The sequence below is a fragment of the Melanotaenia boesemani genome, chromosome 17, assembly GCF_017639745.1.
Source record: "Melanotaenia boesemani isolate fMelBoe1 chromosome 17, fMelBoe1.pri, whole genome shotgun sequence".
NCBI classification, from domain to species: domain Eukaryota; kingdom Metazoa; phylum Chordata; class Actinopteri; order Atheriniformes; family Melanotaeniidae; genus Melanotaenia; species Melanotaenia boesemani.
Genome location: NC_055698.1, coordinates 9,895,886 through 10,114,554, shown reverse-complemented (window position 1 = coordinate 10,114,554; position 218,669 = coordinate 9,895,886). Strand labels below are relative to the sequence as shown.

General features: G+C 38.7%; 15 protein-coding genes, 2 long non-coding RNA genes and 1 pseudogene across 28 annotated transcripts; 7 read left to right on the top strand and 11 right to left on the bottom strand.

Moving 5' to 3' along the window:
• Nucleotides 1–2,435: 2,435 nt before the first annotated feature.
• LOC121656774 (coagulation factor XI-like) lies at nt 2,436–10,120 on the bottom strand. The gene is made up of 9 exons (XM_042011896.1): nt 9,999–10,120; nt 9,695–9,851; nt 9,290–9,399; nt 9,031–9,193; nt 3,690–3,808; nt 3,469–3,601; nt 3,190–3,296; nt 2,896–3,049; nt 2,436–2,623 (listed from the first exon to the last, which is right to left on the bottom strand). Exons 1-9 carry the CDS (start codon nt 10,057–10,059, stop codon nt 2,512–2,514), a joined length of 1,116 nt encoding a protein of 371 aa, XP_041867830.1. The 5' UTR covers nt 10,060–10,120; the 3' UTR covers nt 2,436–2,511.
• Nucleotides 10,121–12,179: 2,059 nt separating this feature from the next.
• Nucleotides 12,180–20,254, bottom strand: LOC121656773 (annotated as a pseudogene).
• LOC121656781 lies at nt 14,880–39,920 on the top strand. The gene is made up of 4 exons (XR_006013468.1): nt 14,880–15,761; nt 27,550–27,553; nt 30,616–30,620; nt 39,910–39,920. It is a non-coding gene; the product is annotated as an uncharacterized LOC121656781 (long non-coding RNA).
• LOC121656776 (glutathione S-transferase A-like) lies at nt 23,823–26,825 on the bottom strand. The gene is made up of 6 exons (XM_042011897.1): nt 26,580–26,825; nt 26,384–26,449; nt 26,076–26,181; nt 25,061–25,176; nt 24,272–24,357; nt 23,823–24,159 (listed from the first exon to the last, which is right to left on the bottom strand). The coding sequence occupies exons 1-6, from the start codon at nt 26,745–26,747 to the stop codon at nt 24,030–24,032; spliced, it is 672 nt and encodes a 223-aa protein (XP_041867831.1). The 5' UTR covers nt 26,748–26,825; the 3' UTR covers nt 23,823–24,029.
• On the bottom strand, nt 31,887–34,501 carry LOC121656777 (glutathione S-transferase A-like). Its single transcript, XM_042011898.1, has 6 exons — nt 34,218–34,501; nt 33,172–33,237; nt 32,961–33,066; nt 32,489–32,607; nt 32,312–32,400; nt 31,887–32,215 (listed from the first exon to the last, which is right to left on the bottom strand). The coding sequence occupies exons 1-6, from the start codon at nt 34,383–34,385 to the stop codon at nt 32,083–32,085; spliced, it is 681 nt and encodes a 226-aa protein (XP_041867832.1). The 5' UTR covers nt 34,386–34,501; the 3' UTR covers nt 31,887–32,082.
• Nucleotides 38,574–46,267, bottom strand: LOC121656778 (glutathione S-transferase A-like). Of its 3 annotated transcripts, none has more exons than XM_042011901.1 (6): nt 46,014–46,255; nt 40,620–40,685; nt 40,432–40,537; nt 39,045–39,163; nt 38,872–38,960; nt 38,574–38,782 (listed from the first exon to the last, which is right to left on the bottom strand). In XM_042011901.1, the coding sequence occupies exons 1-6, from the start codon at nt 46,179–46,181 to the stop codon at nt 38,650–38,652; spliced, it is 681 nt and encodes a 226-aa protein (XP_041867835.1). In that variant the 5' UTR covers nt 46,182–46,255; the 3' UTR covers nt 38,574–38,649. The 3 variants fall into 3 exon arrangements, with proteins under 3 accessions (XP_041867835.1, XP_041867833.1, XP_041867836.1); XM_042011899.1 differs by lacking the exon at nt 46,014–46,255 and adding an exon at nt 41,589–41,833; XM_042011902.1 differs by lacking the exons at nt 38,574–38,782; nt 38,872–38,960; nt 39,045–39,163; nt 40,432–40,537; nt 40,620–40,685 and adding exons at nt 41,984–43,308; nt 43,423–43,511; nt 43,598–43,716; nt 44,199–44,304; nt 44,382–44,447 and having other exon boundaries at nt 46,014–46,267.
• Nucleotides 46,268–48,486: 2,219 nt separating this feature from the next.
• LOC121656780 (glutathione S-transferase A-like) lies at nt 48,487–51,028 on the bottom strand. The gene is made up of 6 exons (XM_042011904.1): nt 50,742–51,028; nt 49,412–49,477; nt 49,201–49,306; nt 48,994–49,112; nt 48,825–48,910; nt 48,487–48,738 (listed from the first exon to the last, which is right to left on the bottom strand). Exons 1-6 carry the CDS (start codon nt 50,907–50,909, stop codon nt 48,606–48,608), a joined length of 678 nt encoding a protein of 225 aa, XP_041867838.1. The 5' UTR covers nt 50,910–51,028; the 3' UTR covers nt 48,487–48,605.
• A 222-nt stretch (nt 51,029–51,250) lies between these two features.
• On the bottom strand, nt 51,251–55,128 carry LOC121656779 (glutathione S-transferase A-like). The gene is made up of 6 exons (XM_042011903.1): nt 54,877–55,128; nt 53,291–53,356; nt 53,108–53,213; nt 52,507–52,625; nt 52,332–52,420; nt 51,251–52,217 (listed from the first exon to the last, which is right to left on the bottom strand). The coding sequence occupies exons 1-6, from the start codon at nt 55,042–55,044 to the stop codon at nt 52,085–52,087; spliced, it is 681 nt and encodes a 226-aa protein (XP_041867837.1). The 5' UTR covers nt 55,045–55,128; the 3' UTR covers nt 51,251–52,084.
• A 2,217-nt stretch (nt 55,129–57,345) lies between these two features.
• Nucleotides 57,346–59,912, bottom strand: LOC121657023 (glutathione S-transferase A-like). Its single transcript, XM_042012376.1, has 6 exons — nt 59,640–59,912; nt 58,278–58,343; nt 58,067–58,172; nt 57,860–57,978; nt 57,691–57,776; nt 57,346–57,604 (listed from the first exon to the last, which is right to left on the bottom strand). The coding sequence occupies exons 1-6, from the start codon at nt 59,805–59,807 to the stop codon at nt 57,472–57,474; spliced, it is 678 nt and encodes a 225-aa protein (XP_041868310.1). The 5' UTR covers nt 59,808–59,912; the 3' UTR covers nt 57,346–57,471.
• A 233-nt stretch (nt 59,913–60,145) lies between these two features.
• Nucleotides 60,146–120,258, bottom strand: fhod3a (formin homology 2 domain containing 3a). 7 transcript variants are annotated; one of them, XM_041967135.1, is made up of 28 exons: nt 119,773–120,258; nt 114,271–114,380; nt 106,678–106,745; nt 85,064–85,131; nt 84,282–84,387; nt 82,785–82,879; nt 82,044–82,155; nt 81,793–81,887; nt 81,475–81,618; nt 81,082–81,317; nt 79,112–79,519; nt 78,046–78,105; nt 77,486–77,620; nt 76,218–76,268; nt 72,625–72,842; nt 69,785–70,105; nt 69,010–69,701; nt 68,489–68,629; nt 67,013–67,171; nt 66,727–66,909; nt 65,820–65,939; nt 65,500–65,661; nt 63,599–63,789; nt 63,223–63,427; nt 63,059–63,082; nt 62,578–62,791; nt 62,322–62,486; nt 60,146–61,313 (listed from the first exon to the last, which is right to left on the bottom strand). In XM_041967135.1, exons 1-28 carry the CDS (start codon nt 119,935–119,937, stop codon nt 61,237–61,239), a joined length of 4,725 nt encoding a protein of 1,574 aa, XP_041823069.1. In that variant the 5' UTR covers nt 119,938–120,258; the 3' UTR covers nt 60,146–61,236. The 7 variants fall into 7 exon arrangements, with proteins under 7 accessions (XP_041823069.1, XP_041823070.1, XP_041823071.1 ...); XM_041967136.1 differs by having other exon boundaries at nt 62,578–62,788; XM_041967137.1 differs by lacking the exon at nt 63,059–63,082.
• Nucleotides 81,584–82,151, top strand: LOC121628187. The gene is made up of 3 exons (XR_006008110.1): nt 81,584–81,666; nt 81,857–81,945; nt 82,062–82,151. It is a non-coding gene; the product is annotated as an uncharacterized LOC121628187 (long non-coding RNA).
• Nucleotides 120,259–144,321: 24,063 nt separating the features above from the next.
• LOC121656961 (sodium-dependent neutral amino acid transporter B(0)AT1-like) lies at nt 144,322–152,475 on the top strand. Its single transcript, XM_042012241.1, has 12 exons — nt 144,322–144,571; nt 145,253–145,393; nt 147,184–147,321; nt 147,453–147,634; nt 147,736–147,846; nt 148,879–148,991; nt 149,081–149,209; nt 149,291–149,447; nt 149,592–149,796; nt 149,894–150,053; nt 150,632–150,794; nt 150,957–152,475. Exons 1-12 carry the CDS (start codon nt 144,373–144,375, stop codon nt 151,164–151,166), a joined length of 1,908 nt encoding a protein of 635 aa, XP_041868175.1. The 5' UTR covers nt 144,322–144,372; the 3' UTR covers nt 151,167–152,475.
• Nucleotides 152,476–155,884: 3,409 nt separating this feature from the next.
• Nucleotides 155,885–163,386, top strand: LOC121656953 (sodium-dependent neutral amino acid transporter B(0)AT1-like). The gene is made up of 12 exons (XM_042012219.1): nt 155,885–156,098; nt 158,004–158,144; nt 158,224–158,361; nt 158,463–158,644; nt 160,190–160,300; nt 160,382–160,494; nt 160,586–160,714; nt 161,874–162,030; nt 162,108–162,312; nt 162,408–162,567; nt 162,648–162,810; nt 162,987–163,386. Exons 1-12 carry the CDS (start codon nt 155,900–155,902, stop codon nt 163,122–163,124), a joined length of 1,836 nt encoding a protein of 611 aa, XP_041868153.1. The 5' UTR covers nt 155,885–155,899; the 3' UTR covers nt 163,125–163,386.
• A 5,709-nt stretch (nt 163,387–169,095) lies between these two features.
• Nucleotides 169,096–175,082, top strand: LOC121657043 (sodium-dependent neutral amino acid transporter B(0)AT1-like). Its single transcript, XM_042012401.1, has 12 exons — nt 169,096–169,321; nt 171,694–171,834; nt 171,960–172,097; nt 172,180–172,361; nt 172,453–172,563; nt 172,657–172,769; nt 172,873–173,001; nt 173,159–173,315; nt 173,399–173,603; nt 173,699–173,858; nt 174,536–174,698; nt 174,780–175,082. Exons 1-12 carry the CDS (start codon nt 169,123–169,125, stop codon nt 174,951–174,953), a joined length of 1,872 nt encoding a protein of 623 aa, XP_041868335.1. The 5' UTR covers nt 169,096–169,122; the 3' UTR covers nt 174,954–175,082.
• Nucleotides 175,083–178,387: 3,305 nt separating this feature from the next.
• Nucleotides 178,388–183,934, top strand: slc6a18 (solute carrier family 6 member 18). Its single transcript, XM_042012125.1, has 12 exons — nt 178,388–178,751; nt 179,394–179,534; nt 180,031–180,168; nt 180,649–180,830; nt 180,917–181,027; nt 181,121–181,233; nt 181,309–181,437; nt 181,532–181,688; nt 181,853–182,057; nt 182,144–182,303; nt 182,388–182,550; nt 183,615–183,934. The coding sequence occupies exons 1-12, from the start codon at nt 178,610–178,612 to the stop codon at nt 183,831–183,833; spliced, it is 1,860 nt and encodes a 619-aa protein (XP_041868059.1). The 5' UTR covers nt 178,388–178,609; the 3' UTR covers nt 183,834–183,934.
• A 117-nt stretch (nt 183,935–184,051) lies between these two features.
• On the bottom strand, nt 184,052–193,601 carry tert (telomerase reverse transcriptase). Of its 2 annotated transcripts, XM_042012119.1 has the most exons (16): nt 193,311–193,601; nt 191,818–193,117; nt 191,549–191,738; nt 191,314–191,467; nt 191,058–191,225; nt 190,772–190,933; nt 190,044–190,145; nt 189,873–189,958; nt 189,676–189,792; nt 189,498–189,569; nt 189,175–189,363; nt 188,787–188,913; nt 188,188–188,249; nt 187,758–187,882; nt 187,528–187,665; nt 184,052–184,660 (listed from the first exon to the last, which is right to left on the bottom strand). In XM_042012119.1, the coding sequence occupies exons 1-16, from the start codon at nt 193,524–193,526 to the stop codon at nt 184,557–184,559; spliced, it is 3,312 nt and encodes a 1,103-aa protein (XP_041868053.1). In that variant the 5' UTR covers nt 193,527–193,601; the 3' UTR covers nt 184,052–184,556. The 2 variants fall into 2 exon arrangements, with proteins under 2 accessions (XP_041868053.1, XP_041868054.1); XM_042012120.1 differs by lacking the exons at nt 184,052–184,660; nt 187,528–187,665; nt 187,758–187,882 and having other exon boundaries at nt 188,204–188,285.
• Nucleotides 193,602–194,404: 803 nt separating this feature from the next.
• On the top strand, nt 194,405–200,838 carry rbbp4 (retinoblastoma binding protein 4). Its single transcript, XM_042012126.1, has 12 exons — nt 194,405–194,630; nt 195,008–195,158; nt 195,271–195,416; nt 195,536–195,709; nt 195,825–195,940; nt 198,803–198,963; nt 199,075–199,201; nt 199,293–199,370; nt 199,452–199,528; nt 199,669–199,726; nt 199,810–199,920; nt 200,434–200,838. The coding sequence occupies exons 1-12, from the start codon at nt 194,615–194,617 to the stop codon at nt 200,494–200,496; spliced, it is 1,278 nt and encodes a 425-aa protein (XP_041868060.1). The 5' UTR covers nt 194,405–194,614; the 3' UTR covers nt 200,497–200,838.
• A 477-nt stretch (nt 200,839–201,315) lies between these two features.
• Nucleotides 201,316–205,068, bottom strand: sync (syncoilin, intermediate filament protein). 3 transcript variants are annotated; one of them, XM_042012122.1, is made up of 7 exons: nt 204,941–205,059; nt 204,683–204,748; nt 202,498–203,948; nt 202,196–202,410; nt 201,859–202,066; nt 201,657–201,781; nt 201,316–201,587 (listed from the first exon to the last, which is right to left on the bottom strand). In XM_042012122.1, the coding sequence occupies exons 3-7, from the start codon at nt 203,899–203,901 to the stop codon at nt 201,539–201,541; spliced, it is 2,001 nt and encodes a 666-aa protein (XP_041868056.1). In that variant the 5' UTR covers nt 203,902–203,948; nt 204,683–204,748; nt 204,941–205,059; the 3' UTR covers nt 201,316–201,538. The 3 variants fall into 3 exon arrangements, with proteins under 3 accessions (XP_041868056.1, XP_041868055.1, XP_041868058.1); XM_042012121.1 differs by lacking the exon at nt 204,683–204,748 and having other exon boundaries at nt 204,941–205,068; XM_042012124.1 differs by lacking the exon at nt 204,683–204,748 and having other exon boundaries at nt 204,987–205,059.
• Between the last annotated feature and the right edge of the window lie 13,601 nt (nt 205,069–218,669).

Sequence of the window (218,669 nt, the reverse complement as noted above, 5' to 3'; positions counted from 1 at the left end):
GGAGGGAGGGAAGGGAACAACGGAAGAAAAAAGAGGGAAGTGCTTTGTATACAAGGAAAGGGGAGAAGACTGAGGAAAAGAGGAGGGTTCAATCAGCAAGGCGGAGACAGAAAGAAGAGGTAACATCAGGAAGTGAGAACATTTTCTATCCTCACTGATGCAGCTGAATCTTTTATCTGTTCATATGTTGGCAGCTTTACTTTTCCTCCAGGAGGAGATACCATGATGCCTCAGATAGCTGCAGAATACTTAGAAGGATTAATCAGATCTTAGGATTATGGTAATCACTTCAGAATGTATTGATTTTCACTGAAAATGTTAACCATCCTAAAGTTCCAGAGGGGAAACCATGCCTAATTAACTTCCCCGAAAGATGTTTTATTCAATGATATATTTAAATCAGTCATGAAACAGCACCATCTACAGTCTCAAAAGGGCAAGTTTTGAGAGTCTTCGCCTTATGTTTATCATAAGACATTGGAGGATGTGACTTTATGGCTCATTTAAATGTATTGAGAGGAACCAAAAAACAAGGCAAATGAATTGCTGTGGGGAAAAAATTCCCTTCATGGATGCTACATCAGTGATCATAACAAACATCCAAAATTAAAAAAAGGCTACCTAAAAGTACATTTGTCAAAACTGTAATGCAGGCCAGTATAATTTCTCCTGCTTTCAACAACATTAGTATAGTACTTCTTACCAGCCAGTCGACCCAGCAAGTTACTGTTAGCAGCAGCAACTCTGGTCTGCTAGCTGCTACAGTTGCTCATGGCCATTTCTATTAGCATCTCTCTGCAACACTGGCAATATTTAGAATATTGTTAAAAGCAATAGATAATGCATAAATTATTATTCTGATGCCTCCATGTTTATACAACCTTGTATACTTGACCTCTTTTACTTTAAAATAGCATAGCAGAGTCAGAGTGTTTGGATTTTCCAGTCACACGCTAATTCACCCACTACAGTGCTCACCATGGAAATACAGTAGGCAGATGTTCAGTTTGTTTATGTGAAATATTCACCATACTGGCTGTGGCAAGGCAGGTTAATGAATTAAGTGAAGTGAAAGGGGAGTTGCATTTTTATCTAATTAAATTTATTATAAAGAACAACAAAGCTATTTTTGTGAGAAAAATCGAAGATCAAAAATCAGCAAATACAAATTAAGTATTGAAACTATGGCAGTCTAATATTAAAATGATTAAAATATAAATAAAGTAGAAATTAAACAGAATGTGGGTTTGATGTGGTGTGAAGTATAGACGAAACTTCTTCTAAACTGTGATGGGAACACAAGACTGTTTTTACCGCCCCAAAGTGCATAAAATCTATACATCTATTTTCTATAAAGTCCCTAGGAGAGTTTAGATAAGGTGCAATGGCTAACATGATCAAGACAGACCTATTTCAACATGATGGCACAGTTGATGTAAGAACCAATGACTACTGGGACGTATACTTATATTTATGGTGTAGAGGGCTCAAAGGAATATGTAAAGTCAGCCGCTGACACATTTCAGACACTACTTGAATTCAGTGGTGCTTCATACTTATATGATGGATTATCACAGTTACATGTTATATAACCAAATGCTGGTTGGATGATCTGAGATAATCACATTAGCCATTTTTTTTCTTATTAGAACATGTCACTGGTATTTTTCTTCATACAACTGACATATTTGCAGACAAAACCTTCTCGTCTTATTGTGCTTATTCTTCCTATACTCCTAAAACTTTGTCACTCACTTTGTTTGGGATATTTTGTGCACTTTGATCCTAAATGGGGCCTCTTAAGGAAGCTTAGAACTGGTTTCAAACCTCCTTGGTACTTGCATTTATAGACAGATGTCTTAAAAATCCTTTATAAAAGTGAGTTGTACCAAATATGAGGGTAGGATGAAAAGTTGATAGATTAGTCACAATATAATGGATGAATTTGACCAAATGTGGTTTACTGGTATACCAAGGAGACCCAAATCAAGACTGAAAGTAGTGTGTAGATATCAGGGGAGTCTATGTTAAAAGAAAAAACACATTTAGTCAAATTTGATCACTGCATCAAGATCAGCTTATTTACATTTTAACCTACCTTTTAGTTCCATTTTCACATAAATGGTGTATTTAAGAATGTCTGTCTGGATCTTGAGTAAATCAAAGCACAAAGAACTAAGACTGACAATTTTCTTGCAATTTAAAAAAAACATTTGAGTCTATACTTGTCCTATAGGTCTCACTTCTGCATTGAACACTATCAGAACATTTTATTACAGAGATGAAACATTTGATCATTTATTGGCTGATATTTGGTTTGTTCATGTAATGAATTTTAAAATAATTGAAGTACTAAGTCATTTCTCTTTACACACACACACACAGATGCAAAAAAAAAACAAAAAAAAAAAAAAAACAGTGAATCCGAGTCTGAATCAAGACAGAATGGTTCTCTTTTATTAAGAGCAAATAAACTCAGGCATAGTTTATTGCTGGAATGTTTGTCTTCTACTAGGTGTGATTTAAACAGTTCCTCAGAGGGAATCCGGACACCCCACTGGCATGTTTGTTAATTTTGGGAGGAGAAGGCATGGTGATGACACGCTTTAGATAGCAGTTGCGCCTACAAAATAAAATCAACATTTAAATGTTCTGCAGAAATACCACTGTTATGAATAATAAATACAATATCAAAGTAAAAACCAAAAAAAACTGAAAATACTGAATAAAAAAAGTTAAAAATAAAAACATAATATATAATAGGATGTACTGTATAATTATAATTTATACAGATTATATACAGAATACAAATTGTATACTGTATATAACTTGTATTTTGGAATTAATACAGGGATACTGGGATCTTTTTCTTTTTTATAACAAGGAGTACTTTACCAAATATTGCTGGTGTTGTCATGTATATAGTTGTAGAATTGGCAGGCAGGCTCCTGGGTGCATGCCTCCTGACATTTGTTTGCATCATCCATCAGCTCAAAGCGAATATCAGAACCACGGAAGTTGATTCCATCATATGCCACCTTAACCCAGTCTATAACATAAAATATTAGCATATTTATTATTAATCTACAAGTAATATTAGTGGAGATTAAGATCAACTCAACTAACAAGAACTTCAGTCGGTTTTGTAAAGTGTGCCTGAGCTTATAGCTTTTGGGTTGTGCTACATACTGTCATCAAGCCGACAGAACCGTGCTGGCATCCCCGATGTGGATTCCGCCTTTGCTTTGGTCACCATCTCTTTTGGATTGTTCTTCAAATAACACTCAAAGTTAGGGCTGCAAAATAATTAAATACATAAGTTTCTAAATTGAAGATGAAGAGAGAAAATTGAAATGATAATTAATTAATCAGGACAGTTAAATAATGATGCAGGAATAAGAGATCAGATAATATTTTCAGAAATAGTTTAAGAAGAATTTATTTCAGTCTGAGACAAACTCACACTACCTGAGGAAAGAGAAAAAGGTGCACCCTGGGTGAGCAGAGCACAAGACCTGGCAGTGCTCGGGAGAGGCAGCTTTCACCATCTGGAGGTTACTTCCTGGGATGTCGATGCCTGGGAAAAGCTTCTTCCCACATGCTGCATAAAACCCAAAGAAAGCAATAAGTAAATACGTGCAAATACCTGCTGGAAGATCTTATAGATAAGACTGACTATGATTGTGTACCTGTATCAAATTGTTGAGCTATTTGTAATTTTTGTGAGAATCCAGATATGAGCCCAGCTCTTCTTTCTACTATGGGAGTCCTTGGTATATTCCAACTGAATTTAAGGTGACACCTGTACCTGTAAGAAATTACACAAAGAAATTAAGCATTTTATAAACGAGCTGGTGTGCATGGTTCATCAAAGATCCTTTTTTCATTGCTCTTTTCTTCAAAGTTCAATGTTAATTTAGATCAATTGCACTGCAAAAATTTGCTATCTTAATATCGGGAAAAAAACCCACGTTATTTAAGATCTTGACTATCATCAAGTGAAATAATCTGCCAGTGCTGTAAGACAAGATTTCCTGAAATAAGAAAACATTTCTAGGCTTTAGGAAAGTGACAAATATAAAACAAGTGGTGAGACACTGTGGAATCTTTGAGATGTGAGCTTTCAGTAGAGGAGTCGTTTGTTCGTGTTCATAGGGAGACATCATCTGTCTTTACATGTGTGTTCGCACTTTGTTGTCTTAACTGTGTTTGGTGATAGAAATGGTTTTGCTGAGCTGAGCTGATTCTGGACTTTCTGTGGATACCAATTTACAGACCTGACTCTACACCCGGAAATGAGACGTTAACTCCTTAACTCCTGGTAGTGGAGGCTGCAGGTGAAGCCAATACAGTCAAGCTAAGAATGCAAATTTAGAGAATTTATAGGCCAGAAATCTGGATAATGAAACACTGAAGCTGCATGGATGGAAGTTATTGTGCATATTGTGAATATTTCTCTCTCCTCACCATCTAGAAGCTGTGAGATTCTAATCCTTCTGTCTGTTCACCTGATGCTGATATTCATCACATATTGTTCCTTCTGTGTTTAGATGGAAGCAGCTTCACAGCTTTAAATTCATCCTGCTGACTTTTTACCTTTTAGTTAGTAAACCATGAAAATTTTATCCTTCTTTCTCATAAATATTTGATTTTATAAATATATATAAAAAAACATTTTAACTGTTGCTGTTTAAAGAGAAAACTGATGCTAAATCTGTTTATGTGTTTAGTGCAGGGGTCTGCAGCCTTTCCAATCCAAAGAGCCATTTTTCCCTCAGCCAGCTAAATAAGACTACTTTAGAGATGCAAATGTCACAGGACTTTTCAAAAAGGCAACTTCATATATTTTTAATGAAGAGCCACCATAGGATATTTGTTATTTCTGAAGAACCACATTTTTATTTCCGTTTTTAGGTTTTAAAATAAATAAAAACATAAACCCCACTATAAACAGAGGATAGACAGAATTTCTTCTAAGGGATGTAGATATTTGTGGAAAATGATATAAAGTAAAAGAAAAAAAAGTCCCTGGTTTCCAACCTAATGACAAGAAAGATAGATTTAAAAAAAGTATTTTAGCCACGTATTTAGAGGCATTGTGGAAGGTCCAGAGAGACTCTTGCAGCTCCAGAGTTGCAGGTTGGAGACCCCTGATGTCGTGTTTGTAAACCAAAATTTACTGCATTTTCTTTATATAGCTGTAGGACTTTTACAGGAAAGAGACATAATTGCAATTAATCGCAGCATGTCATGCGATGAATAGCAATTAAAAATTTTAATCATTTAATCATTATATATATATGATAATTAATCTTTATTTGTATGACACTTTTAAAAAATAAGGTTTACAAAGTGCTGAACAGCACACAGCAAAGTAAGGTAATAAAATCAACAAAGAAAAGACACATGCATGAGTACATTTTGAAAATAAATAAAGTAAATAAAAAAGCCAGTCGATAAAAATGTGTTTTAAGAAGTGACTTAAAAGATGAAACTGATGGTGCCAGCCTTATCTCCTCAGGCAGGTCGTTCCAGAGTCGAGGGGCTCGGAACGAAAAAGCTCGGTCACCTCTGGTCTTGAGTTTCGACCCCGGCACAGCTAAAAGGGACCTGCCTGAGGATCTAAGGCTGCAGGGAGGCTCGTAGGGTGTCAGTAAATCTGTAATGTAGCCAGGTTCCAGACCTAAACAAGCTTTAAAAGTAATCAGTAAAACTTTAAAATCAATTCTAAAATGTACAGCGAGCCAGTGCAGCGAGGCTAAAACAGGTGTAATATGTTGTCTTCTACTAAAACCAGTGAGAAGCCGAGCTGCTGCGTTTTGAGCAAGTTGGAGGTGAGAGAGGGATTTATTGTCAAGACCGGAGAGGAGGGAGTTGCAGTAGTCGAGTCTGGAGAAAATGAGTGCATTGATAACTTTTTGTAAATCGGGCCGGGAGAGAACAGGTTTGATTTTACTGATGGTGCAGAGGTGAAGGAAACAGGACTGGGTGACTTTTTTGATGTGTAGATGAAAATTAAGATTGGAATCAAATATGACACCCAGGTTTCTGGCAGAGGGGTTGATGTTAGAAGAGAGAGGACCAAGACTGTCTTCAATATGGGCGGTGGAGTAAGAAGAGTTGATTAAGATAATTTCAGATTTAGAACTGTTGAGTTGTAGAAAGTTTTGTGCCATCCAACTGTTCACATCGTTGAAACACTCTAACACAGCAGCTAGGCCTCCAGTGTCCCCCGGTCTAAGCAGGAGGTATATCTGTGTGTCGTCCGCATAACAGTGGAAGGACACATTATGGCGGGCTATAACGTGTCCTAGGGGGAGCATATAAATAGAAAACAGAATGGGACCTAGAATAGAACCTTGCGGTACACCACAGGCAATGGGGTCAGAGGAGGACGTTAAATTATCTATTGTGACCGCAAAGGTTCTATCTAAAAGATAAGAGTAAAACCAATCAAGTGCAGTGTCTGTGATGCCAACCCAGGTTATAAGATGATCAATTAAAATAGCATGATCAACGGTATCAAATGCAGCACTCAAATCTAAAAGAATTAAAATGCTCCTCTCTTCCCTATCTGAGGCTAAAAGAAGCTCATTAGAGACTTTGAGGAGAGCTGTTTCAGCGCTGTGTAGTGCTTTAAAACCAGACTGAAATTTCTCAAAGATGTCATTTCCATTTATAAAACCTAAAATCTGATTAGAAACAACTTTCTCTAAAACTTTGGATAAAAAGAGAAGCTTTGAGATCGGTCTAAAGTTGTTAAAATCATCAATGTTTAAATTAGGCTTTTTTAAAAGAGGCTGGACCACAGCATGTTTAAAACAAGGAGGGACACCTTCTGTCAAGGACAGGTTAATGATGGATAAAATGCTGGACCCAACTGTACTAAAAACATCTTTGAGGAATTTGTTGTGTATGGCATCAAGACTGCACGTGGTTGTTTTCATGTGAGATAAAACATCAGCTAAAGAGGAGAGAGATAAAAGAGTAAAATTAGTAAAACAATTAAAACACTTGGGAAAATTCTCTTCTTACAGTGATGGTGTGACTTGGAGTAACTATTTGATTTCTTATGTCATTGACCTTTTTACCAAAGTGATTTAAAAACAGTTCACACAGTTCTGTGGTTGCATCATTAAAATGACAGGGCTTGGGGTTAGTAATTGAGTCTAAAACCTTAAATAAAACTCTAGGATTGGATTGATTTTGTGTAATAATGTTAGAATAAAAAGCTGTCCTCGCTTCTTTGACTGCTTGTTGATAGGATTTAAGACTTTCTTTCCATGCGAGATAAAATACATTTAGCCTGGACTTTTTCCATCTTCTCTCATTTTGCCTGCAAATCCTCTTTAACAATTGGGTGTGTTCATTGAGCCAGGGTTGGGAAATTAAGTTAGGCTTTCTCTCTTTAAAAGGAGCATCAATATTTAAAATAGAGTTTGAGGTTTGATAAAAAGAAGAGACCAGCTCTACCAGGCTAAAATCTGTGTTAAAAGCAGTCGAGGAAGCTGGGGTAAAAAGTTGAGAAAACCTAGAGGTAGAAGAGAAGTTAAAAACACGAGATCGGAAAGGTAAACCCTGAGTAACAGACTTTGGAGGTAAAATAACATTAAATAAAACGGCTTTGTGATTTAAAGTTGTTCTTAAAAATGGCAGCAACCCCCCTTCCTTTTCGGGACAGTCTTGGTTGATGAATGAATGAGTAATCAAGGGGGGGCTGCTTCAATGAGTGGTGTGAAGTCTCCTTGAGTTAGCCAGGTCTCTGTTAAAATCAAAAAGTCCAAGTAATTGCTAGTAATAAAATCGTGGCAAATGAATGTTTTGTTGTTGAGGGATCTGATATTTAAAAGTCCAAAGTGTATTGGAGTGGAGAAGGGAGCAGGGGATGACGAGGGACAGAGAGGAACAGTGATAAGGCCGGGAGGAGAAGGTTCTCTGGGGATGAACTGCCTGTAAGGGTTGGTGATGACAGTGAACCTTTGTTGAAGAGGGCTGCATAGGGAACTGGGTTGAGGGGGTACTAATGCGGGGGGAAGGGGTGAAGTGGGAGCAGAGGGGGTTTCAAGTCAATTTTGATTATGAGTCTGAACAGCATGGATGATGTTGTAAGTTAAGGTAGCTCACGGGAGGGCTCCCAGCTGTATCAGAGCAAGAAAAGCCTGATGACAGCCTCCTTTAACAGTCTGCGGCGAGAGGAGGAAGCCGCTGTCCAAGCTGGGTCCCGCTGCCTCTGTCTGCCGGTCTGTGTTGTCAGGGAACCACTGGCCCGCTGTGGTGGGGACCAGTCCAGCGTGCCGGCCACAGGGGCTACCTGGGTGCCGTCGGTCTGGGATGGAGGGCTCGGATCCTTTGTCTCAGGCTCAGGAACAGCAGGACGAGCCGAGGCTTCATCTATCAGGGCGGCGAAACCGTTGGAGAGGCTCAAACCTTCCCAGCTCTTTCCTTTCCCACGGACCACCACATTAGCCCAGGAGGATCGGTTATTAGGGGTAGAGCAGGATGAAGGTCGGGGACAAGAAAGAGGGTCCCATACAACAGTGTCCTGGAGTGTAGTGACGGAGGTAATGCGATTGTTTAAAGGCTATGTCCATGACTTGTGAGAGAAGGGTGTCTTTCTGTCTGAGTTCATCTGAAAGCCGTTTGATGTCCGCAATAGTTTTATTTGTTTTCAGGCGGTAGATTTGTTCCTTGGTGTGCATGGCGGCTAAAAACAAGCAGGCTAGCAAGCTAACGAAATGACCAACTGGGTTGGCAACCAGCGCTTGACAGACTGGTTTAAAGATGTACAGACCCAAAAGAAAGCCAAAACGCAATAAAGTTCACTCGGGCAGGTAAATCCAGCACAAAAACCCAGTAAAACGTATTAAACTTACCCCCTTTTGTTGCGACCACTTGAGCCATGAAATAACAGAAGCTATAGTATTTGTGGTTTATAAAACAGCTAGCTCTTCAGTTTCACACTACATTCTTTAAAACTCTACAAACACATTCCCCACTGGAAATCAAAATTGTAATATAACTCATATTTACCTGATATTTGGTAGATAGTGATTATCTTTTGCAAAGGTAAAGAACTGACAGGCAGGGTCCTGAGTGCAGGCTCTCTGACACTCCTCATAGTCAGGTGTGAATAGGGATTTATAATCTGCTCCAAAGAAGTCCACATTGTCGTACACCTTAAACAGACAAGGTTCTGGCAGAAACAACAGAAACATAGATGGAGGCTGTTGAGAAGAACATGGACATACACTTTATGACTTAATGGTTTTATTAATGGTGGGAAACCTACGTGGGTCTGGGTCACAGAACTTGAGTGAAAAGCCAGATGTGACGCCTACTAGTGGAGTTCGAAAATTAGGCTGTCCAGACGGAGTTGATTTGAGGTAACAGAAGAAGTTCCTAAAGGTAAGACAAGCTTTTTTGGGGTTAAAATAAAAACCCTTTTTGGACTTTAAAACTGTGCCTGACTGTCCTTCGCTGCTATAAATGCTATGCAATTTTGCAACTTTGACTCTTAGAGGGTTAATCTAAAACTGGAAAACTGCATACTACATTACTTTTTTTAATTATGACAATTATACAACCATCGCATGTCTGAGTGTTTGTTTTGATAAGCATTTTCTATAAGATTAACTCATTTTAGCTTTGTCTTCTGGAAGCATTTTAAATCAGTCAAATTATTTATCAAACATACGTATTATCTTTGGTCCAGTCAGCTTGATGGAAGCTAAAGAATTGGCACGAGGGGTGCTGGGTGCACAGCATCAGGCAGTGCTCAGCATCAGGAGAGTACAAAGTTGTAATGTCATTTCCTGGAAAATCCATGTCCTCAAGATACTCTGGCTCACATTCTGAGAAGTGAAAAAAGGAGACAAAGAGTCCACATATTAAAAATATTTTACCACAGATCAGTAGTAAGATTAAATATTGATGTGTGACCATTCATATGGCTGCATTCAGTCCTATCTTTACCCATTAGTAAACAGTGGGTGCATTACCTCTACTCAAGGAAAGCCTGCTGAGCAACAGCAGGCCTAACAAAACCAGACAGACAGCCATCTTCTACTGCTGACCCTGCAGGGAAAATCAAACTGCTGAGGCACAGCCGCAGTTTAATAGGTGACTCTACAAGTTGCTCAAAGGACAATTTCTCAATCACAATGACCAATTCCCGAAAATTTTATAACTGGTCCAAAGTAAAGTCCAATGACCAAGAAAACAAACTAGGTATGTGAATATCATGTAAAATAAACAAATTATTGTGCAAATCCTGACATGAACTTGTTTCTTTTCAGTGGAGTTTGACCTCTTTTATTGCATGTGTTAAGAGTTCAAAACAGAATTCAGTAATCAAAGACATTGCGGTGAAGGGCAAATAACGGTATAGATGTTTACTTATTTTTTAAATTTCAAATTCATGCTATTGTATTGTATTTCCACTCGTTTACAAAACATTTTTCTCTTTTTAGCATGAGCAGGATGCAAAACTAACAAAAGCTGAAAAGCCAAAAAGGTAAGTAGAGTTCTGCATTTTATCCGAATTGTGAAATGGACCAATTTACTGATTAACTTTTGTTATCAGTCTAGATAAGGGCTAGTCAATTTGATCCTACGAGGGCTGCAATTCAGCAGTTTTTCAATATGTTCTTCTTCAGCACACCTAAGTTAAATTAAATGGATCTAACAGCCTTTCAGTTTCTGCACAATGAATCATTGATTTAAGTCAGGTGTGTTGGAACAGGGATACATGGAAAACCTGCTGGACCAAGGCCCTCGTAGGACTGAATTCAGTCTAGATGTAAGATTTTGTTAAATCATTTTAAGCTTACAGACGGAGAAACACTGGCCTGATTCTGAATTACTGATTCTGTTATTTTCTAGATACAGAGGCCCGTGCGTTCTGATTTTTAGTCCCTCAATCTTGAACTCTGTATTCTACTTCTATTGTAGATAGTCCACTGTGTGGCAATTTAGCTATTTTGTTTCTGTTTAAATCTGTCCATTTATTTTCTATACTGTTTATTCCAATTCAGGGTCGCAGGGAAGCTGGAGCCTATCCCAGCAATTAACAGGTGAGAGGCAGGGTACACCCTGGACAGGTCACCATGTATTGCAGTCTACTTGTTTGAAATATAAATTGTAAATCGTTATTTGCTATATTGCTCTACAAACTGGTCACATGGTACACTCAAAGTAGAGTGCATAAGCTGCAGACTGCAGTTAATGTAGAGCATCATGCATTGCAACCTGAAGCCATTAGCTAGGAGCATGCTAAAGCTAGCATACAGCTTGTTGCTTTGACTTTCTTGAGTCTGCCTGGTTTGCTGTCTGCTGTATACATTACTTTGTAAAAGAATCTATAGTGTAGATCATTACTGAAGTAAACTTTCAAATGTTACAAAACTAACAAGGTTATTTTGTGTTCCTCTTATAAATGGTAAACTTAATTAAGTGATCAATGTTTAATGCTACTGAAAGTCACTTCTCAAACTCACTCTTTTTATGACATTTCAGCAGTGGTCATTGGTGTATCTTAAAATGAAACTCGTCACTTCTTATTTGCACCATGTAACCAGCAGTCTGCATGGTACTTTTGTCTGTTAATCCTGGAAAATATCCAGCTCATTAATGGCATTTAGCTTAGTCTATGCCATGGATATATTTTGAAAAGCTGTTTTGAGGCATTTTTATTTTACAAATATTTTTTATTATTGCTAAAACAATTTGCCAAATTACTTTGCCAAAAAATGAGGCCTTTGTATGACATTTTCATGTTCTCCAGTCACAGAATGCTTATTTGTTCAGAACTTGCTCAGCACAGTTGATATCAGTGGGTTCATCAGCTATTCTTTACTATCAAGACTTTGATCTCAAATTTTACAGGCATTCCAATTAGCATTAAAAAAAACATAAAATCAGAGCTTCTGTTCATTTGTTTCCTCTTTAATGCAAGTTTTTTATTCAGATTTTTTTCTCCCTAAAGGTCTTGATCAACAAACACCATCTCACACACGTCATTGTACTTATCTCAAAGTGAATATATCATTAAGCTTCTAAAAGAAGAACTGGAAGCTATCAAATTCTACCTTTCATTACACAAGTTGACCAACTTGTGAAACCAGGACCTACTTTGGGTTCAAAAGGTTTATACTGATAAAATATATGGAAGTGAAAGCAAATTTGTTTCAGGAAGTTTTTATTGTTGTTTACACATACAAATATTCCTTCTCAAAAAATTGTTTTCTACTAAATTTACTGGACTGAAGTCAAACAGTTCTTCAGAGAGAAGCCTGACACCACATTGGCCAATTTGATAACTGTGGGAGGAGCAGGCATGGTGATGACTCGCTTCAGATAGCAGCGGCGCCTACAACACAAAATCAGTTTTTTATTATTAAGCACAAAAAGTGATGAAGTAATCATGTTGTAAGGTAAATGTAAAAACTCATCAGTAAATGTTCAATGTGCCGTGATGTCTGGGTCTGCCTTGAATTTTTATATATATTCACAAGATTTGTTTTTAAGTGTGTTAAATGTGGAATACTGTACCAATAAAGACGTTGAACCTTTTCATTAACATAGAGATAGGTGTAGAACTGGCAGTCGGGCTTCTCAGTGCACTTCTTTTGGCACGTTTCTGGATCATCCATCATCTCAAAACTAATGTCAGAACCTCGGAAATCTATTCCCCCATAAGTCGTTTTAATCCAGTCTGTTATGAGAGATAATGAGTATGGTTAAGCCTCTGCTGCAACATATAACACTTAACAAAGTTTAAAATATGCAGCTTCAGTACAAAAGACTTTGGAACACTATGTAAAATGTACAGAAATTGTTTCTTTCCACTATCAATTATTCTTCCAGCACACTGTTGTCTTTGTCCAAACTCTTCTAGATGTGATGCTGCCATTAAAATGCATTAATACCTCCCATGAAATAGTAAAATGTCTCACATTAAACATTTTTTTCTGTCTTTTATGTTCTTTAATAAAATAGTTTATAAAATGTGTTTGTCATTGCATTCTGTTTCCACATTTTTTTACACCAAATCAAACTTTTGGCTACAGGTGCAATAATATAAGACTATAAATGACTTTATCTCAATTATAGCATTAGCATCCCAAAAATAGCTGAAAAACATGGAGGTTGTTAGCATAAGAGAGACAAAGGAGGGCAGTGGACAAAATAAAGCCTCCTCTTGGTCATTACTCGATCTAAAATGTTTGAAAATAAAATGGTTGAATTTGGAGTAGGGAAGTCAGAATTATGTGTTTTCCTATTACATGATTACAGCAACATTTTCTATGCTGCAGTCCTTGTGTTTATCAGTGATACCTACTGTCGTCAAGCTGGCAAAGATGTGCAGGCAGCCCTGATGTGACTCCTTCTTTTGCTTTGGTGACCATTTCAGTTGGATTGTTTTTTAAGTAGCAACTGAAGTCATCACTGCAACAAAAAAATAAATAAATAACTGAGTAACAGAAGAGGAGAGAAATGAAAAACAGAATCAACTAGTCAGGACATTCAAAGATGATGCTGGAAAATGTGAGGATTAATTTAAGTATTTACTGTTTTTTTCTTGCATTGTATATTTGCATCATAAGTTAATTAGATCAAATATGTTGAATAGAATACATAATTAAATATTCCTGAATTCATAAAAGGTGGGATGCAGCGTAAAATGGAAATAAAACAAAATGCAATAATTTATCAAATTTCATCCATATGTTATTAGCAAGAAAAAGTACCAAAAAACTGTTTAAAATTAAACATTTAACTATTTCATGAAAAATATTAGCTTATCATGAGTTAAATGGGGCCACTATATGTTAAATAAGTTGGGGCATGACCAGAAAAGGCTTAAAGGTTAAAAAGTTAAATAATACCAGGTATTGGGCATAAAAAAAAGGTAAGTTAGAGAAGCTGAGTTTCTTTTAAGTAAAAATGAGAAGAGAAGGTTCTGCAGTTAGCAAAGTCCTGTGTCTACAAATTGTGTAAAAAAATTCTAATTATGCTCCTTGATGTAAATATCAATTGCAAATACTTTGAATATTCAATAATCTACAGTAGATAATAATAACAAAACACTTTGTTAATCTGGAGACATTACTGTTAACTACCATAGATCTTCCGGGCAGTGATGCTTTAACAACAAGTGTCATTCTGACATGGAAATGCAGGTTAAAGCTCCACCATGCAAAAAAATAAAAGCTATATGTAAAAATATTCCAGAAACGTTGCCATCTTCTCTATGCTAAAGTTCATTTAGCTGGAACGAGGCAAAGTAAAAAACAGTTCTTTGGTCAGACAACTGAAGTTTGAGATCATTTTTGGGAATTCAAAAGGCTGAATCTTTGGTATTGTGGTACATTATTATCTACTGGCAACTTGCACTGAAAAGGCACCATCAATGCTTACAGTTACTGTATGTACAGGTTAAACGGCAACACAAGCTTTCATCCAGATGAGATCTTGTTTAGGGAAAGTTTTGCATATTTCAGAAAGACAATACTAAACGAAGAGTCAAACTACCTGAAAAAAGAGAAGAAGGTGCACTGTGGATGAGAAGAGCACAGGGCCTGACAGTGTTCAGCAGATACAGCCTTCAGCGTCTGGATATCACTTCCTGGGATGTCAGTGTGTAGAAACAGCTTCTTCTGACATGCTATGTAAAACACCGATACAATGAGGAAACATGAATAACTGTATACAGGAAATTGTCATAAAGCTAAGACTCTGTATGAGTATGTGTACCTGCATCAAATTGTTTAGTTATTTGTGTGTTTAGGGAAAATCCAGATACCAGACCAGCCTGTCTTTTTAGAATTGGAGTCCTTGGTATATTCCAGCTGAATTTAAGGTGGCACTTATACCTAAAACACAAGAAACAGTTACACCTTTATTGAATGACCTAACTACAAATTTAAACCACGGTAGATGCCAGAGCTGCATTTTACTGCTCATTGGGCTGGACAAACATTGGAGCAGTACTCACCCTCAGAGAGTTTGTAACTTCTGTGTTTCAGAATAAGCTTGTTTCTAATCTTGCATTCCTATAATCGACCAGCTACTACATGAGTATAATTTTCCACATACTTGCTTGTGTGCTACACTTTTTACCAGAGGATTCCACTAGGGGGCGCATCAGAGAAAGACCAGATGCAGTAGCTGAATTTGTCAGGTGGAAACAGAGTAATAAACATGGCAGCAACAGAGGTTGGCATTTGGCTCATTTTAAAATCATGGTAGAAAAATTTCAGCAGTGGTATCATAGATGTTGTGTAAGAACCATAAATAAAGCATGCTGTGTCTTGTCTTCTAAATATTCTGTCATTAACCACTTGTACGTGCAATTAAAAGCAAGATATCATGGAGTCTATTGCATCTGCAAGGGTAAAGAAAAGAGCTTTAAACAGAAATTACACAATGATCCGTGCAGAGAAAAGAGTGTCACAAAGCTGAACACAGATGGCAAAAAACAAATCCCTACATCCACTCTAACAGCTATAAAGACAGATCCGTAGTACAGAACTAAAAAAATACAAGGCAGCCCTTCTTTTCAAGAGTTATTACTAAACACAGCAGCAATTCTTGTCTTGTTTGCTACTTTTGATCAGCTGACACCCACAATATCCTGGTTGTTCCAGGCCTACCGCTCAGGCCTAGGACCTGGACTCTGTGGACTATTCTGTTCCCCTAAATTCAGCTCAGACAGCTGCTAAAAAAACCTCAGAGGAAACCGTGCAGAAGTTAAAGTGGCCGTCCATCCTTTCCCACAAACCCTGAAAACTACAGTGATCACACTACTGCTGAAAAAGAGCAATTTGGACACCTCAACAATGAACAACAACAGAGCCATCTCAAACATCCCGTATAGGAGTAAAATAACTGAAACAGTTTTACAACAGCTTTACAAATTACTGGCACTTAACAGGTGTTTTGATGTCCTTCAGTCAGGATTTTGAACAAACCACAGCACTGAAACTGCTCTGGACAAATAGTAGCAGAAGTTCAGGTTGTTTTGTGTATTTATTTATTTATTGTTCTGAGAGATCTCAGTTCAGCTTTTGACACTGTCAACCGTAACATAAGAACAACTGGAAAACTGAGTGGGAACATCTTGTCTCATCTGATTTGAATCCTTTTTGAAAGGCAGGACTACTTTGCACCAGCTGGTAACAAGAGATCTTCTCAAACAAATATAACATGTAAAATTCTCCAAAGATCAATATTGGGCCCCATATTGTTCAGCATCTACACACTCCCATTAGCTTGGATCATGAAAAAGAACAAAATCTTTTATCATAATCTATATTACTGTGTCACCAGGGTACGCTGGTACTAAGCTTTTAGATGTTAGTGTCCAGTAATTAGTGCACATCTTTAGTCAATAATGTTAAAAACAATGAATCAAGCCAAAAATCTGATGTCATTTTTAACTCTGAGCTAAAATTTAACAGCCATATTAAAGAAATAATCAAATCAGCTTTTTACCATCTGATTATAGCTTGAACAAAAGGCTCAACATGATTTAAAAAAACATCAGTAGGCCTGATTACTGTTACTGAGTTTTTACAGGTTTCAATAAAAATAAAATAAAACAAACAAACAAAAAAAAACTCCAAACCCTGGTTTGCTTTCATGGCTATTAAGACTCATTTGGAGCAGTTTGATCATGCATTTGCACCCCGGTGTGGACTAAAAAGGCAAACTCTGGTTCACTTTCAATCTCTGTTTACTTCCTGGTGTGATTCACTTACAGTGTGAAAGCAAACAGACTATGCAGTGAACCAAAGAGAGGAAGTGACGTATTATAGCCTGCTGGACAGCTCTCTGCCTCTCCTGCTGCTCATACTGGACAAATTCTAGTGGAATCTGCATTAGGTTGGAACACCGAAGTGAAAACAAAAACCTCAAGATTAGATAAGTTTATTGTTGCTTTTTAAAATCCCAAAAACACTTTTCCTGTTGAGTTAAAACCAGACATTACCTCTCGCATCACAGCAGACTATACAGTAATAATATTCATATATAATGTAACACTGTGCAGTCCACCTTTACCTGATGTTTGATGGTAAGAAATCCTCATTTATAAAAGTGAAGAACTGACAGGCTGGATCATGAGTGCAAACTTTCTGACAATTCTCAAAGTCCGGTGTGAACAAGAATTTGTAACCTCCCCGGGGAAATCCACGTTCTTGTACACCTGAGAAAGACAAGGTTCTAGCACAGACAAAGATAAGTTAGACGGAGACAGAATATGGACATATACTTCATGATTTCATCAGTGGTTTTGGTAATGCTGGTGAACCTACGTGGTTCTGGGTTGCAAGGTTTGAGAGAAAAGCCAGATGTGACGCCCAGCAGTGGAGTCTGAGAATTAGGTTCTCCACTGGATGTGTGTTTAAGGTAGCATTGGAAATGCCTGCAAAAAAAGAGATCGTAGTTTAATTTCTACTTTCCCCATTTTTCACAATCAATTTCTGTGTGTGCTTGCATTTAGCTGGATAAAAGGTGAATGTTTCACAATTCTACCCATTACATAATAATTGTAACAAGATTATTACAAAATAAGACTGTAGTTTTATTTAAATATTCCTAATTTATTTAAAGACTGTACATACAAAAGTTTATCTTTTTTCTTTTTATGTGTGTTTTATTTTCCTCTTAAAGGTACAGTGTGTAAGAATTACTGACATCTAGTGGTAAAGATGCGCATAGAAATTACTTCAAATCCCAAGCAGCTCAGAATGGACTGTGGTCGTCATTGGCCGGATTTCTTTCAGACAAGAACATGTTTTCATCTGCGAGTGGATCCGGCGGCCTCAGGTGCAGCAATGCCTTCATGTAACTGCCCAAAAATTAACATGTGTACTGTCTTCTTCTAAAGATATAACAGTTATTATTGCAGTGATTTAATGCCAATGAAAAGACAGTTTTTAAAGGCTAAATAATTAGGGTCCGAGCCATACAAAGTATGGCAAGGCCCTATTGTTACTGAAATGTTTATTCTCCTCCTCCTCCTCCTCCTCCTCCTAAGCGCTTCGACCCCACATTTGACCCCCTAAACACCCATGAAAAGTTGTGAAACTTGGCACACACCTCAAGCCCGGCGAAAATTGCAATATTCTAAGGTCCGCATACACTTCAATGCAAAAATGGCTCAACAGCGCCACCTAGAAAAAAAAATTACCCCCAAATGAACGGGGACCCGAACGTCTACTTCGATGTAGGAAGACGAAACTCGGCACACACGTGTAACACCCCGAGGCGAGCAAAAAAGTCAATCAAACACCTGTTGCCATGGCAACTGGGTGCCCGCCATCTTGGCGTGTACGGCCATTTTTTGGCCATTTTTTTCACTTTACACACATCGTATTTGAACGAACTAGTCTGAGGGGATTCGTGCGACCGTCTCCAAACTTGGTGGGAACCTTCCTGACAAGTTGGGGACCAAACGCTCCTCAAATCTTTCTAATAGCAGAAAGCGTGTTACCGTGGCAACCGACAGAAAATGACCTTCTCGCCATGAAACACGGTTTGCTCATATCTCCATAGAAATACGTGGGATCTGCACCAAACTTGCCAGTATTCATACGTGTCACACCCCAAGGCCAGCAAAGAAGTCAATCGAACACCTGTTGCCATGGCAACAGGGTGGCCGCCATCTTGGATTTCACTGCCATTTGAACGAACTAGTCTGAGGAGATTCGTGCGACTGACTCAAAACTTGGTGGGAAGCTTCCTGACAAGTTGGGGACCAAACGCTCCTCAAATCTTTCTAATAGGAAAAAGCGTGTTACCGTGGCAACCGACGGAAAACGCCTTCTCGCCATGAAACACGGTTTGCTTATATCTCCACAGGAATAAATGGGAACTGCACCAAACTTGACAGGATTCATACAGGTTGGGTCCTTAACGCATTACACCACCTGTTGTCATGGCAACATCGGGTGGCGGGGTCCAGGACGCTCGGACCCGATGGATGCCGCTTGCGGCTTTAATTAGGATTATTTCTGTAAACATAATCTTAAATGTCCTCATTTGTTGCAAAGGATAAAAAGAAGCTTCCCTTTAAACAATTTGTCTCTCTACATTAACAATGTTTTTGTCAAGTTTTTCTCCTTTTTAAGTAAGAGTTGCATGACGGAATAACTTGTGTGTAGCTCTTTCTTACTTCATGGTCCCTTAATCAATCATATGCGACCCCCCACTGTTGCCAAACAACAAGGCAACGTTTGGTATTTTATGTCGACAAAAGAGCAGCAGCCTGCAGGTATGGAAGCTAGTAAAAGAAGCAGACCAGAAATAGTTTCAGAAAAACCTAAAAAGCCTTGGCATCCAGCTAAAAAATCAAGCAACCAAAAACGGAATAAAATGAGGATCAATATTGGAGAATCTTTTGAAAGGTGGAGAAGTCTGAGGGACCAAATTAATTTCAAAATGGATGCAGAGCTGGCAAAGTTTCTCCTGGACAGGTAAGTACCGGAATAGTGCTTAAATTAACCAAAAAGTTTATCTTGATTTACAAAGATTTTAGTCTAATTTATTTCTCGGCACTCACTCTCGGAAAAGGGGGGGAGGGAGGAAGATTTGGCATTTTCTGTCACTGACATTTGATATTGTTACAAGCTGCACCTTTAAGTTACACAATTCATTTATGACTATCAGCTTCTTCGCTTTCAAGTTTAACACATTTCAAGATGTCATTTCACTTATATGTGTCTTTATGAAGCATTTTCCTTCAAACAAATCTTTTTTTTTTACTAATATTGCTTCTGAACTTGTTATACCCATTATCTTTGGTCCAGTCCGACCGAATGAAGGTGAAGAAGAGACATGAGTGGAACTGGGTGCACAGCAGCTGACAGTGCTCCACATCAGGAGAGTACAGTACTGTAATATCTGCTCCTGGAAAATCCACATTAACCAGAAACTCTCGCCTACATTCTGAAAAATGATAAATGAGACAAAGCAACACTTAAAAAGTAAAAGTATCTGAGTACATAAAAGTTGTGAAACAAACACATGCATGCATGATGAAACATAAGTAGCCACAAAAATCTGTTCTGTGATTAAACTAAATAAGTAAACAAAATATGAATATTACCTTGACCAAAAGAAAGACTGCTGAGTGACAGCAGGCTCAACAAAACCAGACAAGTATCCATCTTTTATTGCTGATACTGCAGAGGAAATCAAACTCCTGGTACACAATTCTGGTTAAATAAGAGGCTTTGCAAACACAAGTTGGTTAAAGTACAGTTTTGCAATCACAGTGTCAGTGAACCACCAAGTGGTTTAATATTAAGTGTAAAAAGACCAAGAAGAGTAAAAATATATTATCTTCAAATGAACATTTAAAAATCATATCACTTAAAAATGTTATTCTACCAAGTCATAACATGATTTCTTTTTAAATATGCAGCTGTTTAAAATCTTTTACGAACTCGTCTTGTTATCATGGAGTTTGACTTCTTACTGCCAGGGTCAAGAGTTCAGAATAAAAATCAACAAAGGCTTTTTTAGGGCTCGACCCAAGAATGGTGTTTAGGTTTGCTCTGCTGACCCATTTTGAAAATTAAGATCAAGTCATGCCCATTCATTTACCCTTTGTTGTAAATATAGTGCATTTTATTCACATTAGTGTTTATTTTCTGTAACGAGGCATCAGACTGACCACAGAATCTTCGAAACTCTAAACTAGGTAAGATGCAAATGTATTAAAAAAATAATAATAATAAAAGAGAACTATGGGTGGACTTGGACATTTGTGCAGGGGATGTTTATTGTTATCTAATTGTCATCCAAAAATAAATAAATAAAAATAAATAAAGTTATGCAGCTGGCTAGCCTTACCTCCTGGGGATAATAGTAGTAGAGTGGTCTCAGTTTAGATTCACTCTGTATTGTCAAGGAGGTGCCATGGTCACCTCTCACTGCCGACATGCAGCCACTGGCTGTAATGTCGCCTCTTGTCTTGACTGTCAGTCAGTGTTTGGCTCACACTTACAGCTTAATGTCATCCTTGCATATATTGAGAAAAAGTATATTAAATCTTATTTGCTTTACAGACTTTGTATTGCTAAAACAATATACATGAATACTTTTGCCAGCCAGTCGAAGCCTTTGTGTGAAGTTTTCATGTTTTCCAGGATTTTCTGTCTTCAATCCCTTTTTGTATCATGTGTTTTCTGTAACAGAGGGCTTATTTGTTCAGACTTACGGTTTATAAATAACAGGGAGATCACAGGCCATTCTTTACTATCAGGATTTTCCATCTTTAGAATACTGAATGAGTTCTAATGTTTATTATGAGGTAAGATAATAATTTTTCTAAAAACACAAATTATCTTAATTTGTTTCCTGTAAAATACAAATTATAAAAATATTGTTTATCAATAGATTGAAACTCTTCATAATCAAGCTCCATATTTTAAATGTCATAGAACCATATTAACCAAATTAAGTGCTTAACCCTTTAATGTCATGTGTACAGTATTATATATGATATATGCAGTTTCTGAGACATTTTGTATCATTATATGGTAAAAATGTGGCTCAGAACCTTGTTGTAGACAATCTTATATTTGTCTTTTATCTTGGGTCGGGCTTTAAAGGGTTAACTCTCAAAGTGAAGACTTTATTATTTTTTGTGGAGTTTCTAAAGATAGAATTGGTGACTTTTCAGCTTGTGAAACTAGAACCTGGTCAGGATTTAAGAGGCAGAACATATCTTTTCATAAGTGACTTATCCTATACAGTTCTAATTTGAAAATATTAACAAAAAAGCTAAATTATTTAAAGACTTTTCTTTATTAGCTTATGTTTACACACAAACACTTAGAAAAAATACCACAATCATGATCGATTGAGACTGTATATTTGTCTTATTGGCAAATAATAATGATCTTTTCCCAAATCTTTTCTTTACGACAACATTGTAGTCATAAATTCCTCAGGGAGAAACCTGACACCACATTGACCAGTTTGGACATATTGGTAGCAGCAAGCATGGTGCTGATATGTTTCAGATAGCAGCGGTGCATACAACACAAAATCAGCATTTTATTATTAAGCATAAGAAGTAGTGCTGTGATCAAATTACAGAATATAAGGTAAATAAATATGACTACTCATAGATAAATAAATATTGAGTGTTCCTTGATTTCGTGGTATTTCCTGAATTTCCTGTTTGACTTCTTAGAGACTCTGCCTCTCTAAGGTGCTCTTTAAACATGTTAACCTAATTATTTGTAACATGTTCCTCCTGCTGTTTCTTTCTTAGTATCACTGGATTTTAAACAGGCATCATTTTGTCATGAAAATCACTTGTTGGGAACATGAACTAGCAGTAAGCGCCCTCTTGTGGTCAGTTATGGTATTGACTTGGATTGACCTGCTTACTTCAGTGTAAAATGCATTCTTTCTCTCACACATGTAATACACAACAGATTTTTTCTGATTTTTACATGCTGCCTTACAAAACTTACATTTAAAGTTTAATTTATTTTATTTAACCGTCCACCTTTCCTTGATGTCCTGTGGTGTGAAATCTCCATTTGCAAAAGTTGAGACAGACAGGGTCCTGAGTGCAGACTCTCTGGTGTGAACAAGAGTTTTTAATCTGCCCCATGAAAGTCCACAGTATTGTACCTGAGAAAAAAGGGTTCTGACACAGACAAAGCCAAGTCAGACAGGGACAGTTAAGGAGAATATGGACATATATTTTATGGCTTCATCAGTGGCTTTGGTAATGCTGGAGAACCTACGTGGTTCTGGGTTGCAAGGTTTGAAAGAAAAGCCAGATGTGACTCCCAGCAGTGCATTCTGACAATTATGTTCTAGGGAGTGTATTGGAGGAAGCAGTAGAAGTGCTTGCAAAAAGAAGTGAAGAGAACATTTTGAAAATTCTATTTTTCCCTTTATTTTTTAATGCATGCATGTAGGTGAAAATTAGGGAAAAGTGCTTCTATGCAGCTGCCGTACATGCCTCAATGCTAGACTGAGTAGACATTGCATAATCATAGTGACTGGACCATTAAATAATAGGTCCACACAGTTAAATGTGAATTATAGTTCTCCTGCATATAAAGCATGTAAACCTGTTTTGATGATCGACTAATGACTCGCTAATTTATTATTTGCACGGTGATGTGGTGGTTAGCACCGTAGCCTCAGTAAGAAGGTTGCTGGTTCAAGCCTCTGCTGGGGGGAGATTAAAACATGGGGGTGGTGGCCTTTCTGTGTGGAGTTTGCATGTTTTCCTGGTGTAAATGTGGGATTTCTCCAGGTACTCTGGCTTCCTCCCACCATCCAAAGACGTGCATGTTTGGTTAATTGGTCTAAATTCTCCCTAGGAGTGAGTGTGATTTTTTATTTATTTATTTATTTCTTTATTTACTTACTTACTTACTATTCCTGTTTGGGTATGTTTAATGCCTATTGTGTCTGGTCCAGTCAGACCACACCAATCAATGTTTGAAAAAAAGCTGTTGCCTACATCCTGAGAAATGATAAACGAGACTAAGTAATACGTGCAAAAACATATTACTAAATAAAAGTTGTGACATAAACACATCCATTATCATACATATATACACTCCTGAGCCCCATCTGCAGTTAAATAAGGCAGCTTTGCAAACTCAAGTTGGTGAAAGGCCAACTTTGCAACCCCAATGATCTGTTTGCATGCACTGCATTTTAACACTATCAAGCTCATTTCACACCTCATGCACAGACTTAACTAAACATATTGATGGCATAGAAAGGCTAAATGAAGACTGTGTGGATAACAGTCTTGAAATAATAAACCAGTCAAATTCAAATTATTATTTTTTTTTTTATTTTATTTTCTTCACAGCACATTGATAAAGCATGTTCTGTAGAGTAAGTCACAAACAATGATGTATGGATTATATCCAACACATATCAATTGCATAGCTTTTAATCATGTGAACTTCTAGAATAGTGCAGTGCAAGGAGTGGTTACACATTAATGCAACGGCAGCAGGTGCAGTTTTTGGATTTTAGAGGTTTTTCAGCACGTCCTGCCCTGGTGTGTCCTTCCAGACCTGAGGCCAGGTGGCTTTGATGCTGGGTCTGTCCTTCAGACAGTTGTAGTAAGCTGCCAGTTTAGGGTAGTGCTCCTCAGACAACCTACATCAAAGAGTGGTGATGTAAGACTTTTATTCATCACTGTTTATTATTCCATTGATTTAAATATTAATAAAAAGACTAAAAGCAATTTCTGGTCATTTAATGCACTTACCCATGGCGGAAGAGATAAGCAATTGCTGGGTAAATAACCACATCAGCCAGTGTAAAGGTCTTTCCTGCCAGGAAACAGCCTGATCCCTGAAAGAAAGAACAAATGCATTGTTGAACTAAGATATCCACGTTTGCTACCTGGGGGGAAAAATAAACCTATCCTAGAGCATGCACACTGATGGCATACAGCTTGACATGCTTTTTTAATGGTTCAAGTTTTAAGAAAATGTTAGCTTTGATAGTTTGCAGAATACTTATTACATATGAAAAAAATATAAAACAAGTGAAGAATGAGCTTTGCTTTTCTCTGAGAGTTAAATGTGAAGATCAACACCACACTTATAGGTGCCAGGACAGTTTGTCCTAACAGAAAAATGGACTTTTAATCCAAAGATAACTAAATTCACAGAACAACTTTCAAAGCTCACAACCTCAAGAGGCTGGGTTGTCTAAATGACAAGATTTGGCTTCACTAGAATTAGGGCAGGAAATCATTGCATCCAACTGAATAATTAGTCCAGCGTCCTTCATCAAACCACAACTAGTGTTTTTAAAAATACTTTTGTAATACAATCATTAAAAAAAAAAAAACAAGAGCAGTTGTTAGTTAGCAATATTTGCTATATGAAGCTGTTATCCCAATATTTCATATGAGGACTTTTTTAGCAAAGGTAAAAGGCTCATTTTGCATAAAAGTTGTGATATGCAGCAATTAAATACAATTAAAATAAAGTGCTTCTGTGGATCTGACAGACTTGTGGAGTAATTACAGATTCGGTTTCCACCCTACCGGCATGTATCCCTCCCACATTTTGACTTCATCTTTCAGATTCTCTCTGTTTCTCTTCAGAGCAGAGTCGTGCCTCTCGCCCTCTGGGACCTTCATGTTGTAGTAGATAACGTCCCCTGAAAATTGATAACAGGGAATATGAACTGTGAGCAAAATCAGTCAAGTCTTTGTGCACTCTGGATGAAATCCACTCTCACACATGCTAGTAGTTATTGTTTCCCCTTTTTACAGCAGTGAGTGGAATCAGCCAGGATATTATGCAACAGCAGTTGCATAATGAGCAAAACATACTATCACCCTGCTATGCACAAGTTTTTTTTCTAATTAATTCAGAACTTTGCTCTTATCTTCTTTTATTTTACTTTGTTTTCCTTTCTTTCTTTCTTTTCTTTTCTTTTATTTAAACTAAATAATCCCATTGTACAAATGTGGGTACAAATGGCAAATTAGAAATCTTGATGTATTAATACACTTCCTATCCAACAAAAAAATGTGGAGTACCACATCTCATGACTTCAGCCTTACATGCAAGCAAATCAGAGCATGTGATCCTTTGAGGGATTAACTTATGACCTTTTGACATCACTACCTGTTGTGAAGGTTGCATTTGCACCCCATAGAATTGATGCATTGTGTCACGGCTTAATTATACTAGTGCACAGCTCAGTGGTGCACGCTATGTGTTTTGAACCAGTTTGATCTCTTGGGGTGAGGGGAGAATGGTGGGCAGATGATGTTAAGCTCTGAGGAGACTGACTGAAGACATGAAGTCTCGGTAGCTTTAAGGTGGCAGGTTGGTGTTTGTTGTCGCCAAGAGGAATCCAGCTCAAAGTCCCAAGAGGCAGACCTCTGAGTGACAACAACAAGTTTTTGTCCTGCACATTGGTTTAAATGTTGTCTTGCATCATAATGCATCATAATTACACTATAGAGGGAGAACTTTCAGGGTGAACAGCTTGTCTAGCTTTGCAGATCTTTGCTATCTTGGATGCTTTGTTTGTCTGCGCCAACATACCCATTTTCATTCCAAGCGGGGCGCTCTCAAGCATGCGCTGGTACATGACTGCCAACTCAGCAGGGTTGTCAGGGACCAGCTTGGTTCCCTGGGACTGGTACAGTCTCTGTTATGAGACACATAAAAAGAGCACCTGTTATGAAGAGGTCTGGTTTCTTTACCTCTGCAGTGTACAGTGTCCTTTTGTCTGCAAGGCATGGTTAAACACACCAGCAAAAGCAGCACTCTGACTTATTAACTCCTCGGTAGTCTGTGGCTGCATGAAACTTTAAACAGCGCCAATGGGAGGAGCTCAGCCAAATACTTACCTCCAGGTACAGGACAGCAGCGCAGGACTCATTCACGATATTGTTTCCATGTTTGAAGGCTGGAAGCTTTAAAACATAGTAGGAAATTGAAACTTGATTGTATTGCTTTTTAATCAATGCATTTCAGAAAAAACGTACAGAGACTATTTTAGTTAAAATGGTTTCTAGAATAATGAAAAGAATCAAATCAACGTACCTGTCCCCTAGGATTCATTGCTAAGACCTCCTTTGACTTGTGCTCCATTTTCTCGAAGGAGAACAGCTTTTGGTTGTAACCCTGCAGGTTCTTCTCCTCCAAAATGATCTGCACCCTCCAGCAGGGAGGAGAGCCAGGTCCCCACAGCAGAGTCATGTCCTTGGCCATGGTTTTAGAGTGAAATGATGCAGCTGACAAGCTAAAGAAATGCTGGTGAGAAGGAGGTAAGGAGTGAGTCCAGCTAGCTCCACATGCCTGGATTTTATAACAGAGTCCAACCCTCCACATCCGGATTGGAAGAAAAATGTCCCACCCCATTTTTCTGTTATCACCTAAGATCAACAACTTCACACTCCTTCCGAACAGGTTTAAACACTTCTCCTTTTGTTAACCCAAAGACACATGATGTGACACATCATGTGTCTAAGGCTTTCAAGTTGTAGATTTCATGAACTGCACTGTTGGCTTCAATCACTATTTTAAGGTTTATACGTCAAGTGTTCGTATCCACAGGCATTACTAAAGTCATGTGAGGAGGGGTGACTTCTCTTGCTTTGTGTTGAAACTCTTTGATTTCAAGCAGAAAAACAGAAACATGAGCCCAACAGAAAAAAAGTTAAATTTCATGCAGACTCTGAAAACTATATATTACTTACACATTAAAATTAAAATCAACACTTAACAAAATCTTTATATCAAAAAACTAATATTTAAGTGGTTGTTTATTGTGATGAAAAAACTTTTCAAAACAAATACAAATATAATCATGCCTTAAGAAAAAAGTGCATTGAATAAATGCAGCAATGAAAGCATTAGATTTTTTTGTGCACCTTATGTGCTTCTTCTGTTTGGAACTATTGTGAGGCATAGATATCTACAGTCATCTGTTTTTTGTGGCTGCATTTAGTTTGTGCAGGTTTTCCGCCTGCATCATAAAAATAAGAAAATATTTTGAACTTTGTCAGAACAGATCCGTGATTTTAGTTTTTAAACTGCAGGAATGTGCCTGTTTCCTGTTGCATGTGCAAGACTTCCTGAATTGTGCTGTTGAAAACTCATGGTGACTCAGCAGTTTTCATTCAACCTGTACACACAAAGAATGACATTTCTGCTGCTGTCATTAACATTGCACAAGCACATGCCTATTAAATGTAAATGACACCACCTGTTATTTATCTGACTTCAGAGCTTCATGGTTCAGGAGGCGCTGAGTGGAAGTAACCAACATCCACGTTGTTTATGCACAGCTGCAAGTTTCTCCATGCCTCTTCTCTGATATCTTGACTAAATGACTTGAACAGATGCCAGTGTCAATATGTATTGTAATGCATTCAACACAACATGAACTAACTGGGCCACTTTTGGGCTGCTAAATAAAAATTAGTTGAAAGAAAGAAAGAAGATGTTTTGCAGAAATCACAAGAAAAACATGTGGTTCTGTTAAAGCCCCCTCCCTGCAGCAACACAAAGCTGCCCACTATCTTCCATTGTTTTCCCGAGTTTTGACGAAAACACTGCATCAGAATTTCTCTGTAATATCAAGAACATGTGTGTACTGAGAATTTAATCTGAAGGTTCTCAACTCATGACACAGTTTTGTTATATTCTTTTAAAATCCTTTCCACTCAGAGACAAAAAGTCTACCTAAGCCCCAACTGGTATGCAGACTGGCTCTAATGAGCCCATGGAGAATTTCCAGAGTGCGTGCACAAACAACTTATTTTCATTTTTCATTTTCTGTTAACATAACATGTGCAATAGAGAGGAACATGTTGCAACTGATGGGTTATGTTAACTATTTTTTATTATTAAACTGGTATTTTTTATTTTTTATTTGTTTTATTTTTGTTTAATTAATAGAGCTGCAAACTTTCACACTTCCACACTGCAAATGGGATGCCCATTAAAAAAAAAAAGACTGCTTCATGCACCACCCAGTATAAATAGAAGTTGAATGAGTGGATGAATAGAGCACACAATACAGCTGATATTTCTTTACTGACAGTGGATATAGTGGCACATTTCATTTTCTAAATCATGAGATTTTTCTTATTCAGAACTTGTTTCTAAATAAAGGTCCATTTTTTTAATGATCTTTTTTCATATTTTCAACAACTTGATTTTTATTTTCAAATATAAAAGGTGGGAATCATGTAATCACCAATATAAAAGATTGAAATTAAGTCTTGCCGGTCAGGTTTTTTGTAACGACCTGACTTGTAAGCCACGAAATAAGCCAGGAAATGAGGCAAGACTTGACCAAAAATAATATTTAAATTTTAAAACTTATGAAATGTGCAACGAAATCTAAAGAGATATGGGATATGTAAGTTGGTGTTATAAGTGTGTCAGCAGCTGGATATGTAGTAATGTTTGCTGCAAGTGCTGCAAGTGTAAAATTCAAATTAATACGGCCTTATAGGTCACCCAAACAAAACATGATGCCAGTGAATGAGGGGAGGGGGTGAGTAAATTTAAACAGCTGTCTTTAAAGGCTGAAAATACCAGGGTAAAATAAAGCCCTGCAAATAATGCCCTGTCACACCCTCCACCATAAAAAGTCCCAATGCCAAAACCACAAGGTAATATCAATAAAACATGAGTAACATATAAAGCAGCTTCAAAACTTCCCATTTCAAACAAGCCATATACTGGAGAGCTTATCAGTAACTGGCTTTAACCAGTTGTTTCGTTAAAACTGACTTGACATTAATCACCAACTTCTGACTTCACTATGTCGCAATACCCCCCAAGATATGGAATATAATCAAATAAGAATATATTCGGTCACATTAAAGCTGGACAGGATGGGAAACATAGGGAAGTCTCGAGCACACAATGTCAAGCTAGTAGGACAAATGATCCATACTCATAGGGACACTTCTTTGAAGGTATTATACATTTTCCTTGTACAGCACAGTGGTGTTTTCATAAGGCTGCATCAAACATAAAATGCAAAATAATGCAAAGGATGCAATAGTGAACGCTCCGATTTATGCAAAGTTATAACAGCACAGGATGTTTGAGCCACCTTTGTACAGGGCTGACTAGTTTCAGACTGGCAGAATTCAAATTATAAAACACTCAGATTTTGTCCTGAAAAGCAATGCCGGCTTCCTCTGTTGTTGTTGGAAGACTGAAAATATCACCAATCATCACACAAAAGCAGCTATCATCGCCCAACTTTACAGTATCTGGTACAGCTCTCCGTCAAAGTATTTCATAAAATATTCACACATACATGGATGTTTGAGCCATGTAGATTGAGACCACAATGTGTTTAACTACGACTCAAGCACGCTTGTCTGCAGGAAAAGGAAACTTAGATGTTAAAGATGTCACTGCAAAAATACCATAGATATTATTCACCAATCTGCATACTGCTTCGATGTTTTAAAAACATTTCAGTACAATAAATTAAGACTGTGGATGAGCACACAGAAAAACAGAAAAAAATTCTTAAGTAATGGAGTTCAGACCGAAATACAGCCACAGACACAGGAAACATGAATATGCCAAAGCCAGGAACTACCGTGACGCCAAACACTACTCTCTAGATTTGCATTTAATTTCACTTGAAAATGTCACACCAGGTGAGGCAATCTACAACTTCAAGTCTTCACTTGTTGACACCAGTCAGACTGAAGATGGATTTTAGCTGCAAACGTTTCCATTGAAAATATTTAAAAAATAAAGAGTGCATGGGCCCACCATGAAACTTGCAAACTTAGAGTTTTGTAAAAATATATATTTTGAAAATGCTACCTCTGTAGGCGCTTAAGTGGTTAAATATTCAACCTTTTAACCCAGTTCCTGTGAATAAATTACATGACCCCCAATTTCATCCGTGCTCCAACAAAGTCCAAATCAGCATGTTTGTTGACATGGCTGAAAAAACTGGTAAAACTGAGATTAGGCAACCATGTCTTCCTTCCTCCGGGTATTGTGGTTGAAATTGGAATTAAAGAAGGCTGTGAGCCCAAAGAGTGAAATACCAGTCTGTAAATGTCATGCAAAGAAAACAATAATCCCTTAGTGCTCGTGTGGTCAGCATAATATCAGCTGAGATCATGGCTGCACAGGGAAGGTGGAACACCTCGGCTTTGAAGCAGATGACATTTTACCACGAGTTGCAGTGTCCTGGATGGAATGTCTTTCTACTAAGACGAACACGCAGACACTACTTTGTTTGCAGAAACATGAGAAAGATCTGCTGTATGGTCAGATCATATGACATTTATAATAATAGTGTACGTTTTACATTACTGGATTTAACAGGTTCTGCTGGTATACAGCAGTCTTTAAGTCGAGCCAGGATGTCTCAGCTGGAACAAGGTCTGGGCTTTTACTACACTAACTTTGTTCTACAGAGACAGTACTTAGATTATGTATTTTCATGTTTACATGTAGTTTAATTAATAACTCAGAGTTACATTATATCGCATGTGCATTCACAATGTTTATGCCCACCCAAGCCTTCAAAGCAGAGTGTTACCGATTACTGTGTGCCTTCTTCATTCTCTGCATAATACCCCATAATGCTTTATTTGCACGATCATTAAGGATTATTATTGATTGCTCTGAAAATGACTTTTTGGTGCTTATGTTTACAAGTTTCTATCTTCTTGATCATTAGAGTAGAAAACAGTAGAAAACTAAAACAAGTTTTGCTTAAAAATTCAAATGTATGTAGAATTATACATCATTAATTCAATTTCTATCCATTTTATGGGCCCTCCTAATAAAAAATAAATAAATAAAACGTCCCTCAGCATGATATTGCCACTGCCATGCCTTACTGTCGTGAAGTTTGCATCACAGATGCTGCTCAACATGTGTTCATTCATTATCTCATCTGATCATAGTAGTTTATTCCACGTGTTGAGGGTTGGGTTACTTTTTGAAGTAAATTATCTATAATTGTTTTCAAGTGTTTTATTTTCTTCCTTCATAATTTTTAATCCAACCTTTACAGAGAGTTTATTGGTCCTTATTGTGTTGCTTGCTTAGCACAGCTATAAACTCCAAGGCATTTCAGAAAAGGTGAGATCATGTGACACGCAACTTAAACCTCAATGAGCTATCATGTGACTTATGAGGGTAATTAAAGACTTTGTGTAAAAGGGGTGGATGCCCAAACTTAGAATTAGATTGGTTGAAAATTATATATATATAAATATATATATATATATATATATATATATATATATATATTTATATATATATGTTCTTCAGTTTCAATGGACCATTGTATTTGTAGTGAGCCTAAAGTAAATATTCTAATAAAATTGACTGAATCAACACAACTAACAAAGACAACTTTATTAATAATCCATATGAGTCAAGACCGATGGTTGATACAGATGGTTGGTACATTCTTTTTCAACAGCAACAAAATATCATATAAGTATTATTCTGTACTCAGTTACAACAAGCATGAATTTTATTAGGACAAAGCCTTATATGAAGAGAAAGCTAAAACAACGTTTTTGCAACGTGTATTTCAGATGTCACCGAGTGCCTCTTGTCCCTTGGGGTTCTCCAGCCAGTTAGGAGGCCAGCTGGCTTTGATGCTTGGCCGCTCCTTCAGCATGTCATGATACTCTGCCAGTTTAGGGTAACGTTTGCTGCACAAGCTACAGTATGGAGCAAAGAAAAAAAATTGTTGATCAAACCCAAAAAGCAAAAATGTTAACAGAATATTGTCTTTATTTCACAACTTTTTTTTTTACCCAAATCTGAAAAGTATGGCAACCGTTGGAAAGACAACGACATCGGCCAGGGAGAAAGACGGTCCCGCCAGGTAAGAGCCCGAGCCCAGCTAAAGAGAAAGAAGAGAAAAATAAAGTAAGTTTGAACACATAATTTTAGATAAAGTTAGTTTGTGTTCGTACTCTTGATTCACACACCTTCTGCAGGTAACCCTCCCAGCGTTGGATTTCAGTGGTCAGAGCTTCTTTGTTTCTCTTCCGGGCGGAGTCATGCCTCTCATTTTCAGGGACAAACCGGTCATAAAACATAGCAGATTCTGGAAAGAGGGTGAACATTATTATTAGACACACAGAGAAGCTCGTACAGCTGTCCTTCACAGAAGATTGGGCTGACACTCACTTTAACTTAACCCAAACACTAACTTAACCCCAACTGTAACCCAGAAATGAGTTATTTCTGCGTGATGACCGAGCTTTGGTTCCTATAAGCACTACTGATCCCCACAAGAATGATGATTATACCAAAAAAGCTTTGCTACTTCCAGTCTATACCTCCATGACTAAAAACTGCACTCAGTTAGGATCCTGCGGCTTTAATCACAATGAAGCATAAACTGATGACAGAACTATAAATAGAGTTTAAGAAAAACTCGATGAGTTTTTAACTTACTGAAATTTTCAAACAAAGTGAGACCCTCAAACATGCGTTGATACATCCGTGCTTGTTCTTCGGGGCTGTCTGGGATCAGCTGGTTTCCTTGGGACTTGAACTGGCTCTATCAAAAAGAAAGACAACGAGAGAGGGGGGAAAACAAACTTAATATATGATGTTTAATGAATCCTACAAAACTGTTCTTTAGCAGATAGGCTGGCTTCCTCACCTCTAGGTAAAAACAGGCAGCATAGGACTCATTCAGGATGATGTTCCCATGTTTGAAAACTGGAAGCTGAAAAAAAGTAAATAAATAAAATGAGAAACATGATATTAAAAGATTCACAGTAAATCTGAGTTACTCTGAAAAGCATGTATTGATACTAAGAGTTAATTAAGATTTTAACACATTTTAAACGGTGTACCATTAAAGAGTTAATTACTAATAAAAACAAATGGGACAATCACAAAATCAAACATTGTTAAGCTTTTCAGAAATGTATCCATTCCTTTTAAGTATCTATAATCTATCAATTATCTTCATTACCTGTACAATTTTAGCTTATTATTAACATTCAGTAATAATATTTCAACAATCTATTATTGCCCTATGGCTAGCCAACTGCTCTGCTCAGGTAACATTCATTTTAGCTTTTTATTTTATCTGCTATTAAGCAACACCTCACAGTTTTAACTACTTAATAGTCTGAGCTAACAATTAAATATGTTAACCCAGGCCACTGCCACACTTTTTAAGTGCTCCTCCACAAAAATCTAATAAAACATTTTTTTTCTCTACTACTTGCTTTGCATTCAACTGGTGGCCTATTTCAACTATGCATCCAGTTTATATTCAACCAGTATCAACTAACAGTCTGAAAACAAATAGTTTTTCTTGTTGTTTTTATGTGGTTATTTCGCCTTTGCGGATGGAAAGAGACTTTGCCGAAATAAAGAAGCGTGGATTAGGGCGAAATTGATGTTTTAATTTATATATATAAAAAAAAGAGGGGGTGGGGGGGTTAGACTCCGTCCATCCGGATCTCTGCCAGAAATGGTGCGCCCAGTGTGTCGTTACATAACGAGATAAATCGTCCCATTATCATGAGAAAACGATGTTTGGAAAAAAAAAAAACATGCGAGCACGATCGCTCTCGGCGTCCGTAATTACATAATATAACTTTAACAAGCAAAAAAAATAAAAATAAAAAAGCTTTTCGGACGCAAACACAGTAAAACTGTAGTTTCTATGTGGTATGCACGCTGTGTTTTTACCTGTCCCCTGGGGTTTAGATCCATCACTTCTTTTGACTTGTGCTCCATTTTCTCGAAGGAGAGTAGTTTTTGGTTGCAGTCCTGCAGGTTTTTCTCCTCCAAAACGATCTGCACCCTCCAGCAGGGAGGAGAGCCAGCACCCCACAGCAGAGTCATGTCCTTGGCCATGGTTTCAGGGAGGACGTGTACACCAACAGCGAATACGATGGTTAACAGGATGAATGTGTCTGAGAGGCTTGAAGTGTGTACCTTTATAGCAAACACACTCTGTACACAACTGGACTAACTGGATTAGTAGAATTAAGTTTACCCCCCCTCCACAAACACACTTTTTTTCTATCAAAGATCAGTGACAGTTAAGATAATTCCCATTCCTCTTGACAGGACAAACAGGATGGTGTGTACAAAATCACTAGACAATGAAATTCCGCAGCCTGCACTATTTAGTATAGTGAGGATTTAAACTTCCTGTTGTGATCCACAGGTATGCTAAAATGAAATCTTTAAAAAACGAAGGGTTGTTCTCGTTTTTTAAACCCCCTTTTTTCATGTTTTTACTCGTGCACATCACGTACAGGTAAAAAAAAAAAAAAAAAAAGCTTATGTTCTGGACAGCTGGAGAACTGAATAGTGGTTGCAACTGTTAATACTCAAATACATAAATAAAACTTTTAGAAAAACATTGTGGAAAAACAAATCTAGTTGCAAAGCTTTAAAAGTGAAGTAAGAGTTCATTACTTTTGTTTTCATGTTTCAAATTTCATGTTTGCATAGATAACAAAACATTTTCTGTTGACAAAACATGCAGAATAGAAAAATAAACCATTAATTAATGTGGTTTTACCCTGCAAACCTTACTAAGTTAAGCTTATCAAAAAAAAAAAAAAAAAACATTATTTTTTATTGGAAGTGACTCTGACATACAGAAAGTAGTGTTTCAGGTAGGCTGTAAAATCTACATGAAATGCAAACTCATGCTATGTCTGCAGCATTGAATACTGCGATTTATGCAAAGTCATCACAACATGGGATATTTGAGTTACCTTTGAGCAGAGTAAACCTGCTTCTTAGCAAGTCACACAACAGACAAATTACCTCCTCAAAGACAACACCTACCCTATTATTGTTGGCTCAACACATTATCTCTTACTCTCAGACTTTGAACACCATCAATAGAGTAATTTATTTTAATTCATGTGGCCTCCACGAGTCCAGTCTTTCTGTTTACAATAGTAAACAGTTTCTCTTTAAAGATTCAAATTCTGTAAATAATAATAACAACAATAGTTACTGTATACATATTCTACAGAGTCATTAATATAAGAAATAAAAAAAAAGTATTTACATATAGTTGAGTGGTGGGAAGCAATGTGGTGTGATGAGGTGCAGATAGACAGGGTGGTGGGATGACAGGAACTGAATTAGGTGTTATATGGATCTGTTATATAGTCTGATGGCTGTACTGGTGTAGCAACCTTGTGCTGCTCAGAGCCACTACAGCAGGATGCATCAGGTGGGTGGAGCTGTTCGTGATGGATGTTAGCTTGGCCATCATCCGTCTGTCTGCCACCTCCAGTGAGCAGCCCAAGACAGATCCAGCTTATTTAGCCAGTTTGTCTCTTGCTGTCTCTGTCTTTGCTGCTCCCTCCCCATCACACGATGGCATAGAAGGCTGCAGAGGCCACAACAGTGTCATAAAAAGTCCAAAGCACAGCTTCATGTTCACTGAAGGACCTTAGTCTTCTCAGCAGGAGGAGGTGACTCTTGCCTTCCTATATAAGGAGTCTGTGTTGTCTGTTCAGTCCAGTTTTTAGTTGAGGTGCACACCCAGGTACTTAAATGAGTCCACTATCTCAATGTCTGAACCCTGGATGTTCATCGGTGTGTGTGTTGGGTGGGAGAGGACTTTCTGCAGGAGTCAACTACAGGCTCCATGGTCTTTCTGGTATTTATTAAATAAGAGCAAAAACACATACCAGCAACCAGTCAGTACCAGTTAAAACAGAGTTAAAAGATGCTTCAAAAATAGCAGTAATGACCATATAAAGCTACAAAAGTTGAGTAAATTTAAACACATAAATGAAATATTGCACACATCGTGCACTGAATACACAACTGCTGCCGTATTTTATGGCTGACTTCACATTTTAATAGCACATTGTTGTGTTACAGTGCGGCAGAGGTGAGGACCCCATCATAGGACTCAGGAGGTAGGTAGGCAGGCAGGTAGGGGGTCAGACTGGTGCAGGAGCAAATTTAAATGAAATAACCAAGACATTTAGGGCCCACATGACAAGGAAATGCCACAAGGATCTGACAAACACTGACTTAAACCAAGGGGTATATAACAACTAACGAGATGCAGGTGGAGCGAATTTACAATGAGAACCAGGTGAGCTAATGAACAGGAAAATAAAAGAGACTGATGTGGGTCCCTGATGATATTGTTTGCTGTTGACAAACAATAGTGTTGGGCAAGTCCTCAATAGGTGGCAGTGTGACCAGAACAGTCCTTTCTGCTGACTTCACCACCCTCCTCTGACCTTATTTATCCAACACACTGCTGCTGTCATAATCACAAAACAACAAACTTAGACGGAACACCAGGTACACCTTTCAACACCGACTCTACAGAGATAGTGTTCTCCAAAAACTACAAATCCCCCCAAAAATCTGCCTACACTGTGGTAATGGGGGACATACAGGGAAATTGCTCCTCGCAGCCAATGGTGAAATCATGATGACAGTGAGTTAAAAGCAACATTTTAGAGCAGTTATTGTAGTGATGTCCAGTTCCTGTGATGTTATTTAAAACACAAAGCTGTGTGGGAAAGAACGCAACAAAAAGGGCTCAGCCAAGAATGGACCAGGGACCTTCTTGCTGTGATGCAATGAACGACAGAGTAGCCTGTCACAGGTCTAAAGAAAGTTAATTCCACTGTCTCAGTGTGTTTACAGGTGGCAGAAGTGATGAAGTGATAATTATTAAGACTTTTTTTCTTTTAATTTATGAGAACAGCTAGAGAACAAACTGGTCTCCCTTTTTTCAGAGCTAACTCAACAATAACAGAGTGCAACATCATGCTAAGAGTTTAACTAAACAGAGTTAGCAAGTCTTTTATTTGTTTAAACAAAAAAGCAAGTGCCTACTTTATCAGTTTTATTTCCCACTTCCATCACCAACTCACAGCATTACATGCAGCTGCAGTTTAAGTGACAGGTGGGAATGAAAATTTGGCTACCTGACTTCAAATGGGAAACTTCACTGCGCTGTGTTTCTGACGTTACTGAACACAGCTCAAGCCATAACTAACAACTGTCATTTAAGCCAACACTGAAATCAAAATATTTATGTTTTTTAAGAACATTTTAGGGTGGCACCAGACCACTAAAATAGGCCTAACGACAGCCATGGGGACATACATCCTACTCAAAATCCCAAAACATTTCATACAGAGATGGTTGGTTAATCTGTAAATTTAGCTATCACAGATCATGATTTCTCACAGCAGGACACTTTAGTAAGACACACTTCCATTTGGGCCCTGCGGTGCACAGTTTGAAATAAAAATAATATGCAGACATTGGGCAAGTTGTGGCCACATCTTAATTATCTAGTTCTCTTGCATTAGTTACTAATGCATGACAAGTTGATTCTTTTTCTATGAATGTCTCCAGATGGGCTCCTTAGGAAACAGCTGGAGGGGTGCATCGTTTTCATTTTGTCAAGTCAGACGAAATTTCCAAAAATTGTTTTGATTTCCCCCTAATGTGACTTAATTCTTCTTTGAAACTAGAAAAACCACCTCAAGCGAAACAATACTATTTTCATCTTTAAAGTTTCCATCGTCTTTTAATTTTTTTCTATCTTTCACATGTGAATTAAATCAACAATAGAAACCAGGCAAACATCTCCTTTAATATAACAACTAACACAATTCCTTGTCCCTTTTTAAAGAAATGAAACACACTGCACTTCGTCACTGCACCTCTATTTAAGGAGGGCATCTTTATTCTGTCAGCAAATTTATCCTCTATCCAGAATCAACCATTTGTTGTAACATATATGCCTAATTATTTAGCCTTTTGGTGGATGATTTAAGTGAACTATTTGTACATTTTACTGAGGTTATTACATGCATGCTACACTTAACTGCTCTCTTCGGCTGATTTCTAAGATTTCCTGAGATTTATGCGTCAATAAATAGAATCCAAATGCATGGTTGAAAGGCAAGAAAAAAAAATTGACAAAAACTATAATTGCGACCCAGTTGCGCTTGTTAAGTATTGTGTTTCAGAGAGTTTCTATAAAAAAATGTTCTGACTAAAGCAAAATAACTGACATAAGACAACTACTCATATTTCTGTAAAAGCTCCTTTATTAACCATTCATGTGAGTAGAAAGATGCATGTTAGGAAATGTGTGTGTGTTTTAGATTTCTTTAAGTGTGTCTTGACCCTTGGGGTTCTCCAGCCAATGAGGGGGCCAGCTGGCTTTGATGCTTGGCCTGTCTTTCAGCATTGCATAATACTCTCCCAGTTTAGGGTAGCGATTGGCACACAACCTACAGTATGAAACAGAAAGTTATTTAATCGTGAAAACCTCAAGAAAAATGCAAACAGAATGTTGTCTTTACTTCTCTGATTTTCTTACCCATATCTGAAAAGCATGGCAACTGTTGGGAAAACAACCACATCCACCAGGGAGAAAGATGGTCCTGCCAGATGAGAGCCTGAACCCAGCTTGAGAGAGAAAAAAATGAAAAATAAAGCATGTCTGAACTTATTGTTGCAGACTGACTGACTGTGTATTGTTGGTTCACACACCTTCTGCAGGTAACTGTCCCAAAGCTTGAGTTCAGTGGTCAGAGCTTCTTTGTTTCTCCTCAAAGCCGAGTCATGCCTCTCATCTTCAGGCACATACCAGTCATAAAAGATAACAGAAGCTGGAAAGAGCAAGAATGTTAAGATTAGACACACACATTCAAGCTTGTCCTTCACAGAAGATTAGATTGAATGCCACTGATTGTTACTAAACCCCAACATTAATCATAGTTAACTTAGTTAACTAACCCTAACCCTGAAATGATGTTTTACTGCATTAGGAATAAGTTTTGGTTCTGAAAAGGAATACGATCAATAAGGTTAATGATTATACCAGAAAAAAACTTAATAAACACAAACACACACACATGCTGCCAGTTGTGTAAATGTGCAAAAATGTGCAGCTATGTTCAAAACATTGCTCAAGCATTTACATTTTTATTAATTAAGTAATTAATTTAATTTACCATTAAATTATGATCTTGTCCATATTTCTTAATGAAGTTGGCATAATTTTCAAAAGTTGATGGTCACTGTAGATTTGAAGAGTCTTTTCCTTTTTTTAACATCATGTATTAATGAAAACAAAGATGACTTTTCAACTCATAACAGCTGAAAGTGTCTTTCGTATTACAGCAAGACGGCCGTGTCTTTTAATCACAGTGTGAAATCTCAAGCTTGGAATCCAACCAGAATGTAAAATTGGAAACATCCAAATTTACTGGCACACTGCAAGTACAGGAGGTCAAAGTCCAGAAGTTACTGTCCTTTGATTAAACTTAAATCATTTAACAATGCAAATAAGAACAAAAGATTTCCAATGACTCCTCTCTCTCAAGTCTTTTTAACTTGTCTTTTTAATACCAAGTCTTGATAATCATTCAGTTTTAAGCTACAACTGCATAGAGATGCATAATGTGGGCAAATGACAGTAATCACTGTGTGAACTGTGACATGTCAATACCATAATCATGGATGTTGTTTTATTTAGATTAAGGTTAACAGTGAAATTATTAATAAAAACTGCACTTAGTTAGCAGAACTGGGAGCAAATCTTACAGGAGTAGACAACCTTAATGTTCCAGCAGGAAGCAGGTGGTTAAAAAAATAAAGTGCAGATTATTGTGTGACCATAGTGAAGTGAAGAAGATGAGAAAAAATTAAAGCAGGACTGTAAAGCTCAAAGCATTGAAAAGGTTTTTTTCTTTTGTGTAACATGTTAAATGGAGTAAATGGCCAGCAAAGCACAGGATCAATGGAACTGGTGGAGTGTGTATTAATGGTGGGAAATTTGGTGGAAATGGTATTAAGAAACCAGTGTTACTCAATTTTAAATTATTAAAATGGGTTGATGACAGAATAATAAAATACAGATGAGTTGTTAACTTACTGAGTTTGTCATAGAACTGGAGACCCTCAAACATGCGCTGGTACACCAGTGCTTGTTCTTTGAGGCTGTCTGGGATCAGTTTGGTTCCCTGAGACTTGAACTGGTTCTGTCAAGCACAGAGGCAGATACATACTTGTTAAAATGTGCAATGTTAAAATTAGTCCTAACAGACGGACCAGCCCCCTCACCTCCAGGTGAAAACAGGCAGCGTAGGATTCATTCAGGATGATGTCTCCATGTTTGAAAGTTGGAATCTGAAAAAACAACAAATAAAATGAGAGACAGAAGCATTAACAGCTAATCTGAGGTATTATGAAAAGCATGCTGGGAGTCACTTAAGACTTATTTAGGCAGGTTTTTAATAAGGTAAGGGCTTGGTCTGATTTTTTTTGTTGTTGTTTTTTGCTATATTTTATGCTTGTTCTTGTCTCCCTTCTGTCTTATTTTTTATCTTGTTTTTTCCTGTATGTGATTGCTTTATTTAACTATTGTAAAGCACTATGTGGCTTTTAACCTGTAAAAAGTGCTATATAAATTAAATGGACTTACGTACTTTATGGTTATCCAACTGTTTTGCTCATTTAACATCCATTTATATGTTATTTTATTTATTTTTTAGAAGAAGTATGATTTTTACCTACTTAATAGTAGTGTGAGCTAACAATGAAAAATGTCATACAAGTCCATTACCAAACAATATCAAGTGTTTATCCACAGAATTAGATCAAACATTTCATGGTTTTATCTTGGCTAAGTTAACATAGTTGTCTGCTTAATTATTTAAAGAAATGCAAAAACTCATGCCCTATGAAATGTAGCATAACAAAACTACCAGCAACTCAAGTTTAGAGATAATATGCGTAAATGTTTATTTAAAAGACAAAATAACCATTTCAAACAATAACTATTTCAGCCTTATTCATAGCAATTTCATAGAAATATTATTAAATCAGATTCTGAACTATTTAATGTCACATTTAGTTAGTTATTTCATTCGTGAGCAAATATTTACAGGTGTGAAACTAAATTGTTTTTTTTTCTGTCCAGAATGGAGCCAATAATTGTCTAGGGAGAAAAAAAAAAGTATTCATGATGTATTTTTGTGTATCATCAACACTATTCATTAGCTTTAGTGTATGTGGTTATGGTTTTTTTACCTGCCCCCTGGGATTTAAATCAAACACTTCCTTTGACTTGTGCTCCATCTTCTCGAAGGAGAGCAGTTTGTGGTTGTAGCCCTGCAGGTTCTTCTCCTCCAGAGCGATCATCACCCTCCAGCAGGGCGGAGAGCCAGAGCCCCACAGCAGAGTCATGCTCTTGGCCATGATTTCAGAGTGGACTTTTACACCTGTGGTAACGATGGCTCAGAGTGCCTGCGGGGCTACACATAAATGTTTTTGGACCAAGTTCAGGCTGTAAAATATCTGGATTGGTGGAACTACGCCCCATCCCCTTTTGTTATCACCAAAGATCAGCGGCAAGTTCAGATAGTTCAAACTCCTCTTAACAAGATAAGTAAGATGATGTGTGCCAAATAACTGGAAAGATAATGTCTGTTGCCTGCTTTTTATTAAGTGCACTTTTAACTTTAGTGAGGATTTATACCTCCACCTGTTCAAATCCACATTCTCAAAACAAAAAAAGAATTAAAATGTAAAGAAAGGAATCTACTTTGCTTTTCTTTTCAGTTTGATCATCCTTCATCTCCTGAGACATACATTCTTAACTCTCAGGAGTTAATCCCCAACTTCTTTATGGCTTTTATCTTGTTTTATAAAGAAATGTATGAAACTTGATGATTAATAAGAAGCATTACTTCAGTGCGTTTGCAGAGGTGAGCTTTGCAACGACAGGTCAAAGACATGCTGTTTGAGCAAATATGTGCAACAACATACAGCATCATTAAATTGAGTTTTCTCACACAGAGGGTGTGGATGGGTAGTTAAGCCTTTAAAGCTGTCCTTTTCTTTTGGAAAATAAAAACATTAATGCTTCTTTAGTTTGTGGCTGACCTTAGGAAACAAGGAAAGTCCAAGCTGTGGCTCATTATGAACAAGGACGAGATAACTCTCTAGTACGGCCTTATTTAAGTGAGATATAAAGCAGAACTTTTTTTTTTATTAGAGGTGACCAACATAAAACACAAAGTTTTGGCCACAGATTCAAAATGAAAGGAAAAATCATGCTGAGGATGCAATATAGTGCTGTGATTTATGCAAGTCATGGTAACAAGGCATAACTGACTTATCTCTGAGCAGGGTAAACCGGTTTTATGCACAAGCCATAAAACACACATCATGACTACCTTTTCTATTGTTAGTGCAAACCTTTATCTCTTACTCTCAGACTTTGACTCATGTGGCCTCATATAACCCTACTATACCAGTTTACAACACAGTATATGCAGAAGACCCACATTTTCACTTCAGAGAAGAACTTAAACTCTGGAAAAGCTGCTGCTGTGATATCATGGCTACAGTAGATCGACGTTAGAGACACAATGAATGAAAAACTGGTCTGCTGCCAGTGTTTGTTACAAACAGCTTCACATAACTTGTGTTAATCAGATACCTCGGTCAAAAATGTGACAGAAACAAATCAGGTTGTGTATTAGTACCTTCCAACTATATAAGTACAGAAAAATCATCCAGCTAAACAAACTGAGCTGAGACTACATTTAAGTTTAGATGAATGCAACTAAAAGAAAACCAGAAGTGCTTTCCCAGATCCAGCTGAAATGCATTTCAGATGTCTTTGAGTGTTTCTTGTCCTTTGGGGTTCTCCAGCCAATGAGGCGGCCAGCTGGCTTTGACGCTGGGCCTCTCCTTCAGCAGAGCGTAATACTCTCCCAGTTTAGGGTAACGCTCTGCAGACAACCTGCGGAACAGACGGACCGTCTTTTTAAACTGAATTATCAATGAATCATCAATTATTTAAATAAAGAAACCTAAAAGAAAGGAGCAAACAGAAGGAAGATGATCTCCTTTTTACCCAAATCTGAAAACAGTGGCAACCGTTGGGAAAACGACCGCATCTGCCAGCGTAAAAGACGATCCCGCCAGGTGGGAGCCAGAGCCCAGCTTGAGAGAAAGAGGAGAAAAATACAGCAACTCTGAATGAATCAAGATGATGAGTTGCTTTGTGTTTGTACTGTTTATTCACACACCTTCTGCAGGTAACCTTCCCAGAGCTGGAGCTCAGTGGTCAGAGCTTCTCTGTTTCTCTTCAGGGCGGAGTCATGCCTCTCACCCTCAGGAACGTACCATTCATAGTAGACCACTGCATCTGGAAGGAAGAAAAAAATGAGTAAATTAAATAATCTATATTTCTAACACCAATCTATGTTATTCAAGACAACTGTTTGGCTGATTATTTGCTGTCCTTTATTTATGTAATGACTGTTTTCAGCAGTGGTCATCTGTTTATAAAAAAAGCAAACTAGCTCAGTTCAAGTTCAATAACATGAAAGGAACATTCTTAAAATTCAATATAACTATTTTTTTATGCTAACTTTAATAAAAATAAACATTAACAGGCTAAATTAAATCTTGAGTTTGACTAAGTCCATCTGAACAAAACAGTTTACCTCAAACTGTCTGGTTTTCAGCTTAAAAACAGACATTTTTTACTATTTTGCATCCGATAACGTTCACCTTCATAGCTTTAAATTAAGGAAATAAATAACTGAACTGAAAACACTGGATTAAACAATAACCCTGCCGTCATGGCAGCAACGGTAGCAAACCACCATCATGTTTCCGTCATACTTAGTTTTTCGTAGAATGTGAGCCCCTCGAACATGCGCTGGTACATCAGTGCTTGTTCTTCTGCCTTTTCTGGGATCAGCTTGTTTCCCTGAGACTTGAACTGGCTCTAAAGACAGACATACGAAGCTGTGACAACTGGGTAAAAAGAAGTGAAAATTAAAATTGAAGGACTACATCCCTCACCTCCAGGTAAAAGCAAGCCGCATAGGATTCGTTCACAATGTTGTTTCCATGTTTGAAGGACGGAAGCTGAAAAAACAAATAAAAGGATATAAAACCAGCAAGATTGTGCTATGTCACAATGGTTCCACTGGTTTTTTGCATACTAATGAAAATCTACTACTCATGGTTGTATTTAAGAAAAACAAACAGACCACCAGAATAAACCGACTCTCACATCATACTAGAGAAATAGTTCAAAGTTAAACTTTGCCTCCGTTCTCTGACTATGGCTCTATGTGAGATCTCTTTTACACAAAACATTTTTTAATGATCTGATCTTAGATAATAGATTAGTTTGCATGTTTTTAATTGAGACGTGGCACAGCACAGACTATTATTAGGAAACATGAGGAACTGTTTTAAAAACTAAGATGAATTTATTTGAATCCATCTGAACCTCAGTTATTTTTTATTCTAATTTAAATTACATGTATCACATCAGAAACACAACAAAGACAGGGTACTTTCATCTCAGGAATTTTGCAAGAGTGCGATGGTTCCTCTCAGGCCAAAGCAAAGACACCAGTTCATGCTTTTATCACGTCTAGATTATATTAGATGTAATGCTTTTCTTTCTGGTCTTCCTAAAAAAAAAAATCTATAAATCTGTTACAGCGTTTAGCGTTTCAGATACTCTTCTGCTGGCGAACACCTGAAAGAGAGTTTTTATTACTCCAACTTCAAAATATCTGCACTGGCTTCCTGTGTGCTTCCAGTTTGATTTTAAAATACTTTTATTAGTTTTTAAAGCCCAAAAAGTTTGCAGTCCTATGTATTTATCAGACTTGCTTTTAGTTTGTGAGCCCTCAGGTCACTGCGGCTGTTCGCTTGCTTATTTCTAAAATACTTGGAGAAGTATCTTTTACTTTTTTTATTCCTCACAACAAAAAACTACAGGTACTCAACACATTTTCATTCTTTGCACTATTAATTAACTTGTTTGAATATTTAATCCATGTCTTTCACGCCTTTATCAATTCCATTCTTTTAATGTCGTATTTTATTTTATCTTGAGTTGATTTTGTTTTTAATTTGTATTTCAGCTTAACATCTTTTATTTAGACGTCCAGTGTTTTACTTTCCCTAATGTGTTCAGTGAGTTAGGACGGCGCTTTTAGAGAACATGGCTTGTTTGTGCGTGCGTGTGTTTATACTGTGTATGTATGTATGTATGTATGTATGTATGTATGTATGTCGTGTATGTGTGGTTTCATTATCATGAAATAATAACAGGTGCTCAGCTCGTCTTGCAGCCTGTTGTATTTTAACTGCGAAGCTGAAGCCACGTCTACTTGGTTCACTTTCAATTTACAGATCACGTGACAAAGGCGGCCGCAGTGAAAGCTAACGATCCGTTAGCAAATTAAATAAAACCTTACCGATTTGTTAAAAGGCTTACGTGAGGTTCAAACACTGGGGAGTTAATTTGACATTGTTGATTTTGAGAAAATATCTTTTTTTTTTTTTATCTTTTTTTTCTTTTTTGCCTGGATTTTGGTTGCAGATGTGCATTAACCAGGTCAAAGAAACGATATACCCGTCACATAATTTGAGAAAGCGGATAGAAGTCTGCTGCTTAAGTCTGCTCCATACCTGCCCCCTGGGATTTATATCTAACACTTCTTGAGACTTGTGCTCCATTTTCTCGAAGGAGAGCAGTTTGTGGTTGTAGCCCTGCAGGTTCTTCTCCTCCAGCACGATCATCACCCTCCAGCAGGGAGGAGAGCCGGAGCCCCACAGAAAAGTCATGTCCTTGGCCATGGTTTTAGATTTAACTGGTTCTAAAACTCAACGCTTCGTCTGCAGCTCAACACAACACAGGACGGACTGTGTGCAGGGCAGATATCTCCGGTTCATGGAGCTCTCAAGATGTCTTCAAAGCGCACACTGCCACCTACTGGCTGGGAAAGAAAACTACATTTGTAGGTTTTCATGTCAATCTCTTGGCTTCTTCTTCACTGGGAAAATAAATAAATTAATTAAACTTGCATCAAGAAGAGAACGCTACTATACATTACATATCTATTGATTGTGTAATTGTCTGTAATAAAGACTGATGACATTATTGTCTGATGTTGGTTATTTCCAGCATCATCCTCATGCCACACTACAAAATTTAATTTGCATCAATTTCTTGGGTTTGATACCACTGAAAAATAGGGTAATCATAATAAAAAAAAAATCAAAACTCTTACTGACAGAAAGCTGAGATAAACTGATTTGAACTCAAAGGAACACAATGAGAAAAAATGTCTCAGTTATGCACCAAGTTAGATACAATAGCCTCATTAGAGATATTACATTCATGGCAAACATTTCCTCTATAATTCCCACTTTTTTCAGTGCTCCTTAGCATCACTTAAATCTTCTATAATACATATAATTTATCAATTGTCACTTAACTGAAGAGTAATAGTTTACCACATCTCCCCTTCTGACTGAAACTTGTCCTTTCCTTATAAAAAATGGAGCATAAAGAAAAAAGGGACGGGTCCAGAGAAGACCAGACTTTCCTTTCCTCTGCCACTCCTTCCAGCTTTTTTAGGGAAATACTAAAGTGTTCCCAAACAAACTGAGAGACATTGTCCCTCCAGCCTGTCCTGGGTCTTCCCAGGGACCTCCTCCCAATGGGACCAGGTGACATCCTAACCAGATGCCTGAGCCACCTCATCTTGTTCCTTTTGATTAAGATTTTTAAATCTTTAGTTAATTATTTGGAAAAGTTAAAATATTCATGTAAAGTCTGAGAAATGGCAATATGGATCAATAACTGATCAAATTAATAATTCTTAATTTGCCTACATTGTAAAATCATTTTCAGTTATTGTGTAAGTGCTGAAGGAAACTCACAAGTTGAGAAAAAAGTCAGGCAGAGAGTCGGTATTGATCTCATTAGCATCTTATACTGATCATCATTATAATGTCTTAATCAACAACCAGTGAAATGCAGACTATGAGTGTTTATCACGATTAGACAGAAAGTACATTAACCTTTGTAACCACCTAATATGTGTGTCTGACACTGAAGAGGGCACGTAGTCATCATTTTCTACAGTTATCTTGCCTGTAATGACTTGACATCTGTGTTTGTGTCAGTTTGTGAAGAGAAACATCTGCAGCTTCCAGAGGATTTCCTAATCCATGCTCATCTCTGCTTCTGTGTCTTAGTTGTGTCTTGATTATCATCTTTTTACGAGGCATCACCATAAAAACAAAAAAATGCTTGACAGGAAGGCTAACTTTAATCCATCAAAAATCATCAGTTTCTTTAATAAATTGTTTAAGGTCAATTGCATGTGAGAAGAAATCCAGATGTTTGCTATGGAAAATGTTGGGTTTTCCTATTTAAAGTGGCCTGAGATGACTTTTTTAATTGTGAATAGGAGCGATGCGAATAAAACTGAATTAACTTTTAAATGAACCAGCTGCTGTGGTAGTTCTAAAATATTGAGAGAGAAAGCCAAGATCTAAAAGTCAGGAGGAATATATATCTAAAAATAAAAACTGCAGCAGGCTGACCTTGATGAAGACAAAGTCAACCAATACGTGCTGAAAGTTTGGTGGTCTTTGGTCATGGACCTACCTGTCTTATTTCTTGCAGACTACCAGGCCAGTTGAAGGCAATCGTTGAGTTAAAGGTGTGGGTATTTATACACAGCTAAGATTTTGTTTTACACACAATTCTTGCAATGTTTGACTATAAAAGTGTCCAAAAACTGTAATTCTTAGTGTTATGGCTACACTTTGATTTATTCCCCACAGGCTGTGGATTAATTATGATTCATTTACATTTTGTTTTCCTCCTTTGGAGAGAACTTTTAACCCTCCTAAGCTGATGCGACCCCACAGCTGAGTCCTAAGTCACGATATATGTTATATGTTGGATATAATTTATCATTACATTTTGTGAGGTTTTGATACCACAGTGGAAACAGAAATTACCACCACCTTGAGAATAGAAAGCACTATAAAGTCTGCCCAATAATTTCCCATCATCACAGCTTCACTGCATAAATTAAACAAATGTAATTTATTTGTTGCTCCCAAAAGCCACCTGGAAAAAGCTGACATCAGAAATTAAGAATAGCATTTTTTAAATGTGTTTCAAAAACATTTTTATTAACCTTACAATTTCATAAAGTTGAATGCGTAAAATAAAAAGATGAAAGGAATGATTTTTGTTCTTCAGAGGTCTTTCAGGACATCATAACCCTGTGGGCTGGCCATCCAGTGTGAGGGCCAGCTGGATTTAATGCTGGGTCTGTCTTTCAGCAGACTGTAATATTTGGCCAGTTTGGGGTAACGTCCCACAGAAAGCCTATAAAAAGAAAACACAAAGTCTCTGGTCACTCTAACAACAAACTGGCCTCAGTCTTTAAGCTAGCACTGAACAAAGCCACCTACCCGAAACGAAACGCATAAGCAATGTTTGGAAAGACAACCACATCGGCTAAAGAGAAGGCACCCGCCAGGTATGAGCCTGCAGCCACCTGCATGCAGAGAACACAAACAAGAGTCATTGCTGTCAAACGTGTGAGTCTCTGGAGTATCTGTGTACGGCTTGTACTCATACCATCTGCAGGTAGTTTTCCCAGAGTTTGAGTTCAGCGACCAGATTCTCTTTGTTCCTCTTCACCGCAGAGTCATGTCGCTCTTCTTCAGGGACAAACCACTCATAGTAGATAACTAAATCTAAGACAGAATACCCAAAGTTAACATCTCCATCCTGACATTTTTCATCCTGCACTTGTAATTATGTAAGTACACGTGCATAACTTACTAAGTTTTTCTGTGAGGGTGAGACCCTCCATCATGCGTTGGTACATCACAGCTTGCTCTGCAGGAGTGTCAGGAATCAGCTTGGTGCCCTGAGATTTAAACTGATTCTATCACCACCGCAGAAACAAAGAAAGAGATCAGACTTTTCTTCGTAAGTCAAGTAATATTAGTAATATTAATATTCATTACCCTCCACATTTACGTAGGTTTACCTCAAGGTATAAACATGCTGCACTGGACTCATTCACTATGTTGTCCCCATGTTTGAAGGTGGGCAGCTGGCAAACAGACATCAATCAGACAAGATGGTGGTATTACCAAAATAAGACATCAAGTTTATCATGACATGGTGAGGATCATTGGAAAACATGTGTAGCAACACATTTTCCCTCACAGATATTTATGAAAAGGCCTTCTCTATTAACCCTCTAAGGCTCGACCCATGAAAAAATGGTAAGAAAAGTCCAACTTTTTTAATAAGAGGTCTTTATTTGGCCCTTTAACAAAATGTAACAAAAAAATTAACATTTTTTGGGGGGTTATCTACCATTTATTACCATGTGATAGTTTAAAAATATTATAATGTGGTTTTCTGCTTCTAGGTATCTATTAAGGGACAGAAAACAAGTATCAGATTGTGTTCAACAGGATTTTGAGCAAAGTTTACACCATAAATTTAAGCAAAATGTCGCAGAAACTGTATGTGACAAATATGTCACCTTGGACTCTTATAGGTTAAGGTCACACTGCAGGGTCATGGCATGCAATGTGTTCACATGTTCTCAACACCCTTTAAAATCTTATAACAAAGAGAACAAATTGACAATTACATTTAGGTTTTATTTAATCCATATGTGATGGAGGAATTACAGTTTTTGGGTGTTTGGTTTGTCTCCTGGGTCACTTCAGAGTTCCAGTCTGCAGTAACGGGTTTTAACATCTTTGTTCATTTGCACTCATGACTTGCTACAAAAGTCAGAGGGATTAATCCCGACTGCTAAAGTCTGCACAGACAGACAGACAAGGGAAATGAAAGTGTTGGAGAATAAAATTGTCATCAAGTATTTTGCTGTTTGATATGTGAGCTTGGTTGTTGTGTGTGCTCACACTAGTAAACTCAGACATGATTCACAACGTTTTGATTCCCTCTGATATAAATCAAGTCTTTTTTGAAAAACTACACACGACACCCCAAACCTTTTTGTGCATTAGTGTAGATTATTTTAATTTTTGTTTCCATTTACATTTTCTGTATCACCTTCTGTAATATGATTCAAAACCAGGCATGAAACCTGTTTCCCTGCCTCTGTTTAAATAAATGCAACAAGTTGTACTTTATTAAATGTAAAATAAAAAGTCTAAGCTGAAGGTGAGTTTGACGTTGTCACTGTAGCTGTATTTAACCAAAAGAGTGGTTTACGCAGCCTGTTTGTTTTAACAAGTATAATGAGTAGAATGTGCAGCTGATTTGACAAACAACTGTCAGCCTGATGGTTAAATCATGATCTATGGTGGCGCATTTTGCATGCATCCTTCAGTTACCTGTCCCCTTGGGTTGATTTCCAAGACTTCCTGAGATTTATGCTCGTCTTTCTCAAAGGACAGCAGTTTGTGTTTGTAACCCTGCAGCATCTTTTCTTCTAAGGTGATCATAACACGCCAGCAGGGAGGGGATCCAGACCCCCACAGCAGACTCATTGACTTAGCCATGGATGCAGTTATTGCAGGCTCAAACCGGGCAGCTAAGTCAATTAAATATCTCCAGTAGTATCACAACAATCGCATAAGCACTGTAAGATGAGACATAGCTGTGCAGTTTATGGCATCCCAGCAATCCAAAGGTTGCTCAGTAGAGCCGCGCCCCTGTGTTAAAGTACAACTTTTTTTTAATGTCTCTCTCTTTTTTTTTTTTTTGCATAATGTGCAAACGCAGCAGTGATTGTGTTGTCACTATGGTTTCCGGTTCATCCCAGAAATGACCAACGTTTTTTAAAACAAACAAACAAAAAAAAAAAAAAAAAAAAAAAAAAAAATACAAAGATAATTGCATCTTTCTTTAAGCCTTTTAATTAAAATTCACAGAAAAAACTCTCAGACTATAATACAAGTTTCTACAAAAATAATACACAACTCCACTAAACATGCACACTGTAGAACAAGATTTTGTACCTGGCAGCTGACGAGGGCATTTACACATTTTATGCAGAGTTCTCTACATGTCCTTCAAGATAGATTTTTACATTTATTTTTTTAAAAAAAGTCCATAACTTTTTGTCTTTTTACACTTTACAAAAAGTTCCTCTGAGATAAAAACTTCCTCCTATTTCTGTGATTTCAATCAGTCGTTCATTTTTATGCAAGTCATGGTAACAAGGCATAACTGACTTATCTCTGAGCAGGGTAAACCGGTTTTATGCACAAGCCATAAAACACACATCATGACTACCTTTTCTACTGTTAGTGCAAACCTTTATCTCTTACTCTCAGACTTTGACTCATGTGGCCTCATATAACCCTACTATACCAGTTTACAACACAGTATATGCAGAAGACCCACATTTTCACTTCAGAGAAGAACTTAAACTCTGGAAAAGCTGCTGCTGTGATATCATGGCTACAGTAGATTGACGTTAGAGACACAATGAATGAAAAACTGGTCTGCTGCCAGTGTTTGTTACAAACAGCTTCACATAACTTGTGTTAATCAGATACCTCGGTCAAAAATGTGACAGAAACAAATCAGGTTGTGTATTAGTACCTTCCAACTATATAAGTACAGAAAAATCATCCAGCTAAACAAACTGAGCTGAGACTACATTTAAGTTTAGATGAATGCAACTAAAAGAAAACCAGAAGTGCTTTCCCAGATCCAGCTGAAATGCATTTCAGATGTCTTTGAGTGTTTCTTGTCCTTTGGGGTTCTCCAGCCAATGAGGCGGCCAGCTGGCTTTGACGCTGGGCCTCTCCTTCAGCAGAGCGTAATACTCTCCCAGTTTAGGGTAACGCTCTGCAGACAACCTGCGGAACAGACGGACCGTCTTTTTAAACTGAATTATCAATGAATCATCAATTATTTAAATAAAGAAACCTAAAAGAAAGGAGCAAACAGAAGGAAGATGATCTCCTTTTTACCCAAATCTGAAAACAGTGGCAACCGTTGGGAAAACGACCGCATCTGCCAGCGTAAAAGACGATCCCGCCAGGTGGGAGCCAGAGCCCAGCTTGAGAGAAAGAGGAGAAAAATACAGCAACTCTGAATGAATCAAGATGATGAGTTGCTTTGTGTTTGTACTGTTTATTCACACACCTTCTGCAGGTAACCTTCCCAGAGCTGGAGCTCAGTGGTCAGAGCTTCTCTGTTTCTCTTCAGGGCGGAGTCATGCCTCTCACCCTCAGGAACGTACCATTCATAGTAGACCACTGCATCTGGAAGGAAGAAAAAAATGAGTAAATTAAATAATCTATATTTCTAACACCAATCTATGTTATTCAAGACAACTGTTTGGCTGATTATTTGCTGTCCTTTATTTACGTAATGACTGTTTTCAGCAGTGGTCATCTGTTTATAAAAAAAGCAAACTAGCTCAGTTCAAGTTCAATAACATGAAAGGAACATTCTTAAAATTCAATATAACTATTTTTTTATGCTAACTTTAATAAAAATAAACATTAACAGGCTAAATTAAATCTTGAGTTTGACTAAGTCCATCTGAACAAAACAGTTTACCTCAAACTGTCTGGTTTTCAGCTTAAAAACAGACATTTTTTACTATTTTGCATCCGATAACGTTCACCTTCATAGCTTTAAATTAAGGAAATAAATAACTGAACTGAAAACACTGGATTAAACAATAACCCTGCCGTCATGGCAGCAACGGTAGCAAACCACCATCATGTTTCCGTCATACTTAGTTTTTCGTAGAATGTGAGCCCCTCGAACATGCGCTGGTACATCAGTGCTTGTTCTTCTGCCTTTTCTGGGATCAGCTTGTTTCCCTGAGACTTGAACTGGCTCTAAAGACAGACATACGAAGCTGTGACAACTGGGTAAAAAGAAGTGAAAATTAAAATTGAAGGACTACATCCCTCACCTCCAGGTAAAAGCAAGCCGCATAGGATTCGTTCACAATGTTGTTTCCATGTTTGAAGGACGGAAGCTGAAAAAACAAATAAAAGGATATAAAACCAGCAAGATTGTGCTATGTCACAATGGTTCCACTGGTTTTTTGCATACTAATGAAAATCTACTACTCATGGTTGTATTTAAGAAAAACAAACAGACCACCAGAATAAACCAACTCTCACATCATACTAGAAAAATAGTTCAAAGTTAAACTTTGCCTCCGTTCTCTGACTATGGCTCTATGTGAGATCTCTTTTACACAAAACATTTTTTTAATGATCTGATCTTAGACAATAGATTAGTTTGCATGTTTTTAATTGAGACGTGGCACATGTCGTGGGAAACATGAAGAACTGTTTTAGAAACTATTTGAATCCATCTGAACCTCAGTTATCTTTTATTCTAATTTAAATTACATGTATCATATCAGAAACACAAAGACAGGGTGCTTTCATCTCAGGAATTTTGCAAGAGTGCGATGGTTCCTCTCTCAGGCCAAAGCAGAGACACCAGTTCATGCTTTTATCACGTGTAGATTATATTCTTGTAATGCTTTTCTTTTTGGTCTTCTTAAAAAAATCTATAAATATGTTACAGCGTTTAGCGTTTCAGATGCTCGTCTGCTGACGAACACCAGAAAGAGAGTTTTTATTACTCCAGCTTTAAAATATCTGCACTGGCTTCCTGTGTGCTTCCAATTTGATTTTAAAATACTTTTATTAGTTTTTAAAGATCCAAAAGGTAGCAGTCCTATGCATTTATCAGACTTGCTTTTAGTTTGTGAGCCCTCAGGTCACTGCGGGCTGTTCTCTTGGTTATTTCTAAAATACTTGGAGAAGTATCTTTTACTTTTTTTGGTCCTCACAACAGAAAACTACAGGTACTCAACACATTTTCATTCTTTGCACTAATAAACTTGTTTTAATATTTAATCCATGTCGTTCACGCCTTTTTCTTATGAATTCCATTCTTTTAATGTCGTATTTTAATTTATCTTGATTTGATTTTGTTTTTAATTTGTATTTCACCTTAACATCTTTTATTTAGACGTCCAGTGTTTTACTTTCCCTAATGTGTTCAGTGAGTTAGGACGGCGCTTTTAGAGAACATGGCTTGTTTGTGCGTGCGTGTGTTTATACTGTGTATGTATGTATGTATGTATGTATGTCGTGTATGTGTGGTTTCATTATCATGAAATAATAACAGGTGCTCAGCTCGTCTTGCAGCCTGTTGTATTTTAACTGCGAAGCTGAAGCCACGTCTACTTGGTTCACTTTCAATTTACAGATCACGTGACAAAGGCGGCCGCAGTGAAAGCTAACGATCCGTTAGCAAATTAAATAAAACCTTACCGATTTGTTAAAAGGCTTACGTGAGGTTCAAACACTGGGGGGTTAATTTGACATTGTTGATTTTGAGAAAATATCTTTTTTTTTTTTCTTTTTTGCCTGGATTTTGGTTGCAGATGTGCATTAACCAGGTCAAAGAAACGATATACCCGTCAGATAATTTGAGAAAGCGGATAGAAGTCTGCTGCTGAAGTCTGCTCCATACCTGCCCCCTGGGATTTATATCTAACACTTCTTGAGACTTGTGCTCCATTTTCTCGAAGGAGAGCAGTTTGTGGTTGTAGCCCTGCAGGTTCTTCTCCTCCAGCACGATCATCACCCTCCAGCAGGGAGGAGAGCCGGAGCCCCACAGAAAAGTCATGTCCTTGGCCATGGTTTTAGATTTAACTGGTTCTAAAACTCAACGCTTCGTCTGCAGCTCAACACAACACAGGACGGACTGTGTGCAGGGCAGATATCCCCGGTTCATGGAGCTCTCAAAATGTCTTCAAAGCGCACACTGCCACCTACTGGCTGGGAAAGAAAACTACATTTGTAGGTTTTCATGTCAATCTCTTGGCTTCTTCTTCACTGGGAAAATAAATAAATTAATTAAACTTGCATCAAGAAGAGAACGCTACTATACATTACATATCTATTGATTGTGTAATTGTCTGTAATAAAGACTGATGACATTATTGTCTGATGTTGGTTATTTCCAGCATCATCCTTATGCCACACTACAAAATTTAATTTGCATCAATTTCTTGGGTTTGATACCACTGAAAAATAGGGTAATCATAATTTTAAAAAAAAATCTAAACTCTTACTGACAGAAAGCTGAGATAAACTGATTTGAACTCAAAGGAACACAATGAGAAAAAATGTCTCAGTTATGCACCAAGTTAGATACAATAGCCTCATTAGAGATATTACATTCATGGCAAACATTTCCTCTATAATTCCCACTTTTTTCAGTGCTCCTTAGCATCACTTAAATCTTCTATAATACATATAATTTATCAATTGTCACTTAACTGAAGAGTAATAGTTTACCACATCTCCCCTTCTGACTGAAACTTGTCCTTTCTTTATAAAAAATGGAGCATAAAGAAAAAAAGGGACAGGTCCAGAGAAGACCAGACTTTCCTTTCCTCTGCCACTCCTTCCAGCTTTTTTAGGGAAATACTAAAGTGTTCCCAAACAAACTGAGAGACATTGTCCCTCCAGCCTGTCCTGGGTCTTCTCAGGGACCTCCTCCCAATGGGACCAGGTGACATCCTAACCAGATGCCTGAGCCACCTCATCTTGTTCCTTTTGATTAAGATTTTTAAATCTTTAGTTAATTATCTGGAAAAGTTAAAATATTCATGTAAAGTCTGAGAAATGGCAATATGGATCAATAACTGATCAAATTAATAATTCTTAATTTGCCTACATTGTAAAATCATTTTCAGTTATTGTGTAAGTGCTGAAGGAAACTCACAAGTTGAGAAAAAAGTCAGGCAGAGAGTCGGTATTGATCTCATTAGCATCTTATACTGATCATCATTATAATGTCTTAATCAACAACCAGTGAAATGCAGACTATGAGTGTTTATCACGATTAGACAGAAAGTACATTAACCTTTGTAACCACCTAATATGTGTGTCTGACACTGAAGAGGGCACGTAGTTATCATTTTCTACAGTTCTCTTGCCAGTAATGACTTGACATCTGTGTTTGTGTCAGTTTGTGAAGAGAAACATCTGCAGCTTCCAGAGGATTTCCTAATCCATGCTCATCTCTGCTTCTGTGTCTTAGTTGTGTCTTGATTATCATCTTTTTACGAGGCATCACCATAAAAACAAAAAAATGTTTGACAGGAAGGCTAACTTTAATCCATCAAAAATCATCAGCTTCTTTAATAAATTGTTTAAGGTCAATTGCATGTGAGAAGAAATCCAGATGTTTGCTATGGAAAATGTTGGGTTTTCCTATTTAAAGTGGCCTGAGATGACTTTTTTAATTGTGAATAGGAGCGATGCGAATAAAACTGAATTAACTTTTAAATGAACCAGCTGCTGTGGTAGTTCTAAAATATTGAGAGAGAAAGCCAAGATCTAAAAGTCAGGAGGAATATATATCTAAAAATAAAAACTGCAGCAGGCTGACCTTGATGAAGACAAAGTCAACCAATACGTGCTGAAAGTTTGGTGGTCTTTGGTCATGGACCTACCTGTCTTATTTCTTGCAGACTACCAGGCCAGTTGAAGGCAATCGTTGAGTTAAAGGTGTGGGTATTTATACACAGCTAAGATTTTGTTTTACACACAATTCTTGCAATGTTTGACTATAAAAGTGTCCAAAAACTGTAATTCTTAGTGTTATGGCTACACTTTGATTTATTCCCCACAGGCTGTGGATTAATTATGATTCATTTACATTTTGTTTTCCTCCTTTGGAGAGAACTTTTAACCCTCCTAAGCTGATGCGACCCCACAGCTGAGTCCTAAGTCACGATATATGTTATATGTTGGATATAATTTATCATTACATTTTGTGAGGTTTTGATACCACAGTGGAAACAGAAATTACCACCACCTTGAGAATAGAAAGCACTATAAAGTCTGCCCAATAATTTCCCATCATCACAGCTTCACTGCATAAATTAAACAAATGTAATTTATTTGTTGCTCCCAAAAGCCACCTGGAAAAAGCTGACATCAGAAATTAAGAATAGCATTTTTTAAATGTGTTTCAAAAACATTTTTATTAACCTTACAATTTCATAAAGTTGAATGCGTAAAATAAAAAGATGAAAGGAATGATTTTTGTTCTTCAGAGGTCTTTCAGGACATCATAACCCTGTGGGCTGGCCATCCAGTGTGAGGGCCAGCTGGATTTAATGCTGGGTCTGTCTTTCAGCAGACTGTAATATTTGGCCAGTTTGGGGTAACGTCCCACAGAAAGCCTATAAAAAGAAAACACAAAGTCTCTGGTCACTCTAACAACAAACTGGCCTCAGTCTTTAAGCTAGCACTGAACAAAGCCACCTACCCGAAACGAAACGCATAAGCAATGTTTGGAAAGACAACCACATCGGCTAAAGAGAAGGCACCCGCCAGGTATGAGCCTGCAGCCACCTGCATGCAGAGAACACAAACAAGAGTCATTGCTGTCAAACGTGTGAGTCTCTGGAGTATCTGTGTACGGCTTGTACTCATACCATCTGCAGGTAGTTTTCCCAGAGTTTGAGTTCAGCGACCAGATTCTCTTTGTTCCTCTTCACCGCAGAGTCATGTCGCTCTTCTTCAGGGACAAACCACTCATAGTAGATAACTAAATCTAAGACAGAATACCCAAAGTTAACATCTCCATCCTGACATTTTTCATCCTGCACTTGTAATTATGTAAGTACACGTGCATAACTTACTAAGTTTTTCTGTGAGGGTGAGACCCTCCATCATGCGTTGGTACATCACAGCTTGCTCTGCAGGAGTGTCAGGAATCAGCTTGGTGCCCTGAGATTTAAACTGATTCTATCACCACCGCAGAAACAAAGAAAGAGATCAGACTTTTCTTCGTAAGTCAAGTAATATTAGTAATATTAATATTCATTACCCTCCACATTTACGTAGGTTTACCTCAAGGTATAAACATGCTGCACTGGACTCATTCACTATGTTGTCCCCATGTTTGAAGGTAGGCAGCTGGCAAACAGACATCAATCAGACAAGATGGTGGTATTATCAAAAAAAAGACATCAAGTTTATCATAACATGGTGAGGATCATTGGAAAACATGTGTAGCGACACATTTTCCCTCACAGATATTTATGAAAAGGCCTTCTCTATTAACCCTCTAAGGCTCGACCCATGAAAAAATGGTAAGAAAAGTCCAACTTTTTTAATAAGAGGTCTTTATTTGGCCCTTTAACAAAATGTAACAAAAAAATTAACATTTTTTGGGGGGTTATCTACCATTTATTACCATGTGATAGTTTAAAAAATATTATAATGTGGTTTTCTGCTTCTAGGTATCTATTAAGGGACAGAAAACAAGTATCAGATTGTGTTCAACAGGATTTTGAGCAAAGTTTACACCATAAATTTAAGCAAAATGTCGCAGAAACTGTATGTGACAAATATGTCACCTTGGACTCTTATAGGTTAAGGTCACACTGCAGGGTCATGGCATGCAATGTGTTCACATGTTCTCAACACCCTTTAAAATCTTATAACAAAGAGAACAAATTGACAAATACATTTAGGTTTTATTTAATCCATATGTGATGGAGGAATTACAGTTTTTGGGTGTTTGGTTTGTCTCCTGGGTCACTTCAGAGTTCCAGTCTGCAGTAACGGGTTTTAACATCTTTGTTCATTTGCACTCATGACTTGCTACAAAAGTCAGAGGGATTAATCCCGACTGCTAAAGTCTGCACAGACAGACAGACAAGGGAAATGAAAGTGTTGGAGAATAAAATTGTCATCAAGTATTTTGCTGTTTGATATGTGAGCTTGGTTGTTGTGTGTGCTCACACTAGTAAACTCAGACATGATTCACAACGTTTTGATTCCCTCTGGTATAAATCAAGTCTTTTTTGAAAAACTACACACAACGACACCCCAAACCTTTTTGTGCATTAGTGTAGATTATTTTAATTTTTGTTTCCATTTACATTTTCTGTATCACCTTCTGTAATATGATTCAAAACTAGGCATGAAACCCAGTTAAATATCTAATTTAATGTTTTAAGTTTCTCTGCCTCTGTTTAAATAAATGCAACAAGTTGTACTTTATTAAATGTAAAATAAAAAGTCTAAGCTGAAGGTGAGTTTTACGTTGTCACTGTAGCTGTATTTAACCAAAAGAGTGGTTTACGCAGCCTGTTTGTTTTAACAAGTATAATGAGTAGAATGTGCAGCTGATTTGACAAACAACTGTCAGCCTGATGGTTAAATCATGATCTATGGTGGCGCATTTTGCATGCATCCTTCAGTTACCTGTCCCCTTGGGTTGATTTCCAAGACTTCCTGAGATTTATGCTCGTCTTTCTCAAAGGACAGCAGTTTGTGTTTGTAACCCTGCAGCTTCTTTTCTTCTAAGGTGATCATAACACGCCAGCAGGGAGGGGATCCAGACCCCCACAGCAGACTCATTGACTTAGCCATGGATGCAGTTATTGCAGGCTCAAACCGGGCAGCTAAGTCAATGAAATATCTCCAGTAGTATCACAACAATCGCATAAGCACTGTAAGATGAGACATAGCTGTGCAGTTTATGGCATCCCAGCAATACAAAGGTTGCTCAGTAGAGCCGCGCCCCTGTGTTAAAGTACTACTTTTTTTAACGTCTCTCTCTTTTTTTTTTTTTTTGCATAATGTGCAAACGCAGCAGTGATTGTGTTGTCACTATGGTTTCCGGTTCATCCCAGAAATGACCAACGTTTTTTAAAACAAACAAACAAAAAAAAAAAAAAAAAAAAAAAAAATACAAAGATAATTGCATCTTTCTTTAAGCCTTTTAATTAAAATTCACAGAAAAAACTCTCAGACTATAATACAAGTTTCTACAAAAATAATACACAACTCCACTAAACATGCACACTGTAGAACAAGATTTTGTACCTGGCAGCTGACGAGGGCATTTACACATTTTATGCAGAGTTCTCTACATGTCCTTCAAGATAGATTTTTACATTTATTTTTTTAAAAAAAGTCCATAACTTTTTGTCTTTTTACACTTTACAAAAAGTTCCTCTGAGATAAAAACTTCCTCCTATTTCTGTGATTTCAATCAGTCGTTCATTTAGTAAAAGACTATAAATGTCAGTTAAGGTGCGAGATGTCTGAGCTTTGTAAATAAATACTGAGAAAGTTCATCGTTGCAGCTCTGATGCTTGCTAGAAATGCACCCGGCGATGTGACAATTTGCAAGATGGGATTTTTAGGGCAAGGAGAGCAATTGTTTAAAAAAAAAAAAAAAAAGGTACCGCATTGTCCCTTTTAAATGAAAGGCACTCAACAAACTGAAAACCTTTCACTTCCCTACAACACACGTAGCTTTTCGAATGTGCAACTGCAAAAGCAAACTGTTATGTTTTCATATGATGCTTACTGCTGTAAGCATCTTGGTCAGGGGTGATGGTGGTTGCTTGAGATCCTCAAACTAAAATTCCTCTTTAGCCCTTTTGAACAACAAAAAAATTCACAGCTTAATAAAGCAAAAATTATCCCTTTGGATTCATTTAAAATGTGTTTGGATAAATAAAAAAATGTTTGATTTAGAGGCTTCAAGACACATTCTTTCTTGACTTTTTCTGTTTCCCCTGGAAGATTTTCTTGCTTAAACACAAAAGAAAACAGATTTAAAAAAAAGGACCAGTATGTTGGCGGCATCTTTTACTCTGAAACGTCAGTCAAGATTAGCAGCTGGCAAGAAAAAGAAAAAAAACAAAACAAAATAAAAAAGCCTGAAGAGGTTTGTGGCTAGTGGACTACATCTCTAGAAGTGTGGCAAAGGCTGACAGAAGATGTCGCGCTGACATTTCCGGGTGAGCTTCCAGAGCAGTGACGACAGGTGCGAGGCGGATGATCACATCTATGTGTCTGGAGAATCTGTTAGCCCTAAAGCGAGAGCTTCTTCTGGTGTCAGGCCATTTTTCAGAGTCCGCCTCACTGCGAGAAACAAGAGAGGATAAAGAGAGTTATCACATGATCGCGTGCTGCCACTCTGTATTTCATACTATTTACTATACATGTCATAAACTTAATGTGTGAAGTTAATGTCATGCATAAAATTTTAGGTAATTGGGTTTACTTCTACAGCTTATTTTAAGGATCCTGTGAGCACAAGCTCTGTCTTAAACATGTATGCAGGGATTCTACATGCTATTAGGATGACGTCTTCATGGGAATACTGAGATTAGCCTCGATGCATTTTTACTTGACCTACTGTAAAAAAAAAAAAAAAAAAAAAGAACAACAAATATGTCCACTGACATAAAAAGTAAAAAGAAACAAACAAAAAAACATTTTTTAATCTAAGTTCCAAGATTATGCCAAGACTTTATTAAAACAGCAAAGTGACTTAACCACTGACTGACTCCATCAAATGCACACACAGCTGATTATCTTAAAATAAGAATTGGATCAGATTTAACAGGGAAGCAGATTTATATTTTTATATTTGCAACTTAGCCTGAAGCTAAATGTGTCCTCTCAGTACAGAACTGTAGTTTTCTATCTGTAGGAATCTGAGAGGAGGTAGAGCATCCGGGTCAGTAATCCAGTCCATAATATAGCTCAGCATAATTCAATTTCTCTAAGTAAGATCCCTTTTTTTGTCCTGTTTACATCCAGACTCTCTTCTCCATATCGCTCCTTAAAACTTTTCTCTTTGGGAGGCTGTCTGGTGATGCTGGATGTATGTGGAACAGATTTGTTTTCGTGAACATCTTGTAGATATGCCTTGTTCCTTCTTAGGAGGGATGCTAAACAACAGAAACATTTTTTTTTATTATTGTTGTTGGTTTTCTGGGAGTCTTTCCTAATTTTAGTTGACTTTTCAGATTTTTATCTATGATTTGATTTTTTGTTCAAGGAAAAAAAAAACATTTCTTTGTATTCGTGTCAATATTTGTGTCTCAGATTGAACACACTACAGTCTCAAAGCCTGCATCATACATGATTTTCGGTTGGCCCTGGACCTCCTCCGCTCTCTGGGCTGCGTTCTGGTTCCTGGACCCTGTGTGGCCGATCTCACTATACGCTCCATGATTTCATCTGCAGCATCATCTCCACAGGTCTGTGTGTCCTCTGCAGGTGGTGTCCATGCCTGCATGGTGCGACCTACATGAACAGGGAGGAAAAGCTTTCATTTGAGCAAATAAACCCTTTGTGAATCCAACAGCTCCTATAAGGAACCTGAAGTCTTCCTCACCTCCTCGTCCAGGCCGTGATCTGGTCCTTGTCCGAAGGCCCGGCACTCCGCTGCTCTCCTTGTCGCTGCCGGTCAGGCTGGTTCTCAGCACCGCTTTCATGTGCTCGTGCTCTGCTGCATCCTCAGCATGGCCCAGACCCTGAGGCTGCTCGCTCTCCTGGCTGCCACCAGGGGCGCCGTTGTTACTGCTGCTAGAGCCGTGCCGACCACACTGCTGAGAGGAAACATGTCAAGAGGATCACAGTTTAACGGCCAATTACATCAGTATTTTTACCTGTAATTAAAACATGCCAAAGACCAAGCATTAGGAAAAGCATCCAACCTGTGACCATTGCTGTGCCAACTAATCTAAATAGTTTTATTTTTTCTGAAGTTTAGTAAAAAAACAGAGAAAGAAATTCTTGAATAAAAGTTAGTGAATCCATAAACACAGACACACACACACATACACACATGCGGACAGGCTAGCACACGTTGATACCTCACGCTCTTCTTCGTCATCAGACTACAGGAGGAAGGAAGGGTAAAAGTCAAAGAAGAGATCAAAGAGATGGAGGAAATATATGAAAGGATGCACTAGATTTACAACAAAGAAAGGGAAACAACAGCTTGAAGTCTGTGAGTGTTTTTGTGTGTGACGCTCACTGGAGTGTTCACGTCCATGATCATCTTTCCCCGAGTCTTGTTTCGTTCACGATGGTCAGCTCGTTTCTGCTTTTGCTGCAGCACGCGGTCTCTGGTGGTCCGGTACTCCAACGCAAACTCACTGATGATTTTACTGAACCTGTTGACGCTGATCTCTCTCACGCTGTAGGCCGGGTGGCCCAGGTACAGCAGGAATGAATGGAACCTGAGAGAAAGATGAAAGAAAAGGGAAAAAATGACCTTAAGTACTGAGAAAAAACAGCATGTCACTGTGCTCTAATATATTAAAACATCTTTTTTCACTTTCACTTTTTTGTGTTTTTGTCCTGTATTCAAACTAAACTATGGAAAAATAAAAGTGTTGGGTTGGAAGTACCTGTTTATAATCCTGCGGTGAACTATCTTGAGGATGATGATCCTTTCAGCACAGTCTTTGAGGAAGTCAGACATCTTCTGCTTGAGCTGGGGCTTCATCTCATGCTTGGCGATCACCTTCAGGTGGTCCCACGAGGCTTTGCAGCGCCGCTCCATCTGACACAAGTTCTCCTGCAGCTGATCAAAATCCACCTGATGGAGCAGATGTTCACACCAACAGGTTAGTTTGATGGATAGCACTTTTAACAACTTGTTGCTAAAACAGAAAGTTCTCATTTGGATTCCATTAACATTTGGTTAAAACTGTTCAGAAGAATCCCCTTTAATAGAATAATACAAAATTAATAGAAAAATTAACTAGAGATATAAGTAGAAAATTTGACTTGTAAATGCATCTTCATGCAATGCAGTCTCTGTAAGACTTTTCATTTTCACTTTTGACAAACATTCAGTGGATGTAGTTCAAAGTTGGTCATTTGGATGAGTATTTTTCTTTTTATTAGGAAAAGATATTTAATATTAGCTGCAAGAAAAAAAAAAACAAACTAACAAAACTCTTTTGTCTTGGACCTTTGGAGAAAATCTGAAAATTAATAACGTGCTGTGAAAAGTGAATAAAGTTGTTAAACTAATGACACATTCATTATTTACAGCTAATCTGTGTCATATATTTAGCATCTGTTTCAGAGAACATTAGATCTCCTGTGGTTCAATTCATGTGTTTTGTATTTACTGGTAGCCACAAACACATAAATGTATGCTGTGCCCAAATAAGAACAATAATTGTGAGTTTTTTGCACTTTTTACACCAACCAACTATCAGCTGCAAGTTGAAGGTGTCCACCTAGACTTTGTTCATAAGACATCTAGAGGACACGCATTCTATATCCAAAAAATAACTTAGATTAGACTCTTTGAGATCCTGGAAGTAATTTTCCAATTTTATGCAAATGTTGTCTAACAGACATTTATGCAAAAAAAAAAAAAAGTCTTCATGTCTTCAAGTTACTGACTGGGTAAATGATCTATTAACAACATTACGTGAAAATATACATTTATAAACAAAAGGCCTTTAGCATCAGAAGATGGTCCTTGGGCCAGACACCTTGCCTCCAGTGGCAGAATTACTGGTGTATGTTTGGTGGTGGTTGGAAAGGTCCTTAGTTGACTGCCATGTCAGTCTGTGGCTACACGTGTAGCTTACCATCACCACTGTGTGAATGCGGAGTGAATGATGGATTTAATGTAAAGTGCTTTGTGTGCTATAAAGAAAATATAAAAATCTAATCCATTAGTTTCAATTTCAAAATGAAAATCCTTAGCTTCCTAGAAATATGGTAATCCAAATGGTAAATTTGGCTGTACTTATATAGAGCTTTTCTAGTCACATGTTGACCACTCCAAGCACTTTTACACTACATAACACGTTCACACAGCACTTCTATTGTTACATACTAAGCAAACTAGTATATTAATGGTTCCTGTTCCTAATTTTTCCTGACTGTTGACTTTACTGTAGAGTGATTTCCCCTCCCTTCTACAAACACGCCTAACCATACTGCACCCATATCAAGCTATTTAACCTAAAGTAGCTTAATCTAAAATTTACATTTACAAAAATGAGTCTTAATGTAAGTAAACAGTTGTTGGAAATCTTCTAGTGATATCTGTTAATAAATAGTCAGTGTCCAAATTCTCCTGAGACCTTTAAGCTTGTGTGTTTGATGCTTTATAACAAATTCAATACAAGTTATTCCTTCTAAAAAATGTTTTTATTAAGTTTTGTTAACTTAACTCCAGATTTTGCTTTATGTTTTACTATGCAAGAATGCAAAAAAAAACCCCAAAAAACAAAAAAACCGAGCGCTTATGGATGCTTTGTAGTATAAGTGTAAAGCTTACTTTTGCAGAACGTGTGATGGCCCCTATCTCAGAGTAGAGGTCAGTGCTCTGAGGGAAGTTTTCCACTACCGCAGAGCAGGCGTGATGGAGCAGAGACTGCTTATGGACCGTGTCCTTTACTTCTGGAACCTTCTCCAAATACGTCAGCTCGAACCCTTTGGCCTGGTAATATAAACGCAGTGCTTATTTCAAATGGAAATCAGATGTGTTACCTTTTGTTGTATTCAGATGAAAGAAAAACCTTGAGAATACATCTGGTGTGAGGGTTTGCCACTCTGAGATATCACTATGAAATCAAGTTGTTAATGGACATGACTCACGTTGCTGCCATTGAGGAAATTTCCGATGGAGAGCAGCGTAGAGAGAATGTAGCGCAAGGTTTTGTTCTTCTCTAGCTGCTCCATACCCTCCTTCAGATCCTGCAGTGGCTCTGCCACTTCCTGTGGGGAGGACACACACACACACATGCATCATTATTTAAGCTAATCAAGACTCTCAGGAAACATATTTTTCCATTAGTCTTCAGTGAACATAAAAGCAGTGAACAGGTGCAGCCTGTCTACAACCACAAATCATCTGCTCTTGTTTAAGGTCATGAGAGGTTGTTTAAAGGTTGCTCCTTTGCTGTAAAATGTGTTTCTGATTACGTGAAGCTTTTTTTTGTGCAGCAGCAGGTTCTCTCGTGTGCATGTGTTTGTTTGCCTGCACGGTATGTTGCCCTGCATTAAATCTTCGGCTTGCAGACCGTCCCATTGGGTTGTGTTGGGAGTGTTGCTCTGCTGTATGCATATCGTGCCTTTCACCAAGAGATAAAAGACAATTGCATCCTGCTGAAAGCTGTAAAATTTATGGGATGGCAACAAAGAGGCAGCGTGTTTCTCATTCTCTGGGCTCTGACTTTGAACTTTTCTTCCTGGATGCATTCTTTGCTCGAGTAATCATGGTGTGCCAGAAGAAGACAAGGTGCTGCTAATAAGCGTGCATATTTGGTTATGATGTAACTACACTGATGTTTTGCGGATGTTGTTTGTACTGCAAGGATGTTGATATTTCCTGCCACCAATATGAGATGCACACACACCACAGAACACATGCTGCACACCTTTACCCAAACCGCTATCATAGTTCTTTTGGTCATTTGTTTGTCTTGCTTCTTTTTTGTGAAAAATATCCAACAATCTCCTTCATTTTGTTGCAGTTTTAACAGTTTCTGATGTTTAAACTGACCTTCTCTGTTGCTTCATAGTCCATTTTAAAGGCCCAGAGGTGAAGCCTGGCAGAGAGCTCGCTGATGGAGGACAAAGTGAGAAGAAACTGCTCAGCAGAGCCCAGCGGGACGTCAGGGTTGGCCAGCTGGGCCTCCTGGATCTTCTGTGTCTCCTCCTCTGTTGGGATCATCGTCAGGAGTTTCTAAGAAAGAAGAGAGTTGAGGGAAGACAGCAGTGGGTGTTAGGTGCGAGGATTGATTTACAGTCTGGCTTTCTTCACTTTCAGCCTCTTTTGGATCTTTTACCTCTATGCCCTCTTTGTTGAGAGCATACTCATCGAAGTTAAGGATGGCTGTCTTGATGGTTCGAGGTGGAGGCAGGACTGTCAGACCAATGTTGATGGCGTTACTTCTCTTGGAATCTAAAACAATGATCTCTTGACGTTTGCCATCTGCTGCTGTTTTCTATGCAAAAACAAAAAATCAGAGAAGGTCAAAACTGGATCTTTCTCCCTTCCCCCTTCTGTCTCTGCCTCTTCTCTCGCTGTGGTCTACTTTACAGGCCTGTAAGGATTAGAAGGATCATCACTCGGGTTACAGTAACTGCAGCTGTAAGGACTTTGTATATTGGGAGCAGGAAATACCATTAGAGGTGAGGTTTATGTGGCTGTTTGGATAGATCTATAGACATAATATTAAGGTCCTGTACATTTACATATGACCTCACCAGCACTTGGGGCCATTATAAGCTCTTAAAGGAAGGAAGTTATAATATATCACCACATAAAAGTGTAACAGAGTAGGTGCTAATGCCTTGTTACTGCCACATGGAAACCATATACCCACCATATGGACACCAGTGTACTTACATAACAATATAGCTCAGCCTCTTTAGTCACAGTTTATGCTTTTATAATACAGTAAACAAATGTTTTCACATTCCAGGTCTAATCTTAGATATCTAAACAGCATATCCTAATGGAAAAAAAGCAAAATATGGAACAAAGAGTGGTGAAGCAAAAACAAAACCATCTCAGAAAACCTTTCTCTGATTTCTGATAGCTTCAGGACACATGTGGTCCACAAAAACATGAATTCCCTCATTAACTGGGAGCTTTGCTTTAGTGGTGCTGATGCTATAGCTGTGGACCACCATCACTCAGTCACGTCATGCTAAACCCCAGAAGCTGAACTACTTACTTGTTCGGGTCTGACGTGATTTGCAGCTCAAGAGCTCAAAATGTGCTTCAGCTGTCTTTCTTTGAAGAACTTTTTTTTTGTTTTCAAGGCTCTACAGTAATTACAAAGGAATCTAAACTCTCATGAATCAGGATGAAAACATGAGACATGCTTAACCATGACAACATTAGCTTTTATGTTAGAATGGAAAAACCTTTTTATAAGACAGCAGCCATCGAGGACATAAAGCATAACAAGGATAACATACTCAATAAAAGACAAGTGCCAGACTTGGTCATTTAGGAGTTCAACAACTATAATAAGCTACATTTACTGTCATTTTTATTAATTAAGATTTGTAAAAATCCAAAGGGTTAATCCATAATGAGAACATTTTTTTTCTATAACTGCAACATTTTGATTGCGTAGCATAAACATTTTCACTAAATAAAAAATGTTATTACAAACCTGTTATATGAGATGCATCCATTCTCATTTTCATTAAACCACAATCACATTTCAGGCTATTGTATGATGAAATAAGTGGGCACGCTAACGCCACTCCTTTGTTCGAATCATGGTGCTTCAGGCTGGTTGTGTTACCTTTGTAACTGATATTTCCTTTGACTTGGTCTCAAACAGGTGTTCCAGTTTGGAGGTGTCCAACTTTACTGGGTCCACTTTGGACCAGAATGAGTCTCCGCTCCGTTTGTAGTCTCTGTATTGTGAGTCTGTTGGACGCACCTGATGATAAACAGAACGAGAATGCACTGCATTAAAAAGAGATGTCCTGAACTCCCCATTTGGTAAATGAAAGAACACAACAAACCACAAAAATATAGTGAGTCGTCGTAATTTATGAGTCTTTGTTTTTAACTGGCTGATGGAAAGAACTCTTCATTTTGGTCTGGGACCAAAGAGGAATCTTCTGTGTGAGTAAATATAATGGTCGAATATTAAAAAAAAGTAAATCTGCGACCACAGAGAGAAACTGAAAGTCTCTCAGAGATTCAGGGGTCAAAAGTACATTTTGTACTAAAACTGGGAGAAATTTCTGGACAGATGTGGATATAAAATCATGAAAAACAAGTGATAGAGGCAGTCAGAACTCAGTTTTGACCCACCTCGCTCCAGAAGAGTCTGATCGTCTTCTTCTTTTTGTTGAAAAGAGGAGGTTCCGCAGGAGGAGGAACTGGCACTGGAGCGCTGACTGAAGGAGGCGGTGGAGGCCTCATGATGCCAAATAAAGGAGGGGGTGGGGGGCAGCTACCTAGCATGGGTGGGGGTGGGGGAAATCGTGGGATGCAGGGCGGAGGAGGAGGTGGGGGAGGGAGGTCGCTGCACCCTCCCATCATAACGGCGTCCAGAATGTCCTTGTCGTCGTCCTCTGTCAGGTCGGTGAAGTTGATGTCCCTGATGCGCAGCTCTCGAGGGCTGGCCAGGAGCTGGTCCCAGATTGTGTCCGACTCCTTTTTGGGTGGCGGAGGAGGGGGCTCGTTGGCCGGGTGCTCGTCCAAGTGAGGGTGGGGCGAGGTGAGGTCCTTGATCAAGTCTCCAAACCGCTCGGCCAGCGGACGGATGCTCCTGCAATGATCTGAATGATCTTTGTTGCTGTTCTCCTGGTCATCACCTGGTTGTTCATCCTGTTGTGTCTCTCTGTCCTCCCCCTCTCCTTTCTCTTTCTCCTTCTCCACGTCTTCCTCTTCCTCCTCCTCATCGCTGGGCTTCTTGTTCTGGGAGTACAACATGTCCAGCATGAAGAGTTTGCTGTCGAGGAGTTTGTTGCAGTTCTCATTCACTTCTCCCTCCTTAAAGCCTGAAAAAAAAGATAAACTGGGTTAATAAAACTTAGAAACTCACTTAATAAACTCAACTATAAAACATTAAAAAATGACCCACCATTCTCACCGCTCCCCCTCTCCTCTCTTTCCAGAGTACTGCTGGCAGAGGAGATGCTGGAGGCCGAGCAGTTGTCCTTCTCATTCACCTCCTCATTCTGTCGCTCCTTGTCGCTAAGGATACCACTATCCTCCTCTGCCTCCTCCTCTCTCTGCTTCTCTGGTTCTTGCTCAGGCTCTTTGGCTTCCTCCTCTTTTTCTTCTGCCACTTCCTCCTGTACTTCCTCCTCTTCCTCCTCTTTCTGCTCTTCTTCCTCTTCCTCAGTTGTGGCCTCTGCTTCTTTTTCCTCTGTTTCTATGCTGGCACTGTCATCAGCTTCTCCTGAAGGAAACAAAAAGTTATTTAATGTTTTCTGTAGTGAAATTCAGTTTGAAACACATCAGATTTGATTTAAAGCCATCTCTGTTTGGGCTACATGTATGACACCCTTGTGTTAACACATACACAGATACAGTGCAGAGGAAAACAAAAACACACACCCCTGCTCTAATATAAACAATATGGGAAGTATACAAAGCCAGGCTGTTACAGGACCAGGATATGAGCAGGAAATGAAGAATTAAGTTCCTGTTTACATCAAAACATGCTTATGTACACGGTACACATGCGCGCAACTTGGCAGCACAGTCCACACACTGATGCAGGCTGGGTTAGAAAAACACGACACTTTGAGGCCTCATACACTCGCCTGTGTATGCTACAGTACCTCCACGCACGCACACCAAAATGAGGCGGCTTTCTTCCAGAAGATGTTTGGTCATTACTCTCTCAAAAAGGTTCTTTCAAAACCTTTTTGACCCTTGCACTCACATCCTCTCTGTCCCTTCCTTCCTTCTAACCCCTCTTGAAGGTGTCCCCTTCGTTTTCCTCACTGCTTTCCATAATCTATCGCCCTTTTTTTTTTTTTGTTTGGAAAGATTGAAACAATTTCAGGTTAAGAATGATTGCTTAGGGCCACACCGCTGTAAACTGAACCAACAACCTCCTGGTTTTAATTACGACTTTTCAACATGCTAATCAGCAGAGTTGAAAGTTGCCAAAACCTTTAACAGTGACGCACACCCTTGAATTTATAGATTTAATCAAGTCAAAACTAATATTTTATGCCACTTACTGCCTTTTTTTATCCCATCAGATTTTGTTTATTTTGATGGTAGAATTAAAGATTCACAGGGTGTTAAGCAAAAAGTTTCCAAATTCCCAGCAGGTAACAATACAAAATGTGCAGTTTAATGCATTTTAAATCAGCAGATCAGTTTTAAAATCTTTTAAATCCTTTTTTCATTAATATTATTCTGGTCATTATTATTTACTTTAATCTCGCTCTGTTAATATTCTTATTGTTGTTTTATCGTTGTGTTGTGTTGGCCTAATTGGAATTTAGCTTTGCTATTATCTTGCACATTTACATTTGATGTTTATTAATTTGCATTGTCCCATTTTAAACAATAAAATAAACAAAAAAAGTTAACAAAAGTAGTTACCCGTTTTTTGTATTATCGCCCACTAAAACTAAAGTCTGTGCAGCAGATGTACAAAGGAGCTTTTAGGTCTGAAAAGTAAAGCCAACACAGCATATAATTAAACATGCATTATTTACATTGCCCAGCATGGGGCTGTATGATTTATCTTAGTCTTTGAGAAAATGTCCCTTATAGCTCATTTGGGCACCCTGTTCAGTATTTCCAGGTCAGTCAACTCAGTAACCTCCCTACCACCCTACCGACAATGGTGGACATCCGTGTTCAGTTTGTGCTGCTGAGTCTTTTAAAGTTTTTTTGGTCTCTTAAAGCAACACCAGCTTTTTAGTGCAACATTCATGCTGTCAACAAAGACTCATAGACACGTGCTAGATAACCAATACATCTCTATACAAGGCCTGGCATGCACACCACATCATTTCCAGTCTCCTATTTGTTTTTTCAGTCGGCATGGAGATACTTTTCCCTCAGTTGCAGTATAAATGCAACTTTTTTTATATGCAAAGGGAAAAATGTGGGGTTTTGCATGGAAACGCTGTTGTGTAACCAGGGCCTACTTCACAAGAATTTAGAGTCATGCCATACACCAGTGACATACAAAGAAGTAGAGCTTCAGATTCGTGGTTCAATCTACATCCACAATTATGACAGTAAGCACTTCATGTTACGTTAGCCACTGGCATACTAGCAGATGCTAATTTAATTAAATACTCTGGTCTATCTGTCTGGTTTAATAACATCACTTTCAGACTCACTTTCAAATAAGTATTTGGCTAAAAGGTAGATATGAATACTACAGCACAGGGTAGGAATGTTCGGGAGTAAGAGAAAATTATCCTTGAGTTCATGAAAGATGTTCATGCTCATCAATGTGAACTTCTGCTAATCATAAAGACAATTAATCTTGTAAAGCTAAAGGCTTTTAATAGATATTTTCAAAATAATAATAGTGTGCCCAAAAGCAAGCTATGGAAATCATTTTATGCACCAGGTGGAAATATATGAAAACTAACCACTTCACTGTACACTTGGAAAACACAAGTTTTGTATATGCACATAGCGTACCATACTTCCACTTGATTTATTCATTAAGAAAACATTGTTTGGGTAAGTTTATGGTATCAGTCGCTATTTAAAAGTCTTCTTTAATACTAATAATTTTACAAATTCTGATCTTTAGAGTAAAAAAAGAAGATACAACAGACTACACTTTGACCCGTGGCTGTCTTGTGACTGAAGCGTTACTCTCACAAGGGACAACAAATTGTCTTCTCAGGTCAGACCCTTCCCTTGTTCCTACTACCTGGTAACAAAGACCCATAATAGGTGACTTTACCCCGTTAAACATAGTCTTCCTACCTGTTTCTGAGGGAGTGTAGGCTGTGGCGGGGGTCTCGGCTTGAAGTTCGGCCTCTGCGTCTTCCTGAGAGGCGAAGGAAGATGGAGTGCTGCTGCGTGATGATGAGGGCCAGGCCTCCGAGGGCTCAAAGGCCAAGTTGAGGTCAGGGCGAGTCCTTGAACCCCGGACGCGCTCTCTCTCGTATTCCTCTGCCGCCAAACGCTCCACGTTCTTATACCTGAAGGGGAGAGGGAGGAGGAAAGAAGCTAAATAAGAAAACTAAACAAATATTTGTTTTGTTTTTTTCTGTCTTGCCTTTTTCAGCAGTGCTCAAACTTAACTACTATTCAGTCTCTGCCAAGGGACCCAAATTAATGAAGGTCTACCAACCTACTATGTTTACATTTTAAACCCTATTTTTATTCTTAAGCTGCTGTGCCACTTCACCCCTCTGTACCATTATCTCACTCTCTCACCCTATTAATGCTCCACAAGACACTCAATGTATTTAGAACTCATTTCCTGCAAAAAAAGCTCCCTGTCTTTCTCTCCTCTCCTGTCCTATGTTCTCAGTTTTTAGCATATATCTAAAAATAAGGATATAACAGAAGAGACTGGAGAGGAAAGGAGAACAGGAGAGCTGAATAGGAAATAGGGAGGAAGAGGTTAATGTCAGTTTGGTTGCGGAAAAGCTGAAAAGATTAGAAGTGAGTCAGATTAAACCTGTTCAAGATGTGCCTCGATCAGCTGTCCCTCATTGTCCATTTCCCCTCTCATTCTTCCTCCCTCGTCTTCACTTGCTCCCTTTCTCCTTCTCCCAAACTTTGCCATTCAACCTGCTAACCAGCACAGACATTAAGGGCACTGAGTCAACCCTCTCTCTCTCTTTCTCCAACTCCTCCTCTTTCCCACCATATCGTGAATGTGTGCAGCTTCTGTTCAGACTTCATTAGCATAAAGCCACTTCAGAGGTCTGGAGAAACCAGACACTAATACACGTGTGTGTTGGTGTCTATCTGCATGTGATTAGGAGAAAAAATAGAGTGAATGAGCCAAGTGTGTATTGTAGGCTTTAACATACTGTATGCCCTCACACACTTACAATAAAAGGTGTTGAGTAAAAGTTTGCAATACAGGCCACTGTGCCAACTTCCTGACTGTGAGCACAGATTGTGTACTCTTTGAAAAACTGAGCACTGTATGTGTCTCAATCAACACAAATATGTTTTATTACCAAATACTTGAGTTTGTTTAGTGTGAGGTTCAAAGTACAAGATCAAAATAACTCTAAAAAGAAGGCACAATCAGGATTAGTACAACATAGAGTAGTAGATTACAGGAAGTATGATACAGTTTTACTCATCTACATGTATTTTTCAGCTTTTACGTGACTGACAGAATTTTATAAAACTACTGACTCTCTAAAAACATCATGTAAAGTTGTTTAAATTAGTCCCATCATGGCCAAGTCAAATTGTGATGAGCTGCTTAGTGTATACAGTCATTTTAATGACTAAATACCATTTTATGACTGACTTTTCCATATTGAGTCTCCAAATCACTGACTCAAACAGCCAAAATTTCATTTTTGCCAACCCAATGAACCAGTTTATAAAATGCAGGATGAGGTAACTTCTCAGGGTTTATCCAACATTAGTTTTTAGCAACACATCAGAAACTATGTGCTAATGCAAATAAATGGAAAGCTATACTGTCAGTATGCACATTTCCTACTTCATCTCAGACTCTCTACTGCTGTTTGGCTCCTCTCTGTCTGGTCTGCTTCTTGTATATTAATGTTTATTAGTATATGAAACTGTAGGAAAAGCTAGCAATGCATCTTAATGTGTCATCCTCTGTGCAACACAAGCTGTGCAAAAAACGCACCAGTGTATGTGTTGCAGGGAAAATCAAACACTGAGTGGATCGCCCAAGTAATGGATGGTGCTGTAGCTGACGGGTTGACTACTTGTCACATTTTTGTGAATGAAAGCTTCCCAGAAAGTGATCTCTGTAGTCCCAACAAGTGTTAATCCGCAGACAGAGACCTCTGTGTTCTGATAAGTTCTGGGGGGGTGTCGATTAGCAAGCAACAGAGGGAAGAGGTGAGGCTAATTTGCATATTCACAGAACCCAGAAAACTAAATGAGGTTAAAGTGTAGAGATGCATCCAAACCATCCAAACCATCTTTAGGCATAAAGGGAATAATTCTATGTTATGACAACAAATAGAGAAGTGTTAGTTTTCAATCAATGGATATTTATTAATATTGATTTAGTTAGAACATAATTATATTTAGGTTGCAGGACTGCAACTTAAAAAGTAAAAACAGACCTGACAACTTGTTGCCCGATTTGGTTATACATTGTAGATGACTGCTGTTAGAGCTTTAGCCCTATTAAAACTAGAGCTAATAATATTATCATCACACTGAATATGTCTTATGTTCGCAATTTAACCACCTAAGTTCTGCACTTAATTATTATTTTCTTCAAATTTTAATGTAATATTACTGCTTGAAAGATTTACCAAACCAAAGATAACTTAAAGCTATAAATAATGTTTCAGTCCAAGAACAGTACAGCTCTCCCAACAACCAGTTTTGTTATCTGACATTAACTGCACAATATTTCATGCACATCCTCTTTCGACCAGGTGTTACTGTGCTCTGTTTGTCAGGCAGATGCATCCCACAGGGATATGAGCTGGCGGAAAAAAAAATAGAGTTTTCTGATAACCATGACACCCAAATACACCATAAATATATCAATGTGGTCCTGTGGATACATCTCTCACATGCTAGCCCAACAGGTCATCACGCTCTCTGATTGTATTCTTCCTGCTTTTGTTTATGCTGTATTTTGTTGAATCAAGTCTCTGTTTGGGTTTCTCTCTCTCTCCCTACACTTTGTTTTTCTTATGTTATTGGATTAATTGTGCTTTAAATTGAGGGTGAAAAAGATACCCTGAAAGAAAAGCAAGGGCACTTGGCTCAGACTGCCTGTAGGAAAGGAAAAAGAACAGAAGAGGAGCAGGAGAGGGGATGGTAAGGAGGGGGTTTTGCATATTTTGATCCTCGATAAGCACAGTGGGTTTCCCTTTTATACAGTTGTCTTCTGTCTTTAAAACATATGGCTGCATTGAGTTTGATCAGTCATAAATGTGAGCTTGACCTCACATAGCCCTCTTGACTAAATCTTTTGCTTCCTGTGATTCCCGTCTGCACAAAACCATAGATTTATAAGCCTCATGAAAATTCTTCCTGTGTGTATGCAAGTGCACATGCTTCTATGCATGTACACGTGCATTCACTGTGAGGGGCTCAATGAATACAGGAATCAGATTTTCTCACAGCACGCAGCCAAAACAATCAGACCCTTGGCAGAGAGAAGCACTTAAAGTGCAGCTCCTTAAGAAAGGAGAAAACAGGCAAACAGAGCGAGGAAAATTAGCTCAGCATCCCCCCTCCTCGCTCCAGCCTCTAGCAGCTGAGGGCACCGCTTTAACCTGAAAACAATTACACTATTACCAAACTTCCCAAACCGCCGGCTCAGACATATTCCCAGCGGGTTCAGCTGTTCTGTGTTGTTTTGATTTAGAGCGCACACTTACCTCTCCTCCCGCGCAAGCCTGGCCTCTTCCATTTTATCCACATAGTCGCGGCTATGGGAGACACAAACAGAGAATTTTAAAAGATAATAATCAAACCCCCTTCACCACCACCGTCTCCTGAAGAGCAGCCAAGGTGAATAAAGTATGGCTGCAAATCATTAATCATGTAATCAGCAGCTATAGAACCAGTCTAACCCATGAGTCCAATTTCTGTGTCCTGACAAAAAACTGTTTGTTCAGGTTGTTATACTTGGATTTCTTTTAAATTAAGTGTCTGCTCAGGGAGTGTGTCCAGTTAACACCTTGAAATGAATATAAATTAAGCAAAGCTATTGTTTTCAGTGAAGGTCACACACTACAAAATCCTCTGACTGATTACAATTGATAACATGAATCCAGCAGTTCCAGCTGTCATGCAGACAAGTCTTCCTCTCATGTGGTACCCACCACTGATTCAGTCTGTTTTGCTTAACTGTATGTTGAAGAAAGGCAACAGTTTCTCTCTTAAATCTTTTATAACACTGCATGTTGGATAAAAGAAAGAGCCACAGGTGCTTTCACTAACACTGAACCAAATTCTGCTCAGCTTCCTGAACCACTGCAGTTTCTTCACCATGCTCTCTTGCTTTGTTTGTTGCTTTTTTGTATTTCCTTTTTTGGTGGGGGATAATTCCCAGACTCCAGGCTTAGAAATATCAAACAAGTTTTATAATTATTTGGGAACTTGGGCGCCTCTGCAAGCCCCGCAAATCCTGTCTGAAGTATTCTCACGTAGCAGCTGTAACCTCTAGTCAATCTTATGATTTGTCTCAGATTTGGACCATTTTGTTCTTCTTATTGAAAACCTAACATGTTATCAATGCTAGCTTCTGTCCTCATGTGAAGGCAGTCAGTTTTTAGGCAAGCAACAGGTTTTCATATGTTTCATATGTTCTTGTGTTGTGCACTGTTCGTTTGGTGGTTATATCTCACATTTTGCAGCTGAAAATTGGAACATGTTTCATGCTTTGCACAGTTTAACATTACTGCTCTCAGTCTGCATAGAAAATATGAAGCACAGGCCATCTTCATGGCAGAGTATGAGCCACACTGGACATTCAAAACCCAGATCCCTGAACCTCTGCTGCTTTAATTGGATAATATTTTAAATAGACAGGCCTTTTAAGTGAGAACGGAGCTATAATGCTGGAGGACCCTTTTTAGTTTCTCATCATTAGAAAATCAAACATTTTTAGGCTCTCTCAAAAACAAAGCTAGTGAAGCCTCACCTGTGCTTGTTTCTCTCCTCTCTTTCTATCTTCTGCAGCCTCTCCTCTCGCTCCACTCGGCGGCGCTCTCGCTCAGCGGCCAGAGATTCCTGGTGCTGTCGATAAGAAGAGGACAGAAGTCCACCCAGAGGCGGCCTGGAGGAGACAATAAGACAGAAAAGGAAAAAAAGGATTTTTTTTTCTTATTTACTATTAATTAGTTTGCCATTTAAAAAATATTTTTTGATTATGCTTGAAAAACTGGTGGATTTTAAATAATTTCTGATCCCCTATCTACTCCACTGTATCATTCTGATAAACTATAGAACTGTAACACAACCCATGATCCTTGTGCTGCAGCTCAGGAACCAAAGAACTGATATCATGTTCACTTCAGTATTTCACAGCCCAGAGGGGTAGCACACAGCCTTTATTTATATTCCACAGAAGAGTTTGTGCAAGTTTGTCGGTGCAAACACATATGTACTTTTATGTGATCCTGTTTAGGATACAGGACTGTGTGTTTTTAGGGCTGTTTCTGTGCATGTGTGGAGGCACATGTTGGTGAGCAGTCGTCTCACCTTGAACTGGTGGGTGTACTCTGGGTGCTGAGAGAGCATTGGGACACAAGGTTTCCATTCCTGAAGGAGAGAAAATGAGTGGCGCTGAGTTGAACGCACCGGTAACTTAGTTACACGACACCACATGGCCCGCGTAAGACTTGTGGCATAATCCAAATGTGACACCTTTTTACGTAACGGTGGTGTTGGTGCAACACTTGAAGGGTCATAATTACTAATTGCTGTGATGTTTATTCTATTATGTTTATGGAAAATTCCTTATAAAACGTCTGAAAAAAAGCCTTCACTGGCATGTATTTAGCTTGACAAGTCATTTAGCCAGCACAGGCTACAGCTACTGGCCACTTATTTAGGGCTCTGGCACCAATTGTAAAATAGCAAGAGGTGAAATTTGCTTTTATTGTGTAAAGGTGGTGTAAAATCAGGAATATGGAGCCTAATTTCAGGAATATAAATATTTGATTTCTGTTATTTATAGCTTTTCCCAGAGCCAAATTTCTGCTTGAACGTGTATTCTTAGAAGCATCTAAAAATAGTAACAAGTTATGGACAGATTAAGCATTGGTTATATAATCCAAGCAGATTTAACAAAACGGAAAGCTAATACTATATCTATAATAATATCAAAACGAACCACGGAAAAAGAAAAAAATGAAAGAAAGGAGTATACAGCTCCATAAAAACATAAGAAGCAAAGGGGATACAGCTGAGCTGTGAAAGTGAAAAGGTTTAAAAGGCATCTGTGCTCAGTGCTCAGGGGAAAGGCAAGAAACCACAGAACAAAGTGGGGGAGGGGGTGGTAAACAAGTGTCAATATTTGGCTAAATAGGAGACATAAGAACAAAAATGTGAAGAAATGCAAGGTGATACTTAGAGCATTGACAAACTCAAGGAGATGGGCTGTAATGTGAAGGAAGTGAGAAGAACTGGTGAAAAGGCAGTGAACAACGAAGTGATGTGAAAAGATTCAAGCAGAAACTGAAAAGGTAAAAGTGGAAAAAGGAAGAGATAAAGAAGGAAAGCTTCTCGAACTGGTGGGCAGCTACACTTTGCCGCCACGTCTGACCTGGGAGATGGCGTTTTGGACGACTCCTCATTGCTTTTAGGCTGAGCCGAAGCTGACGGCTCCTCCTCAAGGTCGTATGAGAAAAGGTGGAAGGGCGAGTGGGGCAGGTAGGGCAAGCGGTCAGGGGAGGGACGTGAAGTGCCGCGCAGTGGCGGACTGACTTCCTTGGTGGCCGGGACGGTGACGATGGACCTTTTCCTGGCCAGCAGGGTGGCCAGAAGAGAGGGCTGCGCTGGGGGGCTGAGAGTGGAGGATGCTGGAGAAGAGGGGATGGGGATGGAGGGCAAAGAGGTGGCTGCAGGTGGTGGTTCTGCCCGGTTCTTCTTTTCATCTTCTTTTACACACTCCTTTCTGGAAGTGATGGTGATGGACTGAAGGGTTGCTCTGTGAACGATGGGTGTAGCCGGGCTAGGAACACAGGAATGAATTGACAGGGATAAGCAGAGGAAAGCATGACTGGGCGGCTGAAAGGCAAATATGTTTCACTTGAACAGTATTGCATTCACAAAAAAATCACAAATGTTGTCCACATGGTCAAACTAACCACATATTCAACATAAAAGAGGCAAAAGGCGCATGTAATAGCATAAGAACAGGACAATCTTTCATATCCATGTCACCACCAAGTCCTAAAATACCTGGAGGCGGTCTGACTAGCCCCCTCCTGCTCATCAGAATCAGACTCAGTCAAAGGAGTATCATCTTCCTCCTCTTCTATGTCATCCTCACATTTCTCCTCTCTATAGATGTGGAAGGATGGGGTGAAAGGGTGAAGGCACAGATGGGTTTTGAAGACTGATGACCAATTGATGCGATACACAAGAACATGCAAATGGAAATCTTCATAAAAACAGGGAAGTGTTACACAGAAAAGGAAAAGATGGAGGATTAGATGAGACTGATGTCTGAGAGACAACACCAGATTACACACTCCCCCAGTAAAGGTAGTTTTACATGCACATGAAGGCTAAATATGGTGACAACAGGGGTGGGGGAGGGTGGTAGCTGAAAACTGACTTGAGTTCAGTGTCACCAAACTGTTGTATGCAATGAAACCAGAAGAGTCTTGTTGCAGCCGAGTCTGTGTGTGTTGCCAGATGTTGTTCCACAAGACCAGAGCCATGTGTGTGACCAATGTAATAACCAAAAATTTTTTTTTCCTGTCTGTTCAAGCAGAAAATGAAGCAGGATGTTGTCCTGAGCATAAACAACTCTCACTCATCACGTCATTCAAAACAGGAAAAATAAAATACACAATCACCTAACTACATTCTGACTTCATTTTCAAGATTTATAGTCATCCTTATGTGCACACACAGTTTCCATTTCAACAGTATATGCAGCTTGGGACTTAATCTGCTTTGGTCACATGACATGGAGAGAGGATGAAGAGATGGAGAGAAAGTGCATACAGAGATGGAAGTGAAATCTATAGCAGAGGAGAGGATAAAGATGAAACATTTGCCTTCAATAAACAGCTTGATTCCCACTAAATATCATGTTTTCGTGCAAAATGCGCACAGCACCGCAATAAGGTTTAACAACATGTGTATTTGTGGTAGACTTACTAACAAATACCCTCAAGCATGTGCTGCTGCAGTGATATAATTTATGCCTTTTAGTGGAGCAACAATCTTCAGTAGTGTTTCACTTCAGATGTAAAATCCACGCTGTGAGGGGGGCGGACACACTGGCAGCTGTTACAGTAAGTGTGTGAGTAGCAGAGGCCAAAGAGGTCAGCAGCTGATGGGTTTCTGAGTGATGTTGGGACTTACATGGATGGAAGGAAACCTGACAGTGCTCTGAAGCAGAAAGCGGCACAAGAGTCAGAGCCTGTCCTCTGATGTCCAAGAACTATGTGGCACCTTATAATCAAACCCTTTCTCTTCTTCTCTGTTATGACACCATTTCAAACTCCGCACAGCTAAATACATCAGCCTGACAGTGACTTGTCTTCCCATCTCTCTCACCTCTCACTCAGGTCCTCAGCTCTGTGTCCACTGAAAGGCTGGAAGCCGGCTCTCTGTGGGGATGCAGGGCTGCAGGGGGAGGCGTGACCAGATCGCCCAAGAGAAGCCCGGCGGCTCCGCCGCCTCTCCAGGCCACGCTGTTTGTCGCTGCCCCCAAGGCTGGCTCGTCGACGGTCCCGGCGTCCCATAGGTGGAGGTTGGCTGTCATCGTCGCCATCTTCATGCCGTAGGGTCATCTGGAAAGGAAGTGATATGAGGGGAGTAAGCAGATGTGATGAAACGTGCTTCCCTCAAAGATTTAACTTTAAATACTCTATGGAGCCAGGGTGTGCCACAGTCACTGGACATTTCAAAGCAAACTTTAACATATTCAGTATTTTGTTTGTCTCACACCTCATAGATGTTGAGCTGCTCCACCAAGTCAAGATCTGTGCCTTTCCGCCCCAGATGTCTTTGGGAGATGGTATCCATGCCTTGTTCCTCCAGAACATCCACCATATCATAGAAGGAGTCCTGGTCAGGAAGCGCTGCGAGCGTCTGCAGCAAGGCAGGAAACAGGACACTTAAAGGTTCATCTGAGCGTGGGTAAAATACTTTAATCACAGAGTTTAAATCCTGAATAAAAATAAAAAACAATTTAGAAGTCATATTAAAAAATAAAGCTACAGAGAAGCTACACAGAAGTTTTAGTTATCTAACGAGTATGAATACCTTGTTAATGAGGGTCATGGCATAAACCAGCAGCTCAGTGTCTACACCATCTTTCTCATTCAAGATCTCCATGGTGTTGGACCATGACTTGCAGCCTGATTACAAAAATGAAGACATTTATGGTTCTTTGAGTATCCAAGCAACTTTTGACCAGTACTTTGCATTAATCTAATAAAAAAACAAACCCTAATTCAAACAAAGAGATGAGCTAATGATACAGAGAATTACATATCATGTTGCATTATCTGTACCTCTCTTTGAATCCACAGAGGAGATGGCTTGAATCAGCAGCGGCGCGTTGGACTCGGAGTACTCAACAAACACCAGCAGCAGCTTCAGAGCCGTTTTCACCACCAGACGAAACTGATGTGAAAATAACAAAACACACAGTTATCATTCTCCCAGGAACATAAACATCTAGAAAATTACAACACAGGACACAGATTTAGAAGTACAGACAGCAAAGAAATACAAACGTATTTTGTTGCTTGTTTGTTTGTCTCTGTATGTGTGTGTGTACTTGTTTTATTCATGTTGAGAGGGCATAAATCTGTGTACATAGTCATATAGTGGGGATTCACCTCCCTTTTGTGCACATAAAAGTCCATAATTTAACCATAACATTTCAGAGTGAAGATTTGTTTTAAAGTTGGCGATAGTTAGGGTTAGGTTTAATTTTAGAGTGTGGGGTTACTGTCAGTCAAACTGTTAACATGGTCGGGTTAAACTGCACGGGTGTCTTCATGTCCTGTGTGCTTTTCTTTAGACAGCTTTGTATCAGTGTAGTTCCCTCTCCAGTTTACAGCACGGTACCTGTTTTTGTACTAAAGTAACTTGAGATAAAGAAATATAACGACAGCAGCAGAGACTACAATCAGGGATGTTTGTGCACGTTTCTTAGTTTGGATAGAAGCTAAAAATAATGTTCTCCAAACAATGGATGGTTGCTTAGAGCTAATGACAGCCTACAGCCCTTTTCTTACTGGCTATACCTTTGAGCCAACAAGCGTGTAGAGCCACTGGATTGTCTCGGGGTGGCCAATGACTCCGTTCATCCCGTCCACATACAGCATGATCTGCCCCAGAGCTGACAAAGGAGAAGGAGAAGGACACAAAAAGTTAAGACAACTATGTAAAAGAAGGAGGGAAAAAAAAAGCAATGGCAGTTGAGCAACATGTAGCTTCAAACAAGACTTTAATCTTCTAGGACAAAGACAAATCTTGTTTTTAGATTTACTGAATAATAACTTTAAGTTACTTTTGTTTTGCCAACTTGTGACAAAACTAAACTACTCTGATTTGACTGAACATGCAACTTCTGTGAGTCACTGACGGGGGACTGAAAGAGGAGTTCTAGTTGTTGACATGCATTTACTCAGGTTGGACAAAATGAAAAATGGACTATTTTTTCATTGTTTATTATAATGCTTCTTATTTATCTATCAATGGCCGCAAGCTACAGCACAAGGCACATATCTACACCTCTATATCACTCGCCTCTCCGTGGATCTGGGTCATGTATGACCTTAATGTCCTTACTGATAGCACCTGAGAAGGTGTGGTTTAAAGCTACCCTAAGATTTTTTTTTAAAGCTGTAATTATTTTCCATTTTATGGTTTGGCTCTGGACCCCAGTTGAGACAATTTGACTAAGTAAAGAAATGGTATTTTACTTAAGGACACATCCAGGCGTGGACAGACTACAGCTGCTAGTGAACCAGAATTAAAATGTATAATTCTGGTTCACCGGTTGTCAACTGGTCCTGCTTCATGTGAGTAAACGAATAAAAAAAAAAAATCTAAAAAAATGTGAGTGTAGGAATATGTGGAAACTAAAAAATATTTAATGCAGATGGAAAATGTATCTGTGTGGAAAATTTCTGAATCTGGTCTGATTAACCAAAAAAAATCTCAGTTTTTCTGACAACATCCATTCATCCATTGTCTCTAGTGCAGGGAATAAGCGGGTGCCTATCAGAGTTATCTGACAACATTAAAACAGTTATTATACTTGGCTGCTGAGTTTTGTGTGTGTGTGTGTGTGTATGTGTGTGTGTGTGCTTTTGGCAAATTAAATTACACAAATATATAAACAACTGAATTATGTTATAGACTTTTTTCCCTTTTTCTCATGTTTAACAAAGGTAAAAATACATTCAAACGTCCGGTGTGTAGGATGTATTAACTTTTAATCTTCCACTTGCAACAAAGCCTGGAGCCAGAGGAGGGTGATCTACTGTGTTTTCAGTGACATTTTACTGACTCAAAAATACTGAATATAACTACAAATCTCATTTTAACTGTTCTATTCAAATGAAAATCTGGCAACAGATCACCCAAATATAACATGAATTTTGCTGTTACAGTTGAGTTTCCCCACTTTTCTTTTTTTTATTTAATTTGTTTGTTCAATTGTCATCTTTTTTCATTGACAACATTAATGTTGGTACTTTATGATAAAATCCATAAAGGAACAAAAGGGAGTATACCTCTGAGTATGTAGTTCTGGTAGTTCTGGTCAGCCTCTGCTCCCACCTTGATGAGACACGTCAGACCTTCAGCCATCACAAACTCATGGACCAGATCTTTGTCATCCTGAGGGAAAGTAAAAAAAAAATTAAGGAAAAATGAGAATTCCCAGTGAGCTAGAGACCACATAAAACTAAAACCAGAATAAATTCCTCCTAAAAAAAGTATCCTCTTACTGGTGTATTCAAGCTGCAATTCCTTATAAAACCACATGATGTCAGTAGTGTGCGGAATTAGGATTAAAACTGTTTTGTTTTTTAGAGCAAAAAAAACAAAAAAAACAAGGGAAAATAGTGGATAAACCACATGCAAATGAAGTCTCAAATAATGATACATTCAAGTTCAGATATCTTATGTGTTGCAAATAGTAGAAAAATGAGAATGAAACATTCTGTTTGTGCAGCTTTATGCAGCACAAGGTTAAAACAGTTTGAAAAACAGTTTGCTGAAGCTTTTTGGTTTATTGTGCATCTGAAAAAAGCCCTTTGTTTTATAATTTGCTGACTCTTCTCAGTGTAAGCTAAAAAATTCACACACACACACAAATGCAAACACCCCATCTCACAGACAAACATGCATACAAAGACAGGGAGAGAAATGCCACGTTGATGGAGATCCCTGTCATCACAGAAGCCCAGTGGCCACAATAACCATCTGTATTCTGCAACAACAAACTGACAGTAATTATATATGAAAATTGTGTGTGTGGAAGTGTGTGGAAGTGTTTGCATGTGTGTGTTACCTGAAAAATCTGCTTTAAGGAGAACAGTGCCCTCCTCAAGTCACGTCCATTGGAATTATATAGTCTTTCTGCAGAGAGAAACACAAACAAACAACGCATGAACACATTAACAAATGTATAATTGAATAGAGATTGCAACCAGGTAACGTGAACACGAATAAATAAATAAAGCTCTCTTGGGACATTTTTAGGTGCAGTGTATTTCCTCCCTACACATTTCATCTTTCACCAGTTTATGTATTTTTTTCATCCTGATGAAGGAATCAATAAAACCTTGTTGGTAAAATGAGTCTCAGCTGTGCACAACAGCCTGAGATGTGTGCTGAAGGCGGCAATCCCATGGAGTCGATCGCACCGCACGGCTCCAACCACCTGATGCGGGCACTACATCACACACTTTTGCTGCATCCTCACTCACAGAGTTACACGTGCATGATCTCCGTCTCACACACAAACACATGCACACATTCACGCACGTTGCAGTGGTGATTAGAGCATTGGAATGTTAATGAGCTGCTGGCCAGGTTTCAGCACTGAGGTATTCAGGTCACGACACGGAAACCACTCAGCACTGACAGCTACAAGTTTGTATGCATGACGTTGACATTTCCTTTGTGCTCAAGGACAGAAGTAACAATCATCTAGAGACTTCTATAAACAATTTAATTAAATTAATTAAATGAAAACTACTTTATGTCCAGAGGGAAAGTAGAATGTTGTAGTAGTTTTTTTCTCCTTTTTATTTTTGTAAATAAAATAATAACAATTAACTAGAAGAAGATGATGATCTTGTTCTGGAGGGTGATGGCTGCTGGCAGGAATGGTCTCCTGAACCTTTCTGTCTTGCATTGGACTTGACAAAGAATGATACTAATTGCTCCATTTTTGCAAACAATCGGTAGTCAGAGTCCCAGTCTTCGAAAGATTAACATTTTTGATGATGATCAGATGACAAATAATTTTCCCAAGTGCTCTGCATTAAGCCTAAAGTCTGACCAGCTCAGGGTCCATACTGTCATTTTAACAATTGTGCATTGAAATGTGTGTCAGCAGGGGGGTTAAGGGATCAGTGTATGTGTGTGTGTGTTTATAAATTCAGACATAACATGGGGATGATAAATCCTTTAGTCCCATATAAGAAGGGGCGGTTGGATAATAAGGAATGGATGTAATGTAAAGGCAAGAAAGGACAAGATGCACATATGAATCTTCCCAGGCTGGCTCTGTGGTAACAGTTGCTATGATAGGCAAGGCTAACCCAACACCAGGGTCAAAACCATTATCATTCCAGATTCAGACAAAGAATTACAGGCCTGTCTGTCTCTCCATCTGCAGAATCATTTGCAGATCAGCAGTGGCATTCATGAAATATATCAGAGATAGTTTACGGTACGGTTTATCAAATTATGCAAGGTCATTAAATCATCCACATGATTAGGTTAAAGAAGGTGCTGAAATGGGAAAAAAAAAGACTAAGGAAATTTAGCCATACAGTAAAAGGTCATATGCAAGGTTTATCTACATCTCCTCTCTTTAAATGGACAGTTTGTTCTGTTTTCCTGGCATTCTCCAGGTTTTCCCTGGAAATCAAGTGGCCACTCAAACCCACCATCTGGCCCTTGAGTTTCGTGGTTCATGAGACACCCCTCACGTGCATTGTTTGTGTTCTTCATCAGGCTGTGAGTGAGGCTGTCAGGGTAACCTTAACCAAACGTCTGCTGTGCATCAGGAGCATGTCAACAGCAGCGATAAGGTTTAAACTTGGCTTTATTTATTTTGGTCTGTCACTAATGATGCAGTAAGCTGGTAGGGGCAGGTGCACAATAAATCAGTTTCTAAGATAAAATATGGCCCTGTATTGATTAGATGAAATCATATTTATTTAAATGGAAAGAGACCTTTTGTTTGGTTTCGTTTTTTTGCTGTTGTCAGGTGTGATCGCACAGGTGGAACAGCTTCACTCTACAAACCAGTTACATTAATGTGGCCATAGCAACAACAATGATCCGGACAGGCTTGTCAATCTAATTACCATTCTGCTCCATCCTAATTTAGTATGTTAAATAATCATTTAAACATTTTCCTACTAACACTAAGTGCTCCAGGTGTCTTAATTCTTCCTAAAAATTGAGATAATTTAAACATTGATCATGTTCATATCCAACCACTTCAGAAGAATGTTCTCCATGAAGGCCAATGTCTTATCTCACACTTTTGAAGAATGATCCCAATCTGAACAGACATTTAAAGCATTCTCCTTCTAAGTTTCAATAATTTTTTCTTGGTAGACAAACTGAAGACAACACAACAACAAATTTTAGTGGAGGTGCTCTGCAGGTTTAGCTAAAATGTCCACGTGTCTTACTGGTCATTCTCTTTTTCCTGGCCACTGGTTTTATTATTGTCACAAGAAAAGCTTAACCTCTCACTGGGATGTGTCATTGCGGCTTGTACATGTGCTCATGCGCATGCAAGGCCGTATACTTGCCAACATGTGTAAACCAACACAAGCAGACAGATGAAGGGAATACAGAAAGGCACATTTCATTTATAGGCTCTGTTGGAGTTTTACTGTTCTATTTTGGAGGACTTGAGTTCTTGTCCGCGCTGTTTCACCATGACCCCATATGCACTGCAACATGCCAGCCATGACGAGCCACTTAGCTCCCAAGTTCTATCTTGAAATCTTCTTTTTGTGAAAATCCTCCAGGACGGCTTATTTACTCTGGCTGTCAGGAAACTTTCTTTTGTTTGCAATTTGCTTTTTTATATGCCTTTAGCAAAAACTCTAGAGTTTAATCAGAGGAGCAACAGATACCAAGGTCACGTTGCTTTAGGATCTTGTTCTATGACAACATAAATACCACAAAGAGACAACCACACTCATTAGATCTTCAAAAATAGAGACACCCAGTTCATATGTGACTGACAAAGGTTTGAATTATTTATTGCAATATATGCTCTTAAAAGCCAAGAAAGTGATATTGGTTGCGAGGATTAAGCTGCAGCCTTCCAACTTATCAGCAGGGAAACTCCAGGTAAGACAGACCTTAATCATCCTGAGTTTACAGCTAAGAACATGACTTGTACAGGCAACACCAGAACTTTAGTCACCTCTTTCTATCTATTTCTTATCATTATTCATTTATTTTGTTGATGCAAGTACACAATTTTTTTCCTCTATGTAGGAGCACAAGTTGTGTTTTGCAAACACTCCAATTATTCTGCAGTTGATTCCCTGGTGAGTGACGTGAATCTCATGATTTTTGCCGTTTGAACACAATTAACACCAATAAAAAGAACAAGAACAGATATGAGAAGAGGCAAATCTGTATTTGCATTCTCTTGTTACTGATAAGAAAATCAGTTTAAAGTAAAAAATAAAAAGCATGCACATCGTTTAGAATGGAGTAGACAGTTTGGTAATGGAGTCTTTACCTGAACTGTCCCATGTGTGGATGTGTTTGTATGTGTATGTGTGTGTGTTAGGAGTGTCCTGTACACTGAAACAGAGATTCCCCAAGTGCCCAGGTTGTCTGCTTAAGCGTTCAGAAGCAGTCAAATCCCTCCTTCTCTTCCTGCCATAATAAGATTAATGCTCCGACTAATCCCTCTACATTTACTCCACCATCTACACATTCTCCTAACAGAAAAACTCAAGTTAGTCAGTGCAAGACCTTCCCCTCTACACCTACGTTGCATGTCCAGAGCCACATCATCTGGTTGCACTTTTTGCACCAAATGCAAAAGAGGAAAATCTCCAGGTGTCTCATTCTGCTTAGTCGGCCTCAGCAAACATTTACTGCTTAATCCTTAGATTTAATGAGAGGCAATCGGTTAAGGAGATGTTTCTTCAAGGGGTCCTAGTTAGTTAAGATGTGTAAAAGTGAGATTGTGAAGGTGAACAAGCAATAACTTTAATTTTAATGTAAAAAAAGTCTAAGCCACTGTGAGCTACCTGTCAAGCACCTGCAAGTAATGCTTAAACTTACATTTCATGGTTGAGAAGTTTTATCAATGCTAAATCCAACCTGAAAAAGCTGCTACAGTTACACACCCACATCAAAGCCAGCAGATGTGTGAGCTTTTTCTGGTTACTAATGTCTACAAGCATGCTGCTGATAAACCCTGCAACATTGTCTGCAAAATCATGTGATATAATTTTCCAGGTTGGTTAGTATGGAGGGCTCTTATTCCTGAAACAGTCAGGTGGATGTAGCATAAAATGATCATATGGCTCAGTTGTCTTTTTAGCTTGTTATGGTTGTTCCCAATCAGTTAAAAGTTAGGTAATGCAAGATTAAATAACAATGCAACAGACAATGTGCATAATCACCATATGAATAGCATAAATGGAAACATTTATAAAAAGAAAAAAAAAACATTCTAGTGTGAAGATTTTCTCTCATTAACTTAACTGCTTGGATTAGGAGTCACAGCCACTAAAATTGACAAACTTACTCATTTTTACCAAGAAAGTAGGAGAATATAAGAACAACTTAAGTCCAAATTAATTGATGAATAAATTGTATTACATGCAAAAAGCTGGAGAATGGCAGGGCAGAGGATTTACATGCAGACGAAAAGGCAAATCTCCAAACTATCTTCAACATTACAGAAAAAAATCATGCAACTTCTCCACCAACAGTATCCAAACCTGTTCAACTGCATGACCTCTGGTCAGGGGGGAATTATTTTAGTGGGACACATCTTTATTAGGCCACGGGATATTTACAGATTAGCATGCAATGAGGTCAACCAAGGGTAATATTTTTCAGCTTGCAACAAATGTTTGTTTGCCAGGCAGTAGACGGGTGGATCACAGCTGGTAGTCCTGCAGTTAAGCCCAGTTATAACTGCTGACTCGTGTTTCTGAAGGATTTCATTGCACCCCTAAACAAAAAGAAGAGAGAGCAAGAGAGAGAGAGAGAGAAAAAAAAAACACAGCTGTCTTGGCCAATCAGTCAGCTAGCTTTAAAAGCTGGTCATCAGTAGGATCAAAAATAAAGAAATGAGAAGAGGGTGAGGTGTATCGGCATGCCGGGCAGCTCTATTCAATCCCCGGAAGTCTTTCCCTGCCAATTCCCTCATGCTAAATATAGGAGGAGCATTAGGTATCAAGCATACTGTAACAAGCCGAAATACTGGGTTCAAGTTATATTCAGGTCATTCAGTGCACTGCTGCCTTGTAGGCTTTATAACAAGTTAAGAGAAAAGTCAAGTTGTCATGTAGTTGAAAAAATATATAACTTGATTGTTTTTTTCCTCTAAGTTCCTCCGTACAAAGATGGGTTGGGTTGTAGTTCCTTCGTGCAGGCACACATCTGTGGAGTGGCGTGAAAGAATAAATACATCAATCTGCCACAAGCTCATATTTGGACAATTATGCACGATTTCAGTCTCATGTCAAGTGAAATGAAAAAGAAAAGTTGGCATGCAGCAAAGGTCAGGCTGCAGAGGACAGCTTGGTTATTTTGTGACTGTCTATTTTTTGTCTGTTGGTCTTGGCCTACAGTACGACTGCTGGAGGCTGTTGATGGTACAAATGACGGTAGAGGCTCAGTGTGTGTGTCAGAGCGAGAAAGATAAAAGCAAATGGAGAATGTGAGAGCCTCAAATTTAAGAAAATATAGCGATAAACCTGGGTATAATACACTTGTACAGACAGATTGAATGCAAGTGCTCTTGAATGAAAGCTAAGTCGGACAATATTCCCATGAACAACAATTCCAAACACGGATTTTAAAAGATCTCCAGACTGCATCCTTGAACTCATGAAGGACATCAGCTGTCCGAGAAGCTCAAAAGCAGATGTCCTCAGGAAGGAGACTTACAACCACATAAACACATGCAAGCACATAAAAATACACACATGCATGTTTAAAAACACAGCACATGCTTATGCAGTGGAACACCAGAATATGGCCTGTGGCCCCGCGATGCTCCCTGGCACCTCTGAATTAGTCCAAAGGCTCTTGCACATAAAGTAAATACTTGCTCACAACACAAACATGCATGTTTTTCATACAGGCGTCCGGTCTTACCACAAGCCTAAGCCCTACTGCTCCACATTCACACACACAGACCATTGTTGCCTCACTGACTACTCATTCTAACTATTTATATAATTTAATATGTTTCCTCTCAGTTTTACCTCTTGAGTCATGTCTAGCTTCACATTTAACCGTTTTAGCTGTTGTATGAAGGCTTTATATAAAGTAAAATCTTGTAGATCACAGAAAATGTCAGTTGCTCCTCCTTCAACACTATCTTTCCTCTTATATTCTGCTTTTGTTCCACTATTGCATGCAACTATATGTCCAGTATACTAGTGCATCCTCAAAAAGATTTTTTATGTGCACATAAAAGCAGACAGTGGGAAATATCTGTATAGTTGAATCCTGCGTACAAATCTGCACGTGTGAAACAAGTGCCCACTGTTTTCCCTTGCTCCTCCCCCACGCTTTGTCATTCGGCCTCACTTTCGTACTCCCCTTCTCTCTCATTTCTCACGCTCAGTGCAGTTGTCATTGTTAACTAATTGGATTTAGTGGACAAGAAAATAAGGCAGACATTGAGCATTGATGTTTAGAACAAAAGGTAATAATAGTGAATGGTGCTTTTAAATTGGTTTAAATGACTAAATTATTTGTACTCTATGGTTAGTGTTATGACAAAACAATCCTATAAATCATATGTACATTGAGTACATGTATAAGAAGAGCCTCATAAAAGTAGATGAGTCAAAAAGGCAAACTGTAAAGAGAGGGTGAAACCTGAGTAGAACAAACAGAGAGGATACTGGAGGATATGCACTGCTTACACAGTGGATCAACGGAGTGAAATCTCGCTCTGACTCATTCTTTACTTACCTGTTATTATACACCTCACTTATGGGTTTGCATGTTGTTTCTTCCTGATGCAGCTGGCACATTGATATATGACATAAGCCACTGTTAAAAAAAGTGGGTTAGGTGCATTTGCAGACAGAGATCATATTAAACTATTTCCCTGGGTTTGTGATGGCCTTGAGTATATGTAGCTCCTGATGCTACAGGTGACGACAGACTTAGATTTAGTTACTATCTGGGTGTTTGTATGTGAAAGTGAGAGCAAACCACTATTGAAAGTTAATAATTAAGGTAAACAGCTAAAAGTAAACAGTATGATCTATGACTTTTGGGCCTATACTGAAACACCATTAGCAGCGGTTTTACCGACAAATGGAAAAGGCAAAGATAGCCAGATCAATTTGAAAACAGAACTCTGCTGTCGTGGCATAACTTTTCACTTACGTCTTCTCCTCACCTGTAAGCGAGCGGCTCTCAGAGCTATGACGTTACATTCAGAGTTGCTGGCCCACTTCTACTGCTCTGTCTGGCAGGTGCATTTCCTCCTTGCTTTGTTTTTCCCTTGTGTTTCTTCCTTAAGTGATTTACCATTTCCCTGGAAGCCATTCCTTGCTCCGTCTCTTTCCACACATCCCCTAAACCCATCATCTCTACAACCACAGCTGGAGAAGATGCCAAGTGTGTGTTCTGCATGTTCAGCTTGTGGTAATAGTCATGTTTTATTGCATTATCTAATAGTTTCAAAATGATTAAAACAGACCATTCAGAGGTTGTTTTTCTTTGGTGCACTCAGGTGCATATAATGAACACGCTCCGATAAAAACATGAAGACCAGGGTAAAGAAACATCTTCATGCACTTATAAGGTGGTATATTTCCTCTCTTCCAGTGATCCCACACAGGCTTAGGAGAGCAAACCACAAACAGCAGTATGTTGTGCCACAATGCAACAGTTGGGCTTCTCGTGTTTGTCAGCATATGGAGAGCCCGGGAAAAACCCTGCCACATCCACAGAGAGCACCCACCACACCACATCAATGGATCAATAGACTGAAAAAAGAGAAACACATGGCTAGAAAGTAAGGGACAGCAAGATAATTTTAATTCAGTAACAGAGTGGTGTAAATGTCATTGTGTAAGAAATAAAAAAAGTTTTGGAAACATCATTTGTATCATTACAAAGTTCATATGTTGTTTCGGCACAAAGCTGTAGACAACTGTAGATACCAAGTCAGGCGGACGGTCACATTCAAATAACAGATAAAAATGACTGCGTAGAGATGCTCCCTTTACGTACATGCATTTCAAATGTTGAGTGGGTGTTTGAAATTGCCTCAACAGGGTTAACATCAGAAATTAATTTGTCCAACATGTTTCTTTTCATTTAATTTTAGCATCGTCTTTTCAACTCAGATCCAGCTTTTTCTGAAACAGACTTCTGCTAAGTTTAACCTTAACCATTTTACATTTCCAGTGTCTGCTTCAAAGTAAATTGTTTCTTTATTCTTTTAAAATGACACAATATCAGTGTGTTTAACCCACTATGTCTGAAAGCTTTATTTAAAGACCCTTTGAAAACCTGGGAGTCTTCTGGAAAACATCAGGGAAAGGTCCATGTGTCTTTACTTGGACTAATGTTAGCTAATGTGCTAATGCTAGCTAAAGTGCACATTTAGCTCAAATACTCAAAGCTGAAGAATCAAAAATTGCTTTACAGCCACTCTAAAAGAAAAACTTTGAAATTTGATAATAAAAGTATTACACATAGAATGTTTTTTTTTTTTTTTTTTTTTTTTTTTGGTGGAGAAAAACAAGAAAGGCTAATGGCTGTCTTCTACAGAAAAACATGTTAGCACTTTCTTGCTTTCTTTGTATTTCCACCTTAAATTTAACAGCTGAAAGGTGTCTTTTCAGCATGATGTCATAATCAGTTAAGTGTACAAAATCATGTTATATTTTCCTTCAACAGTTTTTAATTGCGACACGGCTCCCATCATTTCTATTCCTGTTCTGTAAAATAGTGGTGTTCAGACTGATACTTAAAAATCAATATCACAGATATCAGATATTTATATTCTAGAATTTATTCTGATATCAAAATACCAACATTTTAGTCATTTGGGGTAAATATGTAGTTTATCTTTAACACAGTTGAAAGTAAGTATACTATTAGGATCTCCTGCCATGATCAAGCAAAATATTGCACAATGTAAGCGTCGTAGCAGCACACTACTTACTCAGTTGCTAAGTACTCACACAGTCCAGTTGAACACAAATGAAGTCATGTGTGGAGCTATTTCAGCTCTACAAACAGCATCAATGCAGTCATGTGTGTGGGCAGACAGTGAGGTATTGTAGCAATACCACACCTGAGACTCAATCATAACACAGAATATGATGACGTTATGATGGAGAGGGACAGGTGCTGCCAGAGTGAGACAGATTTTATAGGCTTACAAAGTTTCAGTTTTAGTATTGGATCAGTATTGTTGATACCAGCCTGAATTTTACTTTGCATAAGATCAGAAAGGAAATCAGTGGTATCATGAATCACTACTGCCAAGCTTTTCCACAGTCCTTTCATTTTTCTTCTCTTGCACAGAGTTATATTCAGAGTTTATGTAAATTGTTAGGTTTAAATGTTCAAAAATGTTGGGGTAGAAACAGTTTATAGTTTCTATCCCATATAGAATTTTAAACACACTGGTCACATCACATGGAGATCAGGCCATAATCCGGACCTTAAGCCTGGATTATAAAACTTCTACATATTGGACATGTGGGCAAATGTTCCTACTTCACAGTTTCTGGTGAGCCTCAGCTGATCATTTTTTAGAGATGAATGCAACAAACTGCTACAGAACTGTAAAACAAGTGAGAGCAACTACTGGACGGGTGCTTTTGGGTGGGTCTCTCTACAGCAGTGACTGCTGTAAAGTTATGTCAACACTTCCACACCCCCATCCCCAATGCCTCATCGGCCCCATCTCTCCCTCTCCCTCAGCAGTAACTAAAGCATGACCCATGTGGGCACTCTTTGGGGTCTTAGCTACTGGTGAGGGTAGAGGGAAAACTATGTTTTTTTTACATTTCTTCTGTTGTTCTGCAAAGATAAAAGGTGTGGGGTGTTTTCTATATCTAAGGTATTGGCAAGAGCATGACTGCAAAAACAAATCATGGACACATAAACACAATTGCACAGATGGTATCGAAGCTGTGCAGAGATAAAAACAGACTGGCGGGTCTAAACCTGTCAAACACCTTGCAAACATTTCATGAGCACAGTGAAATAATCCTGTTGACTCAGAAGTCTCAGAAGAAAAGATCTCAAGGCCCAATTCCCAGAGCCGAAGCCACAGGTGTATGCTACGAACACAGAGTCAGAAGCAGGTGAAGAACACAGCATGCAAACCAGAAAAACGAAATGCTATCAGCAGGAAATGGATGTTTCTGGAGACCATTCAAAGGTTGGTGGAAGGGATTAATTGGGACAAATGGATAATGTAAAGTACAAAATTGTGCCAGATTAAAAAGTACTTAAAGCATGTTGACTAAAGTCAGCAAATATATTAGCGGGCAGCATGCCAGCCAAATCGTCTAACATGTGCAATCTTTGAGCTACAAAACAGCAGATGTCCTGTTCCACTGCTCCCTCCCAGCTTACCCATTACTAAGCATTATCTCTCTGTCACACCATGTCATTACCAGCTTTTATCTCCCACCACAGGGGGACACCAGCACAGTAAAACACTGTCAGAATCATTCTTAGTCATCTCAATCTGCAGCATCTTAAGTCACTGCTGTCACTACCACTGTGGTCCTCTCAGTAAAGCTATACTGAGCAATGACTATACCCCTCTAACACTGGAGACCACCCTGTCAGTAAGCCGTTATTTACAAAGATTTTGATTTGTGTGACTCTCACCGACACCATCAAATCCTCAAAATATTCATGTACAGTGTTTAAATACAGTCAGTAAAATGTTGCATACAGTAGTGGCTCATTTTCACCTGATCATCCAATCAAAGCAGGATAAAAGCATAACCCTAGAACACGAATGAATAGACCAGAGGAGCTGTGATGACAGGTGTGTTTGGAAATGAGGAATCCTGTTATTAACCACAAGGTTATGGATAAGTTGAAGCAAATCGGTCAGACGCTTCACAATCTCTGACTTCAAGTTTTCAACAAGCTGCTGGTGTGTTATGTAACAGTACAACCAGAAAAATCCAACTGTACTCCAGCTCTACCTTTGGCCCCCCACCTTTCCTTTACAATCCTGCAGGGGGTGATTAGAGATGGATAATTGGGGAACAGAAATCTGAGAGTCTGAGCCAAATTTTATGGAAAAAAAAGGCTGAATTCCAGAGCTCAGTGCCAAGGGATTGAACAGGCTCCAAAACACATGCAAGGTCTTTTGTTCTGCACTCTGACTCTTTTGTTTCACCCGCTGTACCACTCATTACAGGGAGCTTTACCTGTCAGATTGCATCCCTTCTTCTTATTTTATTACTTGAATTAAAGCATATCCTTTCACATCAGGATGGGCTGGGAAATGAGGCCGCTTGGGAAAGAAAAGCTTGGGAATCTGGAAACGTTCTGTCACACAGGGCTCTCTTTAATTAATGCACAAATGAAGAAATATGTACTCAGCCAGTGAAGCTCAGCATGCTCTCTTTAAATTTACTGAACACATTCAGTGGAAACAGAAATGTTTCCATTTAGTCCAATTTTTCTGAAATATGTAGACAATTTTGATGTCATTGTAAGACCCTGATCATTTTGTGAGGCCAGGAAACAAAAATCAAATGCAGATACGCCTTAAATCACCATTTTGCTGGTACTTTTTCATTTAAAAAATGATTACATAAGAAAACCAAGACAATGCAGACATAAGTTAGATACTGTAATTAAATTCAAGATTATAATTTTGAATTTATTTATAATGATTATGGATTTTCTTCAAGAAGAAAAAAGTAGCAAAACAGTAAATTATTTGTCATGGTATTGAGCTTTGAAAAAAATAGCAAGGTAGACACATCAGAAAAAAACTATTAACTTTTCATTTGTGTCATTAGTTATTAGTTGGAGCATTTGTTATCATAGCCAGTTTAAAACAAAGGTGGCTCTCCTTTAACCTGGTTATACATTCCTACCCTCTGCTGAACATATAACCTGATACAAAGGACTTCAGCCGGATGATAGACCAGTTTTTATTTCTGTTATTATGTGAATTTGCCTTATAATGCAACACTGGTTTAAATAGGCTAAACAACATTCATATTATGGTGCAGAAGGACACTGTTTAAGGGAGGACCTTTTTCACTGCTGCACCACTAAACATGTATTCAGCACATCAGTTTTTTTATTTCTTGTTTTTTTTTAGATTTTGAGCCGTGGACGAAGAAAGTTCAGAAAGTGAAGCTGTAGCAGATATTTAAGCTGAACATGATGGCACAGAGGAACGTTTGCTGTAAAATAAGGAGCTTAATCTGTTGTCTGGAGATACTTTGGTTTTAAAAGGTTGGACATGAACCAAACAACTATTTACTGCAAATGCTGCTGAGCTAAAGCTGTCACCGGAAGCAGCAACAAGAACTATTTGATGCACCATCTTGGTTGAAACCACGCTTTGAAGTACCAAGAATGCCTTAAACTAAGATTGGCACCCTAAAACTGAAAAAGGTAGAGGACACTCAAGTCAGATGTTACTTGAAAACGCAATGCCAGAGATATTGCCAGGTGGATTGAGATAACCAACATCACAATCCATATAGCCAAAGTACCGCTAAGTACTGTGGAGAAAAGTTGAAAGTTAAATCTGTTAAAAGCATATGTTGGTCATACTGCCTTATAGTAAAGGAAATACATTTTATGTGTAAACCTGTTGGCCATAGGTTAACAACGCTACCAAACAGAGCCGTGATTGCAACATGAACTGAAGGCGTGTTGTTGCTGCAGAAGACAATGCATTCAGCTTGTTATGCAGGAAATTCATGCTAATCAGCAAAGTCTTCATCGCAAAGAAAACTCAAGCAATTTATTTAACTGCCCACAGCTAAAATTAGAAGCACTCAGAGAGCGCAGACCTCCGTCAAGCAGTTTGTTTTTGTTTTGTTTTTTTGTTTTTTGTTGTTGTTGTTGTTGCCAATGATTGTGAGTATTTTTTTTTTTTTTTTTAGTTAAAACCTCTAATGGCAAAATTATCCCCGTCTCCCCATAGTAAAGAATACTTTAAAAAATTCCTGGATCCAGGTGATGATTCAGATCACCCCTAAATTATAATCACTTGTTCTGTATTCCATTTCTGAGATTTCCTAAAAATTTTATCAAAATCTGTTTAGAGTTATGTCTGACAGACATACAGACCGACCAACGCCGCCAAATACATGACCTCTGCCTTGGCGGAGGTAATTATTTCCTTCCCTTTGGAAATTGGCCTAAGTGTTTTAGAATATATTATATGTAAAAGATTTGAACTGTGGCCTTTCTGTGTGGAGTTTGCATGTTCCCCTGTGTATTCGTGGGTTGTCTCTGGGTGCTCCGGCATCCTTCCACCATCTAGAAACATGCATGTTAGGTAAATTGGTCACTCTTAAATTCTCTCTAGGAATGAATGTGAGTGTGAATGGTTGTTTGTCTCTGTGTCGGCCCTGCGATGGACTGGCGATGTGTCCAGAGTGTACCCTGCCTGTTGCTTGCTAATTGCTGGGATAGGCTCCAGCTTCCCAGTGACCCTGAACTGGACTAAGTGGTATAGAAAATGGATGGAGAAAATTGATATATTTAAATTAAAGGTAAAGAAGTTTCCTTTTTAGCTGCAGCAAATAAACATCAGACATTGAGAGATGACTGAGTTGTAAAATATATCATCTTACAAATTTACGCAATCAAACCGGCTGTAGCTGCTTAAAGGCTGGGGATTAATCTCCAGTAGTGAAAATAAAAGTAAAGAGAATTTTCCCTTTATTTTCACCTTAATATTTCACAGATCATACTTTAGTTAATGGTTCACACTCCAGCGCCAACATATATATTTGCTGCTGATGTTTACACCCCTCCAAAAGACTTTGTTTCATTCATCTCGCTCTAAAGATGTAGAAAGTGCATCTATAGTTTTTCCCCTTTGTGTTTCATACTCACTGAATCCAGGGTACGTCATCAAGCAGATGCTTGATGTGTCACAAAACAGAGCAAAAACTCTGCTAGAAAGACATAAAGGTGAATGCTGTACATGTCCAAATAATGTGACTAGGTCTGGAAAAGTACAAAGAAAAAAATCAATCATTGCTTAAACAGGATACGGTGCTGTTTACATGTCAGAGTCTCTTTCAGGGTAAATGCCTTAACGAGGTCAAATCAAAATATTGCTGTGCATGTAAACAGTCACTGTCGGTAACATAAGAAGTTGGACATGTTGGTCCTGCAGCAGATTCCTTCTCTGTTGTAGTTTCTCAAAACTCAGCTGCTTCCTTAAAAACATGTTACCATGCTGTGACAAATAAATTTAGGTTTAGCTCTTTTACCAATTACATTTTGTTTTTATAGCCTGGTTTTACTTAAGACTTCATCTGAAGCCCTCTGCTGCTTTTTAAAATGTTTTTCATGAGTCTGCAGTAGAGAACTTGTCCATTTATGAAAACTTTTAAGAACGTCATAAGGAATCGGTTTTTATTCCAACCTTCCTGAAGAGCTTCAGGGGATTAGTTTGACCTTTACACACTGAAACATCCTTAGATGCACATGAAAACAACTAATTATTTCACATTGCACAATTGTTTAGCCTTTTTATACTTTGGATGTAATGAGCATTAACACCTCTGGGTGCCACTGATGCTGCTGCATGAAGTTGGGCAACAGATTCCCATTCTTGTTGCATCGTACTTTCGCAAGTCCAGTCTTCGAAAAGATAAATATCAAACAATGTTTAAAAAAATGTAGAATCACATCATTTCCTGAACTGTTCTTCTGCCCTGTGCATCTTTTTTGCCCTTCCTGCAACATTCAGTGAGCAGGAGTTTCAGCATGGTGCTGCGCCTTCATTGCATGTTTCAATGCTGTCAACACTTTCTAAAGATAACACCTTCACCCCACCTCTATAACCCTTCAGCCATGATGCACAGTGACTCTGCTGTGACAGAAACAACTATAATTAAACAAGAGGTTCTGATTGGCACTCGGATGGAGCTGCAAACCACGGGGGAGCTGGGTAGAAGGGATTAAATATGGGAGAAAGGGTAATAAAAGATAAAAGATAAAAGATAAAAAAGGAGACATTCAGGGAAAAGGATGACTTTCACACCACACCTTGTTAAACTAAAGCTGACACTCAGGATACTGGATACCTGCCGAGCACGAAAAATGATAAAACAACCACATTTCCCAGCGGGGTTCAGGCAGTTTGTGCTGGTAAGACCTGGATCATTAAAAAACCATGAAGGCTTCTGACGTCTTGCAGAGCAGTGCTTAGCAGTGTCTCAGCAGTCAAAGTTTTGCTGACCGCACCAGCCTCTGTTCCTTTTCATGTACAGCAGAAAAACTCATTAGCGAACAAACATTGTCACACCCTCACTCACATACACACATCGCAGAGCTTCTTTAATCCCAAGCTGGCAAGCCTGTACGTAATTTGATCTTTCCGCAGTGATGCAAAGAAATACCCAGGAGAGCTGTGTTTTCCAAAGGCATGCTTTTTTTTCCTCACACTTAGAACCCTGAAGAAAGATCACTAAATAACTGAAGAACTAAAGAAGGTTGTAAGATCTCCTCATCTGACTTTAATGCAATAAAATTCCTAATCATTGCCGGTTAAATGGGAAATTTCGTGAACGTGATGAGATTGAAAAAATATCTGCAAGAAGTGAACATTTAAATAAAAGAAAAAGAAAAAAAAAGCATCATAGCATGATCAGAAACATAAACACTTTCCCAAACATTAACTCACAATCTTCTACTGCTGGGAGTTTTAATTCTGTAAGCAATCTGCTTCATTGAATGTGACAGATTTTTCATTTAGTGGAAAGTCTGCTGACCACTACTCATGCGATCCGAAGGCCAAGACCCAATAGGGATTAGAAAAAGTCTAACGGGAAAATGAGCGGACAGCTGAAACGACACTGACAGCGTTATGGCCAGTAGATCTCTAGAGTGAATGGCTCACTCTGACTCTCTTAAGCTGTCTGATTATACAGTATGTCTGTTTAATGCAGCCGAATTACTCACAGGCGCTTCAACATTTTAGCTCCACTCGAGGTTTGATTGCTGCAGAGCATCTGTGCTCATGGTGAAAGTAACCTGGGCTGAATATAGTCGGCAAACAGCATGGTTATGCTCAGGCCCTTCACAAGTAGATGCATCTCATGTAGTGATGATGATGCAGTTTTTTTTTACTTCTCTCTTGTTCTAAAAGAAGGCCTTTTTATAGATAAAGAAGAAAGGGACAAGCAAAACTAATCTGAAGCATGGCAAGGTCTGTACTGACAGCTTGTGTGAGAAAAAAAGATTTAGCTTAAACCACTTCACTGTTTACTCGGGCTCATTAGGGGATAACTAGAAATGGGTTCACGTGCTCACACAAATAGTACTGTCTATGTTTGCAGCAGGTGACTGCAGGCTCAGACCACTTATCATCCCTCTCAGAGCAGTAGGACGTCTGTTTCAAACACTCCTTGAACTGGGAACACTCATTCTTGAGAAGAAAGGAGCCATATGTCCATTGTTATCTACTAAATGTGTAGAATACAGCTTGAGTTCAGAAGTTCTTTGCCTCCAACTGCAGAAATGAAACTGATTTATTCTTTTTGGTTAGCATAGATTGCAAACTTGCAACTGTGAAGAGATCCTGATGCATATCAACTGGTCTCATAATACTTTCATGATGCTAACTAACAAAGAAGGAAAAAAATGCTTTAAATTTAATACAAATTATCTGCACGTTTTCTCTCATTGACAGTCAGAGCCTTACTTAGCGCGGCCTTTCACCTCAACACATTCTAAACCAATCAGAGGCACCGGATCGAGGATCCAGAATTAGCGCTGCTATCACTGACACAGAGAATGTTCGCCATGCAGCCAAGTCATAGAGGGAACAAGAGAGAAGCACTCATACCAAGGAACGACTGATTTAAATTTAACAATTATAATGAGATCACAAGACTTTGCTGAAGCTCCTCAGCATCTTGTCTTTTACCTGCTTCAGTAATATATGGCTTTTTTTTTTTGCAAAACTCTCAGATTTTTGATCCTTTTACATAAATTAACATCTCTATCAGGTATTTATTGATCCCCTTCTTTGTTGCATGAGCCAGGAATTCCTGCTTCTACTCTGCTTCTGATTGGCTACTCATTGCTTGGATGTTAAGAGTAAGGACAGGTATTAAAGAAACACAAGTCTGAGTGTAAAGGCCCATTTATGCTCTATACTAAAGAGGGACATGGAGCTTTTAATCCATCTTCTGCGTCATTTATGTTTGTAATTTGGCCCGTTTTTAGGGCCCTTGCAGATCTGTACCCTGACAGAGCAAATGAAGCATCAGTACCACCAGACACAGCAGGGAAAATGAAGAGCAGTATAGCTGACATGTGGCCCACAAAAGAAATAAAGAAAAAGAAGCCGCAATGTATTTAATGACTGCACCGACCACCTCTGTCACTGCACCTCCTCTTCGCACCTCTTGTTCTGAGAATGTACATTATCACGATGTCCCCCACTGCCAACATATTTACTATTGACTAAAACTTAAGAATAAAACTCAGAGATGAACTCTAAATTCTGCACTGCCCCGTGGTGGATGTATTGCCTAACAACCATACCAAGGACGCATGGACGAACGGATATATGAGAGCAGTGACGCTTGAAACGGACGTACCTATTTACGTACGCAAAGGGAGCATAAATGGGCCTAAGAGTGTCACGTGTTTATGGTGGCTGCCTCTTGTATTGTGTGTTTGTTTTAAACATTGTTTCTGAACATACTGAAAAATTGCATTCATAAGCTGCAATATGCAAATAACTTGTATGGGCAGCGCACGGGACTAATTTGAGTGGATGCCAGGTTGCAGGGTCGACAGAGGTAAAAGTTTCCGATGTACCCTTGCATCTGCATAGGGGGAAACTTGCTTGCCATAAAGCTGGTGACAGATCAAGACTATTTCAGGAGTTGCTGATGTGTTTTAGGGGCCTTACATACCATCTACGACACTGCTGCTATTGTTTTGTTTTTATTTACTGTTAACCAAATGTCAACCTCCTCCAGAGTTGCCAGTTTTTCAATTAGTTTTCACCATTCAAATTCAGCAACTCTATCTGGTCTAATTTCTCTGATGTGCCTCATTATGTTCATGCTCATTATTTGACAAAATGTCAGCACCTGAGAGAAAGGGAATATTGACACTTTCCACATTTGATGTAAAGGGAAACAAGACACTCTGTAGACTCTGTGAAGTAAATATCACTGGTGCAAGCACAACAAATTTCAAGCAATATTTCATAGGCCATCCTGAAATCCATGCAAAAGATTAGCATGCTCAAGCTAACACTATATTATGAGCTTTGGGTGCTTTTGCAAGGCTGCAAATTTAAAGATACCACAGCTGTCATGTTTACATTACTAATTAAAGCAGGGTTACTGAGTGCAGTCCATGACAAGTTAATAGGTTACCTATAAATTTATACTGTAAACAACTAAATCTCCTGGAGATTCATTTTACAATGATAAAATTTCATTTACACGACTACAACTAGACTACACTCAATTGTGACTAAAACTGACAATTTACACTTCAAGCAAAACAATCAAAATCTGCCATCAAAAAATCACCATTCCTTTGATATCCAACTAAAATGTCTCTGTAATATGCATAAGTTTGCAAAGGCTCCTATTTTGCTGCTACAGAGAAAATAAATTAATTACAAGCAAAAACAAGAGCGTCTTTTAGGTTTTGTGCAGAAATTAAACAAAAAACTGGTCTGGCCCTAGAGAGTTGTCAGAGATGATGAGCTGAAAAGGACATTCTGTTAAAATCTGTCAAGAGAAACAAAAAACTCTCCATAATGGCTGTCAGTTGAATAGATAATGGCTACACCCACTTCCAAAGTGACCTTCCCACAAGAGTCTGACCAAGCGAAAGCAGCCAAATGCTGTTAAGCTATTAAATGACGATAAAAAGAATGAGAACCTTGATGCAAAATATATTGAGGTCATAAATGTTTGTGCCAAATATCACGGAAACAAGTCCAATAGCAATGAATTACAAACTCATGATGACAGCAGAAGATTATATCAAAACCAAATAGTCTTTTCTGAGACATTTCATTTTTAGATCAGTCTGAAATATGCTTGCCAGGCTAATAAATGTTTTTGTATAGGTTTCTTGTGTTTTGCTGCAGAAGCTTTGTTTTGGGGTTTTATTCATGTTTATGGCAGACAGAAAGCAGGCAATGAAGAAAATAAAGCAGAACAAACAGGGTGTTGCTTTTTGTAGAAGCTATGTTTAAATATAACATTTTTATGTTTACAGTATTTGAATGTGATACATGTGTACAGTATTAATAGGATACTTTTATCTTACAGGCTAGCAAAGAAGATTTTTCTGGTTTGTGTTCTCGGGTTGGATATTCATCTAACATCGTCTTCAAAATGTGAAAGAAACAAGCTGTAACAAGGTGCTAAAAAGATCTGTCAGCTCTGTGTTACCTGACACCTTGTTGCCTTTCTATTAAAACTCCAATCATCCCCTCCCTCCCTTGGAAATCTTTCACTTAGGTCTTTGTTCTTATCATGACATCATTTTTATGTTGAGTTGCTATCTCTGTCTTTTCACACTCTCTAACATTCAGCGATACTCACACCTCTTCAAAATTATGACCTGAGAAGAGTCACACTGCGAAGATATTCCCTTAAGCTTACAAGCTAAGATTTACTGTGGCAACGCTCGCACGTCTACATGATTTCACAGCCAATTTACACAGTTTCATAGCCAGAAATGTAAAATTAAGTGGATTTTTACACACCAATCATATACGTGTTTAAATGGGAAGTCTTAGGTCTGAAAGGTGCTTCATATAAACTCCAAGCAACCCTGAACTTTTGGTATGACTCGTCAGGCTAGCTAATTTGTCTGACTCTGTATTTACAGTCATGTAAAAAGGAAAATGCATCTTATTTTCATTCTAAGGTCTTATGTATCAGGACAAAATACAAAAAAGTTTAAGCCTATTTCAAAACTGGGAGAACACCATAATAATAACAAAAATTATTTACAAGCGGAAAATATTAAAAGTTCAATGAGTGAAGGTTCCAGCAAGTTCAAAGCTCAGACTGTAAAATGCCTAGAGAAACTTAAAAAATCCCAAGACCTAGGCCTCAGTTAAAATGTTCAAGTTCAAGACAACACAAGGGTTGCAGGAAAAAGCATCTCTCTCGAAAAAGAACATGGTAGCACAGCTTAGTGGCATCAGAACAAACCAAAGCACTTCTAGAACAATGTCCTCCGTCCAGAAAATACCAGATTTAAGATGCTTCTTCATAATCAACAGCCCCATGTTTGATGAAAAACAAATTCAGCATATTAGCTGCTGAGTGCAGTGGTGGAGGGGTAATGATTTAGGCTTGTTTTGCAGCCTTAGGACCAGGGCATATTGCAGTCATTGAGCACATTAACTCCTGTATACCAAAGTTCTCTAGAATCAAACATGAGGCCATCTGTCTGAAAGCTAAACTTTGGCTGAAATTGGGTCCTACAACAAAATAATGATCCCAAACACAGCAGTAAATCTACAACAGAATGGCTGGAAAAGGAATCAGTTAAGGTGTGCAATGATCCGGTCAAAGGCCAGACCTCAGGCTAGGTAAAAAGCTTTGTTGGGATCTTTGGAGCAGATTCACTCTGGTGCTGTTCACTCAGCTTATTCAGATACGATTAGTCTGAAATAGTGTGAATGTGCATTCTTACTCTGGGGTATCAGGTCACTTCTAAGTAACCTCTGGTGCGGTTCGCTTGTAGTTTGAATGCAAATGGACCATCCAGTGAAACAAAGAGAGGAATTGATTTAGCCAAATATCTCCCTGCATTTCCTGCTGCTCACAATAGACAGAATATTGTGAAAATCATCTTAGGTTTTTATCACCAAAGTAAAAACAGAAACTGCTAAACTGACTAAATTTGTTGCTGCTCCTTTGTTTAATTGTGGTGACGGAACTGCTTTTGGCATTGGCCAATCAATGAGCTGCGTTTTCTTCTTCTTCCTTCTTGGTCAGTGGTCATCTTGGGGAATATTTTCCGCCAACAAGCATGTGCTTGTTAGGTGAACGCTGTCCAGGTGGTTTGGTTCGCTAAAGTAAATTGAAGTGTGAAAACAAACCAAACCAAATGATTGGGAAATTTTTCAGACCACTCTCCCTTTGAAAAGAGTGTCCTGGTGTGAATGCGCACTAAGAGAACTCTGTATAACTTCAATGAACTGAAGCATCATTGTAAAGAGTAAACCATAACAGCAGTGAAAGACAGTAATCTACAAGCTAATGGATTATAGGTGTATTTAGTTTGTTCACACACCCCTTCTGCATTTTGACTCAGTTTTTGTAAAATAAATAATAACGTGTAAAATGTAATATGAAGATGTTTTTGCTTATCTAAGGTTTTCCTACTTATACAGACCTAGTCTAAAACTGATTTTTTTTTTTTTTTTTCACGACTTCATGTGTGTTCAGAGGGAAAAGACGTGTTTCACATGTGCACATAAACATGTCAAAAAGTACTCACCAATGCAGGCGTGCACACGGACAGTCAGCTGGGTGCGTAAAATAACACTATGCTTCTTCCCCCTGGACCTGAGGGAGCGACAAAGACAGAAGGAAATGTAATTATTATTGAAAAAAAAGTAGTATTTTTTTAATGAAAGCATCTCTTGTTATTAACAGTTACATATAAAATAATTATTTTGTTTAATTTCTGAACATAAAATTTAAGAACATAAGAGCTTTTTTACTGTGCAAAATAATGAGCTGTGTCAAATTTTCACCCCTATACCGATATACATCTGAGTCTTGAGAACAGACAGCAGAACTACAGCAGACACAACACACATTTACAAATATAAAACCACCTCCACATGCCATAATTCCCATAGACACACATCTATACACGCCATGTTTCAAACAGGACAATGCTGAGTACATACAAACATGAAGGTATAGAATGATGACGCTCTAGGAGCAACTCCTGTTATCCTCCAATCTGCATGGACCTATCAGACACTTCCATCACTAACACACTGATACCATCAACATAAGAAAGGGTAACCCACACTGCTGAAAAACACCCATTATGCATAACATATACAGGAGGAAACACATACCCAAACAAGAGCTGTCTTATCTTTACATTATTCTGTTATCAGCTTTGCTGGGAAAACAGAGCAAAATATTGACACAATCTGTTGATCTGCTGATAGCACAAAATCATTTTACTTCTGATTATCGGTTGTGTGTGAATGACAGTCAAAGCACGGCTCAGATCGTGTCTTTGAGAACTACAGGAGAAAAATAGAAATAGTGCAGTGTGTTTCAGATTTCAATTACATTATGTTTTGAATGTTACAAATGCAGGTAAAAATGGCCCTAAGGGAGATTTATGTGAGCAAAGGTTTTATCTTCCCATTTTTTCCTCTTCCCTCTGTGCAGGCTAAGCTATCTGTATCACTAGATGACTTTGTTTACTGTCAGCTGTGGTGAGCAGTCTCCCACCACAGCTGGATTCACAGCACATTTTTGATGTGTGGGAACATTCTAAGTGAAAATCAGTTAACACCAATATTTTCCTACATACAAAGCACTGGTTATTTTCAGTGAAGGGATCATTGTAGCTCTCATATTCTGTTGTCATCATTTCATTATATGTAAATGTACACTATGATCATGCAGCAGTTAGGGTAAACTAGCATTTTTATACTGAGATTTGAGATGTGAATGTGTCACCGACAACTATATAAATAAAGTTAGGGGAGGTGAAAGAAATCAAAATTTACACTTACTTCTTGACACATTGTTTCTAAGCTGGTGCAGATCTGTTACAGCAGCTGTCAAAAACCACCTTACTTCAATAAATAAAACATGTGGTGTGAAGCTGACATACTGGAGGTGTTTGGTTTATCCACTTTTGACACTGTGCTAATAGTGTTTATCCAATAAATTGAAGACAAGCTCAGTAAAAGAAAAAATCTTTTGTCCTCAGCCTTTGTGGCATTTTACCAAGACGAGGTCAAATCCAAACCAAAGAGTGTGACTCATTTCCTGCTGTCATTAAAGTGTGACCTTGGTCAAAGTTTTTTTTTTTTTAAGTGACACAGACCGACCAGTTTCTCAAGCTCTCATGGTGTCAGGAGCACAGACCATTATTCACCTGTCCATCATCTGTCACAAGACTTACCAAGGATGCTAGATAAAGACTTACAAACAAATAAATGTTCACATGGAAACAAATACACATACAAATAGACATGGAAAAACAGCTTGCCTCTGTGGATCTAACAACATACCCCCAGTCCCAAACAGATCAACAAACCACAACGCTCCACAAACACACACATGCATGCATGCATACATGCAGCCAGTTAACAGCTGCCTTCTCAGTGAACTTCTCGCAGACTTACTTTAAATGTCTACAGGACATTCACAAAACAGGGTACATTTATTGTAATGCTAACCTGTTTTCCTTGTTAACTAATTAGCTCAAGTTAAAGCACCTGAACGTCTATCAGCAGTGGCTCACTGACTGCTGAATTTATATAGTGGTTAGCTAACAAACATGATTAGTAACATAAACAATTAGCCCCCTTGTTTATTGAGATGCTAACCTATTATGCTAATTAGTTAATTAGCTCTAATTAAAACACCTGAGCTGATATCAGCAGTGGTTCATTGTTACACTTCTAGATTTATGCAATGGTTAGCTAACAAACAAGATTGGTAACATAAATGATTAGCGCACTAGCAACATTACAAAACTATTATAACTTACTAATTATGAATGACCTAATAATTAAATCAGTCTTCTGACTAGTTAGCATGACAGAAAAGACACATTTTTGAAGCTATCTCTGCTTACTAAATAAAATAAGCAAGCTAGTCACAGGAATTAAGCAGAGAAAAACAACTGCAAAACCTTATCAAAATAAATAGATTTTAAAAACATATCCTAATTATATATCTTAAAAAAAAACTTACAGCAGTACTGCTCAGCCTTGACTCATGTCTAATATCCTATTTTATCCTTGCAGTATATTAGTTGTTTAAGAGCCAACCAATCTGAAATTAAACTTCCCTTTTTAAACTAAGAATTCATGTTATTTTATGAGATTAAACAATATCCCTTAACAGAAAGGTGCTACAGAGCTTGATATATTTGATTTTTATTAGGGCTGTTTCTTTAAAATCTGTTGGCATTTAGATCTCTGCTTATATCCATCCATCCATCCATCCATCCATCTTCTGCCGCTTATCTGGAGTCGGGTAGCGGGGGCAGCTGCCTATGTAGGGAAACCCAGACTGCCCTCTCCCTGGCCACATTTACCAGCTCATCCGGGAGGTTCCCAAGGCGCTCCCAGGCCAGCCGCGAGATGTACTTCGTCCAGTGCATCTTTCCCACGGCCTCTTTCCGGTGGGATGTGCCCGGAACACCTCACCAGGGAGGTGTCCAGGAGACATCCAGACTAGATGCCCGAGCCATCTGGCTCCTCTCGATGCGGAGGAGCAGTGACTCTACTCTGAGCCCCTCCCGGATTACTGAGCTTCTGACCCTATCTCTAAGGGAGAGCGGAGAAAACTAATTTCGGCTGCTTGTATTCGCAATCTTGTTCTTTTGGTCACTACCCACAGCTCGTGACTATAGGTGAGGGTAGGAACGTAGATCGACCGGTAAATCGAGAGCCTTGCCTTTTGGCTCAGCTCCCTCTTCACCATGACAGACCGATGCAGAGTACGCATCACTGCAGACGCCGCACCAATCCGCCTGTCAATCTCCAGCTCCATCCTTCCTTCACTATGTTAACTCCTCCACTTGGGGCAGGACCTCATTGCCGACCCGGAAAAAGCACTCCACCCTTTTCCGGCTGAGGACCATGGTCTCGGATTTGGAGGTGCTAATTCTCATCCCAGCCGCTTCACACTTGGCTGCGAATCGCTCCAGTGAGAACTGAAGATCATGGCCCGATAAAGCCTACAGAACCACATCATCCGCAAAGAGCAGAGACCCAGTCCTGAGGCCACCAAACCGGATCCCCTCAACACCTCGGCTGTGCCTAGAAATTCTGTCCATAAAAGTTATGAACAGAATCGGTAACAAAGGGCAGCCTTGGCGGAGTCCAACCCCCACCGGAAATGACTGATTTACTGCCAGTGATGCGGACCAAGCTCTGACACCGGTCGTAAAGGGCCCGGACAGCTTGTGCAAGGGGGTCCGGCACTCCATACTCCCGGAGTACCCCCCACAGGAGTCCCCGGGGGACATGGTTGAACGCCTTCTCCAAGTCCACAAAGCACATGTAGACTGGTTCAGCGAACTCCCATGCCCCCTCCAAGACCCTGAAGAGAGTGTAGAGTTGGTCCACTGTTCCACAACCGGGACGAAAACCACACTGCTCCTCCTTAATCCAAGGTTCGACTATCCAATGGCCCCTCCTCTCCAGCACCCCTGAATAGACCTTACCAGGGAGGCTGAGGAGTGTGATCCCCCTGTAGTTGGAGCACACCCTCCGGTTCCCCTTTTTGAAGAGGGGGACCACCACCCCAGTCTGCCAGTCCAGGGGAACTGTCCCCAATGTCCACGCGACGCTGCAGAGGCTTGTCAGCCAAGACAGCCCTACAACATCCAGAGCCTTAAGGGACTCTGGGCGGACCTCATCCACCCCCGGGGCCCTGCCAGCAACCTCTGCCCCAGAAGTGGGAGAGCCAACACCAGGGTCCCCAGACTCTGCTTCCTCATCGGATGACATGTTGGTGGGATTGAGAAGGTCTTCAAAGTATTCCCTCCACCGACTCACAACATCCCGAGTCGAGGTCAGCAGCCCCCCCATCCCCACTGTACACAGTGTTGATGGAGCAGTGCTTTCCCCTCCTGAGCTGCCGAATGGTGGACCAGAATCTCCTCGAAGCGTCCAGAAGTCATTCTCCATGGCTTCTCCAAACTCCTCCCATGCCAGATTTTTTGCCTTAGCGACCGCCAAAGCTGCATTCTGCTTAGCCTGCCGATACCCATCAGCTGCCTCTGCAGTCCCACAGGCCAAAAAGGTCTGATAGGCCTCCTTCTTCGGCTTGACAGCATCCTTCACAGCTGGTGACCACCAATGAGTTTGGGACAGGCACCGACAACCTCGCGACCACAGCTGCGGCTGGCCGCCTCAAAAATAGAGGCACGGAACACAGCCCACTTGGACTCAATGTCCCCCGACTCACCCGGGACATGGTTGAGGCTCTGCCGGAGATGGGAGCTGAAACTCTTTCTGACAGAGGACTCCTCCAGATGTTCCCAGCAGACCCTCACAACACGCTTGGAACTGCCAGGCCTGACCGGCATCCTCCCCCACTATCTGAGCCAACTCACCACAAGGTGGTCAGTTGATAGCTCCGCCCCTCTCTTCACCCGAGTGTCCAAGACATGCGGCCACAAGTTCGATGACACGACTACAAAGTCTATCATCGAACTTCGGCCTAGAGTGTCCTGGTGCCAAGTGCACATGTGGACACTCTTATGCCTAAACAAGGTGTTTGTTATGAACAATCCATGATGAGCACAGAAGTCCAACAACAAAACACCACTCGGATTCAAATCAGGCGGGCCTTTCCTCCCAATCACGCCCCTCCAGGTCTCGCTGTCATTGCCCACGTGGGCATTCAAGTCCCCTAGCAGAATGAGGGAGTACCCGGAAGGAGTGCTTTCCAACACCCCCTCCAAGGACTCCAAAAAATGGTGGGTACTCTGAACTACTGCTTGGTGCATAAGTACAAACAACAGTCAGGACCTGTCCCCCCATTAGAAGGCGGAGGGAGGCTACCCTTCCATCCACCGGGGTAAACCCTAACGCACAGGCGCCAAGCCGGGGGGAAATGAGCATGCCCACACCTACTCGGCGCCTCTCACTGGGAGGAACTCCAGAACGGAGGACGGTCCAGCCCCTCTCAAGTACAGTGGTTCCAGAGCCCAAGCTGTGTGTCGAGGTGAGTCCAACCATATCTAGCCGGAACCACTCACCCTCGCGCACCAGCTCAGGCTCCTTCCCCCCCAGAGAGGTGACATTCCACATCCCTAGAGCTAGCTTCTGCAGCCGAGGATCAGACCACCAGGGTCCCCACCTCCGGCAGCCGCCCAGCTCACACTGCACCCAACCCCTATGACCCCTCCTGCAGGTAGTGAGCCCACGGGAGGGGGGGCCCATGTCACTCTTTGGGGCTGAGCCCGACCAAGCCCCATGGGCAAAGGCCCGGCCACCAAGCGCTTGCCTCCGTGCCCCACCTCCAGGCCTGGCTCCAGAGGGGGGGCACGGTGACCCAGGGAAACCCGCGTCCATGATTTGTTGTCATCATAGGGGTGTTCTGAGCACGCTCAAGAAAATTAATTAAGAGAATATATCTAGGAAAATTAGCTTTCATGGTATTCTCTGAAAATGTATACATGTTGTTTTGTAAATCTCAACCGACTGAACAGAGTACAGGAAGACTGAGCTGTGTTTCCAGCAGGATGGATGCATATAATGATTATTCGTGATGAAGTACTGACCATCGTGCAATCTGTATAACTCCCTCAGGAGGTATTTTTGATGTTTTTCCACTGAGTGAAAGAACTTTTATCATGAAAGCAAAAAAGCCCAAAATCTCCAATATGACCTTGGCTCAAAGATAGACACTAACATTGCTGCGAGACTAAGATAATGTCACTAAAGTTCTGTTCAATATGCTCCCTTTGGGTCAAATATTACAGAACTTTTACATTAATTACCACAGTTATGAAGACAACACATCTTTATGTGCCCTTGTCACCAGACAACTGCACCCCCAATAGACTTACTGTCTGGAGCAAATAAACACCTGGATAAGAGAGAATTTTCTTCAATTAAATAAAGACACAACTGAGACTATTCTGTTTGGTAGCAAAGAAAAGAGGGTCAACATTGGTAAACACCTGAAGACTCGTCTCTTAAACCCACCAACTAAGTTCGTAACCTTGGAGTTTTGATGGACTCAGACCTGACTTTCAGCAGCCACATCAAAGCTGCCACAAAAACAGCTTTTTACCAGCTCAGAAACATCAACAGAATAAAAAGGAGAAACTCATCCATGTATTCATCCCCAGTAGACTGGATTACTGTAATGGTCTTTTAACAGGACTTCCTAAAAGGAGCATTCAACAGCTGCAGCTCATCCAAAATGCTGCTGCTAGAGTTTTAACAAGGACTAAGAGATCTGAACACATCACACCAGTTTTGAAATCTTTACACTGCCTTCCAGTCAGTCACAGAATAGATTTTAAAACCCTTCTGACCAGTTTAGGCCCAGAATACATCTGTGATATATTCAGAGAATATAAACCTAGCAGGGCTCTTAGATCCAAAGACTCTGGTTAACTAGTCCAGACCAGAGTCCAGACTAAACATGGAGAAGTAGCATTTAGCTGTTATGCTGCAAAGTGGAACAAACTGCCAGCAGAGATTAAACTTTCACCAGATGTAGACTCTTTTAAATCCAGGTTAACAATATTTCTTTTCTCATGCACCTATGCATGAAATCTACATGGTAAATTTTTATGTTATCTTGCTTTTAATCACTTTAATATAATTTATGATTTTATTGTTATTTTGGCTTTTTATTGCTTAATTTTACTACGCTTTAATGCTTTCTTTGCATCATCTGTAATGCTTTTGTTTTATGTACGGCACTTTGAATTGTCTTGTACATGAAATGTGCTATACAAATAAATTTGCCTTGCCTTGTCTAAAGAGTTATCAAAATTTTGTTGTGCCTTTTTTTCTCCACTTCATTTCACAAGCTGTGAAATTTTGCCACAACAAGGACTAGTATATGAATGATAAAAAGAAAGAGAGAATAGCTATAGCTGTGGAAAGGATGGCACATCTGACCTGCTTTTCAGAGCGCTTCATACTTTCCACAAACTTGCGCTTCCAAGAAATCCACATCCAGCAGCTTGTAATTCTCCTCATTTTATAAGAATGAAGAAACTCAGAAAATATGTGTATGAAAGAGAGAGGTTGCAAGGCGTCCAATCACTCTGTATTATAAGGTGTATCTTGATTTAGAAAGAGGGAGTGCATTAAGCTTTATGTTGTAAGGGGTATAAATGTCTCACCCTGTGTCATCCGGCTGAAAGCCCTCCAGCTCATCCCTTTGCTCAGCCAGAGAAGACTCCAGATCCAGATAATTTCCATTGTGGGAGAGCTGAAGTGCACAGTCATCGAGCTAGAAAATGAAACAAAGAGACATCTTTAAAACAAACATTTTATGTTTTGTTTTGCTTTTTTAAGCTCTACAAGCCTTAGCTAGAAATGCTCAGTGGCACCCATTTGAATTGTAAGCATAAAATTGCATGTAAAATAAAATATCTTTGATAAGTGATGTTTATACATGAAACACTCACAGAAAATGGTCTACTTTTTAAATCTACTTATAATGGTTCTCCATGTTTCACACCCTTTTTAAAAACAGTTTAAGTCTGTAAAATAAAGCCAGTTTATGGGCCAGGCGTTTGAACACAAATGCGTACAGTGTGAGAAGTGAGAACCATACCCAGCCCACTTCTGCTTTTGGCATTACATAGCTGTTGAGAGAATTAAGTAGTAATAAAGCTGTAGGACATCAAACCACAACCAGAGTGGAACACAGAATGAAGGACAGATTTTTAGCACATTTAAATACCAGCTGTGAGAAATATGACACTTGAATATTGCTTAAATTGTATACAACGTGAAACTTCAGCACATTTAAGTGTCTGTGTTTTTGCAGGGAGATTCACAGTTTTTCCTTCTTACATAATGTTCATCAGAATGTTTTGCATGTGCATTGTGCTTTTTCTTTTTTAAGATTTTCAAAAAGCAGACCAACCTTGCAGTCATGTTATCTGTAATGTATGATCTAAGCCAATTCTGCAGAGTAGCCCACATCAGAGCTGACCCATGATGCTGTGTAATGGGAAACCCTGCTGAGTTTGAGACCAGGTGCACAGTAATATATCTGCAAACCATTGGCATTGATGTTTATGAGTACAGTCACAAGTTGAGAGCAGGTGCAAGCAGCCGTCCCAGAGACAACTTAAAAAAGCAACTTGCATCATTATGGTGCAACAATCAGCTATGAGTTCTGCAACTTCTGGTTAAAGCTTGTGTATGAATAGATGAATGAGATCAGTTGAGCTATGCATCGGTATTTAGCAGCTCAGTGGTATCAGTGGAAAGTGGCTGGGTGACACTTTTTTGACCAGGACAGACCACAGATCACAAGACCTGCTACTGCTCTCTGTCTGTCCCTCCCTCTTAGTCGGAAACAGAGAGACGGACTGTCGGATGGAGTCACAGAATAAATATAACCTTGCTATATTTACTCTGGTCTGAGGCAGCATGCACACAGGAGCTAAAGGGTGGGCGTGTCCGGAGGAGCTGGAAGTAGAATAGAAGCACAACCAAAGCACAAACCAAAATGTTACTCAGGAAAAAGTTAGGACTTAGCTGCAGTGTGAGCTCAATTTAATTTTTTTGACATATTAGATTTTAACCTGACTGTTTTTTAAGAGTCTAGAAGCAAAAAAAACCTTAAATGTTTTCCAGCATTTGCAAGTCATGTCTCTCTGGACCATAGACTGCCCAGCTCTGGCTAGACAAATGAGTAACTGAGATAAGATGATGTGTGAACGCACTAATTCAACTGGATTGCGAGCATGTGCAAACCAGTGCCCTAAAGATGTGATCTGTAAAGTAAATCTGCTTTGTCTGCAGTCTGAACAAAGCCTAAGCCATAGGTTACACATGAACCAATCATTCTCTCTGTCAATTCAATCCCAAACAAAAGGAAATCATCATATACTACAATCAGACCAAATGGCTTTGAGTCCTGCTCCAGTTTCCCTTTTCCCTCACAACATTAATCCATCTGTGCCAGCTAATCCACTTAGCAAAACACACAACTATCATACTCATCAGTAACTGCATGGTTGTTTTGATTCATTAAAATGTTTTCATGTATCTTTTTTTCAAGTAAAGCATGTAATGTTACATTGTGGACATGAAAAAATGAGGAGTAAAGGTTTCTTGTTAAATGATAGGTTGACAGTTTAGGAAAAAGATAATGCTAAGTTTAGCGTGGAAGCGTTCCTACATGCCAGTGTGCTTAGCAGCTCAAGCTCTTGTTGTAATTGTACACTACCACTTCAGCATAGTATCAGAAAAGATATAAAAGGACCTGGAATGGAAATGACTCTTGCTCATGTTTTTGCCATTTTTAGTACTTTTGCTTGATCCCTGCATGGTCATTGTAAACAAAGCACTTAGGGTATTAGTGAGTTCTTTTTTTTTTTTTTTTACCAAGTGTCCACAACTTGTTCTTTAAAGTCCTTCTCAGATCTGTTGAGCCTCTTTTTTGTTGTTTAGTTATATTTTTCTTTTTTCCTTTTTGATGTTAACAAAATCATCTTTTCTTTTCTGGTTTAACCAATTTTTATATTTAACCCAAAACATTACATCATCTTCAAAGGATGATGCACAGTGGGAGGACTGCATGAATACTTCACTGTAACCCTCAATGATGGTTGAATTTCCATACTTCTTAACTCTGTCTATTAAAGTTTCTATATGACCAAAAATCAGATTTTTCTTCAATATATTAGCACAATAACGCTTGAATGAATGAATGTACAGTTGTGTTAGAAGAATTTAGAGTTGAATTTTTGAAATCTTTTAGTCATCAACCAAAGCTCTTAGATTTTGACCAACCTAACCACTTTCATCAAGACATTCAAAAGCAGCAAAAGCAGAGGGAACAGAGAATTATGTGCCAAGGTTAACAGCAATTCATTGATAAGGACACAGCCCAGAACACACTGCCATCACTAAAATATATACAGTCTCATATTAACACAGTCAGTATTGAAAAAGGCCCAAATACTCTTACTTAAAGGGAAATTCACCTGCTATTAAACCCAATTCTAATGCAATCTCAGACCGAAGCAAAAGGGGTGGGGGTGGTGGAGAAAGTTAATCATCGCTTGTCCCACTGCCCTGGTTTTTCTAAGCAGGAATAAGACAAAACAATTTCTTGGGCTCAGTGTGTGAGAATTATTTAGCATTTTTTTTACATAAACTTTCATCTAAAAACTGATGTTTTGTCTTTTATAGCATCTCTACAGAGTTTTCTTAATTTCCTTAATAATCCAATTTCAGTTTAACATACATGTTCTACTGCTGAGTGCTACCACCTCCCCTCCTGCTCCCTACGGTCTCTTACTCCTCTATTCGTCAGCATATGTTACTCAAATACTGCTTGGATAAGATCATTATGTAACAAAACATGCAGCGTCTCTGTCCTTAAAACGCTTGGTTAGGGTAACAGAAGTAACAACATAACAAAAGACATCATACAGGACGAAGATGGAAGGGAGGTGGCTAGAGATGAGAGCCACAAGGTCTTCACAGCTCAAAGCTCCAAGACAGGCCAGGGAAACACTTAAAGGCTAGTATACTTTACACTCATTTAATCAAATTCTCCCAGAAGAGCAATGTAAAGAGAATGGTGGTGGTGGTGAAGGGGGTGGGGGTAGTTGTAATTACTTCCATGTTAAGTCAACACCAAGCACCAAGCCTGCTGGCAATTGCGGCGAGTCGACAGTTAACGATACCCTTACGTAACTTCTACGACGAGTCTCTAAACACCCTTTTCTGTCAAAATCCTGGCCATGGAGGATCGAGCTCTTTGAAGACCATGGGGAGGGGGGTGGGCTTGGGGTTCCACGTGGCTATTAAACCTTCCAATATTGCTTTAATGGGATCCCTTTGGTAATTAAACAAAAGCTCTGAAGTCAGAGCTTTATTGTCTTTTGAGGGGATGGGAGTTTGTTTTTTCTTTATAGCAGAACTGTAGCTGCTTGACTGATGGTGAAGCCTCTGCACTGAGCTGCACATGATCATTCATTTTTGGTAGGTAGTTTATCTTAATTGAACTCACCGATCTCCACATTTTTGACTAGATGGCTTTTTTTTTTTACCTTTTTATTGTTTCAGTTTTGAAGGCAAATGTGATGATCACTGAGAATCAAAACGCAACGTCTTCGTTAATCCGTTTGGACAAAATGACATGTCCCGTGCACTCTGATTTAGCCTTGGCTGCCCATCCTTTGTGTGTTTTTGTTTGGTGTGTACAAACTGGTGCATGGTCAGAGAGGTGGAAAAAGAGGTGGAGGAAGAGGTCAGGAAAACCATTGCATCCCAAAGTGAGGAGAACAAAGTGTTGCAAGGATCCAGGCCATAGCCACAGGAATTCTGGGACAAGTGACCTATACTTTATATGCAGCCCAGCTATACACAAAGCTCTCCCATCACAGCATAATAATACAGCAGGCTTTTCTAAGAGGAGAGTACAGGAGGTAAAAGCACAATGAAAGAAAGGCTGCTTAACAGACTAAAAGACACAACTAAAGAAAAAAACAGAAAGGCAATCATCAGAAAAAGTCATTTTCACATTTTCCAACAATATCAGAGCACTGAAAACCAAAGAAGCTCCAACGTTTAGATCTGGACAGTCTGACAGGACAAATCTGCAACCATTCCATTTCATCCCTATAATCTAAATGCAATATCCAGTTGCCATTGCGCACAGTCTTCCTCCTGATGGAAACAAAATTGCAAACACGAACTCAGGCTGCACCATCTGTCCGTGTATAGGTTGTAATCATAAGCTTTTCTGCTCTGTGGGCCATTTTTCATTTGTTTTGTGGCTTTTAAAGATCAGGCAGCGAAAGATCTGATGGTTTGGAAAAACCGCTCTGCTGTTATATGCTGGTTTGCTGACAAAACTGTGTGCCAGCAGCTAAAACTTGCTTTTTTTCACTCTGTGCCTTACTTTTTATTTTAGATTCACTTTCAACTTACACTGTAAAGCATTTTCTTGCATATAAATTATGAAAATAAAGTGGCATCCTGGGAATCCACCATCCCACTTAGGAAGCCTCTGAGGGCGTGCTTGTGTTTGTGTCAACCAGTGAGGAATGTTATTTTACAGGGTTGCTTTTTAAAACTGAAATAGCTTCAAAAAAGACATGTACATTCAAATGCTTTGATTCATTTGTGATTGAGGCCTAAGGGGTATGTGTGTCACTTCTAGATAAACGGGCAGCTCAAGACATATTTAGTTGCATCAATGCCTTTGCAGCCACCTGTTGTAGTGAGCATAAAAATACAGCATTCAGGTTCACCTGCTATGGTTGCACAATATGGGTACAATTTTCACTAAATGGTCAAAATTTAGAGTTTAGCTTCTCACATGAGCTTAAATGAGGATACCTAATCTAAAGCAGCAGGGCCCCATGTTTGATGATGCTGGTGGCTTTGGGGTTAACATCTGCAACCTTGTTTCATTACTTTATCTCGAAAGCATGTGACTTACGTTGTGAAAATAGCCTTTGGATGTTAGTTATGGAAGTTTATTTACATGAAACTTGAAGTCAAAAAGCAGTGGCTCTCATCTAATATCATGTCCTGATTGTAGGATTGTGATTTTCTTGCTTTATTACAGATTTACAGTCGTTTCTGTCATCTGTTTACATATGCGTAGTTAATTCCTGAGCTGTTTACTACAGTGATAATCCTACCTTGTGTGGAGCTTTGAGGAGACGGTGGATGCCTGCTAACTGGTTGATGAGGGGGATATCCTCTCTGAAGGTGTATAACGGCGGTCTTGTCGGTTCTGGAAAGTTAGTGCTGTTGAACGGATCGGTGTCATCTAAAAATTGAACCCTGCAGACAAACGTGGCCATGGTGCATCCATGCAAGTAGTTCCTCTGAGGAGGCAGCCCGGTTTGGTGAGAGCCGAACCAGTGATCGCTCCGTGCGCTAAGCGCTCCTCTGCCTGTAACGACAACAAATCCCTGTCGCCAAGTGCGCTCTGCGCGCAGCTCGTCCTCCTACAGGACACAAGAGGAGAGGTGGAGGGGAGTGGATAGTGAAGAGATGGCACGAGACGCCGGTTAGGATCAAGTATCTCCTTGCTGTGGTTTTGCTTTTTTTTTTTTTTTTGCTGCTGAGATATTCTCGGAGAAGCAGGTGGCCAGTGATAGAGGGGAGGCAGCTTGGTACCGGAGAGTGAAGGATCAGAGCAGCTTGGGACAGCCGGCCTGCTGTCTGTCTGAGTCCCAGTAAATCCCCCCCCCCCCCCGTGCTGTGTCTATTTTCCCCTCTGCCTCATCTCTCCCTCCTCCCCCCTAATTTCAGATCACTGTCTCCGGCTTACCAGAGGCTTCCTATATGAAAATGAACTACACTAATCCTATGTGAATATTTTTTGGAGCAATACGGATATTTATTACAACATGATTACACAAGATACAATTAAAAATGAAGATAGAAATATATTAAAAATACCTTTGAATGAACCAGCGGTTGGAGGTAAATTAAACTTAAACTACTACTACAACTACACTACAATTAACCTGTATAAGTTTAAGTTTTCTTCACTGTACAGAATATTATGGCACTTATAAAATATCTCAGGACAGCAACGCGGTAAATGATGTTGTAAAATATGTACATGTTAGAAGTTCAGTGTGCAGTAATAAATTAATCTTTATGGGATCAGATGTACTTTTTATTAAGGAGCAATGGCGACCCCTTGTGGCAAAAAAATTAAATACAGGTACAAAGTGCCTGCTAGACTCAAAGCCAAACAACCAAGCTCAGGGTCTAGTCTAGAAAATGTTTTGATGGGGAGCGTGGCACATGAATATGACACCTTGGGAAAAAAGTCTAGATTTTACAAAATAATTAACTGATTACTAAAACTAGTAATTAACTAATAAGCTAAATTAGAAAAACAAATAGCCAATGATATTTTATCGTAATTAATTGTTTACTTAGGATGAGTCTGCATTGTATGGTTTTATTACTGCAGCCCAAATACTTACTTCATTGATAACAAGAAAAGCTTCAGCAGTTTTATTGGTGTTTCTACATCATTCTTGGCTGTTTAACTTTGCAAAGTCGTCACATTCTGGTGGTATTATGACTTTTCCATCATCTTTAACAGTTTGGACAGACAAATATTAACATTTATATGATTGGTAAACTGTGTTAGCTATTATGTGCACAACTTTGGGTACTTGCACATGTGTGTGCGCACAGCACAGAGGATTCAGCAGAATGCATTCATACCCTTTTTTCTGAAAATGTGTTTAGTTAAAAATATTGTATTAATTTTTCAGAACAGAAAACCATGCAAAAGATTTACTGCTTAAGATCTCATGATCGGTTTGTGTGCCGAGGCTCAGTCCGATCGTTACATTTGACAATGGAGACAAATGGAAGAGATCAAGTCCACAGTGGACACCCTTAGAAGGGCAAGAGACTTGCATCCTTACATCTTTGGAGTCTAACTTGAATATTCAGCTTAAATACAGGAATGTTCATTTCCAGGAGTCTCCTCACTCACGAAGGTGAGTATACGTAACCCTGGCAAGTCATTCAGTCACAAAGACACCAGAGTAAGACAGACACTACTGAGGCTAAAATGTGCAAGATTTCTAAGAAACATTAGAATGCCCAGACAGTTATGGAGGACTGACACTGCCGAAATCAAAACTAAATACAGAAATATAATAATTGCTCAATAAACAAATTGATAGGTTAATAAATTATAAAAAAAATATTTTTTCCATTAAGAAACGTATAAGACAAGACACAAATTTATATTTTTTGTCATTTTCAACTATTTTAATTTAACTTTGTCTTAATATTTCTATTTATTTATTTTTCCATGTCATTTTAAGTTCAATTTATTTATTTATTTTGTGATTTTCTTTATTTTTATGACTATTTATTTCTGTATTTTTCCCTTTTACATTATCTTATCCCCAAAATGATTTATTTCTGTAATATATTTTGATCTAACATTTATTTTTTATTATTATTAATTGACACTTTTTTGATTCAGTCAAATTTATATCCTCATTTTTAAATTCTGCATGATATACAATTCCTCCTGTACAAACACAAATCAGCAAGGCATAAGCACTTTTTCCTGGCTTTCATCCAATGTTACCAGCATTGTGATAGGTGTTTTCTCTCAAATTCCCTCAGAGAAATTGATGCCCCGACTCCTGGCTCAGATCACTTCCATTTAGTTTTCCTAAGGTTTTGGTTTTTTTTTGTTTTGTTTTGTTTTTTTTTTTCCAATTCTGAGTCTAAAAGGTATTTTTAACTTTAAGAATCATAGAAATTACATCTGTATTTGGCAGACCCTACTGCCACTTTTTTATTTTTTTGAAAATAAACTTTTTGTTAGTGATTTTTTTTTTTTTTTTTTTTTTTTCGACGCTTTCCTTAGAAAAAACTTTAAGCTGTGACTATGTGTCTGTTTCTTAGGAGCTCTGCTGGCAGAGACATGTTTTATTAGCATCACCAAAAAGCAGGTACAGCTATGTGTAACGTTAGAGTCAGGCACACACCTTCCAGAAACAGTACCATATAAGGTACTATTACATGTAGTACCAGGGTTCCCCATTGCTGATTTAGGTTGATATGTTGGATCTAAGTACTGATTAATATGTTAAATATAAATACAAAATAAATGCAAATACATAATTCATTTAAAAGCACATGCTTTGGACAGTGGACAGTTTTGGGTCAATGATGGAAAGTCTCATGGGGCTATTATTGTTTCAGTTCTTGTCATTAATTTAGTAGTTTATTGACTTGTTACGTGATCTCCATGTTGTGAAATTCTGGGTGTAAGTTAGGTTGAAGATGCTGAATTTAAATTAGGTTAATAATGTTATAACTTTACAAAGGTTCCTGTTGCAATTAGTAACTTTTCAAAAAACAATAAGCAGATATATCCCTATTTTATACATCTCCCTGCACAGCATAATAAGACAACTTCCTCACATGTGCAGGAGAACTCCACAAGACATGTAAACTGACTTTGATGTGCTTTCCTACATCTTTTGATCTAGAACATGCCTGTGTAGATTGCAAGTCATCCTAGAAACTTTTAGAGAGCACATCAACTACTTTTTCAATTATTGGAGATGTGTAATCTCTGAGAGGCTTTCTTCAACTTGTTAAATTCACATGTGTCCTTGATCCATCCAGTATTGGTAGTATGTTAAGTGTTAGAGAAAAAGCTTGTAATGCTATGTGAAATATTTGGTATTAAGTAATAAGTTTGTATGAAAACACTTTGGGTGGGATTTAGGACATGCAGTTGACAAGCTGTACTATTGCACGTTTACCTGACCTGAGGTGCTGGCTCTCGTGTGCTGAACCATGTACTTGTGGAACAGTTGGCTGGTCAACCATATTTAGGTCTGTGTCCTTCTCACCCCTCTGGAGTCCATATGCAACATTATTCAGATCGAGCTTGGGTCTTTTGTCCTCATGTTGAACCAAATTTTAACACATTAAATGGCATTTCAAGTCAGTGAACATGTTTAAATATTATATATGTTAATATGCCCATGTCAGCACTTCTAAGCACATCTAAATAAAGCACTGTTTAACATGTTTGCCAAAATAAAGAAAGATAACTACAAGGTGCCATTTATCTCAACTCCAGTGATCAACAAAATACATTCATGGTTAATATCAGATGTCCTCAGGTTGGACAATGTATTGCTAGTATTTTATAGCATAATAAGCCTTTGTATTTCTGCTTTTACTTTATCTCTCTTCATTAACCATGTTCGTATACTCCCTTGCCTAAAAAAATAGCCCTTTGAGGCACATGTGAAATGGCTGGAAATGAAGAAAGAAGAATGCTGGTCTTAAGAAAAACAAAATGATGAGGAAAAGATTGCACAGGGAAAAAGATATTTTTGGGAATAAGTGCAGAATATTAGTTAAGAAAATACCAGTTGCATGTAAATGAAAAGGCCAGCAACTGAAAGATGGAAAGAGGAGGTAGTATTAGTAGAGGGGAGAAAGGGATGGAAGGGAAAGCTAAAGGGGAAAATAATATTCGAGTATGTAGCTTTTTCTCTGACAAGATTTTCACAGAATCATTTAGACATCAAGATAGCAAAAAGCTATTTGGTTCCTCAAATGCACCATTTTAGTTTTATATTTATCACAACCTTCCTTATATCCTAATTAAGTAGATAAAATAGATTTGAATTGATCATTTTCAATTCGATGTAATGTTACATGCATTCAGCAGGGCACTGCAGGGAATTGAACCCCATCTCATTTCTGAGAGTACCATTACCAGTGCCTTTTGCTTTTTTTCTTTTTTTTTTTGTTATGGGGGGGGGTTGGGGTGGGGAGGGGGATGTTTTTTTTTTGTCTTTTTGGGGGGGGGGGGGTGTTTTTTTTTTTTTTTTTTGTTTTTTTTTTTTTGTTTTTTTCTTTTTTTTTTTTTTTTGTTTTTATTTTTATTTATTTGGTTTTTTTTGGGCTAAAACACTAGCTTAAGTACCCTGTCACAGGCATGTTAGCATCAGCAGAGAAGGTACGGTCAGTTCTAGAACACTGACATCAAACAAAGTTCTAGAATCATCTTTCATTCTAATTTTTGGGCGCCTTGTTTTGTGATAGACTTGTATCTTCAAAATGAATTCTTCTATACTTGTAAAATACTGAAAATATTTCAATATTTTATTAGATTTTGCAACCTTTGACTCAGTTCTCTTCAGATGACAGGTATAAATAAATGTATTCTCATTTTTTAACTTATTAACCAATTACCATAGAGGTCTTTTTCAGTTAATACTTATTAATTACTCCTTTATCAAAAAGATGCATTACTTAAAATAGTTTTGTGTATTTGTTAACAGCTAATGCTTAATAGATGCTTGATCATAGCATTATAATTTATTTAATTATATTTAATTTTATATTGGTATTTTGCATTGCATTTTTGTTATTGTTATTACCTACTTTTATTATAGTTTTCTTTGCACTTTAATATAACTTGCAGTTATTTTTCAAGATAGCGCGACTCCGAGAAGGAGGAGAGATTCTACCAAGCAACACTCATTTTAGATGTAGCAACCAGTCCCTGTATAGCTTTATAAACTGGGTTCAGGAAGTTAGAGGCGTTCTGATCTGGACGCAGACAGCAGAATTCCTTTCTTTGTAACCAGGGAAAGGGTTTATCTTAGCCTGAAACACAGCTCTGTTCGCACATTTCCAAGTATATAAATATATAAATATATAAATATCTCAACTTGAGAGAAGTTGTTTGTCATCCATGGGCCAAATCAACGAGCATTAGAAGAAAACTTTGATGGATAAAAGAGGTAATTGTGTGTTGGAATAGCACTTGCAACATATTACAAGGCTTTTTCTCCGTCTCCTATTTGATATTAGAACGTTCCCGGTCCTGAAGGAATGCAAGTTGTCCAGAATCTATATTCTTTGATAGCAATAAACGCCAATTAGAGCCGATGCAGACAGTGCTAACACCCATTTTGCACCAGACCACCATCTTGTCTGAGATGTACCATCATCTAAAGGCTTCACTGGCATTTCTGCATCAGCAATCTGCAGTTTAGATTTGCACGTATTTTTCCTGCAGAGTCCTGTATTTTTCTCTTTCACACTGATCCTTGTATAATGCCAGCTCTTCTTCCTTTTCGTCAAGTTGTTTCTTTAAATCTTTATTTGATTGTTCTACACTGTCCCTGACTGAATTCAGCCCATTTATCCTCTCCTTCAAAGAAAGAACTTTCTCTTCTCTTTCTAAAATCTTTTCTGCTGCGTCTTTCAGTTTCATGCTCTTGCTGTTTCATAACTTTTTTTCATCTCGATCATATCGCAGTTTGCTTTATTAAGCTCAGTAGCAAGATTTTGTTTTTTCCAAAAGCATTAACTTTTATGGGTTTTATCGAGATTCTATGTTTTCTTTAAAACAAATTCCTCATTTCTTTAGTGGCTGTCATCAGTCTTGATGAAGTAAGTTTCAGTTCTGTCATGTTTTTCTCATTTTCTGTTAATTCTGACGATAGTGTTTTGTTTTGGGAGTTAAGTTCTGCTATCTTTTCTGTTTTCTCTGTTTCACACTTTTGTAGTAGATCCTTGTATAATGCAATTTCTTCCTCCTTTTCTTCAAGCTGTTTCTTTAAATCTTTATTTGACTGTTCTAATCTGTCCCTGTCTGATTTCAGGTCATTTATCGTCTTGTTCAAAGAAATATTTTTCTTTTCTTCTTTTTCAAGTGTCAAAAAACATGAGCCCAGTTCATCTTCGACTTTCCAGTTAGGTTTTGCATAAGAGACCTACTTTTCGATAATTCAGTTAGTTGAGACAATAGCTGATTTCTTTCAGACTCCAAGTTTGAAATCTTTTGCTCAAGAAAAGCTATCTTTTCTTTGTCTTCATTCTCTTTTATATTGTGATTCTGAAGATCTTGTAGTTCCATCTGAACTTTAGAAAGACTTGTCCTCAACTTGTAATTTTCTTCTTCTCCTTGATGGTTGAGTTGAGCTATCTCAGCAGATAACTTTTCCCGTGCCCGTGTTTCCTCATTTTTGTGAAACTTCTGCACTGTTTCTTTAAAATATTCATTTTCGTTTTCCAGGGCCCTTACTGTTAGTACAGGACGAAGATTGCTCTCTGCCATTTCTGTCACTTTTCAGTTTTAACCAAGAAAATACTTTGGGAAGCTGTATCCTTAAATATGCACAAGTGCAACTGAGATTTTACACTGACAAAATTCTATTTATATTCTCTGGGTAAACTTGTGATGCAACAAAGGGTGTGTCTTGTTTTATTACATCACAAATGGGCGGGGCTTATACGTTAATACCTCAGAATGGGCATGTCATTTTTTTGTTTAACTGTTTAATATTCCCATAAGGGGCGTGGCTTCATCACCCTCTCAGAAACTCTGATACTTGAGCTGATGGAGTGGTTGGGTTTGGTTGTGTTTAAGGTAACCTCCACAATGGTTTACCTGTTACCATGTGCTGACATTATGAATGACAACACCTGACAATATTACCCGAATATATAATAAGAATGACTCCAGACAACAGTTAAGAAAAACACAACAGTTAAATAAACTTAAATGTTCCTTTTTTCAGTAAACAAACGACGGAATAACGAAACTGATTTAAATAATCAGGAAAAATACTTTAAACAGTGAAGAAACAAAATGGGCGCCAGACAGCTCACTCACTCACAACCAGTTGCCACGTGGCGGACAACCGTTGCAGGCCTGTGTCGCTTGTGCAGTACAGGAAACGTGTCCCTTGTGCTGTGCTGAAACTTTACTCCAGCAGGTTCTCTGGCACGAACTTGTCCTGAAGATGTCTTCTCAACAAACGAAGCCCTCCCTGACAGCCTCCGATTGTAACCCTTCTACTTGTTTTTTTTTTTTTTTTGTTTATTTTACTTTTAACCTGTCCTTTCCAGCATCATAGCAAGCAGAATGACAGTCTGGTTGCTGTGTTGTGCTGAACAAATTTTCTTTGCCATGGGTAAGCTTATAGGTAGAAGGCTCCTCTTCATGATCTGATTAATTAATTTATTTATTTACTGTTGAACTGAATTATGGAATCTATGTAATCTTGCTGGACCTGACCGGAGGGGACAGAAAAAGAAGAAAGACAGCAAACAGAAGCAAAAGGGAAAGAAGAAAGAGAAGACAAATACACCACAGACAGAAGGCAACAACCTTTCAATCCAAACTATCAGACAACAAACTGCTACATTTGTACATGGACACACCAGCAAAGTCCCCTGCGTCCTTTTACAGAAAAACAGAGCTGCAGTGATTAAGAGTTCTTAAATAAAAATCAAATCAAAAAGACATTTCACAGACGTATCACAACAACAACCAAAGTACCAGATAAAAACTAATAGAAACAAAATTTCTTAATGTATAAACCCACTGGACAACTCAGTGACTGTGTCAGCATGCAGAGGGATGAGCTGTCGTCCAATTCAGGGTCTGCACACTTCGAAGTGCGCAGACTACGTAGGCTACAGAGTGTCCTCCGTAGTCTACACACTTCGAAGTCTGCTTAACGTTCGTGAAATGGGCCAGCCTACCTAGTCCACAAGAATTTCCCATAGCAACAACACAGGACGTTTAATCACTTAAACCTCAGAAATTACTCGTAGGAAACGTCAGTAGACGCTGAACACGGAGCGGCAACACCGACAGTTAAAAAAAAAAAAAAAAAACCGGTTTGAGGCTCTGTTGTTTTCCAGCCGGTACACACTTAATTAACCCCTTAAAAGTATCTGAATATCAAATATTACCGAATTTTAATGTCACCGTTTAACAAACATGCTTTAAATGTACTTGGTTTTGTAACGTTTATACTAAAGTGTAGTTAAAAAAACGAACTTTTTTTTTAAAATAAAACTTTATTTAAACTTAATAAGACTCTTGAGAGGTTGCTGATTCGCCACCGTCCTGTGCGCAACGAATTGTGGGAGGAAAAGAGGCCGCGACGGATGCATCACCAGCATCCTTCGTTTGAGGCCAAACGAAGTGCGGATTCGAAGGGTGGATTCGGAGGGTCCTTCAAATTCTGTGAATTGGGACAGTACTTCGCGCACCGCGATGACGTATGTGGCCGACGAATCCGCACTTCGAAGTGTGCAGACCCTGAATTGGGACACACCTAAGAGTGATCAGTGATGAGGAGTGGTGAGTGAGAACGTGCAAATGTTAACACACTTTTACGGAGGCTAAATGCAGACCAGGGCAGCCCAGAGACCCGGGCAATTTGCAGCAACCCAGGAGCACGAGCCCAAGCTACCCCACCCCGAAGACGACCCCAGTCCCAGAGGAGAGGAGAGCCCCAGCTAGAGCCCCCTGCAGTCTTTGGGCACAGGCCCCAGTGGGCCAAAATTGGCAGCCGCCGGCCCTGCCAGGGACCGGCCATCCAGGGCAGCCAGACCAGAGTGCCATCAGCCCCCCTCCCCCACCCTCCACCTATTCCAACCTCCATCTTCAAGAAGAGGGCTCTGGGAATGTAAGTCCAGAGGGAAGCAAACTTCTCTCTATGTGATGAGCTAGCAGCACTAGGCACGCCCAATCCCAGAGAGGCCCCCCCAGGGCAAGACAGGCCAGCCCCCACAAGTACATGTAATCCCTCCCCACCCCACCTACTCACCTATAATCTTGCACACTCCCACTCAACCTAGCACATACACACACACACACACACACACACACACACACACACACCATCCACAACATAAACACACACAGACAGCATACAAACCTTCCAGTCTCAAACCCCAGCACCTTCCCCTACAATCTTCCAAACCCTACTCTGCCCCCCCTTCATACCCCTACACCCCTCCTGCTCCTGGGCCATTGTCACCCAGTAACCCTTCGTTACTGCAAAGGCCAAAGAACCGGAACTGCAGCTGCAGCCCTGACGCCGACATTACATATACATGCTCATAGACATAATATACATAGACGGCTCATTACACACTGGAGCATAATGCAGTGTTGCTGCCATATTGGATGGGTGTCCGCATTCCAGGTTAGCTTCGGAAGACAAGACAGCGCCAGCTAGGCCTGTCACGATAACAAATTTAGCTGTACGATAAATTTTCTCAGAAATTATCGCGATAAACGATAATATTGCGCAGAGCGCTAATGTGTCATTTTGAGACCATTCTCAACTAATATAGTGACATATGCCGTAATAATGCAAGTACACATTTTCAAAGGTCAATAAACTAAATAAATAAAAGCGCCTTTTTCACATACGCCGGGACACCGGCCCAAAAGTTATGCGGCCCACTGGGAATCCTCCCAAACCTCTCGATTAGCCGGCATTGCTCTTAATGTGTATTTTGTCATATACGGTAGTATATAGGCTGATTCTATTTGCGTAATGTGCCTGCGGATTACAGGGGTTATTACGGTAGACCAGGAAGTGGGGGCTTTGTACTGACGTTGTAAGCTAGAATGTGTGTGTTCTGCTTACATGTGGGAAGCAGCGAAACAATAAAAGAGGAGATGCTTGCATCTATTATTTACATATTTCAGCATGAGAATCGGAGGTTTAGCGCGAGAGCGTGAGAAGCCACTTAAATACGCAAGTCTCACGGCCATTGCGTGTTGGCAGCCGTGCAAAACAAATGCGGCTTACCGGCTCGTGCTGCAACATGCTGCAGTCAAGTGTGACACTAGAGAGATCACTCCGCAAGAAACCAGAGCGTTTAGTCGAAATACTCCATAGTGAAACCTATTGTCATACACAGTCTATGGTAAAGGGGGGACGAAAAAAAATTATCGCGGCCGGCAAACTTATCGTGCTCTTATTTTCTTATCGTTCAATTAATTGACTTATTGCTTATCGCGACAGGCCTAGCGCCAGCAACTATGTTCGTATTTTGTGCAGCCTACGGTTGCAATAACCAGTGCAATATAATATAATATTTAACTTTAATAGCCTACCTGTAGAAAAATATATGGGTATACAGTTATTACCTTACTTACCCTTTATAGCCTACCTGTGGGGACAAATTGGTGTACACGTTCCTTACTTATCCTCAGAAGATATATATTTTATGTTTCTCAATGTATGTTAATGTTTTTGGTTATTATTATTATTATTATTATTATTATTATTATTTTAGGGGGCTGGAATAACAATCCCAGTGCAGGGCAATTCCAGGACATTTTTCGCTGTCTGATGGTCCATTGTGGTGTCACACCAAGTGGGTTAGGCAATGTGGCAGCACAAGATGAGACTGTGTCCCGATCAGCTGCGGACGTTCACTCTGCTTTAATGACAGAGGAAGAGCTCCAGTCATATGTGTGACCACAGCACATTGCTGAAACCTAATTTGGAATTGAGAACCAACATTTCATGCTTTTGTTTTTTGGCTCTGTATTTCTCAAACTAAGACTGCACCACATTGCAAAACTACCGTGGAGTTGAGAGTGCCAGCACATGCAAAGTCATGCAAAGAGCATAATATAATGATTTCGGCATGAAAGCATGAATTTTCATTGTGTAAAAGTGACCTGTATCATAACTGCGTTTTTGCTATTTGTAACAAACCAAACCGTGAGAAAATTGGTTAAAAGCTAGGGGTGGCGTGGCTCAGTACGGTAGAGCGGTCACCTTGTAACCCAAGGTTGCCAGTTTGGTCCTCGGCCAAGTTCAGTTCATGTCCAGGTGTCCTTGGGCAAGACACCAAACCCCTAATTGCTCCTGATGGGTTGTGGTTGAGTGCCTTGCATGGCAGCTTCCACCATCAGTGCATGAATGTGTGTGTGAATGGGTGAATGTGATGTATAATGTAAAGCGCTAAGGGTATCATTACAGTATAGCGTTATATAAATACGGACCATTTTACCATTCATGGAGTTGCGATGATTGTAGTTGGGCATACACTTTAGAAATAAATGCACTGGAGGAGCATGGGACACACATCCAAGATGGTGGCCATGTTGATTGTGAGCTCCAATAGTCAGCGTCAGTCTCTGAGGCGTCTATGTATATATATCTATGTACATGCTCCACTCTGTGCTGTAGTCTATGCATTTGTAATAAAACAGTGCCATTGAAACAGTAAAAGAAAGAAAGAACGAACGAACGAACCTGTGCATTACAATAAGACGGACTAGTGTCTATATTTAATAATATATAAACTATCTATGAAACTATCAGTGTATATCCATACATATCCCACCTGTTTGTGGTGGTGTCCATGGGGTTAACAATCCAGGACGATACTAGACTACCAAAGAAAATTACTGTTCCTGCCATTCATTACACTTTGACAGATTATGCGAGACAACAGGTCCAGACAGGTCCATGACTACCATGGATTAGAACTGCTGTGTGATCTTTCTTAGTGACTAGTGAGTCATGAACAGCAGCAATCTTTGTGAAATGTAAATAGTTTATATGTGTTTACACTTCTTTTTCAAAACTATAAATGTTCACAACTGTGTTTATATTGTAAATAGTTTATTAAACTATTTACAATATAACAACCCACTACTACATGCTATAGTAGGTTGTTTTTCTTTTGTTCCACCCTGGTTGTGATTGTGCCACTTTTGTCTTTTAACCTTTTCCATCAAAGAATCCTTTCACACATGATCACATGTAAAAAATGGGGTAATATGGATTTACATGCATGAAGACATGGGAGTTTTGGGGAGAAATCTATGTGTGTAAATCAAATTTCTCATAATCTAAAAATAGAAGTTATCTGATAATTGATATTAGATTTTGTTGTTTACGTGATAACATGAATTATCTAATATAACTCTAGGAATCACGTAATGATCAGATTTTTGGTGTGCATGTAAATGGTTTCAATGACTTCAGTTCTTTATTTTACTTAAAATTCTGGCACATCCAAGTACTGATTTTACTGAGGCCCACATTAAACTTTGCATGGGACCAGAGTCCCTGTGGAGGCAGTAATATAGAGCTGGGTGTTGTCAGCTATGATATAATATTTGATTTGTTTCTATGATAAGAGCTAGTGGAAGCATACAGATGCTGAACATTTGGAGCCCAAAATGGCACCTGAGGGAACTCAACTTTTGGTTACCAATTGACACAAGGATTCAAACCAATTCAAAACTGGATGAGACTCTCAGTATTAGAGTATTGTCAGTTTGGAAAAGCTGGGAGGATGTGTGAGAGGTCACCCATGCAAAACAGGGACAGGAGAAGAGAGAATTTATTAATTGAATCAGCTCCAACCACACGCTATATTGTTCATTTTAAAATGGTTTAAGAGTGTTGACAAATATTCTTAAATCTGATTGAAAAGCTTCTGGTTTGAGATTTAAACAAATTATGAGGCGTATGAAACCCCCAAATTAAACAAATTATACAGAAACTATACGGAAAGTACAGAAGTCTGAAAAGATCAGTGTTTTAAAAACAAGCAGTTTAAGTGGTCAGTTCACTGAGACCCCTTATGATTCCCTCACTGAATGTACTGATCAGGAATGCAGCAATGCAAAAATGTTAGAATAAAATCTTCAATAATTCATAACTTTCTAACATCGACTACATAAAATGTCCATCAAACATGTAAAAGTTTACACCACCCCTCTCAGTTTAATCTGATGATGATTCACTGAAGCATTTTAATCTGACTGAAAACTTAATCTGATTAAAAGTGGTCCTTTTTAACACAGGTATTTATGCCTTGACACAGATATAATACAATATGATGTCTAAATTAACTTACATGTGACATCAACTTCACATTCTCTGCTGCAGGTGGACTGACAGCAAATTAAAATGAGTTGGTCCAGAAATTCAGTCGACCAGTTAGCATATTACTTGATCATCATTTGTGTTCACCAGTAAAATCTATTCAACTTCTGTTCAACTAAATGGGGAAAGCTATTTACAAATATGTTATTCATACCACAAGAGGGCAGAAAGTTTCTATTTTTACCATGAGTCAAAATAAAAACAGTGCATCTCAAATCAATGACTATCTGGAAATTAAAGTTTCTCAGACCCTGGTCCTCTGTCATACCTTTTAAGAGACCATGCTGAATCATGATAAAATATTATGTTTTATTTATTTTAGAAAAAAATCTAATTGCCGTATGTACAACTGTAACTACAGGCAACATGAGACAGCGTTTCAGACCAGAGTCAGTCCAAGTGGTTTTATAAAGAAGAAACTTAACACACACACACACACATAAACATCCACATCCATCCCAGGATGTACAGGTGAAGCTACATAAAATTAGAACCTCAGGCAAAACCTAATTTGTTTTAGCAATTCAACTTAAAAGGGAAAACTAACATGTTATATAGACTTATTACATGCAAAGTGAGATAGTTCAAGCATTTATTCATTAAAATTTTGATGATAATGACTTATGAAACCCCAAAAATCAAAATCTCAGAAAATTTGAATATTACATGAAATAAAAAGAAGAAGTTTGAATACAGAAATGTTGACCACGTGAAGAGTAAAGTTCTGCATATGAACGCAATACTTGGTTTGAGCCCCTTTTGCATGAATTACTGCCTCCGTGGGGTGTAACATGGATGTTATCAGCCTGTAGCCCTGCAGGGATGTAATGGAAGACCAGGTTGCTTCAATAGCGGCTTTCAACTCTTCTGCATTGCTCGGTATCATGTGTCTCATCTTTCTCTCTTGGCAATGACGCATAGATTTTCTGTGGGTTCCGGTCAGGAGAGTTTGCTGGCCAATCAAGCACAGTAATCCATTGGTTGTTGAGCCAGGTTTTGGTCAGCATCTCCAAAAAGCTTTTCTGCTGAAGGAAGCATGAAGTGCTCTAAAATCTCCTGGTAGACTTTGGACAGCTGCTCAACAGACCAGTTCATTTTTTTCTTTTGCCCAGGAAAGACACTCCTGATGTTGTGTTTTATTCAAGAGCAGTTGACAGGAGGAAAACGACATTTAATGACAATAACTAATTTATGTAATTAATATTTTTAACGCACATGTCATGACAAGCCCCAAACATCTGTCATGTCTCTGCTGCAACGGCAGGACATGAAGAAACAAGATGGATAAGATGAGCTGGCTGGCTCTATTGATGTATTTGAGAATAAACTCAACATTAATGGAGCAACCCATGGACGTTGCCTCCATGGAGAATCGGGGTGTTTAAACATACACTTCTTTTCCAGTGAGAAGGTTCCACAACTACACTTTTCCCATATTTTTTTACTTATCCTGCATTTTGCACAAATGTGTCTTATCCAGAGGCTCTCTGGTTGTCTCTGTGCAGCAGTTTCTAGTCTCATGTTGTTCAGTTAATAATGGTACCATCTGTCCTTGATCAGCTGATCGGCTTTTCTCTCTTGTTGTTTGTTTATGGTTCACCTGAGAAGAAAGAGAATGAAACTAGCGGTTCATGGGTCACACTGTCACAGATTTACCCGAAAGCATTGATTTTGGCAAGACCTTCTCTAACACTGTAGTTGGCTGGTCATAGACAGGGTTTATGCTTCAGCTATTCAGGGGAGGGTCTAGAAAAGTTTTGATGGGGGGCCAGGCAGAAGCAGTCACCAGTAAGAAGGGCGGCACAAATGAGACCTTGTTTGAGGTCTAGATTTTTATTAAATATTAAACTGATTATAACTAAAGTGATCATCTAATGTGAAAAAAAAAAACAAAAAAAACAGTGAACTAGTGAAACAAACAGCCATTGATATATTTTATCAGCAGTTGTTTACTTTGGGTAATGCTGCTGTAGGACTTTTATCACTGCTGCACAAAGACTTGTGCTGAAATTATATTATTATATCGTCACATCTGGTGGTTTTACAACAGAAATTTTCACCATGGAAATGGTTGGTGAGATGATGGTATACAAAACTTTGAATTGTCTGATCTAGAACATGGTAGAGATGATTTAGAACAACATACATTACATGCTCCATTTACTGGCCATTGGACATCTGATGTTTATCCAAGTGAAGGGCAGTTAACACTAAATATTTGTAAACATTGGCTCTTTCTGTTGATACAATACAGTAAAAATGGGAAAATTTCGGGCATAGTCATGAATGGTTCATCATGATTAATCAATCACTAATTAATCATGATTTATCATGATTAATTAGTAAGCTGTGATTAATTACAATTAATTATTTAATCTGATTTAATCTGAAAACTGATTGATCTGATTAAATATTTAAATAATATATATATATATATATATATAGTTATAGTTAGCGTTATATATATATATATATATATATATATATATATATATATATATATATATATATATATATATATATATATATATGTATGTATACTAGTGGATAGGTGTCAAAGTCCACTTGTAGAAAATCTGCTGAGGATTTGCAGATTTATTTCAATGGGCAGCTTCTCTGTCAACCTTTGGACAACTCAGTGGTGAGATGTGTGGAATTGTGGTATTCCTGTCTGGTTAATCAGATGCAGGTTTTCCCCCTCAAGTTACTGGATGAGAAAATTCCTGAGGTAAAATTTTAAAAACAGCAGTAACAAACATTTGTGCTTTCCAACAACCAGCCTTCTGTGAGAGATTCTAGCTGATATTTAAGTGATATTTGTGGTCAAGTTCAATTCCACAGGCACTTTGAGACAGTTTCCTCCTAATCTTGGGCTTAAAGGCAGAGCCCTCTGTCAAGTAGAGTTAATGGAAAAAGAAGCAACCCAAATAGGCCCTCTAACTGCTCACTTGTGAAGGCTTCAGAGGTTTTCATATCTCTTTTAAATCCATGAGGGAAGAGATTTCTTTTTCTCTTTTTTTAATAGCCAAAGTGTGTTAATCATCTTTGGTAACAAATATTTTTATTTGAAAATGATTTCTAGGGAATAGATAAAAAAGACTGGGAAATGTTAGAGGCTTAAAAGAGTGCTATAAAAACCATGATGTGTCACTGTAAAACCAGCATGTGCACTTAAAGTCATTTATGTTAAACATTAACTGACAGGTTAAGTGGTTGTGTTATATAAAGCTGAAACGTCAATTTTACAGTTGATGGGTTAAATGACTGAACAATCATGATTAATTGCTGAGCAAAGAAGTTTTATTCCAAGGTTCATAATGTAGCTTTTCGCCACTTGGTTTCAGCATGATGTGTCTGAAGAAGCAACAGGATAAATGGAGCAAAGAAGGAGTTTTTACGGAATCCTTGAACTCTACCTCTACCATTGCATGCACCAACTCATGTAAACATAAATACGTCTTTGTTGTCCAGTAGCCAATCATGTATCACCACCATGTGTCAAGCAGAAGAGCAGCAAGGCCCAAACTCTACATTAAGCTGTGAATGTGTAACATACATTATCTGCAAACCTCATCTTGTGGAGATACATCTTGTGATTCCAAGAGTTGCTCTGGTAGACTGGGAGGCAGAACCTTTTATTATCTGACCCCTCTCTTATGAAACCAGCTCTCAGTTTGGGTTTTGTGAAGCAGACACCCTCTCTACCTTTAAGATTAGGCTTAAAACCTTCCTTTTTGACAAAGCTTATAGCAGGAACTAGTTTGTGTGACCCATAGCCCTTCTGTTATGGGTTCGACACATGGAATGCAACATCACTCCTTCTCCATTCATTTCCTATTGTGAACATCGCTGCCTTCCTCCAGCCAAACGACAGGCAACATTCGTGCATGTGAAATTTTGTGCTTGTCAACACAGTTGTGCACACGGGCTTGCAACACGACACAGGAAAATAGAAAAATGTTAAATTTTTTTCACTGTCGCATGGCACTATAACCAACTAGCAAGGAGCTTCATTGACTGACCAATGAGCTGAGAGCAGGCTAGACAGCACAGTCTGCCAACACTTTCAACATGGAGGAACAGATCATTTTGGCTGTGTCCGGCATTCCCATACTTCACGATACTTCATGCAAAGATTTTAGAGATGTAAATGAAAGGCAGCCGTGTGGCGCCAGGATGAATTTGTCCAAACCCAAGTCCTGGATTTATCTGGATCAGCCTTGAGGTCCGCCATCATATGATGATATTCACCGTGCTGTTTCCATGTCTATCAGAGTTGTCTTCAACAGAATTTAGTCAATTCTACCAAAATCTTCTGACTCTCCATCCTTCATGCCTTGTCTGCTTTTAAAATGTCAAAATTCCTTCCAATATCATAACCAATCAAATTTCTTGGAGAAATGCGATCTGAGAGCGCAATGCACGACACTACTGCCATCGCTGCTGCTAATCACATCCTGTGTGTTGGGTTTCACCTGGGTGGTGATGAGTTTCACCTGTCGCTGTCATTGGTCGCCTCCCATGTGTAGATCAGACTGCTTGGAGACATCCCATGATGGCCATGAATACCTCCATCCAATTCTTTCTATTCACTATTGATTGTCCATGTTTAAATATATGTCATCATTATTGTAATTAACTTGTGCGATTCTTTTTGTTTCTCAGCAGGTACTCCTGGCTTAAATTTATGATACCTGTCCCCTCCTACCTAACCTGCTCCTAGCCCAGTTCTGCTGGATGTTGTTTTTTTTTTTATCCTGTTAAAAGGTTGTTTTTCCACTTCACTGCCACCTGCCACCCTACGGATGCTCAGGATGAGAGACTGAATGAAAGAGAAGATTTAATGAAATTTGATGGTGTCCTTAGCTAGGAAATTAGTTTTATGAATTGGCTTATAAGAACACAATTATCATAAATTGGTCTAATGTGAATCATGTAATGGAATTGTTTTAGTTAGACTATAATTTAACCTAAATTTATCATGATTTAGAATTAAAATAATTGACTTTGTTGTGAATTAGTGCAGTAAAGATAAAAACTAAATTTAATTTAACTGAATTTTAAGATTTAAGGGAGGTATTGTCATGCCAGTTTTACGACACTTATATTCAGTAGTTGACCTCACAGTCCAGATTTTCAATGTTATTATTCAAACAAATTACTGGATGAATTAGGAATTTTTTTTAATTTAATTATAATAATAATAATAATAATAATAATAATAATAATTATTATTATTATTATTATTATTATTATTATTATCATGCCATGTTAGAGGCCAATGTAATTGCGTGTTTTTGACCCCGACCTTTGAGCTGTTGGCTTATTACACCAGATAATGACAACACGTGGCCATAAAGGGCTATAAAAATGTTGCGATTAATTCAACTTGCCATACCCTCCCTTCTTGATGCTTTCTATTTGTGTGTAGTGCATGTTTGCCCAATGCACACATTGCAGAAAGAGGATATCCAGCTTATCTGCTGTTTACTGCTGCTGCCCTATATCATGCTGGTTGGATAAGTCGAGAAGGAGGGATATGAATGCTGTGTTTGCCAACAATAACTAAAAACCCCAGTTCAGTTTACCTTGAACAAAACCATTTGTTTAGCATATGTTTAATACATAAACTGTCAGTGGTTTTTGGCGCTTCAGTTTTAAAATAGTAATTAAGCCTGAAGTTAGTTAGATTCATGAATGATTACTATAATTAACTTCATACTCTCTGATTCATAAGACACTTACAGTATTTGAGGAAATGTACATTAAATGTATTTCACCACTGTCCAGTCTGGGATGGGATGTAGTTATGACATCTTTAAATACAAGTAAAAGGGCTGTTAGCTAAGCAACATATATTGAAAAATCATTTTAATGTCATTAAATCATATTAAGATAATAGGCAGTAAAGATGGAAACAGCCTTAAAGTCTAAAAAACTTAAGCCAATGCACAGGACTTCATAACCCTAGCCCAATATGCCATTATAGGTTTTAACACAAATTCTCACTAATACCAGGGCTGAAGACGGCTGCTAGAGGTTGGAGAAAGCAAAAGAAACTCTGATAATATTTAACAACTTTTTATTTGATTTATCACATCATATGATTTTACCTCAGTGACTACTTGGAAGTAGAAAGGAACCACCCACCATAAAAAAAAGCTTTTTAATGAATACAAATTTACTCAGTGACTCAGAGTGAATAAGTCATCAAATTTTTTAAAATAATTTTCATCACATGGTAGTAAATGGTAGATATCCCCCCAAAATGTTAATTTTTTTGTTACATTTTGTTAAAGGGCCAAATAAAGTTCTTATATTTAAAAAAAAAAAAGACCTTTCTTACTGTTATCATGTGGGTGCACAAAATGTTTAGGTTTCTATATGAAATGCTCCCCTTCCTCCCATCATAATATAAACTTTCAAAGAGCAAAGACAATGAGAGTCAGCAAACCAAACTCAAAGCTTTGAAACAATAGTCCACAAACCAGTGGGTGACACTGGGGCAGCTACATTCAATTTTTATAGAAGTTTTGGTCATAAGTAAGTTATATAGTGATGGCAGGAGATTTAATGTTAATGTCTCAGATTAGGATTCAGATTTGTTTCTTTGCCATGTGCAGGTTAACATGTAGTCAAGAGTGCAATGAAATGTGGTGGACAAGAAGAACGATTATTAATTATTAAAAACATTAACAATAAATGTAAAATATAAACTGTATAGGAAAAATATAAGCAAATAATGACCCTTTCTATACATGTGTCCAGAGCTTAAAATAAAAATCAAAACACGAACAAGGTCTTAAGTTTATGTTGAGTTAAGGAGCCTGATTATCTGGTAGTAAAAGCTGTCTTTCTAATCTTTAGGTGTGTGTGGTCAGGCTCCTGTACCGACTACCACATGATAGCAAGTAGAAAAGTTAGTCCTGACTGGCTGTGGTCTTTAAAGATGCTGCACACCTTCTGCAGACACTGTGGTAAATGTCCTGAATGAAGAGGTGAGTGTTTCCAATGGTGTACGGGGCTGTCTACACCACTCATCAAAACTATAAAAACTTCTCATTGGGGCCATCAATCAAATACTGTGATGATGAAAGTATCACTTCCTAACCCTCAAACTTCTGGAAATCTTAAAAAAAAAAAACCTCTTCAGGTAAATATTTACATTATATTTAGTATTTATTTGGTAATATTTGATAATATTGTAATATGTAACAATATTAGATATTTAGTCAAATTTAAAGTGTATTTAATCTTTAACTACTAAAAGTCTAAGGAGACAAAGTTCAAAACTGAATATAATTGCCAACTTTTTCCACAGAGCACAAAAGGTCAAAAGGGCACAACACTGTCAAATGCTCATTTATAAGGATCTTAAATTTGATTAATCATTTAGATTTTCCATATCAGCATATAGATCTAAACTATCTAGTACAAGTTCACTTTGTGACAACAGAATGAACTTTCACCCTCCCCTCGCCCTTCTCTACCTGCATGGTCATGCTTGATAATGAACACAGTAAAAGTTATGATTACTACTTTTCCTAGGTTACCATTTTAGACATTGTGTAATGTACGGGTTATGATTAACCCTAGTTTGACTGGTAGAGTACATTTATGCATAGCTGCTCATCAATCTCTTTGGGTAGGTATTGAATTGTTTTATTAGCTATAATTTCATTTATAATCTGGTAGCTTCAAGTCCTGTAAATTTTTACAAAAAGTCTTGCAGTGCATGCAACCCAGCTGACTCATTCATCTTGAGCAGGTACTATCGATGATGGCGTACTTTTATTAATTTCATATTATATTGCTGTGAAATTACTGTCATCTCAGTGTTGATCTTATAAGATTATAGCAATCTCAATCTCTAAAATCAACAAGTTAGATACATTTAGATAATTTGCTTTTCACTCACTTTCCTGTAGGAAAGTCTCCAGCCACATTCTAGTTGCCTCAGAAAGCCAAACTTGGAGTTGAGGATCACATGTTGACCACAAGTTGCTCACTGACGAGGCTAGCTTATAAACAAGTCAAGTTGATAACAAGTTAGGTTGTATTTCGTGTATACAAACAACATATCAATGTGTGTACTGTTAGAGTTTAGACATTACTATGAATGCAACTGAATAAATGAGACACAAACTAACAGAAATGGTAATAATCAGTTTGTTACTGCATCTAGCGACACTTTTTAAGTGTGGGGCAGCCATGTTGAATTCAGAGGTCGGGGCTTATTCTTCTGAATTTCCTCTGACTTTTAAGGTAAAAAAAAATTAGACTATGGGAGGTTTTTAGGTTGAGATTTTCTACTCTGAACTTGAGAAATTCCAACTTCTAAGGTCAAAAGAAACACATTATAACACATACAGAAGATTTGCAGTGGTGCTTGGTAGCTAGGGTGTGCTCTGGGCATGTAGGCAGTAGCCTAGCAGTAAAGGACCAAAACTACTGGTAGGGAATATTTATGTAGTTATTAGAAATTAAACAGCTGGCTTTGTGTAGTAAAATAAATGTCCCCTTGTTTTCCCCTCTTCACTGATAGTTTAGTTGTTTGGTCAGAATATCTATTTCTTTACACTTTGATTTGACTGATTTGACATACTGCAACATTTTTTAAAGCATGCATTTTTACTTTTGAATGCATAAATCAAAACAGCACAGTCTCTGTTCTATTAAGGGTTCACTGAGTGTCCATTGGGCCATTAAAAAGGCCAAGGAAGTCGACAAGTTCAGAAATGATTAATCTCACCATCACATGTCAAAAGTTCCTCATTGAAAAAGTCAGCTAGCGCCATGTAGAATTAGTAAACTTCAACCAAAAGAATAACTGAATATGTTTCGGTCAGTAACACACATTTGATTCAACTGTTTTCTTAGTTTATTAGTGCTTAGTTTGACAGCCATGTATTCGCCAACCCTCTACTGATTATTCTGTGAGATAGTTGAAGTTGCCTTTCTTTGTGGAATAGATGGATAATTAGGCAGAATACTACTAATTTTACTATAAATTTGGTTTTGATAAAACAGTATATTATATTCATCTAAATATACTGCTGCAATTTTGTGGAAAATGTCATTTCATGTCATGAAAACTGTCAGCTTCTTCAATATTCTGCTTCTTTGAAGTGATTTGATTTACAGGCTAAGTTAACATTGTTTTTCAAATGTGCTATATTGAAACAAGAAAATATTTGTTTCATGAAATTTGGGAAGTAAAGGTTACTCAGAAGTCATTGTTTAATTTGTAAAAAGCAAAGATAACTATCTCTTCACTCTTACTTGTTGAGCTAAAGCTTTTTGGCAAAGAACTGTCTTGGAAAAGCAAGGATTTACTTATTATGGAAGTAACCCAAGAGTCTTTGAAGGTAAATATCTGCATTTCATTTGTTATAGACAAAACTAAAAGACCCACAAACAGAAAGAACCAGTAGTGTCATAAAGAATGAACCTCATTCTTTGTAGATGTCATCTAAATCCAGATAAATAACATTTAACTGCCTTGTCAAAGTAACCAATAAAAGAATAAACATTTTTGCTATTATTTAAGGTTGTCTGATTATATTTGAGCGCCTAGAAAATAAAAGTTTTTCAAGAACAAGAGTGAACAAGAAAACGTGGTAATCTGTTGCTCTTGGGCTCACACTGCAGTTATGGGATGCAACACCACTGTCACATAAATCTCCCTCTGAACCTTGTGCATGCACAGCTTTACACATGAGTTTGATACAATACTGAAGAGGCTGCAAGGCCACAAAGAATTTCAAGCAACAATGAAGAGTAATGTTAAAAACCCAACAAGTATAACACTGCATATTTTTAAACAATGATACAAAGGATTGACAAACATACTCACTAATGAAAAAATGTTGTAGTTTATCTGTAATACAATCAGTTTATTTCCAGCAACTTAACAGTATGGGCCCAGCAAATCAAATGCAACACAGAAGATGAGAGGAGGGTTTTACTTTACTCTGTACTATTTACTTTACTTTTACTACTTACTCTGCATTACTCTTGTTATCACACGGCAGTTTCATGCATGGAAATTAAGCACATTTCAGTAACGTGCTTAATGAATCCATGCGTACTTCAAAATGAGTCAAAATACATAAAATCCATACTTCTCTAATGCTGCTTTAGTGTGTCTGGTTAAAGCTGAAAGTCTGCGCTTCAAGCCCATTTTCATGATATAACAGTGAATATTGTGGAGCCTTATGTAACTATAAGGACTTTACCTTTAGCGTGGTATATATTACTAATAATATGTACATGTAGCTATATGGACATCAAAATAACATAAATTGGGAGTGTTTTAAATTTAAAGAGTAAATAATCATGTCTTCAAATGCTGACAAAAGTGCCTCTCTGGTTAATTATTGAATTTTAGGGATCCCTGATAAGGTTTATGGGCACTTAATCAGTGAAGATGAGCCATAATAGCTGCATCTTCTGACTTCAGTGTCTTAATATGTTGAACAAAATGAGAATAAAAAAAATGCTTTTTTAAAAGTTTTGATCTGAATATCCCAAAAAATTTAAGAGAGAGGATATAGATATGTTTTCTGTTTTAATTTAATTTATTTTCTGTCAAATTTCCCAACATAGGTTTTCGATATCTCCCTGATTAGTCATCGCAAACTCAGAAACAGCAAACTCATCTTAGATAAAGAGAAGGTGACATCTGATGTGATGCATTAACCATTATCAAGGCTATTTTTTCGTTTAGACTTGCTGACATTACATAATACAACACTGACATCAATGAGCTACTGATAACTGCAGTTTAGATGCCACAGGTCAAAGTAAGAAACTCAGTTCCCATTCCCCTGGCACACTGAACGGGTGGAGGATTCAGAGGGAGAGTCAGTCCACAGACAGTCAAGCAGCTATTTACACAGAGGGGGATCATTTCAGAGAGCGCACACAGGAGGCTTGCAGTGTTAGAAAAACTACCCAGTTCTGATCAAAGGGAGACCCAGCTACATTTTTTAATTTTGTATCAAGTGAAGTTTGTAAAACACCACCATGAAACTGAAGTTACCAAACCCGGGACTGGAGGACAGAATCCCTTCTCACAAAGACCTGGAGAGGATGGAGAGGGAGGAGGCTGGGGACAGACCAAAATGGGACAACAAAGCCCAGTATCTGCTCACCTGTGTGGGGTTCTGTGTTGGGCTTGGTAATGTCTGGAGGTTCCCCTACCTGTGTCAAAGCCATGGAGGAGGTAAGCATGTGTGCCTTCTGAGACTAGCCCAGATGATGTACAACTTAGCCTATATTATTATAACATACTTGCTACACATGGATGACAGGCATTTATTTAAAAGATATTATAATATAAACTCAGTGCTAAAAAATAATACTTTAATCTTCATTTATATCTCAATTGTACAGTTTAATGTATGCATTTGTTTGCATGGAAATATCAAAACTAAATCTGAAAAATCTAATAATCTACATTTAAATTTAACTTTTTTTTGTTTGTTTTTTTTAGGAAATAATGAACAGTTGGGGTTTTAGACATTCACATTTCCTGTTTTGGAAAGTAATTTTAAGATTTGAGCTAAAGTCACAACTACTCAATTTGTTATACATTGTCAGTATCATCTAACTCGCAGTTTAGAGACAATAACTACTCATTTCAAAGCTAAAAAAATATCTTAGAATACTTTATAATTGAATAATAATTAACTATGTAATCAGATTTAATCATATTTACTTTGACTAAACTTTAATCTCACAAAAAAGTGAACATGGAGCTAATAAAATGTTCAGAGCTCTTCAGGTTTTATTTGCATCTTTATGAGAACATTTTTGTGGGTCTAGGCTGCGGCTGCTGTGAGATGAATGGAATAAAATACACTCCATGGTCAACCCATTATGAATGTGAATGTTTTATTTCCAGGAGCGTTTATGATTCCGTTCCTAATCTTGCTGGTTCTTGAGGGAATCCCACTGCTGCACTTAGAGTTTGCCATTGGTCAGCGCCTGAGGAAAGGCAGCACAGGAGTATGGAGATCGATCAACCCTCACCTGACAGGAGTTGGTGCGTATAGATAAGCAAGAAAAGAAGAAAAATGCAGTATGGCTTCAAGGAAAGCAACCTTATTGGTCAATATGTCAGTCAGAATCGAAATTTCATAAATTACTATTACATTTTTTGCATCGTTCATGGTTTCCAGAGGATGAATCCTATTACTTTTTGTAATCCTGTGTCTGATCAGACACCATAATAAATAAATTATGCAGCACCATAATAAATTATTTTTCAGCAGGATGGTGATGGTTCTTTTGGCGCCATGTAGGGGACACAGGGATTTCTTTTCTTTTATCTCGCAATACTTTTGCTTTCCTTGGCAAAAGTCAGGTTGGTCACGCTGCCCAATGGTCTCTGTGTGAAAGTAAAAAAGCTGTAATGTAAAGCTTTAACAGATTAATTACAAGTGCAGACAAAGAGGTTTGCTGTAATCAGAAACAGTAGCAAGCATATGCCTGCTTTACTGTTTTTGCTGCTTGTGTTTAGATTGTAAAGTGAGATTGATATAATTCAATTTATAATGTACTTTATTAAATAAACTCCAGTTTCCATTCATTTTCTTGACAGTATATTATGTAACTGCTCAGCACATCTTATTATAAAAACGGGGACATCAACAGTACATTATGCTGGCTTCTCTTGTGGTTCTTATGGCTCAAAAAAGATAATTTAATCTTCTGCAGTCTGCCTCAGAAGCGTCATCTCACGGCTGTAACTTGTCATTCATCAGCTGTTATCCATAGACACGGACCAATTCGTCAGGTTGGCCTCACTGCCCAACGGTCTCTGTGTGAGAGCATAAGAGTTCAGAGCAGTTAAATCATTTACAGTCATGAAAGTAAATGGAAATTGGAGTTTATTTTATAAATCACTAATAAACCATATCAATTGCTCTTAACAGTGTAAACACAAGCAGCCAAAACAGTAAAGCAGCAATGTAGTTAATGTCTTACATTGTTAATTCTGTCAATAATACATAATAATACATAGTGTTGGCTTCTGTAGTGGCTCTTCTGGCTCAAAAGGTATAATTTAATCTTATTTCTTAAATATAGACTATAAATATAGACTTTTTTGTTTGCACTCTTCCTCAGAAGCGTCATCTGACCGCTGCGAGGTGCCGTTTACCAGCTGTTATTCATGGCAGATCCATCAGCCCAGGCAAACTGTAATACTAAAGTCATCGGAGAGGACACAGACAAACACAAAAGATGAATTAAGGAAGCAATAGAAATCAGACAGTGGGTCAAAAAGCCATTAACAGAGATGAGGATGTTTTTATGATCTTACACAGAGACCATCAGGCAGCGAGGCCAACCTGATTTTTGCGTGGTAACACAAAAATATTGAGAGGGAATGCAAAAGAAAAGAAATACCCATGTCACCCAGGCGGCTCCGTGGGTTCTTGCATTAGGTGTCAATTCTTCCTCAGTGTCTTTAAAAACGTCCTGCATTGACAGGTTTTAAAAGTGATTATTATGTTGCATCATAAAAAAAGAAATGTATTGTAATTTTCACTCCTCTGCAGTAGTGGTTGGAATAATCAATGTTTTGGAGCCATCTTAGTACCATGTTTTTTTGTTTTAGGTACAGTATGGGATTGATTCTTTATAAGGCTCCATTTTGGTAAATAAGAAACTAATGGAGTTTATTTTTATGGCAACAACTACTGAATTAAATGCTAATGTTTCTTGTGCCAGACTTTTGATAATTCTAATATTAAATCACAATGGGAGGACTGTAGGAGTTAAAAGAAAGCTTTCAGCTGACCACATCTTTTTCTTGATGTTTTTTTTTAGGTATTGCATCCATGCTTGTCTCTCTTTTGGTGGGTATGTACTACAACACCATCATGGCCTGGATCATGTGGTACCTCTTCAACTCTTTTCAAGATCCTTTGCCCTGGAGCCAATGTCCTCTCAATGCCAACGGGACGGGTAGGGCTTCATCTAACAAAATAACAAAGCTCCAAAGTGCCATGTGTGCTGTTGCAGCTTGTGATCAAAATTGCAGCCATCTGTTTTCTTTTATTCATGATAGGATCCTAAAATTAATTTGTCCTACACAGGATTGGTGGAGGAGTGTGCAAGGAGCACCACTGTTGACTACTTCTGGTATCGAGTGACTCTGAACACTTCGACAGCTATCGATGAGGCTGGAGGTCTGCAGTGGTGGATAGTTCTGTCCCTGGTAGCAGCCTGGACGTTGCTCTATGTTTGCTGCATCCGTGGCATTGAGACAACTGGCAAGGTCTGAACGTCAAATTACTTCTGAGAAATCTAACATGCTTTTTTGAAGCATATGGGTTTTTTGAGGATCTTTGGATTATGTGTTATAATTTCATTTCTTAGGCTGTGTACATCACCTCTACTCTGCCATATTTGGTGCTCACCATCTTCCTCATCAGGGGACTGACTCTCAAAGGCTCTGTAGATGGAATTAAGTACCTCTTCACACCAGATGTAAGCAATGTTTTTATTCACCAACCAAAATTTGCCACCATTTTTTATATTGTGCCAGAATTTAAAGCAGTAAGACCTTTTAGAAAATGTGCATATTGGTTTTTTATTCTGGGAAAAGAAACTGTTGCATGTCCTGAGTTGTCTATTTTTGTTTTAGCCAACTTTTTGTGTAGACATCATGTTTACAAGGCTGCAGTCATAGGTCTATGGGCTGACTTAGCTAATAATGGCAGATGATAGGATGATTTCTTGTTTGCTTGCACAACAGTTTTACCTGATTCATTATCTGACAAATAGTGAGTTTTTATGTTAGAGAAATCCATGCTTCCCCATGTGTCCATGTTTCAAGTCTTTAAAGCTAAGCTAACAGGTAGCCAGGACTATTGATGACTTGGGGCTAAATGTGTAGCCAGCATATATGTACATAATGGATCAGAAGGATCTCAGCCAAGACTGCATATCAGTGCGGATATTATTTTAATAAAGATGATAAAAGTATTGTCTGATAATGGGAAACAGTTTCAAGAACCTCAGGCTTACTGGATTGCTGAGGAAGTGGTATCAATCTTATCTCGGCTCTTGAAATAACACTGTGTTTTCAAGCACTTCCTTTACACCTATGTTAATCTTTCTGTTAATTAGATACATAGTGTTCTAAGGTGTGCAGAAACTCAAGATAGCTAGTTAACAAAGATAAGAAATCTATAAACGTGTCTACCATAAACCATTATCACATGACTGGTCAGAGCTGATAATGAGGGTTGAAATATGGTAAACCTTAGAGTAAATCCTAATTCTTAAAAAAAAAAAAATAATAACTGTAGCAACTGTAAAATTTACCTGTGTAGTTTATCAAGCTCATACATGTAGACCATCATTCTTGATGTATTATATCTCCTGGAAGGTTAAGCAAAAGATAAAACAAACTTATAATCCTTCACTCCTTAATTATTAACAGTGATGATGCCAGTGGGAAAGATTTTACTGTCATACCTGTTTATGACAAGTCATATCGTTTTTATTATATTTCAGGTAAATGAGTTAATGAATCCGGCGACATGGTTGGATGCAGGAGCTCAGGTCTTCTTCTCTTTCTCTGTGGCTTTTGGAGGGCTCATCTCTTTCTCCAGTTACAACTCTATCCAGTAAGTAAAACTCTCAGGTGTGCAATCAAACAGGGACCCTCTGCGCAGCAGCTCCTCTCACACAGTCTTCTCTCAAAATATTCTTGCAGCAACAACTGCGAACAAGATGCCGTCCTCATCGCCATCATCAATGGCTGCACCTCTGTGTACTCTGCAACAGTTATTTACTCCATCATTGGCTTTAGGGCTACACAAATTTTTGATGACTGCTTGGGAGGGTAAGTTTCAGATTCCCCAAAAAAGAAGACATTAAAGCCAAGCAAAGTAGAGTAATTGTTATTTTGCTTTTCTTTTTCCAGCAACATCCTGAAGCTCATGAATGCTTTTAACTATCCTGAGGACAGCATCACAGAAAGCAACTATAATACAGTTCTAGCCGAACTCAACCAAACAAATCCAGATATCATCCAAGGATTGCAATTACAGACCTGTGACTTGCAGACTTTCTTGAGTCAGGTGAGTAGATTAATTTTTTTTATTATTATTATTTGTGTAACCATAATCTTTTTGTTTATTTAATGGCATGATAACCCTAGGATCAGTTTTTGTGTCACATTAACGTAAAATATGACTTTAAATATATGGTCTGTGTTTCTGCAGGGTGTGGAGGGAACAGGTTTGGCCTTCATCGTGTTCACAGAAGCCATTATCAAGATGCCAGTTTCCCCTCTCTGGGCCGTTCTTTTCTTTGTCATGCTGTTCTGTCTCGGTCTCTCTACCATGTTTGGGAGCATTGAAGGCGTAGTGGTTCCTTTGCAAGACCTCAGAGTGCTGCCTAAGTCTTGGCCCAAAGAAGCTTTCTGTGGTAATCTTCTTTCATATTTCACTGAATATAAATGTTTCATCCAGGATGTGGGATCTAAAAACGACAGCATAATAAATCATTTTTATTGTGTTTTCAGGTCTGACTTGCTTGATTTCGTTTGCTTTGGGGCTCATATTTGCTCTGCGCTCAGGAAACTACTGGTTAGCTCTTTTTGACAACTTTGCAGGCTCCATCCCGCTTTTGGTCATCGGATTTTGTGAAATGATTTCAGTTGTCTACATCTATGGCATAGATAGGTGAGTCACTGGTGGGCTTTAGATTGATTGTCAACTAAATACAAATATTTTTATTGCCCACAGAAGTTTTCATTTGCTTGAAAACATGTCTGTGTGAATTTCACAATGTTAAACAACATTCTTACTTTTATATGAGGCAGACAGACTCTGACTTGCCCAAAGCTGGTCTGTAATATGATTGTTATACAGTATACTTTAGACAAAGCAGGAAATAACTGAGCATTGTGTTCTGACCTTGGTAGAGAGATAATGTGTCAACGTCAACATGAGATAGGTACAGATTGTGTCTTTTGATGTAGCAAGACTTTACAAGAAATCGGGTAAATATGCCTCTATTTCAGCACTACAATTAATTATGGACAGATTTTGTCCTATTTGTGTATTTATTTGGGACACAAAGCTTGCTTATGATAAAGTAACAAAACCAAGCTCAGTCAGCAACCACCTGTTGGGCACAGACTAACAGCTGCATATGTTGCTTTGTGCACTGAAACTAATAAAACTACAAAGTCATGTTTTACGGGTGGTTTTATACACACTCAGCTACATTACACCTTCTTCTAATTGCTTCCGAACAGGTTCAACAAGGACATTGAGTTTATGATCGGCCACAAACCCAACATCTTCTGGCAGGTGACATGGAGAGTGGTCAGCCCACTCATTATGGTCTTCATCTTGATTTTCTACTTTGTCACCCAAGTCACCAAGACCCTCACCTATTTGGTCTGGGACCAGGAGGCGGTAAGTGTGTCCATCATGATAACATTCATTACAGTAGGGTTTCAGGACCGTAGGAGAAATTCAGCACACATTGTATTGTTCTTTAATGGTTATAAACAAACTGTTTCTGACCTCCTGTTGTGTTACTGTAAATTGTATCACTATCCTTGAATCTGCCCATAGGAGAGCTTCCCCACCCTTGAAGAGCGTCCTTATCCATCCTGGGTCTATATCATCATCTTTATCCTAGCTGGCATTCCATGTTTAGCCATCCCCTTCACTGCTCTCTTCAAATTCATAAAAAGAAAATGTTGCAATCAGAAGGACTACAGCAGTGATACACTGGAAACCATCTCTGCCAAAATACAAATGAACGACACAATGAAGTGTTAAGCAGCTTTAACTTAATGTGGATTTAAAGTCGACTTGTATGCTGCTTTTTTTCACACCTGGAGGGAATAAATATATATTATAGTAACGACAGCTTTAAAAAGAAAGAAAAAAATATCAAGCTGTTTTTAGTAAAAAGATTTTAAGTAAAGTATAATTGATACTGTGATGTTAGTTTCCTTCTGTAACATGTTCAGTGTGTCATTATACATTGTACGTTTACAGAATAGTTGGCCATTGTGGGATATTTGCTTCACATTAAACTATTATTTTACCTAAACATATAATGCTATTACAAAAATACATTACAAACATATCCAGCAGAAGCTGTGCTATGAAGAGCAAAAAACATATATAAAACATACAAAAACATACAAAATCCAAGACCAAAACCAAACATTTTATCCAGAAAGGCAAGTTATTAAACTACATAATAGCACATGAAAGAACAGGCTGAATATGTGTACAGTGTGTTAACGTAACACCAAGGTTTCCTCAAGGATTTTTTTAAACTGTGAGGGAGAACTAGTCTCCGTATTACATTTAATGAACAGCTGATTGAGGTGCTGAGAAAGTACGAAAATGTATACTTCACATTTGGCATTTAAAGACACCTACACTGCTGTGTGCACAGCCCTGCCCTGACACAGACCAAGTTTCATGTTAAATATGAAATAACTGAGTCAGTTGTTTATTGCACATAACAACACAGACAGATTTCCTTTTTTGGTGGCATTTTGTTTGTATTCAGTCTTTCCCAGTTGTCTTAAAGTTAATGTTTTAGTTATTCTTTCAGTGTTACATATACCATGGTTATCCCAAACTTAGAGCGCCCTCTCGTGGCTGAAGACGGTAACAATTACTCCTCGATTCTTGTCAGTTGGTATGAATTAACATTTAAAAACGTGTTAAATTATATATTTAAGGCGCACCTGACTAAGTCGCAGGACCAACAAAACTATGGAAAAAAGTGTGACTTATAGTCTGGAAAATATGGTACTCTGTTTCACACATGACAGGAAGAGTTAATAAAGATACAATTCCAATAAAAATTCACCCCAAACAAAAGCTAAAACAGTGTGGACTGAAGGACTTTTGTGTTTCAATGGGGGGAGTTGAATCTGAACTAGCGTGTCATTACATCAAACTCCACCTGAATACAAGCTAACTGATCAAGATGGCGGTGGATCTACAACTCCCATGCACTGTGAGCTAAAATTACATTTTAATAGAGTCTACCTAAAAGGCTCTGTGAAGGTGCAACAGCTTATGTGATCTGAAGAGAATTTTCTGCTACTATCAATGTTTTGCATTTATTTTAAGAACTTTTTCAAAACATGGTGTTATCAGAGTATTTAAATTGTACCACAAATATTATCTAATCAGTAGATTTGTGCAATTCAAGTCACTGATAGTTATTTAGCCATCTGCAGACAATCCTATAGAGTGAAGTTGCTTTTTTTTTTTATAGATATCATGTTGTGCCACTCCCTTGATAGTGTTTGTCAAACAGCTATCAACATTGGTGACCTATTCTATATGCTATGGTGTAGCAGTTTAGGTGTATGCAGACCCTAATTTACTGTAGGTGATACATATAAAATACTATTCTCAAATGTCATTAACCTCAGCAGGTTCAGATGGGTTGTTGGGGAGCAACAGATACTTAGGAGTTAAGTTGAACAAAGAACGAACAAGGAAAACAGGTTGTGATTTACAAGCTACTTAAAATATAAATTATTTTGAGTAATTTAATGTTGTGTATACTGTACATACCCAGCTCATTGTATACTTTAGTAATATAAGTGTGTTTTTGTGACTTATTTGTTTTAACATTCCAGTTTAATTTCTCATGCCCAACATTACTGCATTATTAATAAAAAAAACGTGTTATTTTTGTTCATCCAGTGTTTCCATTTCTTCTGCACTGTAATAAGGAGTGAAAACAGTAAACTTGCAAAGGTAATATTCACAGATGTAGAGATCATTATTTATAAATTCCCCAAAATAATCCACAAATTGTGGACCTGTCATGTTAACCCCCATTTATCAACTAGTTAGACATCAGAAAGGAACTGAGTAATTTTACTTAAAAGCTATCCCATTTATAACGAATATCCCAAAGCTCTGAAATTTATTTTTCATGACATGATACTTCCTGTAGCCTATGTCACACAACCTAGGCAACTTAAGCACTGAAACCCCAAGATAACAATGGATGAAATACAATTGTTCTTTTTGAAAACTTATCCTCAGGCTGCTTGATTGTACTTTCAACACAGAGACAAACTGCCCCAACTAATTCCAAGTGTATAAGTTAAAAAAAAAAAAAAGAAAAAAAAGCCAAACAGCTAAGCTAATGCTAGTAGCATAGCTTGGAATACAGACTGCAGTCATTTGGATTGGTTATATTCCAAAAGACATCAAAAGAGTCTCTTAAATTCAGTAATTTTTTTGGTTTGTTTTTTCTGATGTGATGAACAGTAAACAAACAACTTTCTACCAGTTTCTACTTATTTTAACACAGTAAAGTAATTAAATTTGTGGTTGGTGAATTATTCCTTTGTTCTAACATAGCTTCTTGGCAATGAGTCTTATATCATGGGAAAGTCTATTTCCATCTTAAATTATGCCACATTTGCAAAGAAAATGCCTACAGTGGGAAACCAGTTGAACCTGGTGGAATCGTATAAAAATGTCAAATATCCCTTTTTTTTCTTCCAAATGAAATACTGACAATGAATAAATGGTTTTAAGCTGGAATGACTGTGCAATGGAAAAAACTCATAAAAAAAAAAAAAAAAAAAAACGATCCAATTCTTCTTTCTCTGGTGACCCGAAAGTCACCAGAGAAAGTGGCTCTCAAGTTAATTTTGTTGCTAATCTTTGACATGTCAATACTCTAATCCCCATCCCCGTAATATTTTTATTATAGAAAATATGTACTGTTTTGTATGTGTTTTAATTGAATAATTAATTATTCAAAGGGTTAAAAATATTAAAATGATTGAATGTTTGGCAGTTTTAAGCAGGTCTGAAGGTTTTCAAATGATTTCTAAAAAACAAGAAAAAAAACTGAAAAAATCATAATGTGTGATGATTTTAATGCAGTTTTTGTGTATGGACAAATTTGCCCACAAGGGTCCCCAGAGGGAGTTTCTGATACTACATAAATGTAATGTAATTAATTAAAATATTTTAAATAATGTGTTTTAAAGGGTTAAAATCCTAAAAAAAATTTGAAATTATTGAATTTTTGGCATTTTTTAGCAGGATGGTAGTTGTTTAAATAATTTAAAAAAAAAAAGAAAAGAAAAAAGCAGAAAACAATGCTGATGTATAACGCTTTTATAGCAGTTTATGTTGGACACTTTTGGCCACAAAGGTCACCAGAGGGTGTTAAATTTGAAGACACAAGGTTTAAGCTCTCTTATACTGGAAAAGAAATTTCCAAATATAATTGACTGTGCCAGGGCTCCTTTTTTCATGAGCATATACATGTGTTAAGGCTGACCCGAAATTGCATCTGGCCATATTAAATGATCCACCACAGCAGGTTTTGCAATCACTCATTAAACCAGACACTAGTGGAGTGCTTCTCAATCCAGTGCCCTGCATATTTTAGAAATAACCCTACTTTAACACACCTGAATTAAATAAATGGCTCGTTAACAGGCTGAAGAAGAACTTGATGAGGAAGTTCATTATTTTCAATCCGGTTTGTTGAAGTAGGAACACATTGATATGCAGGGCAGTGGGTCCCAAGGACCTGGATTAAGAAACACTGCACTAGTGTTTGTTTATGTTTCCCTCCTCTGTGTGTCTGTTTCCCTTCCTTCTTTAACAACAACATGAGTTAAAATCAGATAACAATATTGAAGCAGTGGAGATAGCCTGCCCAAAATTATTTGTTATGAGCTGAATGACATTGTAGGATAACATACACTATTCATTGATGTTAGCTGGTACGGTATCAAATAGACAGAACTTTCAATTATAAAGTTTTACATGTTAGAAAAGGTGACGTTAGAGAAAGGGATCACAACACTCTACACTGCAGATTATACTGTTCACAGATAACGACAACTGCCTCCAAACAACCGTTAATGTCTATTAACCAAACGTTGCAGACACATAGCAGTTATCCTCAGTGGAAAAAAACCAATGCTGTCATCGTGATTGTGATTGGCCAAATGACAACACTGATGCGTTCCATCAAAAAATTTTTATTATGAGGAAGTTTTTCTGACAGCCCTGTCCCTGAGGGAGATCTCCATGAAACATTTTATTAACAATAAAACACACACACACACACACACACATACAAAAAGACTCTACAGATCTATAGGCAAGGCAAGGCTAATTTATTTGTATATCACATTTCATGTACAACACAATTCAAAGTGTTATACTATTTATGTGAATGCCATATTTGGATAAAAAAAACAAAGATTTTCTCCGAAAAGCTACAAGTTTGTAGGTATGCTTTATAAAAGTCTATCTAAAAATAAAATCACAGATATAGTCACTTTCTATAAATTTATTTTTAGACATACCATGGTACAATCAGTGTTTCAAGACTAATCTGTTGCATCTGACAAAGTAGTAAAAGATCATAAATAACATCGCTAAAGGCTGCTGTGTCTGTGTGGTTCTGCACATGTATACACACCAACTCCTCACTGTACCTCAGCAGTAGCACACTGTCTATGTGCTTCAGTTCACATGTTGTCAGCATGAGACTGGTACTCCCTAACCCAGGACTAGATCTCCGGATCCCTGACTATGAAGAGCTTGATAGGTTAGAAAAGGAGAAAGCAGCGGACAGACCTCACTGGGACAACAAAGTCCAGTACATACTAACTTGTGTGGGTTTCTGTATTGGACTTGGTAATGTCTGGCGGTTCCCCTATTTGTGTCAAAGTCATGGAGGAGGTAAGCAGGGAGAGAGACCGTTGTGATCGAGTGGAAATTTTGTATTTTCTCATTTTTTGTGTGTGTTTGTGTATGTGCGGTTGTTCAAAAGCCAAAGTATTGCAAAATACCTTAGATGTGAGCTTAAACATTTTACATTCAAGACAATTTCTGGTACTTTGGGCACATAGCTAAACTAAAAGTTAAATATATCACTCATTTGTAGCTACACCAGAATGTTCACGAATTTACCATCAGGCTGCATTAATGATTCCCAAGAATATAAGGTCTTGTAAAGTAATGGATAACCTTTGGCACAGTTTATGAGCCAAGACTCTGAAATGCACATTTGAGCCTGTTTGCAAATACATTAGTATAAAGTGGGTCACTGTCTTGGAGTGCTGCATATTAGGTCACAGGGAAAAGAAGACTTGCAAAGGAATGTAGCTCTAATATATTTAGCTCATGTATTTTAAACCACTGCTCATGATAAAAGTTATAATCTGATGTTTATGTCACTGACATGTGGTGATTAATATCAAATACTACTTTCCCAGTTTAGACTATACACTTTTATTTAAGTATATGAGATTGAATGTTATTTGAAGAAAAATTGCCTACACGAGGAAAAATGGTAACCGTAAGTGACAACAAATAATCATGATTACTCATCTTTCACTAGTTCCTGTTATAAAACTTCCGCTTTTTTTAGGACACGTGCATACTAAATGTCAACTTCCCCAACAACATGCATTATATGTGCTGCCCTGTTATTAAAGCATCACTACTGAACTTTTTTTGCACTTTGGCTCCCCATAACAAAGGCTATTTTTGCATTTATCTCGCTTGTTGTCTCTAATCTGAGCTCTCTCCAGCCTGTAAAACTCTAATATCTTATCTCTTGCTCTGTCACTTTCTTTCTTTTCCTCTCTTCCTTCAATAATGTCCTCTTAGTTGTGTTTTCAAATGATATCCGGTTACTGCAATGTAATCCAGCGCCATAAAGCAAAACACAGCTGTCACACGACACCTGAGCTGGAAAAAAATTCTGAAGAACTGTTTCTAAGAACTGGGATGCTGCAGGGGAACCACAGCTCTGAGAATGTCTATAATTAATGTCATCAACATGAGTCAGAAGCACAGAGTTTAACTTTTTGCTATAGTCAACTTTATATCAATGTAGTGCTAACCAGTCAAAAGTTCTGACATAATTTACAATTAAATCCAATAGGAAAGTTGATTCTCTTTAGGACTTATTCAGGACTTATACAGGAGTTCTGTATGTCAGTGGTTCCCAACTTAGGGTCCGGGACCCCCAAGGTGGTCCCCCAAAGAGCACAGGGAATTTAACTTTAAACATACAGAGCCATTGTGATTAATATCCAAACAATGTTCCTATTTTTTTTAAAAAAGTAAGACTATATGTTGTTAATTTAACTTTGGATTTATCAACGGACAGGACTCAGCCAGAAAACAATATTTATAGTGAAAATCTCACTTTTGAAAGCATAAAACCAAGCATAGTTTCAGCACAGGGTGGGCCAGGGCTTCATAGCTTCTTAGTATTTGCATGAAGGGGCTCCCCAAGGAAAAGAGGTTGGGAACCACTTCTGTATGTCATGGGGAGCCAACGAGGGAAGTCCAGAATCTGACATATGTCATCTCTCTGGCTATTGTCCATCAGTACTCTTGTTGCAGCATTTAGATAAGCTGGGGGCTCTTTAGGGAGTTATGTAACATTATGATAAAATAAGTGAGATAAAGGATTTTTCATATTTTGAGGTGAAAGGATGCAACGTGACAGTCTTTTTATAATGAGAAAATTCAGTCAGGAAAAAAGCAAGGTACATTGTGCCACTAATTATATACCGAACTAACGTTTAACTAAACTAAAAGACAAGATTACTTAGCAGGTGCATTTTCCAGGTGCCTTTCTGATTCCCTACCTGATCCTACTGGTACTGGAAGGAATGCCTCTCCTGCTGTTGGAGTTTGCCATTGGCCAGCGTCTCAGAAAAGGCGGAGTGGGGTTGTGGCGGTCCATCAACCCCTACCTGACTGGTGTTGGTGAGCAAAACAGTCACAATAACAAGATTAAGCATCTTGCTTTCTTTGTGAACTAACATTAAACAATGCTGTACCTCAGGTATCGCCTCCATGCTAGTGTCATTTTTTGTTGGACTGTACTACAACACCATAATAGCCTGGATCATGTGGTATCTCTTCAATTCATTCCAAGAACCCTTGCCATGGACTCAGTGTCCTCTTAATGACAATAGCACAGGTACTTATTAACACATTTTCAGCCCTAACATACACAACAGAGCACTTTAATAAAAATATAAAAACTGATCAAGCTCTTTTTCTTTCATTCTTTTTTTCTAGAATATGTAACAGAGTGTCAGCAGAGCTCCACTGTGGATTATTACTTTTACAGAGTGACTATGAACAGTTCTACCTCTATAGCTGAGTCTGGAGGGCTCCACTGGCCAATGGTGGTTTGTCTGTTGGCTGCCTGGACAGTTGTTGCTGTCTGCTGCATAAGGGGAATCAGCACTTCAGGCAAGGTTTGTTAAATCTTATTTACTTATGTTTGTTGGACGTATTATATTCACAAGACACCACAAAAAAGCCACATGTTGTATGTTGCACAGTTATGGGGCTAGAACACTGACAGCTCATACTGATGCTGAAAATAAGATTTGGCTTTGAAAAAAAAATCTAACTTTGACTTAAATATTGCTATTGAATCATGAGTATTGAAAATTTCTGTTTAAACTGAAAAAAGTTCCACTGAAACATTAAAAAAGAGATATTAAGAAAATAACTGTTAAATTGAAAGTGTTCATGCTTACAGTGGTTTTGTATGTTGATAGCTGGTTTTGGGAGGACTTTTTTATTTCAATGATGTGATTTTTAAACTTTAACAGCATTCACTGACATTTTGACTGCTGTCAGTTCAGATGGAGCACCTAAACTACCCGCAGATGTGTTGCTTTCTTTGTACTGTATAACTGGACTAAGTTAGTAACTAGATTTAGTTTTAACAGTTTAATACTAGATGGGTTGGGAGTTTGGCAGAGTTAGCCAGTGTGGGATGCAGATCTTCAAGCACGTCCATGGAATGTGCTTACGAATCTCAGTGCATATGAATATTTAACTTCACACCCCATTACAGCAGACTCCAGTTTCATAATATGAGACCTTGTGCAGCAATAATACTGGCCTTTTACTCATAGAAGCCTACAAGTTAGCAAGCTAACACACATTATCTAAACTTAGCTTTCCCCAACACACCTCTTCCAAACCAAAATCCTGTATTAAACTGTTCAAACTAAACCAGTTACTAACTTTGTCCAGTTACACAGCAAAAAAAGAAAAAAAAGACATACCTGCTGTAGAGGTGAACCACCTGAACTGTCAGCAGCCATAGTGTCAGTGGGTGTTGTAACTTGTGACTGTCAGATATGGAGAGTTAAGATGGGATTTATGGCTCTTTGAAGGGAGCTGGATCTTGAGAAGCCGATCTTTTCAAAGAGCCATTCAAAAGACTGGCTCGTTCTTACAATATCTTACAAAATTTCACAATATATAAGAATGACAAACAATCAAAATATGTACCTATATAAAATCTACTATACAAGATTTTAAAAATTATAGGAAAAATATAGATTAAAATGGATAAAGCAGTCAATGCAAATTCTAGTAAATGTTTTGGATGGAACTCACAGTATTTGTTTCCGAAAAATACTCTCTGCCCATAGATGCTTCTCATGAATGGAGCATGTTGGAGATCAGACTTCTATAATGTCACAAATGTGGAAGGCAATGTGGAAAATTAGTATATAAAAAGAATGGCTCACAAATGAACAGCTGACAGCTGTGACTCGGTTCCCATCATTCATTTAAAAGATCGGTTCAAAAGAATCGATTCGTTCTTGAACGCCACATTTCTACTGGAGAGAAGACCGACTCCCTAAGCCCCCACCTCAAACCTGCCCCTCTGCCCCACATCAGAGACAGATTTTAAAAAAAAATCATCATTGAAAGAAAACTGTCAACCTCAGAATCTGAAAACCAAATCTTCTGTTGTTTTCTTGTTGTGACTTCAGGCAGTGTACATCACAGCCATCCTGCCTTATATAGTTCTGGCTATCTTCCTGATCCGAGGACTGACCCTTAAAGGCTCCCTGAGTGGATTAAAATTCCTCTTCACACCAGATGTATGTTTTAAGTTTTAAAGAAAAAGAAATTCACGTCTCCCTCGTCAGCTCTATGCAATACTGCCTGTTTCTTGTGTGTAGGTGAACGAGTTGATTAAACCAACAACTTGGCTGGATGCAGGCGCCCAGGTCTTTTACGCCTTTGGTTTGGCATGGGGAGGCCTCATCTCCTTCTCAAGCTACAACCCTGTTCAGTAAGAGACTGCCTGTTGGAAGACATATGAATTTCATGATGTGCAGTTTCACTGTGTCCACTTTTAAAGAAATAAACTTTGTTTTTTCCAGCAACAACTGTATGCAAGATGCTGTGATCTTGTCTGGCGTAACTGGTTTTACGTCAGTCTATGCTGCTATTGTAACCTACTCCATCATTGGTTTCAGAGCCACTGAGAAATACGACACATGCTTCAGTCAGTGAGTACAGTTTATTTTAAGGTTTTGAAGGTGCAGAGGCTTTTATGCTTGTCTTATTTAACCCTATAGGCAATGGAGTTTTTAAAGTTATTAAGGCACGTTGTAAAGGAGGAAAAATGTTAAAAATGAACCAGAGTTCATGATGGCAGTGAAATAATTCATTTAACTGAGATAACTTTCACTATTTACATAATGTAAAAATAACACTAATATGCCCATACACTACATTATCAGTATACTAATTATAAGAAGTGATAGTTCATATTTGGTATTTTGGTTGGTTGTTTGAAACCAGAAGTGAGTGTATTTGGGCTTTGTTGATTATTACAGAACATTTTAGTTCTTAACATGGGCATATATATGATGAGTTTACATGATATATAACAATTAAGACATGAGAGAGCTCCTGTTAACGGGCACAGGCATCTTGTGTTGCACCATGTTACGACCCAACTTAAGGGGTAGGGAAGGGTGTAACAAAGACACGGTGAGGACAGTTATTTCAAAATAAAAGCACATTTATTTACAATTCCCGTGCGAAGTGATGGACATCCTGTAACACAAAATAAGATGAGCTGGGGTTAGCGGACCTGCAGAAAGAAACAAACTAAAACCTATACCAAACACACACCGAGTGCAAACGAAACACAACCGCCACTCGGTGGTGAAACTAAAAACCCAAACAAAAGCAACAGGCCCATAACTAAAGTGACCGTCGTCACAACACAATAAAACGCTAACCTAGCCCAGCTCTAACACAAACACAAAGTAAACTTAACTCAACACTTAAACACCTTTTGTGGAAAGGAGGTGGTCGCGACACACACACACCCGGTGCACAACATGAGGGGGAGAGCGGCCGAAGCCTTTCTGGCATCTCCCCCTCCAGACCTGCCCCGGCTGCAGCCTCTTCAGCCTGAGCTGTCCTTCGGGCTGCAGCCTGACTGGTCCAGAGGGGTGCCAGTCACACAGGGGCGGGGACAAAGGCGCTAGCCCTGGCCACTCAGGGCAGCGCTCTGCCGCCCCCAATCAACACACAAACGGCCTCAGCTGTCTGCAAACAGCAGGGGCCGTAACACACCAGGTCTACATGGGTATTGGTAGTAAATAACTCAAATTTAACTTCAAAATGACTAAACTCTGACATTTTTCTCACCAGGAACATCATGGCATTATCAAATGCATTTGATATTCCCGAGGATAGCATCAATGCAAGCAACTACGATGCAGCCTTTTCTCATCTGAACAGCACCTACCCTGATGTGGTTCTTGGATTGAACATGGAAACATGTGACATGCAGAAGCTCCTGAGTGAGGTGACTGGTTTGATTGAAATCTGCCAGATTGTTGTTATTGAGTTGTATTCTCATCTATATTGTGCTTGTTGGCTCAGGGAGTGGAGGGAACAGGTCTGGCCTTTATCGTCTTCACAGAGGCCATCACCAAGATGCCCGCTTCCCCGGTCTGGTCTGTCCTCTTTTTCATCATGCTTTTCTGCCTGGGCCTCTCAACTCTGTTTGGCAACATTGAAGGAGTGGTGATCCCCTTGAAAGACTTAAAAGTGTTTCCTAAAAAATGGCCTCACGAAGCACTCACTGGTATTCTGTTTGCTATAGCTCATAAGTCTACAAACTAGCTTTATAAGCCAAGATAAACTGATTGTGTTCTCCGTTGTTTTGACTTCATGTTTCAGGGATGACATGCCTTGTTGCCTTCATCATCTGCCTCCTGTTTGCGCAAAATTCAGGACTTTACTGGGTAGCTCTCTTTGATAACTTTGCTGGTTCTGTCCCACTGCTGACCATCGCATTATTTGAGATGATAGCTGTTGTTTACATCTACGGCGTAGACAGGTATATGATCAACACATTTTCTCATTTTGCTTCCTGATCCACCAGTAACAATATGTATTTTATGCTCTTTTGTGTGGCAGGTTTAATAAGGACATAGAGTTCATGACTGGACGTAAGCCGGGCATCTTCTGGCAAGTTACGTGGAGGTTCATCAGTCCTCTAATTTGTTTGGTCATCTTAGTTTTCTACCTGGTGACTCAAGCTCAAGAGAAGCTCACCTATTTAGTCTGGGATCCAAACTCTGTAAGATCACATAAACTCACTGACCTGCTTATATATTCTCTATTATGTGGCCTTTTTTTTTACTGTTCACCCATTAAGATTGTTCACAAGTTTAATGGCCATCCAGTCTTTAACTTAATTAATACCCAGCAGTATTAATCCAAAGCATACTAAATGCATATTTTTGTGGTTTACAGGAGGACTTTCCAGCTTTGGCATCAGTCCCCTACCCCTCATGGATCTACGTGGTCATCTTTGTTTTGGCAGGGGTCCCCAGCCTGGCAGTGCCTATATATGCGTTATGCCGACTGGTGTTTGTTTACTATAAGCGATAAACATTTAAAGAGCAAAAATTAGTCAACTGTTTAAAAGCCATACTTCCCACATGACTGCAGACTCCAAGATCATTTAAGTAGTAGTGAAATACAGGGGCATTTCCAGCCCTGAAGGACACCCTGGGCTGAGCCCAGACCAGATGTAAATTCAAAGATCAGCCAGATTTTTTTTTTTTTAAATACAATAAAAGGTGTTACAGTAGACAATAGACAATAGTACACATAGAAGTTGACCATATAGTACCTAAATTATATTTTAATGTCTGATGCATGCGTGTTAAAACAGTGCAATTTTACATCAAATGTATGACAATGTATAAAGTGACATTTAATGTGCGATCTAATATCTTATGTTTTGTGTTTTGGAACATTATAATTTAAGTTAAAAAAAAGAAAAAACTTTATAGAGTTCAGTTCATCTCTCTTCACCTGCTTCACCATCTTTCTTCTTCACCAGACTGCTCATTCCACTTTTCCTTTCCTCCTCACTTGAACTGTCTCTCTCCTTCCACCACACAGCAACAGAAAGACAATAAAATGTTTAATATTTAATTGCTCAAAAGAGGGAGATAGAGAAAAAGAAAAATCACCATGTTCAGCAACAATGAAAGCATTCAGTGTTCCTGTGTATCTACATCAGTGGTTCTCTTATTGGAGTATTATGGAGCACTGCAGGAAATACTTGAGATAAACAAAATATCGGAGAATAAAAACTTTTAGTTGGAAAATAATTAGGAATAAAATCAATAGAAAAATAATAAATAAACCACATGTATTACTATTTTAGTCTTGTACATGCTATATTTACGATATTTTTTCTTAAAAATATTTTGCCCTGGTCAAAGGATATGCTAAAAAAATATTTCATAGAGGTACAGAGCTCAAAAGGTTTGAGAACCACTGCTGATGAGCATGAGCTATTAATGATTAGACATAATCCTTTAAGACAAAGGTAATATTTATTGTAGAGCTGTGACAGCGACCATTGTAAAAGGGGTTTATCACCTGAACAAACATTTAAACTTTGACTCACAACTCAAGGTTAACCCCTCAAGTCCTGATAACCCAGAGGGTTCTGAGACTTTGAATTTGGCCTTGATACCACATAGAAAAATATTTCCCATACTTATGTTTGGTATCACTTTTCAGCACAATCTCACCAGGATATGACAATTTTATCCACTTTAATCTCTACTTTATTAACAGACTGGGCCCAAAACCACAAAAAAATGATCATCGTACTATTTATTATAATGAATACCCAAAAACATCCTTTTTTGTTTAGTAAAGTGACAACAAAAAATAAAGAAAAGAAAAAAAACACAGCACCTGTCCATCCCACCTTTACGCTTAGTCTTTTGTGACCTCTTGCATAAGACCTCGCTGCACTCTTGGGGTAATTGTGGTCGACCGGCCACTCCTGTGAAGGTTCACCACTGTTCCATGTTTTCACCATTTGTGGATAAAGGCTCTCGCTGTGGTTCACTGGAGTCCCAAAGCTTTAGAAATGGCTTTATAACCTTTTCCAGACTCATAGCTCTCCAGACTGTCCGCTAGTGAGTCCTGGAATATTCTGGCTGCCTGGAGCACACAGCAGTGATCACTGTTCCCAACTCCTCAGTAAGAAAAGTAACTATTGGCTGTCCTAAAAGTCGCTAGAATTCACTAAGTAGCATAATCAGCCTAGTACATATAGTTGTAATGGATGCTGCCATAAAGAGGGATGTAGTGAGAAAGGCAAAAAATGATAAAAAAAAAAAAAAAAGACAACCTAAAAATGACTAGAACAGCAAAAATAAATAAATAAAATAATAATTCTGTCAATATTTTCTTTATTTTTTATTTCAGTTCTTTTAAGTGTATTTTGTTTTTTAATTAGGAGTCTGGAACATGTCACAACACTTTTAACTTTGTAAATATTTTTGTCCACACTCTTCATTAATAGACATTACTCTGACGGTAAGTCAGCGCAGGATCCTCCAGCAGCAGCTTTGTACATTTCATTTTCAGCCTGGTCATGAAACAGAGGTGAACGTCGTCTGTTCTGAATGCTGCTGCTGCAAGAAGACCAAACCACGTATGAGAGGGGTATGCACAGCACCCGCTTCTCATTTTTTTTTTTTTGTTTGTTTGTTTGTTTGGTTGGTTTTTTTCTCTTCACTAGAGGGGTCTGAAAACTCGCTAAATATAGCAACAAAGTCGCTAAGTTGGCAACACTGGCAGTGATCACCCAGCTCATCAAGGAAGCCAAAAGTAGCAGCACAGTTTCGGTCATTTGGATAGACCTTACCAAAGCCTATCCAAGAATCCCACACCAACTAATTAGGAAGGCATTGAATCACTAAGCAAGGCAAGGAAATTTTATTTATATAGCACATTTCATGTACAAGACAATTCAAAGTGCTTTACATAAAACAATACAGCAGGGTGCAGAAAGCAATACAAGTGCATAAAAGAAGATTAAAAGAAATAAAATTAATTAAAACAAACGGAAAGAAAAAGCTAAAAGAAAGTAGATAAACTAGATAATAGATAGCACTGAGGATGAGGTTCACAGTGGGCAGTAGCACCACCAAATGGCAAAGGCTTGACAAGGACATCATGGCAGAATGACCTATTTCTGTGGTACTGTTTATAATGTCTATGAATCTGTTGCTGAAAGCAGAAGGAACATAATGCAGAAGCCTGAAAGCAGATGATGGCACAAGACACCCTGCCTGTCAGGCTTTCATGGATGATGTGATGGTGGTGACTCCATCAATCCAGGGAACACAATGGATCCTGAACTCACTGTAAAAGATGGTGACATGGTCACACCTGCAGCTCAAATTCAAGAAGTCATGGAGCCTCAGTATTCTAAATGGGAAGCTAACAGGAAATACTTTTAGCATCCAAGTCATCAAATGTGGCAATAAGTGGAGGCCTCAGCATGCAGTAGCAGGGGCAGAATCCCAAAGGAAACATCAGGAAATTGTGTGTGTAGTATGCCAGGGCTGTCTGGGCCTTGGAAACTACAGTAAGATGGAGTGGAGTAAATCTGATGCCAGAACCAAAACAGGCCTTGTGGTGCAAAGAGTCCGTGAAGCAGCAGAGAAGGACCGCTTTATGAAGGTGATAGGGTTTGTCTCCCAGGGTGCGTGGATGTGGTGGGATCAGGGACAGGAGCAGTCGTTTTCTTGGAAAGAGTTGTGACAGACTGACCAAGGTCAGTTGATCTTTCTACAGCGCTCTGTGGCTGACTTGTTGCCAGCCCCAAGTAACTGAAGATCTGGGGCAAAGAAGAAAATCCATCATGTAAGCAGTGTGAAGCAGCCTTTTGCACATTGAACCACTTTTTGACCAGCTGTCCAAAGGCAGAAGGGTAGTACAGGTGGAGGCACGACAAGGTCCTCACTGAAATCCAAATGGGTGGAACAGCAGAGGGGCAAAGCTAATAACGGCAAGCAGGCCCAGTCTCCCAAGTACATAAATTTTGTGACGGGAGGGGACAAGGCTTTCAGGAACAGCATGGCTGGCAAGAACCCACTGCTGTCTTACAATGTGCCTCTCACTGGGAGCTGAGAATGGACTTGAAGAGAAGGCTTGTCTTCCTGCAGGATGTAGCAATCACTTCTCCCCGACCCAACATCATCCTGCTATCTAGGAGTGCAAAAACTATCATAGTTGCTGAACTGACAGCCCTCTGGGAGGAGCGGTTAGCTACGTCCCACCAACTAAAATAAGCCAAGTACTAGGATTTTATCAACAACACTGTTTTAAAAAGTGTGACATGCATCAGTCTGCCCCAGGACAGCTGTGACTACACATGTAGCTTACCATCACCAGGTATGAGTGAGGAGTGAATGAATAATGGATACAATGTAAAGAGCTTTGGGGGCCTTGAAAAGGGCTATATAATCTAATGTAATAATATCTAATATAATCTAATTATCATTATTATCATTATTATTATTATTAGGGGTTCAGGGAACTGCTTCAGGTCCTTGAGCCAAACCAGAAAGGTTTGTGTATAAAATGACTAGAGCAGTAGTTGATATATTTAATTCCTTTAATATTTAATTTAAATATATTGATTTGCTTTTGGTTTAACTTGGTTTGTGCTTGCTCCTTTCCATCAAGCTACAGTGGAGTTGTCTGAGGAAAAGAGTTTCCAGATCAAAGGTCATCCCCATAATGAAAATGCTATATTGCACACTTGAGCACAAAGCTTCAAATTTGCACACACAGGCAGCAATACACCTCTATGAACACCCTAGGGTTCTGGCACAGACACTGCTTGCAATCTGGGGTCATTAAATGTGTTGACCCGATCAACTCTTCTAGACACCAGATTTAAATCATTCGGGTTTCGTAGTTCCTCCACGTGCAGTGAAGCAGTCAATTGACTGAAATCGGAGTGTGCAGCTGTAATTGGGCACACATCAACTGAGCCACAGTCCGGACCTTTTCCACAGCAGACCTCAGCATCCATTTCAGGCATGCTATTTTGTATTATCAGTAGTATGTGTGCATTTAGTTGCTTGCAAATCATGTACTGATTGGTAATTAATGACTAAAACTAAAATGTTGATTTGTTGTTTTTTGGATAACCTATGGCAGCAGCTGGATGAGGACGTTGGCAGGCAGACCACAAACACCACAGCCAATTCAATCATTGTGGTCCACAGATACCTGGCAGAGAGCAACTTTGCACGATCCCAGGATCCTTTAAAACATTGGGAACACCAAAGGCACTGTCGGCGGCCAGTGGCAAGCTGCCAGATTTCTGTGCTGGTGTGTGTCGAGCTACGAACAATCAGACTATAGCGTTGCAGGAGCTTAATCGTAAACTGGATGCTGTTCTAGCCCAGAATGGCAAGCTGGTTGTGGTTCTGGAGCTCGTAAGTGGGGTGGACACCAACTTGGAGAAGTTATTGGCTCGACTGGGGTGGAAACTGACCAAAATTCGGATGAATTGGAGTAGCCATTGAGACCACTGAGAGACTCAAGGTTGACAAAACATGCTCTGGCCTGAACCAAAACAAATGCTGTTATTTTAATATGGCTCTCGGTACTGGCCTTGAATGGCTGGTTATCAAGTTCCCCTGGAAATGTTATGCAGATGGATGCTCTGCTCTCTTAGTAATAATGATATAGATAGATAGAAGATAAGATATAGATAGATAGATGCAGGTGTAGCAATATCCTTCATTTTGACCGAAACATATCAGCTGCATCCTCACTTATACAAATTGTCCCTTTAGTTTCTGTGCACCTGCTTCTTCCGTCCCTTGTGAGATGGTGTTTTCTTAGGCTGGTGAAGTTTCATCAAAGAAGAGGAATTGCCTGAGCCCCAAGAATGTCAAAACACTTTTATCACTGAACAAGAATCGATAACGCACAACCCTCTCTCTCACCTGATGTCCCAGTCACATTAGCACTTCATGCCACCATTGTGTAAATACACACCCTTAAAAAATTTAAAAAATGTGAGTGGTATGAATATATTAAATTATATGACTATAAACAGTCACACACACATTTTATATAAGTATATATGCTTGCATGTTAGTATTAATATTTGTAGTAATATCCTTATATGCTTTTTCAACCCTCTCTATTCAAAACTACGTTTTTATGCATGAAAAGTATTTAATTAATGTTGGTCATTAAGATGTTTAGATTAAGGTTGAAATGATAAATGGTCCTTAAAGTGTTCTTTGACCTCATTTCAGCTTAGGACCACAAATTAATGTAACTACTGAAAAGGTGATAAAGTTGTAAAAAAAAAAAAACTGCAGTAAAACATTTGGAGCGCTCCCGGCAACTGCATTAAATAAAATGCTTTCCATGTGAGGGGACATGGTGGTATTGATTTATATGTTTAATGTTTGATTGAACTGACAAAGCGTTTAAATATAGGGCAGAGTTCATCAGTAAAAATCATAAACTGGTTGTTTCCAGTGCTATGTGCTTGGACTGAGCGCTCACTGTAACTTCCACTTTCAATTGAGTCAGTATGAAACTGCTGCTCCCTAACCCAGGATTGGATCTCCGGATCCCCAATTGTGAGGACCTTGAAAGGATGGAAAAGGAGGAGGTTGGTGACAGGCCCAAGTGGGACAACAAAGCCCAGTATATCTTAACCTGTGTGGGCTTCTGCATTGGAATTGGCAATGTGTGGAGATTCCCTTACTTGTGTCAAAGTCATGGTGGAGGTAAGGTGGGATGAGGGTAGTCAAAGACTGTTTAACAAGTCATGGTGTGGATGACAATCCTGTTTTTGTTTCTTTGTTTTTTGTTTGTTTGGGGGTTTTTGTGACTTTTTTTTTTTTTTTTTTTTTTTTTTTTTGGATTATAAACATTTTTTTTTCCAACAATGACAGTAATTGCTGCAGCCTAACATAAGTTTTAAAAAAGTCAGTCGCACTTATTCTGAACCTTTTCTCTTTCAAATACATTAAATATTTCAAGGTGAATTATGGAACATTGGGAAATCTTTAAAAGAATATCAAAAATAGAATCAATTGATTTTCTGTCATACTTCATGTTCAAGTTACTGATGACAAAAACTAAAAGACAAAAAGGCCTTGTTTATAATCTGCTAGTCTTTAACAAACCTGTGACAGTTTTAATGTGGCTTTCTGTGAACTTTTAAAAGTATCTATAACATTTAAACCTGTATGTCCTTGAATGATGGACTTTGGCTGTGAGTGATGCGAGATGCCTGGTTTTTATAACACAAAAGTGTTATTAAACTATAAAACAAAAACAATTAAAAATTTTCCATTGTTAGATAGATCTTTCTCTTTCTGGCTGGGGCCTCCCTCTGCCACCCTCTGGGTGGGTCCGGGATCATCTTCGCGGTGGGGTGGCTTGGGTTTGTGCTCTGGAATTGCTGCTGATCGCCCGAGTCTCTGGACCGCCCCAGTCTGCCTCTAGCTTTCACAGAGGCGTGGTCACATTTTCACGATCACACTCATCTCTGAACCCTCCTCATTCCTCATGCTCTGCATCCTGACACATGCAGCATGCAGCTCTTAGTCCAGTGGGTTTATATACTAACAGCTACCTTTTTATTGTTTTTTTTTTTGTTTGTTTGTCTGTTTGTTTTTATAATGTGTGTGTGTTTCTGTTAATTTGGTTGTTGTTGTGACATATGTTGTTGTTGCTGTTGCTTGGTTATTTTTTTATTTTTTTATTTAGGAACTCCTGATGATTGTCAGCTTAGTTTGTCTGTAAAAGCTGTAGGGAATTCTCTGTTGTGTTTCTGTGTAAAAAAAAAATATATATATATATATAGTGTTATAGCATATATACTTAAAACTCATAGAAAAGGGAATACTTGTAAGGTTAAAAATCAAAAGAGCCAATTGCTTCAAGTTGTACAGTGTTTACTGGCTTCAACTCAGGTTGTTTGCTCCTTTAATCATTATTTCCAAATGCTCATTTTTGTTATTATCTATTTTTCAGGAAAACTCGTGAATGCAATAAGGAACAAATTATTAATTTCGGGGGCCATTAGAGTGTCTAACACAAAAAACGATGCCCACAATTATTGGCAAACAAATAAATAAATAAATAATAATGACTATGGCTTGGCAGAGGTCTGCTCTCTGAGTACTTCAACTTGGTACATTTAATGTACTACCGATGCTTTTATTTGCCATCTTGTAGTTTTATAGAAAATTGGACAAACTGTGTAAACTCAGTGTAATGGGCTTCCTGGATAATTACATCCAGGTGTTCACTTGAACAGCTCTTTTTTTTTTACAAGATGTATTTGAGGAAATTCTTTCTGCCTTGAATTAATGTTTATTGTGGTATTGAATGGTGATTGTGTCAGACTAAGCCTTTTACAGCCCCAACCCAGTTCAACACAGGTAGATTAGATCTAATAATAGATAATAAATAATCAACTACAGTTTATATGTCATACAAAAAGTAAAGGAAAAGCCCAAGTTAGCTTTTCTTTTAATGTATATGTACTAAACTACCACCAGCAGACAGATATTTATTAGGTATTCCTTTTGTTCTGATGGGAAAGGATGCATCCCATGCATCCATCCTGCAACTATCCGGGGGGGAGTGGTAGCCTAGCGGTTACAAAGGTGGGCTTGGGTCGGTTCAAGTCCCCATTGTGCCAACCACTGTGGGCCCCTGATCAAGGCTCTTAACCCCTAAACTCCCAGGGTGCCTAAACATGACAGTTCCCTGTTCTCCAGTAAATCTAAAGATGGGTAAATTACAGAGCCTAATTTCCCAGTCAGAATTAATAATGAAAAATTAATTCATTTCTATCCTGGAATTCATTTGGATGCTACTCTGACAGTTGTTACCATCTCTAAAAACATTTTATAGATCTGTAACCTCACTCTTTCCACATGGCAACAGCACCCCTTACAGTAGCACCCTATAGAGGTGTTTACTCAACTTTCAAACTTCCCTGATACTGATCTGATTTTTGCACTTGTCAGTAATTTTTACACACTGTACCTTTAGCTTGCCTGCTACAGAGTGCTCACATCTTTGATGAATGATCTATGGTGTATCTGTATGATCATAATATTGATCAGTAAACATTTTCCAGGAGCCTTTCTGATTCCCTACTTGATCCTTCTGGTGCTGGAAGGAATGCCTCTCCTGTTATTGGAGTTTGCCATCGGCCAGCGTCTCAGGAAAGGCAGCGTGGGAGTGTGGAGGGCCATCAACCCATACCTGGCTGGTGTTGGTGAGTAACACACTCAATTACAGGCAGAGGAAAAGTAGCCAATGGCCCTACTGAAACACAAATTTGTTCTTTAAGATGTGGTTTATTTTAAGTGTTGCATGTGCTCATGAATCTGTTGTTCTCAGGTATTGCCTCCATGCTAGTGTCTTTACTAATCGGACTGTACTACAACACCTTGATGGCTTGGATCATGTGGTATCTCTTTAACTCCTTTCAAGACCCACTGCCTTGGACCCAATGTCCCCTCAATGAAAATAATACAGGTCTTTTAAGATACACAAACAAATTCTCAAACACATTACTCACCTAAATTTTCTTCAAAACTACTATTTTATGCCTCTTCAGAATTTATACCCGAGTGTCAACGGAGCTCCACTGTGGATTATTACTTTTACAGAGTGACTCTAAATAGTACGGCCTCCATAGCCGACTCTGGAGGTCTCCACTGGCCCATGGTGGTTTGTCTGCTTGCTGCCTGGTCAGTCATCTGTATCTGCTTCATACGGGGGATCAGTTCATCTGGAAAGGTTAACTGAGTCTGCAGTTTAAAACTAAATATTATCTAATCACTATTGCTAGTATCGTTAAATATTTCTACCATTTTTTTCCTGACTTCAGGCAGTGTACGTCACAGCCATCCTGCCTTACATAGTGCTGGCCATCTTCCTGGTGCGAGGACTGACCCTCAAAGGTGCCCTGAATGGAATACAATTCCTCTTCACTCCACAAGTGTGTTTTAAACTTTTAAGACAAAAAACACCAATTAAAGATGCAATAATAAAAAATTTACATCAGTCTGTACTGCATGTCTCCTTCTTACAGGTGGATGAGTTGATTAACCCAAAAACTTGGCTGGATGCAGGTGCCCAGGTCTTTTACGCATTAAGCTTAGCATGGGGGGGCCTCATCTCCTTCTCAAGCTACAACCCTGTTCAGTAAGAGACATTTAAAAGTCCTGTTGTTTACTGAAACCACACAACAGTTCAGAAAGCTCCTGTGTGCTGGCTAATTTTCTAAACTTTATTCCTTTTCTTCCAGCAACAACTGCATGCAAGATGCTGTAATTTTGTCTGCAGTAACTGGTTTTACTTCAATATATGCTGCAACGGTAACCTACTCCATCATTGGCTTCAGGGCCACTGAGAAATATGACAACTGTATAAATGAGTGAGTAATCACAGGACAGATATTACAAGTTCAGAATAGTCCAAAACTGCTTTTTCTTTGCCATTTGAATACATTATAGATAAGTCAGTTTTCTTAAAATCATAAATTACTGTGGTATATGCACAATTAATGTCTTTTTGATTTTTTTTCTCCCTAGAAACATCATGACTTTATCAAATGCATTTGATCTACCAGAGGATAGCATTGCTACAAGCAGCTACGATGCAGCCTTTAACCATCTGAACAGCTCTTATCCTGATGTTGTCCTTGGACTGAATATCAAAACATGTGACATGCAGAAACTCCTGAGTGAGGTGGCTGTTTTAATGAAGATCTGTCAGACTTCCCATGCTGATATTGTGTTGTGTTCTCATCTGTATTGTGCTTGTTGGCTCAGGGAGTGGAGGGAACAGGTCTGGCCTTTATTGTCTTCACAGAGGCCATTACCAAGATGCCCGCCTCCCCTGTCTGGTCTGTCCTCTTTTTCATTATGCTTTTCTGCCTGGGCCTCTCCACTCTGTTTGGCAACATTGAGGGAGTGGTGGTCCCCTTGAAAGACTTACATGTGTTACCTCAAAAATGGCCCCAGGAAGCAGTGACTGGTATTCTTTCTCCTAGTTAAAGTCACCTTTTTAACAGATGAACTGTGCTGTGGTTTAACTTCCTTCAATTTTTCTTTTTTGCCTCCATGTTTCAGGGGTCACATGCCTTGTTTCCTTCATCATCTGCCTCCTGTTTGCACAGAATTCAGGACTTTACTGGGTAACTCTGTTTGACAACTTTGCTGGATCAGTTCCACTGCTGACTATCGCATTATTTGAGTTGATAGCTGTTGTTTACATCTATGGCATAGACAGGTAAGTTTCTGGGATAGCTTAAGTCTTTGTAAAATGTATTTACCTATCCAGTCAAGCATAAATAATCAAACCACTATGAAAATATCAAGTAAATGAGCAATACTCTGCTCTTCACAGAATCAATTCACTGTTTAAAGTAACTCTAGTAAGAACATATGTGCACGTATAGTCCTGTAATAACTACTGTGTGTGATTGTTTACTTGGTTCTTCACTCCACAGAGCATATGTTTGATTCTCTAAACAGGTTGTAACCCCTCCAATGTTGGTGGTGTTGCTGTGTTTACGTTTTGCACTTTGGAAGCCTAATCAAATCCTTTATGTCATAATTCCTCAGCAGTTGCAAATTTGGCTTCCCAAAAACATAATTTTCCATGATTAAGACAGATTAATTATCTGCATCTAAGACACACAGATACAGTTGGCTAGTCCAAGGCTAATATGTTGTATCAGGATAACACTGATAGGAGCAAGGTCAGTTTTTCCTTCCATCAACATCATGGATACCCGAACAGGAAGCTGATGAAAAACTGTTTCATGTTCTGTCTTATCCGTATTACTGTTATTGTGATCTGTAATGGACAGATAATCCAATATAAAATAAGTCACCTCAGCAAAGTACTTTCCTAATTAAATAAAGTAATAAATTCAAATTCTATTAAACCCTTTCCTGTGACAGGTTCAATGAAGACATAAAGTTCATGATTGGACATAAACCATCCATCTACTGGCAGATTTCATGGAGGTTCATAAGTCCTATAATCATCCTGGTTATCTTAGTTTTCTACCTGGTGACTCAAGCTCAACAAGAACTTTCATATTCAGTGTGGGACCCCAACTCTGTAAGCTCACAAGTTCATACATTTGCAAGAGGTGCATCAGCCTTGCTAAATGCTAAACTGTTACTTCCTTATGATTGGCAGGCGGACTTTCCAGCTCTGGCATCAGTAGCGTACCCTTCATGGATCAATGGCATCATCTTCTTGTTGGCGGGGGTTCCCAGTTTGGCAGTGCCTGTGTACGCATTGTGCAGGCTAGTCTTTGTTAAATGCAGGAAAAACACAAAATCCTGTGAAAAAATTGACCAAATTTCTTAAGACACACGAAAAAACAGTGAAATGCAACATCATTCAGTTTTTTTGTCCAAGTTTAAGAAAGAACATTGAGAACAATATACAAACAAACAAAACACAAAAACAAAATAAATTTTTTTGTATTCCTCTATATATGTGTTGTATGAACAAAGTTTTGCCATTAAAATCTGTTTGTTGTATTGACTTTTGAGTCATTATCCAACTATATCAAATCAAATCAAATTTAAATAATAAAGCCCTTTTCATGCATAAAGCAGCACATAGTGCTTTACATAATAAAAACTATTTATCCGTTGTTATTTTCTCTTGAGTGAATGTAGGTATAAAATATAAAAATAAATAAATGCTGAGAAAACAACATCTTGGAAATCCATTTACACCGGAAGCCAGCCCACCCACAGCCACAGGGGGCACCACCACAGGAACCACCCAGATCAGGGCACATCAGAGTCAACACCACACCCATAGTGCTGCAGTGCAGAACCCCCACCCACCCAGACCAAGCAGACAAACCTATCGGTGTGGAGGATCCCCATGAAGAAAACCTATGCATGGGCCTATGAATAATGTTTGTATGTACTGCATCACTTTTTAGCAGCTATATTCTTGGACAAATCTGCAGGTGGTGCTATATATGCAGAAATGAAAATCAATTTACAAACAATGTCATGGACACAAAGTTCAGGGAAAGTTCTGACAGGCAGTGGATGCAGAGCTGTAAACAGGCCAGCAGAGGGAGAACTAACACTGGCAGACCACAGTCTGGTTGTTAAGCTTAATCACAGGGAACAAACAGCCTTTAAGAAATAAACACTTTTTAAAAAAAAAAAGAAACAAAAGATGCTTATTTATAAAACTGAGATGTACTACTGTTATGATATTGTTCAAAGAAAGGGTAGAAAAATGCAGTGTTTGACTAAAACGCATTTACTGAAGCCTGTATGGTTACATTAGGCACTTATTTATCATTTGATAATGTGTTAAACTCTCAGTTGATGAAGTATTACATTTTGTTTTTGGACTCTGTGTACACCCTCCTCTGAAGCACATGGGAAGCTGAAGTGCTGCTCCAGCACAGCCCTGTGAAAAGATCCAACATGCCAATCCAAGAGAATCCCTCAGCATATCGATAAAGGCTATCATTGAAACAGCCCAAGCCCTGCAGGAGAGTTCGCAAATCCACAAAAAGGACATAGAAGTTAAGGGATCCTTGACTGTTTGTTTATTAATCAGTTTAGTGTATTTTTTTTCTTTTTCCTCTCATGTTTAAACTTCTTTTATAATTCCTTCTGGTATTTTATTTGATTCAAGATTGTTCGGTTTTGTGTACGGCTGCATTAAAAGATGCTATTTGAATCAATATCGTATTTTTTAATCATATTTTCTTTCAGACTACTGAGCAGAAAATTTTTTACACTGTCTGAGGTAGATAGAGATATATCACTAACCTAAAAATACAGCTCCTAACAATAATAAGAACACTTTAAAAATTAATCTTGCCTGCATGTCTTTGGAATGGAGCACCTGAAGAAAAACCCCTTGTAGGCTTGAAGCAGAGTTTGAACCTTGACACAGAAAGGCTCCAAACATATGGAGTTAAGTATTATGGGTTGTTTTGATTGTAATAAAAGTAATGCAATATATACAGAATTTTGTTGTGCTGCGTCAGATAGTCTTAGCAACGTTCAAATCTGTGTGTGAACTACAGGTCAGCAAGCCTGTAACTATACAGCAACAACTGCAGTATTCATAAAAGTTTTATTTGTGACATAAAGCTAAACAGCCCAATAACACTGCAACTGCCATGGGGTAATTTTTGCAAATTTGTCAGACCATAGAACCTTCTGCTTTGCCTTAGTCCAGTTGGAATAAACTTTGTCCCAGAGATGACGGTGGTGTTTCTGGATCATGCTCTCATACAGCTTCTTCTTTACATGTCAGCGGTTTAACCTGCATTTATGAATGGCATGTCAAACTGTATTAACAGGCAAGGATTTCTGGAAATGTTTTTAAGTCCAAGTAATGATTTCCATGACAGAATCATGCTCGTTTTTAATGTGCAGTCTAATGAGGGTCTGAAAATCATGGGTGTTCAGGATTGACTTTCAGCTGCGCCCTTTTTGCACTAAGGTATGTCCAGGTTCCAGAAATATTTTGGTGATATTATGCAGTCTACATGATAGAATATTCAAAGTCTTCACGTGTTTGTGTTGAGAGATGTAAAATTTGAAAATGCTCCACTATTTGTGGATGGTGTTTTTTGCAGATTGCTGATCCTCTGCCCATCTTTATTTCTGAGAGACTCTGCCTCTCTAAGGTGCTCTTTTTACAGTCATGTTACTGACTTGTTGTCTCTAACCTAATAACATGCAACCTGTTACTCCAGCTTTTTCCTTTTAGGACCACTTATTTTTCAGATCTTTATTTTTCCCCTGTCCCAACTGGTTTGCAGTAAACAATAAGATGGATTTTTCTTCTCTGGTTTGCAGAGGACTATCCTATAGGAAAAATGAAAGAGAACATGAAGGAGTAAGCATACTTTTATATGTGATGTGAGCTGAATAAATGACTCAATGTGAGTACTTTATTCTCTTTCATTTGGATACTGAGACATCCACCCTTTCAGTTATAATTTTTGCAATTGTTGGATTTTGGGTTTAGCATTTCACAAAGGATTTACACGTAGAAGCACAACTTTTCCCCATTTTTTGTCCTTGACTATCCTAAAGGGTAATGTGAAAAAAGTGAAAAAAGTCTTTGAAGTACATGAATGAATTTATTTGTAAAATGATTCAGTTAAATAACTAAGTTCACAGACTGAATGTAAACATGTTGGACGTAGTTATTATTGTTTGTTCTAAACTAAAATCTGAGTCTAAGCGGAGCATAAGCAATTTGACACAAAAGGTGCAATTGACAAAATATTTGCAAGGTCAGACTTTTTTTCTCCCTTTCAAATGAAGATGTGCAGATATCTGTAAGAAGCAGGTTAACGGTACATGATGATCTGCAGTCTGCAGCGAACATCTAGAACATCTAAACAATGGCAGCTTGTTCTGTACAAACTGCTGCTGCCCAGATTAAACACAAGCAAAAACCCAAAAGTGCTGACAACTTTTCCTCCTGTTTTTTTAAACATATCACCTTTTTATTTTAATTTGCAGACTCTGCTTGATGTCTGCCAGATAGACTTGGTTGAGAAGCAACTATCACAGCTTTTCTGTTACAAACTGTATGTGATAGGTTTCATGGAGGTTAGTGTAACACTAGAACAGCATCCTCAGGTTATCCATTAAATTTGAGCACACTCCCATTTCAAACAAGGAGGTAGGTTTAACCACTAATTCATTATGCTGGGTGTTTTCACTCCCTTCCTAGCCTGATTTCTTCAGAAAAACCAATAAAATCTGTGCTCCTGAATAATGTCTTACTTGACAGGACATAGAAAGACAGCCCACTTGAAGTCAGGGCAAGAGGAGAACGCAGGACATCACTTCGACACATCCGTTTGAGAGAGAATTCAAAGTGCCACTGAAGGTGGAGAATTTTGGAGATAAAAAAAGTAAATCCACAACCTGATTAACGTGAATGCTAGGATTAAGAAACCTATATCCTTTTATCCTAACTGGGATTGTACCGAGCCTTTTCATCAGCTGAGGATGGGCCAAACAAAAGACTCTGGGGTGGCGGAAAGACCCAAATGGGACAACAAGTTTCAGTACCTGCTAACATGCATTGGCTTTGCAGTGGGACTTGGAAACGTGTGGCGGTTTCCCTACCTCTGCCAGATCTATGGAGGGGGTGAGATCCTACTTTTGAACCATGTTTTCCCTATGTCATTTGAGCTGAGTGAAGTTTAGTGCTTCCATGTAAAAGTTGCCGTCATGAGATGCTTTACTTTGAATTCTTACTGTTTTGGTATGTGACTGAAAGAAAAGGTGAGCCCAACATCAGACGTTGTATTTACTTCCTCATAGTTCTCAGGGAGATATGCTGAGGCCCTGAACCACAGAATCCCAAGAAACCACGGTCAGGGTTAGGGTATGTAAACAGGCGATCATGAAGAGTGCATGGACTCTATCAGCCGCACACATTGACAATGATATTCAGATTCCTACAGGAAGTGTTTTAGACTGCTGAGCTTCTACCTTTTAATGATTAGTTTGCCAGTTTTGCATAAAGGTACTTTAGATTAATATTTTTGAGAACACCTTTAGGGAAGAGTCAGTGTTTGGCAACTTGCAAGAATAGAGTAATAATGAATCACTTTTGCAGCCCTGTCTAATATATCACTTATTATTGTTTGATCAAGATAATAAAAAAAACAATTTCCTTACTATTTATATTGAAAAGGCTTATTAAAACTAATTAAAGTGGGATGCTGAAGCCTATTAAATTCTGTTGTTGTCTAACTGTGAGGTAAATGTGTCTGTCGGTTATCAGGAGCATTCCTCATCCCCTATGTAATAGCGCTGGTGTTTGAGGGCCTCCCCCTGCTCTACCTGGAGCTGGCTATAGGACAGAGGCTTCGCATGGGCAGCATCGGGGTCTGGAACTCCATCTCTCCGCTGCTAGGTGGTGTCGGTGGGTAAATTAAATTTATTAGGAAATTGACATTGAAAATTTTTCTTTTTGAAAAGAGAAACGAAAGAAAGAGCAGACAGATGATGTAGGTTTGGTTAGAGAATGATGTTATTCTGTAAAAAAAAAAAAAAAACAATTAAATGAAAGATACTTTATTTATCCCAGAAGGAAATTTTTAAGTTGTAGTAGAGGTTTTTTGTAATTAAAAACAATAATGATAAATTAGAAGATGAAGAAGATACTGCCTTGTTCCAGCGCATAATACACTTATATATAATATAATATAATAAACTATTCCACGGCATGCATCATCCTGGATTGATTTTCCATCACAAAAGTTGTAAAATCCCCTTTTTATCATTGATTTAAGTAACATATTAGCAGGTGTTTACTGTGGCTGCTTGCCATCCAGGTGAAAAATCAATAAATCTTCCTGGAGCTGAATTTAATTTCCTGTGATGGAAAATAATTAACAGTAAATATGTCTTGTGTACAGGCATTGCTTCCATGTTTGTGTCATTCCTGGTGGCCATTTTCTACAACACCATCCTGGCTTGGGTGCTCTGGTACTTCTTTCACTCTTTTCAAAACCCCCTGCCATGGAGTTATTGTCCGCTCAACGATAACCTGACAGGTGAGGTGATACATATAGTGATGCTGTGTATGCTATGTATGTGTGACTGTAATGTAGGAATTCTGGTTTATTATTAATATAGCTTCGAAAACATAGTTATAAAATATCACCAAGAGGACCAGTTGACTATCGGACTGTTCTAGGAGGTAATGCTGGATTGCTTTATGGCTTACAAGTATATTGCATGACAGCAAATCTTGTTTTTCAATTAAGATAAGGCACAGTGACAGATGACTTACACAAGCATAAAACTGTTTTGCACATTTGTTAAACAACAGATATCTGCTGTTTGTTTACAGGAATCTGCAGAAAGTACCAGGCTGAATATAACTGACTTAGAATAACAGAACACATTCAATATAAGAACCGATTAAATTCTGCTCTACATCTGGATGAAATACTTAAAAGTGTGGTGGGAAAAATACAAAATAGGGAAAATGTTGAATTAAACAGTTTTCACTCATTAGCGTGTCCATGTAGGTTATGATGCAGAATGTGAGAAGAGTACTCCTGTGAATTACTTCTGGTACCGTGTGACCCTGAACATCACACCGGACATTGACACCAACGGCTCCCTGCAGTGGTGGATGGTGGTTTGTATCGCCACCGCCTGGTGTGTGGTCTACACCTGCTTCATCAAAGGCATCTCCTCCATGGGAAAAGTCAGTGTTAAGCACTAATGACACACATTTAAGCTTTGATTTTAAAAAAAAAAACTAGTTTCCTAGTTATCTTTTAAACTTTTCAGGCTGTTTATGTGACAGCAACATTCCCTTACCTGGTGCTGACTATTTTCCTGATCCGTGCCCTCACTTTGCCCGGAGCTACAGATGGTTTGGTGTACCTCTTCACTCCTGATGTGAGTTTTTGTGACTGCTGCTTCTGTTTTTGTTGGTAAAAGGTTGCATCTTAATATGATTGTCTACATGTGCTATTCTACACTTTGTTCCAGTGGGAGACGCTGAAGAACCCACAAGTGTGGTTGGACGCTGCCACCCAGATCTTCTTCTCCCTTTCTTTGGCATTTGGAGGTCTTATAGCATTCTCCAGCTATAATGAAGAAAGGTACAAACCCAAACTTTATATGATATTAGGATGACTGCGAAACCCTTGTCTATATTTTGGCTCTGTGTCTTTCAGAAATGACTGTGAGCGGGATGCTGTTCTTGTAGGAGTGATAAACAGCGCCACATCCCTCTATGCATCCATTCCCATTTTTTCCATTTTAGGATTTAAAGCCAACAGCGCTTTCAACACCTGTCGAGAAGAGTATGTTCGACTGTTTTTAGTGATTTTTATCATTTTAGTCACTGCCATTTGTTTGCGTGAAATTATTGAGAAATTATTCCTCCTATCTCTGTAGAAACATCCTGACTCTGACCAACCACTTTGAGATTTCTGACCAGAACATGACACTGGAGAACTATAATGAGTGGTTTGATCATTTCAATCAGAGTTTTCCAGACGAATTCTCCAGTTTGCATCTGAGGGAGTGTGATCTACAGACATTCCTTGACCAGGTAAATTTAACATAAAAAATACCAATAATCCTGATTTCCTATCCTTTAATTCCCGGTTGTTTGCTGTTCTGACCTTGCCCTTCTTTCCTTTAGTGCACTACCAAACAATCTCACACTTTTGCACCAGTCTCAAGTTTTTAAGTGAGTGTCTTGTTGTCCCTCAGAGTGCTTCAGGCACTGGCCTGGCTTTTATTGTCTTCACTGAAGCAGTGATAGAGATGCCAGCCTCACAGGTATGGGCCATATTGTTCTTCGTCATGCTCTTCAGCCTGGGTCTCTCCTCCATGTTTGGCAACATAGAGGGCATCCTCACGCCCCTCAGTGAGCTCAAACTGTTGCCCAAGTGGATTCCCACTGAACTTGTGACAGGTATCTGCAAATCAACTTAAAGTAAGAGGATATTTAAATTCCCTCTCTAATTTTTTACTAATCTCATTTTTTTTTTACTTCCACAGGAATCATCTGCTTGATATCCTTCTTAGTGGCCCTCATCTTTGCTTTGGGTTCAGGCAACTACTGGGTGGAGGTCTTCAACAGCTATGTGGGCTCTGTACCTCTACTCATCATTGCATTTTTTGAGATTATTTCCGTCGTTTATATCTATGGAATGAAAAAGTAATTGTTCCCCATTGTCTACATCTTATAAGTTAGTAAAAGTCTTGTACAATTTTACTTACAGTTTTCTCTGCTCTCTGACAGTTTCAGCGAAGACATCTATTTCATGACTGGGAGGAAGCCTAACATCTTTTGGAAGGCATGCTGGATGTTTATCAGTCCAGTAATGCTCCTGGTGGTGCTGGTTGCCTATGTGGTTATTCAGGCACAGACACACCCAACCTATCACACGTGGAACCCAGCATATGTGAGTCAATCAATAAAAACTAAAAATAAACAAAGGAGTTCAAGGAGAGTGCAGGCCTCTGGCTTGTCATGTGTTTAGATGACAAAAGACACATTTAAGACACTTTAAACCAGCTGGAAGGCAAAAATATCAATAGTTCTGAGGAAAATGCAGTTTTATTTACTGTCACCCATCCTAGTTGTGAAATGCCACATATTAGTATTTTCTTTTTCCTGCAAGTGCTTATCTGTAATGTCAGTTGTACATGTAGTATTTGGAAAAAGGAGGGTTCACTTCGACAAATGCACTAACACTGTGTAGCTTAGAGATATTCATTTTAATTTATCCTTTTTTTGCTGAGAAACTTCAATATCGATATTTAAAGGCTGCGACAAAAATATTTTTGACAATTAAAAAGCTATATTAAAATTGTTTAGAGGCTTTGTTAGGCAATCAGTGGCAATTTAAGTGGTTTTCTTTTTTTAAAAAAACTACAAATCAGCATACAGTATGCTACAATTTTAGAAATGAATTCAAATGGTGCTTTGAACATACCGAGGAACAAAAGAATATTTTAATTCTTAGTTTGCCTGTTCTTTTTAAAGTCTACTATTCTTTATACTATTGGCATAGTTTATTAAAAGACGGTACATCTTCAGCTGTTACATTAGTCATTTTCATGTTATTAATGGGTCAAAGTAATTAAATGAGTAAATATAGTGTAGTTTTAGAGGCACATACAGTAAAAAATTTATTAAGTTTCCCCAACTGTTCAAACTTGTTCAAAATCACTTTGTTGGTTCATTCCAGTTAAATTGTTCTAAACTGACAACTCTAGTTAATAGTCGATTTTTTTAATAACTTCCATATTAATCTTAAGAAATGACAACAAACCAACTGAGTAGAAGAACTATAACCTTGAAATCAAAGAACATGGTACCGATTTAAGCTCTTTGGTCCATGCCATATCCACATTTCAACATAACCAGATAGCAGTTTATAATTCTAAGTACATTTAGATGACTAAACTACTAAAAACTACAAAGAAAAATACAATTCACATTTACATTTCCTTCTCTCCCTAGCTACTATTGCCTCAAACTGAAGTGAAGCCGTACCCAGACTGGGTGTTTGCCATAATCATCCTCCTGTGTGTGGTGCCTGTGATTTCCATCCCTCTGGTGGCTCTCTACAGACTCATCTGCTGTAGAACCAAAAAGGTCTCCGATCAAATGGACCTAAACCCCTACAGCAATGACGGCTTTGAGGTCGAAACACCGCAACAGAGCAGTCAAAGGGATTAAAGAAAGTGGATATCACTTGTTTTAATCCCCAATTACAGCTGATACTTGACTGTAATAGACTTTTCCAAAGATGTCAACCACACTTTGACAACTTTCTTTTCAAAACTTATTTCACAATAAATTAAACCACACAATGTACAATGTATTCAAATAACATTCAATGCAAGAACATTTTAACACAGATTTTATTAAACTGTACATTTGATCTTAACGCTTATTGCACAGGTCAAAAAACATTTTTCCGTGGAACTATTCGAATACATCGCAAAAGCCATCTCAACTGATGAACATGTACATTATTTCAATATGATGTTCCTTCCTTGTGGAAAACTACCACACTCTGTAAATCAATGTCCAGAGGCACCAACAGATGTGGAATGACACCTTTTTGACCACACTAGATGGATGATTTTCAAATGTTCCATCTTTATTGTTCTGTTGTTTTATAAAATGTGTTTATGACAGAGGTTTATAACTCCATTTTCCACTCTGTCGGATAAATGACATTTGTTTGGCAGAGTTACAGATCACATAAATCCGAGTACTTCAATTCAGCATGCTGCTCGTCTCACCCTGAGGAAACTTGAAAAGTGGACAAAGGAAAGGTTTCAAGTCATCAGGCTCATATTTTCAGTTAAATTTTGAACTTTTTTTAATTCACTACCGATCTATAGTATTTTTCTGTGGTTGTGTTGAGCGCTGCTAATGGATTTAGATGCTTTTCTATTTCTGGATGGCCAAGAAGTCGACAGGAGTCCTTGGGTTTGTGGCCTGTCGAACCCTGGCAAGCCTCAGATCCCCGAGACGATGCTCCAGACTGCGTTTCCCTGTGATGAGGATGTGAGATGCAAGCAAAGGATGAGATGCTTTTTCCGGAACCAATAGCAAACTGTAAAATTCATCCATCACAGCTGTAAAATCAGATAAAAGTTGGCAATAAAATGATGTGGACACATAAAAGCACATTACTGACATTTAGCTTTGCTGATGTCGGATGCGCCTATCACAAAGTCCACATGTACGAACTGGCTTTTGTGGCAAGTTTCAACGACTTCCCAGAAAGGCCAAGACTGTTTATGTCATTTGCAGATGTAGACCTTCATCATCACTGCATATACAGTGGATATAAAACAAATCACACAAGCCTGTTTAAATGCATAAAGTGTTTGTTAAAAAAAAAATAATAATAATAAACCAAAATAAATTATTTTAAAACCTTTGTGACCTAGAACCAATTCACTTCAATTGAAAAGCAAATAAATCTGTAGAGAATAAAAATGAAATGTAAATAATGCAGTTGCATAAGTATGCATACCCTAAAACTATTACATTGTTGAAGCACGTTTTGATTTAACCACAGTATTTAGTCTTCTTGGATACACACCTTCCCACAATTAAAGAAACTCTGATTAACCCCAAGTAAAGTTCAGCTGACTTGCAGGATTTTCCGGACATGGACTGAACCTCCTGGTACAACAAAAGCCTCAGTGCATCAAAATAACCTCATTGTTGAAAAGTACAAAAAATTTCCCACAACATCTGATACCATGGAACACGTCAGCAAAAAGTGGAGAAAATGCAGCATTGCAGTGACATTGCAAAAAACTGGAATGTAGGTAGAGGGAATTATGAACAGTTCCAAATACCAGTCAGTTTTAACCCAAAACCTCCTGGAGTCAGCTAGAAAGCTGAAGCAGAATTTCACCTTTTAAATGGCAAATATTGTTAAATCAAGATGTGTAACGCTGAGTCCTACTCAAGAACACTGAATTCTATGATTAAACCACAAAGTGCTTTGACAAACTTTTAGTTTTGGGGTGTGTGTACACTTATCCAAAAAGCCTACTGTCTTTTTTTTCTTCTACATTTCTCACTTTTCTCTCTGGTTTCTTCCCACAGCCCAAAAACAGGCCTGCTAGGTTAATTGCTGTTTCTAAATTCTCCCTAGGAGGGAGTGTGAGCATAATTGGTTGTTTGTTCACTCTTTGTTGGCCCTGTGATGGACCAAACCTGCCTCTTAAGAAAATTATTTAAAAAATGCAATAAGTTTAGATCAACTGACCTTGAAAAAGGCATTTAAAAAAAAAGACATAAATGTCCTGTCAAACTGGCTATTTTATAATAAGTTGTGTTTTTTCTTGTTTTTTTTGCCCATTTCTACTTCACCATGTCAGCACTGACTTGCTCTAAAAAGAAGATGTGAATACACATTGTAATGCACATAGCCACTCCACATTCTTCCAGTATATAAAAGCACCAGTTTAGTTTTCCCCCAGTTTTACTGTGCACACTGTGTGTTTGTAGCATCAGTGCCAGGAAGCTGGGCATACAGTTTAGAGTTATCATATCTCTGGTCAAATTTGGCATCAACATCTGGTTCATGCTGGGAAGCAGTACTTTTAATCTCCAAAACTATTAATTATTAACTGAAATGGCCACAACGCAAATGGAAAATGACAAAAGCTTTGCTTTCCCACAGGGAAAAAAGTGGAAACATTAATACTCACATTCAGCTTGAGCAACAAGCTGAATCCCCAAGAAAAATATTTCCTTCTCTGTAAAGCCAGTCACTGAGGTCACATGGACTGTTGGGTCAATCTGTAATTGTTGTCCAACCTGGTTATTTAGTTGGATCACCATCCTTGTCAAGTTATTGCCCAAAGTTGGTTCAACTCTGTGATACTGTAGACTGTGAAAAACTGTTGCAGCCATTTGACAGTTTCTAGCTGCTGCTGTGGGAGATCATGTAAATAAAGCTGCATTAACTGCAGATATTGTCTTTGTGTTACTTGGATGGGGATTTTGTTAGACAATATTATAAAAATCAGGATTTTATTACAACAAAGTGAGCATCTGGAAATGATTTACACAAACACCTACAAGTTGGCATGTAGCCTTAATGATTTCATTTACAGTCACTTTCTGACCTTGTGTATTTGTCTGACAAGAAACTGAAAAAATCTGAGAACGAGTGAGGCTTTATTGGGAATTTGGCCGTGCTGACGTACACTTACACCGTACTATTTTAACAAAAAGATGGAACTTTTTCTGCAGAGCATCTGGACAACTTTGAGTCTAGTTAAGTGCATATGTGCAGGAATTACTCTGCATGTGTGGGTCTGGGTTTCAGAACTTAAACTTCTTTGGATTATAGTCAAACTAACGTATTTAGACGCATTTTAAAAGTCCAGTTTTGTTTTTTTTAAGGGAGGCGGGTTCTTGTATCATGTAGTGCTGCACACTGCTCCATGTTCATAGTGACAACACATTGAAGTCTCAATTTTCAAGTTCAAATTTGAGAAATTCTGCATATATCTCGTTTGAGAATCTTTGACTCATATTTTATGCTGCATGTTTTTTATGCATTTCTTTTTTCAGCCACTCAGTGTTGGATTTAGCTTGAAATGTGACATATTTTACCTTTGCCTCATAGCATAACTGCTTAAATCATATTTTAAGGTTTTATAGGCAATGGTGCACAGTCTATCAGCAATATTAGAGTATAGTTAGACAGATATCACAATTTAGCTAAAATACGACTTAGGCCATTATGCTATGAGGCTAACAAGTAAAAGTTGTCATACAGTAACCGATGCATTCATACTGAATTAATCTAATCAAGCATAATCTTTATGGTGGATTTGCTATCTGTGACACTGGGGTATGTATCTGTGTACTTTCTGTGATTACAAACGTTTGTGGAGGTGTGTCAGTAGATCTCTGTAGAGTGGACGGTGCTGTGACAGCACCAGTAGGAAGGACAGACAGAAAAGCAGCTCCACCGCCTCATACTGGACAACACCTGTCTGGGATTTGCAACCCAAAAACATTCCTGGAGGAAGCAAAAAGAGATAAAAATATATATAAATTGATAAAAATGATTTGTCTAATCTTTTATTTGAATGTATGAAGCGTAAATGTCACCTTTGTTGCTGAACCTGATTAGCTTATTGGCATATTGAGCCATGTCCCATATCATCTGCAGGAAGTAAGCTGGGTTCTTAGCAACCACCTGACCAAAGGGCAAACTTTGGGCACACACATGAAACCTAGGGGAGCAGATGACAAGGAAACCCCCTTTTTGTATTTGCATTCTGAGATTAAAAAAAAAATCCAAACAATCCTGAGCCCAGAGCTGTTATTGACTGATACAATCTGTTAATTTTAATAGTTGTATCATCTCAACAGGTCTGTTAGTTAGGACATGGTCAGATTATAAAGTGGATGTGAGTCATGTGCGGTTACCAATATTTGTTAACAAATTATCTAAACAGCACAGGTGGGTGATAGCGACAATCCCCTTTAACTCTTAAAACATGACAAAACAAAGTCAAACTGAACCTTTCTGTTTCACCTGCATGCTTGCAGCAGCACCAGCTTGTAGATGTTCTTGTAGACCGCCTCAAGAGAATTGGTCTGAGAAGAAAAGTTCATCCATAATTACATAAAGCACTAAAGTGGAAGCAGGGAAATAAATTTACATTAACGGGTATCCTTGTGTTTGTGCGGAATATTCTACATAATTTATGCTTGCTGGTACTTTCATCGATTTACATCATTTCACTATTATGTGTGAAAGTCAAAGTTAATGAGTCATAAACTTGCTAAACTCAGTTAATGTGAAACTGGGAAAATTCTAACTGGTTTTTAACACTTGTTACCGTTTGAGGACAACTTTATGGTGGGAATCTGAAACTTGAGCTATGTAATGATAAAACTGCATTAACTGCATTTGTTTAAAATTCAGGTTCAGCTCAAAAGCTTTAAACTCTTTAGGAACATCTGAAGACCATGAAGGAGAAAGAAACTATTAATGTAATCTGTTTAGCATCTCACATTTATTCAGTGGGGGTTCTAATTTAATGCTGTGACAACTGTTGTCAAAGGAAAAAATATCTAAAATCTAAGATAACTTATATTTCAAGAAGACGTCTTAAGTCTTTTGGCCCTAACCTTCAGGTCCAAGAAGAGGGCATGGCTTTTGAGTCTGAGGATGGCCATCAGCTTCCTCTTCATCTGCTGTCCAGCTGAGTGGAAAGAGCCCAAAGTAAGGCTGTAGCGCAGAGAGAGGCCTGCGTAGCTGTGAGAAATAGTTTGATACTGATAAAAACCACTCAAGAGAATTCAGCAAGAAAAGGTTTCAAGTGGATATGCAGCTATAATGTTTGAGGAGTTTTATGGTAGATATAAGACTGGAAGTTGTTTATGAGTAGGTGCAAAGCACAGAGAGAGGGTGGCACTTAGTTTTAAAAGAAACCATAAAGAGATTAAATAGCCCAATAGCTTTTTGCAGAAAAAAGCACATTGAGGCAGTAATTCTGCAGATGGCAAGAGGTTTCACCTAGAATAGTCTTTATAAACATCCAGGGAGTGGGTGTCAAGCAGCAGTCCACACCAGGGAAAGAGGCAGTGAGAAGGCAGCATGCGAATGCTGGAACAAGAGCCCACGCTTCCTGGTACTTGGAAGTTGAGCACCACTTTTTGTGGGTTGACCACCACACCATACTCTGGTACTCCAGCCAGTAAGATCCTAAAACACAAAGTTCAACTTCCATCACTAACAACTAAAATACATCAACATAGTTTTATTTCTTCATCTTATCCAATGATGACCAAGAGGTCAGGTGTCATATGATTTGCGTGCGTCATTTGCATGTGTCATACTTGAGAAAGGTTTGTGCTTCATGTTGGTCTGGAGTGATAAGAAGAAAGTCATCCACAAGTCTCATCACGCGTCTAGAGACAGGAAAATATAAAACACTGATTTAAAAAGCTCTAACATAGAGAGGCTGCCCTCTTCTGCTACTGAGGTGTAATTACAATCTTTAAAGACGTACTGTACCCTTTGTTTTCAATGATGCCTTTAAACAAGACATTTTCCATGTGGCCGTAGCACAGACAGCAGAGCAGACTGGACACAACTGACCCCTGAGGAATCCCTCTGCACTGATGATACATCCTGCAACAAAGAGGGCAAAAAACTCCAAACATAAAGCAAAGAACCACATTTCCAAATGAGCTACTGAATGCAGAACTTACTTCTTCCCGTACTGAACAACACTGCCGGTTAGCATTTGGGTGAAGAACTGCAAAGCCTCTCTGCCACGGAGATCTGAGCAGAAATGCTGCAACAAGTCATCAATATCAAAATTAGGGAAGAAATATAAATTATGTTTACATAAAAACTGCATGTGAGGGTGTTGATGTTACCTGCTCCACCAGGATGGAGTGATGGACTTTGCCGCGTTTCTGCAGTGACATCAGGAATCCTTTCATGTTAGTGGATCCCATGTTGCCCTCCAGGAAATCTGCCTGTGTTCGCAAACCTAACAATTAACTCATTCAAATAAAGCTCAAGAGTTCAAATAATGTGGTCATTTGGAGCTTATAAACTTTTAAACCTCCCTAGTAGTTTATAGCTGGGTGAAAAGAACAGCAGTCAACCAACACAGAGGACTTCAAGAGCTGGATAAGTCATGGTACTTGAAGTCACAAAGAGGTAACTTCTAATCAATTATAAATCTATTTCACTATGTCTAAAGTTAATGTTCATAAGTCCACCTGCAGAAAAGCATAAAAAAACTCTTATTGGTTGTAGGGCTGCAAAGGACCTTAGATTTTGTAGGACAGGCTATTGGAAAACTGTTCTGGGAAGGGGAAAATGCTGTATTCTAGCACAGGAATTTTATCCTATCTGTGAAGCACAGCGGCGGCAGCATCATAGTTTTAGGTATGTTTTTTTGTATCAAGATCAGAAAGGATTACCGTCATAAATAAATTAAAATATTTTTTCTCATTTGTTTAATTGAATTATTTTTATTTCATAAAGTGACTTGTGTGAAATTCTGATGTAAAAAATATCAATGAATAGAGAAAATTCTCAAAGTTTCCAGCACCACTCTGACATTATCAAACAATGTCTGTGGGTATGATAGTACCTGTCTAACAAAGGCCTTTTTCAGGCCTTCATTGGAATCCAACCAGATCTTGGCATAGCGGCGGATGGTAAAGAGCTCATCCTGGACAGGTGACAGGGCCTGGCTAATCACCTCTATGAGTTTCCCATGTGGTAGGCTCTCATAGGCTCCACTGACATCCACCTCAAACAAGGACAAAAGGCAGAGTGAATAGAAGACTGTGCTAATATGCAAAGTTGTCAGATTGCTGAAATGCTATCTTTCATTTAAATGTCAGCCACAAGTAAAACACAACATTACAACTCACCTTAACAAAGTAGAGAGGTTGTGGTTTGTCCTTCTGGGCTTTTGCCAGTGAGACCAACACCCTGTGGATATCTGTCATGCCCCACACCGTGGAGCCGAGAAGAGAGGGAGTGGAGTGCACACAGGCCCGGAGCATATCCAGCAAGTCCCGGACGTGCCCCTGGTAAAGCTGTAGGAAAATGCTGTTACAAAAACTACATTAATTCTCACAGAAAGTAAAAAAAAGACATATTTTTTATATCACTGCTAAAGTGTACCCTTGTTTTGGCATCTGCTCCTATGACTCGTGTGATGGGCCTCATGCCATCCGTTTTCGGGATGAAGCGAAGGCGGGATATGACGGTGTTTTTGGGCAGTGAGGCCACTTGAGCTGGAGACAACTCCTCCATCTGGCCTTTAGCAAGGTGACCTCTATTGTGTCAAATATATATTCTTTTAATTTAAGCAGAGATGCATGATGTCATTATAGGTTAGAGTCATGCATGTGTATACCTGAAAGCAAAGTCTTGAAGTTTGGCCCAAACTTCCTGTCTGTAGAACCTGATGGCGTTTTTCTGCCCCACACTCTCTGTGGCGTAGAAACATGCTCGGACGAGGCCAACAACATAGCAGTCCAAGAGCCAAGCTAAGAACTGACCCAGGATCTGTGTCCGAAGTGCGAGTTCACTGGGTGGGATGCGGCCTGCAAAGAAGAATTTATTTAGGTTGTCAAAAATACACATTAAAAAAGTAAAAAATGTGACCATTCACTATTATCTCACCAGTCTTACTCCTCTTCAACCAATTACAATCATTCACCTTCATCTTCCACAACAGTTCAGCCAATGAGAGCCTTTCAAACTTGCCACTGTGCAGGAAGTTTTTCACTCTGATGAAAAAATGAAGCCGGTTGTGATCGGAGCCCCACAGCTCTTGCGGGACGACAGCAGAAAGGCACTCCCTGACAAATAGGTAGACCCGAAAAGGTGCACAGTGCTTTGGTAAAAGGGAGTTCAACTCTCCCTGCCCTGCACTGCTCACCGCAGCCACTGGACACATCCTCTGCAGATTTCTGCTATATGGACACCTCCTGTGTCGCTTTAACAGCTGACTAAACAGAGGAACCATGTTGAAATAACGTCTGGGGAGTTTTTTTGGCTTCCTCTCCAGACCATTTAAATACGCCAAACCCTCAAAGAAGACCACCCTCACCAAATCTTTCCCTTGTAATCTTCTGGATCCATCAGCACTCTTCTTCCTGTTTAGAAGGAACCCATGCAGACCCCTACCACCATACAGGAATCCCAAAGTGCGGATAAAACACTGTGATGGTGGCAAAGGGGGGAAAACCCCTGATCTCCAACTGGGACCACCCTCCGAGTAGGTTGTTGGTATTTCAACAAGCTGTTTAAATTCAGTTGAACTACTTTCCCCAATCTTCCTAGACGGAGTCGACTCCACAGACATGAGTTGTCTTTCTTCCACTGTTTTACAGCCAACCTGTTGTACTTCTTGTTTATTTTCTTGGCATGCTATCCTTCTCCTCTTTCTTGAGAAAGTCATGGTCTCCTCATCCTGCTCAGATTCTCTCTTTCTTTTTCTCTTGTTCTCTCTTTCATCTCTTCTCTTCTTCCTCTTGCTCACAGCAGGATTCTGATCAAAGTGTCTCCTTTTCAAATACACTGAACTTTGATTTCTCCCAAACTGAGGGCAGTTGCGTTTCCTGAATCGTGGCTGGAGATAAAATCCACTAGAGGCATTGGTCATGGAGACTCTGTCATATATTGGAACCCCACACACCTGGAAAACACACGAAGGAGGGACTGCCACAAATATGGTGCAGCTTGCAAGGAGGTATTGTGTGATGTCTGTACCAAGACGTACTGTGACTTTCTTCCACAGGTCACTTCCATGAATGTATGCAGCACTCTGTGTTATATCCCCTTGGAATTTGAACTGGTCTGCATTCCGATCCTCCTGTGCCAGAGTCAAAAAATTGTAGCCATGTGCCAAGACATTTCTTTTCCTTTTTCTTTTCAGATTGTTCAGAACATAGGCCAGGAGTTCTGGGAGAGTAGAAATCTATAGAAATGATAAAATACACCACATTTATTGAGGAGAAATAGCATCTTATTAAAGATACCAAACCACTGCAGGTGGCTTTCCTTTTTACAACAGGAACACATTAAACCTGTTTTAAACATTTAATTAACATTAGCATGACAGCAAGTGTCAGCTAGTGTTTTGTGCTACTTCTTCAAAGCTGACATGTTACCTGGCTGCAGCTCGGAACTTGCTGTAGCTCCTTATCATAGCACACAAAAACACCCCTGACAAACGATTTAAAGCGGTCCGTATCTGACGGCTCCACGATAATTGCCCTCTTCCCTTCTTTGTACACGATGCTGTCCGCAAACTCCTCCAGTGTCTGTGTGTTCCGATACAGTGACCTTAAGATGCTGAGCACACCTGACATATCAGTTCCAGACATTACGGCGGCTTCATGTTACCGTTATACAGATCAAAACTACGTACATGGTGGTGGCTAGCAAGGCTGCTGCTTGTGTTGCGCTACAGCTGAAGTTTTAATGGCCCGCGTCACACCTAACCAATTAAAGATGAGTTTAGTGAATGTGTCCAATCAGAAAGACTCATACTCATTGTGGAATTCTCAGTTGACCAATAGTCATCTTGGTAAAACATGTTGCGTTTGCTACACAATTGCAGGGCGTCCGCAAAGTTTACTTTCCCCGGACGAGCGAGGGGCCAGCCGGGTGGGTGGAGTTTTCAATCCGTTTAAAAGGGGTGATCAGCCGGGCATCAGTTAGATAACTCGCACAGATCCAACGGCTTGTTCGGCAAACATATGGGTGGAACAAACAAACCAGGATGGGTTTGCAGATAAACTTAGGAAATTTTCTTGAATTCATCATGTTGATGCGTGGTCTTCCTTTATGTTCAGTAGATAACCTCTTTAAAATGATTCCTCAACTTTTGCTTATTTCGGGGTTCTGGTAACCTGCTATAAGCAATAAAGTTACATCCATATCCAACTCCTTTTTACTACAATGTCCTTATTTTTTACAGACTTCCAATCTACGCTGTTACACTGTGCAGACAACAGCATAAAATGTGGGCAAAATGTACTTTATTGTTGTTGTTATTATTATTATTATTATTATTATTATTAAAGGTCCATGCTTCCTTTGCCTCTTTCCACTGGTAAACGCTTTCCCCCTCCATTTAAGCGGCAAACTCCTCCGCCGTCGCTCGTCTCCTTTTCTCCCCTGGTCATTTGTGGGCTTACAGAAAAGGAGCGGACCCAGTCACGCGAGGTAGCTGTTGTACTCTGATTGGTGGAAAGACGCCCTTTCGCTTGTAGTGAGCGCGCGAATACATTCCCGTCTCGTATGGTTCCTCTGTTAGCTACTTATTAGCTTAGCATTGCTCACACTGGCTGAACTACATTGGGACTACAACTGTTTATCAGAGGACGACCTGGGTCAAGGCTCTTTGCTATTTGTTTATCTAATTAAACCTTGAGTGAATGTTTTCTGTCAACCACTGAAGATACTTGCAATGGCAGACAAAGAGGGTAACGCATTTTTTCTTAAATCCACACAAATGAGACGAACGATGTTGTCTAGCATGTGTCAGATAGCTACCAAGTTAGCTGCGTTAGCAGCTAAGTAAACGATGACAGAGGTAATATGCCATTTGTTGTGGTTTTAATTTTCTAATACTTGGTATAATTTTCTAAACACGTAGTTACAAGCGAGGGCGCAGCACGACTTTTTAAGTGCGTGTTAATGCAATTTTTATATTAATAACTTAATCCAATTGGTAAGGCCTTAATACCCTTATCATCATTAGGGCATTAAGGAAATTGCAAGTTTTCGGAGAGTCGTAAACTAATATATTGTTGATTCATTTAAGTCATAAGCAGATCTGTCATTACTGTGTCCACTCTAGCTGGCTCATATGATGATACAGTGGAAGAGAGGGTTATCAACGAAGAGTATAAGATCTGGAAGAAAAACACCCCCTTTCTGTATGACCTGGTTATGACCCATGCCTTAGAGTGGCCCAGCCTCACTGCTCAGTGGCTTCCCGATGTTTCCAGGTAAGCACTTTTACTCTATGGCCCAATAGTAGTTCTCATTTGTTTGTCACCATGCAACCTTTAAATCAGCAATATTCATATTAATATGTAATTTTATTTACATTTTTATCAGACCAGAAGGGAAGGATTACAGTGTACACCGACTGGTGTTGGGCACACACACGTCTGATGAGCAGAACCACCTAATTATTGCAAGTGTACAGCTGCCCAATGATGATGCCCAGTTTGATGCCTCACAATATGACAGTGAAAAAGGAGGTTGGAGCTTTCTGCTTGCTGTGTCATTAATGTGCATGTTACTATTTAATTTCAATGTAAAATTGTGAATAATCATGCTTTATGTTGTAAGTGTATAATGTAAACATATCTTCATTAAGAGTTTGGAGGCTTTGGCTCTGTGAGTGGCAAGATTGAGATAGAAATCAAGATCAACCATGAAGGAGAGGTGAACCGTGCTCGCTACATGCCACAGAACCCTTGCATCATTGCCACTAAGACCCCCACCTCAGATGTGCTGGTGTTTGACTACACCAAGCATCCCTCAAAGCCAGGTACAAAACGCACTGCTGCTACTAGAGCTTGCTAAAGATAAATTAAAATAAAGTGGGCTGATTAGGGCATATATATAGAATAGAAAATTAACATAGAATTTGTTCTGTTGTCCAGATGTTGTGGGAGAATGTCGCCCTGACCTGCGTCTTAGAGGCCATCAAAAAGAAGGTTATGGTCTGTCCTGGAATGCAAATCTCTCTGGATCTCTCCTCAGTGCATCAGATGACCATGTAAGAAAAAAGGAAAGTTTGATTGTTTTAGAATTAACACCAGTTTGTTTTTCCCTACAGTCGTGTGAAAAAGTAGCAGTTTTGGTGAAGTTTGCTGGTCTGGAGTTTTCAGGTGTGTGTTAACACAATGCCAAGAGGGGATGAGATGAGCAATGATTTTAGAGAAGCAACTGCTGCAGTCCTTCAGTCTGGGAAGGGTTACAAGGCAGTTTTCAAACATTTTGGGGTTCATTATTTTACAGCGAGTAAGATTATTTCTTTTAAAAGCAGATGGCAGCACAGCTTAGGTTTGCACTGTTGCGTTTGAAAAAACTACAAGACTTGTGGAACAACATCCTTTGAACAGATGAGACTAAAGTGGAGATGTTTGGTCATGTTGATCCGTAAATTAAACGCAGCGTATCAGCACTATCACCTTATACGAACTGTCAATCACAATGGTAGAGGAGTGGTGATTTGTCTTTATTTAACAGGCAAGGGATATGGACACATTGCTGTCATTGAGTCAAGTATGAACTGTGAATATTTTTAGTAATCTAAAGTTTTATTCTTTATTCTGACAGCTAAAGCTTAGCTCAAATGAGGTTTTTGCAACAGTACAACGACCCTAAACACAGCAGAAAGTCTACACCAGAGTAGTAATTAGATTTGGACCGATACTGATACCTGCATCAGAAATACTCGCCGATCCTGCCAAAAGTAAGGGTATCGGCGCCAGCGAGTAATGCTGTCTAAACACTATCCGATACCATGGAAACTGAGTCATAATTTTTTTGTTTCCTGCCCAACACAACCACACACTTGCTTGCAATCTTGTGTGACCATTGTTTTGAGTTGGTAGGTGGTAAAGCGGCGGCACTTGGGTCACTGTTGTTCTGACATTTAGGATTAGCAGTATGTTACTAATATTGTGTCATTATTCATTGGAAACTCCCGTTGGCTCCTAACAGGCAGAACTGAAGTTTCCAGACACAGCACAAATGCTGCCAGATTTAACACCAGTGGCTTTATAAAGCATTTGGGTCGTCATCACATGAAAGGGCAACGAACCGCAGCAAGTCAAGTCAAATTTATTTAAAAAGCATCTTTAAAAACAGCCTCAGTTGACCAAAGTGGTGTACAAGCAAAGTAGATAAAATGCCTAAGCCATCATTAAAAAAAATAAACCAATATATCTCAAAATGCATGAATAAATAAAAGTTAAATTAAAATAACATAAAACACATAAGAACAGAAATACAGTAAAGACTCAATTAGAATGCTCACGCTGGAGGAAAAGCCGGTGAGAAGAGGTGTGTATTTATTAATGATTTAAAATGCTTAACGCTCTGTGCGGATCTAATGTTAAAAGGCAGATTGTTCCACAGTCTGGGAAAAAAAAGCTCGGTCACCTCTGCCTCTTAACCTGCTTCTAGGAACTTTTAAGAGCAGCTGGTTAGTTGATCTCAATGCTCTGACAGGACTTTGAACGATTAAAAGCTGATAAATAAGGCGGTTCTCTACTATTAAGACTTAAAAACAAGTAATAATATCATGAACTGGATCCTGTGCTGTGCAGGAAGCCCGTGAAGCGAAGCAGCACCGTTTTCTCCCTGTCAGAAGATGAGCCCTCGAGTTCTGGACAATTTGTTAATAGCAATTTGTTAATAAAACAGCAATAAAAACACTGGCAAATGCTTAAAAAAAAAAAAAAAAATAAACGAGGAATTTTCAGAATAAAGCTGTCATAATAACAGACGTTTTAGAATTTATTTTTTAGAATTTACTGGATCAACAGACCCTTTGTGGAAAACATTCATTATAAGTCCAATTTTAAGAGTTTTTAATGGAAATTCTTTGATCTGAGTTATTTACTCAATAATTTAATGAGTTCATGGCAGTCATGGTTTCCATGTGTTAATAAAACATGAATTATAAAAAAATATTAAGGCTGTCAAAAACGAGTAAACGGCGATAAACACTGTGTGTAATAAATTGCGTTATTTTGTTAAACAGAATTAACGCTCCCGCTTCCCCACACTTTTCCCAGTGAGAGGGTTTAACACCTGCACGCCTTCATTTAAAAAAAAAAAACTTTTCCCACAGTTATGTACTAATATATACTAATACCTTCTCCTCCGCTTCTGTTTCTCCTCCCTCCTCGGCTGTCGGTGATCAGCTGATCGGTTTTTCTGTTGCTAGCAATGTCTTTCTTGTTGCTCTTGTTTATCGTTCCGCTGAGGAGGAGGAAACTAGCGGTTCGGGGTCGTGCAAGCAATAGCAAAAATGAATCAGTCCCATGTCAATCAGATCCATGTCACTGTCGCGTGAAGCTGAAGAATGAAATAGAATTTATAGACCTCTTAATAAAATAACGGCGGTATCGGATTGGTACTTGGTATCGGCAGATTCTTAAACCCCAGGTATTGGCGTCGGTAGCGGACAGAAAAAAAAATGGTCCAGTCAAACTCCAGATCTCATCCTGGCTGAAACGTTGACCTTAAGAGAGCTAATAAACTAATAAATGCAAACTTCAATGTACTGAAACAACATTGTTAAGAAGAATAAGACCAAACACACAGAAAAGGTTAACTTACAGTGAGATCTGCTGAAGTGGTCCAACAAGCTATTAAAACAAGGGGTGTGCTTAGTTTTTTTCACACACTGCTTCTGCATTTTGGCTTGTTTTAATTAAAGTGTATTTTTGTTTGTTTGGTTAGGAGCAGATTTTTTTCCTCTGTAATTTTTCACATAGAACTGAAAGGCGTGTTTTCACATAACTACATGCTGAGGATTATATTATTACATGATGCATTTCATGAACATGCGTTTTCAAAGATTAGATCTGAAATATTAATGATATTTCTTGTCTCTTATCACTAGACAATCTGCCTGTGGGACATCAGCGCTGCGCCGAAGGAGGGCAAGATAGTCGACGCAAAGACCATCTTCACTGGTCACACTGCGGTGGTGGAAGATGTTTCCTGGCACCTGCTTCATGAGTCACTCTTTGGATCTGTAGCTGACGACCAACACCTTATGATGTGAGAATCTCAGTAACAAGTTACACGTAATGGGCACAGGAAGTTCACCTTTAAACGTGTGTGTTTCAAATGACACAAAATGACCACCATCCTGCTTCTCTTTGCTTTTAGTTGGGATACTCGTTCCAACAACACCTCCAAACCCAGCCACGCGGTCGATGCCCACATAGCAGAGGTCAACTGTTTGTCATTTAACCCGTACAGCGAGTTCATCCTTGCCACTGGCTCAGCAGACAAGGTAATTCTGTATTCCATCACATCCTAAGTGACAGCATGGGTGTTACTCCTGCGTATAGTTCAGTGTGTGATATCTTTGTCCCCACTCTCAGACCGTGGCTCTTTGGGACTTGAGGAACCTGAAACTGAAGCTGCACTCCTTTGAGTCACACAAGGATGAGATCTTCCAGGTACCATATATGTTATCAACATGTTTAAATCTGTGTTAAAAACAAATGAGTTGACTTAAATTTCCTGACCGGCTGTTTTAGGTTCAGTGGTCACCCCATAACGAAACCATTTTGGCATCTAGTGGAACAGACCGTCGCCTCAATGTCTGGGACCTCAGGTATTCATAACTTATCATTTTACCTTCGTAGGAGGGTGTCATCTTGAACAAAACTTACATATATTTCTGGCTCCTTGAAAGCCGTGTGGCATAAAGTTATTCTTCTTTTTTACATTTGCTTTTTTCCTCTGCTTTGGTAGCAAAATTGGAGAGGAGCAGTCACCAGAGGATGCAGAAGACGGCCCCCCTGAGTTACTGGTAGGTCTTGGTTAACCCTGCGATCATTGATAACGTCTTTTATAGACATAGAACTCAAATTTTACTCTTCTTTTTTCGATTAGTTTATTCATGGAGGCCACACGGCCAAGATTTCAGACTTCTCCTGGAACCCAAACGAGCCCTGGGTCATCTGCTCCGTGTCTGAAGATAACATAATGCAAGTCTGGCAAATGGTGAGGCACCTATAACCACTAAGAGTCTGAAGATAAATCATTTCTGATTCATATGTTTTTTTACACTTGCACATTACAGGATATTACACATTATTTAGCATCATGCTGAAGCAGGTGATGCTGCTTATATTTCTGCAATAAAAATAACGCGTGTCAGAGCAAACAGTACAGAACATTTGCAGAAAAATTCACATTTGCAGGGAAAGTCATGTGAAGGTAGATTACGGACATTTCAGCAAAGAAAATCTCAGTCATGACAATGTAGGATGTGAAGGAACTGAGAACATGGATGAGACAGAAAAATAATGTGTTATCCATATGTGTGTGTGTGTTCTGTATTTTTCAGTATTGTTTTTACTTTACACAAGACTACTGTTATAAATGTCAGGAAAGCCTGCAGCCATCTAAGAATTAGTGGAGGAGTCAAATTTGGCTCTTTTAAAGCCTGATTGTCTTTAAAAACATAACTGTTTGATTATTTTCCAGTCTGATACACTGATTCTCCTTTTTCAGGCTGAGAATATCTACAATGACGAAGATCCTGAGGGCACAGCAGACCCTGAAGCTACAGCGTAACACCTGCAAGCTTTGCATTTGTACACAACCTCATCACACAGACATCCCCGTAGTTCCTCGTAGCTTCTTGCTCCATCTTTACCAAACTCGATCCGTGGGGCAGTGTAAGCTGCTAACTGTAAATACTTGAAAGAGTAATCGTGCATTGCTCCGGTTCCCTTTGGATTCTGTCTTGTCTTCCTTTCATGAAGCGACTGCCTTATTGTCCATTAATCTAATCCATGTTTTTTACAGTGCACTTAAGATATTTTCGAAATTAGTTTTGCTATTCTTTGTACGTTGAACTGTTTTACACGATGCTTTTATGTTAAAAAAAAATTAAAACTGTTTTCTAAAACTAAAGATTGTAGTCATATCACACACACCAACTCTAACATTGATGATAATCTTCAGATAGCTTATTATTTTTGCACTTATAAGAAGTATTAAAATAATAGCATAATTGTGGAGTTATTGCCTCTGGTGATGGATTGTTTGACATTTGGTACCAAAAATATTTTATTTGTTGATCTTCAGTCTAGTCCATCTGTATTTATCAACTGATTAGGGAATTTATTGTGAATAATGTCATTAATTAGTCGTATATGATGAATATTTCCCTGTTAGTATTTATGGTAGAATTAGTGAATCCTGCAGTTTTTTTTTGTGTGTGTGTGTGAAGCTACATCATGCAACAGAAACCTTGTCTATTGTAATGTCTCATGCTCTTTCACTTTACTGCTCTGGTTCCCACTGTTTCGTCCTGCAGACATGTTGCCCTTATAAGTACAAAACAGCCTCTCTGCTCTTAAGAGACAGACGTTAACTCATCAGTCACACTCAGTCTACAAGAAACACAAGGCCTTTATTCATAACAGAAACCTTTCGACATGCTGCAGATAAACGTAATCTTTACAGACAATTTGAAAACAAGCATTTGTCTTGTGTTGCCTCATACGTAAAGTGCATTCACTGAATCTTTGGAGTTGACTATAAAAGACTATAAAAAAAGAACAAAGCAAAATCTTTAAATCAGAAAACGCTGTCAAGAAGGGAAGTGAATCTATGTTTTGTCTTCGGGGTCGTGCTCCTTTTGGTCCTTAATGGCAGCCCTGTGGGGGAAACCAGCTCTAATTACTGCGGTTAAAACTCAAAGGGAAATTACAGCTAAGACAAATTACCTGTGAAGCAGGAGTTGCATGGCAAGGCTGTCTCTCAACTCCTCCATCTCTTTGGTTTTTCTCTTTTGAATCTCTAACTCGGTCTTCAGCTCCCTGCCGCTCTCCTCCAGACAATACACTGCTTCCTGTAAGACAGGCATGACTTCCCTGTGACATGGTTTCAAAGCTGCTCTGAATGCCTCAGTCGCATTTTGATTAGTACCTTATACCGTCCCACATCCTCGCATCTCTGTATGTGAAGGAGTTTGAGTTTCTCCTCCAAACAAGCCCTCTGCAGTTGCAGCTTTTGGGTTTCCTCCCTCAGAGGTGTCAGCTGGGCCTTCAGTGCTTGGGCCTCCTCTTTTGCTTTCACCAATGCGCCAGCTGTCGCCTCTCTCCTCTTCAGCAGTGCCGATAAAATGGGCTCAAACCTGGAGGAGCAAACTACTCAGTCATTGTAGTTTATGGTCAAAACATCACTTTTATGGCATACGACCATGAAAAGGAAGAAGCAACTGTAGTGTATTAGAAAAGCAGAAATAGTAATTAAGTGATTGCACCTGTCCTCCAGTGCTTTCAGCCCACCCTCCAGATACTGCTGGACATCACCGCAGGAACTCCTCCTGCACTCGGTCAGCTCCCCCTGAGAGTTGGAGGTCTGACTGGAGCTCTGGGCGTGCAGCTTTGCTTGTAGCTCTGAAAGCTGCTGCTGCTGGGTCGACCTGAGCTTGTAGCTCTCCTCTGTCAGCTGATTCAACAGGGAGTTCAGCTGTTCCTGGAAAATGAGGGAAAGGAAACATCTATGTGGAGGTTTGCTTAGAAACATGCAGATTTTTTTTATTGTTTGTGAGAGGGGTCTAACCTTTTCTCTCTTGAGCAGCTCCACCTCCCGCCGCTGGTTGTTCAGGGCTGCCTGACTGTGGGCACAGTCCCGAGCCGCTGCAAACAGCCGCCTCCTTTGCTTCCTGAGCTCCTCCTGCAGCCCTTGTCTCTCCAAGTTTATCTTCCACATCTTCCTCTCCTCCTCTGCCCTCTCCTCTTTGAGGCTGTGTATCTCCCTCTTTCTCTCCTCCCTTCTTCCTTCCTCTTCCCTCTTGATAACTTTCATCAGCTCTACCACTTTGTTGTCAATCACTTCCTCTGCCTCTTCTTCCTTTGCCCCATCTGCCTCCTCTCTTTCTTTATTTCCCCTTAGCTGCAGCACCTCCACCAGCAGCTCCTTCCTCTTCTTTTCTAACTGCTGCACCCCCACCAGACAGTCCTCCATCTTAGACCCCAAAGCCTTTAACTCATTCATGCCAGATCCTAGATCTATGGCTTCCATCTTGAATTCATGTCCTACTTCAGTGACTTCTCCGTGATCTGTACCTTCATGAAACATACATCTTGCTTTTATCCCCTCACAGTATATTGGATCTTGTTTGGTATTATCTGCATATATCTGTTGCCCTGGAAAGCTCATTTGTGTGTCATGAACTCCTTGATCTCTTTTTAAATGACCTTGCGTCTCTGGTCTCTCCACTGGGAAGCTGACCGATTTCTCCCAGCCAGACAAAAGACTTGGCTGGCTTCCATTTGTTGCAGAACCTGCTGTCATTCTCATGTTGTCCCCGGATGATTTAAAGGATTTAGCCTGCATTGGCTGGGTCTCCAACTCGAGAGGCTGATAATGATGGCTATTCTTCCTGATGTTTATGTATTCTTGGCCTGAATTTCCCACCCAGTCCTTCGGCTCAAAGTCCATGCCGGCCTCTTCCATACAGTTCTCAAGCATAGCTAGCATTCCCAACAGCTGGCCCTCATACTCCACCATATTTTCACTCAGTTTGTTACCTGCTGAGGTGAGAGGCATCTCTGTCTGCCGAGGAACTCCATACCTGTTAATGATGGTTCCCAATTTCTTCTCTTCTTCTGCATCAGCTCCATCCACATGCGTGTCGATGTAGCTAGTGGACAGATAGTCATGGGGAGACGCTCGTGTCTCTCCATAACTTGACTCACTTAGATTCGCCTCAGCGTAGGTTGTCGAGTACTGAGAGCCAAAGGAAATCCCTGTGAGCTCTTCACAGCTCCTCAGTAACTCATCCATCTCCTGTAGACACGGTTTTATTAAAGCTGACTGTTTGAGCTGTGTTCCGGTTAATCCTGATGGGTTTTCGTGGCCTTCTCTTTGTTCCACCATGGTTCTGTCTGGATCTCGTTCCTCCTCTTTGATGAAGAGTGGCTCAAACCCAGTTGATGAAATGTCGTCATCCAAGTAATCCATTGGTTTAGACTAATAGTTTCGATCCTGAAAACTCTAAATCATCATTCCTTTGGGGGGAAAAAAAAAAAAAGATTAGATGGATATATTAGCCTTGCTGGTAGATATGCAAATGTTGGCATCATGTTGCACGCCACAAATGCTAAAGCTGGTTGGCACTGATGACATGTTAATTTAGGTGTTTGGTTAATATTTTGGCCAGTTTGCAAGCTACAGTGTGTGATGCTATTAGCACATGTGGAGCATGTAGAGTATGTGGAGCAGAGCAGCTTCTCAGGGGGCCATGATGACAGCTGTCCCCTCAGGCTAGATGCCATGCCATGCACTCAGCCTGGCAATATCCAGGCATGCCTCAGACAAGCCTGCTCATGCATTCACATAAACACAGTAACTTGACTAATATAAACTTAATACTATCAGCTTTTCTATGAAGCCCCAGCAAGTTGTATTGCACAGACTACATTAGCAAGACTATTATCATAACATGTTACCGTGCCTGCGGATGGATGGACATTTACAGTCCTCTCTGGTGAATAATGTAGCTGTAATTATAGTCTTATAAACAGCTCAAAAGTTGCCCATTATAAGTTGATCAAACCAACCCTATGGTGTCAGCAGACAGATTTTTACACATTCTGTTAATGCAAGATGCAGCTCTTGTATTTGTGCAAATTCAAATCAGATTATAGACAGACTGTTGAGTGTATCCAGATCTTAGAAGCCAGCTTGTTTGCATGACCCAACAAAGCTCTGGGGAGGACATGACAGTGACCAGCTGTCTTACTGCAGGACAAGCGTTGGCAGCAGGCAGCATTCCTGCTCAGCTTCACCACCCAGAGGAAGAGCTGACCTACATTAAAAGAAAAATCTAAACCTCAACTTTTCTTCTTAAAGATGAGCAAAGTCCTTTATCTATAGGCTTAATCTAATGTGTATTTTCAGCTATAGGCTGTACATTATTTGTCTGAATTATGACTTAAATTTGATAATTATCAGTAAAAACAAACCACCATGAGTCAACATTAGTTAAGACTATACTTACCTCTCAGAATATCCAAGTTTCCTCTGTTCTGCAACTGAATACTGACCATGAATGTGCTGAACAATCAACGAAGCAAAGAGAGCAGCAGGGAATGAGCGGGAGAAGTCTGTGCAATTGAACTAAGAAAGGAAAGAGAGTGGGGTGTTTGTGGGGGCGTAAAAACAGAACCAACCTCCTCTCTTTCAGTCACTGTGCTGCTATGTGCAACCATGACTACCTCAGAAATGTTTAGGTTTATTAATAAACAGCGAGCGGAGCAACGGTAGGCTGATTCCCCGAGAGAGGTCAAGGATTTACTGAAGTTGATCTTTAAGAGTTAACCATCTTTAAGTGTTTGCTTCAAAATTTTGACACTAACTTTGAGTCAGCTGCCTCATTTGAAGATAAAACACCCTTTCTAGTTAAACTGCTGTGTAAAATGATAAACCGTCAAACACAGGTTGGCATCTCTTCATCTTTCCATCTGTGACACCAGTGAGACCAGAGGAGTAACAGCCAGTAGCATCTGTTGTGGTTGCTGAGGTGTGTCCATGTGTTTGTTGTGGGTTTGTGATTAAAGAACGTCACTGCAGGATTACACCGCTGCTTCTCCGTTATTGAGAAGTCTTTAAATAGCTAGTCTGTACTTTTGTGGCCATACTTCTCATGGGAGGGTTGGTTTTCCCCTAAACTTCTGACCCCCAACAATTGGGTGGACAGGTGGTTCTCCATTTGAGCCTGAGAACGAGAGGCCTGGAAATAGCACAAAGAGATGAGGGCGCAGAAATGAGAAAGAAGAGATGAGTGAAGATGAGGTGATAGTGAAAGTGATGATCAAGATGTTGAAAAATATGTCGACAGTTGATCTAGTTGCAACTTGTTTCTTGATCTGTAAAGATTTCTAATTTGTTTTATTTATTTTAGCCTAAAAATGTGCAGTTAATCCCTGTGCTCGCCTCAGATTTACCACCTTCTGGTGACCTTTGTGTACAGAAATCTTTATTCACAACAACTGCTGTACATCAATATGATTTTCTTCTTTTTTTAATTCACTTCAGCAACTTCAGACCTGCCCAAAACTACCAAAAATTCAAGAAATTTTAGGATTTTAACCCTTCAAATGCAGGTTTATTAACTGCAATTATTGCATTATTTATTGCAAAAACACCCCACAAAAATGTAATTATTGTCTGTATAATAAATTGTGTAATGTAAAATTATTGGGGGTGTATTTTTGATTACATAATTGGATGTGTCAAAGATTAACAACACATTGTTATTTTTAATGTGTCAGATACTCATCTGGGCAAAAATGTTAATGCACAAAAGTTTGGCTGTAAGGTCATGATACAAAATATTCCCTGCTTGTTTTTTATTTTTACTTAAACAATCTCAGACCAGTTCAAAACTAATAGAAATGTGACCTATTTTAACCCAGTTTAATTAGTTGAGCCATTGATTATTCTTTAAAAATAAGAACAATATTATTTATAATAAATTGGGGGCGGGACTTAGGTGGTGATCAGTCTTGAATTTGTCAAAGATTAGCAGCAAAATTGATTTAAAAAAATTGATTTAAAAAAAAAAAAGTTGAGGAAAATAGGCAAAAGTGCCTGAGGGGGTCATTGGGGTAAACTGTTTTTTTTTCCAATATAAACAGTAGATCTTTTTATCCCCTTACTTCTCAAAACACATTATTCATGTAACAGCGGTACCACTAGATGGCGTCAAAGTTCAAATGATCTGCTTTCATACTAAAGGGAGCATAAAATAATAACAAATGTGAACTTCTTTATCAATTTAATTTTTTAAAAATATGCAATTAAAGATAATGAGTATACTGTAAACCAACACAAATAGTCTTGTCTTTATACAGCCTTATCTCTAATTTCTCATAATGGAAATTTAATTCCTTCTGGACAAAGACTGGCAGATTTAAACTTTCCAAGATTTATTCCCCTCAGATCCCACCTCAGTGTACATTTACTCAACCCTTCTTACTAAATATACTAAATATACTTTATTTGCAGTCAACACCCTGTAAAATGATGACACAGTTATTCCTTGGTGATTCTGATTCACTGTTTCCATGAGAAGGTTTAAGTCTCTTGTGCTCAGGCCAGTATGTGATGTTTATCTAATTCAGCCCTTTCGGCCGCTTCATCTCTGTGATTTGGCAGGTTTAAGCTTTGGAGAGGAGACGGTAATTTATATGACGTTATGCCCGACATATTAACACCGTCATGCTGCACACCCACACAGCCACTGGGATCTAGAATGAGACTCTCCCTCACTTACTTGTCATAAAAATCCCCATCTCTCTAGCTCTTTGACTCTTTTCTGTCCATTTCCTGTGTGGAGGATGCAAAGATCCCCTCTGTGTATATGTGTGGAGGACAAGGGGGGAAACCAAATATTTAAGGGGGTGTTGTGGTTGAGGACTATGTCCCACTGAGACAGGCCATATGCTGGACTTTCTTTTGGACCGGCCTGTTACAGTCTGCTCTAATCTGCAGGACTGTCCAAACTCACCAGAACATCCTGTCAGTGTGTCCTCCTCCACCTTCTGTTTCTCTTCTCTTCCCACTCTCTGTTTTACCCACTGCAGTGACATATCGCTGAACTCATAAGTGTTTTTTCCACCATGTCATTAGTGTCCTTTATTACAGACATACAAAACATGAAAGGTTGCTGAAGTTTACATTGTTGTGATTCCTAAGCTTTGCTGACATTTGGAACAGGCAGCTTCTTGGCTCCCGTGTCGGAGGACCACCTATACAGGTCATCATGCTGTGTATTAGTCACAAAAATCTGGTTTGAGATCAGTTAAGCTGACTAAAGAGGCTTTCTTGTGGGTGTTTCCCACCTGTGCTGACTTATGGATTTATTAACCACCGCCTCATACGGTGTAGAGTCTGCAGTCATGAAAAAAAACATTTTCTTTGAATAGTTTGGAAGAAGTAACATATGGGTGGGTCCTTTCTGGTTGCGCTCTTTTTTTCATTGAGTTTTGGTGAAACGAGTTCATGTCACTGGTCCTACAGCTCCAAATATTCTTTACTTGACCGCCTGGACCCAGGACCCCATTGGGTCCTTGTAGTTTAAATTTCTAATAGTCACTTTTCTTGCTTGTATTCATTCTAATATTATGAGATTTTCCTAAACTCTACTTCTCATCACATTTTTTATTCAAAACGTTTATGTTAATGTCATCGTTCTGGTTAGTACCGAAGCTGATAAAAAGATTTAAGTTTCGAAAGTGGAAAGAATTTATTTTATTCTTAAAGTGCTTTTCTGCACTGACCCATTCGGGTCCTAAGTGAGAATTTTTCACAGGAACCTGTACATGTCTAAAATAATAATGCACTAAAATCATTGTTGTTATAATTTATGTACATATACAAGGCTGTAGTAATTGGCTGCCAAACATTTGACTGTACTTTTATTAATAACTTTATATTTTTGTGTTTTTATGTTAAAATAGCCGGTGCGATTATGATAAAAATGGCATATAAATTTTTATTTCTTTAATACATTCTGATCAGGGCTGAAGCTGATTAAAAGCTTTGAAAGAGGGAAAAAATATTTATATATGATTTTTGTAGCACATTTTCTGAAGGTTCAAGTTAACCAAACAGTCCTAAATGTGCGGTTTTCTCAGGGTTAATTTAGTAGAAAATTGATTGGTTTGTTTTTAGGTTGTTTGAGTCAATATCATCAACAGGTATCTTTGAGATTTCCTAATTTCTCCCCAAAAAGTTGAGATTTTCCATTGAACTTCATATTTATTGTTTTAAGCTAATGTTAAGACGAACATGCTTTAAATGGTTTACTGACAAGTCTGCTAATGAGTCATTCATTCGAATCATGCAGGGAGACATCTAAGCCCTGCAGGATAGTGCTCCTTGAGGACGAGGTTGTTTTTTTTTTTTTAAATATTAATTGATATTTCCCAATGACAGAATGGACGCTTTAAGCTTGACAGCATCCAACTACATACATAAAGTGATGAAAAATATGAAATATAAGTGTAAATACTTTGCAACTATTCATTCTTTCATCCTCCATTAAAGAATAGAAAGACAAAATACCAGTAGTAATGTTATTGAAAACATCAGAGGGTTTCTTAAAGGGCCGGTTATCGTATAATGACAGGGTGGACAGTGATTTAAAAGACACATACAAAATATTTATTAGGAGTATGAAAATAGAACATATGATCAAAAATGGTTTGTTTTATTCAATAAGCGGTTGTGAAAAGCAAAACTATGTAAAATGTTTGATTTAGTACAACTTTTTACACCCACTCTAGTTAAACAGTGTGTGCCGAAATCATGTATATCCAATAAGAAACAACTGTATAAAAGGTTGGATCATTGTGTGTAAACCTTTGACTATTTATAATAAGACCCCAGAGTTTTTATTCTTATGCTACATTTTCTGATGAGGACACCAAAAGGCACTTTGTGGTGATTTTGCCTCATTTGTTTTAATGAAAACATATTAAGATAGCAGGACTAATGGACTCAAGCATTTAGAGAACTATGGCAAAATGTGAAATTATAGGATCTTTACAAATCCTGTGCAACCCTGTAAACACTAAATCTTGCCCCAAAAACATTCTGTGATGAGGAAAGTTTCATCAGCATTCCTTAAAAACTCATTTTATAGGACGAACAATGCCCTTAGTGTACACTTTATGAGAAACCGCCAATGAATGACAGAGTGAGTCACAGTTAAGTAACCAGCTTGATTAACGATAAAAATCTTGGCTAAAACTTCATCACCTTTACTTTCTATTTCAATGTTACATCCATTTTAATGACTTATAAAGCGTTAACAGATCATATCTGCGGTGAGGTAAAGTAGTCACAGTTTGTCCAATCAGTATGGATAAATGGCTGAATGCCATTTTCAGTTGCAATCTACCATCAGATCAATCTTGAACTGCCTCAAAAACAGTTTGTTGAGCCAGAAGACATTTATCTCTTAGTGGCTCGTTTCCTTTCAGCTGTAGTTTTAAAGACTTGTCAGACTTTCAAACGTCATTTCTGTCTCTGTGGTTTTTGTCCTTCTGTCAAGTCGTGCATCACACAGCATTGTCTCACTGCAGCTAAGAGCCACTTAATGACAGAGAGCTTATCTGGTGTTTACTTTGAGGACTGTTTCGGTTACGTTCCTGTCCAACGCCGTCTTCTTACCCTCTTCATTGTTTGAACCAGCTGGGTTTTTAATGGTCATAAGGGATCACTTTATGTAATAAATTTAGGGGCCACATCCCCTTCTCCAGTATGTTTTTCCACTATGTTGGAATAAATGTTTCCTATATTTGCAGTTGATAGCTTTAAAGATAAACAGACTAGCTACAACTTGCTCATAGATTTCTTTCAAGTGAATCTGAAATCACGATGAAGGAAACTTTCCAGCAGTTTATTTTTGTTTTTGTGTTGAAAGCAGGCTTTGCTGGAAAGCTCTGAACCCTGATATATATCTTTATTTATTACTTTTATGAAAATCCTTTTGTTTATTGTATCACTTTTGATGCAGCTGCCCAAGCGCAACCTGTTCCCATGAAGTTAAACAGCAGATGAAAACAGTTGATAAGGAGAGACAAGAAAAGCTGGAAAAGATGAGATCACGTTCGTTCACTTGGTGAGGTGGTTATGTGGTGCTCAGCCATGAAAGACAGACCTTGAATGTTGTTGTTCAGCAAGCTGTTTGGATGTAAGCGAGGCTGAGAATAAGCATGCGCATTAAGATTTATATTTGCTTTCAGCTGCATTGTTCTTAAAAAAATAAAAATATAATATAATTTTATAGATTTGGGAAATGGTTTTGCAGTTTTAGCTATGCTCATTAACACAAAAAAGGACGTGGTATCCTAATGGAAGACTGACAGTTTGTTGCTTTGGTTTCACTCTGAAATATCTTCACATCTACTTTATAGCTAACCTAAATGATATAACTAACTATAGAAGTAGCCTAACTTCATGTGGATGGTTTTAATCAAGATTTTGTACCTTCATTCCCAGACAACATGAACAATAATATATCCCTTCTAGCACCACCGTGAGGTTAGCATGAGTGATTTTAATGTAAATATTGTTAAATATCTACAAAATTATGACTTCCCTCTCAACTACAGCTAAACTTAGTCCTGTTACTTGTCTCAAATAGCAGATTGCTGCTACTCAATGCACAGCAATGTTGAATCCCAGTCACTAAAACGCCCGGACACTGTGTAAAATGTAAATAAAGACAGAATACAATGATTTGCAAATCTCATAAACTCATATTTTATTCCCAATCGAACATAAACAGCATTTCAGACGTTGAAACTGAGACATTTTACCAAAATATTTGAGAAAAGGAGCAACAACATTTTGACTCAGATTCCTCGTGATTCTCTGTATATAGATTGTGGGATCTTTAAAGTCTTTGCAGTTTCACATTATAAAATGTTTTTCTGAAATTGTTCCACAATTTTTAGACAAATTGTGTCAGAGATTGTTGAACATCTGCCCATCTTTAAATATGAGAGGCTCTACCTCTCTGAAATGCTCCCTGTCCACCCAGTTATGTTACAGATCTGTTGCAAATGAACCCAATTAGTTGTTAAATGTTGCTTCAGTTGTTTTTGATCTGTGCCATTTACTTTTCTAGCCTTTTGTTTGCCCCTGTTGAAACTTTTTAGAGATGTGTTGCTGCCACCAAATTTAAAACGAGCTAATATTTTTTATGAAATGGTAAAATTTTTCCCATTTTAACATTTGATATGTTGCTTTTGTTCCATTGGGAATAAAATATGTGTTGATAAGATTTATAAACTGCACTCCATTTTAATTTATATTTCACTAAGCAGCCCAACCGTATGTGAAATTGGAGTTGTATAATATATTCTCCTTTTCTTAATCTGAGACTTGTCTTTAAAACCAAACATGTAAAGCTTAGATTTAAACCCACTGCTGTTTGCGCTGTGAATCATCAGCTGCTGTGGGTGTAACACATGAGCCGATGCATCCACGTGCCCGAGTGTGTCGACATTATTTCGAAGCTTGAAGTACTTCAATAAATATTGAGAAGTAAGTTTACAGGCATCTCAGAAGTTAACAAATACATTCTTTATCCTTGGATTCAGAAATGGCTTCACTGGGGAGCGTCTCTGTTTTCAGCTCTCCTAACGAGCTGTTGTTGAGGGCCAGCCCTGTCTTTTTTTTTCCCCCTCTTCTTTTTTTAGGGAAGAAGTGACAGAGGTCACCTCAGGTTTCCTGATTGTGACGTCAGTGAGGGACCACCTAGAGAGAGTGAAATCATAGCTGTGCAGAGAAGAGAGAGAGACAAAGAGAGACAGAGAGAGGGATAGTTGGATGGGATCATTGGAAAGCTATGGCCTGTTTTTGTCCAGCTCAAAACAACCCAGCAGCGACCACACCCTTTGAGGAATTTCTGCTGCAAAAATATTACATGTTAAGTTTTTAAAGGAGGAGTAACTATAACAAATTTAATTTTTTTCCAGTATGATAAACCTCCATATTTTAAAATAAGCTGTGTATAGGACAGTATTTGAGTTAGAATTTGCTTTCTCTCTAAATATAATTGGATTTGTTGAATAATGTATTATTAACTATTAAGAAGATCAAAGATTACACAAGGAGAAGACATGATTAGTGTTAATGGATGTTATATTTAACATTAAAGTACATTAGCGTTTGGGTTTAGTCAGTTAAAATGACAATAAGTTGATAGTCAAGTTCTACTAAAGGAGCTAGTGCTGCGTATGATCAAAGAAGGAAAAACCATACAAAGCCTTTCCTCGGCTCTGATGCCCAGTTTGTACTTGAGTAAATTGTACACAGAAGTGTGTATTTCCAATTTTGTGTGTTTGTGTGTGTGCATTCCTGGTCAGATGGCTCTACACACAGTGTATTTTGGCTCAGACTGCTCCCAGATTCAAGGAAATACTTGACTATTCAATGTGAAAATGCTTTGACTGAACACCACTGGGCTTTGTATGTCTTTTATTTTCATCATTTCGTAAAAATGCACCATTAAGTGTAGTTACACACAATGTTCTCTTGACTATGTTTGTGTATGTAAGTCTAACACAGGCTAGCTTCAACTTGTCCCGGCAAAATCAAACACTGATTGGCCCATAAAAATTGATGAATGGCTTACGGGGTCAGGAGGCAGATGTATAACAGGCTCGTGGGAATCTTCCTTCCCATCACTATCAAACAGAAGGAAATCCTTCAGACAGACAGCTGATAAAACCTGCACTTCTGGCAGCTTTCTCGATCTTAATGACAAGAAAAGGGTCAAGACAAATGATGATAAATGCCAAATAACACCCGCTTAAAAAAAAAAAAAAGAAAAAAAGTAAACATAGTAAATCACCAATATAGTGATATTTATTAACTAACTAGTCAGAAACTGTCACCTGGCTGTTTCATTAAATTGTTCCCTGGAGCCACAATATATCAAGTAATCCAATTTTTCATTCTCCTCTTCTTTTTATCTGACTTCAACCTGTCAGCAGACATAATTCACCTATATTTCTCAGGTTTTACTGTTTGTCATGAAGACAATAAAATGGACATATCTCCCTCTAACCTAGTCTGTTGTGTGCATCAGACAGGCAGGTCAGAGGCATGTGGAAGGGGCAGTGAGAGGCTGTATTCACAAGGAAGGGCAGCAGCATGCCTGGACAGGAACAACTGGAGTTCACTGGGGTCACGTTAATGTGTTTTACCTCCTCTACCTGGTTTTTCCTCGCATTTCTTGCTACTAAAATATTTATCTTTATACAGTGGTGCTTGATGGTTTTAGAATTGTCTTTTTGTGCATTTTCATTTTAAATATTTCTGCATAAATATGACTTTTATCATTATGTGTATTATATAGCTTCTCTTAGAGACAGAGTTATGTGAGCATCAACTTAGAAGAGTTATGGTGATGAGTAGCTTTAACTCTTGAGATGTTGGTGGGTTTTCTCACATGAACTGCTAATTTTAGGTCCTTCCATAACTTTTCTGTTTGTTTACTTTGGGGGTTTTGAGACAGTCTTTCCAGCACATGAACTTGATTCTTTTTTAAACCTTCTGCTTTAAACTTTGAGGGCATTTTCTTGCTGAACAATCCCTCTTATTAAATGAAACTAAAGATGCTGCAAAGGCAGGATAACAAAGTACTTAAACCAAACTTAGATAACAAAACTCTCAAAAGACAGAGAAAGTACAGTTGGGGAGACATACAAACAAAACAAGAGAGAATAGATGAGGATCTGGGGATAAACAAAATAACCAAGAAGTATTTGTACAGAGAGAGCTAATTATTAAGAAGGAGCAGGTGTGATAATTAGGAAACTAAATAAAACAAATATAACAGAGGAGCAGGAAGGAAATAAATCAAATACACAAGAAAATAACTAGCATATGAATTAAACCAAGGAACAAGGAATGACAACAAACAAGGATAACAAACCAATATAACCAAAATGAACAAAACAAGATGCAGAAATCTAACAAAAACTCAACCAAAACCCAAAGACCATGGCAGTTCTATCTGCTCTTCATTGCTAAAAGGTAGAAAAAGAGGTCCAAACCATGATACTACCACCACCATTTTGGATGGCATGAAGTGTTTTCCTTTTAAGACCACTTACATTCCTGTTGGTGAGGATTGTCTCTTTTTCTTTACTGCCCTCACATGTATATCAAGACATACAAAAAAATCCTAAGGAAAGTTCAGTTCATCCTTATTTCTCAACCAGACCCCACTAACCTTTGTTTGAGTCATGTACTGTTGGCTAGCTAAACAAAGCTGCCTCTGTTTCGCAGAGGAATCCCCTCTGCCTGCTGCACAATTGAAAATCAATCTAGAATGCTTTCCTTTTCTTTAAAACTATTATTACATGCCACATTTCTCTTGCTACCCGCATTTATTTTCCCCTTTTACCTCCCGTCCCACCCCTCCCATCCTCTCTGCTAGTTGATGTTATAAATAGCACACTGGAACGTAGTTAATAAATTCTTTTTCTCTTTATTTGCTTTTGGCTGGCTCTTACAAATGTATTTCTAGAGGGCAAAGTTGTATGCACATTAGATTAGTGCAATAAGGATGCATGTTGCAGTTTTACTGATGCAGTCTCAGTGTTGTTTGGTTTGGTTTGAGAAACGGACAGAGGGAAGCACTGGCTGCAGAAAGAATGCGTCTGTCGCAGGACAAAAGCAGGTCGGGAATGATAATGCTGGTGTGAGAGAGCCGGGCTTATCCCGTCCGGCAGTATGGATTTCCTGCCTGCGGTCTCCTTTCAGTCACATCAAACACACAGACACTTACACATGGGTCACTCACTGAAAGTTCATATTCTTCTCATTACTCTGATAGTGACACCCGATCATGTCTGTTTACGATACTGGACTGTTTCAGTGTCTCAAATGTTGTTGCGTGAGGTGTTTAGAAGTTTTTCTTTTTTAACCTCTTTTATAATCCTATATGTGCAGATATTAAGTATAAAGTTTAACCTGTTCACCTTCTCATTGCTGTATTTTTATTGTTTGTTTTTTTTCTATCAAATCTACTCACTAAACAGCTGACACATTTAAAGAGATTCATTTTCAAAGGGAAAGTATTGGAATATATTTATGTGGTGTTCCCCTTTAATAAGCAGTTTATTTCATGTTATGCTTTTACTGCATTCTTGCTTCTCTGAAACTGTTTCCGTCTGCAAAAAAAAAAAAAAAAAAAAAAAAAAAAATACGAATTCTGACTTTAAGATAACGTTTCTGACTTCTACTTTTAGATAATCATATCTCAGTCCATTTTTCATCTTCATAACAAAACACAGAACATGCTGGTCCACTCAATGTTAAAAGCTAAAACCTCTTTAGTGAGTCTTAAAAGTAAAGTATCTTTTATATCAATAAAGCGACTCTTGAAGGCAGCTCTATCTGACTCCACAGAGTAAACAAGCAGCTCATTTATTTTCATAAAACTGCAGAAACAAAAAGTGGTGGTATTTTGTAGGTACATCAGCTTTCTGCTTGATATTAGATGGGCAGGTGGCGGAGCATGCATTCAGCCACACAACTTAATTTGTCCTGGTCCAATTGCTTTCTGCTTCTTTCTACCAGCCAATGTTTGTTATCAAGTAAAGGAGCAAATACTATCTACATATATTTAACAATTCTGCATTTATGAGAATTTAAATAAATTTCTAATCATTTAGGACAACTATCTAAAAAATATCCTCATATAAAGTCCCAAATTCAACAGTTTTCAAAAGCAAGATGCAAAATAATTGGTGTGCAAATTTCAAAATAGCCTTTTTACACTCCTTAACTTCCTTAATATCATCCATCCATCCATCCATCTATCCATCCATCCATTTTCTATCGCTTATATCTGGGGTCAAGTCACGGGCGCAGCTGCCTAAGAAGGGCCACATTTGCAAGTTCATCTGGGGGGTCCCAATGTGTTCCCAGGCCAACTGATAGATGTTGTCCCTCCAGCATGTCCTGGGTCTTCCCCGGGGTCTTCTCCTGGTGGGACATGCCTGGAATACCTCACCATATTCCCGACCTGGAGAGAACACTGCACCCTTTTCCGGCTGAGGACCTTGGTCTCAGATTTGGAGGTGCTGATTCTCATTCCAGCTGCTTCACACTCGACTGCGAATCACTCCAGAAAGAAATGAAAATCATGGCATGATGAAGCCAACAGAGGCACATCATCTGCAAAAAGCAGAGACCCAGTCCCGAAGCCAGTAAACCGGATCCCCTAAGTACCTCGGCTGTTCAATTCTGTCCATAAATGTTATGAAGAGAATCTGTGACGAAGGGCTGCCTTGGCGGAGTCCAGCCGTCACTGGAAACAAACCCAACTTACTGCTGGCAATGTGGACCAAGCTCTGGCACTGGTCGTACAGGGACAGCTCGTCCAGCCCTCCATACTCCTGGAGCACCCCCCACAGGAGTCCCCGGGGGACACAATTGAACGCTTTCGCCAAGTCCACAAAGCACATGTAAACTGGTTAGCCAAACTCCCAAGCCCCCTCCAAATATGGTGTAAAGCTGGTCCACTGTTCCATGACTGGGACAAAAACCACACACTGCTCCTCCCCAATCCGAGGTTTGACTATCGAACGGGCCCTCCTCTCCAGGACCCCTGAGTAGACCTTGCCAGCGAAGCTGAGGAGTGTGATCCCTCTGTAGTTGGAACACACCCTCCGGTCCCCCTTTCTCAATAGTTTGATTATAAACTGTAAATTTGGCTTATTAAATATTAAGCTGTAATATGTGGAAGTTTGGAAAAATTCTGTCAAATAGGTTTGACTTTCAATCAAGAGAACAAAAGGGATGGAAATAAAAAAAAAATCGATTGTGAAAGTAAAAGAAAAGATCTAAAATTACAATAATCTAGATGTCCATGTCTTCTAACTGTCAGTGTAACTAATATTATCTAAAATGTACATTTGACAATTTATACATACAGTTGTTACTGCATTTAATGCAGTAACAATAACAGTTGAAGGGAAGGAATATGTCTACAAGTACCTAAAAATAAAATTTCAAACCATAGTTCATGTATAATAAATATGCTTACACATATAAGTCTTCATCAGTAGGAGGAAGACGTGTTAAACGGCATAAATAGCAACTGTAGCAACAACAATTGTTAGAAAATGGGACATTAAAAAGGGTAATGCCGTGCTACATTCTTAGTTGGCTCTTAGTGATGTGGTTAATGATTTTATACCTTATACAGCACACACGTTCTCCACAGCTCCCTTGCATGGCTGTTTTCTCTTGCATTACCATGGAAACCATAAACATTTCAGTCTGTTAGGCACAAGTGAACTAAACTATGACTCATCTGAACCCTTCCCAGCACACTAATATACACATACAGTATGGACCCCTCCACCTATCTATCTATCTCTTCTACAAACATAAATACAAAACAAAACCTCCTCACATACCGACATCATTTATCTTCTCACATTAATAACCATCCTACAGATCTGATCTTTGGGTGAAGCTAATTAACTTTTAATTACTTTAAACGGGAGCAGAAGAGAATCTGTCACTCGATCTAAAAGGAACATAATGAACAGTGTGTTGTACAAATTCACTCCACATGTGTTTATTCTCTCTCGACTGAAGATGATCCTCAAGATTTTCCATTGTTTGCTCACAAGATACAACAAGAAGCGACTGAGTATGATCAGCTTGAGAGATGACACTGCAATATGTAGCATATGAGAACCAGATGGTGTATGACTTTCTTTTCAGAGGCCGAGTGACAGTGATGTCCTCTGGTTGTGGGCCAGAATTAGCCCAGGAATCCTAACGGGCAGGTAATTTGGCTCAGCTCAGGCACTGAGTGGAGACAGTGACCCACAGTGACTGGCTGTAGCTGCAGCACACATACTGTTTGATTGTTTGCTGTTGGTGTTACTACATCGACTACAACATATCTACTATAATATTTACCTAGCTGGTGTGAAATAGAGGTTGCTAAATGCTAATTGGGTGTATTATCTGGTTTGTCCCTCCTCTTTTCCCCTCTCTTTTCCCCAGTGGGTCTCAGAAAACCCATTCCATATGCAAACTCATATGTGTCTTCCTCATACACACCCATCGAGACACAGTCATGTTGGCTTGTCTTGCCAACAAATGTGCAATTTTCAGCTACAAGATAAGCACAACTGAGCATGACTTAAAGGTAACTGGCCTCTTGTGACTTGCCT

Coding starts and splice junctions, on each gene's coding strand:
- LOC121656774 (XM_042011896.1), bottom strand. CDS start 10,059: ATGGCTGTCTGTCTGGTTTTGTTAGGCCTGCTGTTGCTCAGCAGGCTT. Junction 9,194..9,289: donor GTTCTGTGACCCAGACCCAC/GTAGGTTTCCCA, acceptor TGTTTCTGCCAG/AACCTTGTCTGTTTAAGGTG. Junction 3,297..3,468: donor ACCTTTTTCTCTTTCCTCAG/GTAGTGTGAGTT, acceptor ATTATTTTGCAG/CCCTAACTTTGAGTGTTATT.
- LOC121656776 (XM_042011897.1), bottom strand. CDS start 26,747: ATGGCCAAGGACATGACTCTGCTGTGGGGACCTGGCTCTCCTCCCTGC. Junction 26,450..26,579: donor CAATGAATCCTAGGGGACAG/GTACGTTGATTT, acceptor TATGTTTTAAAG/CTTCCAGCCTTCAAACATGG. Junction 24,358..25,060: donor TGTGGGAGGGATACATGCCG/GTAGGGTGGAAA, acceptor TCTTTCTTTCAG/GGATCAGGCTGTTTCCTGGC.
- LOC121656777 (XM_042011898.1), bottom strand. CDS start 34,385: ATGGCCAAGGACATGACTCTGCTGTGGGGTGCTGGCTCTCCTCCCTGC. Junction 33,238..34,217: donor ATCTAAACCCCAGGGGACAG/GTAAAAACACAG, acceptor ACTTTTTTTCAG/CTTCCAGTTTTCAAACATGG. Junction 33,067..33,171: donor CTGCCTGTTTTTACCTAGAG/GTGAGGAAGCCA, acceptor TCTTTTTGATAG/AGCCAGTTCAAGTCCCAAGG.
- LOC121656778 (XM_042011902.1), bottom strand. CDS start 46,181: ATGGCCAAGGACATGACTTTTCTGTGGGGCTCCGGCTCTCCTCCCTGC. Junction 44,448..46,013: donor ATATAAATCCCAGGGGGCAG/GTATGGAGCAGA, acceptor TTGTTTTTTCAG/CTTCCGTCCTTCAAACATGG. Junction 43,717..44,198: donor CACATTCTACGAAAAACTAA/GTATGACGGAAA, acceptor TCTTCCTTCCAG/ATGCAGTGGTCTACTATGAA.
- LOC121656780 (XM_042011904.1), bottom strand. CDS start 50,909: ATGGCTAAGTCAATGAGTCTGCTGTGGGGGTCTGGATCCCCTCCCTGC. Junction 48,911..48,993: donor GGGAAAACTACCTGCAGATG/GTATGAGTACAA, acceptor CTCTGCATGCAG/GTGGCTGCAGGCTCATACCT. Junction 48,739..48,824: donor GCTTATGCGTTTCGTTTCGG/GTAGGTGGCTTT, acceptor TTCTTTTTATAG/GCTTTCTGTGGGACGTTACC.
- LOC121656779 (XM_042011903.1), bottom strand. CDS start 55,044: ATGGCCAAGGACATGACTTTTCTGTGGGGCTCCGGCTCTCCTCCCTGC. Junction 53,214..53,290: donor CGGCTTGCTTTTACCTGGAG/GTGAGGGATGTA, acceptor GTCTGTCTTTAG/AGCCAGTTCAAGTCTCAGGG. Junction 52,421..52,506: donor GGGAAGGTTACCTGCAGAAG/GTGTGTGAATAA, acceptor CTTTCTCTCAAG/CTGGGCTCTGGCTCCCACCT.
- LOC121657023 (XM_042012376.1), bottom strand. CDS start 59,807: ATGGCTAAGTCAATGAGTCTGCTGTGGGGGTCTGGATCCCCTCCCTGC. Junction 58,344..59,639: donor AAATCAACCCAAGGGGACAG/GTAACTGAAGGA, acceptor TCTGTTTGCCAG/CTGCCTACCTTCAAACATGG. Junction 58,173..58,277: donor CAGCATGTTTATACCTTGAG/GTAAACCTACGT, acceptor CGGTGGTGATAG/AATCAGTTTAAATCTCAGGG.
- fhod3a (XM_041967135.1), bottom strand. CDS start 119,937: ATGGCCACGTTTGTCTGCAGGGTTCAATTTTTAGATGACACCGATCCG. Junction 78,106..79,111: donor TCCAAAACGCCATCTCCCAG/GTCAGACGTGGC, acceptor TCTCTCCTTCAG/GAATGGAAACCTTGTGTCCC. Junction 62,792..63,058: donor ATGACGAAGAAGAGCGTGAG/GTATCAACGTGT, acceptor GTTTCCTCTCAG/CAGTGTGGTCGGCACGGCTC.
- LOC121656961 (XM_042012241.1), top strand. CDS start 144,373: ATGAAACTGAAGTTACCAAACCCGGGACTGGAGGACAGAATCCCTTCT. Junction 147,847..148,878: donor AGTACCTCTTCACACCAGAT/GTAAGCAATGTT, acceptor ATTATATTTCAG/GTAAATGAGTTAATGAATCC. Junction 149,210..149,290: donor TTTGATGACTGCTTGGGAGG/GTAAGTTTCAGA, acceptor TTCTTTTTCCAG/CAACATCCTGAAGCTCATGA.
- LOC121656953 (XM_042012219.1), top strand. CDS start 155,900: ATGAGACTGGTACTCCCTAACCCAGGACTAGATCTCCGGATCCCTGAC. Junction 156,099..158,003: donor GTGTCAAAGTCATGGAGGAG/GTAAGCAGGGAG, acceptor TGCATTTTCCAG/GTGCCTTTCTGATTCCCTAC. Junction 162,568..162,647: donor TACATCTACGGCGTAGACAG/GTATATGATCAA, acceptor TTTGTGTGGCAG/GTTTAATAAGGACATAGAGT.
- LOC121657043 (XM_042012401.1), top strand. CDS start 169,123: ATGAAACTGCTGCTCCCTAACCCAGGATTGGATCTCCGGATCCCCAAT. Junction 173,859..174,535: donor TACATCTATGGCATAGACAG/GTAAGTTTCTGG, acceptor TTCCTGTGACAG/GTTCAATGAAGACATAAAGT. Junction 174,699..174,779: donor CAGTGTGGGACCCCAACTCT/GTAAGCTCACAA, acceptor TATGATTGGCAG/GCGGACTTTCCAGCTCTGGC.
- slc6a18 (XM_042012125.1), top strand. CDS start 178,610: ATGGGCCAAACAAAAGACTCTGGGGTGGCGGAAAGACCCAAATGGGAC. Junction 178,752..179,393: donor CTGCCAGATCTATGGAGGGG/GTGAGATCCTAC, acceptor GTCGGTTATCAG/GAGCATTCCTCATCCCCTAT. Junction 182,058..182,143: donor TCCCACTGAACTTGTGACAG/GTATCTGCAAAT, acceptor TTACTTCCACAG/GAATCATCTGCTTGATATCC.
- tert (XM_042012119.1), bottom strand. CDS start 193,526: ATGTCTGGAACTGATATGTCAGGTGTGCTCAGCATCTTAAGGTCACTG. Junction 190,146..190,771: donor AAAAGGCCTTTGTTAGACAG/GTACTATCATAC, acceptor TTGCGAACACAG/GCAGATTTCCTGGAGGGCAA. Junction 188,250..188,786: donor CCCTCTTCTTGGACCTGAAG/GTTAGGGCCAAA, acceptor TTTTCTTCTCAG/ACCAATTCTCTTGAGGCGGT.
- rbbp4 (XM_042012126.1), top strand. Junction 195,710..195,824: donor CAAGCATCCCTCAAAGCCAG/GTACAAAACGCA, acceptor TCTGTTGTCCAG/ATGTTGTGGGAGAATGTCGC. Junction 199,371..199,451: donor ACAAGGATGAGATCTTCCAG/GTACCATATATG, acceptor CGGCTGTTTTAG/GTTCAGTGGTCACCCCATAA.
- sync (XM_042012121.1), bottom strand. CDS start 203,901: ATGGATTACTTGGATGACGACATTTCATCAACTGGGTTTGAGCCACTC. Junction 202,067..202,195: donor CTGAAAGCACTGGAGGACAG/GTGCAATCACTT, acceptor TTGCTCCTCCAG/GTTTGAGCCCATTTTATCGG. Junction 201,782..201,858: donor AGGATGTGGGACGGTATAAG/GTACTAATCAAA, acceptor CCTGTCTTACAG/GAAGCAGTGTATTGTCTGGA.